Genomic DNA, 288,358 nt, shown 5'->3' on the forward strand with positions numbered 1-288,358 from the left:
TTTTGAACCGTGTTCCCATAGGCCTTCTCAGGAACTTATCAATGATCATCATCAATGATTCCGACCCGCTTTTTTTTTTTTTAAATATACCATCTGTGGCAGATTAATTCCATTAATAGCCTCAGTTCTTCACCCATCACTATATGCACTCTCTCTGCCCTGTCATTTTACCATGTCCTCTCATTCTGCCTCACCTATGTGATTTGCTCTAGCTAATGGGATATTAGCAAATACAATGCAAGCTGAAGTTGAGAAATTGGGCATTTATGCTCACTTTTACACCTCTGCTTTTGCCCTGAGAACATGCCTGGGCTGGTTTACTGGATGGCTATGAGAGACTCAGGGGGAAGCTGCTATGGAGCAGGGCGAAGCTATCCACTTGACAGCCAGCTAACCCCAAAACACTCGACGGAGCCCAGCCAATATCCAAAGAACCTCCAGGCTTATTTTCAAATCACTGATTCATGAGTGAAATAAATGCTTATTTACTTTAAGCTAACGAGTTTTGGGGTGGTGTGTAATGTAGCATTGCTGTGGCAATAGATAAATAATAGACCATCTCTTCTCAACTGGATCCTCACCATGATGTTTAAACAAGTGCGAGGTCTCTCATTCCTTAAAAAACAAGGCTTCACTCAATCTTTTACCTTCCTGAGGTTAATATTTTTAGAGTTAGATTACTTTAATGAGTTGTCCTATACTTGCTACCACCATTTTCGATACCGCTCATTCTTTAACCTACTCCAATCTAGCTTCCAGGGACAGCACTCCATGAGGACAGCACTAAAGTCACCAATGAAATGATAAGTCTAATGAACGATCTTTAGTTTTCAACTTTTTTGCCTTCCTAACAACATTCAACACTGTTGCCCATTTCTTCTGCTATGGACTGGATTGTGTCGGGCCCCTCTCTCCCCCATGCCCCTCCCGTCTCCCTGCCTCAGATTTATATATTAAGAGATATAGGGCTTTTAGGAAATAATTAAGGTGAAATGAGGTCACAGGGCAGGGCCACAATCCAATAGGATTGATGTCCCTATAAGACGAGAAGGAGATACCAGAGAACAGGAAAATGGCCTGCAAGCCAGGAAGAGAGCTCTCATCGGCAACACAGAACCCTCCAGATCTTGGACTTCCCAGCCTCCAGAACTGTGAGGCAATAAATTTCTGTTGTTTAAGTCATGCAGTCCATGTTATTTTGTTATGGCAGCCTGAGCAGAGTAAGATACACTCTTTCTTGAGACTCACTTTTTTTTGGCTTTTGAGACAAAAAACAATACTGGCTTTCCTCTGCCTCTTCCTGTCACTGCAAGGCATCCCACTCTACCTGCAGAATACATATTGGCATTTCTCAAGGTTGAGTCCCAGGCTTTCTTTTCTTCTTCTCCTATACTCTCCCTTAGCTCTCATCCATACTCAGTTTCAGTCATGAATGATATCCTAGATATCTCAATTTTCCTGAGTACTCAACCTAAAGCAGCTCTCCCTAAAAACTCCTTATGTCATTTAATTTCATTAACACAGAATTTACCAGTGCCTTCTGTTTTCTATTTTATTTTTCCCCCCTCCCAAAAAAATACAAGCTTGATGACATTAGAAATCCCTGCTGGTCTTATTCAGTATATTATTTTCAGCACCTAGCATACAGAAACTGGATAAATATTTGTTGAAAAAATAAATCTGGGATATTTGTTTCTGGCCATGATGAAGTAACAAAATGAATTTGCCCTCTCACTTTAAACAACTTAAAAAAACCCCACAAAATATATGAAATAATGTTTTTAAGATAATGGATGACAGGAAGTACAGCATGACAATGATTCCTGACAAAAGGGAAGCAAAAGGTGGTAAGACCTAAAATTTTCTCTGGCTTACTGCTTGGAGAGTTTCCAGGCTGCAATATAGGGGGAACCCAAATAGAGCTTGGAAATCTTCCTGAGAAAGGAAGACAGAGTTTGGAGGTGAAGGAGTCCCAGGTGACTAGAATGTGTGGAGCAGAGTACAGGATAGAGAGCTGCAGAGAGAGCTAGTTCCAGAGCTCCTCGCAAGTCTGTAGATAAATACTGATCAGTACATTAATGCTTCCCAAGGCTGTGAGAAAGACCACTGAAAAGGACCAGCTGGAAAATACCTAGAGGCCATGCAGGACTGGATATGATTGGTGTTCCCACCAAAAAGAACGGAAAGACCTCCTAGCCCCTGGGGCATTAAGTAGAGTCCTCAGACAGGTGTTGGTACTACCTGACTAGTGGGGTAAAATTAGCCACTGAGAGGACGTGAACATGGTTTTTGAGAACGTGCATGGTCTATCCTTCACTTGCTCCTCAATCTTCACCACACCTGACATCATGCTCCTCCTTTCCGTCTTGACTCAAGACACACCAGTCATGTCTTATCCCTCTTACCCACCAGGAATACCATGCCTCATACTTTTTTCACATTCAGTTCTTCCTGGAAGATCACTGCTCCCCTCCCCATTCTCTGCCACTTGGCCTAGTTGGTTCCTACTCAGTCTTCCTACTCACTCTCACTCAGCTCAATGGTCATTTCCTCAGAAGTCTTCCTTCACTTCTCTAACTTGGTAAGATCTCCCTATAAGGAATTCTCATAGTACCACCTACGAATTAAGAAGTTGTAAGATTTGTGTAACTGTTTTTTCAATGTCTGCCTCTCCAAACAAACTTGACCATGAATGGAGTGACATCTGGTTTTGTCCCCCCATCATATTCCATATGTCTAGCATACTGCCTGGCACACAGGAGACAAACCTTTTTGAAAGAATTAATGGGGTCTATAGATACTGGCTTTTAAAATCTAGCCTTCTGTACGTTTATATAACACAGAGGCAAAGAAGCAAACAAATGAATTTTCCAGGTTGCCTAGAACTGGAATTGAGCGGGAGAAAAAAGAAGCCAAGGTCTTTCTTAAAATTAAACAAAAACAAGGAAGAAAAAAACCTGGCAGGATGAAATCATTCACACACCTACTCTGCCTTTTATTTTTCTGTAATTAAACAAAAGGTGAACTCAGTAGGCTTTATATTATGATAATCACAGGATACTCAGCTCCACTACAAAGAAAACGATTTACTGCCCAGGAAAAATGAGGAGAAAAACATGGTAGCCATGAAAGCTGAATTAAAAATTTTGAATTACTAAGTGAAGAAATAGAGAAGGAAAAAAGGGGTAGAAAAGGGGAGAAGAGAACACTTGAGGAAGGAATTTAAGGTGTGAAGCACTGAAATCAATCTCTTTCTAACAGGTGGTAGCAGCTGGTTAAGGAAGAGAAGGGTGACCCTTGAACTTACCTCAGATAGACAAAGCAGGTCTGGAGGCTGCTGGGAGAGAATAAAGGTTTACAAAACAGAATAAAACTGGCATTGATGCTCCCCCAGCACCACTGTGCTGGATAAAGACAGGTCTTGTTCCATAGAGAAAAACAAAATAACACAGCTACACGTCAGAAATGTATTGTGTGTGAGGTGGGAGTGGACAACAGGGAGCGAGTATGGATGGGTGTTGGGAATTAACTGGATATAATAATCTTAATTTACTAAAAAAATACAATAATTTTTTTTTCTAGTCACACCTTATTAAAATTCTACTGATATTACCAGGGGTCAGCAAACTTTTTCTGCAAAGGGCCAGATAATTACTATATTAGGCTTTGTGGGCTTTATAATCTCTGTTGTAACTACTCAATTCAGCTTCTGTGGCATAAAAACAGCAATAGACAAACACATAAGTGAATGAGCATGGCAGTGTTCCAATAAAACTACTTACAGACGCCCCAAGTTAGAAAGTTAATTTTGTTTGAAAATAGTGCTGTACTCCACATCCATTAAAAGGGAGAATCAGGGCTTCCCTGGTGGTGCAGTGGTTGAGAGTGCCTGCCGATGCAGGGTCGCCTGGACTCAGGTCCGTGCCCCGGTCTGGGAAGATCCCACATGCCTCGCAGAGGCTGGGCCCGTGAGCCATGACCACTGAGCCTGCGCATCCGGAGCTTGTGCTCCGCAACGGAAGAGGCCACAGCAGTGAGAGGCCCGCGTACCGCAAAAAAAAAAAAGGGAGAATCAAACAAATTCTCTTTCTTTAACTTATACTAATTATGTTGCCAAAGTGAAAAAACAACTTGAAATATTTTTTGATAAGTTCCCTGAGTTCCTTTGTAACTCTAGTATCTAACAATGCATGGTAGATCAAAAGAAAAATATACAATATTTGTTGAATAAATTGAATAGTTTTCCACGAAAGATATGGGGCAATTAGTAAAGCAGAATGTCCGTAACAGTTGACAAAGCAATGGTATATAAGATATGCAATAACAATTCTAAGACAAAAAATCAAGACAAGGAATTACTAAAGTAGCTGTTTCATATTTTAACATAGTATTATGGCAATAATACTATATTAAAACTCTTTAAAACCTAACATTCTTCTCTTTACTCAGTTCCTATGAAAATTATAATGATGGGAAAATAACCAATTGTAAACAGAATGGATTTTTATTAACATTTTTTGATTTCATTAGAATACTTTAAATTATTGGGTCACAGTTTTAATATTTTTACTGATGGAACTGGCAAGTAAAATGGTAATATGAAGCCCATGTAATAAAGAATAGGTCAATGTATTTATTATTTCTTACATTAAAATATCTGTCTTTGTTTCATCCAGTTCTGACCAAATTAAGTGTGGATAAATTAAGACTTGAGACACTGATCTCGTATGTTTTCCTAAACTCGTAAGATACTTTCTCATGGTCTGTAATACAGAGAGGAAAGCCACGTGAACTGACTGCTACCACAGCTCTTCCTTTCTTAACTCATTATGAAATAAAATCTAATATACAAAAATGAAACTTATTCTACGAAATAGGCTGATCCACCATGCACTGTTAGACATTAGAGTTACAAAGGAACTCAGAGAACTTATCAAAAAATATTTCAAGTTGTTTTTTCACTTTGGCAACATAATTAGTATAAGCTGAAGAGAGATAATTTGTTTGATTCTCCCTATTAATGGATATGGAGTACAGCACTATTTTCAAACAAAATTAACTTTCTAACTTGGGGCATCTGTAAGCAGTTTTATTGGAACATTGCCATGCTCATTCACTTACGTGTTTGTCTATTGCTATTTTTATGCCACAGAAGCTGAATTGAGTAGTTGCAACAGAGATTATAAAGCCCACAAAGCCTAAAATATTAATTATGTGTCTTCTTTCAATGGTGAATCTTAGTAAAGCACTTACAATTTAATTTTGATTACTCTAACAATTTACGTACAACAAGAACAAATCTAGTACATAGATTAACTTACAGTTTTACAGTCATTGCTTTCTTTCTGGGAACATCACAGTAAGTACAGAGAAAGCCTAGCAGGAAACTATGTAGAGCAGTGCTTCCTAATTATGTTGCCCAAACTGTGTTCTGTGGGATATAAAATTTGGAGAATGCAGTTTAACATGCTAATGGGGCACTGCAACTCAATAAGCGCAGGAAAGAGAAGGCAGCATTTCCCAACGTTATTAGACCACAGAACGCTCTGCACACAGAACATCTTGGTGGACGAGCATTTCCTGGAATACACCTTTGGAATGCTTGCATAGCAAACTACATTAAGGTGACTAAATCATCTGGAAACGTTTTTCTATCAGAATGAAATTCAGAAAATCATCTACTCTATGTTTCACAGTTTTTCCATTAGAAGATAATTATGATGCTGAGTAACGGCACATGAAGTAACTCTAATTCTAAATTTTCTTTTTAAATGCTAAAGGATACTCTGTGCCGAGGGTTGCCTCAACCATACAAATTTAAAAGAATATCTTGAGTTAGGATTCAAAAAAAATATGGTAAAATGTTCATTAGCAGGACCAGAGAAGTATGCACGGTTAGTATCAGTTTTAGGTAGTTAAAGGAGTAATCACCCATCAGTTATATACCTGAGTGAAAACCAGAATTCTGAATGGAAAGAATATATATATATATTCAGTCGGTTTTGAGGATAGACCACAAAACAGGAGAAGCTGACAAACTGAACTTTTTTCAATCCAATCGAAAGTGTCAACTTGAGTTCTGAATTTTTACGGGAAAATTTAACGTTTTAGGAAAATAGTAGCTTTAAGTACACATTAGGTTATTCTAGTTTGAAATTTCCTCAGAGGTGTCCAAAGTCCATTTATTACATCCAGATATGTATCAATTAGGAAAAGGCACACCTTTGCTTTAGGAATTCAAGACACTGACATTGAAGAGGTCTACATTATTATTTTCAATAGTCACACACAATTTTAGGTCATTATCACCTCCGAAACCATCTCTTAGAATTGGCCCTTCACACACCCCATTCTGCCCTCCCCTCAAATCTACACTGTGTGCAGCTACTAGAAAAAGACTCCTTAGAATTACACTTTGATCACATAGTTTATCACAATTCACAGAATAAATTCTTGGTTTGATCTCTTTTCTTCCTGTTACACCCACTTGGTGAACCTAATTACTCTTAAGTATAAGGGCCCACCTTTCTCCAAGCTTACATGCTGGCAACTGAGATAAAATCACAAAGCTGTTCAATCCTGTTATTTCCCGAGACAGTATTTCAAACATTATCCACAGAGCTCAATGCCCACCATGCTACTCAGATTACCTCTTGATTCATAGAAAACAGACTCTACTATCCTCAATACTCTGCCCATAAACTGCTTTGCATCCTCATATATTATCCCCACTATCTTCACGTTTTAAGAGAGAAATGGCTCTTCTGGCCAAAACCAATCTCTCTAATGATACCCCAAGATATCCCATAATGAAGTCAGGGGCTTCACTCCATTTCTCCTACTTGCCATCTCATTTTTCTATCTTCAATCTTTTTTTTTCCACTGGCTTCTTCCCATTGGCATCTAAACATCCTTCAACTGGGCTTCCTCTCACTACTTCCCTATTTTCTCTCCAATCATAGCTATTTACATGTTTCTGTGCTAATTTTCTTCATTTCCTCTTCCTGCATTTAGTCAATCACAACATTTCTGGCTCTATTAGTCCACCAAAACCGCTCTCTCCCAAATCTCTAAAATAACCTCTTGTGCTATGTTCAATGGAACATTTCAAGGCCTAACTGACCTCTTAATAACATTTTACACTGTTGTTTCTTCTCTTCTTAAAACATATTTCGTTTTGCCACGCTCTGCTGGCTCTCCTCTTACCTCCTGACTACTCATCAGTCTCCTTTTGCACATATCTTTTCCTTTCTCCATATCTTTGGGGCTTCGAGACCCTATGTTCTTCATATTTTACACTGAACAGTCTCTTCCACTCTCATGGCTTCAATTATTTGCCCCAAATCTGTATCTCCAGCTCAGACCCCTCTCCTGAGCAAAAAACCCATATTAACTCATTTCTTCCTAAACATCTTTTCTTGGATACCCCACTAGATACCTCAAATTTCTTATGTCTAAAACTGAACACCTTGAGTGTTCTCTTATATCTCAGTGAATATTACAATCACCTACCCAGATGCTGAAGCCGAAAACCTGGATGTTATCCTTTATTCCTCTCTTCTCTAAGACAGGTTGATTCTACTTCATGGATCTCTCTCAAATATATCGATTCTTCCCCATTACTGCCACTATTAGGGCTCAAGATACATATTTTTTCATCAACTGATGCTGACCTCACAATTTGTGCTATGCTTCCATCAGTGGCTTTATCTTTTGCCATTTTTCCATCTACCCCCTGCCCCATCCTTCATTCCTATTTTGTGTCTCAGCTATATGAACTAAATTAACCAGCACTCCAGACAGGCCTGCTCTCTTCTGTCACCCAAATTTTCCCCATGCAATTTGCTTCTGCCTGAAATACTCTCTGGACTTCTAGTACTTTGTTATCCTTCAAATTCCAGCTTAAAAGTACGAATCCTTGCCTAATTCTCTGAACCTGGGTTCAATTTCCCTGTGACGTGCTCCTACAGTCAATCTCTCCCATCACAGCACTCATCTTTCTACCAGAATTGCCTATTCACTATCCCCCATGAGATGATAAGCTCCTTGAGAGTACAAACCATGACTTTCACCATTCTACCCTCTTAAACCATATAATATCCCACTTAAAACATAAAATACACTCTATATATTGAATAAATAAGTGATATAGATCTTCTTTTTCTCACTTAGATGGAAAAAGAACTTTTTGAACCTTTTCCGGTGCCTAAGAGCATATTGTAGGCATTCAAAAAGTATTTGTTGAAACAAGAATAGAATAGAATTGCATTTCTTCTTCTTCCTTTCCATGTCTACGGTTGATATATAACAGTACAAATGGAGTCAAGTATAACTTTCAAAACTTCTGTGTATTAAACTATATATGGACAGTTAATCTTGAAATGTTTAAAAACAAGACATTTGTGGTAGAAGCAAAACTCTTTATCAACAGAAATATTCCATTAATTCATTATATACCTAGAAAAGTCCTGTTGTTAAAAGTCTATCTCAAATTTCCAGTCACTAAGTACTCTATGAAGAAGAAAAACACATATAAAACTAATAATGAATTTTAGTGTCATTTCCAAAAAGGCAAAAAGAAGTATGGAATATCAAGAAAAATGAGAAAAAAACAACACCTTAAGAAACATTTAGAAATCGGATAATATAACAAATATTGCTATAAATACAACTTTATAAAAATAATGTCCCTGTTGATTGAATGGAAAAAAAAGAATGTTAAAAAATAAAGAAGGAAAGTTATCAGTAAAAGATAAATAAAACTTTAAGCAGAACAGGAACTACTACTAGTAATTTTTAAAATGAGAAAAGGTGAAAAACAACTCTTAATATGATATTAAAAATTTTTTAAATGTCACAAGGATTTGAAATTAATTTGAAAAGTAATAATTAGGCATCTTCCATTTTATTTTTCTAGGGTGATCTCATATTTATAGTGAGGTGAAGAATCATATTAAAATAAATTTACACTTATACCTTAGAAAGATACAATGGTTAAGAAGCTGGAAGGAACAAAACACAGTTCTGTTGAAAAATGACAATGTAAACTAGCTTTAGTATGAAATGAGGATGGTATAAAGAATTAAAAATGAAACACTACACTTTATTCTCCATTCATGGCAGTCTTTTAAAAATATGTGTGAATATTTTTAGGTGAATTATAAGTTCTTTTAAAAAAATAACTATCAGATTTCTTCCCTCTTTTTCCCTGATATACTATTTGTTATAATATTATTTTTAGTTATCCTTAGGGCAAGAAACAAAGGGCATTACTTTTAGATTTGACTCATCTTTCATAATGGAGACTCTAATTTGACCACCTTTAAAATTTTAATCACTGAATGTTAGATAGTTAAAATTTTAAAATCACTGCATGTTAGATATACTGAAATAGGTATTATAAAGTTATTCAGTTAAGTAATTGAATTTTGGGGGTCATAATAATCTTCTAACCTATTAAAACTTGAGTTTAATTACTGATTTTAATATTTTAATTTAGGACCTGAGAGTGTTTTTTTAGCTTTTAAAAAAGTTTTTTAAAAAGGTAACAAAAATAAAGCTGCCAATACCTTCTGGACCCCACAAAAGCCTCCCCTAAAATACACAATGTAACAATGCAACCATATGATAAAATATCCTTAAATTTCCAAATGTAACCTGGCACTCTTTCACGTCAGGGAAGTAATCAACAAGCACTACCACACTCTTACTTATCCTGAATTGTCTAGCACCTATCAATAGGCAGAGCTTGAACTCACTATGATGGCAACTACAGTGTTTACACCCAATTTTTGCTAGGTTCTAGGGGTAACAGTCTCCCTGAGGCACCAATGCCAGGTCAGTATAACTGAGTAAAGCCCATAATTACTTGCTGAAGTCATTTCAGTTTGCATTCTGAATTTAGCAGTACCTTAAAATTACCTGTATACGACTTTCTCCCTTGCTAGGCTACGGATCATCTCCGTAAAGAAATCCTTTATATCCACGGAATCTAGTTCAATGTCAGATATGAAAAAACTATTCAACAAGTTGCTGATTTATTGGGAAAAAAAATCTTGTTCCTTGATACTCTTTAAACAGTAAAATCTTAAAGTGGTTCCCAAAGTAGTACCAAAGGGCCTAACAACTTAATGGTATGTAAGACTGATACCCTAGGATTATTACATGTTATATAGTCTTTATCAATTTAGCCATGAGATAGTTTTTACTTCCTTCCAGATGGTCTCAAATCAAGACAATAAATATATATTAGCCTGTAGTGTAGTAGTTAATTTTTAGATAGTTACTTGGGCATATTTATTTGTCAAACTGTTTTCTATATTTTATATTAGAGCTATCAGATGCAAAAGCAGGTAATGTTCACATTAATATTTTTAGAAGCTTTCTATGTCTCAAATATACTTTAATTTGCTTGAAATCCTGGACACATTTAGATGTGGGGAAGTGCACTGGGACATTTAGCAGCACCTAATTTCACGAGTTTCATACTAGGTGCCAAGAAATTAGATTGTCCAAATGTTTTGGAAATAAAACTAAATCAGCTGTTCTTTTTCTACCCATTATCTCATACTTTACTCAAGGCACCTACAATGAAACTTTAAAATTAAGTAGAGAAAAACTTACCTAGTTGGGATTTTGAATAATAGTTTGCCATTTGTCCACTGTTGCAAGACTGCCGTTTATGTCTTTTTGTTGACATTTCTGTGGTCTTCCATGGTGGTCTTTTTCTTTTGTTCAATTTGCTAAGAACTTCAGAACTATCAGAAGGATTCTTGTCATAGTTAACACATTTATTTAATTTACTATTGTCAAGTTGGCTAGGAAATTTATTGCTTGAAGGACTATTTGCTTTAGCATTTTCTATTTCTTTAGATTGCTTTTTAAAAGAATTTTGCCTAGCAGAATGGGATCTTAAGGTAATGTGCTTTGATTCTTCTATGTGAGTTTGATGATTACTTCCACTGTTAACAGATTCAGGAGAGTAAATGATTGTATTTAACTTAAAAGTATTTCTGTGTTCAAGATAGTTGATCTTCCTCAAAAATATTCTACAATCTTTTAAGGTTTTTGACCTCCAATTATTTGGACATACATTTCCTAGTCTTGGGCCCTTTTCAAAATATTTTTGGCTGCAGTTTGTTCCATTCTCCTTTGCTTCTGACTTAAATTTATTCTCTAAACTACCATGTGTTTTGAAGTCAGACATTGCCACCCTCTGCTGCAAAAAGTCATCCCTGACCTTAGGTGGCAAAATAAACTGATTATCTACTGTGTTTTTTCCTTGGCGTGGGATGTCAGCATTTGTTCCTCCCTCAGCCTTACTCAAAAATTGGTTCTGACAAAAAAATCTTAAGTTCCTCCTTTTAGAGATCCAAGCACCTGTTCCATGGCTGTGCAGCTTTCCCTCTCTTCTCCACCTTTCATGCCGCAACCTCTTAAACTCAGTTCTTTTTAACCTAGTTAGTGTTAAATTACTTTTCACATTTAAGAGTGGAGAGCTAACCACTTTATGTAGTATATGCAACTTCCCTGCTGATTTTGAAGGAGAAGATAGTGCAAATTTTTTAAAGTGCTTTCTGAAGGGGCTGGTATTAAAATCAGAATATTTGGTCCCTAATTTAATTCCTCTGGTATTTATTACTTCCAAAGGGTTTCGTGCATTTGCTTTTCTAACTAGTGAAAGAGACTGCGTTTCTGTTGTTTGCATAAACCAGGTACAGAGTTCATTCAAATCATACTTTTTCCGAAAAAGCATTTTTACAGGTGAAACTTCAAGTTCTAAAAAACAGGTGTCCAAAGGGCTTGCTATTTTGAAGTTATCATTTTCAATGTGTTCTCTTTTTTTATGAACACAATTTTCAGCTTCATCTCCACTCACGGGCACCCAAGCATTTGTTATTTGCTCAAATCTATTGTTTAATTCCTCTAATAAGGAATCGTTTGAAGTAGAAGCAGCCCACCACCTGAGCAAAGGGTTTGATGAAATTATAGGGTCCAAGGATACTTCAGAAATGGGTATTAACTTATCTTCCAAACGCTTTTTTGCATTCCTTGAATTTCTAGCTCCTGGTGTACCTTTGGAAGCTATTTTAATCCTTGACTGCTTATGTTTGTCCTTCTGACTTTTACCTTTCTGCAAATGGAGTTTACACGATTTATGGAGCAGAGCATTTCTATAAATAAGTGAACCAGAAGATGCTAATGAATGTAAGAAATGCAGAGATGGTTTTCGATCCCTAATAGAATGTCTCAAAGGTATAGTAGGAACCATACTTTTTGATCCATTCTTAAATTCGTCAGCTTCAGTGTGCCTTGTATCCACGGTGCACTGGTGATCATATTTTACTTCAGGCAGATTTTTTTCTAATATATTCTCTTGTTCTAAGGGAGGTAAGCAGCTGCTAATACTTACTTCTCTCTCCTGAGGTGAAATTCTATTAATAGTCACAGATATGCCAGAGATTTTCACTTTTGCAGGTCTACCAGGCTTCCTAATTATTGCCAAAGACTTCTGATTTGGTCGAATAATGTTCTTGGAAGGTTGAGGTATCACAGACTTGTTCTTGATAGGTCTAACATGTTCAAAGCCAGACCCCAAGGTCTCAGTTTCAGTAGTCAGACTTGAAATAGCACTTATTCTTTCACCCGAGTCTATTTCACATTCTCTAATATTTCTGAGACTATTATATTCTGTTGGAAAATCAGCAACGTTATTATTTAAAGACATACCATTGCTTATGTTTACACTTCCTTCAGAAACATGCCTTTTAGTTCTTCTTGACCTTCCATAAATAACAGTTACTATAATACTCTTCTTATATATACCTTCTTTTACTTCTGATAAGAGAGATTCTGGGCTTTTCTTTTCAGCACTAAAGGACTCATTTTGGCAAATGGTGATGTCCGTTTGGTCAGTTTTAGGTTTGGGTGGTCTTCCAATTGGTCGCTTAATCTGTTTCACAACCTGGGGACCTATTTTTTTAGGTCTACCTGGTTTTCTTTTAAAAGATGAATCAATAGCACTGCTTGAATATTCCTTAGGTTCCTCTTGTGGCTTATCACTATTCATATCATCTGTAAACACTGCAGAGGATTCTGCAGTTTCTTTTGCACTATTAAATTTGTTTAGTTCTTTTTGGAGACCGTCACTATCATTAAGATTAGAATTATAATTTTCAAAGTTGGCATTTGGGATATTCTCATTTGTTTCTTTTTTTTTTTCATTTACTTGATGAGTTGGTCGTTTTTCCGAAGGAAGATAGCAATTTGATTCGGAATTACCAACTGAAGTTAAAGTATATTTGACTCCTTCACTGCTTTTAACCTCAGATAAAAACATGAGTTTGATAGGACTAGAATAGTTGGCAAAAGAAGAGCTTTCAATGGCTTCATATTTTGTTGGTAAATTTTCAACACTGGAAATCAAGCTACCTGTATTTAAAACAGATGACTTTTTCTGGTTATCAAGTCTTTTGTTATTCAAATCTATTGTAGGTATATGATTGCTTTTAATATTGGTGGATGCCACTATGGGTTTTGATAAACTCTGCTCTTTGCATGTCATTCTACTTACAGTAAGAGTCATATTTCTACCAGCATGTTGATCTTTATCATCAATTTCTATCAATTTCTTGGATGCTTTATATCCTTCCGATAATGACTGATTATTCCAAGACTTTTTGGCCATATTTATTGTATCTTCCAAACGTTCCACAACAACTTGTAAATTAGAATTCATTGCAATTTTGTTTAAATCTATATTGTGTGAGCTTTCAATCTGAATACTTTTTACTGGATCTTTTTTTTTTGTAGAGTCACAGACTTTTTTGGCCTTAGGTGATTTTTTGAAAATATAATTATTTGTTACATATATAGAATACCACCCTGGAGGTACAATATTTCGTTTAGTTCTGCTCAAAAGTCCAGGGACATCACTTTTCAAAGGAGTTTGAATATTCTCTAATTTTGGATTCTCTTTATGATTTTGCAAAAATTTTTTTCCAGCCACAGATTTCTCCTGTGATCTTCTTATGCTCCTTTTCTCAGAAGTTGTTTTAAAGCTTTCTGAAAATGCATCAAAAGCCAAGTTAGCTTCTAAATTAAGAGGTAGTTGCAATGATTGTAATCCATAATCTGGTGAAAATGTTTCTGCATGATTATTATCTTGAAGGTTTTTAGAATTTTGTAAAGAAGGCCCTTGGCAATGATAGAATTCTTCTTTGTCCGCTGAAAATAGTTCATCGTGGCACACAAATTTCCTTGGATTTTTTTCAGTGTATTTTTTTCTTACAAAGTTTTCATCAAGACTAGCAAGTTCTCTTTTTATCTGTAAAGACTGCCTTCTAAATATGGGTGAATCAGGAGAGTTGCGCATTGCAAGTAAGGTTTCTTGACGCTTTCGAAATCTTGTCTGAATAATTTTATTTTCTACCTTTTTATCATGTTGACTCAGTAATTCCATAAAACTGTAATCACTGGCCTTTGCATTATGCAAGAGAGAGGTTATTAAATCTCTCAATTTTAAATCATTATCTCTATTACAATCACTGCTAGATAATTTTATAAGGTTTGTCATATCTATCGTTTCTATTGATTTTAATTTTTCATTGATACGATCCATTAAATCTTGAAAAATTACAGTAGTTTCACCTTTTTCTTGATTTGTAGTACAATTATTGCTGTCTTCCAAGAGCAAACAATCAGAGTTACTGGATTTTTTAGTTTTATGCATTTTACCTTCATGATCATCTTTGTCACTGCTTATTTCTGCTGGTGTCAGAGATGGAGGCTGGTTAATGTTTGTTTCAAGTCTGTTATTTTCTAAGGCTGAAAGCTCTGAGATGACATCTTTCAATTTTTCAAATCCTTCAGTCTGTACAGGTGATAATGGTGGGGGTGAGGGACTTCGAGATCTACAAACGTCTTTAAGACTTATTGAGACATCACGTATTTCCCTTGATGAAAGAGGAGTCTGAAAGGCTGATTTTGTGGAATGAATGTTTGGTAAGAGTCCAGAACAACACCTGTGAGAATTATAACTGTTTGCAATTCCTCTATTCACTACTGTCTTAATGTGTTCAATAGTTACAGTTTGGCAAGATAAACAATGTATATCTTTAATACAGACTGGCAGAGGCACAAAACCAGGGCTTTGTCTTTCATTGTGTAAATACCCTCTTTCTGCCAGCCTATATTCACAACTACAGGAGAGCCCATTTAAATCATCTTCAATAAGGGGATTTTGAGATTCTGAAGACACAGAATATGATGTATTACAACAGCAAAGAGAAGCAGCATTCTGCTCTTGGACTAGAAATTTCAACATAGCCAAAACTTGTTGCTGGTGATGTATGCACAAAGATTCCAAAACTTTGCTTAATGCTGATTTTCCTTTTTCCATTTTAGTAGCTTCCTCTGATTTTGCATCAACAGTTGAACTAAAAATAAAAATCAAACAAAAAATGAATTACAGCAAAAATACTAATATCGTAAGGAATTTTAATTTTAACAGAGTTTGAACAAAAGATATTTTGGTATTGCTGGACTCCTAACTCCTATGGAGAGCTGCAATAGTGACATCTTCATTATTGTTTAGCAAAAATAAAATGAAGCACTGGTGATAATTAATTTCCTATGACAAAATATGAGTCAAAGCAAAGCCCTATGTTTTGTGATATAAAAGCTGCTGTTGATGATAGATATGATTATATTTAGAGATTGCTAATGTTTAGTGCTTTGGATATATTAAGAATATTTAATGGAAAGTGCTTCAGAAGGAGTTAAAATTTTTGTAAAGTAGACATTTTATAAATTATTTTGATGGTTATCAGTCCATATTAGTACAAATAAGAAAAATAAGATGTAGGAGAAAATCTTTCTTATCTTTATTTAAAATAGATATTTTTCAAGGTAGTGAAAATAAGATTATGAATAAAAAAGAGTTTTGCATAGTCACAATCAAGGGATTTAGATTTCATATAAATAACAGAATGTCTTTTCTAAGATTAAACTGTAGGCCTTTTAACCTAATAAGAAAATAAAAATTGAAGCTATTTAAAAATGAAATCTATTTTTAATTGATTTTAGATACTAAATTAATTACATCAAAACTAAAGGCATTACTTACCTAATTATTTAATTTCAAATGCTGGAAAATGTCCCACTGCAAAAACTAACATACATCTAATGTTAACTAAAACCCAGATTACTTAGCAACCAATGTAGAGGTCTACAAAAGGCTTTTTAATCCAATACCGCAGCAAGAAGAATAAAATATATTAAAAGAATTCTGTTTCAGAAAAGTATCTATTTAAATTAAACATATCACCAAACTCTGTACATGAAAATAGCCTCCCACTTGTGATTTCTTTTATTTGTTGTTGTTAGTTCCTGACTTGTAGAAATTTTATTTAGGGTTGGAGTTGAAATATGCTGATTATGAATTGCTATAGAAGATTGTATTTTGTTTAAAGAAAGGGTTATTATGGTCATGAATATTAAAAATTAAAGAATTTTTCTTTTAAAATGAAGTGAAATTTATTTTAAAAATTTTCCTCCCTAAAACTGGCTTACCCTGTTTCACAGATAAGTATGCAATATTTTATCTACATTTTATAAAAACTACGTTGAGTAACAAAAACAAATTTTGCAAATTAGATCAAAATTTTTCTAGAAAAACAGTATCTTTGCTAGATTCAACCAATGTTTCACTACTACAACTAGCATGTGATTCGACATAAAGTAGCTATCAAAGAGATAAGAGATACGAAAGTACAGTAAAACTTTTTAAGTCCACTGCCACCTCTAGACAGATGAAGACAGGACATGACCTCAGTATCCTTTCTTTTCTGAAAATAATTTTTTGTAAATGTTTTCATGGTTGGGAGTGTAAAATAATTGAACTGAATCTGAAGATTCACTACTGGATAATTCAAGAAACCTATGTAGAGAACAGAGGCAGGAGTAAATGTTAACTATCAAATAAGAAGATATAAGTGATACTATACTCTTTCCCAGTAAATTAAAAATTATAATTTTCACATAAGCAAAAGAAAACCCCAGAAGTTCTGACAGACACATTTCCAACACGTTTCTTTAAAAGTTATGTTATGGCCTATTAAACATATCTGTGACTAAATAAAGAGATTTTACATGTCTCTCAGAAAAATACATTGCACTATATTTTAAAGATTAACATGGTTTTATAACAGTTCCTGAAATGCTCAAATGATTTTTCTCTGTTAGTAAAGTCTAGAGTAGAAATAATAAAAATTCATGACTAGTGTTAACTATTCTGAAAACCACTGATTTTTATAGCTCTCTTTTGACTTTCCAAGGAAGTCGATACTTATTATTTTTAATAATGGAACTTCAAAAATCTCAAAAATACCACAGTGGCCAGTAATTTCTACCTAATGCCGTAGGAAGAACAACTTTAAGAAGTTACTAATTAGATATTCAGGTATTAAGATTTTATATATATATATATATTTATATATATATCAGATATTAGATAAGTAAGTTCTCAAATTATAAAACTCCACAATATGCTTATTTGCCTTCAATTTTTTTCTTTTCCATATTTCTTGTATGTTAGAATCTCAAAGAAAAATCTAATATATAATAGTTGAATACACATAAGTCTCCAATCTAGAATTTATTCTCAATTGATTCTAAAATTGTATGTTTCACAGCTCCCTTGTTTTTCATGTTAAAAAATTTTTTTCTAACCTTTTCCTGTTTGATTTATATATAAAAAAAATTCTGCTTTTTTTTTGTAAGTTTCTATCCATTTTGCCATTACAAGTTTTGTTGTTGAAATAGCTGTCTTTGGAGAAAGTTAATTTCTAATATTAATATTAATAAAGCTGCTTCCTAGAGTGAATCAAAGAAGCCAGTGTAGTCAGTTTTTTCTTTGCTTTTCTTTTTTTTCCTTTTACTGAATGAGTAAATCAATCACACACCAACAGTGTTGTAAATTTAAGTGCAAAAGCATTGAAGTGCTTTACTACAAATTACAACCTAGAAACACGTTAACTGAACAATTAAAATTCATACAATCAGATTTAGATATATAACAACACAAAGTAGAAACAGAATTACAGTACATTTACAACACAAGACAGATACATGAATTCATTAGAAAATATTGTAATAAATAATTCATGAATTATAGTGCAATTGATTTATGCATAAATATAACTAATTGCCTAACAATCAGTTTATATTAACAAAATCTGTCAAAATCAAGGCAGCCACAGAGTTTTACTAAATTACTGCGACAATGGAAATACTGCAATTAAAAAACAAATACAAGTATTTGTACTGTAAACAACTAAAAAAATCGGTCTCACTAAAGTTAGTATACAATTTAATATAAAATTGTCATTAGCTACCAGAAATGGTTTAAACAACTTTACTGAGCAGTAGTTTTCTAAAAACAGAGGCACTGTTTTTTCTTTTCCTTTTTTTTTTTTTAAATATAAAATACTTGAGGAACATTCAAATAAGTAGAAAGCACATAAGGGTTGCTTTCACCTTCATTAAAAGTCTGCTGAAACTGGATTTTTCAGAAAATTGTCAGTTAATAAGTAGTAACTGGTAACTAAATTTATAAAGTACTTTGAAAGTTTAACATAAAGAACATCTTAACAGAATCACTGGGGAGAAGGGGAACCCATAAATTTCCCTGCCTTTCCTAGTTTGTATAATCAAAAGTTAACTCAACAATTAGAAACATTTTGTTTCTTTTAAAAGTTATGGGTTGATCATTACCTATAAACTATCAAAAAATATTTAATTTACTATTTCTGACCAAAAATAAATAATACAAGTACTAAAATGCTGCAAATTAACTATAATATTACCTATAAAACTACTGATCACTGTGAAGTCAATAGCAAAATGATCCCTGATTTTATGAATCCTGTAAAGTTTTTGGTCAGGTCATCTTTTAAATGATATAAAAGTGTTCTGTAAGTATCCCTTTACTATAAACTTCTCAATCAATTTATTAATGTAAATATAGTGTGAGGAATAAAAAAGCTCAATACAATATAAATATTATGTAATGCATTCAAGCCCCCAAATTCTTGCAAGTAAAATTCTGTATAAAGCGGTCAATAAAATTGTGTTGAAACATTTACTTTAACTTTGTTTTTCAATGGGGGGGGAAGGGAAATATATTAAATAATCCAAGTTCTGGCCCTCACAAAATATGGCTTAATTCTTTAAAAAGAAAGATGACCCTGACATCTGCTGTTTTGCAATCTATTATGTATACTTTCTTAGTGGGGAAAAAAAAAGCAAGAGGATTCATACCCTAGTATGCAGGTAACATTAATAGCTGAAGAGGGTTCAGTATGGATCTAAGAGACCAAATAACTACTCGGTTGTGTAGTTTCCCACTCTTCAGTTTCCTTAAAGATATGTAAGCAGTTTTTAAATGTAATAGCTGAAAATTTCTTTAGTATTACATATATATGTGATTATTAGATACACACAAACACAAGTGTAAAAACACATGTATTTGGCAAGGTGCACTTACTTTTTTAATTCAGCTTTAAGTATTCCTTTTGGACTTAGGAAAACTGGCTTAGGAAAAAATGATCAGAACCTGAATTTTAATAGAGAAAAGGGGCACTCGAAGAATTTTGAATTTGTGAAGCAAATCCCCATTCTTTCTATGGAGGCACATGCTTTATAACATTTTACCACTAAAACTGCATACTTCATAAATCCAACATGGATACTCTGAACCACATTTTGAAACTGCTATATAAAATTACTGGTCTCTCTTATGAGTCTAGTAAAAGTTAAAATGCACTGCCCAGCTTCTAACTACCCAATTAGTAGAGAGTTTACATTACTGAAAGTTCAAAACAGCTTCAGTGTTAAATATCTGTAAATCTATTCAAGACCCTGAACAAACTGCAAATTTGGTTATTAGCAAAATGATAATGTATCGCCCACCAAAATGAAATCTGTAATTCATTTTGATAAACTGAAAATGTTTTGAAATGTCACAGCAGCAAATATATTAAAGTTACACTGAGGTTTTTCAATAGTAGGAGTGTGTCACAATCCTTAAAATTTAAAGTAGTCATAACATCAACTAACCAGCACATTTTAAACCAAAATTATCATTCTCAAGCTTTTTCTGTGCACATTATAAACATGCTCTAAGTTGCATTCCAACTTTCTTTTCTAACCTTACACATTAGCTTATTTTTCAAATGAAAAACAAAATTAAATTATTTTAATAATTAAATTTAAATTACTTTTTGTTCTTAGTATTCCATCTTACATTAAAGGACTCTATAGCTGCTGGGGTTAACTATGTGTCAGTTTTTTTTAAAGTATATACCACCTTATAAACCCCAACTTCCTGCTAAATCAACTATTAAATGATAAATATTAAATTTCATTATACATATCATTTAAGGTTTTCTTTTCTATTCCCGGTGGATGCACTTGAGTGCATTTCATATTTCATAGAATGCACTGTAGTGTACTAATACTGTATATATTAATTTTTATTAGTGTGGAGATAGCTGTCTGTTTAAACTTTGATTCGTTGTTTGATATACTTACAACAAATGTAAGTATGCTATGCAAAAATGTTTACAAACTATTAATATATTTCCATTATAAGATGGTTCAACTGAATGGCTGGAGTGGTCTTTCACCAATAAAAATGTTTCACTTGACAATTACTTGTTTTCCCACAACGCTTTATGCTATTGACTACTAAAGAAAACCTGAATCTTTTTCACCTATTTATACAAGGATTAAATACAAACTATCAGAATTAAGTAAGCAACTATATAGTTCTGTCCACAGTGAAAACCCTGAATAAAACTTTTTTTCAAAAGGCATGTAAGTGGTTTTTGAACTGTAAAATTTCATGTCTCCTGTCAGAGTGAGCATCTGTAATTCCCACATGTGTGTATACAGACACACAAATACACACCTGTGCACATACACACACACACAAACACGCATACACACACACACGCACATACACACATTTTCCTAACAAGTAATCTACACAGGCTTGCCGCTGTTTTTGCAGCTGCCAGTCCCTGAATCTGTCATATTATATAACCCAGTGTCTGGTAATCGGAGTTTCTTCTTCGGAGGAGTCTTCAGTGTTCCAGATCTTTCTTTTACCTTGTATTCTAAAGTGCTGTGAGGTACCCCATAAATTCCTTGTGCTTTGGAAACACTCATTTTTCCGCTCATTACCATTGCAATAGCCTCTTCCATTATTTCATGATCATATTGCCGATAACGGCCACGTTTTTTCCTGGGCTGCTTATTATCTTTTCGATCCAACCCATCTTCAGTATTTTCAGAGGTTCCATCAACTGTTCCATTTTTAGAATTAAGACACAAAGGAGAGAGGTCCCCATGTAGAAAATAAGAGTCAACACTTGAGTGAGTTACGGGCCCAGAACATTCTATTTTGTTCTGTTTAGGGAGTATATTTTTCAGTTTTTGGAGAGCTGATCCTTCCAGGACTGGAGAGGTTTTGGAAACTTGATACATAACGTCCAGCAGACCAGGACCATCAGGTTGTGGTTTTGAAACAGAACTTACTCGTAGCTGAGGAATTTTTAACTGTACAGTAGGATGTGTTTCATATTGTAGGCTTTCATTTTTTTCTTTAAATTGAGTAACCATTTTCTGTAGAGTTAACTGATGGAGGTAACTGGAAGCTGTTGGGAATTTTAATTCTGAGGTTTCAAGTAGATTGAGTTTACTTTTTTCTGTGCGCTCTGCTTGAGCTCTCGCCCACAAGGCTACTTTTTGCAGCACTGCACAAGTTTCTTTACTGTCTTTATATGAGTAACTATCATTGAAATCTCGAGTTTTGTTTTTAAAAGATGCAGGCTTCCCTGCTGGTAAGGCTTCTAAGTGGAGAAGTAAAGTTTTTTGAGGTATGCCATAAAGTATGCCTGCTTTATTTATGTCCAGTGCTCCAGACTGAATGTCTTTCAAAGCTTTTGAGAGCAAACCATCTGCAAACTCAGCACTTCTTTCCACATAGTCCTCTCTGTTTCTGTGTAGTCTCCTGGATGGATGGAATGAAACGATGGTAAACTGATGCATGAGAGACTCTCACACAGCTATGGAAGGGGAGGGTCCACTCCTTTATTATACTCCTTGCTTAGGTAACATCACTGCTTATGACTCTTTTAAGTCTGTGAGATGTAGTAGTTGCTCCTTATCAAAGCAAACGCTATAGTCCTGGTAGGACAATGTGTCAATCATACGGTGGCCTCAACGGGCAGACCTTCCAAGAACATAAAATCCTAACTCAGTATTTGTAAAAATATTCTCATGATGTTGCTATTCCTCTGACAGATGCTTGCAGAGCAACACTTATAATTTTTTTACAATTAGAGTTCCATTATATGAAATACCCAAATCCTAAAGGAGTTTTTGTTAGTAGAAAAGTGACGTTACCGCTAAACAAGTAATAAAAGAGTCAACCCCTTTAAAGGAAATTTGTAGCAGCAAGAATATTTCCAAACACAAATACCCCATATTTCCACAAGACTAATTTTTCTCTAGCTAAAAACTTAAAATCTGAAACAAGTAGATAAGTTATATTTGGGTAAAATACTTTTAGATTTTATACATGTTATTTCTATTTCGAATGTATCACTATAACTTTTAAAGTTTCTTAAACAGAAAGCTCACTATACCTCATGACTCAAAAAGCTATTACAGCCTTAGTTGAAACAGATTACACTCTACATCTGAGATTTAAATGTTACTAAAAAGCTTCCTATGCAGTTTGTTAATGGGAAGATGCAAAAGTTACCAAAAAAAAAAAAAATCCAACAGAACAGCATTTCACTATTAACTATTTAATTAATTTAACAACAGCTTTTAAAGCATGAAAGGATTTTTTGTGGTGATTACTAGATAAAGTAGTCTGCCACCACACCTAGAACACAATGAAAAAAGTCTAAACACTGTTAAGTTAGTTGTAAGAATTAGTAAGCATAGTACTTTTAAAACTGGTTGATTGTTTTAAAAAATTAAATAGTGAAATTACATATTTTCCTTAAAACTGCCTCCTAAATATTGAATTTAAAATTCTCTTTACTCGTCCTGCTTCTTAGTTTGTATTCTATGATTAATTTGGTAGTTCATTTTAGTAACATGAACTAAAGTTTGGTGATTGTTCTGATAACTTTTCTTTAACAGAAAGAATAAAAAAGAAAGAGAAAGGACAAATGAAAGGTATGAGACACACACACTTATGAGTGACAAAAATTCTGGAAGAAAACTATATATGTCAATCTATTCAGAGTAGTATTAAGAGTTCTCTCCATAATTTTATATTAATATTAAATTATATTTCCTAGATATTGCTTACCCAGCCATTGAATTTTCAGAAGAAGGATCACATATGGATGACTCTTCAGATTTTATGCTGGTTTTCTTTGTAGAGAGATCTAACACTCCATCCCCTATAATTTTTGCAAGAGAAAAAACTTTATATTTGTGACAGGTAATCCTTAACATTTTAACATTTCATATTTTGATGATCTACTAATTCATGACCTAAAAATTAACACTTGTATTTGACACATGGCCATCACCAACTCATCTTGTAGTTTTAGCAACAATACATGACTGGGAAGGCACTACATAGGAAAAAAGAACGGAGAAGGAGCTGGCACTGCCAAGTGATATGAAGAAACAAAGAGACTAGATATAAAATGTTTAAAATCCACCCTTGGTCACCTTTTCCACTGTTCTGCAGTGAACAGCCATTGACTGCTCATTCAATAGAAACATGACTGCTTCCTATTCAAGGCTGCCCAGATGATGTCTTGGGAAAGTAGGAATAATGTACATTGAACAAAACAGAAAGCATAGAAAATATGATGATGGATAAGAAAGCAATAATTAGCATTTACTAGGACTAGTAATATGTGGAACACATACTTTAGGTAATCTTTGACTCTATGTACAGCCAATCTATTTTTTAGAACTCAGCATAAAATTTTCCTGTTTTAAATAACTGAAATGTACAACAGTTGAATCACTGCCTATGTAATGTATTGTGGTTATACCTGTGATTGGAAGAAGACACAACAATATAACATTTTAGGAAAAATAAACTGTTAGAAAACAACTGCCTATGTATTTGTTACTAACATGTAGTTATTTTATTACTATTATAATATTGAATTTACATAGATGAAGCTTCAATGATTCAGATATGTTGTTAATCTGATAAACTTCAAAATCAAAAAGAATAAAAATAAAACTATGAATTTAAAACACAGCAATACATACTGGGAATATATCTCTACAGATAGCTAAAAAATTGAAAATTAAAGCTACAAGAAATAATTGTAAGAAAACCCATGTTTAAAAAATATACTAAAAAATTCAACTAGGTTTAAAAATAATTTAATTATGTGCAAAGCACTGTTTTAGGAACTTGGAGACCAGCAGTAAAAAAAAAAAAGGTATACCAAGTACCTATCCTCACAGTGCTTGTGATCTAGTTAGATAATTCATACACCACCACCACTGACAACAACCATATTTCAGGTTGATGATCAGTGCTACTTAGGAAAAATAAAGCAGAGTGAGCTGATAGACTAATGAGGGTAGGACTAAGGCAGCTGCTCTTTTATCAGGTATTATCAGTAAAGGCCTCTTGGACTTGAACAGAGTCCTGAACAAAGTGACGGTACCAACCAAGCAGATTATCTTGGGGAAAGCTTGTAGAAGGATCAGTGTGCAAAGGCTATGATATGGAATCATATCTGGAATGTTTAAGGAACAGCAAAGAGGCCAGGGTGACTAGAGTGGAGTAAGAAGACTGTGAGAGATGAAATCAGAAATCAGGCAGATCACATAGGGCCTTGTAGGCCATGGTAAGAAATTTTATTTTGAAAGACAAGAAACCACTGGAGGATTCTAAGCATAAATCTGGCACAATTTTAATTTATGTTTTTAAAGGATCAATCTGCTGTGGGGAGAATGGACTGCAAGGGGCTAAGGGGGGAACAGGGACACCTGTTGGGAAAATGCTATGCTATTTCTCACCTCTAGGCTTTCACACTTTCAATCAGTTTCCTCTGCCTAGAAGTCTCTTAATCCTCTCCTTCTTCTATCCCCACACGCATCCTAATAGTCACCAAATCTTACTCATCATTCAGTCATTCATGACACAACTTGAACTTGGTTGTCATTATTCTAGGTTCCTATACTTGCAATACTTACCTAGAGTATTTAGCATTTAGCAGGCTATATTCTAGTTTCTTATTGACTTATTAGTGTTAGCCACCAGACTATAAGCTATGTGAAGGCAGAGATCATGTCTATTTTATTTACTGATGTATCCCCACTGCCTACAATAGTGGCTGGCACACAATAAGTGTTCAATAAATATTTGCTGAAAAGAACTGAGAGGAACTAGAAGGAATTCAGTTATTGCTAGAGGTTAAAATGCCTAGATTGAAAGGGTAAAAAGGGAGACTGGACAAATAAAGTACATGGTACATACTACCTTAAAAAATTATTAAATGAAGTATCTTGCCCCAGTTTATCCATCCAGCCCAATCTTAGGCTTAGTCAACAACTCATCTCAACCATCACACTTCCTGTGCATCTAAACCACTTGCAGTTCCTCAAACATCCTATGTGGTGTCAGGTCTCTCAAACTGCAGTGCATGGTTCCCTCTGCCTAGAATGTTCCTTCCACTTTTCAACTTGCCAAATGCCTCATCTTTAAAGATCCAGATCCCCCCAAGTAGAATCTTAGTGTTCACCTTGTCAACAGCATCCTATAACACTTACGACACTCTCATGCAATTTTTGATTTACGTATTTTTTTCTTCCATGAGACCGAATTCCTCAAGGTCAGGAATCCTGACTTACTCATTTGTATTTCATAAACAAAAGTAGAGTGCTATAACCTACTAAAATAGAGAAATGAATGTTGTCTTCTCCTTTACTATCTCATTTCTCTTCTTCAGCACTTAAAATTTTACTATTTTAAGGTCTTATAAGACCATCTTCAAAAACGTCATTACTACCTAATCCATATTCAGATTTATTACTGAATTCACTCGTTTTGATTCTGCTCATTTTATGTAGTTTATAGCATATAAAATACACTCTTCATAAGTGTGTTATTCCTTGTCAGTGTTACAGAATAAATTAATGAATTTCTCCAGTTCTAAATTTTAGACTTTTGATATGGTCGATTTAAGGTTAACTACTCCACAAACCATAAATAAGGAGGTGCAGAGAACTCCTTCTCTCTCTCCTTTACATTAAGTGTGAAAACTAGGCTGTAGCTCCCTAGCTAGGACAGTAAAGGTATTCTTGTCCTTTTTGGACCACTCCTTGATTGCTGGTTTGATAGCTAATTTCAGTCTTGAGGATGAGCTAGACTTAAGCCCTGCTCCATCTTTAAAAGAACTACCCAAATCAGGCTCATATTCCTGATTCTTCTTTAGGAACTCTAAACAGTGGCCCAGGTGAGAAATGCTTTTATCTTTTTTCCATAACCCATTCTCCATACGTAGGCTGCCCATGTTATCTATAAAAAAATCTCACTTTTTGTTAGTGGTTTTGTCACCTATATTAAAATATTTTGCTGGTATCATGATTCCTTTTTCCATCATAAAGGCTGTGGCTCAAGACCTAGAAAAATCTTAAAGAGTAACCCCTAGGTTTATCTGAAATAGAAAAAACAAAAACAGTAAGCGAAGGGGAGAAATAGCTTGGGAACTAGGATTAAGAAAAAGAAAAAATCAGAAATGGCAAAAAAGGGCATTTTCTTGCCGCTGCTGATTTGCATCTATCAGCATCACTTCTTCACAATGGAGATATCACATCATAACTAGATTGTTTTGTGTGTATACATTTTCAAAGTACTAATAATTAACTTCATGGATAAAAAGTAAGCACTTATCATGCTAAATGCTTCAGGGCAACAGAAAATAAGTAGAATACAGAAAGAGAGACTGAAATTTATTTATCATTCACCTATTGGTAGGTACTTAGGCTGTTTTAGTTTTTCACTATTACAAACAATTCTGAAGCGAAAATCCTTCTAAATGTTTTCTTGTGTTCACGTATAAGAATTTTTCTAAGATGCACACCTAGGAGTGTAAGTGCTGGACAGAAGGGTATACATTTTGAACTTCTGTAGATATTACTAAAATTTTTTTCCATAACCTTGACAACACTTGGTGTTGTTGAGATTTTTAATTTTTGCTAATCCGATGAGAAAGAAGAGCAAGTTGCAGGAGTAAATGAACATGAATGCATTTGGTATGCATTTACGTGAATCTCTAAAGCACATAAAACTATTTGGCTTAGAGATGCATAAATAGGTATTGTCAGAGGTTGCTTTCAAGGATAAACAAAAAGATGTGATAGTTCCTCAAGAGAAAACATATTAGAAGCAAATATGATCAAATAACACATTTATTAGTTCTGGGTGACAGGAACATGATTATTACACTGCATTTTGCTGTATATAAGAAAATTTTCCAAATAATAAAAACAGATTGTTTCCATTTACTGGTTGTAGACCGAGCATTAACAACACGATTTAATTATTTCTCAGCAAACACTAGTGCAAAAGATATAGGATTAAAGACAGGCTGATGTAATCTACCAACAAGGTCAGGTAACTGTCTACATGACACTACCAGATAACTTTAAAAATGGACTGGTGTTTGGAAAATTGAAACCATGACCAAATTAAGCAATTTCTTGAGTATCAACATTTTATTGGGTTAATTTTTTTGAGAATTTGCATTCCAAAACCAAGATTTGGATTTCTGTTTACAAATTATTTTCAGCTCTGTATTCTCCTGCAAATTCCTGATGAAGAATCTATTACAAGCAGACAAGTACAACCCTCATAATACAGAATTGTCTTTCACTCCTCCAAGGACACCATTCTTTCTCATCTCTTACCTGCCTCTGTCCATTCTTCAAAGTATGCTCTGTGCTCTCTTGGCCTGGCTAACTTTAACACATCCTTCCGGATCGTCCCCTCAAAGAAGGTTTTCCTAATTTTTCCCCAGCCTTCTTTCATATTCCCATAGCACCCTTCATATTCTTCTATACTGTATTTATGATGTGTTATTATAATTTGCCTAGTTTAGCACCTGAAGCCCAATAGTACTGTGGGGATTTAGTAACTACGTTTAGAATCTATTTACTATTTATATCTAATTAAGTATACTTACTTAGCTGATTTTCTCACAAGACTCACTTCTAAGCAAGGGCCTGAAAGCAATAGTACCTCAATAAAGACCAATTCACTGACTCATCAATGACTTGCTCAATTCTGTCACACCAATCCTAAGCATATAGCACTGCATACAGCAGACCCTGACTGACAAAATAATCATGAAATCAATGAACTTTGTTCAGCTAGTCAGAAAATGACAGCACAGTCAAAAAGTTGATATCTATATGGGAGAGAAGTTAGCTTCACACAAAGAGAAACTCCAGTTCAGTTAAAGAGGCTGAAAATGATTTTTAATCATCAATTTCTATATTCGTTAGGCTCTAATAATAACAGATTTTTCTTTAGAAATATCAAGTTGATGATCGCTAACCACTAAATTAAATATGAATATTAAATATATTAAAAACGTATTTATTAACTCATCACAATACTATTGGTCTCCGGTTGCTATACAAGACAAATTCATCAAGCTCAGTCCATACCTGAGTATGAACATGAGTTAAAAGACCTTCAAAAACACATTACCTATCATCAATATTAAAGATGTAAATATCAGTAAGATTCAGTACATGGAGGCAAGTGAATTTTAATGACAAAATATCACATACATTTTATGTTGTTTGGACAAGGAGAAAATATTCCAAATTAAATTTCATAATAACACTAATCACTAGCAATAAAACTTTCATCCAAATCAATGCAATGTAACATTTCATGATGTTTGATGCAAAACTATGTTAATAGTTTTAATAAATACCTTAATACTATTTCTACTTTATGTCTTTGATCACCTCCTCTCTCCTTAAATGGGTCTTCCTGTCTTTCTTTTAGCCCCTCAATGTATTGTTCTAGTCAGCCTTCAGCTCTTGTTTTTCCCTACTGTACTCTCTAGGAGATTCCCCTGATTTCAAATATTGAGCATTTATATTTAACTGATTTCTAGAAAACAGAGCTTATATAAAAATCTAAATATATAAAACCATAACATTTTTATAGTGTGCAGAACACCACTCTAAGAGCATTATATGTCTTAACCCCACTTAGGGCTCACACAGCCCAATATATAAATAGGTTTTATTTATTTGCAATTTTTAATGATAAAACTGAAAGCAAAAGAGGTTTTAATTATCTTGCCCAAGATACCTGTAAGTAGTGAAATGCCATTCAAACTCAGGCAGTTATTCCAGACTCTGTATTCAACTACAATTCTAATCTGTGTAATGTTTTAAAAAGGCAAGTTACAATGTTGGTAATGGTGCAATAAATTTGCCACCATCACACATTACCAGTTTAGGAACAAATGCTTTTCTAAATAATCTAGTAATATGCTATCAAAAATCTTAAAAATGTTCACACTCCTCTAGGCATCTATCTTAAGAAAATAGTGTTTTGGGCTTCCCTGGTGGCACAGTGGTTGAGAGTCCGCCTGCCGATGCAGGGGACATGGGTTCATGCCCCGGTCCGGGAAGATCCCACATGCTGCGGAGCGGCTGGGCCCGTGAGCCATGGCCGCTGAGCCTGCGCGTCCGGAGCCTGTGCTCCACAACGGGAGAGGCCACAACAGTGAGAGGCCCACGTACCGCAAAAAAAAGAAAATAGTATTTAAGTGGTTTTTATATACAAAGATATACCAAAGATTTCAGTATTACTGATAAGCACAAATATATATAAAATACACACTTAACAGGATCTCGCTAATTTTCTGCTTTCCCCAGGTTTGCCATAATGAGCATATATTCATGAAGAAACCCCACAAACTTATTAACAAAATAATACCAAAGTGTAAAAGCAATCACTTGGGTTTATCCAAATTTTATTTTAAAATTGTTTTTATTACTTCTTTAACCATTGAGTTAAAGTTTCAGGGTCATGGAGGAAATAATATAATATCAGAGTAGCACATCAATTAAGCTTTAACATTGGTTTTTCCTTCCTTCATTTGCCTTCCTCTGCACATCAAACACTTTTTTAAAAGGGAAGAGTTATTGCTTTCTCGATGTGTTTTTATTTAGTGCATACATAGCTGAAATCCCGTAAGAATTCACTCACCTACTATTTACTAACAATGACAAGGGACAAAATAAATCAGAGTGAAGTGCTTACAGTAAATTTAGAATATAAAAATTAATAATACTAAATTTAATTAGGAAATATTACTGGTAAAATTAAACAGGGTTTCAGCACTTCCACCATATGCCATTTTAGAATTTCACTGCAGTTCTTTTTTTTTTTTTTTGCGGTACGCAGGCCTCTCACTGTCGTGGCCTCTCCCATTGCGGAGCACAGGCTCCAGACGCGCAGGCTCAGCGGCCATGGCTCACGGGCTCAGCCGCTCCGCGGCATGTGGGATCTTCCCGGACCGGGGCACGAACCCATGTCCCCTGCATCGGCAGGTGGACTCTCAACCACTGCGCCACCAGGGAAGCCCTTCACTGCAGTTCTTTTTTTCTTTCTTCAGTTATTCTACAAATACTGAACTAAAGCAAAGTTTCAAAAGGCTTCAAGTCAATACCTTGAAAAATATTTTAAAAAACACACTCTCTTTTTTATCCCATGTATTGTACTGTGTATTATGTAAGTTTAAACCAAACATTTAAAATGTGGGATGTATACTTATTACAACATCATATTGGAAGACTTTAGACTTGCTAGCCCTTAACATGCTCATTTAAAAGTGATTTATGAGTTTTAAAAATCTTTTTATTGAAATACAACATTCATAACAAGAATGAACCTAACTACACAATTTAATGAATTTTCACAAACTGAACATTTCGATGTATATAGTACCTAGATCACCACCATCAACCCAGAAGCCCCCCATCATATCTCCTCTGGTCCTTACACCTACCTCCACTATCTTGACTTCTAACAGCTTTATGCATGCTGTTTTATGCAGCAATTTCACTTCTAGGAATATGTCCTAAGGTAAAAATTAAGACTGACTGCAAAATATCAGCTCGAGCATGTTCACTTATATACCTGAAGATACAGAATTAAGTATAATGTGATCCTTCCAGAAAATTGAATACTATTCAGCTAAGTAGATCAATTTAAGTATTAAAATGGATCTGCAGAAAAACAGTAACATATGGATGTTTAAAAATATTTTAAAAATACAACTTATAGAGGATTATATAATGAATGATTTGTGGGAATGAGCTCTGGGAGGAGAGAGTGAGAGTGTGTTAAGTGTGTGTGTTGAGTATGTTTTTCCAGAAAATGATTTGGAAGGATTGAAAACCGAATCAGTTACTTCTGGGTGGATAAATAAAAGATCAGTGCATAGCTTTACAGTTCATTCATTTGATTAATATTTATTGCATGGTTATAATATGCCATTTTTCTAAATGGCACAAAGGAAACAGTAGGGAGCAAAACAGAAAATGTTCTTGCTCTCATGTAATTCTAGTAGAACAAAGAAAAGTCAATAAAATATTGATTTCACAAGGTGGTAAGGCCTTACAATGAAAATAAAACACAGTGACAGACAGAATAATAACAATGGCAGGTGGGAAGAGGTTACTATGTTGGAATAAATGATCAGTTAAAGCCTCTGGGAAGATGACTTGCTCTTTCTTAAAAAAGAAATTTAATTGAGATACCTTTCAAAAATGCAAAAATATAGAATGATTCCTTCTATCCACTCTTCAGTTTATACAATTACCTAAATTTTTGCTACACTTGCTCTATTTATCTCTATCTACTTAAGTATTTTAAAGTTAATTCCAGCTGTCACATCATTTCTATATTCTTATGCATCTTTAAACATATGAACATTTTTGTACATAACTATATATAAAAATTCCTTGTTATCACCTGATACTTAGTTTGTACTGAATTTCCTCTAGTGAGTCCAAAATGTCTTTTTACAGTTTGTATGTTCAAATTAGGAGCTAATTTGTCTGTGTTGTTCTTGATGGCTATGTCTCTTAAAATTTATAGCAGCCCTTTCCCTCATTGTTTAAAATAATGACACTGACTTTTTGAAGAGGCCAGGTCATCAGTTCTACTAGAGAATGTCTCACATTATGGTTTGTTCTTTTTGCTCTCCTATGGTGTCGTTTACTTTGCTCTAAAGCAAATGGTTCTCAAACTTTTGGTTCTCATGATCTCTTCACTCTTAAAAATTACTGTGGACCTCAAAGAACTTTTGTTTAGGTGAGTCATAATATTTACCATATTATAAATTGAACTAATTAAAAACTTTAAATATTTGTAATTGATAACTCTATAAATGTTTATAAAACATTTTAATGAAAAATAACATTGTCAAAATAAAGTGAGAACTTTAAAAAATAATTTTGCAAATCTTTTAAATGCCTAGCTTCTATTAAACTTCTTGTTTAATAGGAGACAGCTAGATTCTCATATATGCTTCTATATTCAATGTGTTCAGAAATCATACATCAGCCTCTGACTGACTGTACTACACACTTGTGAGAGAATGAGAGTGAAAAGGGCAAATAATATGTTATTATTAGTTTTGACCTGGTGTATCCCCTAAAAGAGTTTCAGAGACACTGAGGGCTTCCCGGACCACATTTGAGAACCACTGACCTAAAAAATCGCTTAGATTCATGTTCAACGTTTCTGGCAGGAATATTTCACAAGTGATGTATAAAGTCTATTTCTAATGATGCCTAAGTGATCAGGGTATTCTGATGACAACAGCCTGACCTCTCCATTGTAAAGTTCCCCAAGCAACCTCTCCTCTAATAGTTTTATCTTCTGATAATGTTTGATTCAGTTATCTTACTAGGCATTGCAAAATAATAATATTTTAAGTCTGTCGTGTCTGCCATATTTATTAACTGAAATTCTTCTTTAAGAATCTTCCTCAAAAGGCTATTTGGTTGTCCTGAAATACAATTTGTAAAAGCAAAGCAAAATAAATGCTTAACTCTTTCCTCTAATTGCTCATTTTCAAAGTAAGGAGTTGGTATGCTATGCTTCTCCAGTGTAGACTAATGACTTTGAGGGGCACCTTGTTTTTGTTTTTGTTGTTTTTTGGATTATCATGAACTAATGGATTTTAAAACATTCAACATGTTTCAGTTGAAACTGTTTTTCCTTCTGATGCTTAAATGTTCTCTTATTTGGCCAATGGGGAACCCTTAACGTTGCCTCCTGTATTTGGTTGACAAATTAGTCTTTGGCACGTCCTTGCTTGCTGGCACAAGATGTTCCAGGCTCATCTTGTACATTTTCTGATCCAGACCTGGATTCCAAGGAAGCCTATTTCCCTTTAAGGGAAAATAATGTTTAGAAGACCACAATCTTGGTCTAAATTCAATGCCACTGAGCTGTCGTGTTATTGCTTTTAGAATATTTCAGTGGTCAGACTAAGAAATGCACATTTTTGAAAAGAAAAAAAATCATGAGTTTGCAGTGACATTTCCAATCTACACATATGTAATATTACAGGGTGTTTACTTTGATTTTACACTTGTTTGTTTCTTCTCTTACCCTGAAAATCTTGGTTTCCCAAAACAATGTTAACATGACATAACAAAAACGTGTTAACATCAAATATATATTTGATTTATCCTAGAGATCCAAAATAACAAACAATGGCAATATTATTACGAATATTACTAAAAGAAGTTTAGAATTTCTTTGAAGCACTCCTTTGTCCTTAGAATATATTCCACCAAGAATGTATAGTCAAAATACTGGGTAAAGTCACCTGACATCATTCTTTTCTTAGTGTTAATATATTACTAACTTGATGCAGCTATGCTCATTTGTTACATTCTTTTTCAAATTTTAGGGACTGCTTTAACTTTAAAAAATGCTTATTCTTGGGGATCTGAACATTTATATAAAACTACATAACAAGGTCCATTCACAACACTTCTATCCTGCCTCCTCCGCCTCATTTACTTCATTCCCTTATAGGTTTTATCTTCCCTGCTTTGTTTATACAAAAAGAGAACATACATATACTGTTCTGCATCTTGCTTCTATCTCCTAAAACTTGAAAATGCCACTAAAGAGGGATCTTTCTCACTCTTTTTATTCAAATGCTCAGTTTGCCACTGTGTGGATGTACAGTAATTTAGTTAACCATTTGGGTTACTTCTAATCCCTTGCTATTGTAAGTAATGCCGCCCAATGAATAACCCTGAGTGTATATCATCAATATTTGTGTAAGTGTAATTATAGGCTCAATTCCTTGAAGTGAGATTTCTGGCTCAAAGAGTAAATGCATATATAATTTTAACACGTATTGTATTGTCAATTCCCCTCCAGAAGGATTCTACCAGTTAGTATTCCCCTAGCAATGAGAATACTAGAGAGTGCCTGTTTCTTCACAGTCTCACCGGAAAGATTATGTTGTTAAACTTGAATTCTTATCAGTCTGATAGGTGTGAACCATATCTGACTATTTCCTATGAGTTTATAAGTGTGTTTCCCTATGTTTAAAGGCTTTTAAAACCTCTTCTTCTATGAATTGACAGTAAAACAATGCTCATTTTTCTATCAGTGGTATATCTTTCACTTTTCAATTTTTGAAACTCTTAATGCATTAGAGTATTAGTCCTTTATTTTGTAATATAAATTATAAATACTTTTTTCATAGACTACTATTTCTCTTTTGATTTTTCTAATGGTGCTTTCTTCTTTATCACTCAGAAGTTATTTTTATACACTGGCATTTATTATTGTCTTATTGTTAAGCTGATATTCTAGTTAAGATATAAATGATGAAGAGGGCCAAGCCACAGAAAGAAGAAGATCTAAAGGCAGAGTAATCCAGGAAAGCCATCAGCAAGAGTGAAGGTTCAGAAGTGAAGTGAGCTTAGAATGTGTCAGAAATAGACAGACAGTATGACTTGCACATACTAAGCCAGGAAGAGAGGAAAAGGAGTTAAGTCCAGAGGGGTAGACAGGGACAAGGTCTTAGCAAAGCCATGCAGGTCATGGAAAGAAAACTTAAATTTTGTTCTTCATGTAACAGAAAACTAAGAGGAAGATTTAAATATAGAAGTAATATCAGCTTTACTCTATTCAAGCTGTTATTTTGAACCCCATTTTGGCACACTGATAACTTCAAAGTTAAGGTACATATTATGGAAGCTGTATTTGTAGGGAAAATACATGAAAAAATTATAAGGGAAACCAAAACTCAGTGAATTATCACCTGGAAACCATGTGGTGATACAGTGGCCAATTTTATATCAAACTATAACAAATATTCAGGAAATGTAATGGCTATAAAGAAATTGATTTTCTTTTTATACTTCGTACAGCTAATTAGGTTAGTCAAGTGACAGTTACATAACATTTATTTATGGAACTTCTGAATTTAAAGTGCATGGCTTTTTGTGATATTCTTTACAAAACAGAAAAGAGAAAAATCCAGCTTAAATATACCATAACAATTATATTTCTTGACACTCTATAATCTGACTTTAGGGAAAAGTTTTGACTAGTCTCTTGATTTTTAAGTGACTGAGACAATCTTCATACAGTTCCTCAAACATACCTGATTTGCTCCTGCCTTCTTTGATTTCTGATATTTTTTTCTCTGTTTTTGATATTTCTTCTGCCTGGAATGCCCTGCCCTCAGATCTTCATGTGGAGGACTTCTTCTCATTATTCAATTCTCTGTTCAAACTCATTTCTTCTGGGAGGCTTTCCTGACCACCTTACCTAAAATAATCCTCTCAAATCACTCTTGATATCTTGCTTATTGATTCTTTTTGTAAAATTAGGGGCACGCTGACAGGCATATTTCAAAACAGTAACAAATAACTTCTGGAAATGGAAAAATAGTAACAAATTAGAAACTCAAGACAAAGGTAAAACAGTGATTAGAATAGCTCAAGAGGGAATCAGTGAATTGGAGATAGTTCTAAATTAAGTAATCAGGATATAACACAAAGGGACAAAGAGGTGGAAGATATGAAACAGAAGGTAAGAGATATGAAGGATAGAATGAGAGGATCCAAAATATGTCTCAGTAAATTTTGACAAGAGAAAAAATGGGAGCTGCATTACATTGAAAAGATAATGGCTGAAAAATCACGTGATAAAAGAAATTTGTCCTTGGTTTTAGAAATGATAGGACTTCCAAGCAGAATGAAGAAAAGAAATCTACACCCGGGACTTCCCTGGCAGCACAGTGGTAAAGAATCTGCCTGCTACCACAGGGGACATGGGTATGAGCCCTGGTCTGGGAAGATCCCACATGCCGCGGAGCAACTAAGCCCATGTGCCACAACTACTGAGCCTGCACTCTAGAGCCTATGAGCCACAACTACTAAGCCCACGTGCCACAACTACTGAAGCCCACGCACCTAGAGCCCGTGCTCTGCAAAAAGAGAAGCCACCATGATGAGAAGCCCGTGCACCGCAATGAAGAGTAGCCCCCGCCCACCGCAACTAGAGAAAGCCCGCATGCAGCAATGAAGACCCAATACAGCCAATAAATAAATAAATAAATGAATAAAAAGAAAAAAAAATAAATCTATACCCACATATCCAGGACAACCTGCAAAAAAGCATAAACAAAACACAGAGAGAAAAGTGAGAGAGAGATGCTAAACAAAAAGCGTGAAAAGTTTACCTATAAAGAAAAGATGATTTGTTGGGTGGTTATAGCAAAAATAGAAGCCAAGACACTATCATGGTAGCAGTGCTAAGAAAATAATAATTGTCAGCTTAGACTTGTGTACCCAGAAAAAAAATCTCTTTGAAGATCAAGGTTAAAAGAAAAGAATAAGAAACTGGAAAAATAATCCCAAAGGTTTACGACCAGTAGACCTTTATTAAAAGGATCTCTGGAGCCTGTGCAGCCCACCACTGCCAAGGTCCCATGATCCAGGGACAATTTCCCAGGAGAACACAGGGCACACCTCAGGCTGTTGCAACATCACGCTGGCCTCTGCCGACAACGCAGGCTCACCCAGCATTCCATACCCCTCCCTCCCCCCAGCCTGAGTGAGCCAGAGCCCCCTAATCAGCTGCTACTTTAACCCTGTCCTGTCTGAGTAAAGAACAGAGGCGCTCAGGCAACCAACACGCAGCGGCAGGCCCAAATCCAAAGCTGAACCCCGGGAGCAGTGTGAACAAAGAAGAGAAAGGGAAATAAAATGGACAACCTGGAAGAAATGGACAAATTCTTAGAAAAGCACAACCTTCCAAGACAACCATGAAGAAATAGAAAATATAAACAGGCCAATCACAAGCACTGAAATTGAGACTGTGATTAAAAATTTTCCAACAAACAAAAGCCCAGGACCAGATGGCTTCACAGGTGAATTCTATCAAACATTTAGAGAAGAGCTAACACCTATCCTTCTCAAACTCTTCCAAAACATAGCAGAGGGAGGAACACTCCCAAACTCATTCTACAAGACCACCATCACCCTGACACCAAAACCAGAAAAAGATGTCACAAAGAAAGAAAACTACAGGCCGATATCACTGATGAACACAGATGCAAAAATTCTCAACAAAACACTAGCAAACAGAATCCAACAGCATATTAAAAGGATCATACACCATGATCAAGTGGGGTTTATCCCAGGAATCCAAGGATTATTCAATATACAAAAATCAATCAATGTGATACACCATATTAACAAATTGAAGAATAAAACCCATATGATCATCTCAATAGATGCAGAAAAATCTTCTGACAAAATTCAACACCAATTTATGATAAAAGCCCTGCAGAAAGTAGGCATAGAGGGAACTTACCTCAACATAATAAAGGCCATATATGACAAACCCACAGCCAACATCATTCTCAGTGGTGAAAAACTGAAAGCATTTCCTCTAAAATCAGGAACAAGACAAGGTTGTCTACTCTCACCACTATTACTCAACATAGTTTTGGAAGTTTTAGCCACAGAAATCAGAGAAGAAAAAAATAAAAGGAATCCAAACTGGAAAAGAAGAAGTAAAGCTGTCACTGTCTGCAGATGACATACTATCCATAGAGAATCCTAAAGATGCTACCAGTAAACTACTAGAGCTAATCAATGAATCTGGTAAAGTGGCAGGATACAAAATTAATGCACAGAAATCTCTGGCATTCCTATACACTAATGATGAAAAATCTGAAAGAGAAATTAAGGAAACACTCCCATTTACCACTGCAACAAAAAGGAAAAAATATCTAGGAATAAACCTACCTAAGGAGACAAAAGAACTGTATGCAGAAAACTGTAAGACACTGATGAAAGAAATTAAAGATGATACACAGATGGAAAGATGTACCATGTTCTTGGATTGGAAGAATCAACACTGTGAAAATGACTCTACTACCCAAAGCAATCTACAGATTCAGTGCAATCCCTATCAAACTACCAATGGCATTTTTCACAGAACTAGAATAAAAAATTTCACAATCTGTATGGCAACATAAAAGACCCTGAACAGCCAAAGCAATCTTGAGAAAGAAAAACGGAGCTGGAGGAATCAGGCTCCTGGACTTCAAACTGTACTACAAAGCTTCAGTAATCAAGACAGTATGATACTGGCACAAAAACAGAAAAAGAGATCAATGGAACAGGACAGAAAGCCCAGAGATAAACCCACGCACAAATGGTCACCTTATTTTTGATAAAGGAGGCAAAAACATACAATCGAGAAAAGATAGCCTCTTCAATAAGTGGTGCTGTGAAAACCGGACAGCTACATGTAAAAGAACGAAATTAGAACACTCCCTAACACCATACACAAAAATAAACTCAAAATGGATGAAGGACCTAAATGTAAGGCCAGACTCTATAAAAACTCTTAGAGGAAAACATAGGCAGAACACTCTATGACATAAATCACAGCAAGATCCTTTCGACCCACCTCCTAGAGAAATGGAAATAAAAACAAAAATAAACAAATGGGACCTAATGAAACTCAAAAGCTTTTGTGCAGCAAAGGAAACCATAAACAAGACGAGAAGACAACCCTCAGAATGGGAGAAAATATCTGCAAACGAAGCAACTGACAAAGGATTAACCTCCAAAATATACAAGTAGCTCATGCGGCTCAATATCAAAAAAACAACTCAAACCAAAAATGGGTAGAAGGCCTAAATAGACAGTTCTCCGAAGAAGATATAGATTGCCAACAAACACATGAAAGGATGCTCAACATCACTAATCATTAGAGAAATGCAAATCAAAACTACAATGAAGTATCAACTCATACCGGTCAGAATGGCCATCATCAAAAAATCTACAAACAATAAATGCTGGAGAGGGTGTGGAGAAAAGGGAACCCTCCTACACTGTTGATGGGAATGTAAACTGATACAGTCACTACAGAGAACAGTATGGAGGTTCCTTAAAAAACTAAAAACAGAACTACCGTATGACCCAGCAATCCCACTACTGGGCGTATACCCTGAGAAAACCATAATTCAAAGAGTCATGTACCACAATGTTCATTGCAGCACTATTTACAATAGCCAGGACATGGAAACAACCTAAGTGTCCATCGACAGATGAATGGATAAATATGTGGCACATATATACAATGGAATATTACTCAGCCATAAAAAGAAACGAAATTGAGTTATTTGTAGTGAGATGGATGGACCTAGAGTCTGCCATACAGAGTGAAGTCAGAAAGGGAAAAACAAATACCATATGCTAACACATATATAGGGAATCTAAAAAAAAAAAAAAAATGGTTCTGAAGAACCTAGGGGCAGGACAGGAATAAAGATGCAGACGTAGAGAATGGACTTGAGGACACGGGGAGGGGGAAGGGTAAGCTGGGATGAAGTGAGAGAGTGGCATGGACATATATATACTACCAAGTGTAAAACAGATAGGTGGTGGGAAGCAGTTGCATAGCACAGGCAGATGGGCTTGGTGCTTTGTGACCACCTAGAGGGGTGGGATAGGGAGGGTGGGAGGGAGGGGATATGGGGGGAGATATATATATATATATATCACTTTGTTATAAAGCAGAAACTAACACACCATTGTAAAGCAATTATACTCCAATAAAGATGTTAAAAAAAAAAAGGAATCTCTGATTCCAGAAGACACTTCGAGATATAAGAACAAATAATGAGCAAAGGAAAAAGGTAATCATGTATGTAAATCTAAACAAAACTTGATTATATAAAATAGTTACAATGTTTTAATTGTGATATCATAAAAAGAGAACAAAAGCATTGATAAAATGGCTATCGTGTCAGGGCAGGTAAGAAGTTAAAATATTCCTTACCGGACTTCCCTGGTCGCACAGTGGATAAGAATCTGCCTGCCAATGCAGGGGACATGGGTTCGATGCCTGGTCCGGGAAGATCCCACATGCCGTGGAGCAACTAAGCCCACGCGCCACAACTACTGAGCGTGCGCTCTAGAGCCCGAGTGCCACAACTACTGAGCCCATGCGCCTAGAGCCTGTGCTCAGCAATGAGAGAAGCCACTGCAATGAGAAGCCCACGCAACACTACTAAGAGTAGCCCCTGCTTGCCGCAACTAGAGAAAGCTTGTATGCAGCAATGAAGACCCAACGCAGTGAAAAAAAAAAAAAAAGAAAAATTCCTTACATTAACTGCTGAGTTAACTGAGCATTAAAAAATTTCTAGGGAAACCACTAACGGAACAGCAGTAGAGTATATAACTTCAAAATTAGCAAAGAAAAACTGCAATCTAAAAGAAAATAACAAAGGAGGGAAAAAAGCTTAACAAATGAGACAAACAGAAAGCACAAAATAAGATGGTGGAAACAATTACAAGGGTTATGAGGCTACAAAAGAATACAGGATGCTATGGGAAAATATGAGACCGAAACTCAATTTTGGTGGTAATTAGTAAGAATGCATGTGTTATGTCTGTGTGCATCCAATTTAGGAGGTGTGGGGGTTGGTTTTTCTTAGAGAAGTGATGTTTAAATGGAGACCTGAAGAAAAACCAAGTAAAATTTATTTAGAAAAAATTGGTGTGGTTAGGGGGTAGAGTGGCTTCTACAGAGAGGCAAAAGCATGTACAAATGTTCTGAAGCCAGGGTATATGACATTCAAGAAACAGAGAAAACCAATATGAAGACTAAAGAAAGGTGCAAGATGAGACTGAATAGATAGGTAGGATCTGGATCTTGGTGAGTTTAGGATTTTACACTTTATCCTAAGGACAATTCAAAGCCATTAAAGTGTGTGTGTGTGTGTGTGTGTGTGTGTTTTGTTTTGTTTTGTTTTTAAGTGTTTTTAAGCAGATGAGTGATATGGCTTTGATTTGGAATTTTAAAAAACCACCTGTTTCGTCTATCCCTAGAGTTAGAGAAGGTTAGATCAGAAGGGACATGAATCATTTAGATATATTTTTTTCTTCAGGTTTACTAAAATATGGTATCTTCTCAAGCATGGAACATAACATGTTCTTCCATATGTCTTCAGCCTTGGAAAACAAAAGTTCAGCATAGAAAAACAAGATGGATAATTTTATTGCCTTCATCAGTAGATATGGAAATATCTTCTGAATTGAAATTTTAAAAAAACCAAAACTATTCAGTATTTTCCTAACAGAGTAACAACAAACTTCATTTATAAACAGCGTAGTTTATAATACGTGATATCATAAAATGATACATTGCTCTTTTAATTATAGTTTAACATCTCAGCTGACAGTGTCACCTACCTTAATCTCAGCCAAGAAACCAGACTAGAATGGCAGCAGCAGCAACAAAGGATACTTAATAACAATTAAACATATCACTGAAATTTATATATTTCATTCAATGAAATATAAAATTTACCTGAAGCCTAGTTTATATGTCTCATACATAATTTATTTTTTAAAAAAATCTTATTCAATCTAGGAGACATGATTTCCAAAGTTTAGCCTACTGAGCAATGTGAAATAATAATTTCTTAAAAGTATTTTTAACTTAATCTGTTGCCAGTTAGCTTAAGGGAGAATAATTCTAAAAATGTCAAGACATTACAGGTCAGTGCAATAATTAATGTTCATCATGACACAATGTTCCATATGTTGTTTAAGAAAGTATAACGATATTTCAGGATAATTTCCATCCAATATGTTTAAAATAAGAAATTTCACTGCTAAAAACCCATAAATCCAATGATCAAGTATCAGTTCTCAGTTCAGCTGTCAATAGCACTTGAAAATAGTGAAGATTTTTAATCCAGTAAATCCAATATGTCATATATCATACACGCCCTGGGGATACAAAAGTGAATACACAGGTTCCTGCGCCCAAAGGTTGATTACAGTGGGGAGATAAACACGGAAACAATTACAATGAAGTGAGAAATTTACTATAATGAAGATTCTACCAGAATATTCACTGGACCTCATGGTAGACAACACCACCAACAAGGCCAGTAAAGTGCTGCTCTTTCATCTCTGCCCACATTTGATCTTGTTTTGTACAGAACTGGTAAATTCTTCATGGTTGTCACGATAATGATAAAGGTCCGTAAATTGCAAATTTCTTCCTGTACTTTGGAATTCAGGAGAAGCTTTTACTTTGGCCCCAGATTAAAATCGAAAAAAAATTATTTTTGGTTATGCTAATGTTATTTCTACCTGTTTTTTAAGCTACTGCTCCAGGACAAAAGAATTCATAACTTACTTTCTCCCAGTTTCTGAGGCTCAGAGTATTTATACAAATCTGCAGAAATGAAAGTGCACAAAGAAATCTCTCTAATATTTGAAATACCTGGTTAGAAGGTACAATGGAGAGGCAAATAGGAATGTATCTCTCAGGGCAACAATATTTTAAGTCAGTCTACAGTTTGTGGAAGAGAGGACAAGGAAAATGAGAAGTATGGAAACTGATTTATGAAGAACAATTAGAGAAGGTATATAAAGATTAGCATGGAAACAGAAGTTTAGACAGACAAAATAGTTTCAACAAATATTTACAGCACTAATAATAAATAAAAGGAAAAATTTTCTCATATTGTTGCAGATGGAAAAGAAACCCCAAAACCCTAAAGGTTAGCATGGGAAAGAGAAGTCTGGAGATACAATAATTTCTACAAATATTTACAGTACTATTGAGTAAAATAATTACTGCAGATGGAAGAAATATAAAATGAAGGGTGGATGTTTCAGAGATAGGAGCTTAATTGTCAGAGCTGTCAAACAACGATTTTTTGCATGTACTTATTGTCAATCAGAGGTTGAATTACCATCTTTTATATGACAGAATAAAAGAACCCTATATTGGGATGAAAGCTGAGCAGGATATTCTTTTGAGCATCTTTTACTTTGCTTATTTGGTTATTCTGTAATCTTCTGATAACTGTTTTTGCCTATTTTTCTATGGTGTCATGTTTTCCTCATTGGCTGTAGTTCTGTTTGATTAGCTAAATGGTTGTTAGTTACATCAGTTGTAAATACTGTCTCCAAATTTGAGGCTTGAATTTTCACTCTCTTCACAGTGACGTTTATAACACTTAAGTTTTATATTTTAGTACAAATTTACACAATTATTGCATGGATTGTTATTTCTGCATCTTAAGAAATTCTTCCTTATTTTAAATTCATTAAGATATAATCCTTTATCTTTTCTAACTTTTAGTTTTGCTTTTAACATTTAGCCCTTTAACCCAACTAAAATTATTTTTGTGAGCGGTGTAAGGTAGGGATCCATTTTTTTCCCCCTCCAAGTGGGTAAGCAATTGCCCTGGAACTATTTACTGAACAGGCCATCATCCTGGTGATTTATAATGACATCTCTTCTGAGCTTGCTAATCTGTCCTAGTGATTTGTATATGGCCCATAGCACCCTGTTTGAATTATTATACAAAGTCTTGATATGTTTTAGAGAAGTCCCTCACCACCTTGACTTGGTAATTCTTGGCTCTTTTAAGTTTTACTCATAAATTTTATGATTGGCAAGTCATTTTTCACAATAAACCCTATCCGAATTTTGACTAGAATGACATTGAATTATTAAGTACATTAAAGATGAACTGCTATCTTTAGAGTCTTCCCATTCATTTAAAATATAATCACTCATTTTGGGAGTCTTCTTTTATAACCTTCAATAAAGTTTTATAATGTTCTCCATAAGGTCTTAGTTTATTAGCTTCAATCTTAGGTGTTTTAATGTTTTTCCTGCTTTTGTTGCTATTGTAGATTTTTTAAAAACTGGATTTTCTAATTGGATGTTATCATACTAATCTTGTGAGTAGTACCTTTTCTGAACTCTTTCATCAGTTCTAAAACTTTACATAGATATTCTTTCATATTTTCTATATACACAATCATACTGTTTGTAAGTAACCACAATTTTGTTCATTCTTTCCTTATAACCTATTACTTATTATTGCTTACTTTCATATTTCTTTTTTTCTCATCACGTTACATGAGTCAAGATGTCTCATAAAATGTTGAAAATTTTTATCATGTCTGTTACTTTAAATCATTTGGTTATGATGTCCCTCATAGCAGAAGTACTCATCTATTCTTGGGGTGATAAGCATTTTTTATAATAAATGTGTCAGCTTTTGTAAATTTTTTCTGTATCTATTAGGATGATACGGCTGATTTTTTTTTTGTAATGTGTAAAATCATAAAGGTGTCTCAAATGCAGAATCATCTGTGCTTCCCCACAGATGATTTATAATATTTTTATGATTCATAATTTATATAAACATTTATAATGTTTATAAACATTTATAATTTATAAAAACATTTATAATGTTTTTATAATTCACTATATTCAATTTGCCAACATTTTGTTTAGAATTTTTGTACCTAGGTTTGTAAATAAGACTAGCTTGCAAATTTTCTTTCTTTTGCTATCTATGCCTTGTTTTGATAAAGATTATATCAATATTTCTCTTTTCTATTCTTTAAAATAGTCTGTAAAAGATAAGAATTATCTACTGCCTTAAGGTTATATAAAGTTACCTGTAAAACCATTTGGGATTAATAATTTTATAGATTTATAGGTCAGACAATCCATAAATTATCTACATTATTTATGGCTAGATTATCTACTGGATTTACAGATTACAGCATCTAATCTGAATAAAATAAATCACAAAATGAACAAATGACTTAAACGAGTATTGTTGCAAAATTACAGTGAGAATAATGTGAAAAAAGTTAGCACTAGCAAATAATAGACAAACAAAGGCAGAACTAATCCTGCTACTACTAGTATGAGCATTTTATTAATTATACTATAAGGTATGAACAGTGAAGTCAGTCCAAAAGTTTTTTTAGTTCTTAAGAAACCATTTGAAATAAGGATTTATACCTTGTATTATTACTAATGAAATGCTCCAAAGTCTACATTGTGTAATAAGATACTGGGGGTGAAGTCACCACGATTAGCAAGACATTTAAAAATTGTTTACAACATCTTTATTTCAACCTTAAAAATTTTAATTTGTGGAAATATTAGTACATATAAGGTACTGGTGTGTATAGATACACACATACATGTGCTACATTAAAAAAAATTTGGTATGCAAGTAGACAAAGTTAGAGCTTACCAATCTATACCACGGCAGAATAGTTTTATAAAAGAAAATCTGATTTGTTACTCTCTGCTTAAAGAAACCTCGCAGCTTTCTAGGGCCCTAAGAAAAGTCAAAATCCTTTATATTTCCTACATGGCTTTCTCACAATCTTACCCCTACCTATTTCTTTAGCCTCACCTATTACCATTCTCTCCCTTGCTTTATACACTACAAGCCACACTAAACTAAATGACTTTTCAGCCTCAGAATGTTAACATATATATTTGTGCACTTTGTCTAGAACATCAAAATAATTTAAATAAGTAACTACATTACTTATTTTCTATATATACTTGGGTCTGCCTTATTACTTAAATTCATAGAATCACAGAATGTAAGGACTGGAAATTTACTTTTAAAATGTCATCTATTCCAACCACTCATCTGATGCTTTTGAATGCCTCTAATGATAAGGCAACCAGGGAATCTTTTCCCCTTTAAAAAAAATGTCTGATCTTTAGAAATATTCTTTCTTATATGGACCTGAAATCTGTTTCCACCTAACTTCTAGGTAGCGATCCTAATTCTACTCATTGGGCCATTCAGAGAAAGTTCAGTCCTACTTTAGTGGAAGAGCCATACAAATATTTACAGATAACTACCATGTTACTTCCAAGCCTTCTCTTCTGTGGTGGTAGGGAACAGGAGGTAGAGAGTAGGGAGAGACTAATGTCTGAGTATCTTTTATGAGTTGGTTACTTTATATTTAACTTTCATATTGGTCCAATGAGTTTGTTATTATTATTGCCAAGTAACAAATGAGGAAATTAAAGCTCTGATAGGTAAAGTTAACTATTCATGTAACTTAAGTAGCAGAGCTGGGATTTCAACCACAAGTCTGTCACAGATACCAAAGCCTATGTTTTAGTCTCTTTAGAACACTGAACTGCCTCCCACAAAGGAGAAGAGATGTAAGAGGGTATGAAACATGGAAAAGCAAGACAAACAAAAACTCTAAAAATCCCATGCTTTCTAACTTCCAAAATTCAATGTATTGATATATTTTTGTCCTTAAGACTTACATCAAAATCATCTTCAACATTTCTTTCTCTGTCTTATAACCTACCTAATTATTATCTCAAATTTCTCAGATCTTACTACATAAATGAACTCAACCTACAATTAGGGAAGCAAAAAGAGAAAAGTATTTCCATATTTCAGCCTCTCTCAATTTTAATGTCTTACACAGTGAAAAGATTATCTTCTTTAAACACTGACTAGTGTACTCTTCTTTACAGTCTCCAACACCACATTGCCTTCTGCAATCAAACTTAATGCTGACATTTTTTCTGGCTTTGAGGCCCGACAACACTATCCTTAACTTGTATTAACAAAAGCTATTTGTTCTCTCTTCTCCAGGCAAACACTTGTTTGGCATCCTCCACAAGCACTTTAAGGTCTTCCTTCTTTTCCTCTGAGAATCACAACTCTTCCTTCAATTAACAATTAGATAAGACCAATACCGCCTCATCATTCATGCTTCTTATGAAAAATGTATCTCCATATAGTTAATTATATTTATCCCATGCATTAACTTTTCTCTTTCCCTAGTTACATCATAAACAATTGAATACAAGTCATCTATTTCTTTTTATCTTTCACCTAAGTGCAAAAAACTGAACAGCAAGTGCTTAATGAATGTTCTCAGCTGTACATTACAAAAATACATTTTTATCATATATATCTTTTTATTTGTACACTTTCCTTTTAGGTTGCTTGCTAGAATTCTCTCACCATACACTTTACTGTGAAAAAACATTGAGAGAAACTCTCACTTCCAGTTTTATAAACAAAGTCAAATGTAATACAAAAGCTCTAATTCAGCACTTCTCTCTAGTCCATACTACATAGGTTAATTACAAGTAATATTACTTCTGAAGTAAATTTCTCTGTGAATATAAGGTTATATATATTTAAGAATACTAAAACATAAAATTATATGTCACACACACACATACACACACACACCACACACATACACACAAATCTTACCTTGCTGAGTATTTTGTTCTTGCATTCGATTCACAGTGAGGTCTAAGGGGCCTTCCTGCTCTTCCTGAAGGGAGTTTTCTGCTTGATTCATTTGGATACTCTTACATATTAGACTTGGTCCAATTGAACCATTTCTATTCTCTTGAATTTTACCACTTTTTGAAATATACTCAATTGCAAACTGACGTATCATCTTTTTCATTAATTCCTGAGCAACTAGGGGAATGTTAGGATCACAGTTCTGAGGAAGATCTAGGGAAGAAATAAATATAATAAGAATTAAAAAAGAGAATGCAAAATACCTATGTTTAAATTTACCTTAATTACAAATTAATGATTTCACAAGTCTCAGATTCGGTCCATAATTGCAAATGGTTTCTAGGACTTAGCAACAAAAACCTTGTTGCTTTAATTAGTATTATGAGAATATATCAATCCCAAACTTGGCATTTTTAATTGTTTCTTAAAAATAAATATTTTTGGTCCCAAACTAAAATATAAACAACTAGACATAAAAACAGACAGCTTATTTTCAGAGTTTTAATTCAAATGTATTCTACAAGATACTAAGACACTTAGTATGTGAACATAAATTGTATATATAAGTAACCAAGCAAGTTTTAACCTAATAGAGTAGGTATACACATTAACTATTAAAGAAAATATCTAAACTCTGTAACTATTTATTACCATTAATTCTTCAATTCTGTCAAATGTGCACTTCATATATAGCCTAAATGTCATCATCAAGGATTTTTTTCTTTTTTCAATTTTTCATATTGAGAAATTTCAATCAGAAAGAAAAAAATAACACTACAATGACACAGACAGCCTCTACCAAGATTCAAGAATTGTTAGCATTCTGCCACATTCACCTTCTTTTTACTTTTATTGGTTTGCAGAGCTACCGGAAAGTAAATTGCAGAATTATGAGATTTCACTCTTAAATATTTCAGTGCACATCTACTAAGATTCCCCTATAAAAACAGTAGTACCACTACTGAGGGTCTTAATCAGTCCTTGGTCCCAAAACATGTTGGTCAGCTACAACCAAAATAAAGGACAGCAGTCATATACAATTCTGCCTGAAACCTGCACAAGAGGTAAAAACAATTGAACGATTTTGTAAGAGGTGTGGAATAAAGACAGACCACTTATAAACACAGTATATAATAAGTAATAAATAGTTTTAATATTGGATGGTGGTGGCTTTTTTCACACACACACTACTGGCCTCACCCCAATCCTTTTATTTACTCTGCTCCTTCAGAGGCAGAATGATTGGTGAACTAGGAAGGATGACTAAGTGTATTTGGTTAGGCTCCATACTTCTTCCTCTTAGAAGTGGGCCTACTTCTAGAGATAACGGGTTGGCCAAAAAGTTTGTTTGGGTTTTTCCGTAAGATGTTATGGAAAAACCCAAACGAACTTTTTGGCCAAACCAACATGCTCCTCTGCTCCTTAAATGCCTCAACTCTTCCCCAGGCAGATCAGTGCTGTGTGAACAGGCCTGCCCTGATCCTGGGCTGTCTGAGACTGAAGGGTTGAGTCTCCTTAGTTTTGGGGTTCAGTATTAGCTGGAGCAATTGTCTAAGAGATCTGAAGGCAAGTCCTCCAACTAGCATCTACTTTTATAGATCCATGATTCTAAAATGCAAGAAGATTAGAAAACATACTATTTAAAGGTGAGGAAAGGCAACAAAACTACCTCCACCATATCTGATAGCAAAATGTGACCTCAGCCGACATCAACCTGTTTATGGTCCTGCAGAAATATCAATATATTTGATCACAGGGTGCTGTTTTGGACCTGCTGGAGATGTTACATAATAAACATCTCCATTACATTAGCTCTTTCAAAACAAAGAACACTGAATTCTGAAAAAACATTTGAGAAGGGATTACGGGCCTATAAAAAAAGTAACATTATAGTCCTCACATTTATTCTTTGTTTAGAGCCCAGTAGGGAAGAGAGGTACTATTTGTTTCTGAGTACGAGAAAAAAAGACTTGGCTATACAGTTGAGCACTGAGCAACATGCGTTTGAACTGTGCGGGTACACACAGACATGGATTTTTTCCAATAAATACATACTACGGTACTGCACAGTCCATGGTTGGTCAGTCTGCAGATGTGGAACCCCGAGTATGGAGGGCCTGCTGCAAAGTTAGACTCATTTTTCACTGTGCACAGGGTCAGTGCTCCTAACCCCCACGTTGTCCAAGGGTCAACTGTATATATCACATGCCCGTGGCTCATTTATTTTATAACTGGAGGTTTGTACCTCTTAATTTCCCCCTTCACCTATTTCATCCGCCAACACTCCTCCCCTCTGGCAACCACCTGTTTGTTCTCTGTAACTATGAGTCTGTTTTAGCTTAGTTCGTTTTTGTTTTGTTTCTTAGAGTCCACATATAAATGAGAATATACAACGCAAGGAATATGGTCAATAATACTGTATTAACTTTGTATGAGGACAGTTGCTTACTAGACTTATTATGGTGATCATTTCATCATGCATGCAAATGTGAATCACTCCATAGTATACCTGAAACTAAAGTAATATTGTCAACTGTATTTTAATGAAAAAAGAAAGACTTAGCTATAGATTGAAATCTTAGCCATCTTCCTGAATTCAGGCTAGTTACATACCCCTCCGTGTTTTAGCTTCTCTGTTCATAAAAATGGAAATGATAATAGAACCTTGGAAGTCATAATAAGTCTTGCTCACAGGATATTTTAAAGTTATATGAGATTGTAGATAAAATACTGAACTCCTGTACTTGTCATTTTAATAGCTGACATTTACTCCACTGTTATCTTAGGTTATAGTGAAAATAACAAGAGAAACAAAAAGATGCAGGCCAAGCAGTTATATTTTACGTAAATCATAAAATGTCAAATAAGTAAAAATATTAACTAACTAGGTTAATATGTAAAATTATTAACTAGCTGGGAAAACACAAAGGACATAATTTCTAAGCCCATGTGATATACTGTGCTCCAGAATAGATAGTACTAGCACATGTAACCCAACTAAAGTGATTTGTAACAAAACGAGAAATTTCCATGTTACACATAAGGATTCCCAATTTATACCATTTCTTGACTATTACTTCCAGGAATCCTTGAAGGCATCTGTGAACACTCTTTTCCATCTTTTTTCAAACCTAATCTTGCTTTGAATTATGTGTTAAAAGGAGATATTGATTTACTTCTAGGTATTTTGGTTAATTATCCTGTAATGTATTGGCTAATATCACTTTATAAATTCAAAATAATTATATTTATCAAAAAACAACAGAAATATGATCAGACATATCATGTGACTAGGGCTATACTTTAGAATTGAGTTTAGAGCTAAGTTTAAAGCAGAATAGATAATGCTACTTTATTCTATTCATCTACTCAGTTTTTGTTTATATTGGGAATAAGTCTATGTGTGAGACCAAAGGATGTGGCAAAAAACAAACAAACAAGATAAAAAAGAGAAAGAGACAAAGAAAATGCTGCTCAGCTGCTGATTAGTGAGCCTTCTAGAATACTTGTGCAAATTATCAAAACTATAAAAAAAAACTGAGTTAACTGAAGACCTAGGCCAGGGATATAAACTCAGATGGTTTCAAAATTCAGGCAACTCACAAACCCTGGGCTAGAAGAGAAAATATGTTGCCAAATGGAAATGGTATGCCCCAAGAAGATAGAAATAATTTATTTTTGCCCTATCTCTTCATTTTCCAAATTTATCTAATTCAAGAGTTTAGCAAGTTGTTTGTAGTAGCCAGTTTCAAGATGGTCCTTAATGATTCCCACTCCCACCTCCTGGTTTCCAGGGTTGTGTAGTCCCTTCCACATTGTATTAAGGGTGGAATGTGTGATTAATAACAACATACTGCAGAAGTGTATGTCACTTCCAAGATTAGGTTATAAAAGAATATGGTTTCTACCCTGGATACTCTCAATACTGGTGTTTGCTGTGACCCCCACCCACACTATTCTGTCCTCTTGCTCTCTCATCACTCACTCTGGAGAAAGCTGTCCTGTGAGCGGCACTGAGGAGGCTCACAAGGAAAGGAACTGAAGTCTCCTGCAAACAGCCAAATGACTGAACTGGGAAGAAGATTCTCAAGACCAATCAACTCCCAAATGACTGAAAAGGAAAACAACACAGCAAAAGTTATGTGATGAAGCTAAAGCAGTGCTTAGAGAGCAATTTATAGCAATAAACACATATATTAAAAATATTCAACCCAGTAACCAAATAACCTAACCTTCCTCCTTAAGAGAAAACGAATCAAAACTTAAACCCAAAGCAAGCACAGAGAAGAAAATAAATAAAAAGTTAGGGCAGAAAAAAATAAGATAGAGAATAGAAAGACAACAGAGAAGAGCAATAAAACCAAAAGTTGGTTCTTTGAAAAGATCAAAAATTTGACCAAGAATAAAAACCAGAATAGACTTAAGTCTGTAAAATCAGAAATGAAGGAAGCATTATCAGCATTAACATTAAAGGTAATCAAGAAATACTACCAAAAAAAAAAAAAAAAGAAAAGAAAAAAGCTATACATCAACACATTAGGTATCCTAGATGAAATGGCCAAATTGCTAGAAAGACACAAACTATCAAACTCACTCAAGAAGTAACAGTAAAACCTGGACCTGCAAGTAAAAAGACTGAATTAGTAACCAAAAATCTTGCCACAAAGAAAAGCCCAGGGACAGACAGATTTACTGGTGAATAATATTAGACATTTAAAGAGGAATTAAAACCAATCCTTCACAAACTCCAAAACAAGAGATGAGGAAGGAACACTTCCCAACTCATTCTATGAGGGCAATATTAGCCTCATACCAAATCTGGACAAAGAAATTACATGAAAAGAAAACTACTAAACGAAATGAAAACTATCCATTATGAATAGACAAAAATCCAGTTGACCCTTGAGCTACATGGGTTTGAGCTGTGCGGGTCCACTTATATGTGGATTTTTTCAACAGTAAATACTACAGTACTACACAATCTGTGACTGGTTGAATCTCTGGATGTGGAAATGCACATACAGAGGGCTGACCATAAGTCATACACAGATTTTCAACTGCATGAGGGGCCAGCCCCTATCCATCACATTGTTCAAGGGCCAACTCTCCTATCACACAGAAACAGGCAACACATAAAAAGGATTATACAATAAGACAAGGTTGTCCACGCTCACCATTATTATTCAACATAGTTTTGGAAGTTTTAGCCATAGCAACCAGAGTAGAAAAAGAAATAAAAGGAATCCAAATCAGAAAAGAAGAGGTAAAGCTGTCACTGTTTGCAGATGACATGATACTATACATAGAGAATCCTAAAGATGCTATCCGAAAACTACTAGAGCTAATCAATGAATCTGGTAAAGTAGCAGGATACAAAATTAATGCACAGAAACAAAATTAATGCACAGAAATCTTTGGCATTCCTGTACACTAATGATGAAAAATCTGAAAGAGAAATTAAGGAAACACTCCCATTTACCACTGCAACAAAAAGAATAAAATACCTAGGAATAAACTTACCTAAGGAGACAAAAGACCTGTATGCAGAAAACTGTAAGACACTGATGAAAGAAATTAAAGATGATACAAACAGATGGAGAGATATACCATGTTCTTGGATTGGAAGAATCAACACTGTGAAAATGACTCTATTCCCCAAAGCAATCTACAGATTCAATGCAATCCCTATCAAACTACCAATGGCATTTTTCACAGAACTAGAACAAAAAATTTCACAATTTGTATCGAAACACAAAAGACCCCGAATAGCCAAAGCAATCTTGAGAACGAAAAATGAAGCTGGAGGAATCAGGCTCCCTGACTTCAGACTATACTACAAAGCTACAGAAAACGAATATGGTTTCTGACAATATGGTACTGGCACAAAAACAGAAATATAGATCAATGGAACAGGATAGAAAGCCCAGAGATATACCCACGCACCTATGGTCACCTTATTTTTGATAAAGGAGGCAAGAATATACAATGGAGAAAAGACAGCCTCTTCAATAAGTGGTGCTGGGAAAACTGGACAGCTACATGTAAAAGAACGAAATTAGAACACTCCCTAACACCATACACAAAAATAAACTCAAAATGGATTAAAGACCTAAATGTAAGGCCAGACACTATCAAACTCTTAGAGGAAAACGGCAGAATACTCCATGACATAAATCACAATAAGATCCCTTTTCACCCATCTCCTAGAGAAATGGAAAAAAAACCCAAAATAAACAAATGGGACCTAATGAAACTTCAAAGCTTTTGCACAGCAAAGGAAACCGTAAACAAGATGAAAAGACAACCCTCAGAATGGGAGAAAATATTTGCAAATGAAGCAACTGACAAAGGATTAATCTCCAAAATTTACAAGCAGCTCGTGCAGCTCAATATCAAAAAAACAAACAACCGAATCCAAAAATGGGCAGAAGACCTAAATAGACATTTCTCCAAAGAAGATATACAGATTGCCAACAAACACATGAAAGGATGCTCAACATCACTAATCACTAGAGAAATGCAAATCAAAACTGCAATGACATATCATCCCACACCAGTCAGAATGGTCATCATCAAAAAATCTACAAACAATAAATGCTAAAGAGGAAGTGGAGAAAAGGGAACACTCTTGCACTGCTGGTGGGAATGTAAATTGATACAGCCACTTCAGGGAACAGTATGGAGGTTCCTTAAAAACCTAAAAATAGAACTACCATACAACCCAGCAATCCTACTACTGGGTATGTAACCTGAGAAAACCATAATTCAAAAAGAGTCATGTCCCAAAATGTTCACTGTAGCTCTATTTACAATAACCAGGACATGGAAACAACCTAAGTGTCCATCGACAGATGAATGGATAAAGAAGATGTGGCACATATACACAATGGAGTATTACTCAGCCATAAAAAGAAACAAAACTGAGTTATTTGTAGCGAGACAGATGGACCCAGAGTCTGTCACACTGAGTGAAGTAAGTCAGAAAGAGAAAAATAAATACCATATGCTAACTCATTGTGTGGAATCTGAAAAGAAAATAAAACTGTTCCTGAAGAACCTAGGGGCAGGACAGGAATGAAGATGCAGATGTAGAGAATGGACTTGAGGACACCGGGAGGGGGAAGGGTAAGCTGGGACGAAGTGAGAGAGTGGCATGGACTTATATACACTACCAAAGGTAAAATAGATAGCTAGTGGTAAGCAGCTGCATAGCACAGGGAGATAAGCTCGGTGCTTTGTGACCATCTAGAGGGGTGGGATAGGGAGGGTGGGAGGGAGACGCAAGAGGGAGGAGATATGGGGATATATGTATATGTATATCTGATTCACTTTGTTATAAAGCAGAAACTAACACACCATTGTAAAGCAATTATACTACAAAAAAGATGTTAAAAAAAAAAAGGATTATACATCAAGACCAAGAATCACAAGAATACAAGGTTAGTTCAACATATGAAAACCAATCAGGCAATGTAATGTAACGTATTAATAAAGAACAAAATCCACATAATAATCTCCATAGATGTAGAAAAGCACTTGATACCTTTTCATGATAAAAACAATGTACAAACTAGGAATAGAAGGAAACTACCTCAATCTACGAAAGAGCATCTATGAAAAATCCACAGATAACATCACACTTAATGGTGAAAGATTGAAAGTTTCCCCCATAATATGAGAACAAGAGAAGGACTCTTGTCCTTGCTCTCATTACTTCTATTCAACATGTACTGGAGGTTCTAGCCAGTGCAATTAGGCAGGAAAAAGAAATAAAAGTAATTTGGATTGAAAAAGTAGAAGTAAAACTCTTTTTACAGATAACATAATGTTGTATATACAAATTTGTTAGGAATCCACACACACAAAATTTTAGAACTAGTAGGTTCAGCAAGGTTACAGGATGCCATATCAATATACAAAAATCAATTTTACTTCTATACAATGGCACTAAACAATTCTAAAAGGAAATAATTTAAGAAAATAATTCCATTTACAACAGTATTAGGAAGAAAAGACTTACAGGAATAAGTTTGACAAAACATAAATAAACAGAAATACATCCTGTGTTCATGAACTGGAAGACTTAATATTGTTACATGATAAGAACTCCCCAAATTGATCAACAAATTCAACACAATCCCTATCAAAACCCTAGCTGGCATTTTTTTTTTTTTTTTTTTTTGCGGTACGCAGGCCTCTCACTGTTGCGGCCTCTCCCATTGCGGAGCACCGGCTCCGGACGCACAGGCTCAGCGGCCACGGCTCATGGGCCCAGCCGCTCTGCAGCATGTGGGACCCTCCCGGACCGGGGCACAAACCCGCATCCCCTGCATCGGCAGGCGGACCCCCAACCACTGTGCCACCAGGGAAGCCCCTAGCTGGCATTTTTGTATAAACTGACAAGGTGATTCTAAAAAGCATACTGAAATGCAAGGAATCCAGAATAGCCAAAATAATCCTGAAAAAGAACTAAACTGGAGGATTAGCAATTCCTGATTTCAAAACTTACTATAAAGTATAATAATCAAGCCTAGGTGTTAATGTCCTAAGGACAGACATATAGATTAAAAGAGTAGAACTGAGCCCCAAGATAAACCATTAATCTATTTTTGATAAGAGTACCAAGACAATTCAGTGGGGGAAATCATTGTCTTTTCAACAAACTATGCTAGGACAACTGGATATTTACATGCAAAATAATGAAACTGGGGCTTCCCTGGTGGCGTAGTGGTTGAGGGTCCGCCTGCCGATGCAGGGGACACGAGTTCGTGCCCTGGTCTGGGGAGATCCCACATGCCATGGAGCGGCTGGGCCCGTGAGCCATGGCCGCTAAGCCTGCGCGTCCAGAGCCTGTGCTCCGCAACGGGAGAGGCCACAACAGTGAGAGGCCCACGTACCAAAAAAAAAAATAAATAAAAATAATAATAATAATAATGAAACTGGACCTCCACCTCATACCATATAGAATAATTAACTCAAAATGCATCAATGACCTAAATGTAGGAGCTAAAACTATAAGAATCTGAAAGAAAACATACATGTAAATCTTCATGACCTTAGATTAAGGCAATGATTCCTTAGATTCGACACTAAAACACAAGCAACAAGAGGAAAAAATAGATATAATGAACTTGATTAAAATTTAAAACTTTTGTACTTCAAAGGACACTAAGTGAAGAGAGTCCACAGAATAGGAGTAAATATTTACAAATCACATGTCTGATAAGGGTCTACTGTCCAAGTATATAAAGAACTCTTATAACCCAACAATAAAAAGACAAATGCCCAAATAAAAAAACAGCAAATGATTTGAGTAGACATTTGTCCAAAGAAGATATTACTAATGACCAGTAAGCACATGACAAGTTGATTAACATCATTAGTCTTTAGGGAAATGCAAATCAAAAGCACAATGAGATACCATTTCACACCCTGAAGGAGAATTATAATAAAAAGTGCAGATAACAAGTACGAGTGAGAATGTGGAGAAATCTGAGTCCTCATACACGGTAGGTGGGAATGTAAAATGGTGCAGCCATTTTGGAAAATAATTCTGAAAACACATTAAAAAATGTAAACACAGAATTACCATATGACCCAGCAAATTCCACCTCTAGGTATATAACTACGAAAACCGAAAACATATGTTCAATCAAAAGTATGTATGAATGTTCACAGCAGCATTATTCACAACAGCCAAAAAGTAGAAACAACCTAAATGAATGTCAACTGGTGAATGTATAACTAAAATGTGGTATATCCATACAATAATTATTCAATCATAGAAAAAAATGAACTGATGCATGTTATAACAAGAATGAACCTCAAAAACATGCTAAATAAAGGCTGCACATAGTGCAATTTCATTTATATGAAATGTTTAAAACAGGCAAATCTACAAAGAGAGAAATCTATTAGATTAGTGGTTGCCAAAGCCTGGAGAAGAGTAAGAGAATGATGAGTGAGTGTTCATCTAGTAATGGGTTTCTTTTTCAGGTGAAGAAAATGTTCTGGAATCAGACAGCGGTGATGGTTGCAAAACTTTGTTAATGAGTGTATTAAAAACCACTGAATTTTATACTTTAAAAAAGTGAATTTTATTGTATGTGAATTATAACTCAATTTAAAAAAATAGGAAGAAAGGATAAATTAGAAAGTGGAACTTAGAGCCCAGAGGGCAGATTCAAGAGCCATAAAGAATTTTTCCTTAAGATCTAATCGAATAACTTCCAACATTTGCCCAGCTGGATTTCAGGATTGCTATGGAACAGTGACCCCTGTGTGCACCCCGTTTTGCCATTTTTGAACAAGAGTGTTTACAGTGGTTATCCTATGTCTATCCTAACATTGTATGTTGGGTGTGTGTGAGCAAGTAATTTGCCTTTTTACTTTTAAAGGTCTACAGATCAAGAGAAACTATATTTGAAGTGCTATACCAAAGGAACTACACTCAAGGAACTTCATTTGTATCTGAAACTGAGTTAGATAACAAGAGTGTGGTCTCCGAGATGATGTTGTAATAAGATAAGACTTTTGGAGGTCTTGGGCAGGGGTGAGTGTATTTTACATATGGGAGAGATGTGAATCACCAGAACCAACTGATTCCAACTTCCTTGTATTCACTCCTTTGTTCAGTATTCTTCCACACTCATAGGTAGCATATAATGCTACTATTTACCTAGAGAGAGAGTTGCTCTTAGGACCAATCTAAGAATATCTGTGTAGGCTGTCTCAATTATGAGACTGTCAAAGTGGGTAATATTGGTCACTAATCCAACAAAAATTGTAAGGACCAGGATGATGGTATTTTTCTTATTTTCTCTTTCTCCAAAATCCATTTCCCTTCTCTCCATGTTTGATATGTATTAACAATTAATACTTGTAGCACTTTATTTAACATGAAGACTTCTGACACACATTGGTATCATTTAATGACAAATATCATATTAGTGCAGATAATGATATAATGAAAGGTAAGAAGGAAAGCAAAGTTCTACTGAACCACTTATGGTGTACAGTTGTTGCCCTTGCCTCCTATTCTTCCCCAAATATTTTTTTCTAAAAATTTCAATCTACAGAAAAGTTGAAAGAAGAGTACAATGTACTTCCACAAAATTTTACCTCTATAGATTCAACAACTATTGACATTTTGCGTCATTGGATTTACACATAAACTCACACACACAGGTTATTTATGGGTGAAGCATTTGAAAGTTGCAGATATCATGAAGCTTTAACTCTACTTAAGAAATAAAGAACAAGAACATTATGATACATAACTATAATGCCATCATCCCTTTCAAAAAATTTAACACAAGAAATAGAGTCCCCAACTTTCCTCATTATCTCCTTTACAGCTTTTTCCTCCCCAATCTCAGGTTGCAATCTAGGATTACACATTGTATTTTTTTTAAATATCTTTATTGGAGTATAATTGCTTGACAATGGTGTGTTAGTTTCTGCTTCATAATAAAGTGAATCAGTTGTACATATACATATGTCCCCATATCTCTTCCCTCTGGCGTCTCCTTCCCACACTCCCTATCCCACCCCTCTAGGTGGTCACAAAGCACCGAGCTGATCTCCCTGTGCTATGCGGCTGCTTCCCACTAGCTATCTATTTTACATTTGGTAGTGTATATATGTCCATGCCACTCTCTCACTTTGTCCCAGCTTACCCTTCCCCCTCCCCGTATCCTCAAGTCCATTCTCTAGCAGGTCTGCATCTTTATTCTCGTCTTGCCCCTAGGTTCTTCATGACCACTTTTTTTTTTTTTTAGATTCCATATATATGTGTTAGCATATGGCATTTGTTTTTCTCTTTCTGACTTACTTCACTCAGTGTGACAGACTCTGGGTCCATCTGTCTCGCTACAAATAACTCAGTTTTGTTTCTTTTTATGGCTGAGTAATACTCCATTGTGTATATGTGCCACATCTTCTTTATCCATTCATCTGTCGATGGACACTTAGGTTGTTTCCATGTCCTGGTTATTGTAAATAGAGCTACAGTGAACATTTTGGGACATGACTCTTTTTGAATTATGGTTTTCTCAGGTTACATACCCAGTAGTAGGATTGCTGGGTTGTATGGTAGTTCTATTTGTAGTTTTTTAAGGAACCTCCATACTGTTCTCCATAGTGGCTGTATCAATTTACATTCCCACCAACAGTGCAAGAGGGTTCCCTTTTCTCCACACCCTCTCCAGCATTAATTGTTTGTAGATTTTTTGATGGCCATTCTGACCAGTGTGAGATGATATCTCATTGTAGTTTTGATTTGCATTTCTCTAGTGATTAGTGATGTTGAGCATTCTTTCATGTGTTTGTTGGCAATCTGTATATCTTCTTTGGAGAAATGTCTATTTAGGTCTTCTGCCCATTTTTGGATTGGGTTGTTTGTTTTTTGATACTGAGCTGCATGAGCTGCTTATAAATTTTGGAGATTAATCCTTTGTCAGTTGCTTCATTTGCAAATATTTTCTCCCATTCTGAGGGTTGTCTTTTCATCTTGTTTACGGTTTCCTTTGCTGTGCAAAAGCTTTGAAGTTTCATTAGGTCCCATTTGTTTATTTTTGTTTTTATTTCCATTTCTCTAGGAGGTGGGTCAAAAAGGATCTTGGTGTGATTTATGTCATGGAGTGTTCTGCCTATGTTTTCCTCTAAGAGTTTGATAGTGTCTGGCCTTACATTTAGGTCTTTAATCCATTTTGAGTTTCTTTTTGTGTATGGTGTTAGGGAGTGTTCTAATTTCATTCTTTTACATGTAGTTGTCCAGTTTTCCTACCACCACTGTTCGCACACACTCGTACCAGATTTCTATGCAGGTTCTTGTAAGTAACTCTCGATGTTACATCAAACATTATAATGGCACACTGAGCTTGGATATAATAGCCATCTCTCAGTCCACCAAATTTCTCCTGACCAGCTGTATCCCATACATTGAACTGAATAGGTCCTTTGCTGGTATGGAACACAAGGGGATGGACCTCAACACCCAAGGTAGCTACATACTTCTTCTCAAATTCACCAGTCGGATGACGTTTCACAAATGTAGTTTTACCAGTACCACCATCACCAACCAATACAAGTTTGAACTGAACTTGGGGTTCTCCTTGGGCAGCCATTGTTATGTTATTCCTCCCGGCTGCCTCCCGCTGTCGCCACTGGGACGTCCCGATCCCCGGCCCCGCAACCCCTGCCCTGGCCCCCTCCTTACTTATTTTAGATCCACTTTACCGATCTAGGACTGAAAGTAACATGTTAATACACCTGAGGTGTTTGTCCTTTACTCTGAATTCTCTCAAGTTTCTGCTTTATAAAGTTCACTGCTATATTAGTTGACACAAATATTAATAAATACTATTTATGAGTTAAGGCCCTTAACAAAGTTTTTTGTCCTCAAGACAACCGATGTAATTTGGTATGCAAGAGAAATATTTTGAGTACTTCACATTTAATTGTACAGAATATTTTTTTAAAATGTCTAACCCAAGGGTTAAATTTTCATAAATTAAAACAATTTTATTCCTTCATCAGGGGCATTCTTAAGTGTAATAGCCCTTTTTTTTACTACAATGTATGCGGTGCTGAAGAACACAAGGACTACTAGGTATAGTTTAGTGCCACTGGTTTGACTCATGCTAGGGTACCAGTAATTTTAACCAACATTGCTCTTGCACCATCAGTTTTAAGGTCAACACAGCAAAAGTGGCAAATAACATCTTAGAATCATATTTTATAAAGTTTTGACCTTGCAGATTCCTTCAATGAGTCTTAGAGACCCAAGAGTTCCATGTATCACTCTTGGAGAACCACCAAACTTAGTATATTTTTAACCCATAATAAATAGTACACTGGAAGGCAATATAGAAGAATGGCTGGAAATACATCATTGTAGTCAGATACACCTGGAATCAAATTTCAGCTCTGCTGATTACAGGCTGTATAACGTTGTGTAAGTTACTTTATAAGCCATAATCTCTTTATCTGTAAAGCAGTTTTACTAATAGTGTCTAAAGGAGTTGCTTCAAGGATTAAATGAACTAATGTATAGAGAGTGCTTACCCAGTGCTTATCACATAGTCCTCAAAAAGCAGTAGCCTAATTACATAATTTTTATATAATGCAACTATTTTCTAACAATCCCTATCAGGAGAAAAAAATTAAAGACAATAATTTGGGAAATCTCCCTAGACCAAAAACTTTAAAAATGAGCAAAATACTTGAAGCATTAAATTCCTAGAATTTTAGGATGTAAAATTTCAGATACCAGCAAATTTTGACATTTTCACTTTAATAGCCTTTTTTAAAGAATTGTTTTAACTTTATCTTTTCTATTTTATCTTTGCATATTATTTCACCAGTTTTGTTGATATCTTGTCTGCCTTTCTCCTAATTATTTAGGGTTACTTTATTTTGTTTTGTATTTTATTTATTTATTTTTGGCTGCGTTGGGTCTTCATTGCTGTGCGTGGGCTTTCTCTAGTTCCAGTGAGCAGGCATTACTCTTTGTTGCGGTGCGCAGGCTTCCTATTGTGGTGGCTTCTCTTGTTGTGGAGCACAGGCTCTAGGTGCGCAAGCTTCAGTAGTTGCAGCTCACGGGCTCAGTAGTTGTGGTTTGCGGGCTCTAGAGTGCAAGCTCAGTAGTTGTGGCACACGGGCTTAGTTACTCCGCAGCATGTGGGATCTTTCCAGACCAGGGCTCGAACCTGTGTCCCCTGCAATGGCAGGCAGATTCTTAACCACTGCACCACCAAGGAAGTCCCTTAGGGTTACTTAAAAAAAAAAAAAAACTCCTTCACTTAGATGCTCCACTGACTTACTAAATTTCCAATCTTTTGCTTAATATAAAAATTTAAGGCTATAAATCTCCTTCTATCAAATCCTATAAGTCTTATAAGCTTTAAAATATATTTTTAATATTATTTAGTGCCAAATATATTCTGATAGCCATTAGGATTCCTTCTTTATCCCATAAATTACTTAGAAATATCATAATATTTCCATATGCACAAATTTATTCCATTAAAGTTGTCTTTTTTGTTACTGACTGCCATCTTAACTGTATCAAGAAATATGGTCTGTGTGATATCAGTTTTTACATGTTGATAACTTCTTAATGGCACAAAATGCAGTCAGTTTTTATAAAATTTTGAGTATACTTGAAAAAATGTTTACAAGGTTTCAAAATTTGCAATGATTGGGTTTGGGGCTCCATGTATGTCCATAACCTCAAACTTATTAAAACTATGTTGTTCAAACCTTCTTCCTTCTCATTAACATTAGGTCTGTTGGACTTAACAAGATCTTAAACTCCCTGTCTATGATGTTCTCCTTGTACTTTTGATAATTTTTGCATCATATTTTTAGGCTGTGTTATTCTGACACACATATTCACAACTGTCATGGTTTTCTGGTGACAGTACCTTTTATCATGATATAAAAATCCAATTAATTTTTAATATTTCTGTCTTCATAAGTCATTATGCTTGATGTTATACATTGTTATGCATATTTGGTCAGGCTTTTACTAGTGTGTATTTTTTTCCAGCCTTTCACATTTTCAAGGAGTCTTTTATAAAGAACATATAGGTGGATTTGAATTTTTAATCTATCTAATAATCGATGTCTTAATTGGAGAACTCGTACTACATCTATTTAAATAACTAATATTTCTATGTATTCCTATTTTTTGCTTTTATAGGTCCCAATTTTTCTTTTGAAAAAAATTTTCCATGTATTTTCCCTCTTCTACTGGTTTGAAACTAGTATCTCTAGAGCTATTCTTTCATTACTTAGCCCCAAAAATTTCAGATGCGTTATTTTTCCTTATCAAGGAAAGTCTGAAGTTAATAAATATATTTGCTCTATTAAAAAGGGCTGTACAATGCTTTAATTCCACTCATACCACTCTAGGCTTACATGCTCTTGTTTTCAGGTATTAACAGGATTTATTAATCCCACAAGTAGCTATTATTTTTATTATCTTAGGCAATCAGTTTTTCTTTAGATTTACTTCAATGTTTACCAGTTCGTACTTTCATTCCTCCTTGCATTTCAGACTTTCTTTTCAAGATTGTTTTATTTCTTCCTCAAGTATAACCCTCAGAGGGTTTTTTGTTTTTGTTTTAAGTCTATTGGAGGTAAAGTTTCTGGTTGTTGTTGTTTTTTTTTTTTTTTTGCGGTACGCGGGCCTCTCACTGTTGTGGTCTCTCCCGTTGCGGAGCACAGGCTCCGGACGCGCAGGCTCAGCGGCCATGGCTCACGGGCCTAGCTGCTCCACGGCATGTGGGATCTTCCCGGACCAGGGCATGAACCCGTGTCCCCTGCATTGGCAGGTGGACTCTCAACCACTGAGCCACCAGGGAAGCCCCTGTTTTCCGTTTTTTTAACCTGCAAAAAAATTTGTTTCTTGAAAGAGCTTTTACCAGATCCTAAGTTGATAGTCACTTTCTTTTGTAGGAGTCCATTTCTGCTTAGAAAGCAGCTGTCAGTCTTATTCAACTGTAAGTAATCAGTCCTGTACTTCTGGCTGTTATCAACATTTTCTCTTGCTCTGCAGTCTTCAACTAAGTCTCATGTGAATTTATTTTCACTCATCCTGTTAGGTAACACTAGGATCCCTGAATATGATTCATGTCTTTCATAAATTCTAGAAAATTCTCTGGTAGTATCTCTTTATATATTGCCTCTCTTAAATTCTATTTAGAATCCCCACCTTAAATTCTGATTAGACACACAATACCTCATTTCACTATATTTTTCATGTCTCTTAGCATCTTTCAAATTTTTCATTTTGTTGCTGCATTTTTTTGTGACTTCTTCAACCTTCCCAATTATCAATGACCCTCCCAAATGTAACTGGTTGTTTAAAACTTTCATTATGTTTTAAAATTTCATTATTATATTTTTCATTTTTAGACATTCTATTTGGTTATTTTTTATACATGTTGGGTAGTTTATGATAGTCTCTAGCTTTTACTCATGCTTTTAATTTTAAACTTCATATTTCTTTAAATAGATTAAAACATACCCTTTTTATATTCTTATCTTTTAATTACAAAATCCAGTCTTTGAAGGTTGGTTCTGGTTCTTTATTATTTCTGCCAACAATTATAAACTGTTTGCTTATGTGTTTTATGATTTATTTTATTTTGGGGGGAATGAATTCATTTTTTAAAGAACTTTATATTTGGGACTATTTTGAAAACAAAGATGATTAAAAAAGTTTTTTTTATTGTGGTAAAATACACATAACATAAAATTTACCATCTTAACCATTTTAAGTGTATAGTTTAGTTCAGTGGTATTATATACATTTATAATGTTGTGCAACCTTCAGCACTATCCATCTCCATAATTTTTCATCTTACAAAACTGAAACTATACCCATTAAACAATAATCTCTCATCCCCCTCCACTCACAGCAACTGCAATTCTACTTTCTGTCTCTATGATTTTGACTACTCCAACTACCTCATATATAAGTGGAATCACACAGTATTTGTCATTTTGTGACTGGTTTATTTCACTCAGTGTAATATCCTCAAGGTTCCACCACGTTGAAGCATATGTCAGAATTTGCTCCCTTTTAAGAGTGACTAATATTCCATTGTATATATACACTACATTTTGCTTATCCATTCTTCTGTCCATGGACAACTGGGTTGCTTCCAATGCAAGATGATTTTAAATTAAATTCTAGATTTTTGAATTAGTTTGAACTCAGATTCTTAAACCCTGTGGCAATTAGTCAATGGCTAAAAATTACCAGGGGAGATTTTCTCCTTTTAGATACAGATATATATTCTTGCTCTCTATTTTAAGTTTTGATTTTTAATCTAGGATTTTTCATTGTTTCTTTAATGAGAGCTTCATATTTCTAATCGTCTATATTTCCAGAATCAAGAAACCAAATCTTCCTTGGTTATAAAATTCCTTGTCATTTCAAAAATAAATACTTCTTTAACAATTCATTTAAAAAACAAATTATTCATATGCCTTACGTTTAAAAGATATAATTCATGTAAACATACAGAATTATCTCTTTAGACAGTTTAAATATACTAAGGTGATTTATGTTATCTACCTTTAATAACCTTTGAAGCTTAATGATGTAGTGAGGCATTTAAACTTCCTAGGGGAACATTCTGAGCAGCTCTAACCCTGTGGAAAAATTTTAAGTCTAAATGTAGAATAATAAGCAAAAGAGCAAATGATTTTTCAATGTTGTCATATCTCATGAAAATTCCTGAAGATTTAGTGTTGAATTCTCATAGGAAAGGGTAGAGTTGGTTAAATCCCCACAGTAAAACACTCCTTGGGGCAGAGTTACTCATCATGACAAAAAGCAACTCTTTGCTATCTTTTTGATATGCCTTTATGCTTCAACATTAAGTAAGATCTGAAAAGCCTATGGGAACCATAAAGTAAAAATCAGATTAAGGGAAAAAAATCTATGATATGCTTTCAGAATCTTTCCTTCCTTAATAAAACTAAAAAGCAGATGATATTAGAGAACTTTCAGAATACAGAATCCAGTATATATAGTCTATGCCTTCTTAAAAACTAAGATCACCTGGTTCTTTGAAAATGTCATTAAAATTGATAACCTCTAACCAGAATGCCAAGAAAGAGTGGCAAGACACAAGTTACAAACACAGAAATGAAAAAAAGCCATCACAATTGATCTCATGAATATTAAAAGAATGATAAATAAACATTATGAACAACTTCATACCCACAAATATGATAACTTACACGAAACAGACCAATTATTTGAAAGACACAATCTGGCAAAACACACACAAAGAAATACATAACATGGGTAAGCTCATATCTGTTAAAAATGAATGAATCACCTTTCAAAGCAGAAAGCACCAACCCAGATGGTTTCACTGGTGAATTCTACCAAGTATTAGGGAAGAAATTACACCAATACCCTACCATCTCTTCCAGAGAATAGAAGAGGTGGGAGTACTTACCAATTCATTCTAAGGTCAGCATTATAGTAATACAAAAGAAAGATAAAGACAAAACTACAAAGCAATATCTCTCATGAAAATAAATTTAAAAATCTTGCTAAATACTAGCAAATCAAATCCAACAATGTACAAATGGAATTATATACAATGACCAAGTGGAATTTATTTCAGGTATACAAAGCAGATTCAACATTTGAAAACCAATTAATGTAATCGAGCACATCAACAGGCTAAGAAGAAAAATCATATGATCACGTCAACTGATGCAGAAAAAGCACCTGACAAAACCTAATACTCATTCATAATAAAAACTCAGCAAACCAGGAACAGAGGAGAACTTCTTCAACTTGATAAATAACATCTACAAAAACCTACAACATCATACTCAATGGTGAAAAACTAGATATTTTCCCCCTAACATCATGAACAAGGTAAGGATGTCCCATCTTATCACACCTATTCAGCATCATAATGGAAGCTCTAGGTAACATAATAAAAAGCTCTAGGTAACAAGAAAAAACAACAAGAAGTACACATTCGGGAAATAAAGAAATAAAACTGTCTTTGTTCACAGATAACATGATTGTCTATATGAAAGACTCAACAAAAAAATTCCTGGATATGAATACAGTGAGAAGTTTGACAAAGAGTTCCAAGATATAAAGAACCAAACAGAGATGAAGAATATAATTTAACTGAAATGAAAATTACACTACTAGAAGAAATCAACAGTACATTAATGATACAAAGAGACAGATTAGTGAGCTGGAAGACAAAAGCAGTGGAAATCACTGAAGCTGAACAGAAAAAAGAAAAGAAATGAGAGCAGTTTAAAAGACCCCTGGGACAACATCAAGCGAACGTACAGTCCCACTAGAGGGGTCTCAGAGGAGATGAGAGAGAAAAAGGGGCAGAAGACATAATAGCTAAAAAATTAATTAATATGGGAAAGGTCCAAGAAGTACAGAGAGTCCCATACAGGATCAACCCAAAGAAGACCACACCAAGACACATTGTAATTATAATGGCAAAAATTAAAAATAAAGAGAATATTAAAAGCAGCAAGGGAAAATCAACAAATTACATAAGGGAACATTCGTTCAGCTACCAGCTGACTTTTCAGCAGAAACTCTGCAGGCCAGAAGGGAGTGGCATGATATATTTGGAGTAATGAAAGGGAAAAACCTACAACCAAGAATACTCTACACAGCAAGGCTTTCATTCAGATTCGATGGAGAGATTAAAAGTTTTAGAGATAAACAAAAGCTAAGAGTCAGCTTCACCAAATCAGCTTTATAAGAAATGTTAAAGGCACTTGTCTAAGTGAAAAAGAGGCCACAACTGGAAACATGAAAATTATGAAAGGAAAATCTCACTAGTAAAGGCAAATATACAGTAAAAGTAGTAAATCAGCCACGTACAAAGCTAGTAGGAAGGTTAAGACAAAAGTAGTAAAATCATCTATATCCTTAATTAGTAATTAAGGGTACACAAACAGAAAGATGTAAAATATGATTCAAAAACTAACCATGGGGGGAGGGGAGTAAAAATACTGGGGTATTAAAAATGAGTTTGAAATTAAGAGATCAGCAACTTAAAATAAATAATACACACACACACACACACACACACACACACACCCCTACCTCATGGTAATCACAAATCAAAATAGATACACAGACGAGAAAGGAATCCAAACATAACACTAAAGACAGTCATCACATCACAAAGAAGAGAAAAAAAGGAACAAAAAAGAAGTATAAAACCAACCCCAAAACAGCTAACAAAATGGCAATAAATACATACTTATCAATAATTACTTGACACACTGACTGAAAGTGAGAGGATGGAAAAAGGTATTCCATGAAAATAGAAATCAAAAGAAAGCTGGAGCAGCAATACTTGTATCAGACAAAATAGATTTTTAAAACAAAGACTGTAGCAAGAGACAAAGAAGGACATCACACAATAATCAATGGATCAATGCAAGGAGATATAACAATTATAAACATATATGCACCCAACAGAGGAACAACTAAATACATAAAGCAAATATTAACAGTCCTAAAGGGAGAAATTGACAGTAACACAATAACAGTAGGGACTTTAACACCCCACTTACATCAATAGACAGATCATCCAGACAGAGAATCAACAAGGAAACTGGCCTTAAATGACACATTAGATCAAGTGAACTTAATAGATATATATAGAACATCCCATCCAAAAGCAACAATATATACTCTTTTCAAGTGCACATGGCACATTCTGCAGGATAGATCACATGCTAGGCCACAAAACAAATCTTGGTAAACATAAGAAAACTGATATCATATCAAACATCTTTTCCAACCACAATGCTATGACACTAGAAATCAACTACAAGAAAAAAAACTGCGAGAAACACAAACATGTGGAAGCTAAACAATGTGCTAGTAAACAACCAATGAATCACCGAAGAAATCAAAGAACAACAAAAAAAATACACAAAGACAAATGAAAACGAAAACACAATGATCCAAAATCTATGGGATGCAGCAAAAGCAATTCTAAGAGGGAAGTAAGTGATACAAGTTTAACTCAGGAACCAAGAAAAAAGAATCTCAAATAACAACCTAACCTCACATCTAAAGGAACCAGAAAAAGGAGAACAAACAAGTCCTATAAACAGAAGACAAGAAATCATAAAGATGAGAGCAGAAATAAATGAAATAGAAGCTTAAAAAGCAATAGAAAAGATCAATGAAAATAAGAGCAGGTTCTCTGAAAAAATAAACAAAATTGATAAACCTTTACTCAGACACATAAGAAAAAAAGAGAGCAGGCCCAAATCAATAAAATCAGAACTGAAAAAGGAGAAGTAACAACCAATACCACAGAAGTACAAAGGATCATAACAGATGAAAAACTATATGCCAGTAAAATGGACAACCTAGAAGAAATGGACAAACTCATAGAAATGTACAGTCTCCCTATACTGAACCAGGAAGAAACAGAAAATATGAACAGACCAGTAATGAAATTGGATCAGTAATAAAAAAAAACTTCCAACAATGCTGTTCATAGCAGCAACAATGCTGTTTAATAGCCAAGATCTGGAAGTCACCCAAGTGTCCACCAACAGATGAGTGGATAAATAAGATGTGGTATATATATATATACACACAATGGAATAATTCAGTCATAAAAGAACAATGAAATTTTGCTACTTCCAACAATGTGGATGGACCTGGAAGGTATTATGCTTAGCGAAATGAGACAGAGAAAGAGAAATACTGTATGCTATTACTTATATGTCAAATCTAAAAAATAAAACAAGTGAATGAATATAACAAATCAGAAACAGACTCACAAATATAGAGAACAAACTAGTGATTATTAATGGGGAGAGGGAAGGGGGTGGGGCAGGGTAGGGATTAAGAGGTACAAACTACTATGTATGAAATAAATAAACTACAATGATATATTGTTCAATGTAGGGAATATAGCCAATATGTTTTAAGTTGAAATGGAGTATAATCTATAAAAATTTTGCATCATTATGTTGTATAACTGAAACTAATACAGTATTATAGATCAACTACACCTCAATAAAAATAAAAGAAAAAAGTCTATTAGGGTGAACATAAGATTATTCTCATTTTAACTTATTGATTTGAGGAATCAAGGCAATAATAAGATTACTAGGTCATGGATTATTATTTAGATTATTATTCTTTCAGTATACTTTTGGATTCAAAAGATTAATACAGCATTTAGAACTGCTGTCTATATATTCATTAGAGGATGATAATTTTTCAGATTTTGAACCAGTTACTTTTATTCTGAAAATGCACTGACAATGTTCATATTATTCTGTACTCTAAAAAAAAAAATTACATATAACATTGTTCAGAAAAATTAAAAAAAAAATCCTGGAACTAATAATAGCAAGGTTGCAGGATACAAGGTGAATAAACAAAAGTCAATTATCTTCCTATACACCACCAATGAACAAGTGGAATTTGAAACATAATGCAATTTACATTAGCACCCTTTTAATGAAGTACTTAGGTATAAAGCTAAGAAAATATATACAAGATCTATATAAGGAAAACCACAAACAGATGAAAGAAATCAAAGAACTGAATAAATGGAGAGACATCTTATGTTCACAGATAGAAACTCAATATTGTTAAGATGTCAGTTCTTCCCAACTTTATAGTTTCAATGTAATCCTAATCAAAATCCCACAATACTTTGTGGGTATTAACAAACTGATTCTTAAGTTTATATAGAAAGGCTAAGGACACAGATTAGCCAACACAATAGCAAAAAAGAGCCATATTGGAGAACTGATACTACCAACCTCAAGACTTATTATAAAGCTACAGTAATCAAGACAGTATGATAATGAGCTCAAACAGACAAACAGATCAGTGAAACAGAGCGCCCAGAAATAGACCCACACACAAACAAGAGTCAACTGATCTTTGATAAAGGAGCAAAAGTAATCAAATGGAGAAAGGACTGTCTCCAAGAAATGATGGTGGAACAACCAAACAACCACATGCAAAGAAAGAACCTAGACAAAGACCTTGTATTTTTCACAAAAATGAACTCAAAATAGGTCACACACCTAAATGTAAAACACAAAACTATAAAACCACAAGAACACAACACAGGAAAAACTCTTGGTGTCTTTGGGTTTGGCAGACTTTTTAGATAAAACAACAAAAGCATGATGCATGAAAAAATTTGATAATGTAGACTTTTAAAATTAAAAGTTTTTAATCTGTGAAAGATTCAACTTAAGAGAATGGAAAGACAAGCCACAGACTGAGAGAAAATATTTACAAAACACTTACCTGATAAAGGGCTTTTATGTCCAAAATATATAAACTCAACAATGAGAAAATGAAACACTGATTAAAAAATGGACAAAAGATCTGAACAGATTATCTCACCCACGAAGATACGCAGATAGCAAATAAGTATATAAAAAGAACTGTAAATTAAAGAACTGTAAATTAAAACAATAAAAAGATACCACCACACACCTATTAGAATGTCTGAAATCCAAAACACTGACAACAGCAAATGCTGGTGAGGATGTGGAGCAAAAGGAATTCTCATTCATTCCAGATGGAAATGCAAATTGGTACAGCCACACTGGAAGATAGTTTGGCAGTTTCTTAACAAAGCTAAAGTCTTACCATAGGATCCAGGAATTGCACTCCTAGGTATTTACCCAAATGAGCTGAAAACTTATGTCTGCATATAAACTAGTGAATGTTTATAGCAGCTTTATTTATAATTGCTAAAAATTGGAAGCAAACAAAATGTCCTTCAACAGGTTAATAGATAAACAAAACTGTGGTATATCCACAGCATGGAACATCATTCAGTAATAAAAAGAAATGAGCTATCTACCAAGCTACAAAAAGACAAAGAGGAACTTTAAATGCACATTACTAAGTGAAAGAAGCCAATCTAAAAAGGCTATATACTGTATGATTCCAACTATATGACATTCGGGAAAAGGCAAAACTATGGAGACAGTGTTTGACACAAGTTGGGGCATGGGGTAGAAGGATGAATAAGTGGAGTACAGAGGATTTTCACAGTAGTGAAACTACTGTGTATAACATTGTAATGGTGGATACATGAAATTGTACATTTATTAAAACCCACACGACTGTACAGCATACAAAAAGTGAACCTAATGTAAACTATGGGCCTTATTTAATAATAATTTGTCAACACTGATTCATCAATTGTAACAAATGTACAACCAGCAATGAAGGATGCTGATAATAGGAGAAACTGAGTGGGGAAAGTATATGGGAACACTCTGTACTTTCTGTTCAACTCTTCTGTAAACCCAAAACTGCTCTAAAAAATGAAGTTTTATTAATTTACCAAACAAAACAAAAAATTGGATTAAGTAAAAAATCCATTTGATTTCACGTACTTTTCTTCCTGTAAAAAAACCTATTCACTAGGTGGCACCAGAGACCCTTTAGAATAAGGAATTACAGCCGTACTATTCATAATGCTTAGTTTTGATGCTGATACATGCGTTGAGATTGTATTTATTCACTAATGAATAATATGATTGATGCTCTTGAAAAAGTGTGTTATAGACAACTAAATTTAGATGCAAATTTTATTATTCCATAAGTAGGTAAATAATCATGATAATCTAGGAATGCAGATCTGATGAATTATGGAACAACAGTAATCTTACACTATGGGTAAATAAAAAAGGTGCTATATTAAGCCATTTAAAAAACAAATTCCAACTCACATTTTGACAACTACATAGCACATCCATTTGACACTTCTTGACTACTAGTGAGCAAGTATCTCATTAATAAATTGTTTGCCTCCACAGACTAAAAGCAGTCACTAAATGTGGCATCAAGGCATTTTAAAATTCATTTTCTCTTCAAGCTGGGACAGAAAAAGTATTATGCCTTTCTAAAATGCAGACGATGAAACACGTTAACTACCCACCGAGCAACTATTGCCTGTCCACCCACTGGGATTCAATCTAACATACTCAATACACAGTTTTACAGAGAACAAATGAAGTAGCCCTGACTTATAAAAAATAATCTCTTCCCCATCTTCTTATTTATATCACTTTAAAGTGATCTTATTCAGGTGCTCAGGAATTATGTATTTCACCCATTAATGGAGACCGAATACCATATACTGCCACTTTGGTGGAGATAGGAGAGAAGGGGTAGAAGAAAGGAGGGAATCAAAGAGGTATCTGGAGAGAAGAGAAAAACATATTCTTATTTTTCCAAATTTAGAACTCAATTCTCGAAAACAAATGATCAACAAGGCAGCATGTGGCTGAAATATAAAAACAAGTATATTAACCTTTAATTATCATTATAGAGTTCTGTACAACAGAGAATTGTTATTTAACATTTATTTCCAATAAAAAATACTATTCAGTGCCCTAAAACGAATTAATCCAAATTTTAGAACACAGTTTAGCTGTAGTTGCAGAACAACAGAAATGGAGTAGAATTAAGTCTAGGAACACAGTAATTGAAAACGAATCTTGGAAGTGAATCCTCTGAAAGTCTACTACACGTGACTAGGTAATACAAAAACATGGCCACTGATGGATCTCTGATTTGTCCACAAATACATGTATTAATCTTACTTTGTAAGAGTAAACTATGGTCACTTACACCTTGGGAAACACTGGATGATATATAGCACAGTGATTTCCAATCTTTCATAATTTAATTCCCTATTTACTTTAATTAAAAGACATGCCAATAAGAGGTAAGTTGTTTTGTCTGGCAAATTTTATGAAGAAAAAGTAATATCAATTTGAACCAAATATAAAGAAAATTTTTTTTGTTTGGTTTACAGTCTTATTGCAAGTAAATATTTGACGTTTTTCTGGCTTTTTAAAATGTCAAAAATAGCTTCTGTACTTTTTACCAACTTTGAGGACTACTAGACTTCAGGATCTACCACCTGAGACAAAATCTAATCCAATCTCATAATTTTACAGAAAAGGTAGCAAAAATTTTACATTATTTTGTAATCTTTCATAATTCATTACATAAATTTTATAATAGCTCATAATTTACATATAGGGTTAAGAATTTATAAAATGACACATACTGTATGCCCTTTTAATCCCCCTGAACAAGTTAGGGTATTCATCCTCCTTTTACCCTGGGTCTCCATTCCCTGCACCTATTCCTCAGTGCCAAACTAACATTGTTCTGGGATAACATTCTAATCATTTTAAAGTTTTCAGACAAATTTTGCCAACACTCTATTGCAACTGTTTCTAGCATGCTATAATACATCGCCACTGCTAGATATATTTCAACAAAACAAGCTCTAGCATCCATACTCTACAAACAATTGGGAAAAATTTTTTAAAATAGGGGTCTATTAATAAAGAAATGTTGGGACTTCCCTGGTGGTCTAGTGGGTAAGACTCCACGTTCTCAATGCAGGGGGCCCGGGTTCGATCCCTGGTCTGGGAACTAGATCCTGCATGCATGCTGCAACTAAGAGTTCGCATGCCACAACTAAGAAGTCCACATGCTGGAATGAAGATCCCACATGCCACAACAAAGACCCAGCCAATAAATAAATAAATATTTAAAAACAAACAAATAAATAAATAAATGTTATCTTCTGCAATCACTGAACTATATTACCAGGAAAAGAAAATTCCTCAATATAAAGAGTAGTATTAATATATCTAACTTTTTAAAGCATTTGTAAGAAAAGAATGTAAGAAGAACATGGGCTAACTGAATCTCTCAAATTAAAAAAACACCTGATTTTCATTAATAATTTCATCCTTACTTTACTGAAAATCTCTTGTGATAGAGGCAATAAATGGAAAACCTTACAGACCTGGATTTCTTCTCCTTTTCCTCATCATTCTCTAGAGAAAGATATGAGCAAGTATGACACTTAGCACACCAGAGGCCAAATGGCAGCACACTCTCCTGCCTCCACAATTAAGAGGTACAGCTAAACCATATAAAAAGAAAATTCCTAAGTCATTATATTAACTATCAATTTATCAATTGATAAGATTAGTTACATTTTTCTCAAAAAGAGGAACTAAACCGTGTAGAAGTGGAACAAAGTCTGCTCTGTCTAGTTTTATCTAGCATATAAGCAGCCAGGAGAGTCATTTGACCTGGGCCTCACATTTGCAAATTTGCTACATATTTATGATTTTAGTATCATCTTCAAGTGAGGTTATATACTTATATGTGGCATGACTAAAAAAAAAAAAGGCCTACAACTTCAAATTTCCATCCCTCTACTAGACTTCCTGGATATTACAAATTAATACCTTTTGTAGATCTAATAATGATCTTGTAAATACAATTTTATTTCATGTTTTAAATGTGTTTAAAGCTTAATCTGTTAGGCAAAACATTTAAAATATACAACAGTTTGTAAAGCCCATTTCAAAAAGGTAAAGTTGCCAAGCCTCTTGCAAGTTTTCAGAGATCCCCTTTTAATATTTGTAGTTTTCTTCACCTTGGCTTAGTTTCATCTTATGTGTCTAGTTAACTTAGCTACCACATGGAGGATATCAAAACTATGTCTTCTACCTCACAAGGCTGAACAAATTAGGAGGTATAAAGGCACTTCAACAAGGTTAAAGCCCTATTCAACAAACACAAAACATTACTAATCATCTTATAAAAGACTTGTATCCAGAATTTATAAAGAATACATAAATCAACAGTAGAAAGCAAACAACCCTACTAAAAATGGGCAAACGAATTGAACAGATCTCTAAAAAAGAAGATCTACAAACTGCCTATAAGAACTTGAAAAAGCACTCAACATTATTAGTTATGAGGAAAATACAATTTAAAGCAAAATGAGATACCATTTCACACCTACCAGAATAGCTAGTAACAAAGATGGGTAACAGTAGTTACTGACAGGGATCTGGAGCAACTAGAACTCTCATGCATTTCTAATGAGTAAAATGATAAATTTGGGAGAATTATCTGTCAGTTTCTAATATATTTTAAATATACATTGATGCTATGACCCAGCAATTCTACTCTTACGGATTTTCCCAAGAGAAATGAAACAGGTGTCCAAAAGGCATAAGAATGTTCATAGCAGCCTTATTAATAATCCCTAGTGACTTAATAATCGCTTTCAGAGGACGTTGTAAGAAAGAACAAAGAATCAAAAGTGATTCTTGTATTTTAATACTGAGTGAGTGGGAAGGTGTCAATGGCACTAATTAATGGGGGACATAAGAAAATGAACAGGCTTAAAAAGGAAAATAAGTTTAGATTCACTGAGCTTAAAATTCTTCCATAATATATATGTGGAGATGTCTAGAAAACAGCATGGAACTTGGAGACTGTGGCTCATCAAAACAGAGGTTAAGAGTAGAAGCCAGGAGAGTGGATGAGGTTTTTTTGGGGGGGCACAGTCAAGGAAATACATGTATGTACAGAAATATACATATGAATGTATATATATAACTCTAAGGACACAGTCCTCAAGGTATAACATTCTGGGGACAGCATGAAGATCAAATAGTAAAGGAGGCAGACAGGATTCTTAACCCTTTTTGTGGAAGAATTCCTTTGGCAGTGTGGTGAGGACTATGGTGGTCTCCTTCTCAGAATCATGTTTTAAATGAACAAATTTGTAGGATTACAAAAGAAACCAACTATACTGAAATACAATTTTAAAAAATTTTAAGTTGAGATACAGTAATATATTACCTTTTCTTAATGCATATATTATAATGCATAATATAAGATTATGTAGTAATCATTTAAAAAACAATTTAAAAAAATTTTAAGTTGAGATATAGTAATATATTACTTTTTCTTAATGCATATATTATAATGCATAATATAAGATCTAGTAGTAAGTCTAGTATCTACTATAATTTCAAGTAGTCAGAATATAAACAATAATTATGTGTGATATGAAAATATCTATGATTTTTATTGCTAGAACAGGTATTATTAATACTACTGTTGTTTGTTATCAGCATTTATATTTGAAGGAAATGTTAAACTTCAGCTAGGGGTTAGTGAAAATAAAGATGTCATTTTTTCCCCCCATTCAAGTTCATGAACCCATGAAATCCTGTCCATGAACTTTTTGGGGAATATCCCTGGTTAAGAACACTTGAACTAGAAAGTAAAATTAAAGAGACATAAAAACTTGATAAAACAATATCATGGAAACTACAGCAGCAAAATAGCATATGTTCATTTTAAACTGCAATGATAAAATACTATATCCCCTGCTTCATTCTTATAATTGTCAAGTAGAACAAGATACAAAGGCCAGAGAACAGCATGTTAAGCAAAGTAAGGTGGAAAAGATTCAGAGGTTTCTGAATATTTTCAGAGAAAGAAAAGAAATCACAACTGTATTTAAACTAATTTTAAAAAATGTATCCCCATTAGGAATCACTTGATAACCACTATAACCATAGACTGCCAATACAATGATCATTCTATGTCTCATACATTCCACTCCCAACCTGCTTCATCCAGCCTCTGCTTCTTATACGATCTACTGATACACTCTGCCACACAAGCCAGGGTCAGAACAGATGAATAATGATGGCACAAGTCCTTCAGTTGGCCTAACTGCTACCCTAGAGATACAAAACAATTCATTATACTGAACAGGAGGGGTAAACCATTTTCCTCTTAGAGAGACGCAGTCAGGCAAGTTATGCTAGATACATTATCTCAATGCTTATGTCTCTCTACACAATAGTCTGTGTTGTAGTGAAAATCTGACTAGAAATTATTTGGAATGCTGAGTCATCTCCCACGACAAACTATCTTTTTTTCTGCCTCCTCAGCAGCTATGGCACTTGCTATTAAGTACTATCAATCTCTGACCCAACAAAGTAGTTGTTTAGACAATGCCTTATTCCTATCAAAGTCACCGTCAACAGAGATTAGAAGTTACTGTCCAGAGGCTATTATTACAGGGGAATTATGGCTGAGTGTGCCACAGTGTTTGTAGAACATATCCACTTGTAGATATACTACCCACTATAACCAATGTGGCACTCAGAGAGATACGAACATCTCCAGAGAAGCTTTTAGGTCTGCTAAAGCTAGGGCATTCCTGAGAACAAACAGAAAACAAAATAAAGGTGTTAAAAACCAGACTCCCTACCAAAGAAAATCTAATACTTTAATTTAACAATATAGCAAAGCCCAAATAAGGCTGTAAAAATTCTATTCTAAATGAGTTAAGTTTGATAAGGACTACAGTAGGATCAAGATCATGGAGAATATCTTCAGTAACAGGCAGAAAGGTAAACTGAGGAATGAGGGCTTAATATTCAACTCGCAAGGCTAATACTATTGCTCTGTCTTGCCTACTGAATATGAGCCATAAAAGCTCCTCCCAAGTGTTGCTTTCTTACTTTCTTACTTTTAATTTTAAATGGAATGAGTCTCTAAACAAAATGCAAATAAATTACTAATAACAAGCATTAAAATTTTTTTATCTAGAAAATAACAGGATAGCTACAGAGGCACAGAGCTATCTTTTAACTAAAGATCTCCCTTCATTATTATAACTAAAGTTATTAAAAATCAAAGACTCTTAAAAAAAGACTCTAAAATAACTATGATACTTGCTCAGGGTAATAAAAGAGACACTAAGGGAAAATACAGTTTCTGCTCTCTATGAGTTAGCAATCCAGTATGGAAGGATAAAATGTAAAGATTGTATATTTCTTGGAGGAGTATCTTGAGGCTTATTTGGTCTTCAGTTTCAACATTCCTGAGTAGGGTACACGAGGTTTAAGTCCACAAGAGAATCAAGAGCACATGAACTACTCTCTCTATTCTATCTCTACTGTATCCTATTATTAACATGCCAGTGTCCTCCTTGAGACTAAGCACTGTATCTTACTCATTTACCTATTCAGGGATCTACAATGGTACCACAACAAGGTAACAATAAATTTCATAAATAAACGATGCTTCACACTTCAAAGGGAATAAAGGGCAGCATTAACAGCTGAGCAATGAGTTATTAACCTTTTTTGGTTTTGGTTTTGGTTTTCTTAATTTTTTTTTACAGGGCATAGAAAAATAAGAATGAGAAGACATCCCTTTACTCTCTCACACTTTGCACAAAGGTTTCTGAACAGTCACTGAAAGGAATTATTACCAAAAAATGATTTTTTTTTCCTGGAAGTCTTATGAGCTAGTTGGTTCAAAGGCAGAAAAGAATGCAGACTTAGACACTGCTTATGTTGCTTTCACTTTGGTTTACTATGTCACTACTGAACATGCACTGCAAAGGATAAATATAAAATCAAGGATCAAATGAGTGGACATGGACTTCCTGAAGCTCCTTTTTATTCCACAGATTTGACTGTCTCAACTGCCCATGTAAAATGAGGAATCTGCCAGACAAGAGGAACATGGAGAACACATAACCATAGGATCTCTGCCTTTTATAACATTTTAGGGGTTTTTTTGGGGGGGAGCTAAGGGATAGCTGCACCCCAGTTATACTTCCAAGTTTCATTTCTTAAAGCCTACCTGAGGCTTTACTAAAAGTCATGGTCTACCACAGCTTAATGCTGCTATTTAATCCTTTTGCCCCTCCTTACCCTTCCTGCTTCTCCTGTTTTTTTGCCTCTTTAAAGCCATTATCTGACCATGGTATTTGTGAATCCCCTAGCCTTGTTAAAGCCAAAGTCCAACTCCCCTGTGACTACAACTTTCCTTGTTAGGCTTTTTAGCAATTAAATGTTCTTTCTAAGTTCAGCTCATCAATTTTGGACTTTGGAAGAATCAGTCTCTAAAGTATGCCTTTAGAGCAGAGTTCTTCAAATTCTGTTGGATATTCACTCATCAACTAACAAAACTGAGAATGCACATTAAAAATATGTGTATTTTTCATTTTTATTATCTATTTTTATTTTATCTATTGTATCTATTTTTTATTATCTATTTCATTTGTATTATCTATTTTTCAGACTTAATTCAGATAAAACTACATAGTAGAATAAGTATATCCATTTAACTGGCCATATAAACTATAATATATCACAATACTCAGAATGCAAACCAAAGAATAAGGGCTCCATTATCAATCCCTCCTTGTCCTCACTCTTCTCCCAAAACACTAGGTCTCCTTTATATGACAAGGGACTTCTGATATAAAGCCCAAGTAAGGGTGCCACTGTTAGTCAATCTGTCAAAGATTAGTAACGGTTAATTTATTTATTTTTATGTTTTAAAAAATATTTTAAATTTTAAAGTAATTTTAGACTACAGAAAAGTTTCAAAAGCAGTACAAAGATTTCCTGTATATTCTTTTCCCAGTTTTTTCTTAATGTTAACTTCCTATATAACCAATTATCAAAACCCAGAAATTAACATCAGTACAATACTATTAACTAAACTGTAGATTTTATTTGGAATTTATCAGTTTTCCCACTAATGTCCTTTTTCTGTTCTAAAATCCAATCCAGGATCTCACATTGCATTTAATTGTCATGTTTCTCCTTAGTCTCCTCTAATCAGTGAAAGTTCCTCAGTCTTTCCTTTCATGATATTAGACATTGTGGATGAGTAACAAACAGTTATTTGGGAGAATGTTCCTCAGTATATCTGATGCTTTCTCATGATTAGTTCAAAGTTACACATTTTTGGCAAGAATACTACAGAAGTGATGTGCATTTCTCAGTGCACCATATCGGTGTACCAGTAAGACTGGACATTTGTCACTACTGGTGATGCTACCCTGGATCACTTGGTTAAGTTGGTGTCTGCTCGGTTTCTCGACTGCAGAGCTACTCTTTCTCCTTTGTAATTAATATACTGGGGAAGATACTTTTAGAATATGCACATACTCGGATTCTCATCAAACTTTTGCCCACTGATTTAAGCACTCATTGCTGGATGTAATAATTGTGACTGTGGTGTTCTAAGGGTGATTTTCATTTCCTGCATTCCTTCTACATTTTAAAATTGGAATTCTTCTCTGAGATAGAGCTGTCCCGTCTTCCTTATTTATTTATTTACATCAATATGAAAAAGTGGATATTGATTTTATTCTATGGGTTATCTTATTTATTTTTTTGCTCATATTGTTCCAGCTTTGGCCATCAGCAGTTCTTTCAGGTTGGTACCTGCATCCTACCAATCTACCTTTTTTTGAGACTTCCTTACTTTCTGGCACCACAAAGTGCTCCAAATTCATTTTATACTTTCCCAGCCCCAGCCATGGAAGCAACCACTTCTCCAAGGAGCCTTGGTTCCCTTTATTGGAGAAGTCTTATTTTATCAAGGATGTACATCAATGTAAATAGAATTCCAGTGGATCACCTTACTTAATCCCTGACTACATGCACACGTGATTTTGGACAGCACCATTTTACAGCACTGGCTCCATGATGGTAATTGTTTTTTCTTTTTTTTGGTCTAACAAAATATTCAACGACAATGAAGGAATGTTCTCTATTAATAGTCTAAAACATTTCCAGGGTTAACAAGGATTAAGTCAAAGAAGTGCATGTAACAGGAAGAATCACAGACTTGTCAATATTATCCATAGTTTTATCTCTATAACCTTCTAGACACATGTAAGGCCTGCAACTCTGGAACTCCAATAACTCCAACAAACGACAATGCCAAAGGTACATAAACATACCCTAATCTAGGTAGGCAGTGACCATTACTCCACCAAAAAGTGAGTGCTTCTTTTACAAACAAACCTCAACAACATCAACCAGTACTGCCAGAACAATAAGTGTGCTTTTTAGAAAAACAAAAATGGATAAAGACTCCCATGAAAAAAATTGCCATCATTTAACATGAGCTCACAGATGGTTTTGTAGAACTCTAGAGTATTTTAAGTTGAAAAATGAAGTATGTGCAAAGTAAATCAGGATCCACTAGGCCATAACATACCCAAAAGGCTTTGGAGTTCAAATAATACCAGAATATTAGAGCATATGATCAGACTCACTAGAATATTTGGCTAGTATCATGGTTCCAGTTGCTCATTAGAAACACTGCTAGCCTAACGTAGTGTCTTTAAGACAGAAGCAACCCTAAGGCAGGTCACTTTAACATGTTGCTGGCTTAAATAAAAAATAAATTTTCTTAAATACATATAAAAGTATTTTAACATTTCTAGTTACTATAATGTATACTCTTCATTACCCATATCTAAAGAAGCAAAAGGTAATCTAAAATAATAAATAGTTCCCAAATAATCTATATTTTGCTTTAGAAAATGTGACCTTTCATTACACAAATATATTCATACAAGATTTTCACTCTGTTATTAGTTAATATTTTAAAATTAGCTTCGGTTCTCTGATTAATCAGAACATGAAGGGAATATGAAAAATGGCTAGCAGGATTAGCTAACTTTTCAAACTATCCATGCTGAAATTTTACCTCAAAGTGTCTCACATGATTATTGAAGGCTGACTGGTGTATATGCCTGTACAATAATTTTTTTCAAATATTCCTTTACCTTTGTTTCACTTCCTTAATGCTACATCGACTAACAATATATCAACACACTTTAGCAAACATTTTCCCATTTTATCAACTAAGAAACCAAAGCAAAAAAGTGACTTTTCATTTGTATAAAATAAACACAAAGAACGTTATAATTTGTATTCTGTTTACCTGACAATTCTACTCCCCCAAAGTACCCGAAGAGTACTATTGATATATTTACTGCTGACAGTTCTGAAGTATTACTACTCACTTTTGACACTGTATAATGCCTTACACCCTGATGTTAGTTATTAATTCATGGGCTCCTAAGGACAATCTTCTTAATGATTACAAGACTTAATTTGAGAACTAAACCCTATGTGATCTTCCTTTTTTGATTTACTGTGATTCCAAGTAACTGATGATAATGATAATAAATAACAGTAGCAGCAGTTTTAGATTACTGAGTCCTTACATTATCTCTTCTTCCCACCCCTCCCCAACTTTATTGAGGTATAACTGGTACACAAGAAAAACTGCACATAAATAATGTATACAACTTGGTCAGTTTGGATGCATTATCTCTTCTAATCATCACAATAATCCTCTTAAAAATGCCACAATTATTCCCATTATATAGAAATGGAAACTAGTCTTAAGGAGGTTAAAAAATTTGCCTAAGGTCATGCAAGGCTGAGTAAGTAGTAGAACCAGGACTAGAACCCAGGTCTAATCCAAAATCTGACCTCTTAACTACTATGCCATACTATGAGTAGAGCAAGTCATTTACATGCTGGTGCCTAGATTTCTCGTACACTCAAAAGCAAAAAAAAAAAAATTAGTGTAATCCACCATAGGGCTACTCTTCACTGGATGCCTAGTATACATATGGCACTAAGCTGCATGTTTCATTTACATTATATTAATCTTCACAATAATATCACCAAGTTAAGCTGCCCAATATCACAGCTTCTTAATTAAAAAACAAACAAAACAGCAAGCAACCCATCTGGGTTTGACTCCATAGCCCATATTCTTTTTTCCACCAGAAGCTACTACTGAACACACAGCATACCTATCAAACTAAAATCTAAACTAGTACCTTTTGTTTTAATAAAACTATTTTTTTGGTGGGTGAGGGTAGACAACAGAGTATAAATAAGCATCCACAATTATTATGCCTCTTGCGCATATGAGAAAACTAAGTCACGTAAAAGGGTAAGTAGTTTATCAGAACTATATAACTAATGTACGGTAGGGCAAGATTTGAATCCATATATGTTTCATGGTAAAACTTATGCTTTGCCCTTTCTACTGAAGATAGAAACGTTTTAGAAGACTTCACTCAAAACACTTTAAGGGGGAAAACACACACACATACAAATATATATCCATATGGAGAAAGGTAGGGGGTGATCGCTACTTGGTAATAACAAATCAATGAGTTCCAATCAATAGAACAGTCTGAGCAGGCTGTGAATATAATGGACAACTAGCCAACAGCAAATAGTAAACTGTAACTGACAGTTCATAATTACATGTAAATTTAAAATGGTGAGATGGTAATTTATAAAACTAATTTATCACATTTCACAAGTACAGTATTTGATCAAATCCTCTGCTAGAATCCTAGACTCCTTATATCTTTGTAAGAGAAATTCAGAAAGAATTAATCAGCCACTGAGGTTCCAAAGTGCCAGAGAGAATAAGTAATTATTCAAAAGAGAATTATAACTATATCATATTAAATGAGATAGGAGAGTTCATGTGTTAGAGCATATTTAACAAATGCTATTTCTATAAAAATTGCACTAAAAAAAGATCTTTATGTGAGATTAAGAAACTGAAAATACAGACTCAAAATTATGGCAAGACAGAACTTCAACCTTTTATTAAAAAGTTGAGGTGGTAGATTGATTCAGTGGCTGGCTTATAACTCAGGTGTTTTTTACACTATAGTTTATCATCCACAAAACCACAGTATATGAAGAAAATTATCTGGAAAAAAACAAAACAGCTGACTAGTAACATACTTCTCCCTCTCCCTTATTATTTCAGTTCAGGACACATGAACTATTTCAGTCTTTAGCTAATGTTCTTGGCCATTAAGTTTTCTTTCTTTCCTCAAAAGGTCCTGATCTTGAGATTCTAATACCACCCAATTCAGTATATTGTGCTGTCTTAAGTTTGCGGGCGGACTACAATCAGGTTTAAAGTCTTACAGCTAAAGTACCAAGAGGAAACATACTTTTAAGAATTCTGGATTAGAGTTTTTAGACGTATTATTTACAATGACAATGAAAACTTTCTATATGTATGCTTTAAAAGTACATCTTAAAAAGAAACTAAGCAAAAGAATAGCCATAGTAGTTTTTACTCTGAAGTCATCTAACAACCTGCTGTTTTTAGGTATATAATAAGACATAAACACTGTTTTAAAAGCATACAAACTAACAAATATTGTGGTTTAATTTAAAAAATTTAAAATAACATGAAGAAATTGAAACTTAGCGACAAAATTTAAAAAGATAAAAATCAGAGAAAAGCAGACCTCTAAGAAATGTAGGCTTTCCAAGAAGTTTTAAAAAAACACAAACCCTTATTTTCACAGCATCTAACAAACACACACAATTTGCAGCAGGAGGACTGAATGAAACGTATAAACATCAGTTCTCATAAAAAAACAAACAAAAAAACCCCTCATCTTAGAAACATAATATTTCATAGAGCAAAATTTTAAGATACCTGAATATATAGCAACTGAAAGCAGGAACCTGCTTTTGTCTTGTCTTTTGAGCAGGCTTCGCCTGTGTCTGCTTGGCCCCTTGCCAACACCCCCGAACCACACTGCTGTATGGCACCCTAAAATCTGTTCAGCAGCTGAGCCATGTTATTCCACCACACATACATGTAGGCAGTGTTCTCGCTTTAACCCTAAAATGCATAATTATACATAAATTGAGCAGCAAATATATATTACATGTTGAAGAGTATCTTCTATGATTTTGATTTATGTCTTTGACCAAAACTCTATTCAAAAAACTAAGAAATGTTTATAAGGAATTGGAAAGATAAAAATTATTAAAATAGTCTTTGCCTCCAAGGAGTTCAAAATCTACTAAAATCAATACTCTTAGAGGGATATGATGGAATAATACTTAAAACTGACAAAGAAGGTAGAAATCATTTCACAGAATCAAAATTATCCTTAAAAATCTCTTAGATAGCCCACCAGTACAGTGTATACTTATGGTCTGCAGTCTCATACATTATTGTGTATTATGAAACACATATTTTTAAACATGAGAATCATGCTCTATTTTGCAGAGATGCTTTAAAGTACAGGAGGTGTGTAGAAACTGAGAGCTATTAAAAAAACAGTAAATTTGCTTAATCTCCCATCTCATGGCCCCTACTGGGGGACCAAGGGACGCCACAGGTATTCTGACAAAGTAGAACAGTGGACAGATACCCACGTGACACAGATTTTTCTTTTTCACACTTGGCATGAAATATCTGCTGTGGGATGCTGATGCATTTGACACTTCTAGAAGTAGGACTTATGAAAGTGTTTTGATAAAAAGATACTCTCAGTCAATGAGGCTTGGGAAACAGTATCACAATAAACAATGAATGGAGTATGAACAAACCTAGCATATTCTTCTGTTAACTTCAAGGAGTTAAAAGAAATGTTGACTGTAAAGCAAAAAGTCTTACATCTTGCTAAGGAGGCTGGGTTTAATGAAGTGGACCATGGAAATGTTAACTGTTAACATCACATAGTGAAGTTTATGATTAGAAAATCTTTCAACTTGATGCTCATCATTTGTCAGGCAAAGATAAAGGAGTCACAAATACTTGACACTGAATCTTTAAAAAAAAATTTTAGATCATGCAGATAAAATGTTTGTTCATACAAGTGAGTCTGATCATGATATGAGAAGACTCCACACATTAAAGGGTGACCAGGAGCTGAAAAACTACAAGTGACGGGAACTTAAATAGTTCATCCATTTTTAAAAGAAGTTTTAAAAAAAATCCCAGTGCCTTTTCTGTGGCTTCAGCTGATGGTTCAGATAAGCTAGTTCCATGGATTCAGACATGGATGAACCTTAGGCATTTAATTCACCTGTTCAATACTTCACCAGCTCACTCTGACTTAATACTACTCATCACCAAACAGCAACAGGAACTAAGCCTCCATCTCTTTTATTACCATCAAACTTCATGCAGGCAACTCTTTAATCAATTAAACATTTTAAAAATGCTTTTTTGATTATTTTACTAAGTACTATTAATAATCATTAACTATCTTACATTATTTAATCAGTTGTTTACATTATAGTACATGTTGCTTGGTCAAGTTATTTAACTGTTACTTCTTTGTATGTAAGTAAAGGGACAGAGTTAAATAATCTCCAAATCCCCTATCTGCTTTTAAATGCTATAATTTTAGCTTGGTCTTAAAAGGAAAATAATCTGTAAAACTGAGGAATGGGAGTGGCGATCACCTCCTACATGCCTGATCTATAATTTTTCAAAACTGATATTAGCTTTAACTCCTGAAATGTATTTCCCCCAGGTTTTCTGTAGTTTGAGTTTGATACCCTATTTTTTTTCTTTTTAGCGTTTGCTCAAATGTTATTTGACTGCTCTTTATAAGACTGCAATTCCCACCTCTACCCTGGCATTCCCTAAGCTCCTTTCCCTGCTTTGCCTCCACAACACCTACATATATATTTATATCCAGCACGTGTGAAAGGTGTGTGTGTGTGTGTGTGTGTGTGTGTGCGTGCACGCATTCACATTCAACCACAAACAGAATTTACTTGCTTACAGTCTGCTTCCCCTCACTACCACACAGAAGACAGGGATGTTTTCTGCCTTTTTTCCACTAGTATGGTACCTGGCATATAGAAGGAAACTTAGTGGAACGTTGTTGAATGAATTAACTTCTCTAACCATGGACGAGAAATATGTTTTATAAAGGCCAACATGCTAGTCTTGCTCTGGGGAAAGTCATACTCAGGGAAAGAAAGAAGTAAATTAGCAGGATTTTATGAAAGAACACATAGGTGATGACACAGCTGGTGAATTCATGAGTTACTCAAGAAAATCAGAAAAATATTCTAAAAAGATTTTTAAATGATTACTACGAAACCGTTAAATAGCACGTAGTAACTGTCTATTACTTCCACAAAAAAGTACTTTTTCCAATTCAGTACTCATTATTTTGAACAGCATATACAGATTACTACATTTATTCACATACAGGCTAATTTCACTATCTGCAGTATTAGAGACAGAGCACAGGGGAGAAATACTACCCAGGGACAGATGGTAATTCAAAAAATAGGGCCCCAAATAGAATTATATCTCTTCTGAGAATTAGGTCTTCCCTCTCACCTAACAGACTACACTTTCTCAACTGAATTAGAATATGCAAAGAAATAATTTAGACAAACTTCTAAAGAATTATATAAAGATAAATGAAAGAACCACTGCTTCCCCAAAATTTAAATTATGTCCTCAAAATGTTATGAGTTGTGTATAACCATTGAAAGAATAATTCAATGACTAAACATTTCTGAAAGGAATTTAGAATCACTTATATTTTCATTATTTGGGCTGATTCCTAGAACATCTTAGAATATTGGAACTTTCTTATCACATGCAAGGACTCATTAAAGACTGTGCTAAAAGATCTAGCATACTACAGCTATAAGTAACATTTTAAAAAAACTGGATAGACAATCATGATTTTAAAGCATTACTGTTGATCTTTAAAATATTCCTCTTCTACAGGCACTCAATTAAGTTATTGAGTTTTAACTGTACCGGGTATAATTCTAGGTGCTGAGGAGATATAGACAAAATCCCTGTCTTATTGTTCTTATATTCTAGAAGTGGCAGATAACAAACAGATATTAAAAGAGGAGTCAGGGAAACAAACAAACAGACAAATGAAAAGAAGAATGATGGGAAAGAGACTGACTGAAAGAATTATCATAAATGGGGTGGTTGGGGCAACGAGTGGTCAGGCCAGGGTAATGTTTGATAATATGAAGGAGTGCAATGCTCAGGTGCAAACAAGGATTCCAGACAGAGGTAACAGCAACAGCAAGTAGGAAGACCCTAAGGTGGGAATAAGGTTAGCACATCTGAGGAAAAGCTAAAAGCCAGAGTCTGCAAAAGAATAAACAATAAGAGATGTGGCTAAAGAGGAGGCAGAAGTAGGCCACGTAGATTGAATTTTTGATAGATTTTACTCTCAGTGACATGCAAAGCCATTGGAAGCTTTTGGGCAGAGGAATAATGTCCTGGTTTAGGCTTCAGAAATATCATTTTGCCTTCTGTGTAGAAAAAATGAATTGGTAGGGAAGAGAAAAGTAGAAGAAGAGACACCAGTTAGGAGGCTCTTTAAGTAGTATATGCCAGAGATGAAGTGCCTTGGATTAGGATGGCAGCTATGGAAATGGTTTGAAGGTAGAACCAATGGGAGTTGATGATAGGTTGAATGTGGGTATGCAGGATACTGAGGAATCAAGAAAAGCTCCTAGCTTGGGGACTGACCAACTGGGGTCAAGGGTGATACTTTTTACTAAGATAGGAAAGGCTGGGGCAGGGGAAGGTTTGGGGAGAGTAAAATCAAGTGTTCTGTTTTAGATAGGTCATTCTGAGATGCCTACTGAATATTCTACTGAAGAATACCAAGTGGACAGATATAAGAGAGTAAAGCTAGAGAAAAGAGTAGGATTAGATATAATCCTATAATATTCAGGTGTCATCAACACATACATCGTAGTTAAACCCACTGGATGAAATGATGCCATCAAGTAAGAGAAGGCATATTGAGAAGAAAAGACAACTGAGGACTAACTCCTAGGCTCTTCAATATTTAAAGGTAAAAAAGACAAAAAGCAGCAAGGAGCATGTGAAAGAAGTAATCTGCAAGACAAGGAAAACATTAAAAGAATATAGTTTCCTAGAAACCAGGATTAAGGAAGTGCTCATCCCTATCAATTGATGCTGAAAAGCTGAATAAGGTGAGAACTAATAACTTTCCTCTGAATAGTACAAGATGGAATTACCAATGAAACTGATAAAACAATTTCAATGTTGTAGTAGAAAAGAAAGTCTAATTGGGATGGGTTGAAAAGAAAAGGGGAGTTGAGAAGTGAAGATGGTAAAAGTACAGAAAATAATTATCTACTACCTGTCAGATGCTTGAGATATCTCAGCAGGCAAAAATACAAAAATCTAATTCTTCACAGTGCTTATATTCTAGCAAAAGGAATAAGACAATGAACAATAAAAATAAGTAAATTATATAATATGTTAGAAGGTGATTGTGCTACAAAAAGGAAGCACAATTTTTAGTTGTGAACTTTTGAGAAGGATATAAAACAACCACCTGTAACAGAGGAAAGGGACTAGGTGAGACTTAGAAAGTCAGCATAATAGGGTGTTTTACTTTAGTCAAGTTCAGCTGTTCCAGGGTAAGTGTGTAAGATATTGAGAATAGGGTTAAAACACAGATAAGGTTCTGACAAGCAAATATGACAAAGGAAAAGAGAAGCAAGGGAGTTAAAATTTTACAGAAAGATAATTACAGCGATTGAGCACAGTATCTGAGCTGAGTAAGGAGAGACGTGAAGTCGTAAGACAGTAACAGTGAGAAGTGGTATGGTCAATAGATTGGGGGTTGCAAGGAGGTTTAAAAAAATACTGGGATGACTACTGAAATAAAATGGTAGTAGAATAGGGATGGTTGAAATTATTTTTGTGAGGTGGCAAAGGTCTAGGGATGATCATGGGAAAGGTGGTTGGAGTGGAATGGAGGAAAAGATCATTGGAAATGAAGAGGTCAAGTAACTGAGAGGCCAGAATGTAGAACCTAACAGTTACATAGAACTTGAAGTCACAAAGAACTAAGATGGGAGGAAGAAAGTGAAAAGGCTGGTAGAGGTGTGCAACATGATAATATGGATGGAATATTTAGATATTCCAAACAAGCTCAGGGTTTGGAGTAAGGATGGCAAATAAATGATTGGAAAGCAGCTATAAAGATCTCAGAAGTTGCTTGTTAATTTTATCACCCCCATATTACATAAAGCAAGGAATTAAAAACATCCAGCAAGGGAAAGGTCTACAAAAGCATCTTTTATGAATATATAGGTTTCACTTAAAGCAATAAAGTAAAGGGAACATTAAGAGAAAAGACTGAGGATATAGGGGATTGCTGATGAAAGACCACAAGTTTCAGAAAACACAGTGGAGAAAATTTGGGTGCTTGTAAAGGTGTAAATGACTGGGTCAAATTAGAGATTAAAAAAGACAAAAGGAGATAAGAATCCATGTGATGATGAATGAATGACCTGATAGTCGGCCTTTAATTCCTGCTATGGATGGTGTTGCAGGCAGAAAGGTGATTTTAACAGAAATGCTTAAAATCTTAAATAGTTATAATTTTAAGTGTGTTCTTAGAATTTTATTCATATCCTCTACATGGCAAAATAAGAAAAATCTTTTCAAGGATACCTCTGGATTGTGGCTCATAATGGTATGTGGATTATTTTATGACACTAACATACAGTTCCCTAAGAGTTCTAAAAAGGCAGCCCACATATAAAGAAAAAGTCAATGTATGACCACGTGTTATCACAAAGGCACATTTGTATAAGAAATGCTTAGGGCCTGAGTGAATCAGGTCAAATTTACATAGTCATTCTAGGATACCTGCATTTAGAGAAAAGCAATCTAAAAGATTAACACTCCTGTTTCTAAGAAGTTAAACGTTTTAGTATCAGTCATAATCCAATTAATTAATAAGCAGTATTAATATTTATTTCATGCAGTATTATAGAGCTTAAAAATTAAAAGTTTAAAAGGAAAAGGATCTGTGTTCAAAAGAGCCATGAAAAACTTTACATAAAACCTAGCTAACAATTAATTTAAGGGGGAAAGGTTGGTTAATAGCAGCTTTCAACTATATACCAAGGTCTTCGAAAAGAAAAGGCCAGAATAGTAGTTACATGAATGCTCAGTGTGTGTGGGGGGGGGTAAAAGATAAAGTAGGAAAAACATTATATTTTGATGAAGGAAGGCTTTATTTTGTTATATACACTTAGCAGTATGATTCATTCAGCTACAACGTGCATACTATCTGTCCAATTTAGTCAAGTAGCCTTCTTTAACTGAAAAATAAAAGATGAGATATCTTCCTGAATCGTAAGCCAGTGATTTACACTGCTTCAGGTGATCAGAGAATGTGAAGCCAAAGTCAAAACAGTTTAGTTCATATCCTATGGGGACAGCTTCAGAAAAGGCATTTTATATCTATATGCCTATGTTTACCCACATTTCAAAACAAATAAACTGACTGATATTCAGGCTATACACAGCAATATACTTAAGTACAAAGTAGGAAAAGATAAACAATACATACACGCTAAATAATTTTCTTCTTCAAATAAAACAAATAAGTACTAATACCACTGAATATGTAGAGAAACTGGAAGATATATGGACAGTTTATCTTAGTACTCATTTATTCATTCAAAAATACTTACTGAAGATCTAAGATGTGACAAGTACTATTCCAGATACTGAGGATTCTGCAATTAACAAAACAGAAGTCCCTGCTATCATGGAGGTTTCATTCTACTCTAGCATTCTAGACAATTGTCTAGGTTAACCTCTAGAAGGAACTCAATTTTGAAACATTTCTAAAGTAAAGAATATACAAAATTAGTTAAAAGTTCATCTCTGCACTAAAATATCCACTCCCCTACAAGAGTATTTTTGACTGGCTTCTAATTATAAGAGATAGTCCAAACTGTATTTAGATTAAGTAATAAGTTTTCTCCAATTATTAAATACTATAAGGGAACTAATCACTAAAGCTGTTCATGTTCATATAAAGCAAAGATGGAATGCTCTGTATGTCTCATAGGTCCTCTCTAGCCTGCCTAATTCAATTAAAATAATTCTAATTCTAGGCTGCTAAGTTGTAGAGAACAGGAATGATTTTCTACTTAATACTTAGAATCTAAGTGTTCCTCACATAGAAAATCTTTGACCTTTTAAAATTCCTTCCAAGGATTCAAACGTTCACAACACAAAACTTCTCTGAGCTTCATTATCTCAGTGTGTTAAAGTGATAACAAGAGTACCTATCTCTTAACAGTGTTTTGAGATTAAATGAGGTAAGTCACAAAACGGACTTAGTGTTCAATCATAATTGATGACATCAACCATCTTAATTATCCTAAGTGTGAGTTCTCAATAACAGCAGCTTACATCATCAACTTCCATAAAACTATAGTTAAGAAAGACAATAAACAAGCTACAATAGGGATATTAGAAGATTTCTCTACGTTTTGGCAAGATGATCACATGCTTATGCTCCTCAAACTAAGCAACAGATTTAAAGTATCAGTAATACTAACGCTATTAATATGCAGCACTCCTATAAATGACCGAGTTTGAGAAATTTTCAGGAATCAAATAAAAACTTCACTAACAAGATGCTTTATTAGCATTTTATTTGCTTCCGAATACTCGGAATTTCCTATCTTTAAAAACACATTTTTTGCCTTTTATTTCAAAGTAAAGTTAAAAGAACTTACTAAATAAATAAACAAATACACAAACAAAGGAGTTAAAACCATTTAAAAGATACTGTTATTATCTTCTAGTCTCATCCTGCTCAGACCATATTGGAAATCTCGAAAATGATTTCATTCAAAGAAATTAAAAACAAACAACAGAAACAAAACCAAGTAAACAAGTAGAAAAGTCCTTATGTTTAATTAAATCGGGAAAGTGATGAGGAACTACAAATAAAGAAATTAACAAAGACAAAAATACTGAAGACCTGAAGTAAAGCAAAAATACTACTAATAAGAATCTTTCATTTAAAAACTCTGTGATCCTTCAAAGATCTTGGAGAAAACCAAAAAAATCCCCAAATGGAGAGGTCACTAAATATCCATGAACACTCACCCAACCATTGGTAGGAGACCTCTTGGAGACCCAGATGCTTGAATCAGCTGAAATAGTACCAAGTTTTTACTGATTACTCTTAACAGGGCAATGGAGCACAGGCTAACTCCATACTATCAAATACTAAAAGTCATTATTATTGATTAATTTCTACCTACTACCATTACAAATTATTCAAAGGAGGAGGCGACTGAGTAAGTTCTAAGGTGCGTGAAACTTACTGCATGCATGTGTGTAAATGCATACATTTTCTCCAGCTCTCTTAGTGATGTAAGTCTGATAACATAATTCTTATAAATGTAAATATACAGACTGAATAAAATTTTCTAACTTAATATAAAATTCTTAAAGAAATCATGTAAATAATTTTTATATTGGTTCATAAAGAAAATTTTAAGAAAACAATTTGTTTTTTAAAGATAATGCCAATTTCTCAATACTAAGTACTTTGGTAACACACAGGAAAAGATTTTCAGTCCCCTGCACTTAAAAAAATATATAGTTCTTAACTTTAGGCCTTTTAATATACTAATGGTTCTTCTCATCAGAGGATTTTCATATTTCAACACATAAAAGAACTCGTAACAGTAAGACTAAACAAAAGCTTCCTTTCTCAAAGGTGAGGACTATATTCAACATTATAGATTAAAACCTGTAAGTCATCTGTTTTAACAGAAAATATCTGATGTTACCTAATTCAAAAGCGGAGTAAAAGCACTATCAATACTTAGATGAAAATACAGTAATGTTTTCCCCAATCTCAGGAAGCTGGGAGGTACTGTGATCCTCCCACCACCACCCTTCATTCCCCCTGCACCATGACTTATTCCAAAGGTCTATGTGATAAAAATTAAGACACTTTACTACTGCGCAAATGGCCAAGAACAAAAAATGGAAGGGTCTATATTTCTGTATTTTTCTCAAGTAACTTAAGATATAAAAATAACTTCTGCCTGATACATGTGTATCAAAGCAAGAAAACAAGTGAAAACAGCCCTCATTTGGATTTAATGTTTAGATAGACAGGAAGCAAAGAACAACACTGACATTGTAATGTCAAGTAAGCACATTCAAGCTATCAAAGAAACACTGAAATCTCAAGCCAGCAAATATACTACCAACCTGGCTGATAGATGATTTAACTGTTACATTTCTAAAAACAGCTTTGCAATATATCTATCACTTATTGAACACAAAAGGACTTTTGAAGTCAGAAACAAAATAAGGAAGACCAGAAGCATATAAAATTTTCTTCTGCCTATAGTAGATTAAGAAAATAAAGTCAGGGAGAGATTTGAGAATAGAATGGTGAAAAGGAAAGCCTAATAGAAGACAGCTCTACAGTGATTGCAAATCCTAATGTCCCTAAAAATATGAAGAAAAACTAAGGACAAAGAAGGAAATAATCAAGAATGGAGTAGAGATTGACATATTAAAAACTTGTGTGAGAGAAAATTCAAACATTTTAGATGTCTATTGCAAATTTTAAATGACAAAGTATATCAATATTACCTTTCTTTCGAAAGAGTGCATTTAGGTAATTTTCTGCTTGGCATTCAATCTTTTCAGTGTTGGACTGGCCCTGAGATGATAGTTCCTCTGTTGGTGTCGACTGTGAAGAATCAAGAGATGGTATACAATCCTAAAATTAGAAGAAAACAACATAAAAAAAATCACTTTTTATTTAAACATGGGGCTCCATTTAAAATGGCAAAAAAATTCTGTTTATTTTTTTATCTTTTAAATATGTCAAATTATATACAGAACATGAGATTTGAGAAAGGAGTCGGGAAAAAAGAAATTTATCTTTGATAGAGGGACAAACTAGCCTTATTCCTTAGCAAAACTATTGTCAAAAAGGGGGTGGGGGGCAGATAAAATATATTGTTAAATAAACTCACTATATAGCATGCCAGTAATGAGAGTTTTAAGAACAAAGCAGATATGTTTATCCACTAATCTGACCAAAATGGGTGCAAGTTCTCAAATTCCCATTTCTTCTCAGCCCTTCCCACAACAGTACATAAAGAATTAGGACTTCCCACCATGCAAGAAGATGCTGCTTGTCTAGTTTATGCCCTGTTTACAGTAGAAACTAAAAATTAATCATTTCACAGGAGATAATTATGATATCCAAAAGACTTCATGAGAAAGTAAAAGGCTAAAACGTAGTACTACATTATCCTCCAACCACTGATTCCTAAGAAATCAGACTACAGGGTGGTCTCAGACCAAACTCGGCTCACCCGTGTCTACCTAAATACAAAACAGATCTGAACTGAACTTTATGAGTCAAAGAGCTTTAAGAAAGAAATGTGAAATGAGCAAAAAAGATGAGAATGTTGTTGGGATTTTTACCTGCAAGTTAAGCTAAATGTTAGACTTCTAACATAAGACTTTAAAATATTCTTCTCATTACCAAAATCAAGTATTTAAATTTCACTGTAAGTCACAAATTCTCAGAACAAATTAAGTTTAAAAAATTGTGTTACAATTGTGCAATTAGTTTAGACATAATTTCATAGCACTAAAACTTACACTGACTGCTTCTCTCTGTAGGTTACAAAATGAACATTTTTCATCCATAGACCAGTCAGTCAGCTCTTCTGGTTCACAGTCTTCAAAAGAGGGAAAAATATTGATTAAATACACTAACTTTATTAAAACAAATAAAATTACCACTCGCCATAGCAATGGCTCATATAAAAAAGCTAGGTGCAATAGTAAGGGGAAAAGGCCCCCCCAAAATTAAACTGGTGACATATAGAAAGAAATACGGAGAGTAATTTTGCACTATTATCAGACAAAGTAGCAAGAACTATGAGCTGGTTATAAATTAATTTTCCAACAATAGAATTTTAAGTATCATCTAGCCTTCTGAAAGATTCAATTTATCATTGTCTATTAATTTTTATTTTCACTATGAAAGAAGTCAGAACAAACAGGGAGATATGGGGATAAAGGAATAAATTTTGCACATCATGAAAGACAACATAAAACAGAGAAATGGAATAAAGCACCAGAAAAGCCTACAGATTTGAGAATATGGAATGCTATCCAAGAAAAAAGTAGAAATCCACTGCTTAGAAGTCAGATCAGATTTTCATCACGTGCTAAAGGCTTTGTTGCAAGAGTGAGAGCAAAAAGCAAGTAAACAAGTTATATTATTCAATACCAAACATGGATTTTTTTTCACAAGAATGTTCCTTATAATCCAACTGTTGTAATATATTAGTGAGTTCGTGGAAAACATTTTCTAATGAAGGAATTTTATGAAGATATAATAACATTGCCATCCTAACTGTACTTGGTATAGACAGTGATTTTTCAAATTTACTCCTTGCAATAGAAATTCCCTCCAATTTCTTTTCCCAAATAAATTCATACACAGAACCTCAAATACATAAACTATTATCATCTGAGGCAGCTACATTGGAACTAATTTGAAAAGCACTGGTATACCACAGTAATTTCTCTTATACTTTTGAAATACATAATGAAATTGAATACATGTTTTCTGCTAAACTACACAGGAAACAAACTCATCCTTCTGGAATGATAATGAATAAATACTACTTAGGTTTAGCCCGTGGGATACTCTTGCATTAATCCAGATATATAGGTCAGAATAGAAGATAATATAATTTGCTGGAATATAAAGAGTACAGTGATAGCTTCCTTTGATTTTGGCAGTGCTCCAGAAATATTCCTTTTATTTATTTAAGCTTGGAAAGAGGAGGGAATGGGAACATAAGATCCAGTATGGAGTAATGGAAAGATGATTGGATTTGAAGTCTCCAAAAATCTGGAATGGAACTTATTATTTGTAGCCTTGCCAAGCCACAAAGGTTTCGTTTTAATTTCCACATCTGTAAAATAAGGATCCCATCACCTAACTTATTTGTGATCAAATTTTAAAAATATGAAAATACTTCATAAACTGCAAAACATCATGCAGAGGTGAATTATTAACGAGGTAGAGTCGCTAGTCATTATTTTTTAAATCCTGTACTATCACACATATATTTAATAAGGTTAGTTTGAAGAAGACAAAATTTAATTGAATATCTGCTTAAGAAAACTGATCACTTTTTGTAAACAACCTGACAAATGAAAAGGTTTACATAACCTATACAGTTAAAAACCCAGAATTGTAGTTATGCAGGTTCATAATTTTCTCCAACCTTTCACCCAGTCAGTACAACAGAAGCATAGATTCACACTCTTGAATATAGGACTGTGCAGTGTCTCTTACAGAGAGCAAGGCACAGCCTTCTGACCAATGAAATGAATATAGAAGAAGTGACAGTATACAATTCTAAGCAGAGGCTTTTAAAGGCATGGCAAATTTCCCCAATTCTCTTGAATTTCCACCATCCAACATCAGAAGAACTTGGCCCGTAAAGCCATTAATCCTTCAGTCTGGAACATGGAGTCATGAGGAGATGTTATCCCCATCCACAGCCTAGATTCCAGTGAATAAGGTCACCCATAAACATGAAACAGATTTTGGAGCTGTTTGTTATGTAGCATTACTGTAGCAAAAACTTGACTCATATGCTAAGCATAACATAATTTTGATAGATAAAGGAAATCTTACTGCTTTTAAAAATTATGGCCTCATGAATAGGGACTATGAAAGGAATCCAGCATTGGGATTTTTGAAAAATAGCTGGTAGGTCTGGAAAAGGTATTTCTGAAAAATCATTGAAAGGTTTCATAAAGTTTCAGTGATAAATATATTGACTCAAGGGACAACAACTTTGGGTTAATTAAGACAATTACCAGTTGTAAAATAAAATTGGGCATGCTGAGATTATCCTCATTTATTTTAGTTATTTTAGGTGAAGTTCTTCAAGGAAATTCAATTAAAATAAATGCCTACATAGTTAAACAAATGGCATTGAATAATCAATGATTACATAAATGCCATTAAATGTTACTGGGTTCAGAAATCTATGAATTTACTTAAAAATATTTAGTAATTACTCTGTATATAGCAACTTTTAATTTTCAGTCCAAATAAATGATGATGGTATACTTTTTTTATATATAGGAAAAGCGATTTTGAAAAATCACCTGGAGGCCAGACTTCTCCCTCTGTCCAGGTTGTCCTTTCAGGTCATAAAAATTAAATAAGCACTACAACAAAACACATTCATTTTATCTCTCAAACAAAATTTGACAATGATTCAGATATTCATCTCTAAAATAAGTTGTCTCTCATTTTGAAACTTTAATAAATGAAGGTATAAGCTCAAAAAGGGTCAAAATATGTACCTTATACAACTAACCTTATTAATAAAAGGCAATGTAATATATGAAACTGATAGTAAATGATTGATAAAAATCAACCTTTCCACCATATATACATATTCTTGTGGTCAAAGTCTGGCTCCAATCATTCACCTGATTTATCTGGGAAAGATAACAGTCTTTGAAATTAGAGAGCCTTGTAGTGAACCACGGTCTTTCCACATACTATTGATAGATGTAGCCTTGGGCTAGTTACTTTCTCTGAGCTTCAATTTCCTCACTGTACAATGAGGATAATAATAATTGCATCTTAAGGCTGTAATAAAAATTAAGAACATACACAAAACACAGAAGTCCAGTAGATGTTACTTTCATTTTCTTTCACCTAATCACACTTCTTTTTAATGTTTTTATTCTCTTCAGTACCCTCAAGCCACAGAAAATAAATTTGGAGTTCCTAAAGATAAAGTTCAATGAAAAGTGAAAAAGGAGAATACTGAAACTAGATTTTTTGTTAAGGTCATAAAAACTGATTATAACTTTGTTGAAAGATACATAACAGTAGGCAATATAATTAAAAAATAATTTTTCATTATGAAACTACATATTAACTATATTGAAAGTACAAAGGAGAAAAGAAAAACTATTCATAATCCCATCATCCAGAGATAACGATTAATAGTTTGCAATATATCCTTCCAGTTTATATTCTATACCTTTTAAAACATTAGGATCAGCTGATTTTTTAAAGATCAATAAAATGATAAACCTCTAGCCTGGCTCACCAGGAAAAAAAGAGAAAATATCAGAAATGAAAGATGGGCCATCACTACTGATCGTATGAACATTAAAAGAGTAACAAAAGAATATTATGGACAACATTAGTTTCCCACAGATTTGGATAAAATGGACAAATTTCTTGAAAGACACAATCTACCAAATCTCACACACAAAAAAATATGTAACCTCAACAGGCATTTATCAAAGAAATCAAATCAATAATTAATAGCCTTCCAAAACAGAAAGCACCAGCCCAAATGGTTTCTCTATAATCTGTTCCAGAATACAGAAGCAGAGGAAATATTTCCTAACTCATTCTTGACGCCAAAGCCTGTCTGAACAGACACCTCACCCAAGACGATATGCAGATAGTAAACAGGCATATGAAAAGGTGCTCAATATTACATGCCATCAGAGAAATGCAAATTACGACAAGATACCACTACACACCTATTAAAATGGTTAAAGTCCAAAACATTGACAACATGAAATGCTGGTGAGGATGTAGAGCAAAAGGAACCTAAATTCACTGCTGGTGGGAACACAAAATAGTACAGCCACTCTTGAACATAGTCTGCTTCTTAAGAAGCTAAACAGAGTCTTTCCTTTCCAAAGGATCCAGCAATGGTGCTCCTAGGTATTTAACCAAGTGAGTTAAAAATGTATGTTCACACAAAAACTTGCACACATATGTTTATAGCAGGTTTATTCATAATTGCCAAACCTAGGAAGTGACCAGGTCTTTCAAATAGGTGAACAAACTGTAGTCCAACCGCATAAGGCAGTTTTATTGTTTTATTGCACTTTGCTTTACTGCACTTTGCAGATATTGCATTTTTTTTTACAAATTGAAGGTTTGTGGCAACACTGTGCTAAGCAAGTCTATCAATGCCATTTTTCCAACAGCGTTTATTCGCTTTGTGTCTCTGTGTCACACATTTTGGTAATTCTCACAACATTTCAAACTTTTTCATTATTATATTTGCTATGGTGATCTGTGATCAGTGATCTTTGACATTACTATTATAACTGCTTTGGGGTCCAAGAACTGTGCCGATATAAGTTGTCAAACTTAATGTTCTATGTGTATTCTTTTTTTAATTGAAGTAGAGTTGATTTACAATGTTGTGTCAATTTCTGCTGTACAGCATAGTGGTTCAGTTATACATATTTATATTCTTTTTAAGATTCTTTTCCATTATGGTTTATCATAAGATATTGAATATAGTTCCCTGGGCTATACAATAGGACCTTGTTGTTTAGCCATTCTATATATAGTGGTTTGCGTCTGCTAACCCCAAACTCCCAATCCCTCCCTCCCCCACCCACTCCCTCTTGGCAACCACAAGTCTGTTCCCTATGTCTGTGAGTCCGTTTCTATTTCATAGATAAGTTCATTTGTGTCATATTTTAAATTCCACGTATAAGTGATATCATATGGTATTTGTCCTTCCCTTTCTGACTTCACTTAGTATGATAATCTCTAAGTCCATCCATGTTGCTGCAAATAGTATTATTTCATTCTTTTTTATGGTTGAGTAATATTCCGTTGTGTATATACCACATCTTCTTTATCCATTCATCTGTCAATGGACATTTAGGTTGCTTCCATGTCTTGGCTGTTGTAAATAGTGCTGGTATGGACATAGGGACGCATGTGCCTTTTTGAATTATAGCTTTGTTTGGATGTATGCCGAGGACTAGGACTGCAGAATCATATGGCAACTCTATTTTTAGTTTTTAGAGGAACCTCTATACTGTTTTCCACAGTGGCTGCACCAACTTACATTCCCAGCAACAGTATAGGAAGGTTCCCCCTTTTCTCCACACCCTCTCCAGCCATTTGTTAATTGTAGACTTTTTAAGAAAAAAGTCTGACCGGTCTAAGGTGGTACATAATTATAGTTTTGATTTGTATTTCTCTAATAATTAGTGATGCTGAGCATCTTATCATGTGCCTGTTGGCCAACAGTATGTCTTCTTTGGAGAAATATCTATTTAGGTGTTCTACCCAGTTTTCAACTGGGTTTTTTTTGTTGTTGTTGTTGAGTTATATAAGATGTTTGTGTATTGTGGAAATTAAGCCCTTGTCGGTCACATCATTTGCGAATATTTTCTCCCACTCTGTCTAAGTCCTCTTTTCGTTTTGCTTATGGTTCCCTTTGCTGTACAAAAGCTTTTAAGTTTGATTAGGTCTCATTTGCTTATTTTTGCTTTTATTCCTATTGCCTTGGGAGACTGACCTAAGAAAACACTGGTAGGATTTAAGTCAGAGAATGTTTTGCCTATGTTCTCTTCTAGGAATTTTACGGTGTCATTTCTTATATTTAAGTATTTAAGCCATTTTGAGTTATTTTTGTGTATGGTGTGAGGATGTGTCCTAACTTCATTAATTTGCATGCGGCTGTCTAACGTTCCCAGTACCACTTGCTGACGAGACAGTCTTTTTTCCATTGTATATTCTTTGTGTGTGTGTTCTGACTGCTCCACCAACTGGCCTGTCCCCAACATCTCTCCCTCTTGCTGGGCCTCCCTATTCCCTGAAACACAACAATATTGAAATTAGGCCAATTAATAACCCTACAGTGGCCTCTAAGAGTTCAAGTGAAAGGAGTAGCAGCAAGTCTCTCGCTTTAAATCAAAAGCTAGAAATGATTAAGCTTAGTGAGGAAAGCATATCAAAAGCTGAGACAGGCTGAAAGCTAGGCCACTTGTGCCAAACAGTCAAGCTGTGAATGCAAAGGAAAAGTTCTTAAAGGAAATTAAAAGTGAACACATGAATGATAAGAAAGTTTTAGTGGTCTGGATAGCCAGCCACAACATTCCCTTAAGCCACAGCCTAATCCAGAGCAAGGCCCTAATTCTCTTCATTGAAAACTGAGAGAGATGAAGAAGCTGCAGGAGAAAAGTTTGGAGCTAGCAGAGATTGGTTCATGACGTTTAAGGAGGGAAGCCATCTCCATAACATAAAAGTGCAAGGTAAAGCAACAGTGCTGACGTAGAAGCTGCAGCAAGTTATCCAGAAGATCTACCTAAGATAATCAATGAAGATGGCCACACTAAACAACAGATTTAAAATTCAGACAAATCAGTCGCATATAGGAAGAAGATGCCATCTGGGACTTTCATAGCTAAAGAGGAGAAGTCAATGACTGGCTTCAGAGCTTCAAAGGAGAGACTGACTCTCTTGTTAGGGGCTAATGCAGCTGACAACTTGAAGTTGAAGCCAATGCTCATTTACAATTCCAAAAGTCCTCATTTACCACATTACCTGTGCTCTATGAATGGGACAACAAAGCCTGGATGACAGCACATCTGTTGACAACATGGTTTACTGAATATTTTAAGCTCACTGTTGAGACATACTGCTCAGAAAAAAAAACTCCTTTCAAAATGTGAATGTGACTGCTTGTTGATAATGCACCTGATCACCTAAGAGCTCTGATGGAGATGTACAACAAGATTCATGTTGTTTTCATGCCTGCCAACACAATATCCACTCTGCAGCCCACTGACCAGGAATCATTAAGAAAAACATTTCATAAGGTTATAGTTGCCATACATAGTGATTCCTCTGATGGATCTGGGCAAAATAAACTGAAAACCTTCTGGAAAGGATCCACCATTCTAGATGCCATGAAGAACATCCATGATTCATGGGAAGAGGTCAAAATACCAACATTAACAGGAGTTTTGCAGCAGCTGATTCCAACCCTCACGGATGACTTTGAAGGGCTCCGGACTTCAGTGGAGGAGGTAACTGCAGATGTGATGGAAATAGCAAGAGAACTGGAATTAGAAGTGGAGCCTGAAAATGTGACTGAATCATTACAAACTCATGATAAAACTTCAAAGGATGAGGAGTTGCTTCTTATGGATGAGCAAAGAAAGTGGTTTCCTGAGATGGAATCTACTCCTGGTAAGATGCTGGGAAGACTGTTGAAATGACAACAAAGGATTTAGAATATCACATAAAACTAGTTGATAAAACAATGGCAGGTTTTGAGAGGACTGACTCCAATTGTGAAAGAAGTTCTACTGTGGGTAATATGCTACCAAATAGCACTGAATGCTACAAATTGTTTGTGAAAGGAAGAGTCAATCAGTGTGGCAGACTTCATTGTTGTCTTATTTTAAGAAATCACCACAGCCATCCTAACCTTCAGCAACCAACACCCTGATGAGTCAGCAGCCATAAACGTCAATGCAAGACCCTCCACCAGCAAAACAATTACAACTTGCCAAAGGCTCAAGTGATGGTTAGCATTTTTTAGCAATAAAGTCTTTTTTAACTAAGGTACATACATTGTTTTTTAGCATAATGCTATTATTACACACTTAATAGACTACGGTATAGTGTAAACATAACTGTAGAAACCAAAAAATTTATATGCACTGGGAAACCAAAAATTCATGTGACTCACTCTATTGCATTATTCTCTTTATTGCAGTGGTCTGGAACTGAACCTGCAATACCTCTGAGGTATGCCTGTACACTTGGATAAGTCTCTGTGTACACATTGAGGAAAGCTAATATAACTTATATAACTAACTATAAAATAGTATTAGATTCTCTGGTTTTAATATAAATAAGCATCAATTCATATCAGAAAGCTACTCATTTTTTAGTTAATACTAGGGTATGGGTTCCTAGTAGGAAGAGATACTACCTATTCATTTTTCTTTCCTCATTGTTCATCACAGTTCCTAACACAAAATAAGCATTCAAAATATGTCATCCAATAAATCTTATTAAAAAGTAGTTTTGTTTGCTCCATCATCATAGTGTTAACAGTTAGGGAAAAAAAAGGATATTAAGCCAAAAATATTAAATGTTGGTCAGTGGTATAAGTCAGGGATTAGCAAACCTTTACTATAATATAAACAGCCAGAGAGCAAATATTTTAGGTTTTGCAGGATATATGGTCTCTGTCACAACCATTCAACTCTACTGTTGAAGGACAAAAGTAGCCATAGACAATATGTCAACAAATAAGAGGGGCTGTTTCCAATAAAACTGTACTAATCGGGCATTAAATACGGACTTCATATAGTTTTCACAAGCCACAAAATATTAAATCTTCTTTTGATTTTTTCAACTATTTAAAAACATAAAAACCATTCTTAGCTCACAGGCCATTCAAAAACAGTCAGTGAGCTGGATTTGGCCACGATGCGATGGCTTGCATACCTCTGATATAATTCCTCTTTGAAATGTGGACAGAGCTAGGGAAAAACCAATAAGGATCTATCAGCCACTTTATGCCTGCCTACTGTACTCTTTTCATATTTTGTAAATATCCATAGTCAGGGCAAGTAAATCAGACAATCCTACAAATGAAAGAAACTGGTTCCCCAATAAGACATGAGAAAGGATTGACTAAAGCAGAAAACAAGAGTGAATTTCTGCCTAAAATCATGTGATAGCAGGAAAAGTGAATTCTGGGTTGGTAGAAGAGAGGCATAGAGTATGGGGAACTTTTCAAGGAGTACATAAAAACTGATGACATTCAAAGTTTCTTTGGAGACTTTACTCCAAAAAGAAATAATAGTTATGTTTTCCTCAAAAGGACAAAAAGTCCGAAGAACAGATCAAAGAAGACAGAAAGCTTTTGTTTCCAACAAATTAAAAATTAGCAACACTCAAAAGCTTTAAAAACCATTCAATCTGGAGGTGACTCTGAATAGATTTCAAGAATTAAAATATAATAAAAAGAAATGAAATTGAGCTATTTGTAATGAGGTGGATAGACCTAGAGTCTGTCATACAGAGTGAAGTAAGTCAGAAAGAAAAAGACAAATACCGTATGCTAACACATATATATGGAATTTAAGAAAAAAAATGTCATGAAGAACCTAGGGGTAAAGCAGGAATAAAGACGCAGACCTCCTAGAGAACGGACTTGAGGTTATGGGGAGGGGGAAGGGTGAGCTGTGACAGGGCGAGAGAGAGTCATGGGCATATACACACTAACAAACGTAGTAAGGTAGATAGCTAGTGGGAAGCAGCCGCATGGCACAGGGATATTGACTCGGTGCTTTGTGACAGCCTGGAGGGGTGGGATAGGGAGGGTGGGAGGGAGGGAGACGCAACAGGGAAGACATATGGGAACATATGTTTATGTATGACTGATTCACTTTGTTATAAAGCAGAAACTAACACACCATTGTAAAGCAATTATGCCCCAATAAAGATGTTAAAAAAAAAAAAGAATTAAAATATAAACTTCTCAAAACACTAATACAGATGATAAAAAGCCTTAAAATTAAAAACACACTGTATGCCAAAGTTGACTTTCAAGGTAGCACTATGAAGTTTAGAGTACATTTTTCCACAGAAGCAGTAGCAGATTGGCAATGCAGTCTATTTAACTTAAATGTATTATAAAATAAAAATACTATGCATTTAATTTTATAATAAAAATAATTTAGAGTAATATACAAGGATCCCTTGGCTAGCCAATTCATCTAGTTCCTGAGTTTTGGAAAGTGAGTAACAAGGGTTCAGATTTCCAATGATTTATCTAGAAACATACACTCACCTATGTGAATCTTGCATACAGATTTGTATAATGAGAAATACCTACACTTGGTAGTCCTAACATCTAAATATTTAACCATTTTAAACAATGATAACAAAGAAAGCACACTTATTTAAGAAGAGGATAAGAAAAAAGCTGCAGATGTCTATAATGGATAGCTTCCATATGCCTTTTCAAAGGCTCTACACTTTGATAGCTCTGTTGTAACCTTCGTTCAAAATGTATGTCTGTTTTTATCTTTGCACAGATACAGATTTATTACTACAATTAATATTATCCCTCTTAAGCCTGAAACTTTGATTAGAAACCTTTTTTTTTTAATTCAAAAGAGCAAAGAAAAGGAGGAAGAATTTACCTAAGAAACCTGGAGAAAAGTCAGAACGTCTGGGGTGAAAAAGGGCAACATCAATATGTGCCTATGTGTGAGAAGAAGCTAAGTTCCAAAGCTTAGCTAATTTTGTAAATCCTCCCACCAAAAGCTTAACTAATTTTGTAAATCCTCCCACCAAAAAAAGAACAAAAGAGGATATAAGGTACAAGATCTATCAGAATTAAAAGAATAAATGGAATGAGGTATAAGCAACAGGGTATTAAATTAATTAAATTAATTACCATAGATCTACAATGTAATACTGTGCTGCCATTAAGAATGATGATCCAGAACTTTATATACCCAAATGATACACCAGTGAACAAAATCAGTAGGCACAAAAAACTATATACACTGTATATACAGTATGTACTACTTTAATAAAAGAATAAATACATCTAAACATATATTTTAAATTTATATAAAAATGGTGAAGGTTATCTGTGGGTCATGGAACTAGGAGTAATTTTTTTCTTTCTGGTTTATTTGTATTCTCTAATTTCCAAAAATGAACATGTGTTACTTGTATGCTAAGGAAATACTAGTCTAAATATAAAATACAAGAATTTATTTCATTAGGACATTCTGCCCTTTATGTAATAAACTAATTTCCGAAGACATAAATATATACACACATAACTACATAAATAAATAAATGACAGTGAGGGAAGCAAGACGCTTAGAGTTACAAGTTGCAACTTGGGTTATCAGAAGGCAATTAAGTATAATGCTGACTTCTGATCTGAATGAGGACAGCAGGTTTAAAAAGAAAGGTTGAAGAAATATCAAGCACAGGTTAAATTCTTGTTTCTTCGGATTTTTCCTTTCTTCATTTACATGCTCAGAAAAATAGGTGAAACTACAATTAGTAGTGTTTATAAATATATCAGGTAAAAATATTTAATGCAGTGTAAAACTACGATAAAACGAAAAATGAGTACAGTTAAGAGATAAAAGAGAAAGCTCTTAGCCATAAGAATGATAATACACTAGAATAAGGCACGTTTTAGAGTCTCCATCCTAAAAGTCATGTTCTGCATGGATATCATTTATCTGACTGAACGTGGGTGGTTGGCACAAATGATCTTTCATAGATACCAGCTCTATGGTTCATAACTCAATTATCCTGCTCAACATTAATTAAAAAAAAAGAATAAGTAGAAAACTTGATTGCCTCAACTCAAAAGATTTATTTATACAAGATACCTTGGGTCTTTGTAGAATGGAAAGTACCAGAGAAGAATAGAAGCTAAAAGAGTTATTAGCATATAAAACTGAACAGGTACGAGATTCAGAAATAATTGTACCAAAATCAAAGTAGAAAATCTATACTAGCACTGCCCATTTTGTGAATGAGCTGTACTATAAAATTTCAAATGTCTACAAAAATGTTCTCTCCTAGTGCTCTACATTTCCAAGCAAGTAATAAAAAAACTAAACTATATTATAGCAATTATAGCATAGATCAAAATCTTCCACCAGGATTTATGCTAGAGTGTTTGGAAGAGGAGGCTATAAGAAATAACAAATAGTATTAAAACTCTGAACACACATGGCGGCGTATCTCAGAATGACAATCTGAGTTCCAGGCTGCCTATATCATAAGCAACCAGAGATATTTATTTAACTGAATCTTTTTAAGTCCTCTTTAAGAATAAGTCAGGGCACATAATGTTTAAAATAACAAAAATTAAATTTTACCATTAAGCCAAAAACAAGCTTTGTTTTCTACTTTGATCAATGTACTAAAAGTTTTTTAAAGATTATATAATAATGTAATAATAGAAATTTTGTTTTAAATTTTGTAATTATCATTATTACATTATGTAATAGAAATAATATTTAGATCATTTTATTTACTTATTTAAAAATATTTTCTAATTAAATGAGATCACAAATTCATTTTAATACAAAGTTAGTATAGAACAACCATTTTTCATTTGTAAAATGGACAGAAGATTAAAATTTTTAAATAAAATTTAAGGAAACATTACCTTCAAATAAACTGAGGTCTCTTCGTAGCCGTGGTCCATAAAGCCCTTCTAAAATACTCTCAAAACCTGTGTTTAATTAAAGACAGAAAAGTATATTAACTACTAAAAAAGCTTAATTTTACAATAATCAAAAGCCATAAATTCTATATGAATCAGATAATTATAAATTTAACATAATATGAGGTGTCATTTTTTCCTTTAGATGAATTAAGTTGAACTAGGCAATATATACAACACAGCAAGAAGTCACACAATGACTACCAGGAATTACATGATTGTAAAAAAAAAAGTAAATATTCAAATGTAAATATTCACTTCTAAAACAAGACTATTTAGAAATAGTCCCAGGTTAAAATAATGAGATTTGCTTTTTGTGTTTTTTTTTTTGCAGTACGCGGGCCTCTCACTGTTGTGGCCTCTCCCGTTGCGGAGCACAAGCTCTGGATGCGCAGGCTCAGCGGCCATGGCTCACGGGCCCAGCCGCTCCGCGGCATGTGGGATCTTCCCAGACCGGGGCACAAACCCGTGTCCCCTGCATCGGCAGGCAGACTCTCAACCACTGCGCCACCAGGGAAGCCCAGCAGATTTGTTTTGCAATGATTTGTAGAGATGAAAAGAATAATTAGAAGAGACGTGTATTACAATCCTGTTTATACTGGTTACAAAAAATGTTAACTTTAAAAAAAGTAGCATCTTTAACCTCAATTTTAAAAACGAGTAAATAAGTGTCAATGGGGAGAAATTTTTGCTGTGAAAAGTATGATATATAAAATTTAAACTTACTTGTAAAAATTAAAACACAACAATTTTGCCTTGTTTTAAGGAAAAAAATTACTGAAAATCTTATTAAGTTAACAAAACTCTAGTTCATGAACTGAGTATTCTACTTTGTGGATAAACTAATATTAAGATTTTACAATTTTCTTTTTGAAGTTTGCATCATATTCAGTATTAAGCAGGTTACTGATAAACTACAAGGCATCCTGGAAAATGACCAGGATGGCAAAATAAATGAAAAACCAAGAAAAGGAACTAATTTAGGGATGCTTAAATTATGAAGGAAGAAAACGAAAGGAAGCATGATAGACCTGAAAAATTAAAGACAGATTTTCTCAGTAATATTTCTAAACTGTAAAACACGAGAAATACTTCTGTAGAAATGTTTTATAAGTCATAAACTGATAAACGTTTTAAACGTTTATCATAAACGTTTTAAAAACGTTTAAAAACCTCTATACTCAAGATGCATGTTAAAATCAATGGTGTGTCAGTCGAAAAGTGACTTTTTTATTTAGTAGAACATGAAGAAATGATGCATCTTACAACTGATGATGTCCTAAATTTGACAAAGTAAAGGTAGCTCTCATGGTACTTGGTAAATATGTACTTAAAAAAATCTCTGTGAAATGATTCAGTACTAGTTCCCATGAGTGGAAATTGCAGGCAGAAAAGTGAATTAACTCCCACCAGAGGATGCTTTCAAGAATGCTACAGAAAAGACTATTAGATAAAGACTCAGACTGAACAAGCCCCAAATCTCTATTACCAAGATATTCTATTTTGATGTGATCAATTTACTCCAAAAATAATATTGCAAACAACTATTTTAGGATGTTATTCTGTGGTATTTTGGACAAAATGCATAGCGCCCCCCACCCCGGGGTAAGCATACTGAATTTAAACAGTGTATATTTCCTAGATTTAAGCCTGAAAAGAAAGCAAACAGGGACTTACATTTTTCTACTGGGTTCCTCAACTGTTCACTAGATAAGACCAAGGTCTTACATACAGCCTGTTAAGATTTATTCATATTGCATAGTGTTGGTGCTATTGTAAATGATATCCTTAGTTAAAAGTTTTATTTCTTGTAGGCTTATAGAAACACAATTGATGTTTGTATATTGACTCTGTTATCTAACAACATCGCTAAACTTTGTTATTATAATTTATCTGGAAATGTTCTACATATACAAATATATCATCTATAGATAATGGTAGTTTTGTTCCTTTCTAATCCTTATTGCTTTCTTTTTTCTTGCTCTTGCCTTATTGGCTTAGCTAGGACCTCAATTATGATGTTGAAAATTGGTGGTCAGAGTGAGCATCCTTGACACATCCAATCTAAATGGGAACACATTCCAAGTTTCATCATTAAATATGTTTGCTGTATTCTTTAAGAGAAATACTGCTTATCACATTAAGGAAGTTCATTCTATGTCTAGCTTGCTAGGGGTGTTTTCCTGCCATGCAAAGATATTGAATTTTACCAAATCAATCAGTTTATTTATATTTGATTTACAATATTGCATTTCAGGTGTACAACACAATAATTCAATATTTTTATAGACTATACTCCATACAAAGCTATTATAAAATATTGACTATATTTCCTGTGCTGTAGATTACAACCTTGTAGCTTATTTCATACCTAGTAGTTTGTACCTCTCAATCCCCTTCACACATTTTGCTCATCCTCCCACCCATCTTCCCTCTGGTAACTACTAGTTTGTTCTCTGTAAGTCTGTTTCTGTTTTGTTGTATTCATTTATTTTATTTTTTAGATTTTATTTATAAGTGAAAACATACAGTATTTGTCTTTCTCTGTCTGACTTACTTCACAAAGCATAATACCTTCCAGGTCCATCCACATTGTCACAAACGGCAACATTTCTTTCTTTTTTTTTTAAGGCTGAGTACCAAATTTATTTTGAATTTATTGAAATAACTATGTCATTTTTCTTTCTTAAATCTCTGAATATAGTGATACAGTGAATTACATTGAATATTAAACCAAACCTCTTCCATTCCTGGGAAAACCCAACAATATCACGAGACATATTTGCTGGGTTCCTTATCTTGATTAGTCCTTTCAAATTTCGGCATCTATGTTCACTAATGAGACTGGTCTGTAAATTTCCTTTGTATTTGATCAAGTTTTTATATCAACGTTATGCTACCCTCATAAAATGAGTGGCAATGTCCTTTCTTTTTCTATTCTCTGGGAAAATATTAGGAAATGTAGGATGCCTTGCTTGAACATTTTAAAAGAACATGCCAGGGATGCCAAATGGAAATAAAGTCTTTCTGAAGTGCCTATTACTGATCAAATTTATTTAACTGTTAAAGGATTATTCATGTATTCTATTTCTTATGTTAGTCATAGTTTTCTGGGAACTTGCCCATTTCAACTATATTTTCTAATTTATTTGCATAAAACATTTCCTTGTATGTTTTTATCTATCTAATGTCAACAATATCAGCAGTCATGTCCTTTTTGCTTTTCATTCCATACTTCAGTTATTTATGATTTCTCTTTTTTCTTAGTCGAGCCATTAAAAGTTTCTCTCCCTCTCTTTTTTTTAGATTTAAAAAGAATTCTTTTTTGATTCCTTGATCTTCTCTATTGTATGTCTGTTTTCTTATCCATTAATTCCTGTCCCTGCTTTTATTTCTTCCTGCCCTCTATTTTATTCTGCTCTTATTTTTTCTTCCTGAAATGGAAGAGCTCATTAACTTTCAGCCTTTCTTCTTTTCTAATATATGCATTTAAAGTTATTGATTTCCATCTAATAAGCTGCATTCCAGTCATATTTTCTCATTATTCAGTCGAAATATTCCCTAATTTTCATTATGTCTTCTTTTCCGGTTCACAGTTTTTAGAAGTGTATTTCTTAATTTCCAAATATATATGGATAGTCTATCCTTTTAATAGATTTCTAACTTAATTACACTGTAGTAAAAGAAAGTACCCAACATGATTTCAATCTTGAAATATTCTGAGACTGTCTTTATGGTCAATACACAATTTTTGAAAATTCTCTGCATATGCTTGAAAAGAATACATACTCTAAAATTGCTGCATGCAATTTTTCAGTTTCGGTTTTTCAATGTCTGTTTTTTCTATCAATTGTTGAGAAAAGTAAGCAAAATCTTCTATGAAATTGTGACTTTGTCTATTTCTCTTTTTTACTTTGAAATTTTGCTTTATAAGTTTTTGAGGCTACATTATTAAGTGCTTATAATTTTATAATTGTTATATCATCCTGGTGAATAGAACTTCATATAATTACAAAGTGAACCTTTTTATTTCTAGCAATGATTTTTGCATTCGACTATATGGTCTTTTGTTACACACCTATAAAACACTTTTTGTTATTGTTTCCATAATGTCTTTTTCAATTATTTCTTTACAACCTTTCTGTATTATTAAATAATATGGAATTTCTTTTTCTAAAACACCACATTTTGTCAAAATTTAGTAATTTAAATTTAAGAGTTTATATTTGGGTTTAAATTCCTTATCTGTTTTTGTTCTATTTGTATCAAGCTTCTATTTTTCACCTTTCTTGCAAACTTTGGAATTCACTGAATATTTATTGTTTAATTTTGTTTTTCCTCTATCAATATGATAATTATGCCCTCTATTTCTATTCTTTTTGAGGTTATCCCAGAAATTAGGGTATAGGTCTAACATTAATCAAAATCTTTACCCATCCTTCTAGGACTTAGACCTCCTTCCTATTTATGCTATTGCTCTATATACTTCACTAAACACTATGTTGTTTTATGTTTGCACACATATTTACCACTGTCTCTGCTCTTCATTACTTATCATATCTCAGAGCATTCATCTAGGAATACTTTGCTTCTGCCTAAAGTACCGCCTTTAGTGAATATGTGTTGCTGTTAACACCCTTCCTAAGACTCTGATCAAAAGTACTTAAGCTGTTCTCATAACATACTTCATGCTGCCCTCTCTCCTATATTTTACATTTTTTTCTTTTTTCTTAACTGCATTTAATTTCTTCTACCATATATATTCCACTTCACAAATTTCCTCTATTGCACAATCAGCTGACAAACACATCCTCTGATTTTTTTAAGTCAGTTTTATAGAGATAAAATTGTCATACAATACTATGTACCCATTTTAAAATAAAGTTCACTAAATTTTGACAAATGCATATTTTCATTTAACTAAGAACATAATCAAGCACAGAATATTTCTATCAACTCAAATAGTATCTTTGTGCCATACAAGTAAATTTCCTGGAACAACCCAAAGCCCAAAGAAACACTAATCTATTTTCTGTCATTATAAATTAGACTTATCTTTTCTATAGTTGCATATAAATGGAATCAGAGCATATATTGTTTTGTGTCTAGCTTCTTTTGCTCAGCCACCTGTTAATGAGATTTATCCATGCTGTTGCATGTATCAACAGTGCTTTTAATTTCTGAGGTGTATTCCTTATATGGATATAGGGCAAGTTATTTATTAAGTCTCATGTTGATGGACATTTGAGTTGTTTAAAAGTCTTTGTGAATAGATGTTATCATTTCTCTTGAATAAATAAGAGTGTTATTGCTGGGCTGAGTGGTAAGACTGTTCTGGTTTGCTGTTAATATTTTAAGGAATTGTACAACGGTTCTGCAAAATGGCTGTACTCTTTTACATTCCCACCAGTAAAATGTGAGAGATTCAGTTGCACCACATCCTTACCAACATACAGCACTTAGCACTGTCAATCTTTCTAACTTTAGCCACTGTAAGGAACATGTATGGGTATATAATAGTGGTTGTAATTTGCAATTTCTTGATGACTAATGATTTTAAGCATCCTTTCTATTGAAACGTCTATTTTGTTATGGTAACAGGGTTATGCTATGCAATTTGTATAAGTTATAGTATTTATTTGCATAAAGTTGTTCAAAAGATTTTCCTACTACCCTTTTAATGTCTATACAATCTGCAGTGATATCCCTCTTTCATTCTCAATAGCAGTTTAATTATCTCCTCTACTTTTTTATTGATCTCTCTGGCCAAAGTTTTAGCCATTTTATTGATCTTTTCAAAATACCACTTGTGGTTTAAATAATTTTATTGTTCATCCTTTTCTATGGTTTTTATATCTGTCCTACCTTTATTATATTCTTCCTTATAATTATTTTTTGTTTCATTTGCACTTATTTTTCTAAGTTTTTAAGGTGAAAGCTTAGAACATTGATATGTGACCTCTGTCCTTTTCTAGTAAAAGCATTTAAAGCTATAAATTTCTCCCCATTCACTACTTTAGCTCCATCTCATAAATTCTGATAAATTGTCTTTTCATTCAGTTCAAAATGTTTGTAATTTTCCTTATGATGCATTGTTATGCGCCCAGGTTATAAATGTGCTGTTTATCTTCCAAATATTTGGGAATTTTCCAGAAGTCTGTTACTGAATCCCAACTGAATTCCTTGTGACCATAAAACATGCTTTGTTAGATTACAATCATTTTAAATTTATTGAGATTTGATTTACAGGTGGCACATGATGTACTATGTTGGTGAATATTCCATGTATACTTGAAAAGAATGTGTATTTGCAGTTATTGGGTGGAGTGTACTATAAATGTCATTTAGGCCTAGCTGACAAAGTGTTCTTTAAGTCTTCTATATTTCTATTGGTCTTCTGTCTTATCTTTCTCCTTTAAGTTCTGTCAGTTTTTGCTTCATGTATTTTGAATCTATGATATTAGGTGCATATATATTTTTTATATTGTCTCCTTTGTGAATTGATTTCATCATCATTAAAAAATGCTCCCCTTTATCCCTGTTCTAAAGTCTTATCCTTTGGCCTGAAGTCTACTGTGTCTGATGTTACATCAGACACAGCAACTTTCTTATGATTAGCATTTTTTTTTTATACAGTTGACCTCTGACGAACACGGGTTTGAACTGTGTGGGTTCACTCACACGTGGATTTTTTCCAATAGTTAATACTATAGTGCTACACGATCTGTGGGTGGTTAAACCCACAGATGCAGAGCAGAGATATAGAGGAACCATAAATATGGAAGGCCAACTACAAGTTATAGGCAGATTTTCAACTGTGTGGAGGGACGACATCCCTAACCTGCTTGTTGTTCAAGGGTCAACTATATATCTTTTTCCATCCTTTAATTTTTAACCTATGTCTTTATATTTACATTGAGTTTCTTGTGGAAAACATAGAGTTAATATTTCAATACAGTGTAAATATCTGCTTTTTAATTGAAGTGTTTAGATGATTAATATCTAATGTAGTTATCAATACGGTTGGGTTTATATCTGCCATCTTGTTATTTGTTTTCTATTTATTCCATCTGTTATATGTTACTTCCCCCAACTATCACCTCCCGCAATATTCTTTTGGATTGAATAAGGATTTTTTAATACTCTATTTTATTTCCACTATTCGCTATTATTAGCTCGACCTCTTTTTAGTTTTTTAGTGCTTGCTACTATAGGATTTATAATGTTGATTTTAACTTTTCAGTCTACCTTCAAATATTATAATATGACTTAACAGACAATGATAGGAGTAGTATATATCCATGCTCCACCCCCATTCTCGGTGCCACGGTTATACATTTTACATCCACATCTGTTATAAATCCCACAATACATTACTTTTACTTTAAAAGATAAATTATTTTAAAGAAATTTTAAACAGGAGAATGTCTCTCTTATATTTATGTACATATTTACAATCTCTGTAAGCTTTTTTTCCTTTGTGTAGATCTTATGTCTAAAGAACTTCCTTCAATATTTATTGTACTAAAAATTAGCTAGCAATGAATTCTTTCAGCTATTGTTTTTCTGGGAAAAAAAATCATTCTGTCTTCACTTAAAAAAAAAACATTTTGTTAGGTATAGAATTCTAGGTTGACAGCTTTTGACGCCAGCACTTTAAAGATATCATTCCATTGTCTAACGGTTTGCAAAGTTCCTGACTGTCTGCAGTCCTTCTCATCTTCGTTCCTCTGTAGTAATGTGTCTTTTTCTCTGGCTGCTTTCAAAATTTCCTCTTTATTACTGACTTTGCGCAATTTGATTATTATGTGCTCTGGGTGGCTTTCTATGTGTATATTCTACTTGGGATAAATAAGTTGAGCTACCTGGATCTCTGCAGGGTTACAGTTGTTATCAAATTTGGAAAACTCATGGCAATTATTTCTCCCAATATTTTTTGTATGGCCTCTTTTTGTTCTGGATTCCAATTCTATATTGTTAGACCACTTGATATTGTTCCAAAAATCACTAATGCACAGTTTACTTTTTTCCCTAGTTCTTTTTCTACCTGTTCTGTATTTTTGGTATTTTCTGTTGCTATGTTTCAATTCACTGATCTTTTCTTCTGCAGTGCCTAGTTTGCAATAGGACACCAGATATTTAAAATATATAATTTGAAGAGTTCTGACATATGCATATGCCCATAAAACCATTACCACAATAAAAAAAAACTAATACTTGCAACACTTCCAAACACACGCTCACTCTTTTTTAAAAATAAATTTATTTATATATATTTTTGGCTGTGTTGGGTCTTCGTTCCTGCGTGCAGGCTTTCTCTAGTTGCGGCGAGTAGGGTCTACTCTTTGTTGCAACATGCGGGCTTCTCATTGTGGTGGCTTCTCTTGTTGCGGAGCATGGGTTCTAGGCGCGCGGGCTTCAGTAGTTGTGGCACACAGGCTCAGCAGTTGTGGCTTGCGGGCTCTAGAGTACAGGCTCAGTAGTTGTGGTCCCAGGCTTAGTTGCTCCGTGGCATGTGGGATCTTCCCGGATCAGGGCTCGAACCCATATCCCCTGCATTGGCAGGTAGATTCTTAACCACTGTACCACCAGGGAAGCCCCCTGCTCACTTGTTTTTAATCCATCTATCCCTCTACTCAGAACCCTAGGCAAACACTATAGATTAGTTTACATTTTCTAGAATTTTACAAAAACAGAAACTTACAGTACACACTCCATATATTTTTTTTTTGGCCTGACCCGTTTCACTCAGCAGAATGATTTTGAGTTTTATCCATACTGTCACCTGTATCATTACTTTGTTATTTTATTTTCTAGTATACTCTATCGTATGGAATTATCCAGTCAGATGTCGGTGGATATTTTCATTTTTCTTGCATATATAATTAACAGTGAAATGGCTGGGTTATATGGTAGGTTTATGTTTACCTTTTTCAAATTAATTTATTTTTAAAATTGAAGTACAGTTGATTTACAGTGTTGTGTTAACTTCTGCTGTACAGCAAAGTGTTTCCATTATACAGATACATATTCTTCTTTATATTCTTTTCCATTATCGTTTATCCCAGGATATTGAATATAGTTCCCTGTGCTATACAGTAGGACCTTCTTGTTTATTCATTCTATATGTAATCATTTGCATCTACTAACCCCAAACTCCCAGTCCATCCCTCCCCCACCACCCTCCCCCTTGGCAACCCCAAGTTGTTTAGCTTTTTAAGAAATCAAAATGTTTTCATAAGTTATTATATCATTTTATGCAAAAATCCTCAACAAAATATCAGCAAGCCAAATCCAACAACACATGAAAAAGATCATACACCACAATCAAGTGGGATTCATCCCAGGGCCATAGGGATGGTTCAACATATACAAATCAGTCAATGTGACAGACCACCTCAATAAGAGACAAAAACCACATGATCATCTCAAGAGATGCAGGAAAACCATTTGATAAAATTCAACATCTATTCATGATAAAAACTCTTACCAAAGTGGGTGTAGAGGGAACATATCTCAACATATTAAAAGCTATTTATGACAAATCCAAAGGCAACGTAATACTCAATGGCGAAAAGCTGAAAGCCTTCCCACTAAAATCTGGAACAAGACAAAGATTCCCACTCTTCTCACCACTTCTATTCAACACAGTATTGGAAGTCCTAGCCACAGCAATCAGACAAGAAAAAGAAATAAAAGGTATCCAAATTTTAAGGGGTAAAATTGTCATTATATGCAGATGACATTATACTATATATAAAAAACCCTAAAGTCTCCACATAAAAACTACTAGAACTGATAAAGGAATTCAGCAAGGTAGCAGGATACAAGATTAACATATAGAAATCTGTTGCATTTCTTTACACTAATAATGAAATATCAGAAAGGGAAAGTTAAAAATCACATTAAAAAAATAAAGTACTTAGGAATAAATCTGATCAAAGAGGTGAAACACATAAAAATCACATAAAAAAAATAAAGTACTTAGGAATAAATCTGATCAAAGAGGTGAAACACTTATATGCTGAAACTATAAAGTACTGATAAAGGAAACTAAAGATTCAAGGAAATGGAAAGATATCCATGCTTTGGGATTAGAAGAATTAGTATAGTTAAAACGGCCATACTACCTATCCAAAACAACCTACAGATTTAATGTGATCCCTACCAAATTATGCATGATATTTTTCACAGATTTAAAACAAATAATCCTAAAATTTATATGGAACCATAAAAGACCCAGAATTGCCAAAAAAATTTTAAGGTAAAAGGACAAAGCTTGGAGGCATAACCCTCCCAGACTTCAGACAATGCTACAAAGCTACAGTAATCAAAATAGCATGGTACTGGCACAAAACAGACATATAGGTCAATGGAACAGAATAGACAGCCCAGAAATAAAACCATACACCTGTGGTCAATTAATCTTCGACAAAGGAGGCAAGAATATACAATGGAGAAGAGACAGTCTCTTCAGCAAGGGGTGTTGGGAACACGGGACAGCTGCATGTAAATCAGTGAAGTTAGAACACTCCCTCACACCACACACAAAAATAAACCCCAAGTGGTTTACAGAGTTAAATGTTAAGACATGACACCATAAACCTCCTAGAAGAGAACATAGGCAAAACATTTCTGACATGTTATAGCAGTGTTTTTCTTAGGTCATTCTCCCAAGGCAACAGAAAAATAAAAAGCAAAAATAAACAAATGGGATCTAGGAAAAAACCTTATAAACTTTTGCACAGCAAAGAAAACCATAAACAAAATGAAAAAACTTATGGAGTGGGAGAAAATATTTGCAAATGATGAGACCAACAAGGGCTTAATTTCCAAAATATAAAAAGAGCTCAGGGCTTCCCTGGTGGTGCATTGGTTAAGAATCCACCTGCCAATGCAGGGGACACGGGTTCGAGCCCTGGTCCAGGAAGATCCCACATGCCGTGGAGCAACTAAGCCCGTGCACCACAACTACTAAGCCTGCACTCTAGAGCCTGCGAGCCACAACTACTGAGCCTGTGTGCCACAACTACTGAAGCCCACGTGCCTAGAGCCCGTGCTCCACAACAGGAGAAGCCACCGCAATGAGAAGCCCACGCACCTCAACGAAGAGTAGCCCCCACTTGCTGCAACTACAGAAAGCTCACGCGCAGCAACGAAGACCCAATACAACCATAAATAAATAAATAAATAGATAGACTCAACTCAAGAGCTACTTAAATACAAACAAAAAACAAAAAAATAGCTCAACTCAATTACAAAAAAACAAACAACCCAATCAAAAACTGGGCAGAAGAACTAAATAGACATTTCTCCAATAAAGATATGCAGATGGCCAACAGGCATATGAAAAGATGCTCAATATCACTAATTATTAGAGAACTGCAAATCAAAACTACCCTGAGGTATCACCTCAAACCAGTCAGAATGGCCATTACCAAAAAGTCTACAAATAAATGCTGGAGAGAGTGTGAAGAATAGAAAATCTTCCTACACTGCTGGTGGGAATGTAAGCTGGTACAACCACTACAGAAAACAGTATGGAGATTCCTTAAAAAACTAAACATAGAGCTACCATGTGATCAGCAATCCCACTCCTGGGCATATATCCAGAAAAGATGATAACTGTAATTCGAAAAGATACATGCACGACTATGTTTATTGCAGCACTATTCACAATAGCCAAGACATGGAAGCAACCTAAGTACCCATTAACAGATGAATGGATAAAGAAGATGCATATATATGCAGTGGAATGTCACTCAGCCATAAAAAGAATGAAATATTGCCATTTGCAACACATGGATGGATCTAGAGTTATCATACTAAGTCAACTAAGTCATACAAGAGAAAGACAAATATCCTATGATATCACTCATATACAGAACCTAAAAAATAATACAAATGAACTATTTACAAAACAGAAACAGATTCACAAACATAGGAAACAAATTTATGGTTACCAAAGGGGAAAGGGGGGGAGGGATAAATCTGGAGTTTGGGATTAGCAGATACAAACTACTATATATTAAATAGATAAACAAAAAGGTCCTACTGTATAGCACAGGGAACTATATTCAATATCTTATAATAAACTATAATAGAAAAGAATATTAAAAACAACATATATGTATAACTGAATCATTTTGCTATACACCAGAAACTAATACAATGTTATAAATTAACTATACTTCAATTCAAAAAATGTTATTGTATCCTTTTACATTCTCACCAGCCATGTACAAATGTTACATTATGGCTTCTCAACTCCAACATCACTTGGTATGGTCAACTGTGTGTTTTTCTTTTGTTTACTTTTTTTTTCTTTTCAACCATTCAAATGACTTAAAACCTTCCTAATGTCATGATATCTCATTGTGATTTTAATTTGCATTTCTCTAATGATTAGTGATGTTGATCATCTTTTCACACGCTTACTGCCATTCATATGTCTCTGTTAAAATATTTTGCAAAAATTTTTATTGGGCTGTTTCACCTCTTATAATTGAGTAGTAAGAGCATTTTTGTTTGTTTTTAAATATATTCTGGATACTATCCTTTTGTCTGATATATATGTTGTCACTGTTTCCTCCCAGCTTATGGCCTTCCTTTCTGTTTTCTTAATGCTATCTTCCAAGGAATAGAAGTTAATTTTGATGAAGATCAATTCATCCATTTTTTTCCTTTACAGTTGTTGTTTTTGTGCTCTAAGAAACTTTCTCTACACCAAGGCTGCAAAGCTCTTCTCTGAAAACTTACAGAAATTTAAGTTTTACATTTAGGGCTATGGTCCATTTTGATTATTTTTTGTGAATGGTGTGATAGAGCTGATGTTTTCTATAGTGATATCTATTTGACCCAGCACCATTTATTGAACCATTTCTTTCCTTTTTACATTTTCCTCTTCATTATGTTCACGCTATCCTTTTAATCCTTGAGTATACTTAGGAAATTTTAATAGTTTTCACATCCTTATCTGTTAATTCTATTATCTGTTAATTCTGGTTCTAATTCTACTGACTGATATTTTTCCTGATTATGAGCTAAATTTTCCTGCTTTTTTGCATGTCAAGTAATTTTATTCGGATGCCAGACATTACGAATTTTTATATTGTGAGTCCTTTTTTTTTTCCCCTTGAAGAGTGTCACATTTGATTCATTCAGTAAGTTAACTTACTTGAAGATCACTTTGAGGTTTTGAAAAAGGCTTTAAGGAAAGAAGCAGAAAAGCCTTTCTACTACTACCTTTAGTTTTCCTGGATCTCCACTGAATACCTCTTGTATTCCATGACTGTACTTATTCTGGTTGGTGGGAACCTAAATGGTTCCCAGCCCTGTGTAAGTTCTGAAAATTGTTGAAATTATAGCTCACTGGCACTTGTCCTTTCCTAAAGGTGTTATTTATCAGGCCTTGTAGAATGTCATCCTACATATGCATGAAGTGGTTTTCAGCCAAAGATTCAAGGGTACCCTATGCTGGTTTCTTGAGCTCTTTCTCCATGTAGCTCTCCCCTTTCCAGCCACTGGAAAGTTCCAGCCACTCATACACCACCCTAAAGGCTGACCTTTGTCTTCTCCAGTCAGCGAGACCACTTTTTGGGCCAATCCTGCCTATGCTACAGTCTGGAAACTACCTCCGGGCAAAAAGCTGGAGTGATCATTAGTTTCCTTTTCCTCAGGGACCACAGTTCTGCGCTGCCTGTTTTCCAATGTCTGAAACAAATTTCTTTTAAATATACAGTCCAGTTTCCTAGCTGTCTATAGTGGAGGATAAGTCCAAACCCTCTTACTTCCTCATGGTCAGAGGTGGAAGTTCATTCTCTGACTTGCTGATTTCAGTAATTTTAAACAAGTTATATAATGTTCTTTTTCAAATATTTAACATCTTATTTACAGTTCCCCATTTCTTGCAGATACTTAGGTCTGTCATTTCTTTAAATATGGTAAGCACAGTGATTTAAAAAATTAGTATCTGACCATATAGTGTATATATATGTGTGTGTGTGTATATATATATATATATATATATATATAGTCTTTTATGGGTTAGTTCTGCTGTCTGATGGGTCTTGCTCATCTTGCCTTGTTTCTTTGTGCACTTAATTCAGTACTTACTGGCTTTTACCATCAAAAGATTAAAAATTCCCTAAGGCCTAGGATGGATGTGACCTCCTCCAGAGATGTTTATCATTTGTTTCCAGAAAGCATCTAACGGCACCGTCAGCTAGAAACCACCCTGTGGTAAACAGAATAATGAATGGCTCCACAGAGATATCCATGTTCCAATACCCAGTACCCATGAATAAATTATGTTACATGGCAGGGAGGAATTAAGATTGCAAATGTTATTAAGGTTCCTAATCACTCACCTTAAAATGAGATTAACATGGTGGACACTGTATAATCACAAGAATCTTTAAACTGGGAGGAAGGAGGCAGAACAATCAGAATAAAAGACGGCATTATAAGAATGACTCAACTGACCACTGCTGGCTTTGAAGATGGAAGGGGACCACAAGGCATGGAATGTTGGCAACCTTTAAAAGTTAGAAAATGCAAGAAAATGGATTCTGCCCCTAAAGCCTTCACAAAGAAACACAGCCCTGCCAACAACATGATTTTAGCCCACCAAAGCCCATCTCAGGTTTCTGACCTCCAGAACTGTAAGATAAATTAATGTTGTGTTAAACCACAGAATCTGTGTTAATGTATTACAAAAGCAATAGGAAACTAATATACACTTGTCTTAGTCCATTCAGGCTGTTGTAACAAAATACCAGAGACTGGGTGGCTTATAAACAGCAAACATTTATTCCTCACAGTCCTGGAGGCTGAAAGTCCAAGATCAGGGTGCAAGCACAGTCAGATTCTGGTAAAGGCTCTCTTCCAGGTTACAGAATGCCAACTTCTCCCTGTGTCCTCACACAGTGGAAGGGGCAAGCTAGCTCTCTGGGGCCTCTTTTATAAGGGCAGTAATCCCAATCATGAGGGCTCCACTCTTAGGACCTAATCACTTCCTGAAGGTCCTACCTCCTAATACCATCACTTTGGCCCTTGGGTTTTCCACCTAGGAATTCTGGAGAGACACAAACATTCAGACCACAGCAACACTTCAACCAATTTCATGGTCTGAAGTTCCTTGATTGACTCAGGGTACAGATCTGCTAGAAGGCCAGTCTGTGACAAGTTCAATCTCAGATATTTTCCTTCCTTTACGTTTTCCTTTTCCTGCTTTGATCATCAGGCAACCTCCTCGGTCTGCAGGGAAAAAAGATGATATAGGTCTGGTTGCATTTACTCTGAAGGCAAGGTCCTCTGAAGTCCCAGCTTAATTTGGATAGGAATATAAGGATATCTACCTTGAACAAGTTACAGGACTTGAATTCTGATCCTCTTGCCTAGTCAGCCAGGAAAGAACAAATAAAACAAATGACTTCACGCTTAAGCAGTTTTTTACCTCTTATTTTCTTCTTACTTCTAACATTAGCCTGTGTATTCCCAACTATCTTTTCAGCTCTTAAAAAAAATTTTTTTAATCTAGCATTTTCCATTGTTTTCAGCAGAAGGATTGATCTAGATAACTTAGATCACCCTTACCAAAACCCAAAATTCCTAGTTCATTCTGTTTGACTATAGAGTTCATTTATATAAGTACATGCAGTTTATCCATTTCTCTGTTGAGAACTGTGTGACTCTTCACCTTTTTTGTTATTATAAACAGAACTGCATTAAAAATCTTCATAAATGTGTGATCCTGTCCAAGTGTTAGAGTTTTTTGGGGTAGAAATCTATAAGTGGAAGAATTACTTGGCTCTCAAGTATGAACATTTTCAACTTTACTAGATATTGCATTATATGGTTGAATCATCCTGCAGTTCTAACAGTAATGTTTAAGAGTTCCTGTTTCCCACAAATACTCACCAAAACTTGGCTTTATATTTGTCACACATATGAAAATAAAATCACTTATTTTAATTTGCAGTTCCCTAATTATTACTAAAATTTAGCATATTTTGAAATGTTGTATTTTCATATTGCCCTTTTGCCACTTTTCAACTGAACCACGGGCTTTTCAAAAATTCAGTCAGTTTTAGTATTCTGGGCAATAATTAGCAATTTCATGAACTGTACCCTCCCCCACCCCCCCAGTTATGGCTTGATTTTTCATTTTGTTCTCTTGTAACAGGAGTTTTGCAGGGGTTTTTTGAGGTATAGCTGATTTTAATATTTTTTTCAGAGGTTTTTTTTGGGGGGGGTTGTTTTGTTGTTAACGTAGCATAAACAAACTTTTTTTTGTATCTTGTGTTATGGTTGTACATTTTTTTTTGTATAGGAAAAATTTTTTAAAGTCATAGGTAATTATTCTATGTGTATGTATAAAATTTTGAAGTTTTGCTTTACAAATGTAGTTCTTTAATCCATCAGAATTCATTTTTATGAAGAGTCTAATATAGAAATCTAATTTTATCCCAAGCGCCATTCCATCTCAATTGATTAGTAAGGCTATCTTTATGTCCTAAGAAATCCCAAAATGCAGGTCTGGATTTTTTTAATTAATACTTTACTGAGATATAATTTCCTACCATAAAATTCACTCATTGTAAGTATTCAATTCAATGATTTTAATATATATACAAGGATGCACAATCATCACCACAATCTAATTTTAGAACATTCCATCACCTCCAAAAGAAACCTTCTGCCCATCTAGTCTCCTCATTCCTACAACCAACCCCAGGTACTGATTAATCCACTTTCTGTCTCTATAAATTTGCCTTTTCTGGATATTTCAAATAAATAAAATCATGTAATATGTGCACTTTTCTGTCTGGCTTCTTTCACTGAGTATAATGTCCGATGTTCATCTATGTTGTAGCACATATTAGTACTTCACCACATTTGTATATCCATTTGACAGCTGATGGAACTTTGGGTTGTTTCTACTTTCTGTTTTATTGTCAATAATGCTGCTATGGGCATTTGTGGATGTATATTTTCATTTCTATTGGGTAAGTACACATAGAAATGAAATCTTTGGGTCATATAGTATTTTTATGTTTAACATTTTCAGAAACTGCCAAACTGCCTTCCAAAGTAGCTAGACCATCTTATATTCCCACCAGCAATTTCTCCACAGTCTTACCAACACTTGTCTTTTCAATTATAGCCGTTTTAGTGAGTATGAAGTGATATCTCATTTTCCTAGTGATTAATGATACTGAACATCTTATTATGTGCTATTGGTAATTCACATATGTTCTTCAGTGAAATGTCTATTCAAATCCTTTGCTTATTTTTTAGTTGGGGTCATTTGTCTTCTCATTATTGAGCTATAAAAGTTCATATGGATATAGGTCCCTTATCAGATATATGATCTATCTGCAACTATTTTCTACAAGTCTGTGCGTTGTCTTTTCACATTCTTGATGATGTCTTTTGAAGCACAAAGGTTTGTAACTTTGATTAAGCCCAACTTATCAACCTTTTTTTGTGGATCTGTTTTTAGGCTCTCATTGATCTGTTTGTCTACTCCTAAGTGAATACCACAATGTGTTAAAGATTACTATTTTATAATTTGAAAAAATATTCTTAATACCACTCAATGATTTTCTTAACAAAGGTCAAACATATCATTTATTGGAGTTATTCTTGCTTATAGTTCTTATGGCCAACTAAAAATGTTAACTTCTAAAAAAAAACCTTGTTTCTTTTTGGTATACATGGATGTGGCCAATTTATATCCAGTAAACTTGCTAAACTCTTCTAGTAGTTTTAAAAACATATCTATAGATTCTGTTACATTTTTATAAACAAACACCTGTGGAAAACCACAACTGTAATTTCTCTTTCAAATCACTGTGCTTCCCCCCACACACCTCCTTAATTTAATTGTTTTGGCTAAGGCCTCCAGTTAATGTTGAACAGAACTGGTAATACCCTAAAATACATACACAAGAAATAGGTGAGAATTACAGCACACTTCACATCCAAAACTATGCAACCTAGAAGACAATGGAATGATACCTTTAAAGTGCTGAAAGAAACTATCAACCCAGAATTCTATACTCAACAAAAACACCTTTCAAAGATGAAGGTGAAATAAAGACATTTCAGACAGACAAAAACTGAAAGACTAATTATCAGAAGATCTGCACTACAAGAAATGTGAAAGGAAATTCTTCAGGCAGAAAAAAATGTTACCACCCAAACATTTGGATTTACAGAAAGAAGTTAAGATTCCCCCAAAATGGTTAAGATGAAATGAAATATAAAAGAAATTTCCCATTTTGGGGGATCTAATCAAACTTGAAAGCTTTTGCACAGCTAACCACAAACAAAATGAAAAGACAACCTACAGAGTGGGAGAAAATATTTGCAAATGATGTGACCGACAAGGGCTTTATTTCCAAGATATAAAAACAACTCATACAACTTAATAACAAAAATACAAACAAGCCAATCAAAAAATGGGCAGAAGAAGGGCTTCCCTGGTGGCGCAGTGGTTGAGAGTCTGCCTGCCGGTGCAGGGGACACGGGTTCGTGCCCCGGTCCAGGAGGATCCCACATGCCGCGGAGCAGCTGGGCCCGTGAGCCATGGCCTCGGAGCCTGCGTGTCCAGAGCCTGTGCTCCGCAACAGGAGAGGCCACGACAGTGAGAGGCCCGCGTACCGCAAAAAAAAAAAAAAAAAAAAAAAAAAGGGCAGAAGACCTAAATAGACAGTTCTCCAAAGAAGACATACAAATGGCCAACATAACCTGGAAAGCGGTGTATGCTGCATCTTGACAGGTACTTTAGCACCCTCAGAAGTCAATTTTTCTAGGCTGATTCAGTGAGGTTCATAAATATATTGTTTTGTTTTTGTTTATAGTTCCAAGTCAACTGATTTTCCTGATTAGTGATGAGATAGAGCAATGCTGAGCTAAATAGAATTTTGCTAGGAAATAGATCCTGTAAAGGCACTAATATTTCCATAACCCAACTCCAACAAACAAACAAAAAAAAAAAACAAGAAAACAAGGAAAACAGTAGGGAGGATCCTTAAAAAACTAAAAATAGAGCTACCATATGATCCAGCAATCCCACTCCTGGGTATGTACCCAGAAAAGATGAAAATTTTAATTTGAAAAGATACATGTGCACCCCAATGTTCATAGCAGCACTATTTACAATAGCCAAAGTGTCCATCAACAGATGAAAGGATAAAGAAGATGTGGTATACATACACACACACACACAAAGACACACACACACAAAGGTGCACACACACACACAGAGGAATATTACTCAGCAATAAAAAAGAATGAAACATTGCCATTTGCAGCACATGGATGGACCTAGAGACTATCATAAGTCAGACAGAGAAAGACAAATACCACATGGTATCACTCATGTGGAATCTAATAAATAATACAAATGAATTTATTTACAAAACAGAAACAGACTCAAAGACACAGAAAACAAACTTATGGTAAAGGGGGAAGAGGGAAGGATAAATTAGAAGTATGGGATTAACAGATAAACACTACTATATATAAAATAAACAACAAGGATTTACTGCATAGGAAAGGGAACTATATTCAACATCTTGTAATAATCTATAATGGAAAATAATCTGAATATATACTTACATATATATACATATATATATATATACACATATATCTGAATTACTTTGCTGTACACCTGAAACTAACACAATATTGTAAATCTACTATACTTCAATTACAAAAAAAAAAGAGAGACATTTTCCCAGTTTTAACTGCTCTAAGAGATAACTGACTAAAGTAAAAGTAGTATCAATACTGGTTAATAGCATATGTAAAATTTTTGCAAATAATATATTTAATGAAGAATTTATATCTAGAAACACAAGAAAACAAACCACTCAAAAAAAAAAGGGTGAGGGTAACAGATTTGAACAGACACATCACAGAAAACAAATGGATGGCAAATTAGCATATGAAAAGGTACTCCACATAATTTATCACTGATATGCAAATTAAAATCTCAACAAAATATCATTACACACCTATTAGAATGGCTAAAAAGAAACTGCTAATACCATATGCTTCTAAGGATGCACAACAACAGGACTTCTCATAAATTATAGGAAGGAATGCCAAATAGCACAACTTTGGAAAACAATTTGATAATTTCTAACAAGCTATACACACATCACCACGTGATCCAACAATCCCACTCCTATTTAACCAACAGAATGAAAACTACATTTATACAAATACCTGTACACAAGTGTTTGTAGAGTTTCATTCACAATTACCCAATGTCCTTCAACTGTTGAATACATAAACAGTGATATAAGAGACTACTACACAGCAAAAGGAATAAACTATTGATACATGCAACAACATGGATATATCTGAAATGCATACTGTTAAGTGAAGGAAGCCAGACTCAAAAGTTCATACTGTATGATTCCATTCATATAACACTATAGGGTCAAAATCAGATCAATGGTTGTTAGTGCTTGGGTATGGGTAAGGAGATGACTACCAAAGAGTAAAAAAGAACTTTTGGGGATGGTGAAACTGTTCTGTATCTTGAATGCTGAGGAGCTGGTTATCCAACTGTTAGTGTGTGAGTACTCACAGAACTATACTTTGTAAATTATACCTTAATAAACCTCACCAATGGGACTTCCCTGGCAGTCCAGCGGTTAGGACTCTGCACTTCCACTGAAAGGGGCACGGGTTTGATCCCTGGTCAGGGTATTAAGGTCCCGTAAGCCATGTGGCGCAGCCCAAAAAAAACCTTGCCAAAAATTTTAAATATGGCATAACAGATGATTTTTGAAGCAGAGAACAGTGAAAGTCATTATTGAGAACTACATGAACTGTGAAGTTTAGGCAACTTGATAGGCTATCCTTATAAAAAATAAAGTCAACATAAATGATGTCAGGGTTGAGAGTAAAGATGGAAGAATGAAAATTAGATGGCACAGTCATCAATGAGTGTGGGAAGGTAACTTAGCTTTCAGTAAACTCAACTGAATTCAGGAAACTGGGGTTCTGGTAGTTATACCTTTTAAATTTGAATATCTGAGTTCAGAAATATCTTGAGAAAACTACTGTTCCATAAGCCATAAAGAGGCATTCTAATATTTGGCATCTAAACCTATCCCATGATAGCCGCATATTTCTAGATAGATTAACAAAACCCAAAGCAAACAGAAACCAAAACAAAAAACCCACCTCTCTTTAGAAGAGGCATCCAGATCTTTGGTTTGGAAAATACAGTCACCAAATCTACTACAAATAAGAACAACAACAGGTCTTTTGTCCCTTTCCTAGAACAAAAGACAAGCCCTGGGCAAAAATTTGAAGTCTTCTCCCTCCTCACCCAAAAAGTCACATTTTCCTTTCTTAAGTTCTCTTTGGCTCACTAATACCATTTCTGAAGGTCTAAAATTATGCTGAAATGAATCTTTCCTCATCTTGGTCAAACAGAGATATATCTGAACTAATGATTACAGAAGTGAAATATACCAAGTGTTGGTGAGATATGGGGAGTAGTGGGTAACTAAAGTAGAGCAGCAGTAAAACTTGCTGATGATAAGCAACAATATTATAAACTTGAGTGAGGGTAGGTACCCATACTGATGCTTTCTGCATTCCCCACTCTGCTTATCATAATGCTAATTATTAAAGTTGACCTGATACTTACAAATTTAATACTGTATTTTTGTAATGAAAATACATCTGCTACAATGCTTTTCTATTCGTAAATTTACCTTCAGACAAATTCATGAGTTGCTAGATTCAATTCTGTGTTTTAAAATCTAATTAGATGTATGTAATTATCATTCAAGTAGCAAATGTGAAAACTGTGACCTATGTAACATACAAACTATCTTTTCCTAAGGTCACAATTATTTAATGAGGTGCTTCTTCAGTAAGTACTCAGATGATAAATCTATTTAAGTGTATCTTTACTTCCATGGTGGCAAATCCATGCACCACACTCAGTATAAAACTATATTGACTAAAACTATAATTTATACAAAATTTCAATACTTTGTATCTGCTGGAATTCTGCCTTCAAACACTGACTCTTGAATTTAAATGCAATAAACATTAAGGCAAAAGGCAAGAACTCAGACTTTGGAATTGGAAGAGACAAGAAAAGGTGGTATCAGGGAAGGTTTTCCAGAAATCAGGACATCCAAACTGAGTCTTAATGGAAGAATGAGAATTAGCGAGGCAAAACAAGGAAGGGCACATTACACATTTAGCAAAGGAGAGCAGCATGCGTAAAGAGATAGGGGGAAAAAAGCTTAATATGCTTAAATATAGCACTACCCAACAGAACTTTATGTAATGATAGAAATGTTCTGTACTTGGGCTCTCCAGTACAGGTGATGAAGAACTGATTTTTAAATTTTAAGTTTCAACTAATTTAAGCAGCATGTCTAGAAGCTGGAAAAGTATGGTAGAAGAAAGAAGGTCAATATAAAAGGCTGGAGAGATGCACACGACAGGGATCCGGAAGAGCCTAGCACATTTTGCCAAGTAGTTAATATTTACCCTTAGAGCCAGAATGAGCTATGGTAGGCATTTAAGTAGTCAAGAAACAGGATTAGCTTTGCATTCAGAAAAGATCACTCAAGCAGGAAGTGGCACACAGACACATTAACGGCAAAGACGAATAAAGCTAGAATGGTTAGAAAACCAGCAGAAATACAGCAGAGAGAAAACAAGAACATAAATTTAGGCAGAAGTATACCTAAGAAAAAGAGAATGGCTTTAAGCCATATAATACAATTAAATGGAAAAAATAATTAAATGGTGACACAGTTTCATTATTTTCAGGTGGGAGTGAGAGGGGTAAAGATTTCTGGCTTGACACATAGCACAGGGAGATCAGATCGGTGCTTTGTGAACACCTAGAGGGTTTGTGAACACCTAGAGGGGTGGGATACGGAGGGTGGGAGGGAGAAGCAAGAGGGAAGAGATATGGGGATATATGCATATGTATAGCTGATTCACTTTGTTATAAAGCAGAAACTAACACACCACTGTAAAGCAATTATACTCCAATAAAGATGTTAAAAAAATTAGTGATCTTAAGATTAATGAGATTGTAAGATTTATCTAGTTCTTGTGTAAAAATAGTCCAGTGCCATTGGCTATGCACACTCTTCTTGATTTTTATTGTAGATTTGTTAGCATGTAAACAAGTATTTTTCTGGAATAAATAAGACTATGTTCTTCATCCCTGTAAGAACAACTCAGAGTAAATTCTCACATGGCTAATTTAAAGGCTTTCCATCAAACTCAGCACCATGAATAGGATGGTAGTGCTAACCAGCAGGACAGCTACATCCATGGATGATGCCATAAAGAGATATTCATGGGTTCAGAAGAAATCACCTCTAGTTCATAAGTCAGGGAACATATTATGACATATAGGACGTGGGGGAGAAAGTAAACAAAGAGATTTATTAGAGCATTAATTGTGATAAAGATACAATTTCCAGAGGTAAATTGATTTTGCATATATATTGAGGTTTTCATACTTTTCATACATATTGATAGTCTAGTAAAATATTCTCTATGGTATTTCCACATCATACATTTAGAAAATATTTTTGTGGGGAAAAACTTTTATATTTGAATAAATATCTGTTTTACTAACAACAACAAAAAAAAGATGTTAAAAAAAAAGATTTCTGGCTTGAGAAATTGAGAAACATTCACTGACAATCCATGAAATTTTTTTTGTTTTGTCTTATATGACTGGTAGATATAAAAGGAGTTCACTTTTGGATATGCTAACTTGGCTATGTGGGCATAAATTAAAACAAAAACATCTGGAGGTAGAAACACAGACTCAGAGATCATCAGTACACAGATGGAAGATGGAGTCTCATTTTCTAATTAATTAAAACAAGTTTTCATCAAGTATCAGAATCAAAATATTTTTAAACTACCATTTAAAAGTTTTTTTCTATTTTAGTTGCTAATATTGTAATGACATTATTGTTTTTACTACAAATGTTCAGTATTTCAGTACATAATTGAAGAAAAGTTAGTATGTCATCTGGTACCATGCTACCCACAAGCCCCCACCCCAAGCCTGCCAACACTCAAACCCTAAAAAAAGCCACACTGTATCCCAACTCAGGCATTCACACAAAGTTGTTCCTTCAGCCTACAGTGCATTCCAACCCCCATTCTTACTCCCAAAACATGTCTAGATAACTCCTACTCATTCTTAAAATCTTGGTTTTAAAAATCACTGAAATCCTAAAATTCCTAGAAGAAAACATAGGGGAAAAGCTCCTTTATACTGGTCTTGGTGATAATTTTTTTAGACATAATACCAAAAGCACAAACAACAAATGTGAAAATTAACATGTGGGATACATCAAACTAAGAAGCTTCTGCACAGAAACCAACAATGAATAGGCAACCTATAAAAATATTTGCAAACCATGTATCTGATAAAAGGTTAACATCCAAAATATATAGAGACTCACACAACTCAATGGCAAAAAACAATCTGATTAAAAAATGAACAGAGGAACTGAACAGACATTTCTCCAAAGAAGATATACAAACGGCTACAGGTTCATGAAAAGGTGCTCAACATCACTAATCACCGGGGAAATGTAAATCAAAAGCACAATGATATCACCTCACGTCTGTTAGGATGGCTGTTAAACTCCCACCAACACCCTTGCGTACTGTTGGTGGGAATATAAATTGGTGCAGCCACTATGGAAAACAGTAAGGGAGGTCCTCAAAAAATTAAAAATAGCACTAACACATGATCCAGAAATTCCACTTCTGGGTATATATCCGAAGGAAACAAACTCACCATCTCAAAGAAATATCTGCACCCACGTGTTCATCGCAGCAATATTTACAATAGCCAAGTGTACTAAGGAAACAATCTAAGTGTCCATCAGTGGATGAATGGATAAAGAAGATGTGATGTGTATCGACAATGGAATATTATTCAGCCATAAGAAAGAAGGAAATTCTGCCATTTGCAACAACATGGATGAATCTAAGGACATTATGCTAAGCGAAGTTAGCCAGACAAAAACAAGTACTGTATGATCTCACTTATATGTGGAATCTGGGAAAAAAAGAAAAAGTCAAACTCAAAGAAACAGTAGAGTGGTGGTTACCAGGGACTGGAGTGTTAGGGGAGATGGAGCAATGCTAGTCAGAGTATATATATATATATAGCCTTCTGCTATAAGATAACTAAGCTCTGGGGATCTAATGTACGGCATGCTGACTACAGTTAGTATTATTGTGTTGTGTACTTGAAATTTGCTAAGAAAGCAGATTTTAAGCTTTCTCATCACACACACCAAAGAAGTTAACTATGTGAGGTGACAGACATGTGGTAACCTGATTGTGGTAATCACTGCACAAAGTATACATATGTCAAATTATCACATTGTATACTTTAAATATGTACAGTTTTATTTGTCAATTATACCTCAGTAAAGCTGGGGAAAAAGAATCACTGCCTAAAATTAAAGCTTCATATAATCTAGCTTTAGACTAGGTTAGATCCATTATTACATGCTTTATATTATATAAATATATATATATATAATACTCCCTTTGGAGCACCTATCACAATTCTGGTTAGCCATGTATAATTTTTTAATATCTCTTCCCAACTAATCAATTATTCATTTAACAAATATTTGTATGTCTACCAGGTGTTCTAGAAGCTGGGGATATATCAGTGAGAAGAAGAGACAAGAATTCTGCCCTCAAACGTGGGAAAGAAGAGTGATAGAGAAAAAAAATCACATAAATAAATCTTTGATATTTTTATTTGATAAATGCCACAAAATTGTATAAGCTCCAAAAAAGGAAGGGACAATGTCATCTTGCTTGCTATGATAGTCCTAGCATCTGGCCCATGTAAGGCATTCAAATATTTGTTGAATACATGTTTGAGAGAAAAATTTCATTCTCAAAACAATTTTTAAAACACAGCCCAATCTGTAAATTAAAATCTTAATAATTACCTTTCCCCCATCGAGTATCTTTCTGAAATTCACAACTATTTATTTATTTACATGCTACCTTGTTCTAAGAGGAACCCATATTTGTGTCGTGCTTAGTTTAGTGCTTTTTCTATTTCTTGGACGCTACAACACTTTAGCTTCAATGTAACCACTGCCTCTTTCTTAAGTAGTTTCTTGACTGTGTTCTTTCTGTAAGCGTATGTCAAATATACATTCTACTCTGACTTAAGGACTGCAGTGCCTCTATTAATAAAAGTGTTTCTATTACAAGGCCCTGAAGTCTCCCTAATCCCCAAACATGAGGATATAAATGCAACTACTGGTATCTACTGGTATTAAGGATGCTGCTCAACACCCTACAATGCACAGGACAACTCCCCACAATAAAAATTTGTCCAGCCCCAAAATAGAGCCAAGGCTGGTTTGAAACTCAGCATTAAAGGAACTGAGTTCAACATGTCGGAATAGACACTAGAAGAGAAAAACTCAAAGAATACCTTAATTATCCACCTCTTTCTCTAATTTACATTTATGCAACAAATGGAAACCAAACTAGTCATAAGGAGTTACTGAGGAATAAGCACATGTATAAGATAGTTACCCTGTTCAAGACTTAAACATAGTTGGATTTGACACTAGAATAATTATTTTACTGTATTTAGATGCTTCTTAGTTATTGGTGGGAAAAATAGTCTCATCCTCTCATTAAGAGCTATTAGCATTCCCTGATTTTTATATCTAGTATGAATTTGTTTTGCCCTCTCATAAAATATAGAATGATAATAGATATGGAGTCAAGATCCATGCTGGAGTCTCAAACTTCCCACCATACCAGCCATGTGATCTTGGACATATGACATAACCTCTCTGAATCACTAATCCTTCTTCTATAAGACTTGGAGTATCATCAACAATTCATATGTTGAAGATTTAATTATTGTTTTCAAACATTTAATAAAACACATATATTCCAGGTAGAAGTTAATTTGTATGGAATTTCTTAATACAATGTAATCAATCAATAAATAAATGCTAAACTTTACCAGAAACTAGAAATACACAATTCAGGTATCTGAACTAGATTTTACTCCTACCTGAGTACACAGGCAAAAATTCAGGAAACACATTCTGACCAGGCTGTGTCCATATTATTTCCCTTTACCTCTTATTAAGTTTGTAAGTTACTCTTATAAAGTTATAATACTAGAATATTCATATTTTATAGCACTGATAATGTCTCATTTCAAGCAAACTTAATAGGTATAACAACTAGGTCTACATAAAAATGAAAAGAAAATATGGGATGACAATATGCTTTAGGAAGAAACAATAATTTAAAGAGAAGGTTTGCTGGGCATTTAAAACAGACACAAAAAGTCTGTGCAACTTTTATGAAAGACACCTAGTACATAAAGCATATCTGTCTCTTACACTGAAATAACTTATAGAAAGTAGACTATGAAGGCTTTGTAGAAGACTGACAGCAAGAGAAAAATACATACCTCCAGGATGGAGGAAAGGGAATGGGACTGGTAAAAGATAGATGAGAATTTCAACTTCATCTGTCATGTTTTATTTCTTAAGATAGAAGGTACTTGAATATGTATTATATTACTCTGAAAATTTTTTGGAGGTCTGATACAGTTCATAAGTTGAAAAAGGTTTTATGGTTTCAAACAGTAAATGTGTTACCTTAAAGATTCACCTCTACTGAACATTATTCGTAGCAGTACAGAAAATGTGAAGTTTTACTGGAATGTCTCTGATTACCAAGGCTCTCATAATGGATATTGAAATCACTGTTCTAATCAACTTTCACCATTTAAAAGAACAGCCAACTATACTAATTCTGCTTAAAACTCTTCAATGGGTCTCTATTGATGAATTATAAATATTCTAGGATAGCATATATGGCCTTCCCTGATCTAGCCCCTGCCTATTCGCCAACCTCATTTTATACAACTCCATTATAATTAATATGCCACTTACAAGAAACAACTAACCTTTTACGTTATTTACAAATCTGAGCTTTTGCACCTGCTGTCTATCTGAAATGTTTTTTTCCCATCTTTGTTCATCTGTCAAGTGCCCTGTCTTCCAAACTAACCTAAAACATTTTCTTCCAACTTTATAACTAGCTGAGTAATTAATCATATTAAGCAGCAGTTTGTTCACATGCAAAATAAAAGGTCTCTGGGACCTTCCCTGGTGGCAGGGGACACCGGTTTGAGCCCTGGTCTGGGAAGATCTCACATGCCACGGAGTAACTAAGTCCATGCGCCAAAACTACTGAGCCTGCGCTCTAGAGCCCGCAAGCCACAACTACTGAGCCTACGCATCGCAACCACTGAAGCCCGCGCACCTAGACCCCACGCTCCGCAACAAGAGAAGCCACCGCAATGAGAAGCCCATGCACTGCAACAAAGAGTAGTCCCCGCTCGCCACAACTAGAGAAAGCCCGCGCGCAGCAACAAAGACCCAACACAGCCAAAAATAAATAAATAAAATAAATAAATTTATAAAGGTATCACAAAGACTTTTCCAATCTTACTTGTCAGAATTCACTGTTACCAGCACCACATTCTCCCAAGTATGTTCACATCCTAACTTGAGACTTTTTTTTTTTTGATTGAGAAAGGTAGCTAGAATGTTTAACAACTTGACAACAGGGACAACATTACTGCCTTTCTATTAACCCTAGGATCTATCACAGTGATTCACCTAATAAATGTAGTTGAATTCGCCTAAAATGCAGGTTACAGAGGATTTGGCTGAAGAGAGAGAGGGACCACCTACACTTAGTAACACAATGATTTTTCAAGAAAGAAGTAGAGAGTTTTTAAATAATAAGAAAGATTACTACTGTAAAAATAAGCATTTGTAGCAAATACAGTGTTTTAGAGAAGACTAAAACAGGTGATAAGGTCTTCACAGAGTCAACATTTTTGTTACACTCCTAATAAACACCTGCCTTAAGGTCATAGTTTAATGGGGAAGAAAAACAAAAAGCAGACAAGCTCAATAAACATTACATAGAATCCCTGTGATGAGCAAGAAAAGAGTGCTAAAGCCAAACAGAAAGTGAGAGAAATAAGATGGTAGAAGGTACATTATCTTTAGCATTTAATTTGGGGAGTTGGGTGTTAGTAATGGCATGGTGGTTAAAGCAAAGATAAAAATTTTGATTTCTGAGAAGACAAATTCAAGATGAAAATGTCTAAAAATGAAAAAGAAAACACTTACAAATTAAGGAAATAATGCTCAAGTATAAATTAAGTACAAGGTAAGTAACTTGCAAAATAATCAGCTTTTAAGGCACAAGAAACTCAGAAGCAAAATATACTATAAACTCTGGCTTATCTCAATGACTTAACTCTATCTGAATTCAGTGACTTAATTCTGTAAAAAGAAATAGTTTTCAAAGCCACAAGGGGATGAGGATAGCAGAGAGTCTATGTTCCTTGAAATCTCAACTCACTTTTGATACAGTGTATCATTCATAAAATTACTGTCATAGCTCCAAATGTCTTTTGGCTATGTCCAAAACAACACAACCTTCAAAGGGCAAATAATATCATTCGCCACAAATAAGGTTATTAAATGTGTCACAAATTATAAAGAAAATTTCCAAAGATACTTTGCAAGATATCTGTATGGTAGAACAGAAGCAGAAAAGGGAGTAAGTAAATACCGGACAAATTTTAAAATTTCAATATAACTTGATAATAATCAATTTTTAAGGTAAATCTATATATTTAACTGAAGAGAATAAAACAAAGGCAGAGAATAAGTATATTACCCAATTTCCATTAAGTTTATGCTTGTTTATTTTTTAGCAATGCAGGGTAAATGTACTGAAAAAAACCCATTCACTCGACAATTATTTAAGGACTCAGTGGGTGCCAAGAAAGGGAAGGAAAAAACATGTTTTTTCCTTTACCCATAGACGCGCGCGCGCGCGCGCACACACACACACACACACACACTTTTTACTTAGTGGGAAATACAGCATAAATGTTATATGATAGAGAAAGGAGAGAGTGATTATCAGTGCATACAGAAGGGTACCAAATACAAACTTGGAAAGGCTAAGAAAAGCTGAAAAAATGAAGTCTAATTAGCTAAAATGCGACAGAAAAATAATCCAGGAGTTGAATCAAAATTAAATACGTATAATATATAAGAATGTCTGGAGGGGTGGGATAGGGAGGGTGGGAGGGAGGGAGACGCAAGAGGGAAGAGATATGGGAACATATGTATACGTATAACTGATTCACTTTGTTATAAAGCAGAAACTAACACACCATTGTAAAGCAATTATACTCTAATAAAGATTAAAAAAAAAAAAGAATGTCAACTGTATTGTCTGTAATAATGTAAACTGGAAACAGCACCAAATCCTTCAAAACCGATTAGATGAATAAGTTATCACATATATACATATTAGAATATTATTAGAGCAATGAAAATGAATAATCTACGGGAGACCACACGAATGAATCTCACAACCATAATACGTTAAAGAAGCTATACACAAAGAATAAATGCTATATAATTCTATTTAAAGAAAGTTTCCCAAAATAGGCAAAAAATAATTTATGAATGTTAAGAAGTCAGAATATTATTCACGTTTGACGGGGGAGAGATTAGTGACTGGGAGGGATTATGAGGTGACTTCTGGGGGTTTCTATTTCTTAATCTGGTGGTGGTTACAAGAGTATGTTCACTTTGTTCCCTTAAGTGTAAGTTTATAATCCATATACTTTTCTCTATGTAGTTATACTTTTTAAAAATGTTTACAAAAGAAATGGATAGCAGCTACTTGGTAATCCAGAAGGAAGAAAGAATGCAAAAGCCCAAAGACACAGTGCTTGATGATCCAAAAAGGGTTCAGCATGGCTCCTCTGTAAAATGCTAACTATGATACCTATACTCAGGGTTACTATAGGATTAAAGGACAGAATATGAGTAAAGCACATATCTGGCACAAATATTTATAGGTGTTTAATAAATGTTAGCTGTTATTATTACTATACTACTATTACTGTGCTACTGATGCGGCTCCTTGATGGTAGTGCTCAAGGTAGAATGACAAACAAAAAGGCTAAAGGAACAGAGGCAGCAGGTTATGATGGGCTTTTCTAAAATATATTATGAATTTAGACTTTATCCCAAGGTGGTGGGGAAGCAATGAAGAATTTTACACGGATGGTAATATGATCACATTTGAGTTTAGGAAATTTGTCAAAGGAAAGAAAATGTGAAGCTTAAAAAAGGATGTTAAGAAGAGGTTGTCAGCAAATCACACAGAGAGGTCCAGAAAGGAAGGAAAAAAAGCGCTGACTTGAAAATCAATACCTAACAACTTTGAGAGAATAGCTTATGACTTTCTAAAGGTTACAAAGTTAATAAGTGACACTTAGAATTAAAGGTACTCTAAATTCATAATTTATTACAAAAATCTCAATTTAATACTTTTTATATAATTGTAACTTTAAGCACACAAATATCAACAGGACATTCTCTTCAACTATTCATTAAAATTAAACTAAAAATACTTTTTAAAAAAGTCTCCTGGGGGCTTCCCTGGTGGCGCAGTGGTTAAGAATCCACCTGCCAATGCAGGGGACACGGGTTCGAGCCCTGGTCCAGGAAGATCCCACGTGCCGCAGAGCAACTAAGCCTGTGTGCCACAACTACTGAGCCTGTGCTCTAGAGCCCGTGAGCCACAACTACTGAGCCCATGTGCCACAACTACTGAAGCCCGGGCACCTAGAGCCCATGCTCTGCTGCAAGACAAGCCCTGCAATGAGAAGCCCGCGCACCGCAACGAAAAGCAGCCCCGGCTTGCCACAACTAGAGAAAGCCCGCACAGAGCAACGAAGACCAATGCAGCCAAAAATAAATAAATAAAATAATTTTTTTAAAAAAAGTCTCCTGGAATCATCACAATTGTTATTACTAATGATAAATTATACATATATGTGTATAGATGGATACCTATATATACTTCTATGTCTCTATATATCTGTCTATCCATATCTCTTAAAATTCAGCCTTTCCAAGTCATAAATTAATTTGATGTGGATCTGAATAAACACCAAGACCAAAGTGTAAGTACCAAATTATCATGAGTGCTAACAAATAGTGTAAAACTAATGTGAAAACATTTTTAGTGAGTTATTGTTATTTCAGCAACAACCAAATAAGAGGAATGCTCTGAGACACTTTGACACATTAGCTATCTCTGTTGATTCAATGGCTCTACAAGATGAAAAACAATGAACTGCTCTTCAACATACACAGTGAATCTATTAATAAGCAGTACCTTCTTTGATTTGCTTGATGAATATAAAATGTCAGATAGATCCAAGACATAAGCAGCCAATGGTTTATTGGTTTTACTACAGCCATTCAAAAAGCAGAACAAAAAGATGGGAGGGGGAAGGGAGGGGAGGAGCAGGGAGGGGAAGGGAGGAAAGGGAAGAAAAGAGTAAGCTTCTGGGGTCCAGAGCTCAACTTTTCTGCCTCATAAACAAACCATAAAGAACCAAAAATAGTTTATATTAAGCCTAAAAGCAAGCAGTAAGATATCATAAATGTCATGATGTTTTTCACAACTATAGCATAAATCCACAACTACCACAAAAAATGTGTAATCTGGCTTTGTTCACATTAGAACATGGAACGGTTTGATTGCTGCATTCAGACAACCAACGTATAAAATGCTTTGTTTAATAAAAATTCTACTATTAAAAATTAGTCCAGAACCTACAATACTATTGTTAAAGCTGGGTCACAGAAATATGGAGATTCATTATGCTTTCTTCTTCTTTTTTGTATATTTAAAATTTCCCATAATGATTTTTATAAATTATGACCAAGCTTTCAAATATTCTCCTGGGAAAGCTACTTTTGATTTCCCCAGAGAAAGAGTAATCAGTGTTTGCAGAGGACTGGTATAAAACATAACTGCAACAGTAAATTCACTGAATAGAATGTGGAAAGTGGCATTCCTGTGAACTTCACCACTTAAAAGCAAACTAACAAAAATGTCAATTGACACTCAATTAAATATCAGAATAAGGACTAATTCCTTAGGGGGGGGAAAACATTCACAGTCTGGCGTCAAGTCAATTTTTGTACTCTCATGGTTCCTGCCACATTGCAACTTTTGGGCATGCTATAATAATTTTCCAAAAAACAATATCTCAGACTTCCATGCTTTTGCCTCTGGTGCAAAAGGAAGTCATCGTTCGGTTGAGAATAGAGCAAAAACGTCATCATATTGTTGTTGTAGGACACAAGATTAAACTAAAAAGAATCAGAGCAGAAGAGGGGAAACTATTAAGAATCTGAGCAGTAGTCCAGGCAAAAAAGTAAGGTTTACTTAGACTGGAGTGGAAATGGAGGGAAAAGAATGGACTTAAGATATATTTGGCTGAGTAATGTTCCACTGTATATATGTACCACATCTTCTTTGCCCATTCGTCGGTCGATGGGCATTTAGGTTGCTTCCATGACCTGGCTATTGTAAATAGTGCTGCAGTGAACATTGGGGTGCATGTGTCCTTTTGAATTATGGTTTTCTCTGGGTATATGTCCAGTAGTGGGATTGCTGGGTCATATGGTAATTCTATTTTTAGTTTTTTAAGGAACCTCCATACTGTTCTCCATAGTGGCTGTATCAATTTACACTCCCACCAGCAGTGCAAGAGGGTTCCCCTTCCTCACACCCTCTCCAGCATTTGTTGTTTGTAGATTTTCTGATGATGCCCATTCTAACCAGTGTGAGGTGATACCTCATTGTAGTTTTTTTTCTATAAATGTATTTATTTATTTGTTTGTTTTTATTTTTGGCTGTGCTGGGTCGTCGTTTCTGCGCGCGGGCTTTCTCTAGTTGCGGTGAGCAGGGGCTACTTTTTCGCTGCAGTGCACGGGCTTCTCATTGCAGTGGCTTCTCTTGTTGTGAAGCACGGGCTCTAGGCACGCAGGCTTCAGTAGTTGTGGCATGTGGGCTCAGTAGTTGTGGCTCATGGGCTCTTGAGTGCAGGCTCAGTAGTTGTGGCACATGGGCTTAGTTGCTCTGCAGCATGTGGGATCTTCCCGGGCCAGGGTTCAAACCCATGTCCCTTGCATTGGCAGGCGGATTCTTAACCACTGCGCCACCAGGGAAGCCCCCTCATTGTAGTTTTGATTTGCATTTCTCTAATAATTAGTGAGGTTGAGCAGCTCTTCATGTGCCTCTTGGCCATCTGTTGGAACGAAACTGGGTCATTTGTAGAGACATGGATGGACCTATAGACTGTCATACAGAGTGAAGTAAGTCAGAAAGAGAAAAATATCGTACATTAGCGAATATATATGGAATCTAGAAAAATGGTACAGATGAACCGGTTTGCAAGGCATAAATAGAGACACAAATGTAGAGAACAAACATATGGACACCAAGGGGGGAAAGCGGGAGGGTGGGTGGTGGTGGGATGAATCAGGAGATTGGGATTGACATATACACACTAATATGTATAAAATAGATAACAAATAAGAACCTGCTGTATAAAAATAAATAAATAAAATAAAATTCAAATAAAAATATATTTGGAAGCATAATAAATAATAATCGGTGAACTGGGTATAGGAGAGGAGATGGACAGTAAGTGAAAGATGACTTCCAGGTCTCTGACTTGTGAAACTAGGTATAATGAGATGAAGAAAACCAGAGGAACAGATTTGGTATTTGGTAGAGGGAGATCAAGAGTTCAGTTTTAGATATGTTATATTTAGGGTACCTGAAAGAGATACAAGTGGAGAGAGATCAAGTAAATCAAATATCGAGATAGGCTAATAAATGGGAGCAGACAGAGAAAATGAGGGTCACAAGGAAATGTTTAGGGTTTTGTTTAAAGAAGTAATCATTATATGTCAAAGCTATGGAAGTCTAAAACCTACTGTGAACCATGTTACATTCACTCTACTAACATCGACACAATTTGTGAAAACTGACTTCAGGTAGTCTTTCCAAATTACTTATAATAACTATAAAGTTATTCACATACTAAACAAAAAAATACAACATAAAATTACTAAGTCTATCTAGGCTGTATTTTCCTGACAGATAATAATGGATAAAATTTGTGGGGGGGCGGGGAGGGAAACAAAACACCACACATGATAATAATCAAGGTCCAAAGCCACCCCTGGACCTACAAATGTTAAGAATTCAAGAATGCAGAGGTGCCACATCATTCCTGCAGCAAAATTTCTGAGTTAAGAAAGCTCAGAATTTATACTCTACTATATTCCACTGTATGATTGGTTTCCTTAGCGGTCTTGCTGTACATATTCTTGCAACAAACTGGCTTACAGCAAACTAGCACACCCTAATGGTTGATCCTAGATATTGATATGCCTATATACTGACGCTACTATCTCAAATATGAAAACCGCTCTATGTCCTATCCTGGATAATGGTCCCACAATCCAACAGGCCTCTTAAACAGAAGCCTGGAAATGATTCTCTACTTTCTCCTTTTTCTGTATGCCCACAGCTCATCTATGACTAAAATCTGTTGATTGTAATAACTTATCTCTTGAATTCTTCTCCCTCCTCCATTTCTACCACTACCCTTATTTCAGAGCCTCATTATTTCTTGGTTGGGCTATCCTGACATTCCCAATTGATTTGCCTGTCCTATTCTCCTATTACTCTACTGGCCAAGTAATCTTATAAAACCACAAATTAAATTATGTCACTCCCATGCTTTAAAATCCTTCAATGGTTTTCCACTACCTGTGAGTTACTTAACCTCCTTATCTGTAAAGTGGGGATGATAAAAATAGTTTCTACTTATGTGACTGTTTTGAAAATCAAATGAATTCTAGTGTAATTAAGCACTTAATGCCTAATGAACAGTAAAATAAAATAATTTAAAATAATAATAATTATTGTTATATTCTGCTTAGATGTTTCTCCATGATTCAGCTTCTATTTCTCTTTTCTCTTCTCATGTCCCACAGTCATTCCTGGACCCATACAAAGAAACCTGATCACTCTTCTCTATACCACAACTTTAATACTGTATGTGCTTCTATTATACCATTTACCACACTTCAGAGTAGGAGAGGCTTGTCTTCACTACGAGACTATGCTTCACAAAGACAATCTAATGCATCTGAGTCACCTAGCACAATGCCTGGCCCATAAATATTTACTGAAAAAAATTATGAAGAGAAAAGAGATGTATGAAAGGATTATAGCAGATGGCCATGCTTCCTTTCACACTGAAAATCCAATTATTCTTGATAAAAAACAAAACAGCAATTTCAGAATAGGTCTAAAGAATGAAAGAGTCAGAAAAAACTCACTCTGTGACAGAGGATGAAAGCACCTATGGGCTCAGACTGAGGAGAAGAATGAAGATAAATTAGTTAACTAAGATAACTTAGTAAGATAAGTTAGGTAAGTAAGCTAATCTGTAGTCATATAGGGAAATTTTACTTCATTTATGAGTTGTATATATCTGTGCTAGAATAGAAATGTTAAAAGGTCAAATAATAAGGCAAAGGAGAAAAAACAGGTAAAGATTAAGCTGATGCCATAATATTAGTGTTAAAAAAAAAAAAACCCAAACACATATTTTACCAGGGCACTACTTTCCTATACTACGCTAAATGGGTAAAGGGGAGCATAGGCAAAGGATAGCTAAAATGAAACAATAAATTGTCATCAGCTATTTCTATTTGATCACTTGCCATTCTTGGGAAAAGTTCAAAAGAGTTGGAAAGGGGATGGCCGTCATTCTTGGAATTGGGATAGAGGGTTAACTGTATATCTTTACATCAAGACTAAAACTTAACATTGACAATCTATGCTGGGGTAATCCCTTGCCCCACTAACTCTATGTTCTTACCTCCCCCCCCACCCCGGCCCCGTTCCCAATGTTAAGACCAAGAAAGAAATTTGGGGATATTATTCCCTGACTAACCCATCTCAAGGGAACACTTAACTGTAATATGTGCATTCAAATACAGAAGCCCCTGGTTCTCTCTTATTCCAGGGCCAGGAACAAAAGGCCAAGGAGGTCTAGACCCAGAATACTTCTCCCCATTCCTGATTTCAAAGTTCTGAAATAAAGTAGAGAACAGCTCTGGTACTAAAGTTTTAAATGCAACTATCTGATCAGAAAGCAGGAGGGATCAGACTTGCTAATTTTTAAACTAGGTTTCACCAAAAGAGTAATATAGACTTATATGTTAATTCTATCTTTATATTTTCTAGATGAAAAGTCTTCGGCAAGTCAGCTTCTCTAAGCCTTGGTTTTTTCATCTGTAAAATGAAGATAAAAATTGTACTATTTCACATGTGAAAATTAAATGTGATTAATACAAATAAAAGCTTATTAGCACAGTGTCTAACACACGATGGTAAGCATTCAATAGACATTAGCTATCATTATTTCAAAGGGCAATTCTTAGTGTTGAAAAGTGTCAGTTTATATATTACCAACTATGAGATTTTAAGGGCTGAAAGTGATTAATTCAAGAGAATGTAATATTTAGACTAATGACATTGCTTTTAAGTATTTATTTTTACTTTGTATCAATGTTAAATTTACAGAAAATGTTTTAAGTATGGTAAAACCTTTTACTTTTCTAGCTATTTGAGAGTAAATTGCCTACGTGATAACCCGTCACCCTTGAATTCTTTAATAAGCGTTTCCTACAAAGGCATTCTCTTACAAATATGACCATTAAAATCAGGAAATTAACAATGAAGCATCATGCTCACTGCTATTGGGGTGTCACTGCTCCTAGGTGCCTTCTCAGTGAACAGTTTAGGGCATAAGTATATATTTCTATATTCTACATCTATATATAAGAAAAATCATGAATTCACACACCAATATCTCTTTTCCAATCCAACACTACAGAAAGCATTCTAGTTTTTTCCACTTCCATAATGGTAACTCCCTTCTCAGACAGTGACAGGCTGGCTCCCATTATCCTTAAGGATTTATTTGACTAGTCTCCCTGTATGTTACCAGCCTCCCATTGTGGCTGCTTCCCCATCCCCACATGGACGCCCTCTTTACCCCTCTCTGCCCCAACACCCACATACTTCCTCCACGGGTATAACCTCCCCTATTCCTCATGCCTGGCACTCCTCCTACAAGAATATCCTCCTCATCTTGCTTAGGCACTAACATCCCATGTTGAGCTGATCCTCCACTGGGATGTCTTCCTCTCCCCACCCTCAGGTTCTGATATTGCATTGGGATGCCTCCAACCATGGACTCCCACAATATCCAACTTGAGGCTGAATACACCCAAACCAGGCTACCCTCCTACACAGATGACTTTCTGCTGCCACCCCTGGTGGCCATCACCTCCTAGTAGATGCCCTCTTATCCCTCTTACTCTGTACCAGGCTACTCACCTTCACAAATACCGATCTGACCCTGCTTGGCTCCAACACCTCACACTAGTGCGCCCCTCCTATTCAGACTGCTCCTCATACCTCCAGCTCCATCATCCCACATGGGGAACCTCCTCAACCCTGCCAGGCTCTGATATACCCACTCCTTCAAGAGGACATGCCCCCTCCCCCCATATACCCTAACCAGTGTGGACACTTTGTTTGGTCCCACCTGATGGTTTCAGTACTGAAACGTTCCGAAAGGAAAGAAGAAGGGAACAAGGAAGAACAACTGATGACATTTAAAAAAAAAAGAGAGAGAGAGAGATACCAGTGAATAAACTGCATAAGCACCCATAATCCAAGCTAATTAAAAGGCTAATCTATTTGTCAAAGTATCTGCTTTTTCCACTTAAAGAAACAGTGGTCAATTCTTTTATATTAATTCCTTCTAAATTTAAAAAGTCAATTGAAAATTGATAAAGAAGGAAGTCTTGTCTTTCTTTTCTAGCCAAATATGCATTTTATTTAAGTATCTTACATAGGCCTGTAGAAAAATCTAGTTCATCAAAAAAACAAGACTACCAATTTTATTTTAAGAGTTTAAATAATATATGAGTGTTTCAAACACTAGAATTAAATATTTAAAAAATATTTAGAATATGCAAGTTTGAGTTGTTTTCAGTATAATGACAACTGTATTGTTTCCAGTACACTTATGCCCAGATACAACTCTGCAAAAATTAGCCTTGATTGTTACAGGAGTAACACCTTTTCCTTGCTCCCTGTTTCTATGAGGAAGGATGGTCATAAGCACAATCTGAGCCTCTCTTCACTCCTACGGAAGCGAAGAGACTGATCTGATTGGTGATTTTGTAAAGAATAGTTGGGTAGACCCTTAGGAGTAGCTATCGCGAGAACATACTCACAGAGAGCTCATACTCCGCTCTGTTTCCCTAGTATGCCTAGCACCGGGTGGATAAATTGGCTTATGCCAGAACACCTGACTCCTTCACCAACCTATTTCTCTAGCCTGGCCTCTATTAGTAATAAAAGTAATATTCTACTTCCATCTTTCTCCTTGTTTTAATTTTCAAGTTGTTCAGAACCCAAGCAAAAGAGAAGGGTGCCATCTGAGAGTACTTCAGCAATCCAATATCTTAATTAATTTACTGAAGTGGAGATTGCTCGTTTTCCCAGTTTTGACTCAAAAGGGCTGCTTCAATTTGAGCTTCTTAAAACTATTAGAAATAAAAAAAACCCTCGAACCTGAACCAACAGCAGATGTTCAAAATGAAAATAAGCCGACTTATCTGATCATGCTTATTACCCATTAAAAAAAAAAAAACTTCAAAGGCTTATAATTTCCTCCTTATAGATGCCATAATTTATACTTTCAGTCCTACTTCCTACTCCCACCCTATACTCCAGTGACACTAGAGTGCTGAATATTTTCAGAATATACATTACTTAAACTTCTATACCTTTGTTTACACTATCCTTCAACCTGTTCCTTCCAACCTACTTTTCTGCTGGATCATTTAACTTAGGGATCAGCAAACCATGGCCAGTAGACCAAATCTGCCTATTTTTGTAAATAATTTTGTTATTGGAACACAGCCATGTTCATTCATTTATAGATTGCTTTTGTGCTACAACAGCAGAGTTGAGTACTTGCAATAAAGACCATATGGCCCACAGAGCCTAAAATATTTACATCCAGCCCTTTACAAAAAAAAAGTCTGCCAACCCCAGCTTTCAGTCAATCCTTTGAAGCCTAGTCATTTCAGATTCTTCAAATCAAAATTAATTGCTGTCTCCTAAGCCTTTCCATTATATTATGCCATCTCTAATACTTAACATCCTTGATAACTGTGAGCTCTTTAAAAGCAAAGAATTCCTAGCGTAGGAATTAGCTTTTTTACCCAACTCACAGTTCCCACCTCTCCTAATTCTTATCACGTTTTTAGGGGAAGCATTCTGGAAGAAGCTTCTGCTCTTTTCTCTACCCCTTATTCATCCTACCAAAGGAGAGAGGAATAACTAGTATTGGCAACATGCTGATAGTTGTTCCTAGTGGAATGGATTAATGTTTTAAAGGTCACTTTTCATGCATGTTCAAGCCTACCGTTCATTCTGCCTAGATGGTCCTACCTACCTATAAGCAAACCACATGGGGTAGAGCTTCCTTGTATTTTAGAAGAGGCCTGCAGCTCTAGCTGCTCTGTCTTTGATAGGTTGGTAAGTTCAGTTCAGGATGATATTGTCTTAATTCTGGCCTCAGCTACAAGCCAGGTTCTTCAATACAACCTTACCATCTAAAGAGCTAGCATTTCGATCCCTGATTCCTAAGTCTATTTCTAGTTCAGAACCTGGTTAAGGAAGAAACATAGAATTACACTCCCATCAACCAGCACACAGTAGGACTCAAGATATTTGATGATTGACTGACAACAGTAAATTAACTGGAAAAAATCAATCTTTTAAACTGTGTAACACACTAATGTCACAAACCATATCTTACTTGATGAACTTAATTAGGAAAATATGTTTTGAAGAGAAAAAGAAACAATTTTAGAGTTCATATTCAGTGATTCAAACCAAGCCCATCCTATTTATCTCTCAATATTTTGTTGCTATCAAGTCTCAGCTTAATTAACATATAAAGTAATCATGGATATTATCAATTCAAAAAAGTATTCTCCATCTTATTATCCATGCATAAAACAAACATCCCTAGATCCCACACCCTTCCAATTACTGCTCTATACATCTGTTCTTCCTCAAAATGTAGCTTCTCAAATGGTTTCTCCTCTTCCACACATCTTAAATACTTTCTAACCTATTACAATATAGCTTCCATCCCTACCACTCTGCTGAAATTCATCCGGTCAAGGTCACTAAGAACTTCCATGCTGCCAAAAACAATGCACATTTCCCTGTTTAAGGGTACTTGACATCTCATCAACATATAACAATCCCTCCTTATTTTAACACTCCTCTCTTAGATTTGGTAATACCATCTCTCCTGGTTTTCCGACATAGCCAATGGCCTTACTTTTCAGTGTGAAAGTCCAGTGGCTTTCCTTTGAGGCTCCTCTTCCTCCATCCAAGGAATGCTAAGATTCCTTAAGACATGGTACTGAGTACTCCTCTCTAGTTATACTATCCCTTACCCTTAGGTGGTCTCATCCATTTCAAGGATTTAAATATCATCTTTATGCTGGTAATTCCTTAATTTATATTTTTAGCCCAGAAACCACTACTATATAAGTATTTTAACACCTTTCATAAAAACAAAAGATAGTGAACATTTAAGGACAGCTATAAATCTATTATCTGTAATTTCCAGCTATGAAAAGTGAAATGACTGGTGCCTAAGGTTAAAACAATAGAGGCTAAAAAAGGAACTATGTTCTTTCAATTCTTAATCCTTTTTACCATTTGTGAAGACTTAGCCCCTTGTCCCTAAACTGTTTACTAAATAGTTTACTATTTAAATATGAAGACGACTGGACAAAGCTTCTTCCCTACATACACACCTTACACATAGCCATCAGAAAAGAATTGGCCAATCTGAATTAACAGAGAAAGCCTCAAACTCGTTTTTCAAGAAATATTTTAGAAAAGACTCTAGGCTACAACTGAATTTTAAAGGAGACTGAGGATGCAGGCAGGGTAGCTGTTATGATTAATAAGATACTCAAGAATTTGGAGCAATGTGTACAAAACAGAAGTAAAGGCAGATGAAAGTGGCTGGGCTGTCTAAAGAAGAAACCAGGCAAACGAACAGGGAAGGAGCCCGGTGGACTATGAGCAACTAACTGGATACGGTCAGGAGCTTTCATTTGATGAAAAAAGACAAGTGGGAGACACTACTGCTTTGTAAAGTACAAAATCAAAGTAGCTATTCCAAATAATGATTTAATATAGGTTATAAGCTAGACTGAAGGACAGTAAAATCAATGATGCAGATACTGATATAAACTAGAGTCTTACCTAAATCGGCCCAAGTGCTTAACACTTCATCAGAAAAACTGAATCCAAGAGATATTGTAAAGAAAATAATAATAACTTGGTAATAGATCAAGGTAAAGAGAAAAGAAAAACAAGCAAATATAAGTAAGCAGGGTTGTTGCCAATTAATGGGAAAACCATATAAAAGGAAAGGAGATATAGAAAAGTGATTCTTCATTGTAAGCTGTTTTCTAGAAAACATAAAAAGCCTCAAAACAAATTTTTATTTAGCTTTATTAAGAGCAAAGTGCCATTCTTCAAATATAAATATGGCATTTTTACCTTAATTAGTTTCCTAATGGTAGCAGTAGGTTGGTCTGGGCCTAGTCACAGCCTCCTATCTTTATTCTGTGGTGAATAAAATACACACACACACACACCCCCAAAAAAGAAGGAATATTATCAAAAAAGAAAAAGATAGAAACTCTAAACCTCAATAACGTATGAGATTATAATTGAAAAACTGGATTTACCAAAAAGGAAGAAAAAATTGCATATCCAAAAATCTACACGCCTCTGTTGCTCCTCCCAAGACTGCACAGTGGTAGAAGAATTAAACACCAGGATTGAAAGATAAACCAGGGGAGCATGGAGGATACATAATAGCTACTTCTGGTGACATAACAGGAACTTATCACAGTACCCAGCCAAACAGGGAGGGATACACACATGTAACCAGCCAAGGGAAGTAGCATGGACAGGAAGAGACAGCACCACACAGAAAGGAGAATACATGTGATATGCTCAGACCAGCATACAGCCTGTTTCTAACATATGCAAATATACGAAATTCATATACTGCTTGAACCCAAGGATGGCAGAACTTCCAAGTATACAATCCAAGAGTACACAGAATTTCAAATTTTACAAGCAAAATTCACAATGTGCCTATTTACAGAGAAATTTGGATATGTCTTTACCACCCAACTACTCATGATCATCACAGATTCCATTTGCCTGATACATATTATTAGATAGTGCTTTAATTCACATCTTTTTTTAATGGATAAAAAATCTGCTAGTGCCTGAAAAGACAGTTGTGCAAAGTTTTTGGGTAGTTGACCCATTCATACCAGTTCTCATCAAATCCAGATTTCTAAGTAAATCTACTCTTCCAGAATTTACATAGCAATAGTGACAAGATGAGGTAGAAGTTGGTGGAAAAATAAGAGTAGGAGGCAAGAAGCAGCTAGAAAGAAGTGTCAAGTTGATTATCTAGAACTTTATTTACCTGGACTATCCCATCTTTAAGTGTTATAGCTCTATGAAGTGCTCCCGTAACTTCTTCAGAGGTTAAAAAATAGAGGAAGAGAATATCTTCTGCCCCTGATACTGCTGATTATCAATGGGGCAGGTAGTTTGGAAAAGTCTACTCTGCAAACACCTGCAGAGTGTAGAACTCTAAGACAGTGATGTGGTTAACAGGAAGAGTACAGAGAGTAGGTACCAACAAAGAGTGGGTTCAAGATGATATAATGATACAGATTTTTTTAAATGAATTTAAACGGATTTCTTGTATTCAGCTACCACAAAGCCAAAATGTTCCTTGCAACGTAGGACGGCATCAAATGTCTTTTGCTTTTCTTATACATAAAAAGCGAGGATCAAGCTAAGTGATTATACTGTGATTCTTAAACTCCATGACTCTACGGCTCAAGAATACCCTAGAATATAGATCTTTCAAGCCCTTACTATCTTTTTCTCTAACATGCCTCATGATCTCTTCATTGTTCATCAGCATTCCCACCAGAAAGAATCTACTGGCAAAAACATAAAGCTCAAAGCTTTTAATAACCTGTATAAATAATATTAACAGCAAATGTTTATGGAATGTTTTCTATATGGCAGACACATATTAACATATATCAACACAATTAATTTTCGAACAACCTCATTATCTTCAATTTACAGGTAAGAAACTGAAGTACAGAAAGCTTAAGTAACTTGTCCACCCTGGTAGGTGGTAACAGCTAGAGAGCTAGAGTTCAAACACAGGTAGTCTAGCTCCAGTGCCTATATTCCCATTCACTATATTACGTTATTCAAATAAAAGATTTGGGGAATAAAAGATTTGGGCAAAGCTATCAGTTTGGTTAGTATCAACAGATTTGAAAAAGTGGTACCAAGGTAATCAAGCCTTGGCTGGAGTCACTACACTATAAAACTGTGCTGTCCAATGTGGTAGCCATTTGCCACATGAGGCTACTAAGCACCTGAAATGTAGCTAGTCCAAACTGAGATATGCTATAATAACTGATTTCAAAGACTTAATGTTTTAAAAAGAATGTAAACTAACTCAACAATTTTATATGGATTAATGTTAGAATATTTTTAATATATTGGGCTAAATCAAACATGCTTTCTTAATGTAGCTACTAGAAAATTTTAAATAATATATTTGGCACCCATTTTATTTCTACTGGACAGCAATGGTATGTTGGAGTTTATTAAATGATTCTAATCAAATCTTCATTGTTTTATTGTTGTAACCTTAGGCAAATCAGTTACACTGGTTACACTGATCATTAACTTCTGAATCAGAAAAAGAGGGCTTAAAAACAGTCCTGGGGGCTTCCCTGGTGGCCCAGTGGTTGCGGGTCCGCCTGCTGATTCAGGGGACGCGGGTTCGTGCCCCGGTCCGGGGGGATCCCATGTGCGGCGGAGCGGCTGGGCCCGTGGCCCGTGGGCCGTGGCCGCGCCGGGCCTGCGCGTCCGGAGCCTGTGCTCCGCAACCGGAGAGGCCACAGCAGTGAGAGGCCCGCGTACCGCAAAAAAAAAAAAAAAAACAGTCCTGACACCTCGTGTTCATATTTTGGTATCTAAATCTATTTTCCACTAAAAAGAATGGAGGGCTCCTTGGAAAAATGGTTGATGTCGGGGCTGGGACATGTGAAGTACAAGATGAACCTGGAATATCTTGTTTGGGCAGGAAGGAAGTGCTCAAAAATAATCATTGGGCAGGGAGGGGCTGGGGAGACATGTGATTTGTCAAAAAACACTGGACAGCTTGATGAGGCTCCCACTGGCCAGACCTGGGACAATTTGGAAATCAAAATAATGACAGTAATGGATTTAACCACTGAATAAAATAAGAACCCATGAGTTCATACGGATGAAAATAACTAACAAAAATAAATAAAGAAGACAGGATAGACTGCTTTATGACAGAATATCAACTACTAGTTACAGAATGATGAAGCTAGAAAAATCATGAATGAATGCTAAAACTTGTGGGTAAAGTTCTGATGAGACTATGTAAATACCCTGTTCCTCAGAAGTATTTCCCCACAAATTACATATTAATTACAAAAGAACAAATAGTAACTTTCAGGGAGAAATATGGAAAATATCACATTAACCAGATTTTCAAAGCTACCATCACCAACACTGGGACAAAACAACATTATGAATCTCAAGATATGATGTATTTAGAAGGACAGAACATGTCTTCAGAGATATTCCTGCCAAAAATGCATAACCAATCTAATCAGGAGGAAACAACAGACAAATTCAAATTGAGGGACATTCTACAAAATAACTCTCCTGTACTTTTCAAAAATGTCAAGGTCAAGAAATACAAGAAAGGCTGAGAAAGTGTTCCAGATTTAAAGAGACTAAAAGAGATATGACAACCAAATGCAGTATATGATCCTAGCTAGGGGGAAAAGCTTATAAAGTAAAATGGATAAAATCTGAATATGGATTATGAATTCGATAATAGTATCATTAATAGTATGTCAATGTTATATTTCCTGGTTTTAATAACTATACTATAGTTAGGTAAGCCAATGTCCTTGGCTTTAGGAAATATAACTGAAAAATTTAGGGGTAAAGAGGCATCATGTCTCCAAATTACCCTCAAATGGTTCAGAAAAAAAAAAAGATATAGATATAAGGCAAGAATGATAAAGCAAATACTTCAAAATGTAATACAATTGGTGAATGTGGGTAAGGGTATAGAGGAGTTCCTGTAACTTTTCTTGTAAGTTCGAAATTATATCAAAATTAAAAGTTAAAACAAAACAGAACTTATTTCCCAGATCAAATATCCTAATGGACTACACAAGTCCTGATAATGTTTAAAAATATACTAATGCATTTCTTTTATCCTGGACTTGACTTTGCTTTAAATTATATGATTTATCAGATACTAATTATATATTCCATATATAATTCCATAAGATCCAGGACTATATCTGTTATCACTCAACATGCTGAGTACTAGGATACTATTTATTATATCCAATAAGCACTCAAACATTTGTTAGATGAACATATTCAAAAGTATAGCACAGTACAGGATGATTACAGAGAAAAATCAAATTGTAAAAAGCACCACATTGTACATAAAGCTATTAATTGGGCCACACAGCTTACAGGACAACTCTTCAATTATAAAAAAAGAAAAACCAGGATTAAATCACAGAGTAACCATAAACCTAACCTAAAGAGATGAGTTCCACAAATAAAGAAAGGTAAATATCATTTTCCATATCAAGAGTTAAACATCTTAGCTAACTACAAGCAGTCATGGCAAATAAAATGAACTTTTTGCTCATAAAATTAGAATATATATGTTATTTAAAGAATGAATGAGATTACTTTAAAGATTTAGGCTAAGAACTGAGATTTGAAAACTTCACTACTGGCTCAATACTAATTTGCTGTAAGGCCCCGAGACACTACTTACAATTTCCATATTTCATTTAAAAATAAGACTTGTGGATCATTTTCTTCCCTAAAGGTAGAAAGAATATTTTATAAAAATTTCAACCAATAAGAGCAATGAATATTCAATACAGAAGTACATATACACATATATATTCACACACATACACACATGCAAAGTAAAAAGAATATAGCTTTTTTCAAATATATTTACAAAGTAATAGCAAAAGGTGACTTAAAATAGTTACACAAAATACATTTAATCCCAATTCATACTGTGAGTAGGTGCTTCACATATAGACTACTGAAAAAAACCCAATCAACCAGTGTATATCCTGCTTAAGAGAGTTTTATTGTTTATTTAAAAAACAAGCATGATAAAAACAAACTATGAGATGGATCTTCCTAGGTCTCCTGACTGGGACTGGACTGTGGGAAATAATTCTCAAATACAGCTAGAGCTCAGGAAAAAATTTTCTTTCAAATACGATACAACTGTATACTACATTAAAAATGTAATATAGAGACTACATATTAGACACACAGCATTAACACAATCTTCAATGTCTTCCAATCCTACTTGAATATCCAAGTAGGTAAGACAGAAAGACATCCTATTTCCCTTCTTCCATCAAATCCAATTAATTTTGTGTTTAATTAAAATTCGACTATTTTTCAAAAGCACATATATTTTTGTGAGACGAAGCCATACTTAATGCATCTAAACAAGCAAGATGAGAAAAAAGAAAAAGCCAAAGTATTCTAAAATATAAAAATTGTCCAAAGACACCATCAAATAACTGTGCCTCGGCAAAACTTAACACAATAGTATCTCGAGCCAGTGTTACAATGCTATCATCCTGCCTGATTCTAACTGAACGAACTCAACAATTTTCAAACAGGTTGTCAGTGGAAGAGATCTTTACATAAGCAATTATAAAAACAGGGTCCATTTTGTATTCGGGAAGCACCAGCAACCCTTCGCTTAAAATTTTTATATAAGAATACCGTGAGGGTTTTTTTACACTTTTTAAAAAGAGATAAAATCACTTATGAATACCTGACTAAAGCTATTTCCTAGAACATTTCCTTAGATAAGAACAAAACATATTTTAAAGCGTAAAACAGTGAATTGCTTGAACATAACTTAAATGCCCCTACTCAGAGCAAACTTCCTTCTCGTACGTTTTCCTATATCCACCGTATTCTGCAGTGCACATTTCTGATTTGAAGTTGTACTAGTTTATCCGACCACGACCTCCTTTTCACTAGTGAAAAACAAGAAAGATCTTCAGGCGCTAACCAAACAAATCTGAGGGGGCTTGGGGAAAAGGGGCGCGAGGTGGCGCAAGAACAGATGGAAACAGGGTAAGAGAGTTGTTTTCTTAGGGCACTAAGGTTACTCCTCAACTCCAAATGCCAAGATTTAACTGCCAGTCGAGCAAGCTGCTGCCACTATCCACTCCTTAAACAATGCAACCTTCCCTCTACCTCTTCTACTCGCCCACCCATCAACCCCTTCCAAAACAAACACAACACACCCCATCCCATAAACCGCGTTATCCCCTCGGTGCCCACTCGGTGTTATCCAACCTGCTGGATAACAGCTCCACGCACACGTCTTACTCAGACAAAACAGCGACGGCGGCAAGGTGAGGAGGTCCCACCACCTCTCGCCACCCCCGAGCAACCCTCAGAATGACAGCCCGGAGCCCAGAAGTTTGAAGCAGAAAGATTCCGACCCGACCAAAAGGGAAGACGGAATTGCAGAACGGGGATGGGAGTTGGGGAGGGCGATGTGCGTGTCTGTGCAAGGAAGGGTCCATCACATGACAGTAAAAGAGGACCCGAGTCTTCGGGGCGTCCGCGAGGAGAACGGGGGGGTTGCCGTCGCCATGGCAACACCCCCCCTCCGTCCAGACTTCCAAAGAGGGAGGAAGAACTTCAAATCCCAACCGTCAGCGCTCGAGCGGCTCCTTCTTAAAGGAGTACACACGGCGCCGCCGCCGCCGAGCGCGAGAGGGCAGAGTTGGGCGCCCCCGCCCCTCGGGCGACGCCCCCGCCGCCCCTCGCCCCCAGCCGGCTCACCCGCGGCCCCCGCCCCGCGAGCACCCGGGGGTCGTTCAGGTCCCCGTCCCCGGGAACCCTGTCGCGTCGGCCCGCCCGGACCCCGGCGGCAGAAGGGGGTGTGTGTGCACCCGGCGGGGGCGCGGACCAGCCCGCCTTCCTCCCGCCGGCTCTGCCCGCGGGCTCCTCTCCGGCCGGGCGCCGACCCACCGGCCCGCTTCCTCCCTCTTGACAGGGTGGACGGCGAGCGGCCAGGAGCGCCGAGGAGTTTCGGGGAGAGCGCAAGCGAGCCGTTTCCTTGGGGGCTCGGCGAGCGGGTCCGAACTAACAGTTCCCGTGGAGCCAAAGAGCTGAGGAAGGGAAAGGAGCGCGGACCGCGCCGGGCGAGGAGCCCCCAGACAAAAGGCGAGCGCCGGATCCGCCGCGCCGCCGCCGCTCCCATCTCGCTCCCCCAATGAACTGACCCGAACGGGAGATTCAACTAAACCCCTCTGCCACAAACTCCTCGGGCTGCGGCAGCCGTCGCCGCGCGGAGCCGGGGCCCCGGCCCGTGTCTCTCTTACCTACACAGTGCATGAGGCGGTGGCGCCAAGAGTCGAGTTCCCGCCGGAATCCTCTCCTCTCCGCCGCGCACCGAGGGCTCCGGCACTGAGCGGCGGCGGCGGCGGCGGCGGCGGCGGCAGCAGCGGCGGCGGCAGCGGCCATTCTCTCTCTTCCCTTGTCCATCTGCGTCCCGCGTCACGCGCCCTCATTTACATACGAGCGGCGCAGGCACGAGGCAGGGGCGCGAGCCCTCGGCGCGAGCCCCGGAGCGCGCGCCCCCCGGAGGGGGGTTGATTGACACGTGTCACACTACCTTCCCTCTGCTCTGCCCTTCCCTCCCCCTCCCACCGCTCCCTCTGGGAGAGGCGGGGAAGGAGCGTGAGGAGAAGGAAGCAACCTGCCGCTTCCGCTGACCCCGCCTCCCCATCTACTCCCCTGTCTCCCCTCCCCCCGGAGTTTACTCAAGCGAGCCATACCGCTCCCGCCGCCCGCGAAAACCCTGAGCAGGAGCCAGAGGCTCGGAGCCCCGCCAGGAACCGGCGTGCTAATGGAGCGGACTAGCAACGCTTCCTTTCTGTCTTCGCGACGCGACTCCGGACTCCCGGAGACTTCACTTCCCAGGTCTCCTTTCGCTGGGGTCCCGAAGCGGAGCTTGCTGCCCCGGCGCGGTGCATGCCGGTTCTTGTAGTCCACCAGGGATGGGCGTGTTTCCGTACCCTTCGCACACTTGGGCTTGCAGCCTGGCCTTCGGCTTCTCGGCTCTGTGTGCGGCTTGTGGGTTTAGCGCTCAGGACAGTGCGCTGCGCGCGTTGCGGTGTCCGACCCAGCCACCTTAACTTCCTTAGGATTCACAATAGAAAGGCGGTGGAAGCCGCTAGAGTTGTCGGTATCTTGAAGTTTCGGGCTGCGCTTTGTGCTTTAAGTGCTGGAAACTTTTGGTGGTCACTGTGATCTCGTCGCTGCTGAGAAGGAACAAGCCGGTCATTCGGCTGCATCCGAAGTAACTGCCAAATGTCCAGAGAGAGAACCCACAGTAACTTCAGTTTCCAGGGCGATGACATCTCGGAAAGCGAGAATATTTGTAAAGATTAGGGAAAGATTGCGGGGCTTTTCACCAGAAATCGTTTACAGGGGGCTTGGAGGTGGCTGGGTGAAAACTCCAAACGGGGACACTTTTATGCTCCGCAAAAAGTAAACTCCTAGAGGACAGCGACCCATTAAGTCTTGTGCACCGTGTCGTCTTTCACTTGCCTAACCCTAATACAGTGCGCAGCACGGGATTTAGCACTTAAATGTTGTGGAATGAATTCTGCGCTGAGCTAGAGAAAATATTTCTTCAGAGAGAGAGAAAGCTTTTGATTAGATATAAACTCCAATGACATTTTTAACTTTTGCACCACAGTGATTGTGCATGCATTTCTGTATACGTGCAGGGGGCCGAACCGAAGCTATGACACACACAGTTTGCTGAGAAGTACTGTGGATTACTGGGAATTTATGCACAAGTCTGTGGGAAATATGTTTTAATTCTTCTTGGAAACTTCTGTGAATTCTGAATTCAGTTCCATCTTCCCTGTTTTGTGGATTATCCTTCCTTACCCACCTCCACCTTTTTTTTTTGCTTCCTAGGAAAAAGTAGTCCTTGCTCATTGTTACCTCCTCAATACTGAATACGTAGTTTTAAATTTTCAAAAATTAAAAAAAAATGAAGTTTGAAATCTCATAATCATCTTTTTTAGAATGGACACAATTGGAGAAGCAAGTGAAATCACTAGTGAAGGTGCTTTCGGAGTTATCAGTGGATGGTGTCAGTTGTGGATTCTACTCATGTTGTAATTGCTAAGATGGTCAGCCTCTGTAGCTTTTCTATCTCAGTACTCTACATTGGTTAGGATGTTAGGGCTAGGTTATGGTGCAGTAACAAAGCATCCAAGGGTTTTAGTAGCTTAAAAACAACAAAGAAAGTTATTTCCTGCTCATCTGTATTTTCATCTCTGGTAGAAGGAAGGGAGAGGGTGGGGAGAGCGTCACTCCATGAGATTCTCACCAAGCAACCAAATGGCTTAGGGAGGCTCCAACCAATCTCTGGAACTTCCTCACTTACATGATAGGCAAAAGGAAGATGAATGGCAAACAGGTTCTTTCTGAAACTGATACAAATCAATTTCACTCACATTTCATTGACAAAAGCAAATCATATGGGCATGCTATCTTCAAGGGAGCAGGAAAGTGTAATCCTAGCGTTTGCCCAGAAGAAAAATTAACCCAAATTTACTGGTGAACAGCACCAGTGATTACTACAATCCATCCTTCTAGTCACCAATATACATATCACTCTCCTTACCCTACAATATACATTCATTCCTATCACAAGTGAAACAATCCAAAAGTTCTATTCAGTAATGGCATTAATCTCAAAGTCCAGCATCTCTGGGTGATGCTTGGTAGTCCCTGTATTAGAAGAGGAGAAAAACTTCTGTTGTTATAAAGATCTGAAAAGACTGAATATCTATCCTCCCTGGTTACACACACACACACAGACACACACACACACGTGCACTCAACAAACAAACACTGGTGGGACAGGAACAGAACAACCATGGTAAACATTTCTGTTTAGAAAGGGGAAGAATGGGAGGCATGCGTGAATAGCTTTAGCAAATATTTTACCACAGCTAGCGTGGATTACCAACTTTCCAGCCTCTAACAACACTTTCCTCGCCACCACCCACTGAGCTTCTAAGTCATAGCTAAATATTTTAGATTTTCTATCATAACTGTACTTCCTTCTGGGTACCAAATTCTGTGTTAGTCAGAATGGGCTCGGTTATGCTCCAGTAACAGAAACCCAAAATCTCAGAGGTTTAATACAGAGATTTATTTCTTACTTTAAACTATGTGTTCTCCAAAACTCAGTACTGGGGAGGAGAGGAAGAACTGTTATATGTCCACTCAGGGACCCACGTTTATGGGGCCCCACCATCTGAAAGTTCTGCAGTCAGCATGACAAGAGAAAGAAGATGCCAAAGTACAGTCCAGCTCTTAAAGACCTGCCAGAAGTGAAATATTTCACTGGGTGAAGCAAATCATATGGCTATGCTTAACTTCAAAGGAGTGATATATCAGATAGCTTTGAGGACATAACAAACCACCTCAGAACTTAAAAGCTTATAACATCAACTATTTATTTAGTTCATGATTCTATGGAATAGCAATTTGTGTTAGGCTCAGCCAGACAGTTCTTCTGGCCTGGCCTGGGCTCACTCAGGTGTTTGTGAATAGCTGCCTGTCAACAAGGCAGCTCTGTTTCTGAGGGTGTGCCGTCAGCTGGGACAACAGAGCAATCAATCCAGGTGTCCCTCATCATCAGGAGGCTAGCCTTGGCTTGTTCACATGGTGGCAGTCACAGGGTTCAAAAAGAGCAAGCCCCAATGCACAAGCGCTTTTTATTTTTTAACACCTTTATTGAAGTATAATTGCTTTACAATGGTGTGTTAGTTTCTGCTGTATAACAAAGTGAATCAACTATACATATACATATATCCACAAATCTCCTCCCTCTTGCATCTCCCTCCCTCCCACCTATCCCACCCCTCTAGGTGGACACAAAGCACGGAGCTGGTCTCCCTGTGCTATGGGGCTGCTTCCCACTAGCTACCTATTTTACATTTGCTTGTGTATGTATGTCCATGCCACTCTCTCACTTCGTCCCAGCTTACCCTTCCCCCTCCCCATGTCCTCAAACCCATTCTCTATGTCTGCGTCTTTATTCCTGTCCTGCCCCTAGGTTCTTCAGAACCTTTTTTTTTTTTTCTTTGAGATTCCATATATATGTGTTGGCATACGGTATTTGTTTTTCTCTTTCTGACTTACTTCACTCTGTATGACAGTTTCTAGGTCCATCCACCTTGCTACAAATAACTCAATTTCGTTTCTTTTTATGGCTGAGTAACATTCCCTTGTATATATGTGCCACATCTTCTTTAGCCATTCATCTGTCCATGGACACTTAGGTTGCTTCCATGTCCTGGCTATTGTAAATAGAACTGCAATGAAAGCGTTTTTTAAGTTTCGGCTTGGGTTACATTTGCTCCAGGCCCATTGGCTAAAGCAAATCATATGGCCAAGCCCAGTGACAATATGGGGAAATAGATCCTACCTCTTAACAGGAAGAGCTGCAAGACACATTGCAAAGGGGTATGGAAAGAGGGCAAGAAATAATTTGTGCCCACTTTTCAATCTACTGCATGAGGAAAGTGCAATGCTACCATGTTCCCACAAAGCAGGGGAAATAGAAGTATTAACGAACAGAACTAATGAATATCATATCTATAGAATTTCTGGGAGAAGGGGAAGATCATGGCCAGATACCATGAAATACACAAATAGAGTTAACTTTGGAATTCAGCTTGACTTTGAAGAGCAAAGACTTTTCCATGGCAAGTATCAGAGTATGTTGTAATAATCCAAAAACTTGATGTTCGTGTGAGCTCAGTGAACATAATGATAGAAGTCTGGCTGATTCACCTTTGTATTTTCAGCATCTAGCGCTGTTCTAGGCACTTAGTTGATGCCTAATGTTTATTGATTGATTTGACAAATGTTAGGGATATCTATAAAGACAAGGATAGAGAGGGGGTCATATCCAAGATTGTCTCCTGCACTGAAAATCTAGTCACTCACAAAGGAGTTTTAACATAACAACAGATATATGATATGAAAGTGTTAATGTTCTTTGGAAAGATGTTTTTGTGCTGTTGTCTATTTCCAATACATATTGTATCATTGGTTTATTGCTGTGTAAAAAGCCAGTCTATAACTTAGTAGCTTAAAAGAACAACCATTTGTTATCACTCAAAAATCTATGGGTCAAATGGGCAGTTCTGCTCAGTTGGTGAGGCTCTGCTGGTTTTGACTGGGATTTCTAATGCTGGAAGCTGCTTGATCTAGGATGGGCTCACTCTGGTCTGGAGTCTGGCTCCCTGTTTGCTAGGTAAAAGGTATGACTGAGCCATGCATCTCATTATCCAGAGACTAGCTAGAGCTTATTTATTTAGTGACAGCATATAAAACATAGAAAGAGGGTAAGCACTAATGTGTAAGTGTTTTTCAAGTCTTTGCTTGCATTTGTTTGCTTGCTACTCTCCTATTAAACAAGGCCACTCATACGATCAAGCCCAAAATCTGAGAGGGAGAATACTAACTAATGGCATGGATACAGAAAGGTATCACCAAATTAGGGTCATTACTTCAATCAAACCACCATAAAGGGCTTCCCTGGTGGCACAGTGGTTGAGAGTCCACCTGCCGATGCAGGGGACACGGGTTCATGCTCCGGTCCGGGAAGATCCCACATGCTGCAGAGCGGCTGGGCCCGTGAGCCATGGCCCCTGAGCCTGCGCATCCGCAGCCTGTGCTCCGCAACGGGAGAGGCCACAACAGTGAGAGGGCCGCGTACAGCAAAAAAAAAACAAACCACCATAAATACCCATCCAAATTCACTATTATTCACTAAAGCTTATAAGCACCTCTACAGAGTATCAAGTATACATATAAACGGCTGGGAAAATTACATTTCTTGATTTATGAGATCATTTGGCAGTCAATTCCCAATCTGGGGTACATTTTAGGAGAATATGATATAAACATACAAATAAATTGGAGTAGTTTGAAATACACATGTTTCCATAGTAAAGAAATATAAGATCACAGAAGTACATGACAAGAGATGTTTTTTGAGATACTAACCAAAAATGAAAGCTATTCTTTTACTTTGCAACAAAAATAAACAACCCAGTATACTAATAAGATTGTAAAATACCTATTCAATTATGAATTATCAACATGTAACATAAAAATAATATACATTTTATAATTTAATAAAATATAAACATTTTTGTATGAATTAGATATTTGGAAGTATAAGGCATAGCCATTAGATGCCTTAATTAACTATAAATCATATTTCTGAGAAGCCATTTTTTGAGTAAACTTTATTAGCTGCTTTAAAAATATCACACTTTACTATATTTCCATTAGTTCTGAGTTATAATGCACTGCACTGATCAGAGATATAAAAATCAAAGACAAATTTGATCAACCAATTATTGGGACATGGAACATAGCCCTTTCCAGAAAATTTCTAATCAGCCACATAATCGTATTATGCTAAATTTTATGCAAACATCTTAGATTCATCCATGTTTATGAGCCAAAGATTTTTCAGTACTTTTTTTTCTTGTGGGAGTTTGGACTCTAAGGACACTGTTACCTCAGATATACATGCTGATGCATTTAATTTCAATACTGTAGTTAAATAATTAGTTAAGTAGATGAGTGATTTTGTCTTCTTGATACATTTCCAAATATTATCAACATCTTTTTTGTACATTTTATAGGGAACAATGATAAGATTTCAAAGGAGGGAATAAAAATTGAAGAAGCAGAAATATAATGATGATGTACTTCATTTCTTCTACTGTAATGTCTATTTCCTATTCCCAGGCTGTCCTTAGTGTACATAAAAATGGACATGATAGTTGATTCAATATGGTCACTCATCTCAAGGGCATATCTCAGATTTTTGTTCTCCATGTTCTTTGTTTAGTTCAACCATTGGATATTTTTAAATACATTTTAAAAACATTACTATTACACCCTGTAACCTCTTCATATTAAATATCTTATAGTTGGATATAATTTTCCCTGTATTAGGAAGACTCAGGCCCTAAACTGTCAGGATAACCAATACTGAAATTAGGGTGAGCATGTTTTCTTTTCTTTTTTTCTTACAAAATCATACATCTTTGAGCTTGGCATCTGAATTGAATAAATTTACCATCTATTTTCTCTTACATCCAGGCAGATGTTAATAGGATCTGATCTATCACTACTCTTTTTGTGTGCACTTGAAATTACTTCTGCAGCCTAACTCATTATTATCACTTTCATTTTCAGCCTTTTAATAAAATTTCAATGTATTATATGCTTAATGATGGCAATTTGATCCAATTTAATCCAATTGCATAGTTCAGTATCAAAGTCAAATAAAAATGTCATCTACAGCACCTAGTCTATTACAGTTTAGGAAGAGTATGTGTTGTCTAGGTCAATCCCCTACTTTTTCAGATAGGGATACTGAGGCCCAGACAGAATAAGCAATTTATGTAGGTTACACAGCTTACAAGCAGTAGTACCCAAACTAAAGATCAGATTTCCTGATTCCTAATATTGAATTTTTTTTGCTATAATAATAGCCATGATTTGTTGAGCATGTACATATGTTATTAACTCATTTAACTTTCCCATAACCCTGTGCAATAAGTACTGTTATTAATATCCACATATCACAGAGAAGGAATGATGAATTGGCCCAGAGAAGTTAACTTGTCCAACTTCACTCAGCTAGTTAGTGATAGGACTGGAATTTGAATCTGTCTTTCCAAATTTTATGACTGCTTTACACTGGGAAGCAGAAAAGAAGTTAATAATGTTGCCTTATTAAAAGTCAGAAATTGAGGAACCTGGACTTTATATGATTTTCATGAGGGGCTCCTCATTATTTGAGTGAAGATAGTGACACAAACACAAAAGTACGGTCCCCCAGTATTTAATATATCATTCAGCCAAACTGGGGTTTTTGCCGCCCACTTTCTGATATTTCCATGCCGTCTACTGTCATGGAGCTTGTCTAATACTCCTTTCTGTGCTCTTAAAGCATGTTTTTTATACTTTTTCTCATGGGTTTTTATCATATTCTTCCATATATTATAGTTATTTGTGGATGTATCGTTTTATTCCACTCTATCACCTTGTTGATTGTGAAGTCAAGGCCTGGGTATTCATCATTTCTTTATACCTGTATTCTACACTTTGTTGATACCAAAGAGGCTTTTGTTAAGTTGAAATAAAAGGGTAATAAATTGGGATTTTTAAAAGAAAACATGAAAGATATAGGACTTCTTTCACCCCCACCAACATTCTCAAGACCTACTCATAAATCCAAACTTATTTTTCACCCCTGATGTCAAGACAGTGACAAAAGGAGGTGGCATGTTTGCATTTTACAGAGGTTATATTTCAAACCCAGAAATAATCATTTGGCCTTTCAGTGTGTTGAAATTCCTCATACAAAATAAACCACAATGTCTTGTATGAATAAAGCAAATCACTTTACCTACTAAAATGTCTTAGGGAGCAGAAATACGAACAATTTATGAATTTGAAAAATCTTTTCCATGCTGTTGACAATAGCTAGGATTGAGTCCTCAGTTTCAAATATAGAAAATATTTATGTATTTTGATATAAAAATAGTACAAAATACTAATATTTCATGGTAAACAGGCCCAGCAATAAAGCTCTGAAGTAAAATCCAGTGGACTGAAGAAGTTTATCTTAAAATATTACTATAAAGAAGGTTTATTTAACGAGTGAAATATGGTAGTAGTGCATATTAATATCCACCTAGAGAATAGATGTGAAATAGAAAAGAAAGAAGCAATTAAATTATACTGTGATTTACCCTTATAAAGAAGAGATATGAATTAAAATATGAAGCTGATAAAACTTTAGTACCTTTTAACTTAGTAGTCAATATGTCAAAATTATATAACATTTGATGATTTAAATTATATTAAGATTTAAATTATAATTAATAATCACTTATGCAACAGTAGAAAGTAAAAAATAGTCTAATATGATTCTATTGTAGACTTTCAAATTTAATAGGTAAAATCACCTGATCTTATTAATATACACTAAAGTTATTAAGCTCTAAACCAGAAACTTGAAAGAAAAGGAAATCTAAATATAAAACTCAGAAACTCTTTTGAATACCATTGGTCTCCCCCAGTCTCTGTTTCTCCATTGTTCTCAGGAAATAGGAGAATCGCAAGACAGAAGGTAGAAGTGAGAAGGTGGCTAAAAAGCCTGGGAATTGGTTGAAAGAGTGTATAAAGGGTGTTGAGAATCACCTTCTCCTCTAGACTCCTTCTTGACCATGTATGTGCAGCCAGGCCTTTTTATCCCAACTCCTAGAAGAGATTGGACATTCACTCTTTGGAGAAATTGGACTAGAGAGATTATGGTTGTGAGGATGCCAAGTTTAGTAGAGGGAGGGGCTAAAGTTGCAGACTGAACACAGATTATTAAGTAAAAGTTTGCTAAGTTTTCCCCCAGCTTGCTCCTAGAACATCCATAACCAGAGTTACACCTTTTAGCAGAAAATTGGAGCTCTTTCTCAAGAGAAACTCAAAAGTCTCACAGAAAAGACTTATAGATGCTGACGTTTGAATATCTTCATAATGAAAAGTTTATCTTCTTCTTGATCACACTTCAGTAAAGCCCACCAGTCATAAGGCTCACCCATTTACACAGAGCATCCAAAAAATGTTTAAGGGTTTCACTCATAAATGTGCATTGGCAGCTAAGAGTCCTTAGACATTTGAGGCAAAAATCCAAAAGACAGAGACCAAAACAAGCAGATAAAAGGAATTCAAAATAAAACAGAGACAATGCAGGGAATATAAGAAAGCTTCCAAGTAATTATAATTAGCATCCTCAAAGAGATAAGAGATATTGCATTATTAAAACAAGAATTACTTTGAAACAAGATGCTGTGGGAACAGAGAACAACAAGGAATCAAGAAAGAGCTCTTGGAAATTAAGAATATTTCAGATGAAATTAAGACAAAATTCCATAGAAGTGTTGAGAGGTGAAGTTGGAAAATTTCTTAAAGGTAGCATCGAAAAACCGAAAAGATGTAGAAACAGACAGTAGAAGATGTGAACATTTCAAGATCAGTCTGGGAAGTCCAACATCTGACCAACCTGAGTTCAAGAAAGAGCCTATAGACAAACTGAGAGGAGGGTATTATCAAAAAAATAATAAAAGTTCCCAGAACTGAGGGAAATGAGCCTCTAGATTAAATGGCTTCATTCCAAGACAAATAATTATGAAATTTCACGATCCCAGGAATAATGAGACAATTCTAAAAATTTCTAGAGAGAAAATGTAGACCATGTACAATGAATAAGGAATCGGAATAGTATCACACTTCTCAGCAAATGACAATGGACAACATCTTCAAAATTGTAACTAAAAATTATCTCCAATCTAGAATTCTAAAATCTGTCAAACGATCAGTCAGTTACGTGAATAGAGTAGATAGTTATGGCTTGCAAGGTCTCAAAGCATTTACTTCCCATGTATTCCTTTTCAGGATGCTACTGGGGGATGTGATTTCTTATAATTAAGGAGATAAGTAATCATAGATACAGGGAATCCAACATAAAAAAGAGATCAAAGGAATTCCTAAGGTGAGGAAGGACAGTTATAAATGAGAGCTGGCAGAAGACCCCAAAAGCAAATCCAAATGCAGGATGGACTTGCTTTTGGATGTAAGATGATGGAGAGATCCAAGAAAGAATTTCCTGGGACAAAATGGAGCAGAAATTGTATGACTGGTTTGACTTGTGGAAAAATAAAAATTGGAAGGATGTTGGGGAGAGCAAAAAGAACTAGCAATAGGCACATAAGTAACTTAGAAAATGAAAGATCCTCAATATATGTGACTTTGAATTTTTATCTTTGCTTCTCCAGTGTCTATGATAGTGCCTGGCATGGAAGAGGATCTCAGTGAGTGCTTACTGTATGGGTAGACGGATGGATGAATGAATTTGTGCCTTCCTCCACCTGAGAGTTCCTTGAACATAGACAAACCTCTGTGAATGTTTATTGAATTTTGTGGATGCATATTGTTTATTTAATCATTTGTTAATCCCTTTAGCCAGATTTCCTAGTTTTGAAAAACAAATTAAACTTAAATTTGTTTGATTAAAGTAGGCTAATTATTAAGATTCTGAAAAATTCCAGGTGGTACCTTTAGTCAAAGAATGAATCCAGGTACTCAAAAATAATCTGTTTCTGTCCATCTTTTACCATTGCTTTCTTCTTTGTTGTTTCCATTCTTAGGTCATATTTCCCAATGTGCTTGGCCAAGGTAACCACTAGTAGTTACAGCTTAATCCCCCAGATTAACACCACTTCTTTTTTATTAGTTACTCCAAAATACACAGCTTATTCATAGTTGACCAACTTTTATCGACTTCTTGAGCCAATTATTGCAGCCAGGGGAATAGAATATTCTGATTAGTTAGGCCTGGGTCACATGACCAACTCTAGAACCATGGGTCAGCCTCATCCAAACCACATGGAGTCAAAATCAGGGAGAGAGAGTTCCTCAAAGGTCACTATTACCAGAAAAAGGGGATGTAGATATCCATACAGGCAAAACCAAATAGCTACTTTATTGAAAAAAATTCACCTACTTTACCCTGACCTCTATTACAGAGATGAATATTCCTCCAAATAAGCCTTTCAAAGCAGAAAATAGCATTTGAGATTGCTTGTTAAATATGACTTTGTATTTCTTTATATCTCATCTTTGACCTTTCTAACTTCTTGGCATGTAAATTGTAGACCAGCTCTGTTCAATAGAAACATAATGTGAGACATAAATGTAAGCCACATGTGCAATTTTAAATTTTCTAGTGGCCATATTTAAAAAGTAAAAGTCATTTTAAAATATATTTTATTTAGTCCAATACATCTAAAATATTACCACTTCAACATATAATCAATATAAAACTTTTAATGAGAGATTTTACATTCTTTTTTCTGTACTCTTTGAAATTCTATGTGTATTTTACACTTGCAGCACATTTCAATTCAAATTAGCCACATGTGGATGAAGGCTACCATTTTGGACAAAGCATTTCTGGACTGTGAAAGCCTTTATATTCTATCAAGTAAAGTCTTTATTCTTTCCCTCCGCCAACCAATTTCCTCTCTTAAAAGCCATCTCTTTCCATTCTAATCATCTTTCTCCCTCCAATCAAATAATACAATGCATCAAATTGGACAATGTTAATGAGGTCACAGTCTTATGATTTTGAAAAGGGAATAAAAAGAAGTGTTCACATATTTTCTACTTTTCAGGAATGAGAACTGAAGTAAAATGGCAAATCACCCTGGTGCTTTCATTCAGCATGAGTTAAAGCAATGTGAAACAGATGATCACATCTTGATGACAATTACAGTACTACTTGGCAGGAAGAAGTGAAGAAGAAATTTGTCCTGGTACTATTAAATAGCTGCCCAGATAGGTTCTACAAGGAATAGAAAGAGTGAGAAGAATCAAATTACCCACATGCAGGTAATGAAATAGTTGCATCATGTTGTTGGGGGAATCTCAATTGCTAAGATAGAATGTCTGTTAGCACACCTTTATTGCTCAAAGAAGTCTGATTTGCACATACTCACTTTTGAGGATAAATCTTCAGATGTGCTTTTTTGTATGTTTAAAAAGCAGGCTCTTTTTTCTACTATGAATCCCTTGATCCAAGGGTTTATTTTGGCACCTTGAGGATTATGTAAAACTTATTGCCGAAGCAGCATTTTCTTTTAAAGCGTCGGTTTCCAAGCACTCTCTGAGAAAGATAAAAAAGAAAAGAAAATAAAAAGCCCTCCAAAATGTCAACTACTTTGGGATGGATTTTACATGATTTTCTCAGTTCAAACAAAACTGTAGTATATATAAAAAATGTGACAGAATTTTATTTTGCAAATTTAGTATGATTAGAATTTACATGCAGTTATAAAATACTGTTCATTTTCACAGAAATATCTTAAACCACTTGCATTTGTAAACACTGGGTGATTCAATTTAAAAATATCAACACTTAAGCTATATACCTTATCATAAAATATATCTTTTAGTCAGAAATCAATACCCCACACATAAAAATTCAATAAACATTTTGGGCATCTAATGCTTTTCAAGTGCAACACTAGGCTCTGGGCTTCAAGGATAAGTCACAGAATTTGCTCTCATGATCATGACATATATCTATAGTGTTTGTTGCACACTATTTGTAGACCTTCCTTTTAGAAATCAGATCTTAATTTGCCCCTGAAGACCATTCCCTCCCCTATTCTCAGTTTATCTGCGTCTTATGGAATTGACACTACTCCTGACTGCAGACTTGAGCAGGTGAGTCAGGACTGGCCAATCAGCACACTGTATTCCCCTGTATAGTGATTGGCTCAAGGATAGACACATTACCTAGTCAGGGCCAATGAGACACAGTGAACTTTGGGAGAGACCTTTGTTTTTTTCCGCTAAATGTGCTACAACCATTTTGCAACTAAGTACATGGTGTTTGAGAATGAACCCACCACCAAAGAACAGAGCTCACAAAAGGAGAGAAGAAAACCAAGTCCTGTAATGAGCTCTGTCTAAAGCCAATAACCCTGGACAAAAAGATATTATAAGCCTAAAGGCAGCTACAGCATGATGAAAGAGGAAACAGTTCGTTTTGAGAGGACATAAAATGACAATAATAGAGTGATCAGAGAAGAGACTAGGAAGGCAAGGGACAGATCATGGAAGATCACATCCTCCAGGTTAAGGACCATCACACAGAGGATGGCAGGATCACTGACATATTTTAAACAGGGGAGTGACATGGTCATATTTATTTTGTAAAAATCATTTTAAAAGTGTTTTATTTAAGCAAGCACTTAATGAATTTGAACAAAAGCTGCAGTCAGAAGTAGATTATGTGGGGACACATTTTAACAAGTATTAGATTGTGAACTCATGGAAGACAAAGTCATTTGCATCATATCAAGTTCAATCTCTGATCTATTGTATTGAACCTATGAAATTACTGATATTTGAGTGTGTCTAACCTATTTAAAAAAAGCAATTACATATGGTTCAATCCAATAGAAGTATATTATATTTTTATATGATAAAGGCCAGAAAAGAGCATTTCTAGATTTTTTTTCTCCCAGACAGTTGATTTCGTTGATTTAGAATCAGTTTTTTTTAGGAGACTTTTTTTTTTTTTGCGATACACGGGCCTCTCACTGTTGTGGCCTCTCCGGTTGCGGAGCACAGGCTCTGGACGCGCAGGCTCAGGGGTCATGGCTCACGGGCCCAGCCGCTCCGCGGGCATGTGGGATCTTCCCGGACTGGGGCACGAACCTGCGTCCAGGGGACCCTGCATCGGCAGGCGGACTCTCAACCACTGCACCACCAGGGAAGCCCTGAATACACGCTTTTAAACACATGGGTGCTTGTTATAGGCTGAAAGATGTTCTCCGAAAATTCATATGTTGAAGCCCTCACCCACACAACTTCAGACGGTGACAGCATTTGGAGACAGGGCCCTGAAAGAGGTGATTAAGTTAAAATGAGCCCATGAGGTCAGGCCCTAATTCAATCTGACTGGTGTGCTTATAAGAAGAGGAAATTTGGACACAAAGAGACACAAGGAATGTGTGCACAGAGGACACAGTGAGAGGGCAGCTGTCCTCAAGGCAAGGAAAGGGGGCTCAGAATGAGATCAACTCTGCTGACACCTTGATCTTAGACTTCCAGCCTCCAGAAATATAAGAAATATATGTAAGAAATATATATAAGAAAATATATAAGATATATATATATATATATATATATATGAAAACAAATCTGTTGTGTAAGGTACCCAGTCTGTAGTATTTTTCTAGGGCAGCCCTAGCAAACTAATACAGTGATTAAAATTTTTTTAAATCTAATATACTTTTATTCATCAACCGTAGCCAATGTATTTGATTCTCCATTTCTCCAGATGAAGGTTTTTAGCACCCTTACCTTTCTATTTGTTCTTTCTTTCCCTTTCAGTTTTCATCATCTACATTTTGCATCGTTTGATAACATTTACAATCTACTCTGCAACCGTATTTAAATGTATGCTTTATCTATAGGTTGATCCTAAAAATTGGTCATCAGTAAATGTTGTCTACATGCTATGCCTATGTTCACTGTATAGCCAAGCAGTTTAATTTTTATTTTCCGAAGTGCTTTTCTCTCTCCCTCCCTCAATTTGATGAGCCTGTGGGTTTTCTGGGTTCGGGTAGGCTTAGCTCCAAGTTGCAGGTTGGGTTCATGTGCATGTGCCTCATTCTGGGATCCATGGCTACTTGGGGCATGCTCTTGTCATGAAGATGACAGATAGGCACAAGGGCAAGCAAGACAACATGAAACATTTAAAGCCTCTCCTTATATCACATTGGCTAACATTCCATTGGTCAAATCGAGTCACACAGTCAAGTCCAAAGTCAATGGAGGAGATGGTATATTCTGCACACAATGAACCACGGCAAGATTGTGGGAAAGGGAAGGATGAATTGTTAGCCAATCATACTATCTACCACAGATACCGATGGCTATTGAAAACCACTATACTTTTCCCTAAATTATTTGCTTAATTCCTTTAGAGAGGAAACCTACTTTTTTTGTTTTCTCAAGCAAATACCTGACTTTTGTTAAAGATTAACTTACATTTAAGAAAAAAGCCCATGTAATAGAATAATAAAGCAATAGTATCTAGTAATGCCTTATATGAAGCAAGCACTCAGTAAATATTTGAATGAATAAGCAAATGAATGAATAAAAAGAAACTAGCTTTTTAAAAGTGAGCACTCAGATCAGAAAGTTTTAAAAATATTTATCTTTTTTTTCTTCCAGATAATTGAGACAGTTTCAGGGTTATACATGAAAATGTACCTTATCTGTCCTGTATTCTTCCTTCTCCTGTTAACTGAAGTTGTTCAGTGAATATATTTAATTTTCATCCTTAAAATACATACAAGGCTAATTTAAAATTGTTGCTGCATTATAAATATATACCATGAAGGATAATTTACTTGAAAAATTTAGGATTTCATAGTATAGCTGCTTTAGAATTTAAATGGAAAATATTTCATATTGGTAAGTTTCTAAAAACAAATTTTTATTAACTATCTCACTTTAAACGAAAAAGGACTGGCCTGAAATATATGAAAAAATTCAGCCACAGAGGTGACTTTTTGCAGTCCTTGTGGGACTACATCTAGCATCAATTTAAGCCTGGATTTGCAAACATTCTTAAATTAGAAAGTATTTTCACAATGATTTTCTTTTCTAAACAGTTTTAAAATAATTATTATTAAGTAGCAAATTTTGTTTAAAATAATTTATTTAATTAAGCTCTTTGGCAAAGATTAAAAATAAAAGAAACCATTTGGGCCAGCACCATGGATTCCATTCATGAAATGAGGCCAACTGAACAGCTGCTTTGGTAACCTTGGTTTGATTTCTTTCTGAAAATGGTGAATTTGGTAATTGAGTAACCTCTGTAATGTTAATGGAATGCAAGTTTGTACTGGGAGGAGCATATCTATTCTAAAGTGCATGATTTGGCTCTACCATCCTTTTTATTTATTTAAAAACTTTGCTCTGTCTGCAGACAGAAGACTATTATTGGAGACTATTAATGAGATCTATATTCACATCTTGGTCTGAATATCTCATTGTCCCCTTGGCCATTAATATCTTTGTATTTCAACCAGTTATTTTTCCTCTCAGAGTGCATATGATAGAGATGTGGAAGATCATACAGACAGGTGAAGGAAGTTTCTGTTGTCATGGAATGTTTCAGGTTTAGGAAGCTTCTATTCTTGAGAGTTTAGATCTCAGGAATAAGCTTACTATTCATAGCTTGCCAAAGCACGTTTGTGACAGCTATTAGTATCTAATCTCTGGATTTATTTTGAAAAGGTAGGTCTATGGAGTAGGAAGCAAGGGAACTTTGCATAAAGTCAAATTTCTAAGCTTAAAAAAAATTGTTCCACATCTGTGATTTTTTTGTACAAGCTCAGGTGCCAAATTAGCTATCACTGGTTGAGTAAAGACGACTTCCTTAAATTCGCTACAGCTTCTGCCTCAGACTAATAGACTTCCATCTAGCAAGGGATAAAAAAAGGATGAAATGGGGAAAAGTACCTGCTATGTTGACAGTAGGCAGGGTATTTATTTTGTGTGTGTGTCTGTGGAGGGGGGGGTGTTGGGTCCTGTGTTTAATCAGCCTCACCTGACAAAGTGAAAGATACTAGGGATGTATATTGGTTTCCTAGGGCTGTTGTAAAAGGCACCGCAAACTGGGTGGCTCGAAACAACGTAAATGTATTACCACACAGTTCCGGAGGCCAGGAGTCAGAAATCAAGGTGCTGACAGGGCCGTTCTTTCTGTGAAACCTGTAGGAGAATTTTCCCTTGCCTCTTCCTAGCTTCTGGTGGTTTGTTGGAAATCTTTGGAGATTCTTGCTTGCAGCTGCATCACTCCAATCTCTGCCTTTATTGTCACATGGTGTTCTCCCTGTGTGTCTCTGTCTTCACATGGCTGCCTTATAAGGACACCAGTCATTTTGGATTACGGGCCCACTCTACTGCAGTATGACTTCACTTTAACTTAACTATTTACATCTGCAATGACCCTAGTTCCGAATATGGTCACATTCTGAAGTAACTGAGGGTTAGGACTTCAGCATATTTTTTTTGTGGGGAACACAAATCAACCCATAACAGAATATAAAACAGAGAGAGAACTCAAGCTCCGAAGTGAGTCTAGTCAGAAAAGGACCTTTGTTAGCCTGTAATGGAGACTGTGTGAATTAGGAAAGATGGCCCCTCTGGGTGGACGCAGTCACCATGCCAGGGCTCACAGCTGGAGAGAGAGCACAAGCTGGATTTCAGCCCCCTTTATCCCCTCAGCATAAGGTCTTTATGCAGTGCACAAACAGCCCAAACTAACAGTGGTCCTCAGACTGGAAGTAGATGATGATAACGTGTGGGCAGTAATACTGATGGCAAGAACAAGTTGATGAAAATGGAGTATTTTGATGGAGATGGAGCAGAGTAGGGAGGGTGGATGGCATTCATTGTCTCATCTCACCAGTATTTACTGAGTATCTACTACATACTAGGTGCTCTGATGGTGCCTGATATACAGCACAGAACAGAATGGAGTAGTCCTCTTCTCTGTCCTTAAGAATTTACATTATCTGTCTAGCGTAGACAAATAATGAATAAGTGGACAGCAAGCACATTATCGTAAATCATGGAAAGTGTTCTGAAAGAAATAAAGAGGGTATAATGAGAGAAGAAAATAGGGGAATAGATAACTTTTTTTGGATGGAGTGATCAGGAAACACCACCTTAAAGTGATATTTAAATATAGACCTAATGGTTAAGACTTAGGGGTGACATTGGTTAAAGCTGGATCTAATATATACTACCAGATGTAAAATAGATATCTAGTGGGAAGCAGCTGCATAGTACAGGGAGATCAGCTCGGTGCTTTGTGACCACCTAGAGGGTTGAGATAGGGAGGATGGGAGAGAGATGCAAGAGAGAGGAGATGTGGGGATATATGTATATGTATACCTGATTCACTTTGTTATACAGCAGAAACTAACACACCATTGTGAAGCAATTATACTCCAATAAAGGCAAAAAAAAAAAGCTGGATCTAGTGGGGTGGGACATAAAAGATACCTAACCTAAAAATTATTTGGCTCATTGATTTAGATCTTTGTATCTTTTTCGATTTAGCTTTTTAATACTACTTTTCTTTTCTATAATTAATAGAATTCATTATTTTGTTGAGAGTTTTTAGTACTCTCCCATTGGAAATAATTTCACAAATACAATACCATTTAATTTTTTCAGTTCAAAATTTGCAGTAATTGTGAAACGTACATATTATTATACAAGAATTTTATTTCCTCAGAGAACTGGAGCCATCCGGCTTTCCTATGAGGCCCACTGATTCTCCCAGAACTGGGATCAGTTGCCAAAATCTCTGGAAGCAAAACTGAAGATGGATTTGTGCTTGAAATGTTCAAACAAGTTCCCCACATCTTGGGCATCCAGTCTGGTCTCAGTCATTCTAGGCAGGATATTGGGTACCAAAATAGTTAAAATGAAATTTGCATTTTCTGATCACCACTTCCTTCCAGTTCTGTATCATTACGTTTGAGGTTCAAGATGCAACAAGGAAAATAAACTTCTTTTAAAATAGGCAGGGTGAACTAGCTACAAGCTTTTCATATTCAGATGCTTTTTCTGTGCTCAAATACTACTTGCAAAAAAATTAGATTTGAAGTATCAGTGATACAAAAATAAGGAATAAACTTTGGTTGTTTATGGCCAAAGGGAATTCTGTGACTGAGAAATGCATACAGTACTCTAGGTGGGTCCTTCCCACTATGTAGACTTCACTTGGTGTCACTTCCCCAGACCCCTGGGAATCACTCAGTACTCTGTCATCCCAATCACTCTCCTGTTTTCTTTTCTTCATAGCACTTATCAATATCTAAAGTCACTACATTATTTATTTGCTTATTGCCTGATTTCATATAGTAAAACTCCAGCTAGACCTTGTCTTCTTCAGAGCTGTATCCATAGCACTTAGAACATAGCACACAGTAAATGCTCAATAAATATTTGAGAATGATTGTAAGAATGAATGAAATTCAGGAATAGAGAAACATTCCTACTGACAAGAGCACTAAAAACTTATTAACTCAAAGGTGGTCAAATGTTTTTAACATTATATGATTCTTCTACAAAAGTTATTTTATCATGTAAGTCACTTATATTTAACTAATTCATTAAAAATATTGTTGGATACAAATTCACACAACTAAACCATTAAGGAGACCATGACTCTATTTCTCTTGAGTTCAAACTATAATTTATAGGTTGTTTATTCATGAGGGTAGAAATTCCCTCTAACATTCAGTTGGCACTCCTTTGTATTATGTATCACATTGCTTTGCACATTGAACATAATAAGAATAGTAATAGTAAAAATAAGAATAGCTAATATTTATTGAGCAGTTACTACATGGCACTAAGTGTTTTTATAGATATTTTATGTATATCTCATAATAACCCTATAACTTTCTCACAGTTACACAATTAATAAGTGACATAACCAGAATTTGAACGAAGGAAATCTGAACCTATTTGAAATTTCTGAACCTATCTTCTTAATCTCAGTCATATACTAACTCTACAGTGAAAAGTTGTTACTGTAAAACAGTTAAGCCAATTATTTAAAATATGAGTATTCAGTGAGTGTTCTTCAAATCCTCACTTTTGTAAAGTTATGTATCTTTGAAAGACTTTTGGTTGTTAAAATTTTTTTTAAAGATTAAGATATGTCATCAAATGAAAGATCGTGATCAAAGCTCAGAAGGCAGTTCTAGAGTAATTATCTCAAAAATGACTTACATAATCAAAGACTGATTAGAAAGAGATATAGTTTCTTTACTTAGAGTTTATTTGCAAGTAGCAGAAACCCACACAAAATAGGTTAACATAGGGGGAAATTCATTTGAAGTAAACAAGGATATCCTGGAGAAATCCAAGTACAAGAAATAGTACTGTGTTTTGTAAATCTAGAAGTGGGATTTGACAAGTAATCAAAATCTATGTTCTCTCTATCTTTCTCCCTCTGGAGCCACAAAGTCCATGTAATTTTCATATATGCATCATTAATTATCATTTTTCCTCCCTCTGATGGGGAGGAGGGGAGAAGATGGCTGATCCAAAAATGGAGTTTCAGCCCTTATACACAAGCTCAGCACCTGCAGATAACTGAAGTGTGTTCTTTATCTCAGGTTCTCAATTACAAATTCCCAGTAGAGAGAGCTCAGTAGTCCAACATATCTCTGTGTCTATTTGACTGTGGTTGGGTAACAGAGCTGACCCAGTACAAAGGCTCAATACCTTGGATGAAGTGGTATGGGTTTGGGAGAAGTCCTCAGAGAAGGAGAGCAGGAACTGGGCATATGTCCCAGAGGTGTTTTCTATAACTTTCAAGATGACAAGCTTGACGGAGATGGTTACTTATTTAAAAGTATAAGTTCTTGAGTGTTTGCTTTGGAAAGTAAGTTTAATTTCTTTATAGTCACCTGACCTTTACAATTTGCAGAATTTTGACAGATGGAATGGAAAATGATGGGAGGATTACTTTAGTGTGGAATTCAGGAAAGGCCTCTCTGATGAGAAAATATTTAAGCTGAAACCAAAATAATAGTTGGTTTATGTATTAAACAGACACTTTGACCTTATGTTAGATCCTGTTTAATATGATTTACAAATATTAACAGTTAGTTTGCACTGGCTTTCTTTCACCAGCAATGGGAAGAGTTCAGATTAATACATATGTCAATTGTTCTCAAATACAGTACCAACCAAATTTCCAGTTTTGTCAAATTTAATTTCCAAAGTTAATAAAATATGTAATTACAATAAAAATTCCAAAGGAATTATTTATTTCACTTTATTTTTATTTTTTAAAAATTTGGGGTAACATGAAATATAAAACCAGCCAAAAATATGGAAAAGAACAAGTAATGGGGGGAAACTTGCCATGTAAAATATTAAAAAACACTAGAAATATTATAATTAAAAATTATTGCATGGGGATGCCATAAGAATAGATAAACTAATCAACATTAAAGTATAAATAACCTGGAAACGGGATCTTGACATATATATATATATATATATATATACATATATACATATGTCATATATATATGCTATCTTGACACATATATATATATATATGTCATATATATATGCTATCTTGACGTATATATATATATATACACAAACATATATAATATGATGAAGGTGGCATAAAAGACTAACTGGCAATGGGAGGAATTATGAAATCAATTAAGCTTGATAATTAGCTAAAAGTGATAAGCAGAATTCTAACATGACCCCCAAGATCTGTGGCCTCTGGTGCCAACGCATACTCTTCTATTCAGTCAAGCACTAATGTAGGTACTTCTGTGAAGAGGTTTTGCAGATGTAACTAAGGTCCCAAATCATTTAGCCTTAAAAATAGGGAGAGGATCCTGATGGGCCTGATCTTATCAGATGAGCCCTTAAAAGGGATAAGCTCCTTCTGGAAGGAGACTTGAAGTGTGAGAAGGATTCCATGTGAGAAAGAGTCTCCCTTGCTGACTTTGAATATGTGGGAAGCCTCCAGGAGCTAAGCCCCCCTGACAGACAATATGGACCTCAGTCCCACAACCACAAGGGCTGCAATTCAGCCAATAATCTGAATGAGCTTGGAAGCAGATTCTTCACCATACGATCCAGAAAGAAAGGCAGCTCAGCCAAAACCTTGATTTCAGCTCTGTGAGACCCTGAGCAGAGAACTCAGTCACATCATGATTGGACTTCTGGCCTATAGGACTATAAGCTAACAGATTGATGTTGTTTTAGGCTGCTCAGTTTGTGGTAATGTGTTATATACATCAATACAAAACTAATATATTAACTTTGTGGTGGGGGGAGTAAACATAGAGAATCACCTCTTTGTAATACATCACAATAAAACCCATAAGTATTAATGCTTTCAATGAAAGGAATGAAACCATAATACAACCTATCTTGTCAAAAATGTGACATATTCCTTAATTTTTTATTATGTAATATTAGGTGCAAAAAAAGGATACATGCACTATATATGTAAGATTTGATGCATAATCCCAGAATGAACACCTTTGAGCCTACCATTTAATTTTAAAATAGAATATAACCAATGTTGTTGAAGCTATCTGTGTTTTTAGGATTCTTCCCTTCTTTTTCTGGGCCTCCACTTTTCTATTCCAACCAGATAAACTCTATCTTGAAATTTATGTTTATATTTCCTTTGCTTGTATTTGTATTAGCAATAAATTTAATATATGTATGTATCCTTAGATAGCATATTGTTCAGTTTCCCTCGTTTATGAGCTTTATAAAAAATTGTACTCAACGTAGCCCTTTATGGTCTGCCTTTCTTCCACTCAAGGTTATGTTTTTAACATTTTATACCTTGTTGTATATAGTATTGGTTCATTCAATTTTACTGCTATATAAATAACCCAATGTATCAACATATTATAATTTATCCAATCTCCTGTTATTGCACATTTTTGTTATATTCATTATTTTTGCTATTAGAAGCAACACTTCCATGACTATTCTTTAACATATTTCCTGGTTTCTCTAAGATGTATACTTACGAGTTAAATTGTTGGATTTTAGGTATGGGCATTCTCAACTTTACAGGTTAATGCCAAATTCTTTTCTAAAGTAATTGTAACAAACTGCAATCTCACTAGCAGCATTCTTGTCAATATTTATTATTGTTATATTTCCTAATTTCTGCCAATCTAGTGGCTATATCATGTGCTTCATTGTGTCTTAGCTTACATATCTATGTTATTAACGGAAATGTGGGCATTTTCATGTTTAGTGGGCTGTTAGCTTTCTTTTTACATCTTTATTGGAGTATAATTGCTTTACAATGGTGTGATAGTTTCTGCTTCATAACAAAGTGAATCAGTTATACATATACATATGTTCCCATATCTCTACCCTCTTGTGTCTCCCTCCCTCCACCCTCCTTATCCCACTCCTCCAGGCGGTCACAAAGCACCGAGCTGATCTCCCTGTGCTATGGGGCTGCTTCCCACTAGCTATCTATTTTACGTTTGGTAGTGTATATATGTGCATGCCACTCTCTCACTTTGTCCCAGCTTACCCTTCCCCTCCCCATATCCTCAAGTTCATTCTCTAGTAGGTCTGTGTCTTTATTCCCGTCTTGCCCCTAGGTTCTTCATGACCATTTTTTTTCCTTAAATTCCATATATATGTGTTAGCATATGGTATTTGTCTTTCTCTTTCTGAATTACTTCACTCTGTATGACAGACTCTAGGTCTATCCACCTCATTACAAATAGCTCAATTTCATTTCTTTTTATGGCTGAGTAATATTCCATTGTATATATCTGCCACATCTTCTTTATCCATTCATCCGATGATGGACACTTAGGTTGTTTCCATATCCGGGCTATTATAAATAGAGCTGCAATGAACATTTTGGTACATGACTCTTTTTGAATTATGGTTTTCTCAGGGTATATGCCCAGTAGTGGGATTGCTGGGTCATATGGTAGTTCTATTTGTAGTTTATCAAGGAAACTCCATACTGTTCTCCACAGTGGCTGTATCAATTTACATTTCCACCAACAGTGCAAGAGGGTTCCCTTTTCTCCACACCCTCTCCAGCATTTATTGTTTCTAGAATTTTTGATGATGGCCATTCTGACTGGTGTGAGATGATATCTCATTGTAGTTTTGATTTGCATTTCTCTAGTGATTAGTGACATTGAGCATTCTTTCATGTGTTTGTTGGCAGTCTGTATATCTTCTTTGGAGAAATATCTATTTAGGTCTTCTGCCCATTTTTGGATTGGGTTGTTTGTTTTTTTGTTATTGAGCTGCATGAGCTGCTTATAAAGTTTGGAGATTAATCCTTTGTCAGTTGTTTCATTTGCAAATATGTTCTCCCATTCTGAGGGTTGTCTTTTGGTCTTGTTTATGGTTTCCTTTGCTGTGCAAAAGCTTTGAAGTTTCATTAGGTCCCATTTGTTTATTTTTGTTTTTATTTCCATTTCTTTAGGAGGTGGGTCAGAAAGGATCTTGCTGTGATTTATGTCATAGAATGTCCTGCCTATATTTTCCTCTAAGAGTTTGAGGGTGTCCGGCCTTACATTTAGGTCTTTAATCCATTTTGAGCTTATTTTTGTGTATGGTGTTAGGAAGTGACCTAATCTCATACTTTTACATGTACCTGTGTAGTTTTCCCAGCACTACTTATTGACGAGGCTGTCCTTTCTCCACTGTACATTCCTGCCTCCTGTGCTTCCTGGACTTGATTAACTATTTCCTTTCCCATATTAGGGAAGTTTTCAACTATAATCTCTTCAAATATCTTCTCAGTCTCTTTCTTTTTCTCTTCTTCTTCTGGAACCCCTATAATTTGAAGGTTGGTGCATTTAATGTTGTCCCAGAGGTCTCTGAGACTGTCCTCAGTTCTTTTAATTTTTTCTTTATTCTGCTCTGCAGTAGTTATTTCCACTATTTTATCTTCCAGGTCACTTATCTGTTCTTCTGCCTCAGTTATTCTGCAACTGATATCATCTAGAGTATTTTTAATTTCATTTATTGTGTTGTTCATTGTTGTTTGTTTCATCTTTAGTTCTTCTAGGTCCCTGTTAAATGTTTCTTGCATTTTGTCCATTCTATTTCCAAGATTTTGGATCATCTTTACTATCATTTTTCTGAATTCTTTTTCAGGTAGACTGCCTATTTCCTCTTCATTTGTTAGGTCTGGTGGGTTTTTATCTTGCTCCTTCATCTGCTGTGTGTTTTTCTGTCTCCTCATTTTGCTTATCTTACTGTGTTTGGGGTCTCCTTTTTGCAGGGTGCAGGCTCATAGTTCCTGTTGTTTTTGGTGTCTCTCCCCAGTGGCTATGGTTGGTTCAGTGGGTTGTATAGGCTTCCTGGTGGGGGGACTAGTGCCTGTGTTCTGGTGGATGAGTCTGGATCTTGTCTTTCTGGTGGGCAGGTCCACGTCTGGTGGTGTGTTTTGGGGTGTCTGTGGACTTATTAAGAGTTTAGGCAGTCTCTGTGCTAATGGGTGGGGTTGTGTTCCCGTCTTGCTCGTTGTTTGGCATAGGATGTCCAGCACTGTAGCTTGCTGGTCGTTGAGTGAAGCTGCATGTTGCTGTTGAGATGGAGATCTCTGGGAGATTTTCGCCTTTTGATATTATGTGGAGCTGGGAGGCCTCTTGTGGACCAGTGTCCTGAACTTGGCTCTTCCACCTCAGAGGCAGAGCACTGACTCCTGGCTGCAGCACCAAGAGCCTTTCATCCACATGGCTCAGAATAAAAGGGAGAAAAAGTAGAAAGAAAGAATTAGTAGAAGTAGAATGAAAGAAAGAAAGAAAGAAAGAAAGGAGGGAGGGAGGGAGGGAGGGAGGAAGCAAGGAAGAAAGGAGGGAAGGAAGGAAAAAAGAAAGAAAGAAAGAAGATAAAGTAAAATAAAATAAAATATAATAAAGTTATTAAAATAAAAAATAATTATTAATAAAAAAGAAAAAAATTAAAAACAAACAAAAAAAACCAAAAGAAAACAAAAAAAACGGATGGATAGAACCCTAGGACAAATGGTGGAAGCAAAGCTATACAGCATAAATCTTGCTCTCAAAGTCCACCTCCTCAATTTGGGATGATTCTTTGTTCATGTATTCCACAGACATCACGTTGATTGTGGAGCTCTAATCCGCTGCTTCTGAGGCTGCTGGGAGAGATTTCCCTTTCTCTTCTTTGTTCTCACAGCTCCCAGGGGCTCAGCTTTGGATTTGGCCCCGCCTCTGCCTGTAGGTCGCCGGAGGGCGTCTGTTCTTCGCTCAGACAGGACGGGGTTAAAGGAGCAGCTGATTCAGGGGCTCTGGCTCACTCAGGCCGGGGGGAGGGAGGGGTACAGAGTGCGGGGCGGGCCTACGGCGGCAGAGGCCTGCGTGACGTTGCACCAGCCTGAGGCGCGCCGTGCGCGTTCTCCTAGGGAAGTTGTTCCTGGATCACGGGACCCCGGGAGTGGCGGGCTGCACAGGCTCCCCGGAAGGGGGGTGTGGATAGTAACCTGTGCTCGCACACAGGCTTCTTGGTGGCGGCAGCAGCAGCCTTAGCGTCTCATGCCCGTCTCCGGGGTCCGCGCTTTTAGCCGCAACTCGCGCCCGTCTCTGGAGCTCATTTAAGCAGCGCTCTTAATCCCCTCTCCTCACGCACCAGGAAACAAAGAGGGGAGAAAAAGTCTCTTGCATCTTCGGCAGCTCCAGACTTTTCCCTGGACTCCCTCCCGGCTAGCCGTGGTGCACTCCTGCAGGCTGTGTTCACGCCGCCAACCCTAGTCCTCTCCCGGCGCTCCTACTGAAGCCTGAGCCTCAGCTCCCAGCCCCGCCCGCTCCGGCGGGTGAGCAGACAAGTCTCTCAGGCTGGTGAGTGCCGGTCGGCCCTGATCCTCTGTGCGGGAATCTCTCTGCTTTGCCCTCTGCATCCCTGTTGCTGTGCTCTCCTCCGCGGCCTCGAAGCCTTCTCCCTCTGCCACCCGCCGTCTCTGCCCGTGAAGGGGCTTCTAGTGTGTGGAAACTTTTCCTCCTTCACTGCTCCCTCCCACTGGTGCAGGTCCCATCTCTATCCTTTTGTCTCTGTTTATTCTTTTTTCTTTTGCCCTACCCAGGTACGTGGGGGGTTTCTTGCCTTTTGGGAGGTCTGAGGTCTTCTGCCAGCGTTCAGTGGGTGTTCTGTAGGAGTTGTTCCACGTGTAGATGTATTTCTGGTGTATCTGTGGGGAGGAAGGTGATCTGCGCGTCTTACTCTTCCGCCATCTTCCCGGAAGCCCTCTGTTAGCTTTCTTTTGTAATGCAATTATTGTCCACATCTTTTGGGCATTTTCCTACTGAGTTATCTGACTTCTTATTGATTCACAGAAGTTTTTGGTGTATTCTGGAAACTAATTCTTTGTCAGTTTTTTGTGTTGCCGTTTCTCTCAACAGTTTCTGGTTTGCCTTTTCATTTTCTTTATGGTATCTTTTGATGAAAAGAAGTTCTTAATCTTATTATAATAGAATTTATGTCTTTTCCTAAAATTTATAAGTCTTTTCCTTAATAGCTTGTATCTCATTTAAGGAATAATTTGCTATCCCAAGTCAATAGTATACTCTCCTAGATTTTGTTCTGAAAGTTTTAAAGTTACCATCACATTTTGTTTATAATGCATTAGAATTTGATTTTTATATATGACATAAGGTATGGTTTCAGTTTATTTTTTCCATGTGGATAATTAGTTGTTTCAACATCATTAAAAAAACATTGATTTTCTTCTAATTACCTCTAGAGTTGTCTCTGCCAGATATCAAGATGCCATAAATACATAATTCTCTTTTTTGGCACTGCAATTGGTCAATTTCTTTATCTCTGTGCTTATAAGACACTATCTTAATTAAAATAAATTCATAATAAATCTTTGATATTTGATAGGGCAATTTCCCACGTTTTATTTTATTTTCCAGGTTGTTTAGGTCTTTCTTTGGCCATATAAACTTTAGAATCAGCTTGTTAACTTCCTAGAAGAAATCTGTTGGGATTTAGAAAAAACTTTTTTCACAAAAAATTACAAGTGTACATAAAAATAAGTAGAATGGTATAATGATTCATTATTTTATGAGAGAAAATTATTTTTGTAAGGGAATATGGGGGTTTAATCCAGAAAGATGGTATATTAGTTTGCTAGGGTTGCCAAAATAAAGTACCAGAAACTTGGGTGGCTTAAACAATAGAAATATATTGCCTCAAAGTTCTGGAGGCTAGGTGTCTGAGATCAAGGTGTTTGCAGGGTTGGTTCCTTGTGAAGGAAGTTGGTTCCATGCCTTTCTCCTAGTTTCTGTTTGCTGGCAATCTTTGGCATTCATTGTAGATGGCATTGTCCCTGTGTCTTCATATGGTTTGCCCTCTGTACATGTCTCTCTTCACATGAGGTTCTTTTTATAAGGACAATATTAGATTAGGGGACTACCTTACTCCAGTATAACCTCATCTTAACTAGTTACATCACAATGACCCTATTTCCAAATAAGGTCACATTCTGAGGTACTGGGAGGTGGTTAGGACTTCAACATATAAATTTTCGGGGGGACACAGTTCAACCCATGATGGATAGTTTGAGGTCACAATGTGGAAGGTCTTGGAGAGCATTTGAAAGGGTTTCATATTTGTCCTGTGGGAAGCTTTTGAAAGTTTTTGAACAGAGTAGTGCTTTGATTAAAAGATATTTCTGAAAAACTGATTTGACAGCAGTGTTTTATCAGAGTTATGGTTAAAACATAACATAAGCTCAAAAATCATTTTTTGGGGGGAGCAATATATGGGAATTCACAGATGGGAAACAGAGAATCAGACTTGGAAAAACATAGGACCAAGTACACTCTAAGGGTCAAGTTAGAATGGTCAGATTGTTAGATCTGACCATTTTCAGTCTTTGTATTACATCTGGTCAATATTGCTATTCTAAGAGGCAGTATGTGATGATTTACCTTGGGTCATAGATCTGCTATTAGGATTTGTAGGTCAAGTCACCTTGATTAACAGTCCAGATGCAATGGAGAAGAGGTAGTTATCCAAAAGAAAATTGTAGCACTGTAACTAAAGAGCAAATGTCCACAACAAATGTGTAAGGGAAGAACCTAGAGGCAGGGAGCCAGTGAAAAGATCATTTCAAAAGCACAATATGAGGTGATGAGATAATGGACCAGGGTGAAGGAGGTACTATAAGGTAAATTTGATGGTACACCAAAACTGATTGATAATGAGGTGGGGTTTGCACAGAGTAATTTGAGGGTGATGACAAAAGCAGTGTGGTCAAGAGGGCAAGCTGGTTTTACCGGAAGGTGTAGAAACACTTCTACTTTTTGGTTGTGTAGCATCTAAACATTCTTCATATTTTGGAAAGATTCCAAAACAAGAAGGTAGAGCCCTACCTTCTACCATGGGAGACAAAAGTGTGTGTTCAGGAGCAGATAATCTCCCTCCAATCTTCTTCATACAGTAGCTGAAGTGTAGGTGATGTCACCTAGGCTGGACACAATAGATACACCCATGTGGAACTTTAGTTCTTGTGGGAGTGATGGAAGAGGGCAGTGGATGGTCAGAGGTTATTTTTTGTGTGTGGCAGAGTTGTGAATCCGGTAGCATAAGAGTAACTGTTTAGTGGTGATGACATCCTCAGCAGCCTGTGACTGCGGTGGGGTGTGGCAGTGTCTTGGTTTCTGTTTATTTTCGAGGCTGGTTTTCCAGCCCTCCCATCAATCCTGTGAGCTAGCCTCTATAGACTTCCAAACAATTCATTTCTACTTAAGTGGAGAGTTTGTTCCTTTTGTTTGGAAAGATGGATGATGATGTACAGAGGCCACCGCAGGGTCGACAGTGACTGGCATTTTAGTCATGATGAGTGAAAGCAAACAGCGTGACAGTCACACAGAAATGTTCAGAGTCAGCTGGATAAGGGCAAGCAGTGCATTCAAGGGGTCATTAGTGGAGGTAGTTTGTTGGTATCTACCTAAATGTGGTTAAGACAGTTATGACAGTGGATGAATTTGCTGGGGAGAGAGAGTATGAAGAGAGAGAATGCCTAGGGCTAATCTTCGGACTATATCACAGTGAGAGAATAGAACAAAAAAATAAACAACAGCAATCACAGAGGTGGGCAGAAAGGCAATACAGTTCAATCAGGTACGTCAAAGAAGCAGAGAAGTTCAAGGAGAAGCTGAAAAGTCAAATGGTCCATGAAGTGTTCAAAGAGAAGGCGCAATAAGTGTTCAAAGAGAATGAGAACTAAGTATAATTTATTCAGTTTGTCACGGGTAGCATTTAAAAAATTATGGATATCAAAGCAAAATATAACATATGTAGTGCTAACACTCATTTGAATGTGGCAGGTCCTGTGATAAGCACTGTATATTATTGTACGGAAAATAGATATTATTTTCTGCCTTATGTACGTAAAGAAACTGAAACTTAGTGAAATGAAGTAATATGCCTGTGTTCACATGGCCAATAACTTGCAGATCTGGGATAGAAACAGGTTTGTAGGATTCCAGCGGCCATTCTCTTAACCACTGCACTATAGTTAGTTCACAAGCATGGCAATACAAATTTTTTTTTTTTTTTTCCGGCGGTACCTGGGCCTCTCACTGTTGTGGCCTCTCCCGTTGCAGAGCACAGGCTCCGGACGCGCAGGCTCAGCAGCCATGGCTCATGGGCCCAGCCGCTCCGCGGCATGTGGGATCTTCCCGGACCGGGGCACGAACCCATGTCCCCTGAATCGGCAGGCGGACTCTCAACCACTGCACCACCAACGAAGCCCATGCAAATGTATTTTAATATACAACTTAAAGCTGAGTTTGCCAGTCCTGTTAAACTTCTTGCTACAACCCAGCAATCTCTCATCCCCTTTCCTGTTGATTTATTTGCACCTTGCACCATTTTATAGTTTCATTCTATTGGATCTTTGCCACTTATATATGCAATCACATATGGCCCAGTTTTTGAAATGAACCGTGGTTATGTGTGTAATCTTTGGATTTGAATGATTCTTAGTACCAGAAAGTATACTGAACTTTTGAAAAACATGGAAGCCTCTCCTCTCATAATTTGGTTGTTTTGACTTCAGAAAAACAAATGTACATTATCTTCAATAGTTTCCTTAAAATTCACCAGAACACTGATAAAAATCATGTATGCAGTGATTTACATGAATGTATATATATGTAAATATATCTAAAATATATCTTTATCTTTAATACAACATTTTAATTTTAGCCTACAAAGAGGAAAACATTCCGAAGTCATCATTTCCCTTGCCTTTTTCCTTTCTCTCTCTTTCATTTTCACATCATCATTTGTTATGGACCTAATAGGGTTTAACTCTTGGCTGTGTCACTTATTAAGTATTTGGCCCTAGGCCAGATATTCAACCACTCCAAGTCTCCATTTTCTCACCTGGAAGTGAAGACTATAATGGTACCTACTTTTTTGGGTTCCTGTGAGGACTCAGATACATTGTGTAGAGCTAAGAATAGTGCCAGACACAGGTTCTCTCAATCTCAATGCAGTGGGCAGGAAAACTTGCTTGCTGGTCTTAGCATGTAGTTGGTTTAGAGCATTCAAATGTCTGTTCCCATCTCTTCTTCCCACCAATTGCCTTCTCTGCCTCATCTTTCCATGTTTTCCACTTTTCATGAAAATATGATTTAAAAGTATTCTTATGTGGCCCTTCTGACTAACCTTACAAATATGATCATTTCATTCACTCAAGTGTTTTCTTAACTTGTAAGTCATTTGTTTCTCACCGTTGCATCATTTTACAGTTCCTTTGTATATCAAGTTATATGTATTTTCAAATTATTTTTCCCACTCCTATTTCTTTGTGTGTGTTGTTGTTATGATGTTGTAGAGGATGTGTTGGGAGAATTAAATTACAATTCATACCCTGATACTAACTATCTGTGTTGCTTTGAACAAATCCTTTATGTTGTCTGGGTCTCATTTTTAACTTCTGGAAAATAGGGGATTGGGCTAAGAATGAAAGCTAACATTGAGTGTTTTCTGTGTGCTAGACACTTTTCCATACGTTTTATAATAACCTATGAAGTAAGCTCTGTGATTATGTCCATTTTACATGAGACAACTGGGGCTTACACTGCTAACTAATTTGTTTCACCTGAGCCAAGTCTGTTTAACATTTGAGTTTGCACTTTAATATCTATAATGATTCTAGAAGGTAATGAACTGCTTGGAATCTAGACTGACATTCTGTTCAGTTTTTTGTTTGTGTATTTTTTTATATATAATTTTTGCACAAAGCAGGGCCAATAGTCTTGATTACCTATCCACTTTAAAACGAAAATTGTTTAGGACTGCTTTGAGGAACTGTAGCTAACCAAACTTTGGGTAAGTTAAAAAAAAAAACCCTTATACATGCATTATCAACATTTTTGAAAGAATAAAACTCATTTAAAAAATATTTTGTTTCAGAAAGCATTTAAAAATATAAAACTCAGACTTTTGAATTCAAAATTCTTAGGGGATTCTTATTTCTTTCTATGGCTGTAGAACTAGGTCCCAGAGTAATGTATAAGATTTTTGTTGTTGTTGTTCTTAACCTTTAAGAATTTATGTTGACTTTGGAATAAATAGTTGTATTTTTGTCTCAAAAATCTGATAAAGATTGGTGTTTACACCAATTGGTGTAAATTGGTGTAAATTGGTGTTTACACAGTTTGAGGAAAATAGACCATTAGAGAAGCCAGAGCTAGACCATCTTCTGAGCTGGTTAATTCTCCCATAATGTTAGGAAACCGAACAAATTTTAAAAGGTTCTAAGTTCTCTACTGCCTGCTTGAATTCCTGTCTTTAATGGGAATTATTCAGACCTCTGGAAAAGAGTATGAGTCTTTTTAGGGCTAGCCAAGATTCTAGAGAATTAAAACAAAATATTATCTAACCTTCAGAGCAAAATAGGTTTTCTTTTGTTTGATTTACCATACCTATCAACGTTTCCTAGAATGTGATCCGTAAAACACGATTTCTTTGAAAAAAGGATTCTGTGTTCAGATATATTTGGGTAACTCTGGGTGAAATAAAACTGAAAAAAAATGTTTTAAATTGTAGTTCTTCTCAGAGTATTTAGTATTGGAAATGCATTTAATTTTTTGATTGGCAAATTCTCGTTAAACACCTTACGGGGCCAGACACTGTAGTAGCATTTGGGGCATAGTAGATGCATTATTCCTGCCTTTAGTGAAGTAAGGGCTGGTGAGAATCTCTTGTCATTCTGCAAGCAAATGTAAGGTATGCAGTTTCTCTTACTTTTTAGACCACAGGAATCTTTTCTTTCTTCCTTCTTTATAGTGGAGCACTTCTGGAGACTATCTTTCGGAGGAACATGCTTTGAGAAAATTTAGGACTACATTTACTAATAGATTCCCTTTATATGACTTTTCTTAGTGTTTTCCCTGAGAAGTCCAGATGCTAGAGAACAAGGCCAGGATGGAAGCAATGAAATAGACCCAACTGATGACCTTACACACCTAGGTTACCTAAGTGCACCCAGCCACGGTGAGGTCAGCACTGGGAACATAGGGACAAGATGGGACACAAGTACTTTGAAGTAGTGAAGTTTTTCAATGATTTAATATCAACAGAGATGCTGATGGATAGCCTTTATATTTGGAATTTTTCAAAATATCAATTATCAGTTTGAATTCTAACCAGAGGGTGCATTATCTTTTTTTCTTCCTGGTGGTGGGGAGATGACACCAGGAGATTTCTTTGTGCTCAGAGGATTAAAGAACTCTGGGTATCTTTTCTTTGTGGAGAAGAACCAAGGAGGCAAAGGTTTGAGATGGTGAGAGCAAAGGTGGTGGGTGAGAGAAGAACATGAATCAGGAACACAAGTTGCGGACCTGAAGTATTTCCAACCAGTACTATAAACTAGTCACTTTGCAGAAGTGTTGAGGGTTCTGTGGACAGCAGGTCTTACACTTATATGTACGATTTTACATATAAATATGTAAGACCTGCTGTCCATGGAACGCTCAACACTGTTCTACAAAATGACTAGTTTATAGTACTGAGATGGTATCAGGAAAGGACAAGGCTTTCGATGTTAGATAGATCTGGATTTGAAACTGAGCTTCTTCATTTCTTATTGGGTGCCTGTGACATAATTATTATGCTCTCAACTATGTGCAAAAGTTCTGTGAAGGTTACAAAGATGGAACAAACAGGAACTTTGTCCTCAAAGAGCTAATGATTTGAATAGGAGATAAGGCATGTACTTTTACCTATGATATAAGGTAGAAAATGAATAAGGATCATAGAGATTATGCAGCGCTAGTCAACCTTATATTTTCAGTTTACAATTTCATTCCTTTGAAATAATAAGGGCCTTTCATTTGCATCTGAAGACTGTATCATAGTGAATCTAATTTCTTAAGAAAGAATACTTTGTTGCCAAACACACCGAAATCACACATATTTTTACTATGCCTGTTTCTAGCAAGTTTTGCTTTTATTTGTTACAATTAGGCATTAAACAGATAATGCTATTTCTACTCATAAACAATTTGAATAATTTGTATAGTACTTTCTAAGTTTCAACCTGCTTTCACATCTATTTTCTTATTTGTTCCTTGTAATAATTAGATGTGGTAGGAAAGGTACTAGCACTTCTTTTCAACACATGAAGAAACTGAGGCTCAAGATCATTCAGTGATTTACCCAAGTTCAGCATATGAGGTAGAGTTGGAAATAAAACCACAGTTAATTGTTTCCAATTCCTGTGTTCTTTCTTGCAGATTGTGGTTTGCCAGCTTTTGGACTTCAGAATCTTAAAAAGGCCTCAAACTTATTCCAAGAGATTAGTGAATCCAAATATATACCAAAAATTAACTATAGTCTAAAGAAATACATTCTCACACATATATTCTCCATGCAGTTAAGATGCTATTATGACAAAGATAATGTAATCTCAGTTAAAAATGTAATTAATTCATACTTTTTTTGTTGTTTTGCATTTTCTTCAACTATCATAACCAGTGTCCATTTATTATTATTATTAACACAGAAAAGGAATCCTTGATGCCTACTCCTCTAGAAGGAAAATCATCAACTATTTTAAATAAAATGCAAATCAATCAATTGAAAACAACACTGCAGAGGAAGCTTTTTTCTTTCTTGTCTTTCTTCCTTCCTTCCTCCCTCCCTCCCTCGCTCCCTGCCTCCTTCCCTTCCTTCCTTCTTTCCTTCCTTCCTTCCTTCCTTCCTCCCTCCCTCCCTCCGTCCCTTCCTCTCTTCTTTCCTTCCTTCCTGCTGGTCAATGCTTTGGAAGCCTGTGGTTTCTTTGTAGTCCAAAGTGCTATTTTTAGTCTGCACCCAAAGTCCTAGAATTCTCATATTGACACAGATGGCCAAATTTTCCTCTTGACCAAACTATTGGTGAGACAGGATACAGAAGTCTGTTTCTACCTTTATTTTTGTTATTGCTCTTAACATCTTATGAGATATTCTTAGAATATTTATGATTAGGTGATCCAGAAAAAAAAATTATCCTATAATTTTATATCAGATTAAACTAAAAACTGGTTCTGCTACTGTAACATGAAATGATAAAATCTTTCCATTTAAGTCCTCAATTAAAAGAAGCAGCTTTTTAATTGAGATTTAAAAAAAAAAAAACTGCTATTTTAGGCCTGGAAAAGAACAATCGCAGACCATATGGAAGAAAATCACACAAGAGCGACTTCCCTGGTGGTGCAGTGGTTGGAAGTCCACCTGCCAATGCAGGGGACATGGGTTCGAGCCCTGTCTGGGAAGATCCCACATTCCGCAGAACAATGAAGCCCGTGCGCCACAACTACTGAAGCCCATGTACCTCGAGCCCGTGCTCTGCAACAAGAGAAGCCACCGCAATGAGAAGCCCGCGCCCCACAACGAAGAGTAGCCCCTGCTTGCCCCAACTAGAGAAAGCCTGCGCTCAGCAAAGAAGAACCAATGCAGACAAAAATAAATTAATTAATTATTTAAAAAAGAAATCACACAAGAGAATGGTGAAATAGGAAGGAGAATCATATCAGCCCCCTCTTTCTATCCCCCTCTCCATTTGTCCCTCATTGCTAGAACACTTTTAATGGTGAAAGAAAATGCTATTAATAATTATGTTGTTATATATTGGACAGTCTGCCCCTAGGAAACTGGGAATCATGATCTTTTTACTTATCACAACAGAACCAAACATAAGAATCAGCTTCAGTAAGGTATGCTTTAAAACATTTGAAAAATTTTAGAATTCCTTTCCCACTCTCTCACACTTGAACTATGACTCCCTGTATTAGCAAAGTGGTATGCGTGCTTCGTTGCTTTATTGTTCAAAGACAGCAAGAATAGAATTCCCTTTAAAATATGTTTGAGTGGTACTCCCATTAATCCTTGTGTTTTAGTTTCATAAGTCTTAGTACTACAGATAAGTGGTTGACAAAAGCAAGTCTTGCCAAATACGCAAATAAGGGAGAATAATTTAAATATTTCTACTTAAAAATGAGTGTGTTCTATTTTTTAAGGAAGTAAAAAGGAAATTCAGTTCAAAAAGATATTTTTCTAAGAATTAATATAAATTTTCAAATTGTTTAACATCTTTTCCCATTTTTCTTCATTAAGTTCACCATTTCTTGTACTCTGCTTTTTTTCCATTAATTTAATTTGTTTGCATGTTGCCACTTCCTACTGGTTAATTATTGGCTAATTTATTTTAAAAAGATGAAAATGGTTGACTATTCTAAAGATTAAAAAGCAGACCTCTCCCCCACTAAAGTAGATGATGTGCTGAGACTCTTACAAAAATTCCAAAAGGAAATAATTCCAAGAAAATAATTTATAATTATTTTTAAAGAAAGAAAAAACACAATGTGCTTTAATACCCAGAAAAGATGGCTGACATAATCACATAAGTATTCTGACCATCTTTTCAGGAATTTAAGGAGACCAGTACTGGTAGATTATGTTTAGAACCTTTTTGCTATTGCAAGGAGAGGGAAGGCAGTTGGTAAATTTTAAAGAATATAGTTGGGAAATTTTTTTCAGGATTTTAGATGGTTTAAGTTTTTTACTTATGCAAAATTATATACTTTTAAAAATTTTGTGCTCTGCTTGTAAACAATTTTTCAGTCAACTCTCATTATTCATGGTGTTTATTTCTATCACGTCACTATGAATACTGAATTAGTGAATACTGAAGTTCCACTCCTAGGCAAAATATAGAGTTAAGTTCCTGTGAATCTCCGGTCACAACATTTTTTTTTTTTAACATCTTTATTGGAGTGTAATTGCATTACAATGTTGTGTTAATTTCTGCTTTATAACAAAGTGAATCAGTTGTACATATACATATGTTCCCGTATCTCTTCCCTCTTGCGTCTCCCTCCCTCCCACCCTCCCTATCCCACCCCTCTAGGTGGTCACAAAGCACCGAGCTGATCTCCCTGTGCTATGCGGCTGCTTCCCACTAGCTATTTTACATTTGGTAGTGTATATATGTGCATGCCACTCTCTCACTTTGTCCCAGCTTACACTTCCCCCTCCCCATATCCTCAAGTTCATTCTCTAGTAGGTCTGTGTCTTTATTCCCGTCTTGCCCCTAGGTTCTTCATGACCATTTTTTTTCCTTAGATTACATATATATGTGTTAGCATATGGCATTTGTTTTTCTCTTCCTGACTTACTTCACTCTGTATGACAGAGTCTAGGTCCATCCACCTCGCTACAAATAACTCAATTTGGTTTCTTTTTATGGCTGAGTAATATTCCATTGTATATATGTGCCACATCTTCTTTATCCATTCATCTGTTGATGGAAACTTAGGTTGTTTCCATGTCCTGGCTCTTGTAAATACAGCTGCAATGAACATTTTGGTACATGTCTCTTTTTGAATTATGGTTTTCTCAGGGTATATGCCCAGTAGTGGGATTGCTGGGTCATATGGTAGTTCTATTTTTAGGTTTTTAAGGAACCTCCATACTGTTTTCCATAGTGGCTGTATCAATTCACATTCACACCAACAGTGCAAGAGGGTTCCCTTTCCTCCACACCCTCTCCAGCATTTATCGTTTGTGGATTTTTTGATTATGGCCATTCTAACCAGTGTGAGATGATATCTCATTGTAGTTTTGATTTGCATTTCTCTAATGATTAATGATGTTGAGCATTCTTTCATGTGTTTGTTGGCAATCTGTATATCTTCTTTGGAGAAATGTTTGTTTAGGTCTTCTGCCCATTTTTGCATTGGGTTGTTTGTTTTCTTGATATTGAGCTACATGAGCTGCTTGTAAATTTTGGAGGTTAATCCTTTGTCAGTTGCTTCATTTGCAAATATTTTCTCCCATTCTGAGGGTTGTCTTTTGGTCTTGTTTATGGTTTCCTTTGCTGTGCAAAAGCTTTGAAGTTTCATTAGGTCCCATTTGTTTATTTTTGTTTTTATTTCCATTTCTCTAGGAGGTGGGTCAAAAAGGATCCTGCTGTGATTTATGTCAGTGTTATGCCTCTATGTTATGTTATGTTATGTTATGTTTTCCTCTAAGAGTTTGAGGGTGTCTGGCCTTACATTTAGGTCTTTAACCCATTTTGACTTTGTTTTGTGTATGTTATTAGGGAGTGTTCTAATTTCATACTTTTACAAGTAACTGTCCAGTTTTCCCAGCACCACTTTTTGAAGAGGCTCTTTTCTCCACTGTATATTCTTGCCTCCTTTTTCCAAGATAAGGTGACCATATGTGCGTGGGTTTATCTCTGAGCTTTCTATCCTGTTCCATTGATCTATCTTTCTGTTTTTGTGCCAGTACCATACTGTCTTGATTACTGTAGCTTTGTAGTATAGTCTGAAGTCAGGTAGTCTGATTCCTCCAACCCCGTTTTTCTTTCTCAAGATTGCTTTGGCTATTCAGGGTCTTTAGTATTTCCATACAAATTGTGAAATTTTTTGTTCTAGTTCTGTGAAAAATGCCAGTGGTAGTTTGATAGGGTTTGTATTGAATCTGTAGATTGCTTTTAGTAGTAGAGTCATTTTCACAATGTTGATTCTTCCAATCCAAGAACATGGTATATCTCTCCATCTATTTGTATCATCTTTAATTTCTTTCATCAGTGTCTTATAGTTTTCTGCATACAGGTCTTTTGTCTCCTTAGGTAGGTTTATTCCTAGATATTTTATTCTTTTTGTTGCAATGGTAAATGGGAGTGTTTTCTTAATTTCACTGTCAGATTTTTCATCATTATATAGGAATGCTAGAGATTTCTGTGCATTAACTTTGTATCCTTCTACTTTACCAAATTCATTGATTAGTTCTAGTAGTTTTCTGGTAGCATCTTTAGGATTCTCTATGTATAGTGTCATGTCATCCTCAAACATTGACAGCTGTACTTCTTCATTTCCGATTTGGATTCCTTTTATTTCTTTTTCTTCTCTGATTGCTGTGGCTAAAACTTCCAAAACTATGTTGAATAATAGTGGTGAGAGTGAGCAACCTTGTCTTGTTCCTGATCTTAGTGGAAATGATTTCAGTTTTTCACCATTGAGAATGATGTTGGCAGTAGGTTTGTCATTTATAGCCTTTATTATGTTGAGGAAAGTTCCCTCTATGCCTACTTTCTGCAGGGTTTTTATCATAATTGTGTGTTGAATTTTGTTGAAAGCTTTCTCTGCATCTATTGAGATGATCATATGGTTTTTATTCTTCAGTTTGTTAATATGGTGTATCACATTGATTGATTTGTGTATATTGAAGAATCCTTGCATTCCTGGGATAAACCCCAATTGATCATAGTGTATGATCATATTAATGTGCTGTTGGATTCTGTTTGCTAGTATTTTGTTGAGGATTTCTGCTTCTATGTTCATCAGTGATATTGGCCTGTTGTTTTCTTTTTTTTGTGACATCTTTGTCTGGTTTTGGTATCAGGGTGATGGTAGTCTCGTAGAATGAGTTTGGGAGTGTTCCTCCCTCTGCTATATTTTGGAAAAGTTTGAGAAGGATAGGTGTTAGCTCTTCTGTAAATGTTTGATAGAATTCGCCTATGAAGCCATCTAGTCCTGGGCTTTTGTTTGTTAGAAGAGTTTTAATCACAGTTTCAATTTCAGTGCTTGTGATTGGTCTGTTCATATTTTTGATTTCTTCCTGGTTCAGTCTTGGCACGTTGTGCATTTCTAAGAATTTGTCCATTTCTTCCAGGTAGTCCATTTTATTGGCATAGAGTTACTTGTAGTAATCTCTCATGATCCTTTGTATTTCTGCAGTGTCAGTTGTTACTTCTTCTTCATTTCTAATTGTATTGATTTGAGTCTTCTCCCTTTTTTTCTTGATGAGTCTGGCTAAAGGTTTACCAATTTTGTTTATCTTCTCAAAGAACCAGATTTTAGTTTTATTGATCTTTGCTATCGTTTCCTTCATTTCTTTTTCATTTATTTCTGATCTAATCTTTATGATTTCTTTCGTTTGCTAACTTTGGGGTTTTTTTGTTCTACTTTCTCTATTTGCTTTAGGTGTAAGGTTAGGTTGTTTATTTGAGATATTTCTTGTTTCTTAAGGTAGGATTGTATTGCTAGAAACTTCCCTCTTAGAACTGCTTTTGCTGCATCCCATAGGTTTTGGGTCATCATGTTTTCATTGTCATTTGTTTCTAAGTATTTTTTGATTTCCTCTTCGATTTCTTCAGTGATCTCTTGTTTATTAAGTAGTGTATTGTTTAGCCTCCATGTGTTTTTATTTTTTACAGATTTTTCCTGTAATTGATATCTAGTCTCATAGCATTGTGGTCAGAAAAGATACTTGATCCGATTTCAATTATCTTAAATTTACCAAGGCTTGATTTGTGACCCAAGATATGGTCTATCCTGGAGAATGTTCCATGAGCACTTGAGAAGAATGTGTATTCTGTTGTTTTTGGATGGAGTGTCCTATAAATATCAATTAAGTCCACCTTGTTTAATGTATCATTTAAAGCTTATGTTTCCTTATTTACTTTCATTTTGGGTGATCTGTCCATTGGTGAAAGTGGGGTGTTAAAGTCCCCTACTATAACTGTTTTACTGTTGGTTTCCCCTTTTATGGCTGTTAGTATTTGCCTTATGTATTGAGGTGCTCCTATGTTGGCTGCATAAATATTTACAATTATTATACCTCCTTCTTGGATCAATCCGTTGATCCTTATGTAATGTCCTTCTTTGTCTCTTGTAATAGTCTTTATTTTAAAGTCTGTTGTGTCTGATATGAGAATTGCTACCCCAGCTTTCTTTTGATTTCCATTTGCTTGGAATATCTTTCTCCATCCCCTCACTTTCAGTCTGTATGTGTCCCTAGGTCTGAAGTGGGTCTCTTGTAGACAGCATATATACGGGTCTTGTTTTTGTATCCATTCAGCCAGTCTATGTCTTTTGGTGGGAGCATTTAATCCATTTACATTTAAGGTAATTATCGATATGTATGTTCCCATTACCATTTTCTTAATTGTTTTGGGTTTGTTATTGTAGATCTTTTCCTTCTCTTGTGTTTCCTGCCTAGAGAAGTTCCTTATCATTTGTTGTAAAGCTGGTTTGGTGATGCTGAATTCTCTTAGCTTTTGCTTGTCTGTAAAGCTTTTAATTTCTCCATCAAATCTGAATGAGATGCTAGCTGGGTAGACTAATCTTGGTTATAGGTTCCTCCTTTATCACTTTTAATATGTCCTGCCAGTCCCTTCTGGCTTGCAGAGTTTCTGCTGAAAGATCAGCTGTTAACCTTATGGGGATTTCCTTATATGTTACTTGTTGTTTTTCCCTTGCTGCTTTTAATATTTTTTCTTTGTATTAATTTTTGATAGTTTTATTAATATGTGTCTTGGCGTGTTTCTCCTTGGATTTATCTTGTATGGGACTCTGTGCTTCCTGGACTTGATTGACTATTTCCTTTCCCATATTAGGGAAGTTTTCAACTATAATCTCTTCAAATATTTTCTCAGTCCCTTTCTTTTCCTCTTCTTCTTCCGGGACCCCTATAATTCGAATGTTGGTGTGTTAAATGTTGTCCCAGAGGTCTCTGAGACTGTCCTCAGTTCTTTTCATTCTTTTTTCTCTATTCTGCTCTGCAGTACTTATTTCCACTATTTTATCTTCCTGGTCACTTATCTGTTCTTCTGCTTCAGTTATTCTGCTATTGATCCCTTCTAGAGAATTTTTAATTTCATTTATTGTGTTGTTCATCACTGTTTGTTTGCTCTTTAGTTCTTCTTGGGCCTTGTTAAACGTTTCTTGTATATTCTCTAGTCTATTTCCAATATTTTGGATCATCTTTACTATCATTTTTCTGAATTCGTTTTCAGGTAGACTGCCTATTTCCTCTTCATTTGTTAGGTCTGGTTGGTTTTTGCCTTTCTCCTTCATCTGCTGTTTGTTTTCCTGTTTTCTTATTTTGATTAACTTACTGTGTTAGGGGTCTCCTTTTCGCAGGCTGCAGGTTCGTAGTTCTTGTTGTTTTTGGTGTCTGTCCCCAGTGACTAAGGTTGGTTCAGTGGGTTGTGTAGGCTTCCTGGTGGAAGGGACTACTGCCTGTGTTCTGGTGGATGAGGCTGGATCTTGTCTTTCTGGTGGGCAGGTCCACGTCTGGTGGTGTGTTTTGGGGTGTCAGTGGCTTTATTATGATTTTAGGCAGCCTCTCTGCTAATGGATGGGGTTGTGTTCCTGTCTTGCTAGTTGTTTGGCATAGGGTGTCCTGCACTGTAGCTTGCCAGTCGTTGAGTGAAGCTGGGTCTTCGCATTGAGTTAGAGATCTGTGGGAGATTTTCTCCGTTTGATATTACATGGAGCTGGGAGGTCTCTTGTGGACCAGTGTCCTGAACTTGGCTCTCCCACCTCAGAGGCACAGCCCTGATGCCTGGCTGGAGCATCAAATGCCTGTCACCCACATGGCTCAGAATAAAAGGGAGAAAAAATAGAAAAAGAAAGAAAGAAAGAAACAAAGAAAGAAAGAGAGGGAAAGAAAGAAGATAAGATAAAATAAAGTAAAATAAACTTATTAAAATAAAAAATAATTATTAAGAAAAATTTTTTAAAAAGAAAAAAAAACAAAACCAGAAAATGGACAGACAGAACCCTGGGACAAATGGTAAAAGCAAAGCTATACAGACAAAATCACAGACAGAAGCATACACATATACACACTCACCAAAAGAGAAAAAGTGGAAAAAAAATATATATCTTTGGTCTCAAAGTCCACCTCCTCAATTTGGGATGATTCGTTGTCTATTCAGGTATTCTACAGATGCAGGGTGCATCAGGTTGATTGTGGAGATTTAATCCGGTGCTCCTGAGGCTGCTGGGAGACGTTTCCCTTTCTCTCCGTTCACACAGCTCCCGGGGTTCAGCTTTGGATTTGGCCCCGCCTCTGCGTGTAGGTCACCTGAGGGTGTCTGTTCTCTGAGACAGGATGGGGTTAAAGGAGCAGCTGATTCGGGGGCTCTCGCTCATTCAGGCCGGCGGGAGGGAGGGGTATGGATGCAGGGCGAATCTGTGGCGGCAGAGGCCAGCGTGACGTTGCAACAGCCTGAGGCGTGCCGTGCGTTCTCCCGGGGAAGTTGTCCCTGGATCCCGGGACCCTGGCTGTGGCAGGCTGCACAGGCTCCCGGGATGGGAGGTGTGGATAGTGACCTGTGGTCTCACACAAGCTTCTTGGTGGCAGCAGCAGTAGCTTTAGCGTCCCATGCCCATCTCTGGGGTCCGCGGTGATAGCCACGGCTAGCACCCGTCTCTGGAGCTCCTTTAAGGGGCGCTCTGAATCCCCTCTCCTCGCATACCAGGAAACAAAGAGACAAGAAAAAGTCTCTTGCCTCTTCGGCAGCTCCAGACTTTTTCCCGGACTCCCTCCTGGCTAGATGTGGCACACTAGCCCCCTTCAGGCTGTGTTCAGGCAGCCAACCCCAGTCCTCTCCCTGCGCTCCGACCGAAGCCCGAGCCTCAGCTCCCAGCCCCCGCCGGCCCCGGCGGGCGAGCAGACAAGCCTCTCGGGCTGCTGTGTGCTGGTCGGCACTGATCCTCTGTGCGGGAATCTCTCCGCTTTGCCCTCCGCACCCCTGTTGTTGCGCTCCCCTCCGCAGCTCCGAGGCTCCCCACCTCCGCCACCCGCAGTGTCCGCCCAGGAAGGGGCTTCCTAGTGTGTGGAAACATTTTCTCCTTCACAGCTCCCTCCCAGATGTGCAGGTCCCGTCCCTATCCTGTCTCTGATTTTTCTTTTTTTTTTTTCCCTACCCAGGTACGTGGGGACTTTCTTGCCTTTTGGGAGGTCTGAGGTCTTCTGCCAGTGTTCAGTAGGTGTTCTGTAGGAGCTGTTCCACGTGTAGATGTATTTCTGATGTATTTGTGGAGAGGAAGGTGATCTCTGTGTCTTACTCTTCTGCCATCTTGAAGCTCCTCTTCAGGTCACAACATTTTTATCAACTTATCAATATATAACCTTTTTTTAATAGGTGTTTCATTTAAAAAAAATTTTATTGGAGTATAATTGCTTTACAATGGTGTGTTAGTTTCTGCTGTACAGCAAAGTGAATCAGCTATACATATACATATATTCCCTCTTTTTGGATTTCCTTCCCATTTAGGTCACCACTGAGCAATGAGTAGAGCACCCTGTGCTATACAGTAGGTTCTCGTTAGTTATCTGTTTTATACATAGTAGTGCGTATATGTCAATCCCAATCTCCCAATTCATCCCACCATCTCCTTCCCCCTTGGGATCCATATGCTTGTTCTCTATGTCTGTGTCCTTATTTCTTTTTCTTTTTTTTTTTTTTTTTTTTTTTTGCGATACGCGGGCCTCTCACTGTTGTGGCCTCTCCCGTTGCGGAGCACAGGCTCCGGACGCGCAGGCTCAGTGGCCATGGCTCACGGGACCAGCTGCTCTGCGGCATGTGGGAACTTCCCAGACCGGGGCATGAACCCTTGTCCCCTTCATCGGCAGGCGAACTCTCAACTACTGTGCCACCAGGGAAGCCCCCTATTTCTGCTTTGCAAATAAGTTCATCTGTATCATTTTTCTAGATTCCAAATACAATCAATATTATATGATGTTTGCTTTTCTTTTTCTGACTTACTTCACTCTGTATGACAGTCTCTAGGTCCATTCACATCTCTGCAAATGGCACAATTTCATTCCTTTGTATGGCTGAGTAATATTCCATTGTACATATGTACCACATCTTCTTTATGCATTCCTCTGCTGATGCACATTTAGGTGGCTTCCGTGTCCTGCCTATTGTAAATAGTGCTGCAGTGAACATCAGGGTGCAAGTATCTTTTTTTTTTCTTTTTTAACGTTTTTATTGGAGTATAATTGCTTTACAATGGTGTGTTAGTTTCTGCTTTATAAAAAAGTGAATCAGTTATGCATATACATATGTCCCCATATCCCCTCCCTCTTGCATCTCCCTTCCACCCTCCCTATCCCACCCCTCTAGCTGATCACAAAGCACCGAGCTGATCTCCCTGTGCTATGCAACTGCTTCCCACTAGCTACCTATTTTACATTTGGTAGTGTATATATGTCCATGCTACTCTCTCACTTTGTCTCAGCTTACCCTTCCCCCTCCCCATATCCTCAAGTCCATTCTCTAGTAGGTCTGCGTCTTATTCCCTTCTTGCCCCTAGGTTCTTCATGACCATTTTCCTTTTTTTTTAGATTCCATATATATGTGTTTACATACAGTATTTGTTTTTCTCTTCCTGACTTACTTCACTCTGTATGACAGACTCTAGGTTCATCCACCTCACTACAAATAACTCAATTTTGTTTCTTTTTATGGCTTAGTAATATTCCATTGTATATATGCGCCACATCTTCTTTATCCATTCATCTGTTGATGGACACTTAAGTTGCTTCCATGTCCTGGCTATTGTAAATAGAGCTGCAGTGAACATTGTGGTATATGACTCTTTTTGAATTATGGTTTTCTCAGGTTATATGCCCAGTGGTGGGATTGCTAGGTCACACTGTAGTTCTATTTTTAGTTTTTTTGAGGAACCTCCATACTGTTTTCCATAGTGGCTGTATCAATTTACATTCCCACCAACAGTTTAAGAGGGTTCCCTTTTCTCCACACCCTCTCCAACATTTATTGTTTGTAGATTTTTTTGATGATGGCCATTCTGACGATGTGAGGTATACCTCATTGTAGTTTTGATTTGCATTTCTCTAATAATTAGTGATGCAGAGCATCTTTTCATGTGCCTCTTGGCCATCTATATATCTTTGTAGAAATGTCTGTTTAGTTCTCCCGCCCATTTTTTGATTGAGTTGGTTTTTTTTTTGATATTGAGCAGCATGAGCTGTTTATATATTGTGGACATTAATCCTTTGTCCATTCATTCGTTTGCAAATATTTTCTCCTAATCTGAGGGTTGTCTTTTCATCTTGTTTATGGTTTCCTTTGCTGTGAAAAAGCTTTTAAGTTTCATTAGGTCCCATTTGTTTATTTTTGTTTTTATTTCCATTACTCTAGGAGGTGGATCAAAAAAAGATCTTGCTGTGATTTATGTCAAAGGGTGTTCTTCCTGTGTTTTCCTCGAAGAGTTTTATAGTGTCTCGTCTTACATTTAGGTCTTTAATCTATTTTGAGTTTAGTTTTGTGTATGGTGTTAGGGAGTGTTCTAATTTCATTCTTTTACATGTAGCTGTCCAGTTTTCCCAGCACCAGTTATTGAAGAGGCTGTCTTTTCTCCACTGTATATCCTTGCCTCCTTTGTCATAGATTAGTTGACCATAGGTGTGTGAGTTTATTTCTGGGCTTTCTATCCTGTTCCATTGATCTGTATTTCTGTTTTTATGCCGGTACCATACTGTCTTGATTACTGTAGCTTTGTAGTATAGTCTGAAGTCACAGAGTCTGCTTCCACCAGCTCCGCTTTTTTCCCTCAAGACTGCTTTGGCTACTCGGGGTCTTTTGTGTCTCCATACAAATTTTAAGATTTTTTGTTCTGGTTCTGTAAAAAATGCCATTGCTCATTTGATAGGGATTGCATTGAATTTGTAGATTGCTTTGGGTAGTATAGTCATTTTCACAATATTGATTCTTCAAATCCAAGGACATGATATATCTATCCATCTGTTGGTATCATCTTTAATTTCTTTCATCAACATCTTAGAGTTTTCTGCATACAGTTCTTTTGTCTCCCTAGGTAGGTTTATTCCTAGGTATTTTATTCTTTTTATTGCAGTGGTAAATGGGAGTGTTTCATTAATTTCTCTGTCAGATTTTTCATCATTAGTGTATAGGAATGCAAGAGATTTCTGTGCATTAATTTTGTACCCTGCAACTTTACCAAATTCATTGATTAGCTCCAGTAGTTTTCTGGTGGCATCTTTAGGATTCTCTATGTATAGTATCGTGTCATCTGCAAACAGTGACAGTTTTACTTCTTCTTTTCCACTTTGTATTTCTTTTATTTATTTTTCTTCTCTGATTGCTGTGGCTAGGACGTCCAAAACTATGTTGAATAATAGTGGTTCAACACTATTGAGTGGATATCCTTGTCTTCTTCCTGATCTTAGAGGAAATGCTTTCAGTTTTTCACCATTGAGAATGATGTTTGCTGTGGGTTTGTCGTATATGGCCTTTATTACGTTGAGGTAGGTTCCCTCTATGCCCACTTTCTGGAGTTTTTATCATAAATTGGTGTTGAATTTTATCAAGGGCTTTTTCTGCATCTATTGAGATGATCATATGGTTTTTATTCTTCAATTTGTTAATATGGTGTATCACATTGATTGATTTGCATATATTGAAGAATCCTTGCATCCCTGGGATAAATCCCACTTAATCATGGTGTATGATCCTTTTAATGTGTTGGGTTCTGTTTACTAGTATTTTGTTGAGGATTTTTGCATCTATATTCATCAGTGATATTGATCTGTAATTTTCTTGTTTTGTAGTATCTATGTCTGGTTTTGGTATCAGGGTGATTGTGCCCTCGTAGAATGAGTTTGGGAGTGTTCCTTCCTCCACAATTTTTTGGAAGAGTTTGACAAGGATGGGTGTTAGCTCTTCTCTAAATGTTTGATAGATTTTGCCTGTGAAGCCATCTGGTCCTGGACTTTTCTTTGTTGGAAGATTTTCAGTCACAGTTTCAATTTCATTACTTGTAATTGGTCTGTTCATATTTTCTATTTCTTCCTGGTTCAGTCTTGGAAGGTTATACCTTTCTAAGGATTTGTCCATTTCTTCCAGGTTGTCTATTTTATTGACATAGAGTTGCTTGTAGTAGTCTCTTAGGATGCTTTGTATTTCTGCAGTGTCTTTTGAAACCTTTCCTTTTTCATTTCTAATTTTATTGATTTGAGTCCTCTCCCTTTTTTCTTGATGAGTCTGGCTAATGGTTTTTCAATTTTGTTTATCTTCCCAAAGAACCAGCTTTTAGTTTTATTGATCTTTGCTATTGTTTTCTTTGTTTCTATTTCATTTATTTCTGCTCTGATCTTTATGATTTCTTTCCTTCTGCTAACTTTGGGTTTTGTTTGTTCTTCTTTCTCTAGTTCCTTTAGGTGTAAGTTTAGATTGTTTATTTGAGATTTTTCTTGTTCCTTGAGGTAGGCTTTTATAGCTATAAACTTCCCTCTTAGAACTACTTTTGCTGCATTCCATATATTTTGGATTGTTGTGTATTCATTGTCATTTGTCTCTAGGTATTTTTTGATTTCCTCTTTGATTTCTTCAGTTATCTCTTGGTTATTTAGTAACGTATTGTTTAGCCTCCATGTGTTTGTGTGTTTTACGTTTTTTTCCCTGTATATGATTTCTAATCTCATAAAGTTGTGGTCAGAAAAGATGCTTGATATGATTTCAGTTTTCTTAAATTTACTGAGGCTTGATTTGTGACCACGATATGATCTATCCTGCAGAATGTTCTGTGCGCACTTGAGAAGAAAGTGTAATCTGTTGTTTTTGAATGGAATGTCCTGTAAATATCAATTAAATCTATGTGGTCTATTGTGTCATTTAAAGCTTGTATTTCCTCATTAATTTTCTGTTTGGATGATCTGTCCATTTGTGTTAAGTGAGGTGTTAAAGTCCCCCACTATTATTGTGTTACTGTCGATTTCCTCTTTTATAGCTGTTAGCAGTTGCCTTATGTATTGAGGTGCTCCTATGTTGGGTGCATATATATTTATAATTGTTATATCTTCTTCTTGGTTTGATCCTGTGATCATTATGTAGTGTCCTTCCTTGTCTCTTGTAAAATTCTTTATTTTAAAGTCTATTTTGTCTGATATGAGTATTGCTGCTCCAGCTTTCTTTTGATTTCCATTTGCATGGAATATCTTTTTCCATCCCCTCACTTTCAGTCTGTATGTGTCCCTAGGTCTGAAGTGGGTCTCTTGTAGACAGCATATATATGGATCATGTTTTTGTATCCATTCAGCAAGCCTATGTCTTTTGGTTGGAGCATTTAATCCATTCACGTTTAAGGTAATTGTCGATATGTGTGTTCCTATTACCATTTTCTTAATTGTTTTGGGGTTTTTTTTTGTAAGTCCTTTTCTTGTCTTGTGTTTCCCACTTAAAGAAGTTCCTTTAGCATTTGTCTTAGAGCTGGTATGGGGGTGGTGAATTCTCTTAGCTTTTGCTTGTCTCTAAAACTTTTGACTTCTCCATCAAATCTGCATGAGATCCTTGCTGGGTAGAGTAATCTTGGTTGTAGGTTTTTCCCTTTCATCACTTTAAGTATATCATGCCACTCTCTTCTGGCTTGTAGAATTTCTGCTGAGAAATCAGCTGTTAACCTTATGTTATTTGTCATTTTTCCCTTGCTGCTTTAAATAATTTTTCTTTGTCTTTAATTTTTGCCAATTTGATTACTATGTGTCTCAGCGTTTTTTTCCTTGGTTTTATCATGTCTGGGAGTCTCTGTACTTCCTGGACTTGGGTGGCTATTTCCTTTCCTATGTTAGGGAAGTTTTTCACTATAATCCCTTCAAATATTTTCTCGGGTCCTTTCTCTGTCTGTTCTCCTCTGGAACTCCTGTAATGTGAATGTTGTTGCGTTTAATGTTGTCCCAGAGGTCTCTTAGGCTGTCTTCATTTCTTTTCGTTCTTTTTTCTTTATTCTGTTCCTCAGCAGTGAATTCCACCATTCTGTCTTCCAGGTCACTTATCTGTTCTTCTGCTTCAGTTATTCTGCTACTGATTCCTTTTAGTGTATTTTTCATTTCAGTTATTGTATTGTTCATCTCTGTTTGTTTGTTCTTTAATTCTTCTAGATATTTGTTAAATATTTCTTGCACCTTCTCAATCTTTGTCTCCATTCTTTCTCCGAGGTCCTGGATCATCTTCACTATCATTATTCTAAGTTTTTTTTCTGGAAGGTTGCCTATCTCCACTTCATTTAGTTGTTTTTCTGGGGTTTTATCTTGTTCCTTCATCTGGTACATAGCCCTCTGCCTTTTCATCTTGTCTATCTTTCTGTGAATGTTGTTTTTGTTCCACAGGCTGTAGGACTGTAGTTCTTCTTCTTTCTGCTGTCTGCCCTCTTGTGAATGAGGCTATCTAAGAGACTTATGCAAGTTTTCTGATTGGAGGGACTGGTGGTGGGTAGAGCTGGCTGTTGCTCTGGCGGGTAGAGCTCAGTAAAACTTTAATCTGCTTGATAGCTGATGGGTGGGTGGGGCTGGGGTCCTTCCCTGTTGGCTGTTTGGCCTGAGGCGACCCAACACTGGAGCCTACCCGGGCTCTGTGGTGGGGCTAATGGTGGACTCTCGGAGAGCTCACACCAAAGAGTACTTCCCAGAACTTCTGCTGCCAGCGTCTTTGTCCTCACGGTGAGACAGAGCCAACCCCCGCCTCTGCAGGAGACCCTCCAACACTAGCAGGCAGGTCTGTTTCAGTCTCCTATGGGGTCACTACTCCTTCCCCTGGGTCCCGATGCACACATCACTTTGTGTGTGCCCTCCAAGAGTGGAGTCTCTGTTTCCCCCAGTCCTGTCAAAGTACTGCAATCAAATCCCACTAACCTTCAAAGTCTGATTTTCTAGGAATTCCTCCGCCCATTGCCGGACCCTAGATTTGGAAGCCTGATATGGGGCTCAGAACCTTCACTCCAGTGGGTGGGCTTCTGTGGTGTAAGTGTTCTCCAGTCTGTGAGTCACCCACCCAGCAGTTATGGGATTTGATTTTATTATGATTGCACCCCTCCTACCATCTCATTTTGGCTTCTCCTTTGTCTTTGGATGTGGGTTATCTTTTTTGGTAAGTTCCAGTGTCTTCCTGTCAATGACTGTTCAGCAGTTAGTTGTGATTCTGGTGTCTTGCAAGAGGGAGTGAAGGCATGTCCTTCTACTCTGCCAACTTGAGCCAATTCTAGTGTCCCTTAATTTTTAAATGTATCCCAGTTGTATTGTCTTACTCTGTTTTATGCTCTTAAGAAGTTTGTGGTATACTAATTTTGTAAAGGTGAACATTTTAGATTAATATGAATACTTGTTTGTATAGGCTATGTTTCCTCTTTGAACTTGGAAAATCTCTGGCATCTAAAATTGATAAAAATTCTGATGCCAGTCTAAATCTCAATTCTTTGTAGTGTACCTGTTAACTCCTCCTCTCTGTGCCCCCTTTGGAAGATTTTAGGATTTTTTTCTTTTCCTTGAAAAAATGAAAATTCATGTGTATTTGGACTTTTTGAATTGGAACATTTATATCTTTCTGTAGTTCCGGGAAATTTTCTACTTTTATTTCATTTGTTATATCTTCTCCTCTATTCTCTCTATGATGACAGAAATCCTATTAAATGAATTATAAACGTCTGAATCTAGATGACATATTTCTTTACGTTTCTTTTCTATATTTAACACATTGTCCTTTCCTATTGTGTTCTGGAAGCATAAGTTGATTTAAATTTCTAACTCAAATATTTATCTTCAGTCATGTACATTATGCTCTTCAGTCCATGTGTCAAGTTTTAGCAAAAAACTTACATGTATATTCATATAGAGTTACTTTTTATATATGGTGTAAGGGGTAGGGTACAAACTCATTCTTTTGCAGGTGGATATCAAGTTGCTCAAGCATCATTTGTTAAAAGGATTATTCTTTCCCCTTTGAATCGTCTTGGCTCCCTTGTTGAAAATCAGTTTACCATAAATGCATGGGTTTCTTTCTGGACTGTCAATTTTATTCCATTGATCTATATGTCTAGTCTTATGTCATATCACACTGTCTCAATCATTGTAGCTTTGTACTGAGTTTTAGAATCAGCGAGCTCTCCAACTTTGTCCTTTTCAAGATTGATTTGGCTTTTCTGGGTCCCTTGCGTTTCCCTTTGAATTTAGAATCAACTTGTCAACTTCTGCAAAAATGACAGCTGTGATTTTGATAGGAATTGTATTTGAATCTGTAGATCAATGTAGCATGTACTGACATGTTAGCAATACCAAGCCTTCCAAATCCATGAATGTGGGATGTCTTCCCATTTGTTTAGATCTTCCTTAATTGCTTTCAATGATATTTTATAGCTTTTAGTATATAAGTTTTACACTCCATTTGTTAAATTTATTTAAAATATTTTACTTGTTTGAATGCTATTATAAGTGAGATTATTTTCTTAGTTTCATTTTTGGATTGTTCATTGCTAGTACACAAAATGTAAGTGACTTTTATATACTAATCTTTTATCCTGGCAATCTTGCTGAACTTGTTTATTAGTTCTAATAGCTTGTGTGTGTGCATGTGTATTCGTTAGGACTTTCTACACACAAGACCATATCATCCATGAATAGAGATAATTTCACTTCTTTTTTTCCAACCTGGGTACCTTTTTTATTTTTCTTGCTCAATGTCCTTGGGTAGACCCTCCAGTACAATGTTGACTGTAAGTGGGAAGAGTGGAATCTTTGTCTTAATCCTCATCTCAGGGAGAAAGACATTCCATCTTTCACCAGTAAATATGATGTTAACTCTAGTTTTTTATTTTGTAGAATTTCTTCATCAGGTCGAGGAAGTTTCTCTCTATTCCTAGTCTGTTGAGTGTTTTATCATGACTGAGCATCAGATTTTGCCAAATGCTTCTTCCACATCTATTGAGATGATGTGACTGACTCCCATTAAAAACCTCGGACTTCAAGGCTTGGGTGAGCTTCCCTGATTGACAGTACTCAGTACACGTTATCACAGTCATTGTAGGGAGAGTCTATATGACTCCAATAGGAAGACTTTGGAAGCTTCTGCCTTGTCTCTCTTGGAACCTGCCCTTTGTACCTTTTTCCCTTCCAGATTTTAATTGGTATCCTTTCTCTGTAATAAACTGTAATCATGAGTATAACTTTCCTGAGTTCTGTGAGTCTCTCTAATGAATCATGAACCTCAAGGTAGATTTAGAGACCCTTAACACAAGCTGATTTGAAATCTTTGTCTAGTAAGTCCAATGTTCAGACCTTCTCAGGGACAGTTTCTACTAACTGTCCCCCCCCCACCCCCATCCCGTGTGGCCATACTTTCCCATTTCTTTTCATGTCTCATAATTTTTGTAGAAAATTGAACATTTTAAATAATACTATGGAAACCAGATTTCCCCCACTTCCTCATGGCTTGTTGTCATTGTTTATGCTTGTTGTCTTGACAGTTTGTTTGCCTAGTGATTTTCCTCAACTAATTTTGTAAAGTCAGTATTTTTTGTCATGTGTGGCCACTGAAGTCTCTGGTCAGTTGGCTTAGTGGCCAGCTAATAATTAGACAGGGATTTCCTTGCATGCTTTGAAGCAATAATTCTCCCAGCCTCTGCCAAAGGGTTCTGGGTGCATGTTTGGCACTTTTCACATTCTGCTAGTTACAGCTCTGCCTTACCCTTCGCTTCCTGCCTGTGCAGAGCCTTAAGTTTGGTCAGAGGTCAGAGACAAGAGCTTTCCCAGGTCTTTTCTGAGCATGCACTTTGCCACCTAGATTCCCAGGAATATGTTGGTGCTTTCTCAAAGCCTTCTGTGGACATGTAATTCCTCAAAAAAAAAAAATTTAGACAGCCCTTTGTTTGCCCCAGCTGTTAATCTTAACTCAGGCAGCTGTGATGTTAAATCATAGCCACTGGTATTTTTCAGTAAATGCCCCATGGAAAAGGCTGTTCACAATGATGGAGTTCTAAGTCAGGTCAAATAAAGACAAGTCCTATGAGGGGGAATTTCCAGGTGTTTAAAAATTATACCTGAGATTTAACTCATAGAGATGTGACTGAGTGATGACATGGAGAGGCCAAGGTCATTAAAAAGAGACATACCACACCATTCAGGACCACAGGATAAATACCAGGTTTGGTTAGGCAGAAGCACAAATGAGGGGAAGGCCTACTTAAGAACATTTCTTGGGGTTTCTGTGGGAAAGGCAAAGCAGAGCAAAATAAACAGTTTAGGATTGGCCAGTTTAAATAATTCTGATGGGCTTTGGGTTCTAGTTGCCTGAACACTGGCCCTACAGTGATTTATGGAAGGGGAATTACAGGCTTGGTGTGTGAGTGTCAGATAAGAAGGTGGGTGGGGGCACAACCTTGGATCTGCTCATGAAAGGTGAGTTTCAGGCAGGCTGACTTGTAGGACAGGTAAACATGTGGCTGATAGTTTGGCCCTGGGATTAATGGATGCCAAATAGACATACAGAATCTAAAAACATAGTTAGAACACCAGGGTACTGCCAGACAGGCCAAATAATGATGGTTCTGTTGTAATGGAGGTTTTGGGGGGGATTCTAGGCATGTTCTGTACCTTCCATTGACTGTAGACTGCTGTTTTTCGTAAGTATAGTTCCATGGCTGTTGGTTTTTACAGCTACTATGGAGCTGGGGAAAGGGGATGGATATAGAGCAAATTAAAACACCACGAAACTCACTGTTCTTACTGAGAATCAGCTTGTTTCTTTAATAAACACTCTTTACTGTTTCCTATGCATGGAACATTATCTCCCCAGGTATTCCCATGGCTTAATCCCTTATTTCATTCAGGCTTCTGATCTAATTTTACCTTATCAGACTATCCTATAAAAAAATAGCATGCTTCTCTGTTCCTTTATACTGCTTTTTCTTTATAAATCATTACTATCTTACTGTATTCATTCATTTCTTTCTGAACTACAATATGAATGCCATAAAAGCAAAAACTTTGTCTTGTTCACTGCTCTATCTTCAGAGCCTAGAACAGTGTTTGGCACATAGTAGGTACTTAATAAATGTTTGTTAAAGAAATAATTTTGTGAATGCATATCTGACATAAAACACAATCTGTTATTTTAGTCTATCATCTTACTTGACAAAATGTATCTGGACCCTAACTTCCTATTGAAGTTTGAGGAGTTAATATGGAGTATGAAAATAATAATGCTTCAAAATGTAGATGTTTAAACTTGGTTTTTACAAATCATATTTTGTCTAAGAACTGCTGGCAGTGGATGAAGCTCTCATTCTATCACAGGGTTGACTTTTTGAACTGCCAGAAACATTAAATAAGATAAATGAGTGTATAATCAGTTTTTGAGTGCCCATTGTATTATGTTTTATAATCCTAGTTAATCATTGCTACATGTTAAACAGAGATTACTAACCCCAATTTTCAAAGGAGGAAGCTGAGGCCAAAGAAGATGAATCATTTCACCAATGGTGCAATGAAATAAGTCACAGTCTGAATTCAAACCCAGGTCTTCAAACTCTAAGTGCAGTGCTTTCTCCATAGGTTGATTCATTAATTTTAAAAATGTTTATTGAGTAGCCACTATGCTCCAGGTTCTGTTTTTTTGTTGTAGGGTACATAGTGGTGAATAAAACAGAAGAAAACATCTTCATGCTTTATTGTATTCTAGTGGTGGTGGCAAGAGAGAAAAACAACAACTAATTGACAAGTAAAAACTATATGAGATGCCTGATTAGATGGTGACAAATGCTCAGGAGAAAATGAAGCAGAAAAGGAGATATGGCATTCTGTATGGGGTGTTGACAGTGGTGGACTTAATATTTTAAATAAAGTGCTTAGGGAAGACTTCACGGAGAAGGTGACATCCAATCTGCAATCATCTGGGGGAAGAGCATCCTTAGCAGGCGGAAGAAGTGTAAAGGCTCTGAGGCTCCTGTGTGCTTGTGTACGTGAAGAAAAGCAAGAACCTGGTGTGTCTGGTGTGGAATGACCATGGTGGAGGGTAGTAGGAGATCAATGTCAAGCAGGTAAAGGGGAGGGAATTGAACATCTGGAATTTTGTAGGACTTTGGTTTTTACTGTGAAGGAAATAGGATGCTGTTGGACAGTTTTGATCAGGGAAGTGAGGTGATAATTTATATTTCAAAAGGATCTTGGGATTTATGTTTATTGAACAGATTTGGCTTGAAAGACCAAAAGTTTAGTGTTATCCATCTTCAGTTTGAGATGCCTGACATATCGAGTGGAAATATTGAGCAGGCAATCAGATACAGAGTTTGAAATCCAAGGGAGAGGTCTGAGTCGTGATATAAATTTGGAAATTGTAAGCAGATTCATGGTGTTACATTTACAAATGTATTACAAAGTAATACATTTGTATGAAAACACCTAGGGAATGAAGGAAGATGGGGAAGAGGTCCAAAGATTGAAATCTGGGACTCGAACGTTAGGAACCAGCAAAGGAGACTGAGAAGGAGCATCTTGTGAGGTAGAAAGACAACCAGGAGAATGAGGTTGTCCAAGAAGCCAAGAGAAGCAAATGCTGAAAGGAGGAAGGAATAGTCAATTATGTAAAATGGTTCAGAACTGGAGTGTGCAGAAGGGAGAGAAGAGAGAAAAATACTTGTGGATATGTCCTTCTGTTTCAACTAAGAAAGTTTTCTTCCTCCCCACATCCTCTGTAAGTCCGGCCATGTGGTGATGTAAGGTGATGGACTGGGTTGGGCACCATGGTTGACTTGTTTTTGGTATGTGTAATCCCCCTGTCCCTCCTCTGCCCGGATTACTGATGATCCTGGCGAGGAACATTTCCATGGGGATGTGTGCATTTGCTATGTCTGGCTTGTAGACAAGTAAATACAAATGCTGCTTTATCAATTTACAGTACAATTGCTTAGTGGCCAAAAGCAGAGTTGGAAGCCTGCCTCCAACTGTCTTCAGGCTAGAGGCCAATCTCCTTAACATGCCATATCAGCCTTCATCAGATGTCTTTATCCCACTTTCCACCTCCTCCGCCTTACCCCACCCCTCCTTCCTACACCGTACAATGCCTATGCTCCATTCACGCTGGACTTCTGCTCACCTCTAGATGCACTGTGCTCTTCTATGCCTCTGCCTTTACACATGCTATTCCTTATGCTTGCAATGCCCTACCCTGCTTTTGTGCTCAGGAAGCACTGCTGGTCCTTGGAAGCCCAGTTCATGTGAAATTTTCACTGGGAAGTCTTCCTGATTCTTAGGCTGGAGTACTCATTCCTTTCTCTGTTACCCTGTCTCCTGTTGGATTTACATATTGCATTGAAATTGTTTATATGTCTGACATTTCTCAAAGGATTTTCAAGGTTCTTACTTATCTCAGTATCCCCTACTTTGCCTGGCACAGAGCAGTTACTTAATGATAATAATAGTGACTTTAAAAAACTCTACAGGATGCTTGTCTTTGCGCTAAGTGCTTTTGCATGTATTTTTTCTTTTATCCTCATAACAACTTTCTGAGGTAAGGTTTATTATTTTCCCATGCCATAGCTGAAGAAACTGAGGTTCACAATGGTTATGAAATTGCCACTAGGTTTCAAATAGGTTATATAAAGTAAATTTCAAATCCAGTTGATTGCAGGGTCTGAGTACTTAATTTCTGTTCTGTACACTTAAAGGAGAAAGGAATAGAAGTTGTTTTCTTCCCCCCTAGGGTCCAAAACTCCCATATTTTTGTCTTTCATTAATTTCTAAGTGAATGTGCCTTGCATTTACCATCTTTCTAAATGGTTATGTGGCATCCTTTCCCCTTTCGCATGTATTACAAGAGTCCTCTTTGTTTATCCAGGAAATGTTCAATAGTGATCTGTACCCTGGGCACACCCAGACAGGCAGCTATAGCCCTGCCCGAGTCCAGGCAAAGGCTCCGAGTAGTTAGGTGTGTTGGGGTGGGAGGGGGGTGAATCAGTGAATAAGCTGGGCTATTATATTGCACAAGTCCTAGAGGAGTTCCTCTCATTGTGATCTCATGTGTGTGTTTTTCTGTTTGTTTGTTTGGCTGCGCTGCACGGCATGCGGGATCTTATTTCCCTGACCAGGGATCGAACCTGTGCCCCTTGCAGTGGAAGCGGGGAGTCTTCACAACTGGACCACCAGGGAAGTCTGTGATCTCATGTGAGCGGTGCACTGAAGGCAGATAGTAGAAAGAGATGGGTGAGTTTGATGGTCAGTTGTATGTGTCAACTTGGCTAGGCTGTAATTCCCAGTTAATTAATCAAACAGTCATGTGGGTGTTGCTGTGAATGTATTTTGTAGATCTGTTTAACATCTACAATCAGTTGACTCTACGTAAGAGGAGATTATCCTGAAAAATCTGGGTGGGCCGGATCCAATCAGTTGAAAGGCTTTGCGAACAGAGCTGAGGTTTCCCTGAGGAAGAAGAAATTCCACCTGCTGACTGCAGTGTCAAGCTCCTGCAAGAGTTTCCAGCCTGTCCTTCCTTCCAGCCTGCCCTAAGGATTTCAGACTTGCCTGGCCAGCCTCTACAATTGTGTAAGCCAATTCCTTGCAATAAATCCCTCCCTCTCTCTCTCGCTTTCTCTCTTTCCTTTTATCTCTATCTCTATCTATCTCCCATTTCTTTACATATATATCCTACTGGTTCTGTTTTCGCTGGTGGAAACCTGACTGATTACAGTGAGCAAATCAAAAGGTGTCTCTAAGAGAAGTTAGAGAGAAAAAGCAAGAGAAGAATATAATATATTAGATAATATGAAGAATGGTCAATGAGTGGAATTGGAGGATTAATTGTCATCCTTTAAGACTGCTTGGATGTTTCTTCATCCATTCCACCATCCTTTGCCTCATAACCCGGGCAGTTATTCTTCTTCTGTCTTGCCTATTGCCTCCTATCATGGTATTGAAGTTGCAAACTGACATGTTTGTGATTCCCCCACCCTCCTTCTCCATCCCCTGGTATGTGAGTTTTGAGTCTCAGGGTGTAATTCTTTATCCCTGGCACATAGCTTAGTTCTTGACTCATATTAGGGGTGAGTAAACATTTGTTGATAAGTGAGTGAGAGTTCACAACTTTAGGTGCTCAAAGATGCCCCACCCAGGCCATTCCATGGGCCAGGAAGGGCTTTCTGGAGGAAGCAGCCACTGAGAAGGGAAACCCCAGCCAGTTTTTATGGTTCTTGCTTCCCTCTATCCATTTGTTGGGGCCTTCAGGAGCACACAATTTGCTGGACCCCCTTCTCTGTAATGTGGTCCTATTAACATATTTACAGCACCCCTAGGAGACGGCATTCAGTGCCTCTCACTTGGTACTGTTTCATTGAAACACCCACTGGCCACTTTACACACACTGGCACTCTCACAAGGGTATCTTGATATCTTGAGGGGCTTGTGGATATTTTCATCTTCACTGGAGACATTCCTTGGGCTCCTTTTATCCTTCTCCGTGTTGGCACCAGAGTTTGAACCATTTCCAGAGGACACAGATGTGCTGGATGGTGTCCTCTCTTTTCAAGATGAGATGCAAGGACCTTTCCCTGCAGGAAAAAAGAGAGCAGAGGTTCTTTTGGAGGGACAGCACCCACCCTAGGGATGCTTTGAGGGTGTCCAGGTGTTGACTTTCTCCTGCAGATGGACTTTCCCCTCTTACAGTCTAGAAGTGTGACTTACCTCCTGGTAACGATAGGGAATAGAAGACGTGAAACCCTTTCTTCCTTCCTTCTCTCGAGGATCTGCTTCTTTTGAACTTATTTTTTGTGTGTGTCTGCTTCTCATCTCTTCTTTGTTGGAAGCAAAAGGAAACAGGAACTTCATGCTTATTTATTGAATAAAGAATTGTTGAAACAACTAAAATTGATAATAAAGATGAAAATATAATTGGAGAAATGGCTAATTCTAGGACTGGGGCAGGAAATAATACAAGGTGAACCTGGTGAATCTTTTAGAGCCCCCAAATAAGGAAGGTCTGAACAAATGAACTAAAAACGAACTAAAAACCAAACCTACGTTGATTTGTATTACATCAAAGGGGCACAGGAGTCAATTGAAAGAGATGCCAATGCCAAAGCTGGAAATTTTTGGACAACAAAATAAACAAAGTAGTATTGGATCATAACCCAGAGTATAAAATAAATATCTGTAAGCCCACACTGATATAGATAAATGATTGAATAAAGAGGTAGATGGGGGAGAAGAGACAAATCTCCCATGCAGAAGACGTCCAAATAAGTTGTGCAGATACTCCACCCTCAGGGAAGGGGGCATAACTCCTCACTTCTTAAGTGTGGACTGTATACATTGGTTTCCTTGAAAAATGCATACAGTACAGAAAGGGGAAAAAAGAGTAACTTTATAGTGGATAAACCTGACAAACACTACTTTAGCCAGTGACCAAGGTCAACTTCAAAATAATTAGTTCTGTTGATTGTATGTACCCCTGATATGACTGTGGTAAAAATGACCCTTTACCTCTGTGATCTTCCTCCCCCAAACCCATAATCCCAAACCGGACAAGAGAAAAACGTCAAATTCCAGTAGAGGGCATCCTACAACACACCTGACCAGCACTCCTTAAAACTGTCAAGGTTATTAAAAACAAGGAAAATAGGTAATGAATAAGGACCTACTGTATAGCACAGGGAACTCTACTCAATACTCTGTAATGACCTATATGGGAAAAGAATCTAAAAAAGAGTGGAGATATGTATATGTATAACTGACTCACTTTGCTGTACAGCACAGATTAACACATCATTGTAAATCAGTTATACTCCAATAAAAACAAACAACAAAAACAACAAGGAAAGTGAGAAACGGTCATAGTCAAGATGAGCCTAAAGGGACATGATGACTAAATGTAATGAATGTGGTAGCCTTGTGGGATCCTCTAACAGAAAAAAGACATTAGGTAAAAACTAAAAAAAAAATGTTAATAAATTCTGGACTTTATTTAATAATAATGTATCAATATTGGTTCATTAATTGTAACAAATGTACCATACTCATATAAGATGTTAATAATAGGGTATACTGGGTGAGGGGAAGGTATATGGGAGCACTCTGTACTATTTGCTCAGTTTCTCTGTAAATCTAAAACCTTTCTAAAAGAAATCTATTAAAAAAAAAAAACCCTTAGGAGAAAAAGAGGGAAAAAGGCATAAGGGCCTGCTCTGGTGGTATAGGTGTGTAGAATTAAGTGCATGCACACACACATACACAGATCAACACTTTATGACAATCTGCTAAAATGAAGGCTAAGATATTGCATAGTAATTATGATATGTCACCTACCTCTTACCTGACACATTGTCTTATTAAGTCATTGCCTACTGGAGCTTGGTTATTGATTCTCATGCCATGATCTCTTGGAGAGAGAGGAAAGGGGTGCTGTGCCTACTTGGAATGCTTTCCTGTCTTCTTGAAATCTTCCTATTGTTTAAAGTTCTATTTATTCTGGTGAAGATAGTATGAAGAAAGAGTATAGAGAGTAAGTAGCTCAAAGGCTGAATGCTTAGGATCTCCTAAACCTTACTCTTCAAGTTCACAATCTCCTTGGATGAAGAGGAGAGGAGGTACTCTGTTGGAGGAGAATATCACTTCATATGAAGTTTAATAATCCCTCTTGACATGTTCTATTCAGTTTGATCCAGCAATGGTTCCAAACCCTAAGAATGTTAAATCAAATTACCAGAAACAACAGAAGTTTGACAAAATGGTCCCAAAAAATGAAAAAACAAACAAAACGAAAGGGGACATTTTGGGACTTTAGTTTTAGGGTCAGCTGGGCCTAAATTGAGAATTAAGAGGAACGGAAGGGCTGTTGAAGAATTTACCAGAAAACAGATAAATAGTTTATATGGACACATATTTCTCATACCAAAGTCAGGACACAGGGCTGCAAATATGAGAGAGTTTATGGGACAAAGAGGTGAACACTTTCAGCTGAGGGTGCCTTGGGAAATCCGGGTCACAGAGTCAATGAAAAGTGAAGAGGTTGGGAAATGGCAAAGTCAGACAACTAAGTAAAGGGGAAATAAGCTGTTGATCCTACAAGCCCTACTTATCTTTTGTGATTGATGTGCATAATTTGCAACCCAATATCCTTTCTTTTTTCAAATTAACTGAACTCCTATTTTATTGTGTGGAAATATGCCTAGCTACAAAAGGTATTTCCCAGCCTCCCTTTCAGCTATGAGTAGCCATGTGACACAGTTCTGGACAATGAGATGTAAGCAGAATTTCCTGGGAGGGGCTTCTGAGAAATTCTTTGAAAGGAGCAGAATTAGCCTCTCTTCATCCTTTCCCTCTTTTCAACTGAAACACTGACTCAAATTTTGATATGAAGGAACAGTCTTGGCACAAGGCGGCAGCATGAGAAGGGAAGACACCTGGAAAGGAAGAGTGAAAAGGAGGGAAAAATTAGAAAGAACCTAGATCCTTGAGGGCATCAGAGTGTTACCATTCATTCTTCGACTGCCAAACTCTGGACTCATTTTATGTGACAAAAATGAAGCCCCTGAATGGTTTAGGTTGCTATTTTTATGGTTTTCTTTCCAGCTGACCCCAACTTTAACATAGACCTCTTAATGAGAGCTGTTGTTTTGCATATTACCAAATTCTTCTATGCAATGTCTGAGAGGAGGAACTGTCACCACTAATAGGATCTCTGCTCTACCCCATTCAGAATATAAATCTTCCGGAGTAGATATCAAATGAATTTGGTGCTTGTCATTTTGGTTTCTTTCCTACTGAAAATGACAGCCCAGTGGCTAAGAGACCGTACTGTGGACTTCATGTGTAACAACCAGTTAGTCGCCATCAGCTTGTGTAATCTCTGGCAGCTCTCAAACTTTTTGTACCTCTGTTTCCTCATAAACTAAATGGGGTTAACAATACCTATCTCATACGACCGTTTTGAAAATTGAATGAGATACGTTGTGTATAAAATTTAGCATGGTTCCTGGCTCATAAATACTTAGCAGTAAATGGTGATTATCATTTCAATTTGTTTTTTTCTAAAGCTTTGCAAATTGTAAAGAGTTATACAAGTATATTATTCTTCCGATTATAACTGGGCCAGTTATTAAGCTATTGCCTTTCAGCTCCAAACCATCTTTCTAGATTCAGCTCAGCAATGTTGGGGCTAGGACTCTGCAAACCACATCCAGCTTTGCCGCCAGTTCCCTTTTCCTCTTCCATCAGGGGGCACTAGAGGGAGATGGCCAGGCTGGAGGAGGAAGCCACGCTCCTTCCCGTCTGCTTCCTGTTGGCTTCTGAGCTCTTTCTGTTCCTATGAGCTGTGCTCCAGCAGTGCTTTTCCATCCTGCGGCGGCAGTTCCTTCCTGAAGTCAGAATTGAATCCAGTTTGCAGTTCCTCTGACACTTTCAAATATTGTGCTTCATTTCAGTCACTGGCACCAGTCACACCTCCTTTTTGTTTATATATTTATGTGTGCATGCATTTATTTATTTTTCACACTTCTCCATCAGATTTATTTATTTATTATTTTGAAAGGAATGGATTTTGAGAAGAAAAAACATGGGGACTAGATAAAAATTACAAATGTAGGCTGCTTTGCTAATTGTTTTATAACCACAAGAAATTAGAATACCCTGTTCAAAGCAAGACAATGAAATCTCAAAGATCGAGGTGTTCCTTTAGGGGAGGATGAAGATTTCAGTCTCAGGTATTTGGAATTCAGGCTACAGTCCTTGCTTTTGGATAGATCACCGGGTGTGTGGTACAGTCCATGTTTCTAACCAGATCTGAACGGAAGAATGGCCACTTGGCTCAGGTAGAAGTAGATCAAGTGTTTAGTTACAGGGGTCGCGTAAGTACCGAAGTTCCTTCTGCGATGCTGTGCCAGGTTGGCCTGTACTTGTCAAATGTCCTTCTCAGTGTTATATTTCTCCAACACCTGGGTAGCACACTCCACCAAGCCCGTTGTATCTCCTCCGACATATCTGCATTTTTGATCACGGCCTTTCGGGTACACGTGGTTACCATGGAGCAGAGGCTGCCTCACGCTGCGGGGCCCCTCCTCCAGGCTACTATGTTTCAGTAATTCCAGCTTCTTTGTTCCTCAGCCCTAGGGATGTTGGCGGTTTCCTGCAGTTGCTACCTCTGTGCCAGAGCCAGCCCATATTGGCTTGCAGAGTCTATTGTTAAATTTTCAGGAATTTTGCAAGTGAGATGGTAAACTGCTGGTAGCTGGAAATCTGCCATGCTGGGAGTATTTACACCATGAAAATTGGCAAATGCTACAAATCAGATTTCCCCAACCAGAGATCTGGTTGTAAACACTTAGCAGCCCACCACTAATTAGAGTTCTCCTTTTACTCCTTCGGTTACCTAGTTAATTACTTTGTATCTAGTTAAGAATACTTTATATTCATTTCTCTCTATTCAGTTAACTGGTGCGGTTTCTGTATCCTGGATTAACCCTGAATGATACATTACCTTGTAGAGTTGTGCCTCTATCAATCCCAGTTGTACTCCAGGAAAACTGGACAAAAAACCAAATATCTTCTGTAAAAAGTGCCTAACACCTAGAATTTTATAAATAATCAATTAACATGAGTTGTGTTACTAACATTAGTTAACATCAATAACCTGAGTTGCTGCTGGTTCAGAGACTCCAGTAGTCATGTGGAAAGCTATCTTGCCTGTTTTAGGATACAGTTTGTAAATCTTTTTCTGTATAGAAGGGAAGGAGATATAGCCAATAACCACATTTTGCTGAGCAAGGAGGATGGCATGTTTCTTGAAAAAAACAAATAAATAAAATCCTGTTCTCGACATGTTAGGCTAAAAGGAAAAACATTTCCTATTCTGGCACTTGTATAGATTGGGTCAGATTTCTAAAAAGAAGGTATATTCGATATCTCCGATTCCTTAAGATATACGCTGTGGCTCTTGATAACTATATACTTTCTGTTAAGGTTTTCAAGCTCCATTTTAACTGCATAATTTTGCTTATTCGACTTGGAGCAGCCTTCCGTTGGCTCTCCAAAGCTTTGATCTTATTCAACATGTGTATGAGACTCCACAGAGTTATATTCTGAAAAAAGATGCCAACTTTCCAACATAATTTCAAAATAACTTGTAAGAAAAAGCAAACTTTTCACACAAATCCTATATTTAAAGATGCCTTCCTTCCAATAACATTCATTAAGCGACCATCTGTTTGCCTTTGATTATCATCTGGACCACTAATAAGCGAGTTTAATCTGAACAGTGTTATTTGCACGCTACTTCTAAATTTAGTGCCTTTCAAAGAAGTCAGCAAGGCTGGTCTCCAGGAAATATTGCCTTTGATGTAACATGTGGTTTTCAGGGAATTTCTATGTAGTGCCCAACTGGCGGGTGGACCAAAGGGCAAAGAGAAATCAAGTGACTTGCCCAGAGTCACGTAATGAGTTAATGACTTAACCTGGGTTACCTGCAGTTTCTATCTGTGGCTAAAAGTCCTAGCCTGCTTTTTTCTATTCTGTATGTTATGTAGATACTGAACATGTAGACATAGCTATTCCCTTCCCTGCATTCACGAATGGATAAATGTGTGTATCCGTAAGACTGGTTATAGATTTATTGATATTTATTTGCGTCTTTCTATTTGGTGTTTCCTCTCTATATTTCGAGAAGAAAGGAAAACTTCCTGCATTATCCTCCCCTTTAGTAAAAAAAATTATTGGAAGTAACAGTGAATTGTTATTGACTGCAAAATCTTCTCTAGAAGTGAACTGACCTTTTTCCTTGCAAGGGAAGTGGAAGGTTAAACTGTATGGACAACTCACTTTATTTGAGGGAAACTGAAAGGCATCATCACAGGCATCATCAACATTCAGCCTTTCTCCCTTCTCTTTTGTCTTCTCTATTTTTCTCTCCTTTCTCCTTCCCTGGGCTGGAGATCACAGAGCTGTCAACACCTTAAATGCATGATTATAAAGAAAGTTCAAGGTTATGAGGCTTTATTATAAAAGCAATTCTTTTTGTTACTTTACTGAGTCAATACGTTTTATAATTGATATGTGATTTTAATATCCTTGTACTAATTATAGCATAATATATTCAATCTAGTTAGTGCTTATAGCTTTAAAGGTATTTTCACATTTAAGGTTTATTTTAATCGTCTTATGTATGCTTAGAATTGTTTTTCCATAACCTAAAGGACCACTCCAATTTTTGTACAGCGAAGCATAACTTAATATCTTATAAATTAAAAAAATTAAAATTTTAATCTGACAAATTGGGGTTGAAGTCTCAGCTCTACTGGCTATGTGACTGTGGGCAACTCACTAGATCTTTCTAACCTTCAATGTCCTCATCTGAAATACCTATCTCATAACATTGAGAGAATGAAATGAGATTATATGTAAAGCTGTTAGCACAGAGCTCTGATATACAATGAAAGTTCAGGAAATAGTCGTCAATTTTCTTTCTTGTTCTTCTTTTTTTTTTTTCTATAAAGTACATTAGTCTTCTGGGCTTTCCTGGTGGTGCAGTGGTTGAGAGTCCGCCTGCCGATGCAGGGGACACGGGTTCGAGCCCTGGTCTGGGAGGATCCCACATGCCGCGGAGCGGCTGGGCCTGTGAGCCATGGCTGCTGAGCCTGCGCGTCCGGAGCCTGTGCTCCGCAACGGAGACGCCACAGCAGTGAGAGGCCCGTGTATCAAAAAAAAAAAAAAAAAAAAAGTACATTAGTCTCCTGTGCTTGTTTTTGCCTGACTCTTAGAGATTTTATGAAAATCACAATCACATAGCGGAGTGAGAGAGGATCTTCGGAAACTGAGAAACCTGGATTAGAAGATTAAATGAAATGGTGTGTTAGAGACTTTTGCGTTTGGCTGGACAAGATCCATTCCCTTTGCTTTGGGTAATGCCACCCTGATTCCCTTTAAGGGAGTTCCTTTTGCTCTTCTTTTGTGGAGTCTTAGGAGTACAGTCAGAGAAGTGACAGGCCTTCCCTTAGCCAAGGGCTGAGCATAAGACCTAAGCCATTGCAATTGTGCCATCTCTTTCTTTAGGACTTTGATCCTGGTGAAATAATGCAAGGGCAGGAAAATTGTTAAAGTCACTTGGGGCCTTGAAGCAACTACCCATCAGAGAGGTCATAGTATGCTGAGTGGCCAAGAGCAAGACTCAGGAGCCAGGTAGCCTGGGTTCAAATCCCTTACTAGCTAAATGACCATAGCTAGGGGGAGTTACTTAACCTCTTTCTTAAAAAAAAGTATGAATTGTTTATTTCTGGAATTTTTCTTTTAATGTTTTTGTTTTTTTAAATTTTATATTGGCATATAGTTGATTATCAGTAATGTGCTAATTTTAGGTCTACAGCAAAGTGACTCAGTTACACACATACTTGTGTCTATTCTTTTTCGAATTCTTTCCCCATTTAGGTTATTACAGAATATTGAGCAGAGTTCCCTGTGCTATACAATAGGTTCTTGTTGTACTTAACCTCTTTATGCCAAGTTTCTTTACCTCTACAATGGAGTCATTAATAGTATCTAACTCGTAGGGTTGTTATGAGAATTAAATAAGTTAGACTATCTAAAGGGTTTAGGATATGCCTAGTACCGATTAAATACAGTATACATTATAACTGCAGCTGCTAATACTGGAACTATTATTACTCTGTTCTTGCCTTGAGACATCCAGACCTACCTTCCTTCCTGTTCTTCCCTGATCCTGGTTCTCCAGCCTTCCCTTTGATTCTGAGGGAGCTACCCCAAATCCCTTTTATAAACTTCTTTACTGCTTAAAGTAGCCAGAGTTGGTCTCTGTTCCTTGCAACCATATGATCTTAAGTAATAAGAATGGTCCTGAGAAACCATGACATCCCATCTCCTCTTTTTATAGATTTTTAATATAGATTAGAAAACTAAGTGAAATTCCTTGGGTGAGCTCACTTAGCACATAAATAGCAATATTTGGATTAGTGTCTGGCTATACTGACAACTACTTGTGGATTTTGTCTAGTGGACCAAGATTATGCTTAGTTTGTCCTTATTCTTTTCTTTCTTTATAACAACCCCACCCCAGATCCTTAGTTGTTATTGAAACTTGGCTAATTTCTTTTACACATTATTTTTAAATACAGTCACCACCTCTGTCATTTAATTGTTTTTTACACTCGACTTGACAGACCAAGGCATATACCACTTGGGTTTCGCTGATAATATTTAGGGACTCAATTAGGACTCGAAAGACACTTGGTCCTTTCCCCATACTCCTCTCCACCAGTCATACTCCTGTCTTTTTATTTTGAAAAATCTTATTGGTTGATTCATTCATTTGTTGCTTCATTCACTCATATATTCATTTAATCAGTTGACACTTACTGAGCATCTATAATGTGCTAGGAACTGTTCTAGATCCTGGAGATATGGCAATGAACAAAGCATAGTCCTTTACTGCAAGGAGCTTATATACCCAGTGGATTTAGGAATACATAAATATAATTATAATAGTATGTTATACAGTGATAAAAACTATCCAGGGTAAGGGGATGGAGAGGGGAGGTTCTTATTTCATATATGGTATTGAGGAAGCAACATCTGAACACAGAATTGAATGAAGTGAAGATGGGAACCCTGTGAATATCTGTGGGAGGAGCATTCACTGAGATGGGCGTATACTTGGGATGTTTGAGGAATAACAAAGAGGTCAGTATGGTTAGAGGACAGCAAATAAGAAGAATGGTAAGATCTGAGGGGTAGCAGGGGCAGGTCATGTAGGGCTTTGAATTCATAGCAAGAACTCTGGATTTTTTTCCAAGTGTGCGGGTAACAGTGGAGCCCATTTACACTACTCATGAGATCAGACTGTTAGCATTTCTTCCCAACCTTGTATTTGGTAATTTCACACAGGTTATTAAATGTTGTCAAGCATAATACTGGATGGGACGCTCTTGGAGTGTTAAGAGGAGGAGAGTGGCACAATCCCATTTATCTTTTAGAAGGATCACTCTGGCTACTCTATGGAGAGCAATTTGTAGGAGGCCAAGAGTGGCTGCAAGGAGACCAGGTAGGAGTTTACTGCTATAGTCCTGGGAGTGTTGATGGTGGCTCACAGTTTGGGAGTAGTGGTAGGTTATGCAGGAAATAGCAGAATGTAGGACATATTTTAGAGAGAGAGTGACAGTAGAAGCTGAAGAATTAAATAAAGCTGTGAGTGAAAGAGAGGAGTCAATAGTGACTCCAAATTTGGGTTCTGAGAAAATGGCTTAATAGAGGTACTGATTCCTGAGATGGGGAAGACTGGGGAAATGACAGATTGGGGTAGGAACTTATATCCAAAAGTTGTAGTATGGATCTGTTTCCAGAGTAGAAAACACCTGAGGAAGAGTAAGCATTGTTAAAAGGCCGAAACTAGGAGGTTGAAACTAGGAAGTTGTCAGTTGTCCAGCTTATTGTTGGGAATGAAGAATTGTAACTGAAATCCTTGAGGGCAGGTATTAGCTTATTAGACAAAGAGTCAGTCGGTCACTTCGTTCTTAGGTATAAATACGTTTCTACCTACCATTAAAAATATACCTCTTGCATAAAGACCTTGAACAAACATATATACAGAAAAACATTTAATTAATTATTACCTTTCTAAGCCTCAGCCAGATTCTCTCAATGCCTAAAGAAATTATTAATTATAAAGTTTTACTGAACAATTCACCCTGACTCGTTTGGGCCACACTATTACAGTGGTGAAAGAATAGAATAGTGGTTAAGAGAACAGGTGCTGGAGCTCAAATGCCTGGGTTCATATCGCAACTCTGTCCATTCCCAGCTGTGTGACTTTGGGTGAATTGATGGAGCAGTCTCTATCTGCAAGTTTTGGGTCTCTCGGTAGAGGGGAAACACACATGGCTAACCATGTGTTAATTCTTAAAACTTGTTTTCAAAGGTGACAAATGTGACTTTTGCTTACATTCCATTGGCCAAAGGCAGTTATATGGTCAAGCCTGATCTCAACAGGCTAGGGATATTTAATCTTCTCAAAGAGAGGGCAACACAAATCACAAGACGAAGACTGATTTCAGCCTCCTTCAGAGATTAACAGCAAATACTTTGAGCAATAATACAGACTACTTGAGGGTAGTATAGGTACAGGGTAATATAATACATGGACCTCATCTTTAGCATGAAATGACTTATGATCTTAAAGCTCTGGTTCCATGTTTATTATTACTGATGGCATCAAGATTCTTTTCAAAAATGAAAAATTCTCATTAACACCTAGAAGGAACAGACCAGAGAATCATATTCCTGGCAGCTAATTAGAAAAGAATGGCTTTCCAATCTTGGGACTTTAGATTGTGCTATAAGAGTAAATTTCTTTGGAGGGCCTGTGTTTCAGTGGGTTTAGGGCCTGGATTTTAGAATGGGTAGCTGCTGCTTGGATGTCTACCCTGGCAGCCCCACAGGCATGGTATAGCAATTCTGCCACTCATCCCATCCCCTGGGTCTCATTGTTTTTTTGTGAAACAAAGTAGACCACTTGTCATCCCCTCGACTGACTCACAGTCATGTTGTGAGGATTAATGAGTTAAAGTTTGTAAAACGTCTTCAGCTACTGAAAGGTGATAAATAGAAGGTGTAATTATTGGTATTTTCCCATCTTTATTTAGACTTGAAAGGCCTTTCTAGTCACCTTTGAGATTCTGACATAATCCAGCTACTGTGGTGAATTTCTTTGTTTTACCTCTTTTCTGTTTGACATTTTCCTACCCTCATCCCATCACAGTGACTTTAAAGAAAGAATGTCAACCTTAACCTTTTACATCTCCATCTGTTGAGATTTTTGGCTTGTCTTACTGTTATTTTGTGTATTTTATTCTACCATTTACAAGACAGTGCTCTCAGACCTATGCTATTAGCTAAGTAACACAGAGGTGTGAAGGGCAAACTGTAGTCACATGTTTATTCTATATAGTGCCTGGTAAGTTCATAGGGTGGCTCAGTGATTAACCAACATCATTCACAACCACAGGCTTCCAGTGAGTGAGCTCTCAATTGGGAAGTCTCATTACTGATTTAAAACAGAGTTCAAAACAAATGTTTATTATTAATATAGTCAATGCATTACCATATAGGTACTCTTCATCCCTGGCTTTGAGCAGATATCATAGAGAGAGAAGAGAGTTGAGAGAGGAGTATTCTGTGTAGAGGTTGTCATTACAGGGGTGTCATTTAAGTTTGCACTATTGTATCCACTGTGATTTTGCCTGTGGGATACAGAAATTAACTGTAACGCTTCTCTAGTCAGGCAAATTGGGTTTCTCTCAAGAACATGCATATAGATGGCTTCCATTTTCACATTTTTTTGCTTATTGCTTCTGTAAGGGCAGACCTCTCTGCAGATTCGTGTTTCACCTTTAAAACTTGTTTCTGCAAAACTGACTTGCATTAGACTAACTTCAGTCATGAGTTATTTGGCTTTAGTTTAGCACTAATGGAGGCAGGATGGTACGGTAGATAATGCCATTAAAACCCTAGTTTATGTAAAACCCTATTATTATAGTAAAGTCCAAGAGTTACATGTAAAATATGAATCAGAAAATCAAGGGTTCAAGTTTTGGCTTATTCCTATATCCAGTCAACAGACATGTATAAATTGCTTTTTAGAAGTCAGACGTTATGTTTGGTGCGAGGTGCATTCTGCCCCTTGACCAGGGTGTTCCTTTGGGCAAATCACTGGGGCTTTTAAGCCTCAGTTTCCTATCTGTAAAATGGGAATAATACACTTTATCTTGTTAAGAGGGCCTGTTTTAATTTTCTTTTGGTTGCAAGCTCCAGAGTCCCATTATTCCTGTGCCTTTAACCCAGCAATGCACTAACTCAGTACTAATAGGATGAGGCCTCAAAATTAAATCCTTGAAATCTTTTGCTTCTTACCCACTTCGGTCCTTGACTTAAATTGTTTTCCTGCATTTACTGTGCTCCTGATCTTTCTGTGTCTTCTAACGTTGTTGGTTGTAAGTAAAATCCTTGGCATAGGTTTAAGATTTGGCTTCTTGAGTTAACACTTGGCTTTTTCTCTCCATCACTTGTGATAACCTTGGTGTACTACAGAGGCTGTTCAAACCCTGTCCGATCCTGACATCCAATCTTGCAGTTGACCTGCTGGATTTTTGACTTGGTTGAGCATGCCCTGGTCTGATTTAAGGGGATATTTCATAGATATGGTCTCAGCCTCATTGAGAGGAGACCAGAAAGTGTTAGCGTGGTCATCAGGGCTCTGTTTGGACGGGGTTCAGGCAGGACCCCGGGTCTAGTGAAAGAACTGGAGTCTTATTCAGAACCTGCAGCAGAACCAGTTGTATGGTTATTCCCCAAAGTGTTAAGATGATGCCATGGCTTGGTGAGCTTGTGAGAGTCCAGGGATTATTTTAGTACACCGGATACGAAACCCACAGGACAAATCTACTGTCTCTGTTTGTTGTTGCGTCTTAGAGGGAATGGATCAGAAAATAAGTGGCTGTTAGACTACAGGTTGGAGTGTTCAAGTTCACTGCAGAGAGGGACCAGGAAAGGCAGGTATTAACATTTTGTAAACTACACAAATGTGGGTGTCATCATGACCAACACTATGTGGCAAAAAGCAGGTACTGAACAGGTATTTGCTCAATAATATCCATTGCTTTTATTGCTTAGTTTTTTAAAATTGATTTATTGGTTAGTGGCTCATATGTTTATTAGGAGATGTTCTTGTGTCTACTATACATTCTTATTTCAAAGCCTTATTTTTTCTCTCCAGAGAGATCTGGCAAAGTTGTCTAGTGCTGGTGGTATGGTAGCTAGTACCATGAAAGAGCTAGTTCATGTAAAACCCTAGGAACAGGGAAGCTCAAGAAGTTCCATGTAAATTTTTTTTTAATTTGGGTTTAAGTTACCTTTAAACTTTGAATCAGAAAGTTGGGGGTTCAAGTTTTGGCTTATTTCTATATCCAGTCAACAAACATTTATAAAGGGCTTATTACGTGTGGTACTATCTACCATTCCACCCAGTACTATCTAGACTCCTGATTCACAGCAGTTTATTCAGTATATGGTGATTCGGTATAGGAGTGAGAGAAGCCGTGGATTCCTTTTATCAGCCATCTTTATATAATACAAATAATATAGTACAAATAATAGACTGGCCATAGTTAGACCTTCCTGGGAGAAAGTAATTTAATATATGTTAATTTCTACCTCACAAGCAGTTTTTGAGAGCTAGAGATTAAATGTGTAGTTGTAACTCTGTTTCCTAAGGCTGACTAACTGCTTTTGTTCCTTGGCTGGAAGACTTGTTTAAAAGCTGAACAATATTAATGGCAATGTATATCATTAATCATTGCTCTGGCTTTGATTAAGCAAGTATTCTAAGTTGCTCAATGCATTATTCTATTTATGCTTCTAAAATCCTCTGTGATTGATCTTGGGCAAACTAACTACATTCTCTGAATCATAATTTCTTTACCTATGCTGTGAAAATGGTCATGGTTACCATTCAGGATTATTATGAGGACTCAATGAAACCATGCAGTCCTTGGATAGGTATTTACTGAGTGCCTCCTATGTGTCAGGCACTGAGATATCTACTAAGTATACAATAATGAAGCAAATTTTGACATTGTCCCTGCCCTCATGGAGATTACAGTCTAGGGAGGGAAAAATACATTAAATAATACAGATTGTTATTTAATTACAGTTGTGATCAGTGCTACCAAGGACAAGGGTACTATGAGAGAGAATTTCATTGAAACTGACCGAGAATGTGGAGTCAGGGAAGGAAGTTTCTCTTGGGAAGAAGTGTAAGACCTGAGGATGAGTAAAGAGAGGTGGGGAGACCCATGGAAGAACATTTCAGGAAGAGGAAATAACCTGCTGTGAGAGGAGTTTGGCACCTTGATGCTGTGGTGGGATTTCAGTGGGCAAGAGTGAAAGGGATGCCTGTGAGCTTGGGGAATTGTTACGGATCTGATGGTGTAGGGCTATGTAGTCTGTGTTGAAAAATTCTGAATCTATCATAAGGATTATAGAAACCCTTGAAACCCTTTAAGTAGATTTGAATTACATTTACTTTTTATTTGACTCTGATAGCACTGTGGAGAAGAGTGTAGAAGGAATCCAGAGTGGATGCAGGGAAGCCATTTGGAGGCTATGGTAGCTGTCCAGGTAAGAAATGCTGGTGCTTTGGGCCTAGGGAGGTGTCCATGGAGATGGGGAGAAGGGATGCCCTGGTTATGGTAGGATAGGGAGAGAGGGCTTAAGGATAGTGCCCAGGTTTTCTGGTATGAGTCACTGAGTGAAAGGTGTTAATGGTGTCTTTACTGAGAGAAGAGACACTGAAGGAGGAAAAGGTTTGGAGTAGACAGAGAATACTAAGTTCATTTTCAGACATGTTAAGTTGAAGGTGGCTGTGAGACATCCAGGTGAAGACACCAGGTACACAGACAGTATATTGATATATAGGTTTAGAGCCCAGAAAAGATGTCCGGATGGAGAACAAATTTTCTGTAATCGAAGTATAGTTGATATACAATGTTGTGTGAGTTTCACATATAAGGAGAACACATTTGTGTCTCCGTTGCTGTGCGCGGACTTTCTCTAGTTGTGGTGAGCAGGGGCTACTCTTTGTTGCGGTGCACAGGCTTCTCATTGCAGTGGCTTCTCTTGTTGCAGAGCACGGGCTCTAGGTGCGTGGGCTTTAGTAGTTGTGGCATGCGGGCTCAGTAGTTGTGGTGCATGGGCATAGCTGCTCCATGGCATGTGGGATCTTCCCGGACCAGGGCTCAAACATGTGTCTCCTGTATTGGCAGGTGGATTCTTAACTACTGAGCCACCAGGGAAGCCCCAGGAGAAGAGATTTTGATATAGGAAGGATGGCAATTAAAGTCATGGAAAGGAGGAGGTGGCTTAGGGAAAAGGCGTAGAGTAAGAAGAGAAGCCCTAGACCTAGGTTGTGAGGACCTAGGGCTAGGCTGTAAGGAATATCAATATTTAAAGGTTACATAGAGTAGGAGGGACAGGCCAAAGAGGCTGGAATAGAATGGGAAAAAAGACGACAGGGAAATTAAGAGTGTGCTATCACAGTACCAAAGCAAAGGCAGTTTTTAAGAAAAAAGGCATAAATGGGCCCATGCATATTTTTGGAAGGATGGAAAATTTTTTTTAGAATTGGACTGTTGTGGTGATTCCACGATTCCATACATTTACTAAAAAGAATTGAGTTTTACGTTTAAAATGGATGCATTTTATGGTAAGTAAATTAGACCTCAATAGGCTGTGAAGAAAATAAAAAGGAAAGAAAGCATGGTAACCATGCTGATAGTCAAAGAGGGATTGAGACAGATAAAGACTAAGAAATATATATATTTTTTCCATCGAAAGGAGGCCTTCATTAGAAAGATGGAAGAAAGGTGGAAGGGTGTTTGGAAGGAGTCGAGAACTGAATGGATGGTGAGGCGTGGAGTCAGTGAGTGCTGACAACTTTGTAGACACTAAAGTGCTTTGAAAACTATAAATCACATTATGTTGTACTGAGATTTTTTTTTGCTGTACGCGGGTCTCTCACTCTTGTAGCCTCTCCCATTGCGGGCCATAGGCTCCGGACACGCAGACTCAGCGGCCATGGCTCACGGGCCCAGCCGCTCTGTGGCATGTGGGATCTTCCTGGACCGGGGCACGAACCTGTGTCCCCTGCATCGTCAGGCGGACCCTCAACCACTGCGCCACCAGGGAAGCCCTGTACTGAGATTTTTTTTTCTAAGAGATAACAAGCTCTTTCCCTGGAACAGTGATTTCTAAAGTGGAGTACAAGAGGAAATATTAGACCTTGCAGGTATTAATTTCATCTAAATAAGAGAAATTAGCTTTACTAATTTTTAACCTGCTGATTGACAGTGGTCCACACCGGCTGTTTCACACATGGTATTTATGGTGCTGGGGGAAAATGTGAGGGTTTCACAAAGTAGAGAGTGGACAGTGGTACTGACCTGGGCGCTAGCTAGTTTACTTGTAGTGAAATGTGGTATATTCCAGTTTGTGTCTGGGTAAGAAGTTTCACATTATCAGGCTGTAATGAAGCAGACTTTCAAAAAATGCACATGTTTCTTAAGTGTTCCTGTAATTAAACCATATTATCAAAGAGAATTTTAATTATTTAACTACAAAGAACAAGAAAATGCTCCCTCCCCTTCTAGTACAAGCTGTCTGTCACTTTGCAATAACAAAATAATGATTTAATCCAACCAGAAGTTGGCCAAAACACTTGAAACAGTTACAATGAATTGATATATGAATCTCATCTACTGTTGTTAATCAGCTTTGTCCTGTTTGTTTTCTATTGTGTATATTGTACCTTTGCAAGCTATATTTTCCAGCTACAAAGCAGCTATAAATCCATTAAAGCCAAATATTGAAATAAACTGTATTTAGAAGCAACCTTTAAATTGCTGTGTCGCAGAGTGTGAAGCCAAAGATTTTAGAAAAACCAAGCATAACCAATGCAGCTCTTGCATCAGAATTAATACTAATTATTTTTCTGATGTAGTAAAAAATACTTAGCATTTGTTTATGCTGTCCCTGCGATACTACTGTTTACCATCTTGGTCGGTCCAGGGCAGAGATTGTAAAGAAGGTAAAGTCTGTTTTTAATATTCACCTCCTCAGTTTTTGATAGAGCCTTTTCCTCTAATCTAACCTTCTTCCTTAGCGCTTCCTAATCCATCCCTGAGATTGGTTCTGCTTATTTCACTGGGCAGCTATGGTAGTTGTAGGTGACACTGGCAATTCTCAGGCACCCCTAAAGCAAGCGTTCTCCTACCCTACCTGGGAGGGTGTAAGTTGACAGTACATACAAAAATCTTTAAAACTCTGCATATCCACTGACTTCAAAATTCCACTTTTAGAGATTTATCATAAGGACATTTTCATAGCAGCCTACAGGGTTAGCTTTAAAGATGCCACATTGCTGATAATATAGAAAAGTCAGAAACTATTTAAATGCCCAAGATATAGAGTTAAATTATGGTACTTCCACACAATGGATATTAACCAGCCATTGGGGATGATGTTGCAGAAGAACATTTTGTGACCAAGCTATTTGTGATATATAACATTTACTGAAAAATGTAGAATATAGAAATATATATTTGATTCCATTTTTAGAAAAAAATTAATATGAATAGAAAAAAGGCTGGAAGGATATGCCTGCAAACATTAAGAATCATTACCTTTTGGTTAGGGTATTACAGATGATTTTTAATTTCTCCTTTGTGCTTATAGATCCCCTATGTTTTCTAGAAGGAACATAACGTGTATTATAAGTTTCAATAAGTTACTGAAAAAAATAATTGTCCGATCCCTCTTTTTTCCCCATCTCTCCCAAAGAAAAGTCAAGTTTAGGAAATCAGAGTTTCCAATGAGACCATTATTGACTGCAAATGGCCAGGATTGCTGATGTTCAAATATCACCCAGAACTACTTTTCAGTGCAGAGGGAAGGGCAATGAGCACAGAAGCATCAGCCACAGTTCCTGAGCATCAATCTGTGCTGATCATCCATCTAGGCTCTTGGAACACAGCAACAAATGATATGATGTCCTTGGCCTCAGGAATTTTATGTTCTAGTGAGCTAAGGCAGTCAGTTAATAAAAAACAAGTACGTGATGTGTCAGGTGTAACAAAGTCTATGGAAAAAATTTAGCAGGTTAAGAAGATTGAGCATGTTGTGTGTGTGTGTGTGTGTGTGTTTATACTTGTGGGCTACATTAGACAGGGAAATAAAGAAGGCAGCTCTGGTAAGGTTATATCTGAGCAGAGACCTCAAAGAAATGGGGGATGGACCCATGTGGTTACCTGGTTATCTAGGCTGAGGAAACGGTCAGTGGAGAGGTCCTGAGGCAGAAATGTGCTCATCAGGTTTGAGGAATCGAAGGGAGGTCAGCGGTGCTGGAGGGTGAGCAAGGGTGAAGAGAATCAGGGTGCTAGATCAGAGGGGCAGGCAGAGGTCAGAGAGTCTTGTGGGTCATAGGAAGGGCTTTGGATTTTATTCAGACATGAGACACCATTGGAGCACTTTGAGCAGGGGAATGATGTGATGTGATTTAAGTTGTAAAAGGATCACCCTGACTGCTGTGGGGATAACGGACTGTGAAGTTGCAAGGGTGGATACGAAGAGTCTAGTTAGAACATTAGTGTAATTGTTCAATCAAAAGATGATAGTGGATTACCACATGATCCAGGAATTCCACTTTTAGACATATACCCAAAAGAATAGAAGGGAGGTCTCAAACAGATACTTGTAAACCAAGGTTCATAGCAGCATTATTCACAATAGCCAAAAGGCTGAAACAGCGCAAATGTCCATCAACAGATGAATGGATAAGCAAAATGTGGTATAGACATACAATGGACTATTATTGAGCCTTAAAAAGGAAAAGGAAAATTTGATACATGTTACGACATGGATAAACCTTTAAAAAATGCTAAGTGAAATGAGCCAGACATAAAAGGACAAATATTGTATGATTTCACTTATATGAAATACTTAAGAGAATCAGATTCATAGAGAGTGAAAATAGAATAGAGGTTATCAGGGGCTGGTGGGGGGAAATGGGAAATGGGGAGTTACTGTTTATTGGGTTTGGGATGATGTAAACGTTTTGGAAATAGATAGTGGTGATGGTTGTACAACATTATGAATGTACTTAATTCCACAGAATCATATGCTTAAAAATAGTTGACATGGCAAATTTTATGTCTATTTTACCAAATTAAAAAGGTGATAGTGGCTTGAACTAAGAGGCCGAGGAGGAAGTGGTAGGAGGTGTTGGATTTTGGATATATTTTGAATTTTAGCCAGTAAGATTCTCTGATGGTTTGGATTTTTATGTGGGAGAGCAAGAAAAGAATTAGTGATAATACCAAGTTTGTGGGCCTGAGCAGCTGGAAGCATGGAGTTGCCATTTCTTGAGATGTGGGAGACTGTGGCAGGAGAAGGTAAGGGAATCAAGGGGAAAGTTTCAGATGTGCTAATTCTGAGATGCTTGTAAGACAGCCAAGCGAAGATGGTGAGTTATCCGGTGCTAATCACTGGTCCATCCAGCTAGGCCTTCCCTTTGGAAATCCATGAGGACCTTGTCACAGGGAGTCTGTTATTTAAAATATATCAATTATCTAACAATGGAATACTACTCAACCATAAAAAATAGTGAAATTCTGCCATTTGCAGCAACATGGATGGACTTGGAGGACATTACACGCAGTGAAATAAGTCAGACAGAAAGACAAATATTGTATGATATCACTTACATGTGGAATCTGAAAAATACAACAAACTAGTGAACATAACAAAAAAGAAGCAGACTCACAGATATAGAGAACAAACTAGAGGTTATGGGCAGGTGGGGAGAGGCAATGTAGGGGTGGGGGAGTGAGAGGCACAAACTACTGGGAGTAAGATAGGCTCAAGGATGCATTGTTCAACATGGGAAAGTAGCCAGTGTTCTGTAATAACTGTAAATTTACTCAATGTAAATTTTGTAATAAACTTTAAAAATTCTATAAAAATTTAAAACATTTAAAAATCAGTTATCTGTCAGATTTTATTTGAATATATCACATGAAACAAATAGGTAAACAGATTGATGGATAGATTAATAAATATGTGACTAAAATACAGCAAGCCAGCTTTTCAGGACAACTGAAAAAGAGATGTGGTATTCTGGTGATTTTCCTTAATGCAGAATTTGTGGCTGTGTAATCTGGGGCTAATTGCACTGTTGAAATCAGTACATTGTGTTCATTATCTTTTATCACGAGGTGGCCTTAATTCACTTGGTGCTTCAGATAAAGTTTAATGGAAGAATCTCAGAGTCACCTTGATCCTCCTTACCTGACAAATTAGGGTAATATAGAACTCAAATCTAACCTGAGCTCAAAGTTGTTAAATACTTTAAATTTCATCTGTGTTTTGTGTTGGAAAATAATTTTAATATTAAAGGACAGCTGTAGACTGCTAATGACTTGAATACAGTTTGACTGTTTTCATGAAGTGCTCTGTGGGATGTCAGAATATTTAATTCAGGATGTTAAAAACATCCCAAAATGTCACAATAATTATATCACAGCAGGCAATTAAAACACTGGAAAATGCCAACTGACTAAGAGTGTTCCTTGTTATTTAGGAAACTATTAAGAACCTGACATATAAAGTAAAAAACCCTGGTTATCATTTTCTATTTCAATAGACAATTTCATCGTCATATATGAAATTGACACTTGATACAGTAAGGGTCACGTTAAAAATGCAGCCCAAGGCAGAGCTAAGGAAGAGATCTCTACTTGATCTTTAACTCTATAATATCTATATTCACGCATTATAAAAAAAGGTTGTTTGGTTTTATGTATCATACCATATGTGCTGCAATACCCTCCATACAATGGTTGTGTTAATTAAATCATATGTTGGCAGCCTTAATTGATCTGATTTTGCCACCCTAAATTACAGGCAATAGAATTACTTCCTCGTTTTTCAAATTGTAATTTTGTAAATCCTAATGGATTAACAATGTAATGCTGAAGACCAGGGCCAAAATTTGCTTAATCCCTGAGGATTAGAGTGTCATTCTCAGTGGGGATCTTAAGCACTGACTACCATGAGCTAGAAGGGAATATACTCAGACAGGGTGAGGTACAGAAAACAGAGTGTATTAAAGTCCCAAGAGTTTAAATGCATTTACAAGCAGGTTATCTTGAGTATAAGTGAACAGTTTGCCTGTGCAACTGTAACATTTGGAAGGACAGTGTTTATGAACAAAGAACCTACAGTTAACCTGAAGCTGCATTTTGGGGAGCTATGTACAAGCTTAAAATGGGTCGCCTGAAGGGTTAAACATTATCTTTAACCACCACACTTATGAAGGACTTGTTAAGATATGCAGCTGGCACAGTAGCATTCATAGAGAGCAGGACTTATTACAAAAACATTTATTTTTGATTTGGGGAAATATTATGGAAAACAATTGCCCTGCCTTCAAGAAATGTATATAATTAAATGAGGTAATGTCATAAAGCACCTGATACTATGTCCAGCAAGAAGAGTTGCTTAAAAGTTTAGTTCTTTCTTTCCTTTGTGAAAACAGATATCAACACAAAGTAATATGGTGTAGAGGTGGCATTTGGGCAGAGCATTAAAGGATAAATAGACTGGGTGGAAGAGGAAGACAATGTCTTGGAATAATGTCCAAACTCGGGGGCAGATTTCAGTGTTTACACAATTTGGGGGCCCTCCTTAGGGAAAATAACACAAGATTATCAACGCAACACTTAGGAACAAAGTGAATATTTAAGAATGAGGAAAGAAAACACAACAAAGTGTACATTTAAAAAATCTGACAAATACCACAAATGTTCTAAAATTGAGAAAAACAAATATTTTATTTTTATTAATTATCCAGCTACTGTACCACTGGAATACTTTCTTTTCTTCATTTTTTAGATGCATGCGTTTTGATCATGTTTTTATATGACAGCAGTTTTGTAAAATCTTCTATAAAGGGTGTAGGTTGATAATTCAATCTTTTCTTTAAAATGGTAAAAATATGATGTTTTACATTATTGATTTTTAGAAAAGTTTTCTTTTTAGAATGGCTTCACAACACATTATTAATATGCCATGTAACTGTTTAAGACTATTGTGAAATTTGGGGAAACCCCTATTAAATTTCTTCCAAATACGAGTTGTAAGATTTTAGGGCATTTCAAATTTTCTAATGATTGATCTTCAGTGACTAATCTTCAGGACCCGTAGAGTTGATGACACACATTAAGCAATTCGTTGTTGATGCCCCCTCTGCAGTGGAGTATTAAGAGTTAACTGTCATTTTTGTTGACTTAAGTATTTTATTTCAAATTAGCAAGAATTTTAAGTCTTTTGCCAATGTGTTCATATGATTCATTCCTCTGCACTAATTGGATTATCAAAATATCCAGGCGCTTATTTGTTACTTCAATTCAGAATTTATTTCCTCCTGTTAATTAATCATTTCGTTTCGTATGATCGGAAAGCTTATTGTTACAATTTGCTTTTCAATGTTAGCGTAATTTTTATTGATTTCGTTTCTAATCTCTATTGCATCTATGCTATATTTCCTTATTTTAATCTGTAATTTATCAGCTATTTAAAAAATAATTTAAAAGTGATAAAAGAAGATACCTGTCACAGGCACTCATGTTAGGAGCCTTTAATTCCTAACTTGTTTTATGGATATGTCTTCCGAATGGCAATAAAAACTATGTATTTGAACTTTATCAAATATGCCATTCTCATTAAAAGAAGGAAAAAGCCTTTCTTATGCTGAGATGGCTTGCAATAATTTTACCATATCTGGAAATGAATTTCACCATATCTGGAAATGGTTGTGAACAGTAAACCCAAACTAATTTATAGTCAACCCTACCTTCCATAGCTAGATGCCCCCCAAGTGCCATAGCCACTTCAGCGCCAACCGACACCACAGGAAGTTTAATGGAGGGGAAGTCAGAATGGAATAGACAGCTGTCTTTACCAATTTCAGTGAAAAGTGTTTTTCCTATGCAAAATTTTCCAAAACTGTGACTATACGAACCCCTTGCTAGGGCCCCTCCCAGGGCCTTGGAATTGTTCCATGGGAGTAGAGGGCTTCATTAGCTTTAAGGTAATTCTGCCTTTGTCCAAATGTCTTAATATAGCTATTTATGATTTAGCTTCTGCTAACTTCTCCAACTCAGTCTCTCACCACTTTTTCCCCTTGCTTTCTCTGTCTGAGCCTTATTCAGTTTCTTTCAGCTCCTTAACTCTGCCATGCTCTCCCTTACTCCAGGGCGTTCACTAGTACTATTCTTTGTCTGGCTAAACATTCATCCTCCACACGTCACTTTAGAAGTCACTTAGCTTTCCCTGACTACCCAAATCTGTGATAAATGTCTCCTGTATTTGCTCTCATGGACAGTATATCAATAATTGTAATAACAATCAGTAATTAATAATTCCATGCTACAATGTAGTAAGAACAATAATTAAAAATCTGTATCATGTCCAATTATTTAGTGTGTACTTGCATTCTTACCTGTATCTGCCATTAGAGGTAAGTTCTGTGAGGGAAAAGACCATTTCTTTCTTCTTCAGCATTGTAACTCCATTTTCAGGCACAGTTCTTAGAACATTCGATAAATATTTATTGAAATGAGGGAGGCAGAGTATTCTGGGCTGAGGGAAAGGTATCAACAGAAACAGAAGCTTAAAAGATAATATAGAAAGGTGGTTGGGAGTATAAGCTCTGGACTAAGATGGCTGGTGTTTAAATCCCAGGCCCATTAGCTGCTTGACTGTAGGCATGCTTCTTAATATTTCTGTGCCTCAGTTTCCTTACCTGTGAAATGAGGATAAAAGTAGGACATACCTCATATGGTTTCTGAAAATTAAAAAGTTCAAAACATGTGAAGTGCTTAGAACAGTGTCTGATACATATGAAGCCCCCAATAAATGTTAGTTATTATTAAAATTCACAGCTTAATCCCAGTAAAAAAAAGTTTACTTATTTTAGACTAATCACCCTTCAGCTTTCTCATCAACCTGACATTTACAAGACACAAGATCAGTTTGGAGCAAACTCCTCATTTTACAGGGGAGGACAGGCAGTGCCAGGATTAGAGCCCAGTATCTGCCAGATCAAGCTGATGACAGTGGTGGGTTTAGAACCAGAGACTTGGTGATGCGTGGCTTGCAGATATAGAGATATATGGAGGTAAATGTAGTCGACCTGCTTTCTGAAGGTGGTTGGTTGTGTTTTACTGCCGCAGGAGCTGTGCCCACTTCAAGGATTCCATGCTACTCCTTACATGTACCAGTCTGGGTAGTAAGACTCTGGAAGAGCCACAGAAAAGGTCACAGTAGACTTCTGACTTGTAATCCAGTCCATACTACCTTTATTTGGATGTCAGAGAGGCTGGTGCAATGGATGGAAAGTCAGCAAGAAGACTGGATTCTGGCTCTCAGTCTTCCAGTCAAAAAGCTGCATTAATAGACCCTCCTTAAGTGTATCTTCACTTTACTGCTACGAGCTGAGACCCTCCAAACAGGACGAGGCAGTGTCTCTGTGGAATTCAGCACAGAGGCATGTGGAATTCTAGGAGAATGAGTATCTCAGATTTTAGAGCTTGTGTGCCTAGAGGGACACCACACATACAGAGTTAGAAAGAAGCAATTTTTTCCAAGTGTCTGGGTTAGGTGGCTAGCTTTAAAATGCATCCTAATGTACTGTGACTATTTCTCATGTCCTGTAAGATGTTGCTCAGCCAAATAGCAGAACTATTCATAAAGAATTCTGCTAGGATGACTGCTTATCACTTCTGCTCAAAGTCAGTAATAGGACCTAAACTACAAACATAGATTTGGTCCACTGTATTCTGCTATTTCTCTTTAACAATAAATTGTTATTGTTAAAGGGCCTGAGTTAAAGGGCCACCTTTAACTCAGGTCTTTGAAAGACAAAAGATTGGTTGAGAAACGGACAGAAAGGAATAAACTATGCTTATTTTACTAAGCTCATAAATATACTCAGAACACTGCAAATAGTACAAAGATAAGATAGATATAGATAGATAGATGACAGATAGATAGATAGATAGATAGATAGATAGATAGATAGATAGATGATAGATCAGTTAGACCAGGATGGGTCTGGGTCTGTTTTAAACTTATCTTCAGAGTACTTGTTGGCATGCTGTGCCTTTGTTAGAAGGGGTAATGCGGTGCCTTTTATTTCATTCCAGATCTGCTCATTGAAGTCAAGTGTATTTAAAAAAATAATTAATAAACACTCACTATGTGATGGAAGCTGTGCTATGCTAATTATTGTGTAGGTAAGGATAACTAAGGTGTGGTTCTTGTCTTCAAGCAGCTTTCTTTTGAAGGGGGTTGGTTGAGATCCTGTGACCTCACCCAGGTAGGAATTATTTCTTGGAGTTGTTATTTTTTTATTTTTATTTTTTTTGGCAGTACGCGGGCCTCTCACTGTTGTGGCCTCTCCCGTTGCGGAACACAGGCTCCGGACGCGCAGGCTCAGCGGCCATGGCTCACGGGCCCAGCTGCTCCGCGGCATGTGGGATCTTCCCGGACCGGGGCATGAACCCGTGTACCCTGCAACGGCAGGCGGACTCTCAACCACTGTGCCACCAGGGAAGCCGTCTTGGAGTTACTTTTTGTGTGTGTTTTGTTTTGGAATTGTCCTTTTATTTCTATGTTGGTGTCTCCACTAGATTAATTGTTTCTTGGTATCAGAATGTTTTTCCTCACTCTAGAGCAATGCCGGTTGGTTAGAGTTCAATTTTTCATCATCGATTAGAATTAACTACTACTACTACCACTACTACATATTTATTGCATTCGTTATTTCTGTTCTGACTTGCTATTGTACAAATCTAAGCAATGCCGGAAATGACAAAGTGAATAGATGCTCTAAATAATGCCTTTTGCCTGTGACTGCTGAGGTGGGAAGAAGATTATAGTCCACTATGGTTTGGAGCAGGAAAAAAAAAATATACTCAAGGCTGGGTGTTGCCTAGAAGACTACTCCCTGCCACTCTAAAGTCCTTTTCTTTGGGAATGTTTCCTGACTCCTACAAGCCATTACATTCCCTCTGAAATAGACAACATTTAGAATTAAGATCTGTACTTTATGAAAAAGTGCAGTGCTCTTAGGCTTTTCCTGTTTAAAGTCTCATGTATTCTCTATACAAGTTACACCTAAGTAAAGGTGTGTGAAGTCCAATTCATGACTATAAAGACTAGGTCATTAATTTGGTTTGCTTACTATCTAAAGTATCTTTGCAAAATTCCCACATTTATACCATAAGGCTGTGTGTGTACATGTTTAAATCTTATGTTTTTCTTGTATGTTAATAGTTTTTTATCATATATGGAGAGAGCTTTTATATATTTCTCTTCTAATCTTCAAATCTGCCCAGTGATATAGCTGAGCTGTGTGAGATGACTTCCCAATTACAGATTAGGAAACTAAAACTCAAATAATTGACTCTCCTAGATAGCATGAAGTAAGGAGCAGAAATCAGACTAGTTAGGTGTTTGTCTCTCTAGAATCCCTTCCCCTGTCTTTTGGCAATAATTTTCAAGTTTCACTGGAGAGCCATACCTTCCCCATCTTCTGTCTGTGTGGACTTGGGGGGACTCCACCCATAGTTTCAGGACTGTATCTTATCCTGAAGGCCTAAGACAATGGCATTTCTGTGGTCTGGCCCCAGTAATGAGATGAATTCAGAGTAAGCAAGTGACTGACCTGTGTTCATTGGGAGGAATCCTAGACTTTGGGGAGAGATGTGGGAAATGGATCCTCTTTTCCTCTCAGCCTGGTGTTGGGAGAGGGTGGGACTAGAGTTGCTTGCCACTACATGGAGTCTTGGAAGAAAGCCAAGAGAGCAGAAGGCAATGCCAGATAAGGAGGAAAAAGAATCTATGTGCTGGTAATATTGACGTAGGTAAGCACCTACATCAGGGCACACCTCAAAATCTACCTTACCTTTGGACTTTTAGTTCAGTGAATAACCTTTTTCTGCTCAAGCTTGTTTGGGTTGGGTGTTTAGTCCTAACAGGTGTAACTTTGTAGGTGAATAAGTCACAGTTCCAATTTTCAAGGACCACAATTTCCCAATGTAGAAAACGAAGGTGCTTTTCTAGCTTGTTATAACTCTGAAGTCGTGATTCCATCTTGATTCTCTAAGGGTCATCTCAACAGCATGCTGAGAGCACTGCATGTTCTTTGGTGTCTGACAATTTGAGTTTGTTCTTGGGAGTGGTGTTTCTTTCCCTCTGGCAAATAGTTGATTTTCCCAAGACTAACAGAGTCTAGAAAAGATTTACTGGGGGAGACCTTCAAGATGGAGAGGAGTAAGATGTGGAGATCACCTTCCTCCCCACAAATACGTCAAAAATACAACTACGTGTGGAACAACTCCTACAGAACACCTACTGAATGCTGGCAGAAGACCTCAGACCTCCCAAAAGGCAAGAAACTTCCCACGTACCTGGGTAGGGCAAAAGAAAAAAGAGAGACAAAGTAATAGGGATGGGACCTGCACCTCTAGGAGGGGGCTGTGAAGGAGGAAAGGTTTCCACACACTAGGAAGCCCCTTCCCTGGAGGAGACGGGGGTGTGGCGGAGGGAAACTTCGGAGCTGCAGAGGAGAGCGCAGCCACAGGGGTGCGGAGGGCAAAGCGGAGAGATTCCAGCACAGAGGATCGGTGCCGACCAGCACTCACCAGCCCGAGAGGCTTGTCTGCTCACCCGCGGGGACAGGCAGGGGCTGGGAGCTGAGGCTCGGGCTTCGGAGGTCAGATCCCAGGGAGAGGACTGGGGTTGGCTGCCTGAACACAGCATGAAGGGGGCTAGTGCACCATAGCTAGCCAGGAGGAGTCCAGAAAAAAGTCTGGAACTGCCTAAGAGGCAAGAGACCACTGTTTCAGGGTACCGAGGAGAGGGGATTCCTTCCTGGTGGGCCCACAGAAGGCAGAGCACTGCCTAAGTGAGCTTCAGAGATGGGCGTGAGCCACGGCTATCAGCTCAGATCCCAGAGATGGGCATGAAATGCTAACGCTGCTGCTGCAGCCACCAGGAATCCTGTGTGCGAGCACAGGTCACTCTCCACACCCCATGGGAGTCTTGCAGCACACCACTGCCAGGGTCCCGAGATCCAGGGACAACTTCCCCAGGAGAACACACAGCGTGCCTCAGGCTGCTGCAACGTCATGCCGGCCTCTGCCACCGCAGGCTTGCCCCGCATTCTAATTATGACTACTGTACCCCTCCCCTTCCTGGCCTGAGTGAGCAAGGGAGCCCTAATCAGCCGCTGCTTTAACCCCCTCCTCTCTGGGCAGGGAACAGACACCTGAGGGTGACCTACATGCAGAGGCAGGGCCAGAATGAAAGCTGAACCCCAGGAGCTGGGCGAACAAAGAAGAGAAAGGGAAGTTTCTCTGTGCAGCCTCAGGAGCAGTGGATTAAATCCCCACGATCGACTTGATGAACCCTGCAACTGTGGAATACCTGAATAGACAACGAATGTTCCCAAAATTGAGACAGTGGACTTTGGGAGCAACTGTAGACTTGGAGTTTACTTTCTGTAACTGATTTGTTTCTAAGGAGACAAAAGGCCTGTATGCAGAAAACTATAAGACACTGATGAAAGAAATTAAAGATGATACAAACAGATGGAGAGATATACCATGTTCTTGGATTGGAAGAATCAACATTGGGAAAATGACTCTACTACCCAAAGCAATCTACAGATTCAATGCAATCCCTATCAAACTACCACTGGCATTTTTCACAGAACTAGAACAAAAAATTTCACAATTTGTGTGGAAACACAAAAGACCCCAAATAGCCAAAGCAATCTTGAGAAAGAAAAACGGAGCTGGAGGAATCAGGCTCCCTGACTTCAGACCTTACTACAAAGCTGCAGTAATCAAGATAGTATGGTACTGGCACAAAAACAGAAAGATAGATCAATGGAACAGGATAGAAAGCCCAGAGATAAACCCATGCACATATGGTCACCTTATCTTTGATAAAGGAGGCAAGAATATACAATGGAGAAAAGACAGCCTCTTCAATAAGTGGTGCTGGGGAAACTGGACAGCTACATGTAAAAGAATGAAATTAGAACACTCGCTAACACCATACACAAAAATAAACTCTAAATGGATTAAAGACCTAAATATAAGGCCAGACACTATAAAACTCTTAGAGGAAAGCATAGGCAGAACACTCTGTGATATAAATCACAGCAAGATCTTTTCTGATCCACCTCCTATAGTAATGGAAATAAAACCAAAAATAAACAAATGGGACCTAATGAAACTTAAAAGCTTTTTGCACAGCAAAGGAAACCATAAACAGGACGAAAAGACAACCCTCAGAATGGGAGAAAATATTTGCAAATGAAGCAACTGACAAAGGATTAATCTCCAAAATATACAAGCAGCTCATGCACCTCAATATCCAAAAAAAACCCCAACCCAATCCAAAGATGGATGGAAGACCTAAATAGATATTTCTCCAAAGAAGATATACAGACTGCCAACAAACACATGAAAGGATGCTCAACATCACTAATCATTAGAGAAATGCAAGTCAAAACCACAATGAGGTATCACCTCACACCGGTCAGAATGGCCATCATCAAAAAATCTACAAACAATAAATGCTAGAGAGGGTGTGGAGAAAAGGGAGCCCTCTTGCCCTGTTGGTGGGAATGTAAATTGATCCAGCCACTATGGAAAACAATATGGAGGTTCTTTACAAAACTAAAAATAGAACTACCATATGACCCAGCAATCCCACTACTGGGCATATACCCGGAGAAAACCATAATTCAAAAAGAGACATACCACAATATTCATTGCAACACTATTTACAATAACCAAGACATAGAAGCAACCTAAGTGTCCATTTACAGATGAATGGATAAGGAAGATGTGGCACATATATACAATGGAATATTACTCAGCCATAAAAAGGAATGAAACTGAGTTTTTTGTAGTGAGGTGGATGGACCCAGAGACTGTCATACAGAGTGAAGTAAGTCAGAAAGAGGAAAACAAATACCATATGCTAACACATATATATGGAATCTGAAAAAAATAAGGTACTGATGAACCTAGGGGCAGGACAGAAATAAAGACGCAGACACAGAGAATGGACTTGAGGACATGGGGAGGGGGAAGGGTAAGCTGGGTTGAACTGAGAGAGTAACATTGACATATATACACTACCAAATGTAAAATAGATAGCTAGTGGGAAGCAGCCGCATAGCACGGGGAGATCAGCTCAGTGCTTTGTGACCACCTAGAGCGGTGGAGAGGGAGGCTGGGAGGGAGGCACAAGAGGGAGGGGATATGGGGATATATGTATACATATAGCTGATTCACTTTGTTATACGGCAGAAACTAACACACCATTGTAAAGCAATTATACTCCAATAAAGATGTTAAATAAAAAGATTTATTGTAACTCAAGATTTTGATTCAGAAATGGCTAGGGTGTTATCCTTTAAAATATTAATAAAAATACTGAAGAACTTAGTCAAAAGTTGATACTAGCTAAACAATATCTAGTCTGACAGAAATCTATGTGCTTGACCCAGGTGTTACTTTGGCATTAAATAATTGGTGTTCTTAGTATATAAACAGGGTAAATTCCTTCCATGATGTTAAATGTGGTCCCAAAAATTTAGTCATGAAAATTGTGGTGCTTTGTTGTTGCAATGTTAAACAAAAATCGTATACATTGAAAAAATATTATTCCAGTTGTGCAGAGGAAGAAAGAAAAACATGTTTTTCCTTTATTAGGTGTATAAGAAATAGACCAACTATTGCAATCAAAATGTGCATCATACACTAAACTGAAAAATGCCTGAACGCTGTTGGAAGAGTCACTTTTAACACCCCCTCTACTCACAGAAGTGAACTAACCCTTCAAAGTTGCCACAGTTTCCTCGTAAGGATGCTGAATGGAAGATAGGAGCAAATTGCCAATTGCTTTACGGCCATGTTGGTTGCATGGTGAAGTTTTACTGTATTTGATAAAATGGCATGAATATCCTATTTAAATCCTCATGACAAATTAAATGTTTGGGGGTTTTTAGAAAGTGATTACTTATGGTTCCCTGAACACACTAGGGGGTTTTGTAGTTTCATGCTTTTGCATATGCAGTTCCCCCAAACTGAAATGCCATTCCTTGCTTTCTCCACCAAAGGAGTCCCTGCATGCCTTTCAAGACAGTTCAAGCATTTTGTTTTTCTTGGGCTCCTCCTCTAGGCATTTGATTGCTCTGAACTTTGGTCCATGATTCCACCACTGTACCTTATTTCTGTTTTTAAAATTGTAGAATCAGTCAAAATCTATTGCACTAATTTCTCTGCTCCCTGTCTCTGCCACTGGACTTTGGGGACCTTGGATTCAAAGACATGCTTTACCTTGTAAGTGCCCAATACATATTTGCTGAATGAATAGAAAACATTAGTGGTCCTCATTTGAGTAAACCTTCTAACCATAATTGTAATGGCTATTCATTTTGAATACCTAATAAGGGCCAGGCAATTTATATACACTGTAATTTATTGTAGTTTAATCTTTAACCCTGCAAAGTGTGTATTATCCCTCTCCCCACTTTGTAGATGAGAAAACTGAGGCTCTAAGAGGTTGAGAGGGTTTCCCAAGATGTCACTAGTACGTAGTAGTGTAGGGATTCACAGTCTGTGCTCCTTACTCCACATAATATCTCCAACTTTGTTTGAAATAGTTATTTAAAAAAATTTCTAAAATGCTTCCTTTTAAACATTCTTTGAATACTCCCCTGAGGGCTCTGTTTCCTGCTAGATTCGTGCTACCTGCTTCCGTCTGCAAAATCAAATAAGCCACTTTATGCAGCTCCTTCCTCAGGAAATCTGGAAAACGGAGCTGTTCTTTCTAGGAACACTGACAATCCATCTCCACTTACTGGCCTGGCTTATGATTTTCAGTTTAACCCATTGTGACTCCTGTTCCCTGGGTTGGGATTGTTCGCATAATAAGTCTAAAAAAGTTGTTATTCCCAGCAAACAGAATCAGGAAGTGGAAGCAGATTTTAGGAAAGAAGTTATTTCAGGAACTGAAGGCAAACAAACATTTTGATTAAAATGATCTAATTCCAATTCTTTGCTTTGCTCTGCCAGTGTAGATCTGGTCCACACCTGTTATACTCTGCAGTGCACTTTACCCCAGTGATTGCTAAATGTTGGTTTGTGAATTCAACCTGCTTAAGGTTTTGATGAGGTTTTCATCAGTCTGAAGAGAAATCAGAAACAAAGAGGTGCTATTATATGTGCATATGAATATATACATGTGTACATATGCACAGCATACACACAATCATAGGTTCCCTTTTGGGTAACGATTGTTTTTCATTCTGAGGTTATTTCTTTCTACCTACTTTTGGAATAAAATATTCTTTTTCTTGATATATTAGGGTATGAATAGAGGGTAGATAATTTTCTTAATGCTTCAACCTTCATGACAAAATAAATGTCTTAAAGAGTCCCATTTCCCTTGATTTTTTAAAATTTAATTTTTTAATTTGAATTTTATTTTTTTTATATAGCAGGTTCTTATTAGTTATCTATTTTATACATATTAGTGTATATATATCAATCCCAATCTCCCAATTCATCCCACTATCACCCCTCCTTGATTTTTTTTTTTTTTAACAAATTTTACAGGACCACAAAATTCCAGAGTGCTGGAACCACGTCCCACTTCCTTTATCCTTTGTGTTTTTTTTTTTTTTTTTTTGGCGATAAATAACAAATCTGCTCCCAAAGATGGAAGGCTAATGTTTTCAAAATGGTTTCCTCCTCTGGACTCTGGTCTCACCTGTTGTCTTTACCCTTCACTGGCCATTAGACTATGATGCCTTGCATAGTGAGTATAGATTTATGTCCTAGCTAGTAAAATAGATTGTGACCATACCTATCCGAGGTAGGAAGCTTCACTTTCTTTCCATGTACTGCCAGAATCCACACATAACAGATGCCCAGATGTTTTAAAATATGTTTAATGTCAGGGGGTTTGGGGAAGCTGCTGGAAATTAATAAGATAATAATGACAATAGATTAAAATGAATATTTATTAAGTGCTTTCTATACATTAGGCACTATTTAAGTATTCCAATTATGTGCCTTGTTTAATCCTCTCAACAGCCAAAGGAGATAGGTTTTATTATAATTGCCTTCATTTTACAGGAAACGGAGATAATAAAAGATTAAGTAACCTGTTTAGAGTCACATGGCTTTACTTGGTAGTGGTAGGATTTGAACCCAGATGGGTTTAGCTTGAGAGCGCAACATCCTAATCACCACACCATGGCGCCTCCTGCAAGAACACTGCTGGCAGCTGCATTTAGAGAAGAATGATAGCAACAGAAGCAGCAATTGCAACAACTAGATGATCCCAGGGCTTTGTGTATGCTAAGGGATTTATGTGTAGTATTTCGTGCTCACAACAACCCTATGCAATCCAGGCTCCTGTTATCCCATTTTACAGATGAGGAAGCTGAGGCACAGAGGTCTTGAGTGACTTGCCCAAGACTGAGAAGTGGCTGAACCTGAACTCAAGCGTAGGTTTGTCTGACTCTAAACCCCATGGGCTATGATGGTGTACTTGGATGAGCTCAGGATTTGGGGCAGGAAAATTCCATCTCCAGCCTCTCCAGTAGCTGAGCAGCCATGGCCATGACACTGGGCTCTCTGAGATTGTTCTGTCATCTGTAAGGAGGAGGATATGTGTGTAAGATGCTTAATAAAGAGTAATTGCTGCTTAAATGTAATTTATTTATATATGTGGCAGATGCTTGTTACATTTCCTGGTCTTCTGAGCATCTCTGGAGATTCAGAACGCTCACTGCCTTTCCTCTTTCCTTCACTTGCTAGCTTCCCATACCAGCAGACGCTTCAGAAAACTTTGAGTCCCTGTTGCTGAGTAGCTATAGGGAATGTATTTCGAGTTCCCAATCTCCTCTAGCCACAGAAAGAAAATCAAGGCTGACAAGAACCATGCTCATTAGGCAGACGCTCAGTTTTATCCAGCCACAAAGATATTAGGAAAAGATATTTATAGTTGACCTTTCAAGATTAATAATTCCTGTGAAAGAGAAACTGTAGTATTCAACACAACTAAAAAGAAAATCCTGAGTATTGAAGGAAATAATTATTTTACTGTTTGTAGTACAGTTTGTTACTTTTATTAAAAATTTAATAAAATGAATATGCATAGCTATCACACTTAAAAGACACTAATAATGTAAAGTCAGTTCAGTTTGCTTCTTTAAAATTGGGTTGTGACATTCTTAAGACTTTTAATTATTTTGATATTTTCTTAAAAATATATGCATTAATCTCGTTATTTGAGAAAGTAAAATTCCATAACAATTAATTAATAAGAAACTCAAGAATGGATCTTTTAGGCACATTAAAAATCAAATGCTAAAGCATTCATGATTTTAAATGTTAGGAAATAAGAATTAATAGGAATTAACATGTTCCTTTTTCTTAACTTTTGATCTTCCTTTATTCTTCCTTCTGACTCCACATTAGACTGACAACTAATCTCATGTTTAGGCATCATATGTCTGGTGAAGGTTTTCCTGTTTTATCTTATTGTTTGGAAAAGGCAAGAATTAGGAGAATCCATTTTGTCCCCAAATAAATGTATTCTCATTGAGGCAACTTCAGTTGACACCCCTTATACCATAAGTAATTAAATGCTCTGTGCTTTGGACATTAACTATGCTGTACCCTGGGTGGAAAAAGCCCCCCAGTTTTTCTAAATAGGAGCGACTTGAGGTTTTGAGATGGGGAGGGAGAGGGTGAAGGCACTGAGAACACAGTGTAAGTTAACATTGTGGAAATATTTACTTTAGTACTTGATGCTTCTGGTTTGTTGTTTTTAGTGCAAATAAAAAATTGTTATGAGTTAGTCTTAAAAACATTTAAAAATAATTTTGTAAACATAAAAGCATTTCCTGAATAGTAACACCTCATCCTTTCTTTTTGAAATTGTAAACTAAAAAGGATTTTTAAAAGATTATTATAAAATAATGACCATTAACACATCAAATAACCATTTTTATTAAGCATTTTCCTTTAAAGTCTTTGTACACGTATTATAAGAATTTTCAATTTTAGATTATTTAAAGAAATTGAAATTACATTACATTTACTTCATTATTATCATTATTAAAGTCTACATAGTACCTTGATTTGGTTAGTCACTACTTATTTAACCATTTCCTTGTTTTTTATAATTAGGTTTTTGTTCATTCACTTTACTTTCCTAGAAATGGCAACTACACATTCTAGGTTTTCTAAATGTTTTGTTCCATTATCCCTATAATTTTCTTTGTATTTGTGTATCCTGCTTTTTGCTTTTAAAAATATGGTCTTGATAATCATCATTAATAATACAATAAGCCAAAATATGCCTACAGGATTTTTTCCTATGGTGAGTTATTTGTTTAGAACAAATTTTTTTTTTTTTTTTTTTTGCAGTACGCGGGCCTCTCACAGTTGTGGCCTCTCCTGTTGCAGAGCACAGGCTTCGGACGCACAGTCTCAGCGGCCATGGCTCACGGGCCCAGCCGCTCTGCAGCATGTGGGATCTTCCCGGACCGGGGCATGAACCAGTGTCCCCTGCATCGGCAGGTGGACTCTCAACCACTGCGCCACCAGGGAAGCCCTAGAACAAATTTTCATTTCTCTGCTTGAGCTAATTTTTTTTGCCATATTCTATGAAGTCTTATTAATCATTTATAACCCAGCTTAAATATCTTTTTGCTGAGGTTTTCATTGATATTCTCTAGCAGTGTCTGTCAGTCTGTCCTTTATACATTACTTCTTTGTAGCAGAGAGTACCTTGTAGTACAATTATGTTTAATTAAAACAATTTACTGTTCCTATTCCACTGTGCATTTGTTGAAGACAGGCCCTGAATGTAGTTTGTACATCATCCCAAATTCATAGAACAGTTTTAGACAAATTCAATGTTGATTAAATAAATGATTGAATTAAATAAAAGAGCTTACCAGGGCCTAGACGAGTGGAAGAAGAAATAAAACGCTGCAGTGGAGGAGTTCAGGGATGAGAAAGACCATTGGGGACTGGAGGAAGAGATGGCAGGAAACCTACTTCTATTGAGCTTTGTTATGTACCAGGCACTGTGCCAGGTGCTTTACATACCTTATATCCTTTAACCCTGAGAACAGCTCTGAAGTCAGTTCTGTTGCTCTCATATTGCAGATACAAAAAATTAATGTTCATTGAGTAATTACTAACTTTCACTCTGGAGCTGGAGGAGAAACAAAAGGGACATTTCACTGAAGTTCAAAAGAAGGGATGGACGGGCAGATTCTGCAAAGGCACATGCACAAAGACAGATAGGAGTTATCAGCTAGTGTTACAGGTGATGAAGGAGTCCAACCTGGCTAACCTGGAGAGCTTGAACGGGGTTGGGAGACTAGTAATCTGTGTTCATGGTATCACATACTTTAAGAATCATTAAGGGGCTTCCCTGGTGGCGCAGTGGTTGAGAGTCCGCCTGCCAATGCAGGGGACATGGGTTCGTGCCCCGGTCCGGGAATATCCCACGTGCCGTGGAGCGGCTGGGCCCGTGAGCCATGGCCGCTGAGCCTGCGCGTCCGGAGCCTGTGCTCCACAAAAAAAAAAAAAAAAAAAAAAACCATTAAGCCATTAAGGTCACTGACAGAGTAGAAGGGGTTAAGGTTCTGGTGAAGGGTGCGTCTGCATAAATAATGGTTACGAGTAGACTAGGTAGCCTGGGCAACTCCTGATACCAAAGGCAGGTCATATTCTCACTACGGCTCTGTTACCAGATGATTAAGGCTGAGCCCATAGGAATTAATTTACATTGCCGAGAGCCTTTGGGAATACTCAGTTGAAAGTTTTAATGAAGCAAAAGAGATAGTTGAACTAAGAAAAATAGTTCAAGATAGAAAGAAGGCTCTGATACTTGAAAGATTATATGAAAAATCAAATGCATTATTTAAAAGGGAAAAAAGGATTAGCAAAAGTTGGCATTTAATTTTCTTCTTTCTTTTCCATAGGACACTTGTAAAATGAAATACAACATTTAGGCATAGGTGGTGTCTTAGTCTGTTTAGCCTGCTATGACAAAAATATCATAGACTGTGTGGCTTATAAACAACAGAAGTTTATTTCTGTTGCATTGGCAGATCATTGCATTGGCAGATTTGGTGTCTAATGAGGCTCCTGGTTCAGAGACAGCTACCTTCTGGCTATATCCTCATGTGGCAGAAGGGGCATGAAAATTCTCTGAGAACTCTTTTCTTTTTAACAATTTCTTGAGTACTTCCTGTTTTATTTATTTGTTTATTTTATTTATTTTATTTTTGGTTGCACTGGGTCTTCGTTGCTACACTGTGCTCAGGCTTTCTCTAGTTGTAGCGAGTGGAGGCTACTCTTCATTGTGGTGCGCGGACTTCTCGTTGCGGTGGCTTCTCTTGTTGCGAAGCATGGGCTCTACGTGCATGGGCTTCAGTAGTTGTGGCACGCGGGCTCTAAAGCACAGGCTCAGTGGTTGTGGTGCACAGGCTTAGTTGCTCCGCAGCATGTGGGATCTTCCCGGACCAGGGCTCTAACCGTGTCCCCTACATTGGCAGGCGGATTCTTAACCACTGTGCCACCAGAGAAGCCCTGGGGGCCTCTTTTATAAGGGGACTAATCCCGTTCATGAGTTCTCTGTCCTCATGACCTATTCACCTCCCACAAGCCCCTCCTTCAAATACCATCACTTTGGGATATGAATTTTGAGAGAACACAAGTATTCAGCCTATAGCAGGTGGTTATGGGCACCTTTTTTGTCAGTGCTTTATCTTTGTGTTTTGGGTCCTCACCACCACCACCATCACCAAGTCATCATGTTGTACACCTCCTGATGTACAATGCTGGACACCTTTGGGTACACTAATAGACATAAGGCCCAGTTCCTGTTCTTGAAGAGGAAAGGGGATGTGTAGGGAAGACAGTAAAGGAACTAACACTTATTTAGCACTTTCTACGTGCCATCCATTTATATCAAATATATACCATGAGGAAAGACTGAAAAATACTGCTATCTTGACAGCTGGCATCGCCAAAGAGTTACTTTAGGAAGAGAAGAGTCATTGTTTAAAAAACTTTGTTAGACTACTTTGGTGGTGGAAAGTGCGGCTTGGTGACCTGGTATGAAGAAGACTGTGCTGTAAGGAGATGGCAAAAGTGGAAATTAAACATTTTGGGAGGAGGGAAACAGAGTCAGGTATGGTGCCCCACATTGCTCACTTCTGGAATGAAATATAGATGAGCTTGATTGGCTTAGTCCAGGCTCCATGCTAATATTTGCTTATACTCAAACTTCCTAAGCAAGGAGGGCTAGGAAAGGGAGTTTTGAGTTCTAGCTTGGAGAAGTAAGAGTCATAATTTAGGGCATTCTTCAAACATGTGGAAACTGTTCAGAAGATGCTGGGAGAGCCAAAATATTATGGGCCCACTATAAATAGAAATCCTCTTTTGAATCTATTTCCATCTTTCCTTTCTTTCTTTTTTTTTTTTTTTGCAGTACGCGGGCCTCTCACTGCTGTGGCCTCTCCCATTGCGGAGCACAGGTTCTGGATGCGCAGGCTCAGCGGCCATGGCTCACGGGCCTAGCCGCTCCGCGGCATGTGGGATCTTCCCGGACCAGGGCACGAACCCGTGTCTCCTCCATCGGCAGGTGAACTCTCAACCACTGCGCCACCAGGGAAGCCCTCCATCTCTCCTTTCTTGATTACAGAGACCCATGAAAAATAGTGCCTAGGGTCACTGTGTACAGAAGTACTAGCTGTGTACTGCATGACTCCTCAGGGTGTGCCATTCATGAAGACTGATGTGAATGGTTCCTTTAGAGTCACGCAACTTGGAAGCCCTAAAAGTGCCCCTTGCATTTTACAATACTAATTAATATGAAAAAGCGTTATGGAATGGTTACTGTGATTCAGATACCATCCTGCTTCAGGGCAATGGAATTGCCCAGATCATGGTCTTTGAGGCCTTGGCTTTCAATTTCACTTCTGCCACTTACCAGTTGTGTGGCCACGGACAAGTTATCTAAACTCTCAGAATCTTACTTTCTTCGTCTGTAAAATGGAGGTACCGATATTTACTTCATGGTGTTGTTATGTAAGCTTGGTCCAGGACGAGCATGTGGAAAATGGTAGCTATAATTATGATTTACAAGCATTATCTCATTTAATTCCCATTACAGTCTTATAATTTAGTTCTAATTCATGGGGAAACTGAGGTTCAGAGGACATAAGACTTATGCAAGATAAGGTATCTGTAGGGTGGCAGAGCATGAATTCACACTCATATTTGGGAACCTGTGCTCATTCTATACTGACAACTTGGTTTTTACCTATTTCCAAGGATAAATCTTCAATCAAGTCCTTTTCCTCCGATACTCTCTTGCCACGTCCAACATAAATATTAATGCAGCTACCATCTGCCATTATGTAAAAGCACTTGGTCAAATCTATTTTAGCAAACGAAGTAAAATTGCCTTTTGTTTGGTTTAGTGTATGTGTGTGTATTATGCTTTCTTGTGACTATCCAGTCTGTTTTTGAAGTGGAGTCTTGGTTACCTAGGGAACTGGAATACAGTACTGGTAAATGCTTTTATTTTTAATGAGATGCAAGTTCAAAGTGGCTAGAATTGTTAGCTGAATTTCAAATGGTAACCTCTGTATTGACTGGAAAGTAACACAATTTTACTTTTTTTACATAAAAATAAAATTAAAGGTGGGAGAAAATTAAAGGAATTGATGAGAGTTGGTGAAAAATAAGAATCTTTAAGTTGCAGACATTCTGCTTGCAGTTCAAAGTTAGCTAATTAATATCTTTATTTTAGACTGTATAATTTGCACACTTTTTTTCACTTTGGGAAAAGTTTTATATATTTTGAATGGGAATAAGTTTCACATGCCATGTTATAGGAGCTATGTAGGCATTAATGGTTTTAAGTTCCTTTCTGGTATGGTATTATATAACATCTATGGGATCTTGCCTCTCGCTAGACTTTTGTTTCTTTTTAAAGAAGCCTGGGCTTAGTTCACAAAATAACTTAATTCACAAAACTCTTACAACACACGAACTATCATTATAAAAATAAGTGAAATTAAAAATGAAGTAAAAATTACCCCGAGCCCATTTCTCTGCCTCAGGGACTACAACTTGTAAAGACAAGGTGATGGCAGAGAGATCCAACCTGAAGTGACAGAGGATTTGGGGAACTAAAGGCATAAATCAAAACAATGTTTGTTGAAATCTGAGGCCCCTCTGCCAAAGAGAATACCACGAGTGCCAGCCTGGAGGTCTGGAGAATGGAAATATAAGGACTTAGAATGAAAAGGTTGGAGCCAGGTAATGACTCAAAAGTTATGAGCCTGAATTGCAATTGAACGAGGGGAAAGTTGGATGCTGTTCGTGTTTTACTTTAATGGTGGCAGGTGATCAAAACTTGGATTGGTCAGCCTACGTTAAGAGGCCACTGTTGGGGCAAACATGTCCACACAGAGTGTGTATTTCAGTTTTGCCATATTTTCTCTTCATCTTTTATATTAATCAGAATTAAGTTGGGCCACGAGGGACTGTCTTCATTTGGCTTCCTAAAAGCAGAGCCTGAGAATATGGAGCCAAGGGGAGGTATGTACAACAGTCCAGGGCTGAGGCTGGAGTTGAGAGTGAAGCATATAACTACCGATGTGTTAATTTAATGGGTCTGGGTAGAGAGATAATCAGTTATGTGGTAGGAATCAGAGACTCCAAAACAGAGCAAGCAGGATGGGAAAAAAAGGCAGGAGGTGCCCTGAGGTGCTGGCTGTAACCACAGACATTTCCTAAAGTGCTTGTTGCTGATCTGTTAGAGCTAGAAAGGATGTTCTTACAGGCACTCATCCATTTAGACTAATTGGACTTTGAAGGGTAGATAGGTTCAGATGGAGTGATGTAGGGGAGGGTAGCTCAGTGGACATGTGCTCAAGATGAGCCAATATGGGAGGATTGGTTGAAATATTTCATAGTTCTCTGGAACCCATTCCCCTTAGCTGTGTGACATCCACATGATGCCATTTAAGATTTACTTTTGGGGTACATCTGGGCCCTTTCAGTTGAGCCATACTGAGACAAGAAAGCCAGCTATTGCTGATGCCATGAGTTAGTTGGGTAGTCATTGTTCTAAAGAGACTCCTTTACATTCATAATAATATTATTCCATGACTGGTGTTGAGATAGCAAAACAAAGTGGCTTTGGCCTGTCCTGTAAAGTCATTCAGACTGAAAAGATGAAGAATTTTCCAGGAATTTCACTGAAACGCAAAATATTTTCAACCTGAAGTGGGCAGTGGCAGTTCACCAACTGAGCAAGCGCAGAAGAAAGAAAAAGTGTGCAAAGGTCAGCAATTAGAGGAGACGGCAAGGCGACCTTCTAAGAACTGTCATTGGAGCAGGAAAGTGAGTAATGCAATAAAGAGGCACAGAAGAAGCGTAACGGGGGAGTGTGAGTCTACCACAACCCACAAAGAGGACTGAAGGGGATGAGGACAGAAGAGAAAGGGAGCAGTCAGACACCGACCAGCCATGCCCAGAGGGAGTGCGTGTGGACCAGCCCATGGTGGGAGGGAGAACTGGTGGTCAAAACTAAGGACACAGGTGGTTCCTGTGTGTATAACAAGTATTTTATCTTGTCTGAGGTTAACAAAATCATTTAGCCTGTATAATATGTTATTATCAAGCATGTTCCTTTCTAAAAATTACAAGCTCCAGTAGAGAATACAAACAGGTTAGCGAAATGCTTCAATTTGGGTGGTGAATAGCCTCCTGTTCCCTGGATTCATGCCCAGACTGGACAGTTTCTCCTAATTCTAGTCTACCTATATCCTTATTTTCTGATAGGAAAAAAAAGGGCTTTGGGTACTTACTTGTATATTTGAAATAAGGGATCTTTGATGTAATGGAGTTGTGTGTAAGTGTAGACAAGCTGCCTACTCTCAAAAACACTTCACTTTCCAAGTGCAGAAAGGTGTTAATTTAATGAGAAATTTCTACAAATAAATCACTCCATATACACTTACTGATCTATGAATATACAGTGCTTTCAGGAACAAATAGAAATGGACTAAAATGTTTATATGGACCTGTAAATTCTTCACATTTGAAAAATATGACCAAGGACATTAAAATATTCATAGAGGCCCCTTTTCAAAAGAATTGACTTAAGACTTTTTCTGCCTGCAACAGACTGTATTTAATTGTTAGGAGGAGGACTAGAAAAATCGATGTGTTTGTCCCTCACAACAGAGCGAAGGCTAATGCTCTGCTGGAGGGCAGCACACTTTTAAGCCCGTTCTGAGCAAATTGCTGGTACATTATAAATCTTCTGGAGGCGCTGAATTATTAGATTTAAAAGAGCAGGCATGCATAGTTGTCAAGTAAATTGTTTATAATATAGTTATAGTTACATATGGTGCTATTTGATAATCTAAAAAGCATGGCATGGAAGCATAAAAATGCATCTTTGAATAAGATGCCAAGGAGAGAAAACCTTGACATTACTGGCTTTAATATTTCTGTTTTTTCACTATTTCTGAGTGACCCTGGAAATCCACGGAATGTAATCCTTTGCCATTCTGCTGAAGCACATGTAGCCTGGAGCTTATTTTAGTCACAGAATTTATGTTGATGACTTTGTAAATTCTTATTTTTCTGTCCCTATAGAATCTTTATAAATTGTCAGGAGGTCAGTTGAAATTTTTCACTAATAGTTACTGCATTTTTACAGGAGAAATTTTATGTTGTAATGACATTTTTACATACTTCTCATGGATGTTAATCATCATCATATGAATAAAGGTAGTGTTAGAAACATGTTTCCCTGTATGATAGGAATTCTGAGAGGGAACAGAACCTGATAACTATGAATTGTTAGTGCACACGTGTGTGTGGTCCAGGAGTGGTGATAAAGAAGTTATGTACGGCTATAGATGTTCTCTGCTTTTGCTTTTATGTTTAATTCTTAAAGAAGAAAAATTATTTCAAGGAGATAGGAAGGTCAAAAATGTAGGTCAAGTTCAAAGAGCAAGGCAAGGATTGAGAGCAGTTAGTAGCCCAGAGAGTAAGAGCATGGAGGACAAGAACTGAAGAATGGGCAGAGGTTCACTGTAGCAAACACAAGCAGGTAAAAGAAGGAGGAAGACTGCAGGTTGGTCATATTGCCTGGAATAAAAATCTCTAGTTTTCTTAATAGGTGGCTGTCTAATCTCTTTTTTGAATCGTGCCTTAGAGATGGGACATTCTATTTCGGGGGTGTTCTAACTTTCTAAAAGTTATCTATTATATATTGAACACAAATCTTCAGTTTCTTTTTATCCCTTGGTATTAGATAATTTCCAGATACTTCACAATTCTTCCTTTTAATAAATATTTACTGAGGACCTGCTATGTGTAGGCACTGTTATTGGTGCTAGATATACAGTGTTAACAGGACCGACAAGGTCTGAAGACACAGAGCTTACATTTTAGTGAGGGCAGACAAAACTATGCGAGTAATGAACACAAATAAATCAAAGTGACAAGTATTGTGCAGAGAATTAAATAGGGTGACATCCTATGGAGTGACTGGGAGACCAAAGGAGACTTCCCTGCAAGGTAACTAGCAAGCTATGCAAAGATTGGAGGGGTTCGGGCTAGCCAGCGTTTAACTCTAGGGAACAGCATGCAAAAGACAAAACGTGCTCAAGAACTTCAGTGTGTGTTAGAGGAGCTTAACCAAGGCTTTTGTGGCAAAGTATAGTGTATGAGGAAGAGAGTAGCCCAAGACGTGGGTGGAAAGAAAAGCAAGGGGCAGATCACCCAGGACTTTGTGAGCGGGGAAAGAAGTTGGTTTTTATTTTAATTGTGATTGGAAAGTCATTAGAAGTTTTAAACAGGGCAAAGGGACCATGTTATGTACATTATAAAAGGATCACTCTGGCCGCTGGGTTGAGAATAGATGGTGGGGAAGCCACAGCAGAATAAAGGCGACACCAGGGGGCTATAGTGATAGTTCTGGTGATGGTGGCTTGGAGTGGGATGGTAGTGATGGGAGGGAGTGAAATCAACATATTAGAGATATGTTTTGGAGGACTTGATGGATAGATTGGTTATTGAATGTTAGGAAACAGGAGTCAAGGAAGACGTTTAAGTCTTTGGCTTGCACAATGGGTGATGTTTCTCCTCCTTAAAGGGGCACACATATTGTCGTTTGTTTCTCTGTGTTAAAATATTCCAAGCGATATGGTTTACAAATGTATTTGATATATCACATGAAGGGTAGTTAGAAAGGAAGATGTTTACCATTATAGAGTTTATTCTATTTTTGTTAGAGTCCAAAAACATACACCTATCCTAAATTTATTTAACTAAAATTTTAAACACATTTTAGAATCTAGAGTAGCTGTTAGAGACAAGATGTTTATAGAATGCATTAGTATTTTCTTGATATTGTGACCTCACAGGCAGTATTTAACAAAGAAAAAAATTACACATTTTAAAAGTTATAAAATAATGTAAAAATTAGGAAAAAATAAGTGGCAAAAGAAAAACATCTTGGGAAAATACTTCGATAGATAAAACTGATAAGAGATTAATATTCTTAATTTCTAATGATTCTTACAAGTCCAGAAAAACCCCTGTGGCTCCTCGGGTGCATGCGCGCGCACGGCATTCTGGGAAGGCGTCTCCCCGGAAGCCGTTTTATTCGGCTCCTCTTCAGGAGAGCCGTTTCGGCCCGTGTGAAGGTCCGAGGGGTTGGTGGTGGTGTCGCCGGCGTTTACTTTGGCTGGTCCCGGGGCTGGTGGGAGCAGCCGCCCGAGAAAAGCACCATGATTTTGACCGCAGAATTTTTGGATGAGTTAATCAGCTGGGACCGAAATCTCGCCCCGGCAAAAAGCGCAGCATCGCACGGTGGAACCACCAGAGGGTTTGTAAATATTACTTCTGTGGTTATTGTCCTGCGGAATTGTTCTTTAAAAAAAACAAAGAGGGGCTTCCCTGGTGGCGCAGTGGTTAAGAGTCTGCCTGCCGATGCAGGGGACACGGCTTCGTGCCCCGGTCCGGGAGGATCCCACATGCCGCGGAGCGGCTGGGCCCGTGAGTCATGGCTGCTGAGCCTGCGCGTCCGGAGCCTGTGCTCCGCAACGGGAGACGCCACAACAGTGAGAGGCCCGCGTACCACAAAAAAAAAAAAAACCCCAAAAACCCAAAGAAATCCTGACAAACTCCTTATTAGGAATATGAGCACAGAACGTGAAAAGGCAGTTCGCAAAAGGTCAACAGCATGAGAGAAAGTTCAATCACACCAGTAATCAAATCATTCAGTAATTAAAATAATAATAAGAAAATATTATAGTGGATAAGAGCACAAACTCTGGAACCGGAATTCCTGAGTTTGAAGACCTAGCTCTAACACTTACTAACTGGCTAACTTTGGGCAAGTAACTTAACCCATATTTGCTTGAGTTACCTTACCTGTAAGATGGAGTCATAGTAGTGTCTACCTCAAGGTTGTTTTGCATAGTAAATGGGTGTTAATAGAGGTATATTGCTTAGAACAGTTCCTAGGATGCAGTAATGGCTCTGTGAGTTTTTAGAAGTTCTTCTCCTTATTAGTGTCTTGTTATAATCTAGTCTCTAATTATTGTTAAATATTGATAAAATGACAATACTTAATATTGGCTAGGTGGGGAAAATGGGTATTTTCATATGCTGTAGATGAGACTATAAGTTGGTCCATTATTTTTGGAAGGAAGTTTTCCAATATGTCTCAAAAGTCTAAAAATAAATAACATCTTTAATAAAGAAATTCTACTTTTGGGAACTCAGTCAATGGTCTCTGAAATTATGTGTTCATACTTATAATGGTAAAAAATTAGAAACAGGTAAAGAAGTGATTTGAATATATACATTTAATTTCACTCACTCAACTTCATTAAAACTACAGTAAAAAGGATATATTTTATTTAAGTAAAATTCACACATACAGAAATATATATATTTTAAAGTGTATCATTTGATGAGTTTTGAGAAATATATATTACCTGTGCTACCAATCTCTCAATCAAAAACATTCCCATTCACCTGGAAAGTTCTTTTATGCCCAATTCCCACCTCCATAGGCTATACTTTTCACATTTCTTTCACCATAGATTAGTTTTGCTTGTTCTTGGAATTCATATAAATGGAATCATGCAGTATGGATTCTTTTGTGTCTGGCTTCTTTCATTCACTATAATTCTGAAAAACCTGTTCATACTGTTATACTAACATTTACTCCTCTTTATTCTTATACTCTGTTTCTTCATTGCTGAATAGTGTTCCATTTTTTGACTATACTAGAATTTATTTCCCTATTGGTGATGTTTTTGTTGTTTTTGACTCTCATGAGTAATGTTATGAACACTTCTGTGCAAGACTTTTTGTGGTCATGGTTTTCATTTCTCTTGGGTAAATTCTTAGGAATCAGAGTGCTGGGTCATAGCATAAGTGTATGTTTAATGTTATAATAAGCTGCTAAACAGTTCTATAAAGTGATTGTACGATTTTATACTTTCACCAGCATGTATGTTGTCTAATGTGCATGGCTCCATTTCTTTGCTGACGTTTGGTATTGTCAGTTTTTAAATTTAAGCCATTCTATTAGGTGTGAAGGCATATCTAACTATAGTTGTATTTTGCATTTCTCTGCTGACTGGTGATGCTGAGCACCTTTTCATGTGTTAATTGGCCGTTTACACATCTTTAGTGAAGTATTCATTCAGGACTTTTGCCCAATGTTGTAAAGACACTCTCCAGAATTTTCTTCTGGTAAGCCTTATGGTTTTAGCGTACAGGTATACCTCATTTTATTGCATTTCAATTTGTTGCACTTTGCAGATTTTGCATTTTTTACAAATTGAAGGTTTGTGGCAATACTTCATTGAGTAAGTCTATCAGCATTATTTTTCCAACAGCATTTGCTCATTTCCTGTCTCTGTGTCACATTTTGGTAATTCTCACGTTATTTCAAACTTTTTTATTATTATATTTGTTATAGTGATCTGTGATCAATGATCTTCAGTGTTACTATTGTAATTGTTTTGGGGCATCATAAACTACACCCATATAAGATGGCAAATTTAGTGGATAATCGTGTGTGTTCTGACAGCTCCACTCACTGCCATTCGCCTGTCTCTCCCCTTCTCCTTGGGCATCTCCTGCGGTGGTCTGGAACCGAACCTGCAATATCTCTGAGGTGTACCTGTATACATTTAGGTTTATCATCGGTTTCAAATTAATTTTTGTGTGATGTGAGATAGAGGTTGAGGTTCATATTTTCCATAGTTTTTCCTAGTTGTTTCAGCTCAATTTATTGAAAAGACTTTTCTTTCCCCTTTGTTATCTTGGTGTCTTTATTGAAATTCAATGAAATGTACATGTACAGTTTTTTCCTAAACTCTACATTATGTTACATTAATCTCTTTATCCATTCTTATACTAAAGCTACAGTCTCGGTTACTGCAACCTTATAATAAGTCTTGAAATCAGTTTTGTGAATGGTCCACAGTTTCTTCTTTAAAATTGTGCTGACTATTCTAGATCCTTTGAATTTCTGTATAAATTTTATTAAAAAATTTTTTTTTATTTTTAAAATTTTTATGGGAGTATAGTTGCTTTACAATGTTGTGTTAGTTTCTACTGTACAGCAAAGTGAATCAGCTATACATGTACGTATACCCCCTCTTTTTTGGATTTCCTTCTCATTTAGGTCACTACAGAGCACGGGGTAGAGTTCCCTGAGCTATATAGTAGGTTTTCATTAGTTATCTATTTTATACATAGTATCAATAGTGTATATATGTCAATCCCAATCCCCCAATTCATCCAACCCCACTTTCCCCTTTGGTATCCATACGTTTGTTCTCTATGTCTGTGGCGCTATTTCTGCTTTGTAAATAAGATCGTCTATACCAATTTTTTCAGATTTCACATATATACGTTAATATACAATGTTTGTTTTTCTCTTTCTGACTTACTTCACTGTGTATGACAGTCTCCAGGTCCATCCATGTCTCTACAAATGACCCAATTTCACTCCTTTTTATGGTTGAGTAATATTCCATTGTATTATATATATGTACCACATATTCTTTTTTTTTTTTTTTTTTGCGGTACGCGGGCTTCTCACTGTTGTGGCCTCTCCCTCTGCGGAGCACAGGCTCCGGACGCGCAGGCCCAGCGGCCATGGCTCACGGGCCCAGCTGCTCTGCGGCATGTGGGATCTTCCTGGACAGGGGCACGAACCCGTGTCCCCTGCATCGGCAGGCAGACTCACAACCACTGTGCCACCAGGGAAGCCCGTACCACATATTCTTTATCCATTCCTCTGTTGATGGACATTTTAGGTTGTTTCCATGTCCTGGCTATTGTAAATAGCACTGCAGTGAGCATTGGGATGCATGTGTCTTTTTGAATTATGATTTTCTCTGGGTTTATGCCCAGTAGTGGGATTGCTGGGTCTCATGGTAGTTCTATTTTTAGTTTTTTAAGGAACCCCCATACTGTTTTCCATGGTGGCTGTATCAATTTACATTCCCACCAACAGTGAAAGGGTGCTCTTTTCTCCACACCCTTTCCAGCATTTATTGTTTGTAGATTTTGTGGTGATGGCCATTCTGACCAGTGTGAGGTGATACCTCATTGTAGTTTTGATTTGTCTTTCTCTAATGATTAGAGATGTTGAGAATCTTTTCATGTGTTTGTTGGCAATCTGTGTATCTTCTTTGGAGAAATGTCTATTTAGGTCTTCTGCCCATTTTTGGATTGGGTTGTTTGTTTTTCTGTTATTGAGCTGCATGAGCTGTTTGTATATTTTGGAGATTAATCCTTTGTCAGTTGATTTCGTTTGCAAATATTTTCTCCCATTCTGAGGGTAGTCTTTTTGTCTTGTTTATAGTTTCCTTTGCTGTGCAAAAGCTTTTAAGTTTCACTAGGTTCAATTTGTTTATTTTTGTTTTTATTCTCATTACTCTAGGAGGTGGGTCAAAAAAGATTTTGCTGCAATTTATGTCATAGAGTGTTCTGCCTATGTTTTCCCCTAAGAGTTTTATAGTGTCTGGCCTTACATTTAGGTCTTTAATCCATTTTGAGTGTATTTTTGCATATGGTGTTAGGTAGTGTTCTAATTTCATTCTTTTACATGTAGCTGTCCAGTTTTCCCAGTACCACTTATTGAAGAGGCTGTCTTTGCTCCATTGTATATTCTGGCCTCCTTTGTCTAGATTAGGTGACCATAAGTGTGTGGGTTTATCTCTGGGCTTTCTATCCTGTTCCATGGATCTGTATTTCTGTTTTTGTGCCAGTACCATACTGTCTTGATTACAGTAGCTTTGTAGTAAGGTCTGAAGTCAAGGAGTCTGATTCCTCCAGCTCCGTTTTTTTTTTCTCAAGATTGCTTTTGCTATTTGAGGTCTTCTGTGTATCCATACAAATTGTAAAATTTTTTTGTTCTAGTTCTGTGAAAAATGCCATTGGTAATTTGATAGGGATTGCATTGAATCTGTAGATGGCTTTGGGTGGTATAGTCATTTTCCCAATGTTGATTCTTCCAATGCAAGAACATGGTATATCTCTTTATCTGTTTGTGTTGTCTTTGATTTTTTTCATCAGTGTCTTATAGTTTTCTGTGTACAGGTCTTTTACCTCCTTAAGTAGGTTTATTCCTAGGTATTTTATTCTTTTTGTTGCAGTGGTAAATGGGATTGTTTCCTTAATTTCTCTTTCTGATCTTTCATTGTTAGTGTATAGGAATGCAAGAGATTTCTGTGTATTAATTTTGTATCCTGTGACTTTACCAAATTCATTGTTTAGCTCTAGTAGTTTTCTGGGCCTGCCGTGTACTCTTGATTCATAAAAGGTTGCTTGAGTGGACACTAAGCTGGATACAGTACCTGATCTCCTGCTTATTTTTAATTAGGAATCAGATAATATTGAAGTGTGATCATAGATTATAAAGAATTAAATTATTTTGCAAGCTTTTGCTATTCTATAGTCAAAATAAATCTGGTTTTTAGCCCTTTGTTTCTGGATAGAATAGTTTCTTTGTTGTAGAATAATTTATTAATCTGGAGTTGGTTTGTATTAAAACTGTTCTAATGTGATTATTACTGTCTAGAGAGGAGTGTAAGATAGTGAGATAAGGATGTGTTGAGATAAAAATAAGTTGAAGGGTAATATGTGATAGTGAAGTGAAAAGGATATTTGGTTGAATTTTAAAAACATGTTAAATGACTTGAGGTATTATTCAGATTAAGAAAGCCAGGTAGGTTTAAGAAGCTCAGAGAGCAAAAGCTTCTAATTACAGAAATATATCTACTGAAATAATGCTAATTTTTAAATAAATTAGGGTGCAAAGAAAGGGACTGCCTTGGTTTTAGCTTCACAGATAAATTAGCAGATATAGTAATTGATTAGTTTGACACTTATTAACTCATTCTTTTTTTAAAAAAATAAATTTATTTTATTTATTTATTTTTGGCTGCTTGGGTCTTTATTGCTGTGCGTGGGCTTTCTCTCTAGCTGCAGTGAGCGGGGGCTACTTTTTGTTGCAGTGTGCAGGCTTTTCATTGCGGTGGCTTCTCTTGTTGCAGAGCATGGGCTCTAGGTGCATGGGCTTCAGTAGTTGTGGCTCGTGGGCTCTAGAGCGCAGGCTCAGTAGTTGTGACACACAGGCTTAGTTGCTCCTTGGCATGTGGCATCTTCCGGGACCAGGGCTCAACCTGTGTCCCCTGCATTGGCAGGTGGATTGTTAACCACTGTGCCACCAGGGAAGTCCCTCATTCACTCATTCTTAACCAATCAGGTTGACATATTCTTTAGTCATATTTATGTTTAGTTTTTAAATGGAAATAATCCATTCACCATACAACTGAGACAATATAAATGCCCAGTCCCTGCAACTATCCTCCATTCCCATCTTTCAGACTTCCATCTTTCAGGCATGCCACTCTCTTGCTTTGTCTGGCTCTTTAATATTCGGATTAATATACTCAGGCTGTCCTTTATTGATACTTTGTTTAGACTTCCTAGCATATTGGGCTACCCTATTGGACCATTTAAAATGTATATTTATCCATCGAATTTTGTTTATTGCAAAAAAAAAATGAGAAAATAGGTATAAGTGTAAAGAATGATACAAGGACCAATTGTAATCCCAGCTATGTAAAATAATTACCAAGGTCAAATAATTACTAATATTTTACTGTATTTCATCAAATCTAAGACACCATTGACTAGAACTTCCACTGTTTTACCACTGTGAAAGGAGAAATGCTGTCACACTATGACACACTATTTTCTTTCATATTAAAAAGTTTATGCTTGTTGGAAAAATTCTTTTAGACTTGTTTAGATATAGACTTCTATTATGAACAGCTTTACAGCATATCTCAAAAAGAAAATATAAGAAAAACAAGTTGCTTAAAGTAGTTCTAAAACCTCTTCACATTCAGAGTCCAACAGTTCCATGTCACTTTTTGATTCAGAGTTGTCTATGTCTGTGTTTTTCCTAATGGTTTCATCCTCTGTGCTATCAAAAACATTGATAATGCAATTTGCATAAAAGAGAGTTCTCCAAGAGAAGCTGCAAAGAGTTGTCTCCAAGATTTTCATCCAAGCTCATCTATTTACCCCTTCTTTTTAGCATTTAAACTGTCTTCTCACCAGTTTGGGGTGGGCACATGGTGGCCCAGTTAGAGACATTTCTGAGACTCCCTGGTGGTTTAGTGCTATGGCCTGAATGCCCATGTCCCTCCAAAATTCATGTTGAAATCCTGACCCCCAAGGTGATGGTGTTAGTAGGTGAGGCCTTTGGTAGGTGATTAGGTCATGAAGGTGGAACTCTCTTGAATGGGATTATTGCCCGTATAAAAGAGATCCCCACAGAACTCCCTAACCCTTCTGCCACATGAGGACACAAGGAGAATTCTCCGCAAACAAGAAGAGGGGCTTCATTCAACCATGTGGGTGCTACCATCTTGGACTTCCAGTATCCAGAACTGTGAGAAATAGATTTCTAATGTTTGTAAGCCATCCAGTCTGTGGTGTTTTGTTATAGCAGCCTGAGCTGACTAAGAAACTTGTTATGACCATGTTCTGACTAGTAGGGTAGGAGAAGTGGTGTGTGCAACTTCTAGTTCAAATTCTTAAAAGGAAGCTGCTTACCTTCCACTTTCTTTTTCACCTTCTCCTTGGGATGAAAAGCAGGCATGGTGATAGTGAGCCAGCTTTAATCATGTAGAGGATACCCTGGGGATAGTGGAACAACTAGATAGAGAGATCTGGATTTTTTTTTTTAGATTATTTTTATTTATTTATTTTTTGTGGTACGCGGGCCTCTCACTGTTGTGGCCTCTCCTGTTGCAGAGCACAGGCTCCGGACGCACAGGCTCAGCGGCCATGGCTCACGGGCCCAGCCGCTCCGTGGCATGTGGGGTCTTCCCAGACCGGGGCATGAACCCACATCCCCTGCATCGGCAGGCAGACTCCCAACCACTGCGCCACCAGGGAAGACCCCAAAGATCTGGATTTTTAGATTAATGTGTAGAGCAGAGCTGCCTACCTGCAAAGTGTGAACAGAAGCTCTCATGGGAGGGAAAAATAAACCTTCCATCTTGTTTAAACCTGTTATTGTCAGAGTAGCCAAATTAATGTTCATGTTATATATACTGTTTTTTAAATTCCTTTTAAAATTTACTATCATATTGAAAAATACTTTTATTTATCATTAAAATTTTTAACGGCTAAGTAATATTCAAGGTATGGATATGTTATTATTTATTTAACTAAGCCCCTATCATTGGGCATTTAGTTTGTTCCAATTTTTCTCTATTGTTAATAATAGTGGAATGAGAATTCTACTGCTATAAATCTTACACATGATAAACACACACACGTGTATGTATATGTGCACACACAGACATCTCTGATTGTTTCCCTAAAATAAATTCCTATAAATAGAATTACTTGGTCAAAGGCCTTTCACATTTTTAAGATTCATTATCAAATTGACTGCCAGTATTTCTGCATTAATCTACCCTACCACTATAGATTGTACCATTAATTTACCCTACCACCATTCTCTCTCTCTATATATACATATTCTCTACATTTGTAAAAATGTTGTTGAGGTATAATTTGCACAGAATAAGTCTATGGATCTTAAGTGCTCAGTTCCATAAGTTTTAATATCATGTAACTGCTATAGCAAAAAAGGTATAGAACATTTCCATTACCTAGAAAGTTATATCGTGCCCCTTTCCTTAATCCCTATCCTGCAGAGGCAAGTACTGTTTTGACTTCTAATTTTGCCTATTTTTGAACTTCATATAGATGGAATCATACAGTAGGTATTCTTTCGTTTCTAGCTTCTTTGTTTTCATTTTTGAGATTCATCCATGTTGTTGCAAATATCAGTAGTGTTCTGTTGTACGATGTTACTACATTGAAAAAATATCTGCTCTCCAGTTGATAAATATTTGTGTTGTTTCCAGGTTTGGGTAAAGAATATGACTTTTTGTGAACGTATGTTTTTCATTTAGTTTGTCTTGAGTAAATACCTAAAGTGGGATTGCTGGGTCATAAGGTAGATGCGTATTTAACTTTTAAGGAAATTGACATGTAGCTCTCAAAAGTGGTTGTACAACTTTATGCTTCCACCAGCAGCAATGCGTGAGAGTTCTAGATGCTTGTTTTCCTGGCAAACAATTGTATTGTCAGTCTTTTAGATTTTAGCCATTCACGTGGCTGTGAGAATGTTAACTTTTGTTTTCCTTTTGACTAAGGATGTTGAGCTCCTTTGTATATGCTTATTGGCTATTCATTTATCTTCTGTAAAGGATTTGTTCATGTCTTTTGTCCATTTTTACAAATTGAGTTTTCTTTTTTCTTTTTTTTTTTTTTTTGCGGTACGCGGGCCTCTCACTGTTGTGGCCTCTCCCGTTGCGGAGCACAGGCTTCGGACGCGCAGGCTCAGCGGCCATGGCTCACGGGCCCAGCCGCTCCATGGCATGTGGGATCTTCCCGGACCGGGGCACGAACCCGTGTCCCCTGCATCGGCAGGCGGACTCTCAACCACTGCCCCACCAGGGAAGCCCTGAGTTTTCTTTTAATTATTGATTTATAGGAGTTCTTTATATGTTTTGGACACAAGTTCTTTATCAGATATATGTGTTGTGAATTTTATTTTCTAGAGTGTAATTTTGTAAGCAGAAATTTTAATTAGGAAAAAATATATATCAATTTTTTTCTTTTGTACTTAGTTGTTTCTTGTGTATTCTGTGAAATTTTTACCTACTGCAAGGTTACAAAGACATTATCCTATGTTTTCTTCTAGGCTCTCTGGTTCTGATTTTTCCAATACAGTTTATGATCGGTCTCAAGTTAACTCTGTTATTGGAATGAGGTAGGTTTCAAGTTCATTTATTTTCTGATTTTTGCCAATATGATAAGTATATATGGTAAGTATATATTTTATTATTGTTTTATGCCCTAATGAACTCTTGACTTTGAATATTTTCCCGAGTTTCCATGTTCCTACAATTTTGAGTAAGAGCTATTCCAGTAGCCAACCCTGAAGGGCTAACTTTTTGACTTCGGTAAAAAAATCTTATTTTTTTTTTTTTGAGAGATGTGAAATTACCTTAGCAGGACTGATCTAGTGACATCTGTGTCAGTCAAGATTAGAAAATACCCAGAATAGGGGCTTCCCTGGTGGCGCAGTGGTTGGGGGTCCGCCTGCCAATGCAGGGGATGCGGGTTCGTGCCCCGGTCTGGGAGGATCCCACGTGCCGCGGAGCGGCTGCACCCATGGGCCATGGCCACTGGGCCTGCGCGTCCGGAGCCTGTTGCTCCGCAACGGGAGAGGCCACAACAGTGAGAGGCCTGCGTACCGCAAAAAAAAAAAAAAAAAGAAAAATACCCAGAATAATTATTGGCAACCATCAGTCTACTTTAAATTAGTTAGGATTTAGACTGATTTATGAAACATTAAGATGGCCATATGTCTATGATGTTGCTCAACTGGAAGAGGTTGAATTGTTCAACATGGGTTAACACATAGGAAATGACTAATTATACCAAATACTTAGAATAGTATAATAACTGTTATATCAGTAAAACATGAGCTCTGCTTCCTAGGGAAATAAAAGAAACTGGTTTTAAATATGTTTGATATAAAAGAGAACAGAGAATACATTTCAAGGAAGAAGCTTATGCTGATAAGTTAAACCAAATTGCTTTGGTGATTTTGCCCTTAGATTTTATGATCTACAGAAAATAGGAGCCGTGAACCTGATGTTGAAATCTGAGTTCCTCAGAGAAGCGTAAGTCTCAGCCCCACTGAGTTTTTCAGGGATTATCCTACACATAGATAGATGAGCTAGAGCTCTAAGGAGAGTAGAACATTCACATTCATTTTGGAGGGTTAATGTCTGAGAAAATTGACTAACTAAACAGCTATAATAATTCCAATAGAGAGTACATTTACATTTTCTAATAATACAATTAATGTAATTCTTTATGTCACATAAATCTTTTCCACAGACTTCCACATATTTGGCTTCCATAAACTCCATTACAACTATAAATTGAGCTCAAATCTTCCTTTTTGCTGATATTTTTCTATCAGTTAACTTCTTCCTATAACCTCTAGTAGTGATGTTGTGTCATTTGAACTTAGAACCTTAAATAATTTTTATTCCATTCTCTCTATCTTCTTTTCTGACAAATGATAAGTCTTATTATTTAATTATCTAAAAATATTTCTCACACATATTCTATTATTATAGTTTGTATTTTGTAACTCACCACATCTTAATTTCTTATTTTCTATTTGCTGACTAAAAAATAAGGCCAGACTCAATACAAAGGCAAGTAATTGCCACAGGAGAGCATTGTCATAATTTCCCCCAAGGAACTCCATCTTAAAATTGCTGAGAACATTTTTCTTAAGGGATTTAGCATTAATTTTTTCCAGTACTTTTATGCTGCTAAAAAACTATTTTATATATTGAGTGAGTTCCAGTAGTATCTGTGACAGCAATTCTGTCAAAACACTTGAAAAGTATGTTCACTTATGGAAATTTTGAAAGCCTCTGTCCCTTCAAAAATGTATGTTTTGCTTTGAAAGCTACACAAAACAGCTTAAATTTTGGAACAGCATTGGGAGCAATCCTCAGAGAAAGCATTTTAGTTTTCTAATTAGAGAATACAGGACAGTGTTATAGGAACCAGTCTAGAAAACATCACTTTATCTAAAACAATTCTAATAACACCTTCTAGAAGGTTCTCTGCAACAGCAAAGATTTATTTTTCAGCATCGCCATAACAATGTATCAGCAGCTTAAAGAATTGCAGTGCCATGAATGCAAGGCATTGAAGATCCAAATCATCTGAGTTGATCCTTTCTGACAGAGAAAGGCCAATAAGCCAACCCCAAATGGTATAATCAGGAGAAGTGCATAATTAAAAGCCATCTGCATGTCTTGTGTGCCCCTTTCTGTATGTGAAATAGGGCCAGCACTATGTGAGTACTTAAAAGCTCCTTTCAAAAAATTTAAAATCCTTATTGAGAAGTTATCCTACAGTGCAGAGAATAAGACAAACCAAAGTATTCATGACCAGCCCCTCCCACTTCTTATTTTCTTACAATATGTGTGAGTGATTTACAACCAAATTAACATAATGCCATACCACCAACACTAGAAATGTTTATTGTAGATTTAAAAATATTCTGTTTCATGAAAAGAAGTTAGGTCATGGGAGCTAAGAAAATAACGTTGTTTTGTGTCTCCATAAAGATTACAGTCCAGAGTTCATTCTGGATTCCAGTGGAGGCTGTGCTCTACTCCCACAAACAAATGCTAGTTACTAAGCCCTCAGATTCAGAAGTTTTACTTTTTCTTCTTTAGGATGAACTTTCTAAGTAGATATTTAATATGTTTTCTTTAGTAGGAATTAATTGGTAAAGGAGCCTATTCAATAGTTCTTGTAAGAGGATTGAGTCATAACTAGGTGATGCTCCTTTTAATCCCATTTAATTTTAGAAGATTTGTTCATCCTACACAGATCATCAGTACCATCCAAGAACACATTTTCTTTTTGTGGTTCTATTGTTTGGGATGTTATATAAGGGAAATCTGAATTGTCATAGAGGGGAAATTGGTCTTGATGCCCTTATAAATCCCTTTTTTTTTGAATTTTTTTTTTTTTTTGCGGTACGCGGGCCTCTCACCGCTGTGGGCCCTCCCGTTGCAGAGCACAGGCTCCAGACGTGCAGGCTCAGCGGCCATGGCTCACGGGCCCAGCCGCTCCGCGGCATGTGGGATCTTCCTGGACCGGGGCACGAACAAATGTCCCCTGCATCGGCAGGCGGACTCCCAACAACTGCGCCACCAGGGAAGCCCTTTTTGCAATTTTTGAATTTTATTTTATTTTTTTTTTATACAGCAGGTTCTTATTAGTCATCCATTTTATGCACATTAGTGTATACATGTCAATCCCAATCTCCCAATTCATCACACCCCCACCCCCACCCCCCAACCACTTTCCCCCCTTGGTGTCCATACATTTGTCCTCTATATCTCTGTCTCAATTTCTGCCCTGCAAACCAGTTCATCTGTACCATTTTTCTAGGTTCCACATATAAGCATTAATATACGATGTTTATTTTTCTCTTTCTGACTTACTTCACTCTGTATGACAGTCTCTAGATCCATCCATGTCTCAACAAACGACCCATTTTCGTTCCTTTTTATGGCTGAGTAATATTCCATTGTATATATGTACCACATCTTCTTTATCCATTCCTCTGTCGATGGGCATTTAGGTTGCTTCCATGACCTGGCTGTTGTAAATAGTGCTGCAATGAACATTGGGGTACCTGTGTCTTTTTGAATTATGGTTTTCTGTGGGTATATGCCCAGTAGTGAGATTGCTGGATCATATGTTATTTCTATTTTTATTTTATTTATTTATTTTTTTTGCGGTACGCGTGCCTCTCACTGCTGTGGCCTCTGCCGTTGTGGAGCACAGGCTCCAGATGCGCAGGCTCAGTGGCCATGGCCCATGGGCCTAGCCGCTCCGCGGCATGTGGGATCTTCCCGGACCGGGGCACGAACCCGCGTCCCCTGCATCGGCAGGCAGACCCTCAACTACTGCGCCACCAGGGAGGCCCTATTTTTAGTTTTTTAAGGAACCTCTATACTGTTCACCATAATGGCTGTATCAATTTACATTCCCACCAACAGTGCAAGAGGGTTCCCCTTTATCCACACCCTCTCCAGCATTTGTTGTTTGTAGATTTTCTGAGGATGCTCATTCTAACTGGTGTGAGGTGATACCTCATTGTAGTTTTGATTTGCATTTCTTGAATAATTAGTGATGTTGAGCAGCTTTTTATGTGCTTCTTGGCCATCTGTATGTCTTCTTCGGAGAAATGTCTATTTAGGTCTACCCATTTTTTGATTGGGTTGTTTGTTTTTTTAATATTGCATGAGCTGTTTATATATATTGGAGATTAATCCTTTGTCCGTTGATACGTTTGCAAATATTTTCTCCCATTCTGAGGGTTGTCTTTTTGTCTTATTTATGATTTCCTTTGTTGTGCAAAAGCTTTTAAGTTTCATTAGGTCCCATTTGTTTATTTTTGTTTTTATTTCCATTACTCTAGGAGGTGGATCAAAAAAGATCTTGCTGTGATTTATGTCAGAGTGTTCTTCCTATGTTTTCTCCAAGAGTTTTATAGTGTCTGGTCTTACATTTAGGTCTCTAATCCATTTTGAGTTTATTTTTGTGTATGGTGTTAGCGAGTGTTCTAATTTCATTCTTTTACATATAGCTGTCCAGTTTTCCCGGGACCACTTATTGAAGAGACTGTCTTTTCTCCATTGTATATCCTTGCCTCCTTTGTCATAGATTAGTTGACCATAGGTGGGTGGGTTTTACTTCTGGGCTTTTCTCTCCTGTTCCATTGATCTATATTTCTGTTTTTGTGCCAGTACCATATTGTCTTGATTACTGTAGCTTTATAGTATGGTCTGAAGTCAGGGAGTCTGATTCCTCCAGCTCCGCTTTTTTCCCTCAAGACTGCTTTGGCTCTTCAGGGTCTTTTGTGTCTCCATACAAATTTTAAGATTTTTTGTGCTAGTTCTCTGAAAAATGCCCTTGGTAGTTTGATAGGGATTGCATTGAATCTGTAGATTGCTTTGGGTAGTCATTTTCACAATATTGATTCTTCCAATCCAAGAACATGGTATATCTCTCCATCTGTTGGTGTCATCTTTAATTTCTTTCATCAGTGTCTTATTGTTTTCAGCATACAGGTCTTTTGTCTCCCTAGGTAGGTTTATTCCTAGATATTTTATTCTTTTTGTTGCAGTGGTAAATGGGAGTGTTTCCTTAATTTCTCTTTCAGATTTTTCATCATTATTATAGAGGAATGCAAGAGATTTCTGTGCATTAATTTTGCATACTGCAACTTTACCAGATTCATTGATTAGCTCTAGTAGTTTTCTGGTGGCATCTTTAGGATTCTCTATGTAGAGTATCATGTCATCTGCAAACAGTGACAGTTTTACTTCTTGTTTTCCAGTTTGGATTCCTTTTATTTCTTTTTCTTCTCTGATTGCCGTAGTGAGGACTTCCAAAACTATGTTGAATAATAGTGTGAGAGTGGACATCCTTGTCTTGTTCCTGATCTTAGAGGAAATTCTTTCAATTTATCACTGTTGAGTATTATGTTAGCTGTGGGTTTGTCATATATGGGCTTTATCATGTTGCAGTAGGTTTCCTCCATGCCCACTTTCTGGAGAGTTTTTATCATAAATGGGTGTTGAATTTTGTCAAAAGCTTTTTCTGCATCTCTTGAGATGATCATATGGTTTTTCTTCTTCATTTTGTTAATATGGTTTATCACATTGATTGATTTGTGTATGTTGAAGAATCCTTGCATCCCTGGGATAAATCCCACTTGATCATGGTGTATGATCCTTTTACTGTGTTGGTGGATTCTGTTTGCTAGTACTTCGTTGAGGAGTTTTGCATCTATATTCATCCATGGTATTGGTCTGTAATTTTCTTTTTCTGTAGTATCTCTGTCTGGTTTTAGTATCAGGGTGATGGTGGCCTCATAGAATGAGTTTGGGAGTGTTCCTTCCTCTGCAATTTTTTGGAAGAATTTGAGAAGGATGGGTGTTAGCTCTTCTCTAAATGTTTGATAGAATTCGCCTGTGAAGCCATCTGGTCCTGGACTTTTGTTTGTTGGAAGATTTTTAATCACAGTTTAAATTTCAATACTTGTGATTGGTCTGTTCATATTTTCTGTTTTTTCCTGGTTCAGTCTTGGAGGTTGTGCATTTCTAAGAATTTGTCCATTTCTACCAGGTTGTCCATTTTATTGGCATAGAGTTTCTTGTAGTAGTCTCTTAGGATGCTTTGTATTTATGCAGTGTCTGTTGTAACTTCTCCATTTCATTTCTAATTTTATTGATTTGAGTCCTCTCCCTCTTTTTTTTTGATGAGTCTGGCTGATGGTTTATCAATTTTGCTTATCTTCTCAAAGATCCAGCTTTTAGTTTTATTGATGTTTGCTATTGTTCTCTTTGTTTCTATTTCATTTATTTCTGCTCTGATCTTTATGATTTCTTTCCTTCTGCTAACTTTGGGTTTTGTTTATTCTTCTTTCTCTAGTTCCTTTAGGTGTAAGGTTAGGTTTTTTATTTTTGAATTTTCTTGTTTCTTGAGATAGGCTTGTATAGCTATAAACTTCCCACTTAGAACTGCTTTTGCTGCATCCTATAGGTTTTGGATCGTTGTGTTTTCATTGTCATTTGTCTCTAGGTATTTTTTGATTTCCTCTTTGATTTCTCCACTAAATGATCTCTTGGTCATTTAGTAACGTATTGTTTAGCCTCCATGAATTTGTGTTTTTAATTTTTTTCCCTGTAATAGATTTCTAATCTCATAGCATTGTGGTCAGAAAAGATGCTTGATATGATTTCAATTTTCTTAAATTTACTGAGGCTTGATTTGTCATTCAAAATATGATCTATCCAGGAGAATGTTCCGTGCACACTTGAGAAGAACGTGTAATCTGCTGTTTTTGGATGGAATATCTTATAAATATCAATTAAATCTATGTGGTGTATTGTGTCATTTAAAGATTTTGTTTCTTTATTTATTTTCATTTAGGATGATCTGTCCATTGGTGTGAGGTGTTGAAGTCCCCCACTATTATTGTGTTACTGTCTATTTCCTCTTTTATAGCTGTTAGCAGTTGCCTTATGTATTGAGATGCTCCTGTGTTGGGTGCATATATATTTATAATTGTTATTTCTTATTCTTGGATTGATCCCTTGATCATTATGTAGTGTTCTTCCTTTTCTCTTGTAACATTGTTTATTTTAAAGTCTGTCTTATCTGATACGAGTATTGCTACTCCAGCTTTCTTTTGATTTCCCTTTGCATGGAATATCTTTTTCCATCCCCTCACTTTCAGTCTGTATGTGTCCCTAGGTCTGAAGTGGGTCTCTTGTAGGCAGCATATATATGGGTCTTGTTTTTGTATCCATTCAGCAAGCCTGTGTCTTTTGGTTGGAGCATTTAATCCATTCACATTTAAGGTAAGTATCGATATGTATGTTCCTATGACCATTTTCTTAATTGTTTTGCCTGTGTTTTTGTAGGTCCTTTTCTTCTCTTGTGTTTCCTACTTAGAGAAGTTCCTTTAGCGTTTGTTGTAGAGCTGGTTTGGTGGTGCTGAATTCTCTTAGCTTTTGCTTGTCTGGAAAGCTTTTGATTTCTCCATCAAATCTGAATGAGATCCTTGCCGGGTAGACTAATCTTGGTTGTAGGTTCTTCCCTTTCATCACTTTAAGTATATCATGCCACTCCCATCTGGCTTGTAGGGTTTCTGCTGAGAAATCAGCTGTTAACCTTATGGGAGTTCCCTTGTATCTTATCTGTCATTTTTTCCTTGCTGCTTTCAATAATTTTTCTTTGTCTTTAAATTTTGCCAGTTTGTTTATTATGTATCTCGGAATGTATCTCCTTGGGTTTATCCTGTATGGGACTCTCTGCACTTCCTGGACTTGGGTGGCTATTTCCTTTCCCATGTTAGGGAAGTTTTTGACTATAATCTCTTCAAATATTTTCTCAGGTCCTTTCTCTCTCTCTTCTCCTTCTGGAACCCCTATAATGTGAATGTTGTTGTGTTTAATGTTGTCCCAGAGGTCTCTTAGACTGTCTTCATGTCTTTTCATTCTTTTTTCTTTATTCTGTTCCGCAGCAATGAATTCCACCATTCTATCTTCCAAGTTACTTATCCGTTCTTCTGCCTCAGTTATTCTGCTAATGATTCCTTCTAGTGTATTTTTCATTTCAGTTATTGTATTGTTCATCTCTGTTTGTTTGTTCTTTAATTCTTCTAGGTCTTTGTTAAACATTTCTTGCATCTTCCCGATCTTTGCCTCCATTATTTTTCTGAGGTCCTGGATCATTTCACTATCATTATTCTGAATTCTTTTTCTGGAATGTTGCCTATCTCCACTTCATTTAGTTGTTTTTCTGTGGTTTTATTTTGTTCCTTCATCTGGTACATAGCCCTCTGCTTTTTCATCTTGTCTATCCTTCTGTGAATGTGGTTTTTGTTCTACAGGCTGCAGGATTGTAGTTCTTCTTACTTCTGCTGTCTGCTCTGTGGTGGATGAGCCTATGTAAGAGGCTTGTGCAAGTTTCCTGTTGGGAGAGACTGGTAGTAGGTAGAGCTGGCTGTTGCTCTGGTGGGCAGAGCTCAGTAAAACTTTAATCTGCTTGACAGGTGATGGGTGGGGCTGGGTTCCCTCCCTGTTGGTTTTTTGCCTGAGGTAACCCAACACTAGAGCCTGCAGGCTCTTCGGTGGGGCTAATGGAGGACTCTGGGAGGGCTCACGCGAATCAGTACTTCCCAGAACTTCTGCTGCCAGTGTCCTTGTCCTCATGGTGAGCCACAGCCATCCCCGGCCTCTGCAGGAGACCCTGCAACACTAGCAGGTAGGTGTGGTTCAGTCTCCCCTGGGGTCACTGCTCCTTCCCCTGGGTCCCGATGCTTACGCTACTTTGTGTGTGCCTTCCAAGGGTGGAGTCTCTGTTTCCCCCAGTCCTGTCAGAGTCCTGCAATCAAATCCCGCTAGCCTTCAAAGTCTGATTCTCTAGGAATTCCTCCTCCCGTTGGGAAACCTGACGTGGGGCTCAGAACCTTCACTCCAGTGAGTGGACTTCTGTGGTATAAGTGTTCTCCAGTTTGTGAGTCACCCACCCAGCAGTTATGGGATTTGATTTTATTGTGATCGCGCCACTCTTACCATCTCATTTTGGCTTCTCCTTTGTCTTTGGATGTGGGGTATCTTTTTTGGTGAGTTCCAGTGTCTTCCTGTCGATGATTGTTCAGCAGTTATTTGTGATTCTGGTGTTCTTGCATGAGGGAGTGAGGGCACGTCCTTCTACTCTGCCATCTTGATTCAGGCTCCTAAATCCCTTCTAACTCTTAGATTCCATAAGTTTATGAGTTTCAGTTTTAGACTGCTATATATCAACAGTCAGTGAAAATATGTAGGGTTATTATGTAAATTGATGTAAGAATATTCAAAGATCAGAATTTTTAATATGTGTATATTTAAAAAATTGTTTTAAATGCTCTTGCTTCCTACATATCACATGTATAGAATTTATATCATTACTGTTTACTCTGTTTTTTCTCATGAAAAGCTTCAATTTAATACGTGTTTCCAAATGTAACTGGTATTTTCAGGTTGGAATATAGTAATTGATATTCCCAAATTCAACAATTCTGAATTCCCAAAGGTTTGTATATTAGCAGAAAGACTCTCCAGTCTTTCTTTGGAGACTCTCTGTTGATATGCCTTTTAATCCCCATGGGCTTAGTGGAGCCTAACTGGTCATTTCTGGTTGTTTTTTAATCACTCACAAATGCAGCCAGAACTCAGTCTGTTCGATTCTTTTGAGGTCAGAGGACTTGGTAATCTCATAATGTCATCCTTTGTCTGTGTGTCTCTTATTGTTTTTACTACAAAACCCCAAATCTTCACAGAACCACCGGGTTTCTCTGGGGTTTTACATGGCCAAGAGATTCACTAGTCAAAGTGGCCCAGGCCTCTCCGGGTCTCAGAGTCTTTGTCCAGTTGGTTTTAGCTCTAGACAGAGGAAGATGTCTTTCTGTCTTCCAGTTTGCAGATGCTGTTTTCTGATTTAGGATTAATTTTTTCACAGGATGATTGAGAGGGAAGATGTATACGCTGTAGGGAAGTTCTCATCTCCCACCTTGGGAGTAGAAGTGTGGTCTGGCTGGATCTGACGAGACAATTAGTAACTATCCTGATGTGAATATCAGTGTTGTATGGTTATGTTCACCGTCAACTTCTTTTTTTTACCTTCAGAATTTTTTTAAAAATTGAAGTACAGTTGATGTACAATATTATATAAGTTACAGGTGTACAATATAGTGATTCACAATTGTTAAAAGTTATACTCCATTTATAGTTATTGTAAAATATTGGCTATATTCCCCATGTTGTACAATATATCCTTGTAGCTTATTTTATACCTAACAGTTTGTACTCTTAATCCCCTACACCTGTATTACTCCTCTCCTCTCCCCTCTCCTCTCTCTCCACCTGTAACACTAGTTTGTTCTCTATATCTGTGAGTCTGCTTCTTTTTTGTTATATTCACTAGTTGTATTTTTTATATTCCACATATAAGTGATTTCATGCAGTATTTACCTCTCTCTGTATGACTTATTTCACTTAGTGTAATGCCCTCTGAGTCCATCCATGTTGCTGCAAATGTCAAAATTTTATTCTTTTCTATGGCTGAGTAGTATTTCTTTGTGTGTGTGTATGTGTGTGTGTGTGTAGGTATATATATATATATATATATATATATATATATATATATGTATGCGTATGTATATGTATATGTATATATTACATACCACATCTTCTTTATCCATTCGTCCACTAATGGATACTTAGATTGCTTCCGTATCTTGGCAACTGTAAATAATGCTGCTATGAACACTGGGGTGCGTGTATCTTTTCAAATTTCACTGTCAACTTTTTAAGCCTAGACAGTCTAATGAAGGGACTTACTGAGTTCACATTTACATGGAATTTATTGGGAAGGAAGCGCAAGTGTGTTAAATTCTTTTTTTCCCCCAATTTTTAAAAATGTAGAAAGACTACACTTTCTAATTTTTAAAAATTCCCATCCCCCCAATTTTTATACCTTTATAATAACTCCTAATTCTAGCACACTGTCTTATTTAACAGTGGTTTTTTAAATGGCACTTAGGAGAGAACAAGCATAGCCTTCAAACTTCTTCAGCAATAGTTTCGTGGTTCTGTTTACCAAAATGATATATAGGTGGTATCACACACATTTCATTAATTCCATAAGTATTTATTTCATATTTACAGTGTGTCATCACAATTATAGATTCTCTGGAGACTATGGAAAGTATGAGACAACTCTGAATAAAATTGTTTACATTTGAAAGCCTGGGAGTAAAGTGGTCATTATAATTAATTGCAATCAAGAATCAAGAGTTATAATAATAATAATGTGAAGCAAATGGTTTATTAAAGAAATTGCTTTAAAAGAAGTATAATCATATTCTATGGAAATACGGATGAAATTCACAATTATTTCAAAAGCTACAAAAATTAGTATGACAAAAATTTTAACACTCTTGCTTATACAAGTAAATTTAAAAGGTAAATTTCTCAGAGAATTTCTGCTTTCTCCCTGGCTATGGAAATACGTTGTTGCATTGCCTTATTTTTTTTATTTCTCCCAAGCTGTAAGATAAAAACAAGCCTTTTATCAAAAGAACTGGAAATGTTTAGATGCAGTGGTTGAAACTGGTGAAGTGAGGTCTGTGGATTCATTGTTTAAGTGGTGTTCTATGTAATTGGAAGATATGGTTTTAATGTTGTTGGTACTGAAGTAAAGTTTTATTGCTAATTTCATTTACATCTATAACTACAGACACTAAAGGATTAACTCTTTTATTTCAAAAGTGGATGTTCGTTGCTTTTTAAAATCATGTTTTGAAACTTGTAATAAATTAGAGATTTTTGACTTAATGTTGTCACCAGAAATGACAGGGAACTAACATTTTCTTATGTCACATACTACTTTATGCTAGACACTTTCCATGCATTCTTTCATTTAATTTTACAACTGTAGGGGGAAGCTGCTCTACCCATCCATCCATATACCCAACAAATGTTTATTAAATGTTTACTATGTACTGACCATAATGATGGCAATAATAATAACAATAAGGTGTGCCTTGTAAGTAAAGGGAGAAGTGTGTGCCCATGATTTAAGTAATTGGAAGGAGAGGGCTGGTTCTGGACTTAACACATCAATGATGCTAAATATCCCAATCCCCCCGGAACTGTTGTAGGAGGCAGCAGTGAAGTTGATTATCAGGAATTTGGTTGGACTTTCCCAGGATGCCTGGGTTTAGTGTCTATACTGTATGGACAGCCAGCATCAGGGAAGAGGTACCTTTGCATGGGCTGATGATATTCTCTGACCATTTTAAATGGGATTTTTGCTGTGGACAGAGAAAGCAGCACTTGTAGTGGAGGGAATGTCTAGAAGGAGTGTGAACTGTGATTCACAGGGTGGGATTTGAGATGTACTAATTTGGATATTAAAAGAGTGACGTTGCTGTGTGCCCCAGAGTAATATGTTTGGACGAATGGGTTATGTACATCTAAAGAAAGTGAAGCTTTGAAAGTCCTACAGTTAAGAAGCAAAGACCCTGGGATTCAAACCCAGGTTTGTGCAACCTCCTTGGGCAACTTTTTAAACCACTTGTAGACAGTTACTTGAAATGTTTTCCTTAAAATTTGTCTTTGCTACTGCATGAAAAGAATCTGTATAAAGTGGAACGCTTTTCGTAATAGCAAAATGCTTCAGTAAATAGAAAGTCATTCTAAGTTGTACTCTGACTCTGTCCTTTGTTCAAATGTACTATTCACATATCCAGAGACAGAGTGTCTCTATGACTTAATTATGATGAGTATAATAATTGAAAGTAGGTGGTTATATTATGCCAGAGGAGATAATTAAATAGAGAATTGCACTATTAGCTGGGCTTTTAGTAGCATGCATTATCCTTATGAAAGATGATGTTATGATTCCATTGTACATTGCCCAGGCAAAAAATATTTACAGAGTCAACACTTCAGATCAGAGGGCATTAAGAAGTACATTAGATATAAAAGGCATCCCAGAGATAGAATTAAAATACTTTGGAAATTTTATAAGTGTAAATACAGGACATTGACTTCCTTTTCAACCAGTAGTTTTATTGTCAGTAGGACTGGCAATTCTTCTTGCACCTATGGTTTCAGTAGAAATAAATTAATCATCAAAGTGGATATGATAGTAGCATAGGCAGCTTAGTTGTAAATCTTACCCATGTTTTTCTTGAAAATCAAAAGGAGAATAGAAACAAAACAAAAATTTTTTCTCTAGAAAACAGAGAATTCACAAACTCTAGGTTACATTTAATTATGGCCCAAGCAAATGAAAGCAACATCAACTTCATGGGAATGATGGGGCTTTGGGCACTGAAGGTAGGATGAAGAATTTGGGAACATAGAAGGGATTAGCAGTGGTGGATATAAGAAATCAAAAAACAATATCTACTCCCAAAAGGGGCAGACCCCATCTCTGAATGGGAAGTGCTGCGAACTGGACTGAGATAGAACAGGGTTTAACTGCTAAGGAAGGTGGGTAAAGAAGTTGCAGAAAGCATCTGGGGAAATCAAGAGGTCACTGACACGTCTCAGAAAACTCCAGGTACCAAAAGTGAGTGAACAAATAGTTTGGAAGGCAAGAGGTATATCCCCTTGGTATCAGTGATAAGCAGAGGATCCAAGGGAAATTAGAGTTGGGGGTAGAAGCTATCTGAACCAGGTTAGGTGCTTAAGTGTCAGAGGAGCTGTGGATTGTATTTTAAATAGTCTACTACTTTAGCAATACCAGTGAGAACTTTTGAACAAAGAATCCTAGAAAACTGTTCACTGGGTCTTGTTAATAGCTGGTCTAGGAAAATTCAGCTCATTTAAATATACATAACAAGAATGGATTAAAGACAGCATCCAAACACAAAACCAATAAGAAAACTGTGCAAAAGAGCACCAGAACTCCCCTATATAGAAAGAAAGCTCATTGGAAAATGTTGCATGAAGCAAATGAAAATTATAACCAACATTTTAATGTGAATTAAAAAAATTAATGTAGCAATTACAGCTCTCAGTTAATACCATAAATCAGAAATATAAGAAACCAGGAAAAGCTGAACAGTCAGCAGAAGGTGTCAGCCAGACTGTTGGAGGAGTTGAAGCAGAAAGTGGTAGGTTTCAGAAAAGAGAAAGAAGAAAAAGAAAATAAATAATTTATAAGTGAAGACTAGATTTCAAAGTGTAAAACAGAGAACAGATATATTAGGAAGCACAGTAAGTGACATAGAAGAAAGAAATGAGAAAAAACAAGCAAATGAAATATAAATAAGGACATACAATGATTAGAGAGAAAAAGCTAGGTATAGAATAAAGACAAAGGAGATCCAGCACGTTTACAATTGGAATTTCCAAAGGGGGGGGAACCCAAACGGTATAATAGAGCAATTATATAAATATATAATTTATAAAATCTCTCCTGAAAAAAAGAAAATCTGAAGTTACATATTGAAAAAGATTTTAGCCTGCATATCAGAATCCTAAGCCATGCTCAGAAGTTAATTTATAGCCTTAAATACTTAGTACAACAAAAAGAAACCATAAAAATATGACACAAAAGATAGAAAAAGAACAGAATAAACCAAATGGAAGTCAAAGGAAAGGATTAATGAAGAAAAAGGCAGAATGGAAGGAGTTAGAGAATGTAACAAAAAAACAAAATAAAACTCTAGTGATTGGAAAAAAACTGATTTGATAAATGATGAGATAATCTAATTAAGAGAAAAGGAAGAAAGTACATATATACAAGAGAAATGACATGAAGGGAAAACGAAACAGAAAGAGGAAAATTGGAGATTAATCCTTTGTTGTTTCATTTGCAAATATTTTCTGCCATTCTGAGGGTTGTCTTTTTGTCTTGTTTATGGTTTCCTTTGCTGTGCAAAAGCTTTTGAGTTTAATTGAGTCCCATTTGTTTATTTTTATTTCCATTACTCTAGGAGGTGGGTCAAAAAAGATCTTGCTGTGGTTTATGTCAAAGAGTATTTTTCCTGTGTTTTCCTCTAAGAGTTTTATATTTTTATAGTTTTATATTTAAGTCTTTAATCCATTTGGAGTTTATTTTTGTGTAAATGCTGGAAAGGGTGTGGTGAAAAGGGAACCCTCCTGCACTGTTGGTGGGAATGTAAATTGATACAACCACTATGGAAAGCAATATGGAGGTTCCTTAAAAAACTACAAATAGAACTACCATATGACCCAGCAATCCCACTACTGGGCATATACCCTGAGAAAACCATAATTCATAAAGAGTCATGTACCACAATGTTCATTGCAGCTCTATTTACAATAGCCAGGACATGGAAGCAACCTTAGCATCCATTGACAGATGAATGGATAAAGAAGATGTGGCACATATATACAATGGAATATTACTCAGCCATAAAAAGAAACGAAATTGAGTTATTTGTAGTGCGGTGGATGGACCTAGAGTCTGTTATACAGAGTGAAGTAAGTGAGAAAGAGAAAAACAAATACCATATGCTAACACATATATATGGAATCTAAAAAAAAAATTGTTCTGAAGAACCTTGGGGCAGCAGGAATAAAGATGCAGATGTAGAGAATGGCCTTGAGGACACGAGGAGGGGGAAGGGTAAGCTGGGATGAAGTGAGAGAGTGGTGTGGACATATATACACTACCAAATGTAAAATAGATAGCTAGTGGGAAGCAGCCACATAGCACAGGGAGATCAGCTTGGTGCTTTGTGTCCACCTAGAGGGGTGGGATAGCGAGGGTGGGAGGGAGACACAA

At 36.6% G+C, this 288,358-nt stretch overlaps 1 protein-coding gene and 1 pseudogene across 5 annotated transcripts; both read right to left on the bottom strand.

The window, feature by feature from the left end:
• Positions 1 to 20,915: 20,915 nt before the first annotated feature.
• On the bottom strand, positions 20,916 to 158,701 carry LCORL (ligand dependent nuclear receptor corepressor like). 4 transcript variants are annotated; one of them, XM_082837572.1, is made up of 7 exons: positions 158,495 to 158,701; positions 108,687 to 108,752; positions 96,283 to 96,362; positions 95,257 to 95,386; positions 47,724 to 47,975; positions 23,393 to 23,486; positions 20,916 to 22,075 (listed from the first exon to the last, which is right to left on the bottom strand). In XM_082837572.1, the coding sequence occupies exons 1-7, from the start codon at positions 158,655 to 158,657 to the stop codon at positions 21,046 to 21,048; spliced, it is 1,815 nt and encodes a 604-aa protein (XP_082693698.1). In that variant the 5' UTR covers positions 158,658 to 158,701; the 3' UTR covers positions 20,916 to 21,045. The 4 variants fall into 4 exon arrangements, with proteins under 4 accessions (XP_082693698.1, XP_082693699.1, XP_082693700.1 ...); XM_082837573.1 differs by having other exon boundaries at positions 158,499 to 158,594; XM_082837574.1 differs by lacking the exons at positions 108,687 to 108,752; positions 158,495 to 158,701 and adding an exon at positions 98,824 to 99,085.
• Positions 158,702 to 222,289: 63,588 nt separating this feature from the next.
• On the bottom strand, positions 222,290 to 222,540 carry LOC309961099 (dynein light chain 1, cytoplasmic-like; annotated as a pseudogene). The gene has a single exon. The product of its transcript is annotated as a dynein light chain 1, cytoplasmic-like (transcript).
• Between the last annotated feature and the right edge of the window lie 65,818 nt (positions 222,541 to 288,358).

This window comes from Leucopleurus acutus, assembly GCF_964270905.1.
Source record: "Leucopleurus acutus genome assembly, chromosome: 4".
Lineage (NCBI taxonomy): Eukaryota > Metazoa > Chordata > Mammalia > Artiodactyla > Delphinidae > Leucopleurus > Leucopleurus acutus.

Excerpts from the sequence above, each read along its gene's own strand:
- LCORL (XM_082837572.1), bottom strand. The coding sequence starts at position 158,657 with ATGGACAAGGGAAGAGAGAGAATGGCCGCTGCCGCCGCCGCTGCTGCC. Across the intron at positions 47,976-95,256 it reads TGCACTCTTTCGAAAGAAAG|ATCTTCCTCAGAACTGTGAT; the intron begins GTAATATTGATA and ends TTTCTTCCCTAG. Across the intron at positions 23,487-47,723 it reads AGAACAAAATACTCAGCAAG|GGGATGGAGTGTTAGATCTC; the intron begins GTAAGATTTGTG and ends CAAAAATTATAG.